Below are 254,102 nucleotides of genomic sequence, written 5' to 3'. Positions count from 1 at the left end.
AATGTCAATTAAAAACCCTGAAACTAAATGAAAATATAAAAAAACCTCTGGATGCAATAAAGGTATTCTTATAAGAGAAATTTATAGCTGTAAGTACCTATATTAAAAACTCAGAAAAGGCACAAATAAATGACTTCATAATGCAACTTAAAAATTTGGAAAAACAACTAGACAAACCCAAGTTCTGTAGATGACATGAAATTAAAAGAAATAAAATCAGAGTAGAAATTAATGAACTAGAAACAAAGAAGATAATACAAAGAATTAACAAATCTAATATCTGGTTCTTTGTGAAGACAAACAAGACCGAGAGACTCTTCCCCAACTAACGAAAAGGAAAAGAGCACCTAACTGACCAGGAACTACCACAACAGACACCAAAGAGTACTTGAAAACACTGTACTCCATTAAGTTGGAAAATCTAAAGGAAATGGACACATTTCTAGACTCAGTCAAATCAACAAAATTCAACCAAGAAGAGACCAACATGTAAAAGAGGAAATTGAAACAGTAGTATAAAGCCTAACTGAAAAAGATCCAGGCCAAGTTAGATTCATAACATAATTCTACCAGACTGCTAAAGAAGATCTACAGCTAACCCTTAAAATTATGAGGTGGGGAGAAACACTCCCAAATTCTTTCTATAAAGCAACATTACTCTAATACCCAAGCCAGGTTAAAAAAAAAAAAAGCTACAGGCCAACATACCTGATAAACATAGAATTAAAATACTCTCAAAACAAGTACAGACCTACATCAAAAGACCATCCAACATGACCAATTAGGCTTTATGAGTAGTCCACCATACACTAGTCAATAAATGTAGTAAATCACATAGATGGATATAGAGACAAAAAGACCATCATCTTAATAGATGCAGAGAAAGCTTTTGACAAAATCCAACGTAACTTCATGACAGAAGGTGTAGAGTGTAGTAATACAGGAAATATATCTCAACATAATAAAACTGTATATGTGGAACTTACAGCCAACATTATCTTAAACAAAAACTTCCGTTGAAATCAGGAGCGACACAGTGCTGCCCAGTATCCCCAACTCCTTTTCAATATTGTACTTGAAGCACTAATTGAAACAAAATCCAAGAGACTAAAGCGATACAAATGGAGGAGAGACATTCCCATTTGTAGATGATGTGATGTTATACTAAAAAGCTAAAAAACAGTCTATCAGGAAACTTCTAGAAAAAGCCAACAGTAGTAGCAAAATATCAAGAAACAGAAACTTATAAAAGTCAATAGTTTTTATATACACCAATGACAAATGCACAGGCAAAGATTATGGATGTGCTTGCATTCATAATAGTCGCTAAGAAAATAAAATAGGAATAATCCTAAAGTGGTAAAGGACCTTTACAATGAAAACTTAAACCTCTGAAGATAGAAAAGACAGTAGAACCTGGAAAGAAAGCCCATGCTCATGGATTGATAGAATTAATATTATAAAAATGACCACTATCAAAATTCATTTACGGACTCCATGCAATCCGAATCAAATTCCTCATCTCATTCTTCACTGAAATAGAAAATTCATATGGAAGCACCAGAGACCCTAAGTAACCAAAACTAACAACACTGGAGAGACTGCCGTTCCCGGCCTCATGATATTGTAGAGCCATACTAATAACACCAGTATAGGCCTTACACAAAAGCAGACTATTAGGCCAGTGGAACAAAGTAGAAGACCCAAACATGAATACAAATAGCTATAGCTAGCTACTACTTGCCAATGGTACAAAAAACCAAACCAAAACAAAACACCAAGCAGGCATTGGGGGGAAATCTAACATCTTTAACAAATGGTGCTGAGAGAGCTGGAAGTCCACATGTGGAGGAAGGAAATTGATCCATACCTGTTACTTCACACAAAACCCAACTCAATTGGCTCACTGACCTCACTGTGAAGCCTGGAGCAGTGAGAGTGTTAGAAGACGACATAGGCGGCACTCTATAGAGACAGGTGTAGGAGAAGAGTTTCTGAATAGTATTCAATTTGCCCAAAAGGCCAGCAATTTACAAATAGGGTTTCATAAAACTAAACAGCTTCTACACAGCTGAAGAAACAACCCGGTGAAGAAGAAACCTACAGAATGGGAGAGAATCTATGCCTACTACACCTGACAGATGATTAAGAAAATGAAAAGAAAAACCAAACAACCCATTCAAAAAATGAGCTTGTGATCTGAACAGTGAGTCCTCAAAAGAAGAAACAAAAATGACTACGAAATATCTCAAAAAATACTTATCATTACTATCAATTAGAAAAATGTGAATTAAAACAACTTTGAGGTTTATTTTACCCCATCAGAATGGCAACAAATGCTGGGGGGGGGGCAGGGATCTGAGAAAAAGGGAACCCTCATTCATTCTTGGTGGCACTGTAAGCTAGTCCAGCCACTCTGGAATGAGTATGGAGAACTCTCCAAAAGCTAAAATTAAATCTACTTCCTGACCCAGCTATCCCACTCCTTGGCATGTGCCGAAGGCCTTGGCATCCTGCGCCCAGACACTCGCTCAGCTGTGTTCGTTACTGCTCTACTCCCAATAGCTGGGAGATGGAAACACCCTAAATGCCCTTCAGCTGATGACTAGGTAATGCAAATGTGGCACACACGCTACCGAATACTGTACAGCTGTAAATAGAAATGAAAGGAAACCTACAGGTGCATAGGTGGTATTAGAAAAGATTACATTGAATAAGGTAACCAAGTCTGGAAAAACAAACATCACATGTTCTTACATATCTGTGCCCTCTCATTCAAATCTTCAGATGTAAGTGTATAAAGCTGGGGTAGCCACAGAAGCCAAGGAAGTAAAATGGAACCATGGTGTGTGTGTGTGGGGGGGGAATAAAGAGGAAATAATGGGAGTAAAGTAATTTAAACAGGGAAATGTAAGAAACAACTAGGTATGGTTAGTTGGGAGAGAGGTAAAATAACAGCAAGAATGCCTGAAAGAGTCCTGAGGAACCCAATTATCTATTTACCTAAGAGTGCATGTAAGTATGTATACATACATATGTTTTAAAATGACAATTTCCCACCTCGGCTGGTAATTTTCTATCTACTGATAATGAATTTGCTGAGAAATTACAGAAGTAATTCTACACACACACACACACACACACACACACACACACACACACACACACAAACCCCTCTACTTTAAGAATAAAATACTGAAAAGGTGAAAGATCTCTGAAACAAAAGATTACCAAACCCTGAAGAAAGAAGCTGAAGTAGTTAAAAGGTAGTGAATATTTTGAAAGAACCAATAGTTATATTACCAAAAGCAATCGATGGCTTCAGTGTAATCTCCCAAAGTACCAATGACATCCAAACCAGAATTAGAAAAATCACATAGAAAGAGGAAGACCTCAAGTAGCCAAATCAGCCTCAAGTCATAAGCTTAAAACTATAACAAGCATGGCTTCTCTTCGCAGTGAAGTGACGAATACATAGCCTCATCCTGCGCATCCCTCAACTACCCCCCCTAAGCTGCAGGGAACATTTGGAGGAGAGGAAGGAAAGAAGAGACAAGATAGGAGGAGGGGCGGTGAAATGTCATCTTCTGGGCTAGATACAGCCATAGTGATCCTAAGTTTAGAGCAGCTGTGTTTGCCTACCCGGGACCTGCACAAGAATGGACCTATCCAGATGCGGGCCCAGGGGTCCCGCTCAAACTATGGCACCAGCCAAGGACAATACAGGCTGTAATCTTCAAACCCCTACCCAGATCTAGCCAATGGACAGGACATTCTCCACAGTTGAGTGGAGAGTGGGATATTACTTTCTCACATACTCTGGTGCCTCACCTTTGACCATGTCCCCTGGACGGGGAGACCTGGTGGCACTCAGAGGAAGGACAACAGGTTACCAAGAAGAGACTTGATACCCTATGAGCATATACAGGGGGAGGTAATCCCCCTCAGGAACAGTCATGGGGGAGGGGAATAAGGGGAAATTGGGAGGGAGGGAAGAATGGGAGGATACAAGGGATGGGATAACCATTGAGATGTAACAAGAATAAATTAATAAAAAATTATTTTGAAAAAAGAAAAAATGTATTAAAAAAAAAGAATGGGCCTATCAACAGGTTTGGACAAAAGAGGAATTGGGGCCCTGCCCCTCATGGAAATATTTGCTACTGATAAATTCAAGGAGAGGGAGAGTCGTTGCCTTCAGTTGTGTACCCAGCTGGTGACTCCACCAGGCTCCAAAGGGTAATTCCAATCCAGTGCCACACAGATGGCTCAGCTTAAACTGAATGTGACCAAACCAAACCAAAAGCCAGGGCCTGAAAAGGTGGAAGATAGGCAAAGGTGGCACATTCACACTACAGAATACCAGGCAGGGGTGCATAGTAGGGACGGGGAAGGGGTACAGCGTAGACGTGGGAATGAGAACAGAGTGACCACAAAGCATTATATATCTGCATGAAATTGTCAAAGAACAGTCAATACAAACATCCAGATCTAGACCTATCATACCTGATTTCAAGACATACTGCAGAGCTACAGTAACCAGCACAGCGTGGTACTGACATAAAAGCAGAAACACTGGCCAAGGGACTAGAACACAAAACCAAAACCAAAACAAATCCACGCACCTACAATTTTTGACAAAGTTACCAGGAACACACACCAGGGAACAACAGCTTTGTTAATACACTCTGCTTGGGAAACTGGATATCTACAAACAGAATATTGAAACTTGATACCTTTCGCTCCGTGAGTATAAGACCAAACAGATTCAAGGTCTTTTGACAACTCTATGAGGAAGACAAGGGAGACTACATGGTAACTGATACAGGTAATGGCTTTCTGAATAGGACTCCAGACCCGGGAGCCAAAAACTAAAAACTGACAAGAGTGGTTACATCAAACTGAAAAGCTGGGCAACAAAGCAAACAACGGCTGGGGAGAGATTCACTAGCTCTTCATTCATGAGCTTAATGTCTAGAATATATAACAAACTGAAAAATACACCAAGTATGCTGATTTCAAAATGGGCTAAAATTAGACACTTCAATAAAGACATGTAAATGGTCCGTCAGTATATGAAAGAAATGCTTAGCAATTAAGGAAATGAAAATTAAAATTACAGTGAGGTCCCAGCTATACTAGCTACAATGGCTGTTACAAAAACAAACCCGAACAACAAACATGCCTGTAAGGACGCAGATGAAAAAGAATGCACACATTTAGTGAGAGTGTAAATTTATGCAGCAACTTTGGACTGTTATGTCCCTAATTATCCATGGGCACATATGCAAAGGGTACGAGATAAGCTTCCTCTATACCCAACTCTTATGGCAAGCTTCACTAGGAAGCACCTTAGGTAGCCATTAACAGAATAATAGATAACGTGTATCCATATCACGGAGTCATACTGAGCTATGAAAAATAAAGTCACTTGGAAAATAGATTAACTTAACCTTAACTCATGTTAAGGACAACAGGCAGCCCAGACAAAGATGAACAGTGCATGCTTTCTCTCATGTGTGGAAATTTAAAAACAAAGAGCTGGCCTAAAAGTAGACTAGTGAACCCTAGGGACTAGGAAGATGATCAGAGAGGGTAGGGGGCAAAGGTGTAGAAGGAGGATAGAGAAACCAACATGCAGCGTCTCAGTGTCTGTGTGTGGGGGGAATCAGTGAATCCTCTTACATACAGCTAATGTGTTAAACATGCACATATATAATATATGTGTATATATGTGGTAAAGTATAGGTTATTAACCTCATAGCATAATACAAATGCGCTGAAAAGAATGACTCAGTTTTCTGTAGGGATATAGCTCCCGAGAGACTCCCTGTGCTCCAGTAGAAGGCTCTGTACCTGCATGCACGGGTGGAGTCAGTGCATTTTCACAGAGCACATTCGCAACTGCTATTCAGTTCCAGCAGAATCCAATGTCCTCTTCTGCCCTTTGCAGGCACCAGGCACACACGTAGTACACGGACATACATGCAGGACATATGGAAAAGAACAATTAAAATATTAGGCAGAGGCAGGCAGGAGCAGGAGGGTCAGGTTTTCTGGCTGGCCTGGGACAACTGAGATAGACTAGGGAGGGAAGCAGGGGCAGATTTTATCAGGGCATATAATATGCATGTATTAAATTCTCAAATAATAAAAAAATGAAAATTAAGTAAAATATCCCAAAAAGTTGAGAAAGTAGTGCTAAGTATAAAAGTCAGGCAGGTAGGCAGGCAGAAAGGAAGGAAGGAAGGAAGGAAGGAAGGAAGGAACGCCAATCATTCATGGGCAGATAGCAAGACACAGGCAGACAACCATGCTGCAGCACTGAGAAGTGTTTGCAAGGAAACAGCAAGCAAGTAACATTCACTTGGTCTGGACTCATTACTTGCAGTTAGAAATACGTATCCATGGACTACATTTCTGTTGCTATGACAAAGTGCCATGACTATGGGCAGCTTAAGGAAGATGTCTGGGTTCCTGGCTCCACAGCAAGGAATCCGAGACAGTAGAGCCGCAGCATGGCAGCTGTCAGCAGGCCTAATGGCAGGAACAGGAAGCTGAAGGTTCATATCTTGAACTTCAAGCACAATGCAGAGAGCGCAGACTAGAAGTAGGCAAAGGCCTTTTAATTTCAAAGCCTGCTCCCAGTGAGGTACTACTCCAAGACTGTGCTACTTAAACCTCCCCACACAGTGCCACCCACTGGGCACCCAGTGTTCAAGCCTGAGACTATGAGGATATTTCATATTTCAAACCACAAATCCTACTTCCCGGCCCCAACAGACTCATAGCCAAACCATAATACAAAATGCATGTAGCTCAACTTTAGATATCCTCATAGGCTTTCAGTCTCTGTACTGTCCAACAAACAGTCCAAGGTCTCTTCTGAGCCGCAAGGCAATCGCTTAATTTTAACCCTTTATAAAAAAAAAGCGGAGCAATACACAGTGGCACAGGATATCCCTCACCATTTAAAAAGGAAGGAACGGGGGAAGGCACGGTGAGGAAGCACCGAAAGAAAGCAAGGCTAGAACCTAGTGTCCTAACAAATCCTGTAGCCCCATGTCCTTAGTTCAAGAGCTCGGACAGCCTCGCCCCTCCAGCTTCGTTGCCTGGAACACATACCTTTCTTCCGGGCTGGTTCCACTCTCAGATTGCAGCTCTCCTTGCCATACATGCCACAGCGTGGGGACTTCCAACATCTTGGGGTCTCCATCGCAACCCAGGCTTCTCTTTTCACTACTTTCACCTAATGGCCTCTCGTAGTTCCCAGCCCTCTGAGGGCCTTCATGCAGGGGCCAGCCTGGCACTGCTGCCTGGCCTCAGTGGCTCTCTTGAACCACACTGCCAAATTCCACTGCCAGCTTGATTGCACCCTCCGCCCCGTGAATCACATTAGTGGGAGGTTTTTTATTCAGTTGTTTTTTTAGGATCAGAGAATGTTTGCCCTCCTTCTGAATGAAGTCACTACAGGGTATGAAAGAAGACTTCGATAAAGCTAAGTACTGAAGGAAAAAAAAAAAACCATGAAATACTGGAAAATAAAAATTCAGTAAGTCAAATAAGAAGCTCCATGGAAACTCTCATCAACAGGATAGATTAAGAAGAGGATAGATTACATTAGAACTGGAAGGCAATGCAGAGGGATTGTAGCATTACGTGACAAGGATAGCTTGTTACGGTACAAACATTTGAGATCTGTGGGACATCATGGGAAGAACACATGAATTGCAGGATTAGAAAGAGGAGGATTTTGTGTTAAAGGCAGAGAAAACATCTACAGATGTTTAATTTTATTATTTTAATTATGTATATGCCTCTGTGTGTGTCTGTGGGCACACGCATGTGACGGCAGGTGTGCTCAGAGGCCAGGCACATGTGGTTCCCTTGGAGCTGCAGTTGGAGGTGGTTGTGAGCTACCTGAAACTGGGTGCTGAGATTCCAACTAGGGTCATCTGGAAGAGGACTTATCCACTGAGCTACCTCTCCACCCCATGAGAGAAAACTTTTTCAACAAAATAACACAAAAATTTAAGAATCCAGGACAAAAGATATCTATTAAGGTACAAAGGGACAGGCAACAAACAGGCAAGATCAGAAAATAATCAACAGTGTTATTATCCTCAAAACAAGTACAGGTAAAAGAAAAGACATTGAGAGCTGCTAGAGAGAAGAACACGGCATCGCAGTCTCTTCATCCCCACTGTCACATTTCCTTTCTGACCTGCCCCAAGCAGTGCCACTAGCTGGGGACCAAGTATTCAAATGCCTGAGACTATAGGGAAGTTTTTCATCCAAGCCACTGTGACACTTGCTGTGTGGCTTTTCCTGACAAGCAAATATCTATTTACACCAGAGAGGGCACTGATGACCCCAAGAGGAATATTTTTACCCACGTCCAGCCTAAAGAACAGAGTCAGGGTTACTCACAGCAGCATGGGTGACTCAAAGGGAGCTGTGCGTCACGCCAGCCCAGGACAGGTGGTCTTGGAAGCTGAAACGCCGGAGTTCCCTGGGCAATTTGCAGGTGGCTCAGCTGGTCACCGGTTACTGCTCATACAGCCTCGGGATTTGAAGAGGGGACTCTTGAATATTATGAATTTCAGGAGCTTCCTAAAGCTTGAAAATTTTATTTACTTCCTAAGTCTTAACCCCCTCCATGAGGGAACGCTTCAGCTCAGACATATAGTACATGGCATACCCAATGGAGGATTAATATCTAGGATATTGAAATAATTAAACTAGAAAGTGACCAACTCTACCAATAAAAGCACTAATGAACCGGAAGTTCCCCAAAGAGTACAAATAGCCAATGTTCATGTGAAAAAAAAAGTTCAGCCTCACTAGACATTAAAGAAATGATGATTTAGAATAAACTGAAACTACATCTCACCCTAGTTAAAATCACAGTAATTATGAAAACAGGAACATGGAGTGGCTTCACTCATAGCAATGGAGACAGAGGAAGTTGGATCTCTGTGAGTGCAAGGCTATCCTGGTCTCCACAATGAGATCTAGGCCAGCCAGAACTACACAGTTAAAGCTTGTATTAAACAACAACCCAAATAACAACAGATGCAGGGGAAGGTGCCATCAAAAGGGAACTCTATGCATCGCTGTGATGTAAACATGTTGGTGGGCGTGTAAACAAGGGTCACCATTATGGAAATCAGTGAGGAGTTTCTCAGAAAACTAAAACTAGGTCTACAAAATGATAGAAGTGTGTCACTCCTGGGCATCTACCCACAGGACTCTGGGTCAACACATCACAGAGATACGTGTGCATCAGTGTTTATTGCAGCCCTCGCCACTCAAATAGCTAAGCTAAGGAACCACAGATCAACATCGGGAATGAATGTAAAGAAAACATGTTTGCTCAGGGATAGTTTGTCAGCTTTGAATAAGAATGGCATTATGTGCACTGGAGAGATTGTTCAGTGTTCAAGGCTGCTTACTGTTCTTGCAGAGGACCCAGGTTTGGTTTCCAGCACCCACAAGGTCACCCACAACCTTGTTTCACAGTATCTGATACCTTCTTTTGGCTTCTGTGGGTCCCTGCACGCACATGGTGCGCATAGACTCACTCGAGCACACACACATCACACAGAAACTTAAAAAATATTTTAAAAATGAAGTTACGTCATTTTGAAGGAAATGGATGCAACTGGAGATCCTCATATTAAGTTACTTTAGCAGAAAGACAAATGCCATGTGTTCTCTGATTTGTGGTTTAAGCAGATACATAAAATCATATATATTCATATATATATATGACATCAAAAATGGAAGCAAATCTATCTAAGAGAACTAAAGGGACTAACGAGAAGGGGAGGAGGAAGAAAGGAAGAGATAGAGTATGTTTCACACAAACTTCATTTCTGATGAAAAGGCTCTTACGTAGCATATACTACGTACTATAAACAGTGAAAATTAAAAAGAAAACCTTTGAAATATTTAAATAATTCCCAAACAACTTACAAAGCCCTCTCTTTCAGGCATAAACAGCTATTTCCTCTGAAAGACATAAGATAATGCTACTTAAGTGCAAATAATACAACAAAATTGGAAATATTTTTATTTTTATAATTTTATTTTGAAATAAGCTCAAATCTAAATAAAAGTTTCAAGAATGGTACAAAGAATTGCAATCAAGTGGGAAACTGCACTTGAGCTTTAATAATTGCTTCATTTATGTCATGACGTTTATGGCAAAATGTCTCAGTCTCTGATCATGTATTGCATGCAGCTGTCATGGTTTTGGCTTCCTAGGTCTGGAATATCTGTCTTTCCTTTCCTTGTCTTTCATTGCACCAAAGAAAGTTCTTAAGGGGTGGCCATGCATAGCATGCCATCCAGTTTACATCAGTTTAACATTTCCACAGGGCAAGACCCAGATTGTGCATTTTGGCAGCAATGCTGTGTTCTTTTCAAAGGCAGTACACGGTGTTGATTTGTCCCATCACTGGTGGCAGGACTTTGGTCCGACAATAACAAATATGGTATCTGCCATGTTTGGGGTGTACATTTTAAAAACATCTGACAACTTTTGAAGGTACTTGGAGACAGTGTAATTCATCCTGTTCTGACATCCTCATCCCGTTAGTTTGAGCACTGACTGGTATTGTTGCCTAACATATTGTAGTAATGGTTATCTAGCAGAATTTTGTAAAATTCCATTTACACTTATTAGCTGGCGTTCCAATTGTAAGGAATAACTGTCTCTCCTTCATACTTAGTGATATCAGTGTGAATTCATGGGTCCCTATTGGTTAAATTATCCCCAACTTGGCCTATGGATGGCTTTTCAGGCTGTTTCTGTGTGCTTTCGTCATGTAGCCACCATTCACTGAATGCCTCATTTTCTGATACAGAGTCCATTCCAGGATTAAGCCAGCTATTCTCAGGACGCTCCAGCACGTTAGCAGGAAAGAATATTTGGAAATCAAAATCTAGCGCTAGTTATGTTGGTTGCCGTGAGTGTATCTTTCTAGTCTTTCAGTGTTCAGAATTAGGAAATATTTATGTACAACATGCACATACCTTTTCAGCACACACACGGCATATATTATATGTGTATCTATGTATATAGATATTTATATAGGTACAGTTATATATATGTACAAACATAAAGTTCATATTGTTAGCCAATTCTAACCAACATTACTGTGTTTTTCTTCCTTTCCTTTTTAAAGAAGTTTTATTACTTTAAATTGAGAAATAATTATATATCGACTAAGAACATTGGATGATAGTTTTATACATATATGCATTATGGAATGATGTGACCAGACTATTTAGCACAATCACCCGCCTCAACTATCACCTTTTTTTGTGGTGGAACATTTTAAAAAATTCTCTTCTTTACCCGTTTTGAACATAAAAATTATAACATCAATTACCTTGCTGTATGAAGAAGCACCAAACGTATAGAATGTCTAGTTTTCTCTTTTACTCTACTTTTCTGTAGTCTCTAAGTGAGAAACTTGGCTCCCATACCTTCAGTGAGTTTATTTAAATTCTCGGTTTCTTGAATATGGTCACTCCTGCTCCAAAGAAGACCTTACACGTCATGGTCTCTGACCCCCTAAGTCTCATCCGCCACCGCACCCCAGCTCTGTTCTCCTGTGGATGCTCTTCTCACCCTGCCCCAGGGAGGCTAATCTGCGTGAGGTTGCTCCCCACCACTAACCTGTTCCAGTGGTGTGGCTGCCCTGTAAATAGAGCTTGAAGAAGCGGGGAGCAGGAGAGCGAGGGAGGCAGATGCGCAGTGACAGAAGGAATGAGAGAAGAAAGAGGTAGGGATGAAGAGAAGAAAATGTTGAATGCAGGTTGTGGGCTTGAGTTGCCATAACTGAAAGATAAATTAACCTTCCTGAGAAAAATCTGAAATAGAGATTAGCATTTATATTTTAAAAGATCTATATATATATATATATTTTTTTTTTACTCAAAAGCATTTTTTTAGTCGAGCATTGGTTGTCTTTTTTTCCCCAGTTTTATACAGATCCATCTGTAGAAGAAAACTTATGGTAAAGGGGAGTTTTCCTAGGATAATTACAAGTTGGAAGAATAAGGCTGGCTGGCTAAGGCCACCTGCATACATCTAACAAAATGCCAGAGGGGGAACTAACTGCCTGGCAAAAGCAGAATGCTGATCATGGCCACTAGAGGGTAGTATAAATTCACAGCAGATTCATTTTTCCGGCTTGAGCTGTTAAAAACAAAAAATTCAAAGCCTGTGCGAGTTTCTGAGTCCTTGAGCCTCAGCAGTGTCTTTTCCACCACAGGTACAATCCAATCAGGAGCCTTGCAAGCTGTCTTTAAAATGTTCACTAAACTGTTACACATGTGCCCAGTTTGATAGAGAAATTGAACAGGTCTCTCTAATCCTTTCAATCAATAAGTTCTAACAGAAATCTGTTCATCTGGGGAACTTGGATTTTGTTTTCTGTTTTTGCTCAAATTACTATGCTTTTCCATCCCCTCCACATCTTTAAAAACACATTCGTTCATGGTAAAACCATAGTTCACAGTTTGCAAATGAGGGCTTTAGCTCTATATATTTAATCTTGGCAAAAATCAATAGTATATGACATCATGACATAAGAGAGCATCTATGTACAAACATATACAATTTTATTGATATCTCTACAGACTACAAGAATTTTAGGTATAGTCACAATTGCTGAATGCAACAGAAAAATAGTAATTTATCATTTTTTTTGAAAAGATGCAAAAATTCTGAAGATGAAAGAAAGATACATCAATGGTGTTGTCTGTCTCTTATTTCCTAGAATAAAACATCACATAATTAAGTACTAAAAATTATAGGTTATTAGAGATTTTGATCCTGTGTACAACTATCCAAAGCCACCACCTAGTTTATCTTCTGGCTTTTCAGTTGAGAAGGGTGGGCCAAGCCAGGAGGGGAGGCGCCGTGAGGGGGGAGAACTCTGAATTCTCTTCTGTGTGTGCCATTGCTTCCCACTGGCTCAACTCTTCCTGTCTATGGGGTGTAATCACTTTTCCAGGACGCTGGTCATCAGATCGTGATTTTCCATTTACGCATATACCCAGTAAGTAAGAGAGCTAATTTTAGTGGGCCTGGGGAGCTTTTGAGACAACAATCAAACAAGGAAGTGTTTTCTCCCTGTCTGCTAAAGTGAGGTCTAGTAGGACACCTTTAACAAAACAGGAGCCACGCACCATGTCTGCTCCCGAAGGAAGAAACGTGCATAATAAATTTGGGGTTGATTTAGTGGCTATTTAGCGAATTTCCATGGTCCAGATATTGATCATTAATTTTACCACTTAGCTTTATATACTGGTGTATTTATGGTGGTATTTCTGGCATCTTATGTGAAAGACAGTCAAAACTTACAACTCTAACTTAAGTAACTAAAGGCCAAGTCACATAATAATATTATAGAGTTACAAAGACCCGGGAGCTGCCTGATGAGAAATGTGGTCTTGCGTTCATTCTGTGAGAGGCACAGTACAAATGCCAGGCAAGCAAAAGTGTGTCTTTCCCATGCTGCCTTCCACACTCCCTTGGACGGAGCAAAAAGCTGGCCAAGGAAAACAAGAATCTTTTTTAGTTGGTCATAAAGCAGTGCTTAGCAATTTTGGCTGGACGTCAGACCCACTTTTAGGGCTTTCAAGAATACCGGTGTTCTGTTCCCAGTCTGAGACTTCTTGAAATCATTGGACATTTAAAAATATCAAGTGAACTGTTATGTACAGCCAAGATTGGCAATCACTCCTTCATTAAAAAAAAAAAAAAACCAACATAAGTAAAGGCATTTGCCTGTGCTTCTGGGTACAGCAAGATTTCCACTTCACTCAGGCTCTCAATCCCCCCCACACCCCCACACTTCCCCACCACACTGCACCTTCTCCCCTTTGTAGATGAGACCTTACCGATTTCTTCCATTCAAGGCTATGTGGTCTGTGGATCAGAATTCTAAACTTTAGCACATGCTTCCTGGAATCTTGCACATGAGAGACAGTCTCGGTGACAATCGTCTCGGGCACCTGACTGAGCGCACACAATACTGCCACCTGAGACAGGGCGGAGTGACAGCCGGTGCAGAGGCTGGATAGCTTGTTGTTTCTGCTGACACACAGAGAGCGAGACCTGGTCTCTCTGTCACGCTCTCCGTGACCCAGTGTGGTCAGGGAAGCGTGTTTGCACCCTCCCCCGAGGAAGCTTGTGATACAAAGGCTATCCTAATCCTAGGCCAAGGGGGAAAAGAATTAGTTTTCCTTTCCAGGCTCTCTTCATTTTATCACTCTGTCCAAAGGCCTGATAGCTAAGTATCTCACAGAACATATCTTATTTTTCAACCAATCGCGGGCTTAATCTTACTCTTTATTTTCTCAAACTGGCACAGATAATGGGCAAACAATACCTTTAAAATGGTATTGGTGGGCCATACAAAAAGGGAACTGATTTTACTAGAGACCTGGATTTTACTAGAGACCTGGATTTTACTGAGAATCAATTCCAAAAGATTTGAGAAACGTTTCTATGATGGAATTGCTAGAAGACGTCCCAGCTTTGTCACATGTACACTTGAGGCTGAAGCCACATAACGACCCTCGTGGTGACTTGAGTGCTAAGTCTGGGACTCAGAGAAATGTAGAAACGAAGTCAGAGAAGCACGTTTTCAGGGGCTTGAAATAATAAGTGAGTCCCCTCCACCCAAACCCAAGACAAATAGGTGATTTCACAGTGGATCACTGCGTACATTACCATGAGAAGCGGGGGACAGACACTTCTCTTGTTACTGATGAAGAGAATGAACGGTCCACTTCATCTGGGACGCTAAGGAGGGGCTTTCTGCTGAGGAAGGAATAGGGAGGCAATGTCACCTTGTCCCGACGGTGCTTTGCAAGCCTTGTCTTCAGATGCCACTTCGTAGGGATAATGTAATTTGGTGGTAACCGGGACTCAGGGTCATCTTCTGCAGCACTGTTAAAGTTTCTGGGGAGTGGTTTTTCTCATGGTCCAAGGCAGAAGAGAGATGAGAAAATGCAAACGATCACATGTATGAATATTACTCATTTCCCTAAGATGGCAATGATAAAATGGTGGTGGCGGCGAGTGTGTGTGTGTGTGTGTGTGTGTGTGTGTGTGTGTGTGTGTGTGTGGTTAGTGCAACAACAGAAAAGTTCAAAGAGAAAAATCACATCTATGGTTAAATTATTGTTATTGCTATCTCTTTGAATTATAAAAATAATTCTGATACAGTAAAACCTCATTAATTTGGATTCTGCTGACCATTGATTTGTGGGACGAGTTATTCTTATATTAAGAAAGGGTTCAGCTAACAATTTGGCAAGCACATCTAAGCTTTAAACATTTATAAGAACTTGTTCTTTTCTAGCATGACATAAGCACCTACCTCCAAGTGATGTCTATTTATAAACTTTCTGATGTGTTTGCTGAAGCCAGAATTTTAAGCACATCTATTGTGAAATGTGGTGTGTCCTTTTTGATATATTCACTGTGTGCTTTGAAATAGTTTACAATTGTTAGTTCACTGATTCTCCAAAATTGAACTCTATTGCATGTGAATCACACATGAAATTTGGGGCAAAACTTCTCTTGCTAAGGTAACGTGCTCTTGTTGAATGCTGTTTTCTATAAAGACAAATAGTTTATGTATTTCACAGTCTGTCTCTTTTAAATGATGTAAAATAGTAGCTCTCAACTGGAAGCAATTTGCTCATTTTTTTTTTTAAACTGTCATTACTAGCAGGTTCTTACTGGCATTTAGAGTTCAGAAGCCAAGGGCATTGTTAACATCCCATAATATGCTAGATTGAATTTTGTGCTACTGGTGCTGCTATTGAGAACCCTTGCTATAGAACAAGTGAATCTGCGTGTGTGTGCGTGTGCGCATGCATGCGGTGTTGAGGATTGAACCGATAGTCTCGAGCATGGTGGGAGAGCTCTCTACCCTGAAACAAGTTAAATACTACTGGACCTTTCAGAGATTCTCATTGAATTCAGTGCTACTTCGAGTTGAAACTCACTATTCCTAAACAAAAGAAATATTCTTTTTGCTCATTTTAAAATGTAGAAATGTTAAAGTATCCAGGAAAACAAGACATTTGGATCCTTAAAACAGATGGCATAAATTGTGTGTTGCAGTTTGGCTGCCAATCTTTTCCAGGTCCTGGCTTTTAATTTCATTACTTTAAAAAAAAAGCCTTATATCGTCTACAAACCAGGTGTCTATTGTTTGTGTTTCGTGCCAAGCTCTCCTGTACTAATGCTGTAACAGGAGGTGGGTTTACAGAGAGATGTTTTTTAAAAACCAGAATTCAGAGACTCTGATAAATGTGACCTAGTGTGTATTTTCTGGTTCTTTTAATTATCACTGCTCTCTCTTTAAAATGACAGAAAAAAAATGTAAAGGGAGCACCATCCCAAAGAAGAAATATAAAGGCAAAGAAAATGATAGTCTTGTCTATTAAGTTGGATTCAAGGAAATAGTGATGTCTGAAATGCAAATGTAAATCCAGTAAGACCTTAAAACTCAATCAGCCAATCACCTAATTTAAGATTTTAAAAACTGGAACTACATCCACTTAGGCGAGTCCTAGATTCTGACTTCCAAGCACATTCAATAGAGCGAGCGGGAGTCTTCACTCATTTTTCCTTAGTGTGCTTCTCTGCTGGCTCTGACAGCTCGTTTTACCATGCAAGAGCTGATCTTCACTCTTGGGAATTTCTAAGACAGCATTTGGTATTTACTGACACATCCCTCTTGACTTAGCTTAGTCCCTAACTAGTGACAACATTATTGATTTTGCATCATTATCTATAGATTGTGTTATCATAATGATGAATGTGGCCAAGATAGCTAAAACAGCACGATGTTTCATCAATGTCTCTATTAACAAGTGTTGAACCCCAAAGTATTTTTTTTTAATGAAAGCCCTTGTGAATCAGAAGCGTAATAACTCAGAATCTCTTTCCCAGTTCATTAGCCGAGGTTTTACTGAACCACATCGAAGAGAGTGACCAGTTGGGTCTGTGAAAATCAGGCTGCAGAAGCACCTTGGGATTGTAGACCCTTTTGGGTCTGAACAGTAATATACTGTGTAATTGGCAGATAAGGATACAAATGGTGCTTTAAAAATATATATCGCTTTGGAAACTGAAATTGGGGTATGTGAAATTCCACTCTTTGTGAAATCAGTTCTCAAAGCTAACTGCATTGTTCCTATAGTCTTGTTTCTGCAAACTTATCGCCAACTCCTCTGTAGCATGTAAACCAGGCTGAAAAAAAAATGCTTTGAGGTGATTCAACCCTGCACGGTTTATGACAAAAAATGGGAACTCATCTTGAGGGTGGCAGATATGGGAGAAGAAGTGTTGGGAATATTTCGTTATACTGGCAACACTTGATTATGAATGGGAGCTGTAAATGATGTGAAATACTATGGAGAGAGAAAAAAGTGAATCAGATTCTTGCTGTGAAAATTCAGTTATGTCTTAGCATAATAAGGAAGATTTCAGATGAGAAGGAATTCTGGGTTTGTTTTGATTTCTTTCGGTTGAGTGTGGCAAATATACTTGAAATGCACTGATATCTTCTAATGCAGATTTTTAAATTGTTGAGTGTGGCCCAATTCATAAAAGTAGTTTACCATAAATCCATTTTCTTCTGTTATAACATGCTTTTGTTTCTTTTCCTCTTAAGATGTTAATTTATCATGCAAAGATTTTTTTTTTTCATTAAGTGCATTAATGCTTTTGTTTGTACAGGAAATTTCAAATCAAAAGGACTCCCCATAGTTTCCAAACATAAATTCTTAGCAAATTACATGCCAAGATGATAACATCCATTCCACATGGGGAAAAGACAAATTCAGCCAATGTCTTGGGGTTGTAACCAGGGTTCCAGCCTCTGTGTTGTACAGCGTCTTTGCCTTTGATAAGTCTCCTTTATGGTAACCTCAGATGGACTATAATGGAACATTTTGTAGAAGAAACTGGTTTCTAGCAGTTGAATAGTGGTGCTGGGAATAAATTTGGTTTCCCTGAATAATGGTTTCTCAGAGCAGTCACTGTCTTCTTTAGAAGGTTAGAACTGGTACCATTTCTTATCCTTATATTTCAGCATCAACTGGAAAGAGAAAACCAGCAGTCAAAAGATGCTATGAAACGGTAAAGACGCTACTCAGCAAATCAGTATTGAGCTAGTCATAGTTAAATCTCAAAGTGCAGTAAAATTGTATGGCCTCTGTGTGGAGCAAAGTGCTTATGAGAAAGGCTTAAGACACAAATGCTTAAGCTGTATAGACTTAGCCGACAGGAAACGATGTTCAGTGACCGAGACAAAATGGTAGATGTGAACTGTGATGTCTACGGACCCTTCTTGAGAGACCCATTTCCTACACAGCTTTCCGCAGGTGATAGAAAATCAATGAATACTCTATGCCCAAGGTAAGAAGTCTCAGCATAATGTAGGATTATTTTATTTCCTTGAGTAGGGAGACCATAGTACTTACAAATTTCAGGATACACAGCACCACTGCTTAGGCTTTTGTCCCTCTCTCCTTCCTTCTCTCTGTCTCTCTCTCTCTCTCTCTGATTTTTTTGAGTCAGGATTTCTCTGTGTAGCCCTGGCTGTCCTGGGTCTTACTCTGTAGACCAGGCTGGCCCCAAACTCACAGTGATCCACCTGCCTCTGCCTCCCTGAGTGCTGGGATTAACAGCCTGTGCCACCACTTGTGTCTTGCTTAGGCTTCCTCATGCAGGACTTGAACGTTTCTAGTGCCGGCCGGATGAAGATGCCTGCGTTCCCTTGGGCCGCCATTTACCTCATGCGCATGTTTGGAAAAGGCTTCCGCACTGGTCATCATGCCAGCAGTCTTCTCCTCCAGCTCGCCCAGCCGCTGTCCTCTCTCGTCAAGGGCAATTCGGGCTCGGGTCAGCTCGCCCATCACCCCCCCTGCAGCACCTTTCACGCCTTCTATACTACCCGGGCCAGGGATGTGCTGTGCAAGGCTGCGGGACGCCTTTCCTGCCGAAGCCTCCCCAACTGAGGATTTAAGCCACAGAAATAGAAAACACATCAATAATTCATAGTCAAGATGACCACCAGGGCAAAATCATACTCTCGTACATTTCTAATACTTTCATGATTTTCATTCATATCTGGTCTTATCATATGTATGTGTTAAAGGTATGAGTGCTTAAGGCAAAAACCTAAGGGAAAGACTAGGAGATACGGTTACATGTGGTGTGCATATGGGGCTGAGCTTTCACATAGTTTGGCATAGTTTTTTTTTGTACATATGTATGTATGTGTTCATGTGTTTGGGTATGTGCATATGTGTGATCCTGCATGTGGAGGTCAGAGGTTAACCTCCGGTGCTCTCCACCTTCATTGTTTTCCTTAAAATTGTCAGGGAAGTGGGCTTAGTTCATATTATGGTATAATTTTGGAGGGCAGAGGACAATTTAAGGGAACTGGATTTTTTTCATCTACCATGTGCATCCCAGGCTTTGAACTCAGATTATAATGTTTGGTAGCAAGTGCCTCCCCTGACTGAGCTATCTTGCTGGGCACATCTTGTTTTTTGAGACAGGGTCTCCCACTTGGCCTGGAATTCACTAATCCAGCTAGGCCAGCTGGCAGGGAGCCCCAGTGATCTGCCTGACTCTGCTTTCCCATCATGGTGATTACAAGGCTTGAAGGGCAGAGTTGCTTACATACTGAGAGCTTTTCACAAAACAAAACAAATTATAATACACAGCTATCTTGGCAGAAATTTAGTGAACATTTCCAGGGATGTCACATTGGAAAGGAACCTAGGCTTTGAAAAATAAGAGCCTCGCCGATATCCAATTCATATACCACAAAAGCAATCTGTAATAAAGCATATAATTAACTCACTGGGTTTTAGTGTCTCATAAAGTTGTATAATTATAACTACTCTCTGATTTTAGAATATTTTAATTTTGCCAAAAGAAACTCCAAACTCATTAGCAATCACTCCCTATTATCTCATTACCCAAGCCCCAGGAAGCCACCAATTAATTTTCAGTGCCCATGAGTTTGCCTGCTCAGGACAGTATATATGAATGGAGCCATATAATGTGTGGCCCTTCTTGTCCTGCCTGCTCTGATTTAGCATGGCACATGTGAAGTTCTACATTGTTGCATTCAATACCTTGTGCCCTTTATTGGTTAAAATAACATTCAACTATAGAGTAGCACCTGTGTCTTTTTGCAGTTACAAATAAGAGAAAGGGAATTTTGGTATGCAACACGAAACAGTGATGGCACGATCTAAAAATGTTATTTGTATCTGTCCTCTGAAATGTTTTCTATTATCTCCTATTCCTTTTTGATTATTGCTCATCAGAGTCTCGCTGGTAGATTTTCAAACTAGTTATTTTTCCATGGCACTGATGTACTTGTGTTGTGAATAAAAAATCCATTTTCTAGCAGTGGTAGAAGAAAGCAGACTAAAATGTTTTTTCAGAATTTAAAAATCCATATACTATTAACTGTGCCTAAGATAGGGCTGATCTGAAACTGAGATGCTTATTAGCTTGCTCATTACTTTATATATATTTATTTATATTTATTCATATATTTATATACATTATATTTATATATTCATATTTATAAATATATATTTGTACTTGATTATTTCCTAATATACTGACTAATTTCATTCATGTTTAATAAACATAATTTTCAAAATAATATTAATTAAATAATTAAAAATAATATTAAAACTTTAAGGCATAAACAATACCACCTTGGTCTAGAATTTGAGATATAGTACATTAAACCACACATACATATACAATCAGGTCTTCTATTTTGTGATGGGTTTTTTAAAATAAGATATTTACTCACAGAGCTCTTCTCTATCAAATGTCTGTCCACTTCCACCAAATAGCCCCTTGAGAAAGCCTCTGTTTTGAGCTTCTGGTGTCTCTATGGGAGTAAACAGATCGCCTAACATGTCCTGCACCAATTAAGAAAAGAGTATTAGAGCAACTAAGATTAAATTATTAGATGAGAAGGCAACACTATGCTATGTTACAATACACCATGAAAACAGCCTTTCCATATCTTTTCTATATGAGTTTTCTATGTGGCTCACAGTTCTTCCCTTAGCTCCCCAGAGTCGTTAATAAAGGAGAAAAGGAGGAAAAAAAGTAAGGACAGAAAAATACAAAACTTTAGATAACCCAGTCATAAGCTGCATGGAACACACACTGGGAAATCACTGTCCTATGTCACTAGCATAACCCTGGGGCAAGGAGGGGCAGATTCTACAACCAACCATTCTGTTGAGAAGAGTAGAAAATTCAGCACAGTCATATCTCCAAACACCAATTCCACTAAGACAAGACCCAGAAAGCCACAGAAATCACTTGGGCACCACACAGTCACCTGACCTAAACTGAAACTCATTGGAGATGTTCAAGCTAAGACTGTGAAGCCTGGCAGAAAGGCAACACTCCCCTAAAGAGAGGAGAACAGACGGCTGTATCTTTATGTTGTAGCATGTGTGTGACCACCTCAGAACCTCTGACGCTGAAATCCACACAGGACATGTATTAGCACCCAACACATATTTCCCCATCATTCCTCTTGATTTATAAATTACAGTTTGCTATAAATTTAATAATCCTTAAATTTTGTGTACTCTACTAGTCTATAGAGATAATGATAAATAGGGGGAAACTCAAAGCATTTTCACTGAAATCAGGAAAAGAGTCTGAATTCTTTAGCCATTCTCAATATAGTTCTTGAGGTATTAGCAAGAACAAGAGACCAGGAACAAAGTGGGATAAACTAGGAAAGGAAGAAGTAAATCATTCCCATTTTCAGTATTATGGTCACATATACAGGAGACCTAAATCTAAATGATCTTCTAGAAAATTCTTAAAAATAACAAACCTTTACAGCAAAGCAGAAAGACACACAACTAATAGCTTTCCTAAATGTCAGGTAACAAAAATGTTGAGAAAACAAAGCAATTTCACAATAGGATAAAAGTACCTTGGAACAAATCTAACTAAGAATGTTAAAGACCTCAATAATGAAAAATTTAAATCCCTGAAGAGAGTGATTGAAGAAGCCGCTGGGTGACAGACTTGCCACGCCCATGGGTCAGCAGACCATTGTGAAAATCGTTATGAACAGAGTCAATGCGCTCTTTACCAACGTCACTGCAGAACAAGGGGTGAAATTGCAAAACCCACAGGAAGCACAAAACACAAAACACCCAAAGCAATTCTGAGCCAAAGAAACAATTCTGGAGGTATCACTTATCCCTGATTTTAGTTATATTACAGAGCCATAGGAAAACAGATAAAACGCCACCAGCACAAGAACAAACAGGCAGGACAACAAGACTGAACAGAGGGCCCAGAAATGATTTTTTTTTTTTTACAAAGAAGGCAAAAACATTTTAGAGACAGTCTCTTTAACAAATGGTGCTGGGAATGTTGGGTAGCCTCTTATAGAAGAATCAAGCTAGAGCCTCATCTCTCACCCTGTATAAAATCAATTGATCAAATCTTAATGTAAGACCTGAACTCTCAAACTGTTGTAAGAAAACATTTCAAATTATGGGTACAATGTAAGAACTTTCTGAAAAGCACTCAAATAATTAAGGAAGTAAAATCAAGAATTTGCAAATGAGACTTATTAAATCAGGATGTTTCACAACAAACAAGTGAGTAGGTAGACTACAGAATGGGAATTTTTTTTTTTTTTGCTAATTTACAGCAGACAAATGACTAACATGTAGACTATGGAGATAATTAAAACCCAAGCAAACCAAATACCAGAAAACCCAAAAAGTTCAGTTTTGATAAATGAGACAATGAAATAAATGCAGTAATCAAGTGACAATGAGAAATTTCCAATAAGCATATGGAAAAATATTCAACGTGTTTAGCCACTAGGAAATGCAAATTAAAATTATATCAGACCCCATGTCACCCTAGTCAGAATAGCAACCATTAGGAAAATAAATACCCAATTCTGGCAAGGATGAGCTGAAAAGGGAACTTGCACATGGCTAGTGGGATTATAAATTACTCCATCCAATATGGAAACCATCATGCTCTTGGACATATTCCAAAAATAATCACAAGAATATATGACCCAGCTGTATACCCGAGTGTATGCCCAAAGAATGTTTAGTTAACATACCACAGTGATACTGGCACATCTTTTTTTTTTAAGTTATAGAATAAGTGCCAGTGTCCATTAACAGAACAATGGATAAAGAAAATGTGGATCAACAGTTAAGAACACTGACTGCTCTTTCACAGGATCTGGGTTTCATTTCTCGCACCCAGCTGTTGATCCAGATGGTCTGATACTGTCCTTTGACCTCTGTCGGCACCAGGAAACACACACACACACACACACACACGCACACGCACACGCACACGCACACGCACACGCACACGCACACACACATGTAGACAAAAACCTATACACATAAAATAGCAAATAAACCTTAAAAAATTAAAAAAGAATGAAATTCTGTTGTTTTCAAGAAAATAGGCGCAACAGGAGATTATTATGTTAAGCAAAATAAGTCAGCTTCAGAATGGCAAATGTTACATGTTCTCCCTCATTCGTGGGTCCTAGATTTTATGTAAATCCATAAAATTGCACACATGCATACCATGTATGTAAAACATGAAAGTGAAACCTAGATTCTCTGTAGAAACAAAATAATAGGAAGGGTGAGAGACGAGAAAGAGACGTGTCTCCAGAGTGAATATGATCAAAGTACATAATATAACTGCACAAAAATGCTATTATGAAACCCATCTCTATGCATAAGAAACTTATGCCAATGGGATTAAAACAGAACTCCCTAGAATAAAATAGATACATTTCAATTCACCTAATACTATAAATGTTCACTATAATCAGGTCCTCTTACTACATCCATGTATACCTAGAACCATACTAGAAGTCAGTAGGATTACATTGACGAATACGTATTCAAAACATCTTCTAGGAAGGGCGTATTTATGGTCAGTCCCAATAACACTTTAGCTTACAGAGGTCTGTAATCTTTTTCTTTCTTAACAGTCATGTCTACTTATGTCTATAAAGGAGTTTTACCTACCTGAATGTTATCATACATTTCTTGGCTATATGTTAACCGTTGGATTTCAGTGGGAGAGACAAGGTATAATGCCTGCCCTTCATTCGTGAAACAAAATGTCCGTGCTATTCTCATGTCTGTCAGTGGCAAATAATTAACATCCAACATTGGGCGAAGACTAGGTAAGCTGAATAGAAAAAAAAATCTGTATTTCATATTTACATTGATATAATTTTTCCTTTAATAAAAAACTTTAAAGTCATTATTTTATGGTTTTTTTCTTTATAGTATGCTCAAAGATTAGGATTAAATAGACTTTTTAAAAATTAATTTATTCATATTACATCTCAGTTGTTAGCCCATCCCTTGTATCCTCCCATTCCTCTCTTCCTCCCACTTCCCCCCTACTCCCCTCCCCTATGTCTGTGTCTGAGGGGGACCTCCTCCCCCTGTATATACTCATAGGGTATCAAGTCTCTCCTTGGTGACCTATTATCCTTCCTCTGAGTGCCACCAGGTGTCTCCATCCAAGGGACATGGTCAAATATGGGGCACCAGAGTTTGTGTGAAAGTCAGATCTCCTTCTCCACTCAACAGTGGAGAATGTCCTGTCCATCGGCTAGTCTGGGTAGGGGTTCGAGGTTTACTGCCTATATTTTCCTTGGCTGTTGCCATAGTTTGTAGAGGACCCCAGGGCCCAGACCTGCCTGTAGTTTTCCAGGACCCACTGGATCCTTCTATTTCCTCATTCTCCCAGGCTTCTCACACCTAAAGTCTCAATAGGATGTCCTCCCCTTTTACCCACTTTCCTGGTAGGTACAGTTTTTCATGGGGATGTACACCTTGGACTAGTGTCTCGATATAGGTGAGTATATACCATTTAGCTCTTTTTGCTTCTGTGTGAACTCACTCATTATGACAATTTCTAGTTCAATCCATTTGTCCACAAATTTTGGAAATTCCTTGTTTTTTAATAGCTGAGTAGTATTCCATAGTGTAGATGTACCACAGTTTCTTTATCCATTCTTCTACTGAGGGGCACGTAGGTTGTTTCCATGTTCTGGCTATTATGAATAAGGCAGCTATGAACATGGTTGAGCATATGTCCCTGTTGTGTGGTAGTGCAATCTTCTGGGTATATTCCAAGGAGTGGAATAGCTGGGTCTAGACTTTTATATATACTCACATGTACACACACGAACACAAGCACAGTTCTATCTTAGCCCATATAAATGCTTAGCAAACATCCTTAAATGATTAATGTAGAGGCTTATGGTCTCTCTTTAAGCACAACTCCTTAGTCTCTGAGCTTATGCACCAACAGAGACACATGTGGGGTCAGTCCAGGGTGCCTGGGCACAGACTGCTTTGCTCCCAATTCCCCAATCCCTCTGCACAGGAATGGAATCTTCCTGTCTCATAGGGTGTCTGTATGGAACACAACAATAAATAAACAAGACCTAAGCTTAAGGGATGCATATAGAACGGACGAGCACTTACACACGTGAGAGACCACATCTGTAGCCCCTTCCTATCCTAACTCTGCAGCTAGAATTTGATAAGACAGTCCTAGGAATGTCCTTTTGGATACTGTATTTCCAGCCAACTTTACAAAGCAGCAATGAACAACAATCCCACTGGCTTTTCTCCCCGATCATTTCTTGAACATCAAAGGCAGAGAGAATTTCTATGGTTTAATCCTCAGACTCTATTCCAATTCTTTGTGCTCACTGATTTTAATTTATCGTGGAATACAAATGTAGTAGCTGGGGTTCTTGGGTCCAAAATTTTACTGTCTAACACAGTAAAATATATATAGTGAAATATATATTATCGAAGTAAGTGTTTATGGATGTTCCAGCACCATACTACTGCTTGCTGTCATCAGTTTTTCTAGATGTCATTCAAGCCCACATTTCCCCAAGAGACCAGACCTTAAATTGCTGTTTAACGTCTGCTGGATGGCTTAGGTGCGCCTCAAGTGTCAAACTTATTTTCAGTTTATTTTCAAATTCTTTATTCTTATTCTTTTCCATTTCCCCTCATTACTATAATACACATTCTCCAGATCCTGAGACATAGTGGCCTCTTTACCTTGTCTAACAAATCAGCTTTGCCCACAGCATCTCCCTCTCCTCCATGTCTGGTCTCTCCTTGCCATGTAGCTAGCTAGGTTTCATCCCAGCTCCAGAGCGCCCAACCCTGTCTCCTTGAGTGTTTCCTAGTGCACATCCCACAGAAGGCTAACATCCTACAGAAGGCTAACTCCCTGCTTTGAAATCCCATTTCTTATAAATTTCACATGAAGCTCACCACCCAGTGTCCTCAGCCATGTACGCCAACCGACCTCTCTAAGTTACTTCTTTCTATTACACACTTAATGATTCAATGCATTTAAACTTTGGAGACAAAGTTCGTCAAAAGAAAATTCAATTTACATTTCCTCTACTAGCATTTTTATTTTCTGTGTTTCTTACTTGTTTATTATCATACATTAGTAATTTTCATCTTCCTTTTGTGTCTGGTGTAATATTTTACTGTTTAGATGACTTTGGGACAAGGTGGGAATTTGACACGAATGACAGTCACTTCTATAATATATTGAAGAGATTTCATTTTCTTGTAGCATTTTCATCCAACACCTACCATAGCATTGCTGAATTCACAAGCCCATTAGGTAATATTTTTATGTTTCACAAGTTTTATATAATCTCACTAAGTAGAGTGAACTCTCTAAGCTACATCTTACTTAAATGCCTGCTGCCTATTAGTGCACTGTTGAGTGCTGACTTCACCTTTTCCTATGCCTTCAGACAAATTATTTTACTTTAATTTTTAATATGTGAAATGGAAGATGAAAATAATACTTGTCAATATCCATAAAAAGCTATGAGAATCAAGTCATGTTCTGTGTGTAAAGTTCTAATGTAGTAGTGAAATTAACAGATAATTTCATTTCTGTTTAGCTTCTGTATACAGCGCTTAATGCATTTCCAATAATTGCTTATTAAGTTAATGTATGAATGACTGGAAACAATTATTTCCTTGGATTCTTTGATATCAATAATACATGTATTATATATTAATATATGTTATGTATATGAAACAAGTAAACTAAACCAAAATCAGCCCTCTCCACACACAAACTACAAATCTCTCTTCACCTGGTTGAACTACAGAACACAGTGAAACGCCACAACGGTTACTTCTCTTCAGTCGTGCGAATATCCCTTTCACCATTATACCTCGCTAGCATTGTTGTGATTACCAGTTAGCAAGAAATATGCTTAGTACCTCATAATCATGATGTGCCCGTTCGCACAGAAGCAGGCCAGGCAGGCGCTGTTGCACAGGACCACAACATCTGCTTGCAGGAGGAACGACGTCTCTGTGATGTTGTGGACGTAGAGGCAGGTCTGGGAAGGCAGTGAGAAGACTTTGGCTTGTTTTTCTGAGCAGATAATTGTATACTGATGGTCGCCTACTTCCTGGGATGAGGAGGAGTAGTTCATGACCAATTTCCTTTTCCACGTCTTTTCATTCTCATCCGTGCTGTTTGGGTCCTTCCATACTTCATATGGAGGCTGCATTAGGCTGCCGGTTCTGTCCATGCAGGAGAATGTCAGCACAGCTCCTTTCAGTGAGAGGAACGTACCTATAAAAACAATTCACATCGCTTACCTGTGAGGCCCTTTCTAAAGCAGCTAGCTGTTTATTACTTATGCGCGGGCCATAAATGTTCTACATTTTGATAATTTACCTGCATAATTTTGTAATGTTGTAACAATATACAGAATCAGTACGTTTGTGAGTTAATCTGCTAGAATGACTTGGATTAATAACATTTTAGGTCTAAAAATAACCTAAAATAGCAGTTCATTTTACTAATGAGAAGACAGATCTAGAAGGGTGATTGCACCAGGGGCAGTCCATACAGCCTGGACTAAAGCCTCAGTCATAATATTAAGCTGGACTAGAACTCATTTTCTTATTCAAACTCTGAGATTCTTACTTTTATTTAATTCAGTATATATATTATCTTTTTGCTTAGTATGTCTTTAATTGAAATAGAATCACATCACTTTCTCCCTCTACTTCCTGCCATCAGCACCTCTAGTGGATCCCTCCCATCTTCCGCACTGCTAGTGCAGAATACATATCATACTGTGCAGTCCCAGGTGCTTGATGCTCATTTGCTAGAAAATGTCCTTTACTTTTTCTGAAATTACACCCTCAATAAATATTAGGTAATGTCAACATTCAGAATTCCTCTGTCTGCTAGTTTTTTTTACTTGGTTTTTGATCTTAGGTAGAATGTAATGAAAATTTTATGCATTTATGTTGAGTATTTTGAGACATGATTTTCTTGTGCAGCTCTGGCTATCCTAGAACTTTGTATCTCTGTAGACCAGGGTGGCCTTAAACTCAAGATCTGCCTGCTTCTCCCTGTGGGTGCTGCGATTAAAGGCGTATATCCTCCTTAAAATAACAACTAGGGATAAAGTTAGGTCTTTTGGAACTCAAAACTGTATTTTTTCTCAAAGACAATCATTTAAAGATTTTGTCTTTTAAAAACAATTACCTTCAACTCTTAGGCAAGTTTATGTATTTTTAAAAAAGATTTGTTTACTCACTTATGTATATGAGTGCTCTAGCTGCATGTACACCTGCATGTCAGAAGAGGGCATTAGATCCCAGTACAGATGGTTGTGAGCCACCATGTGGAAGCTGGGAATTGAACTCAGGACCTCTGGAAGAGCAGACAGTGAGCTTAACCCCTGAGCCATGTTTCCAGCCCAAGTTTAAGTATCTTAATTCAGAAAAAAGGGTTGCTCACCTGCATTTTTAAGAATTTAATGCCCATGGCAGATGACTACTTATATGTAGTTATATGTTACTCTGTATAATTAACATATGCTGATAACACATCAAAAGAGAAAAGTGTTCCACTTGTTTATCTATATATTGATTGGGTTGTGAACTTCGGTTATTCTTTTTAGTCTTTTATATATTTTGGTTATTAATTCCTTGTTGATTGAGCAGCTAACAAAGACTTTCTCCCATTCTTTACTCTCTCTCTCTTCTACTCTTTATTTTGCTTGGTAAAACCATTTTAATTTGATGTAATTCAATTTGTCAATTTCCCCATTATTATTGATCATTTGGGTCCTATTTGGAGAATCATTGCCTGCACCTAATCTTGAAATGTTTCCCCTATGTCTTTATAGAAGTAGTTTCAAAGTTTCGGGTTTTATTGTTGAGGTCTTTGATGCCGTGTGATCTAGTTAACATATCTGTATGATAGGTTGCCTAACCTCTGCTTCTCTGAATAATTTCCTTACGACAGAATCCTAAATTTCTGTGGACGTTTGAGGCAGGATTTAGGCAGGTTAGTTCACTGGATCAGGACTGGGAGGTCAGGGACAGCAGGCAGTTTCTAATCCAGCAATTTGGCACACTTACGTGTTACAGCTGAGGCAAAGTGGGATTCAAGAAATCAGTTCAAATCTAATTCTCTCTCTAGCTTGCTTGAAGCATGTTATTTATCCTCTCTGGATGTCATTTTATTAATTGTTAATAAGGAAATCGCAATATATCAATACACAATAGGGACAAAAAACGGCCCACTTGTTAGGTTAGCATCACCCAGGGACTTGTTAAAAGTACAAATCCTGAATAAGGGGGCCTGGGGCGAGGTCCACCGATCCATATTGTGACAACACATTCAAATGAGTCTGACACAAACACAAGTGACAACATGGAAGAGTCTCTAGGTATTTTTCACTTCTCCAATTCAATGTTTAAATATATTTCAAATTTCCATATCATTGGTAAAATTATGTTGCTAGACAAACAAGATAATCTGTGTGAAAACGTTCCTTAAAAAAGGAAAGTGGGAATTTTATTTTTAGCAGCAGTATCTTTTTCAGTTACTGATTCAAGTTCCTTACTAGTTCTGGATTTGTTCGGGTACGCTACATAATTCCAGCGTTGTATCGGTTTCCTTTTGGTTATCGGGTTTGCTGGAACACCAGGATTATACAACCATGATGAGGCACAACCTCACAACTGCTAAGATAACAGTTTTTAAAACATCAAAAGACAACGATAATGGAACGATGTGGAGAAACGAAAACACTTAGTATTTGTAGGACCACACGTGGGCATATGTCAGAACATGGTCCAAGAATAAAGTCATGTGAGGAGAATTCCGAATGCTTGGGAGAAAACTCACAAGAGAACAAGAGTCTTGTGACGTCAGTTTAATCAAGACAGGGAATTGTTCTTGGAATGTGCTTTCACGCCCCTCCAGGGCGAGTTTAGTTCAGATTATCCATCACAAAGGGCTATTGGTCTTCCTTTACATGTCCATATAGAAAACATGTCGTTGCCATATGCACCTTGCCTTTGGGATTATTATACACAGCTTGAGTTCAGGTGCCCTTGTTAGGTCTATATTGCCTGATGCTATGAATAAAGCTGGCTGCTGCATGAGACGTTAGTCCGCCTCAGTTTTAGGCTCCATTCTCCCAGGCCTCATTGCCGATTAGAGTTGTAAACAGGCATGGAGATTTTCCACAAAATTAAAAATGGAACTGACATATAATTAAGCCCTAGGGTTGTCTCCCAGGACTGTGAGAGCACACACTCTCCTGTGCAGCACTACTCCCAATAACGAAGATGTGGAAACAAACTAAGTTTCTAGTGGACAATTGGATAAAAATGTGATATATAGACGCAGTGTAGTATTTTTCAACCTTAAAAGAAGGTGGCTCTCTAATATTCAGACATGGACAAACCCTGTAGGTACTAATTTTAGTGAAATAAGCCAGTCACAAAAGGACAAACTATGGAATTTTACTAACAGGAAGCATCTAAAACAGTTGAACTCAAATGCACTAAGAACAAATGCTGGTATCCGTGAGTGGGAGAAAGGATAATAAGGAAATGTTAATAAACCAATGTAACATTTTTATTATATACGGTAAGCTCTAGAGCATGCTGTGCAATACTGTATATTTACGGTAAGCTCTAGAGCATGCTGTGCAATACTGTATATTTACGGTAAGCTCTAGAGCGTGCTGTGCAATACTGTATATTTACGGTAAGCTCTAGAGCATGCTGTGCAATACTGTATATTTACGGTAAGCTCTAGAGCATGCTGTGCAATACTGTATATTTACGGTAGGCTCTAGAGCGTGCTGTGTAATACTGTATGATAGGTAGCAATGTCAGGGATAATACCATTTGGGTTTCTGCAAGTTGGGTGGGAGCCGTTGGGTAAAGAACGATGAAGAATGAATTTGGCCAAGAGATGGGGACCAGGACAACAGTCACGGAGTCAGCCAGTGAGTGCGAAGAGGAAAAGCACAGACTCCATTCTCAGCTGGAACTTTTCCTCACCCGTTTTTTTTCCACATGGAATTCTACTTCCTTTTCTCTTTTTGCTTCTATAAAGTTGCCTTCTGGTAACTCTTTTTTCTTTCAATGGTTAATCAGAAAACAAACATGAACCCAGCACTGCAGCTTTTGCCTTTTTAATTAATGGGTTTTAAAGAGCAATATCATGTTTATAGAAAATCAAGCAGACCAGGAACAGTGCCCACACGTCTCTTCTGCCTTTTCTCCTACTATTCACATTTTGTATTAATAATCTATATTTTATCTAACTGATCAACCTGTGTTAACACATTTTGGATAGTTAATATTTTAAATTGTAGGATACCAACATGGAATATGATAGAAGACAGATTTCCTATTGGATCATATGCACTAGATAAGGGAAAACCTTGCAAACTACATGCCAAAAGTTATATATATTTTATTTTGCCATCACTTTAGTGTTTGTTTAAGAATGAAAGAAATCTCTATAATATTGAGAGTCCAGGGGACTATTTCTACTTACAAAAACGTGTCTGTTATAATGTCACGTCTGAAAACTGCCTTCCAACTATGGCTGTAGGCTTATGTGACAGGGACATTTGATTTAACCTCTGACCTTGTGAGGAATGCCTAGCACATATTACATGGCCAATGTATAAGATTATTAACCTAAAGAATAGATTTGAATTGATCCTTAACAATTCACTTGGAACTTACTGGTCTGACTCTAGCTTAAGAAACATTAAAAATACATATTTCTTTAAAGTTAGGAATGCAGTAAAATTATTTTTCGCTATGTGGTATCAGCTTAAAATAAAGTTTTTGTTCTTAGTAGCCGCAAGACAAAGGTTTCCCTGAAATTTCCACACTTGTGGAGCTGACTGGTCTGCCATCTGTTTCTATACATACAACACAAGGTAATAGAAAACCCAACTCTCTTTAACATCTAGTGCTACATGTACTGTTTAAAAATACAATCTCTTATCCTATAATGAAATTCTGTTTTAGCTTAATATACCTAAAACATTTATCATATGTAGGAAAGAGAGAGTAAAATTAATGACTAGAACTTGTTATAATATTCAAAGGAATGTCCAGTGAAATCACACTTAGCAGTTTTTCAAAAAAGGAAAAAAAAATGTAAAAAGCTGATTCAGGTAGAATAGAAGACATGCCTAAGTTGAATTCTTGAAGTTTTACCATGAAAAATGAAGGAAGATTTCAGATAGCCACCTTAGGTCAGATAGCTTCTACTTTAATTATTCTGATTTCTTCAAGAAGGATGTAAAAATACTCATAGGTTCTGGCCTGGCAGAAAACACTGGAAAAATGTTTCAATTTATTAAAAATAAATTGGACGCTTGCATTAACATTTATCTCAGCACTTTAAAGGAGATTCTTTTCATTTTCTTTTTTCTTTTTCTTTTTTCTTTTTTTATTTTTTTGAGGGAGGGTTTCAGACAGGGTTTCTCTGTGTGACCCTGGCTGTCCTGGACTTACTTTGTAGACCAGGCTGGCCTTGAACTCACAGTGATCCACCTGCTTCTGCCTCCCGAATGCTGGGATTAAAGGCATGCACCACCAAGGAGCTTATTTTCAAAGGCTGTTTTTAGACTGACCTTTCTGGTTTCCCATCGTAGAAACCCTTGTACTTTTACCCCAAGGACTAGTAGATGCCAGCATGGTAAATGTTGGAAGAGTACGTGAGTTGTGAAATTCTCAGTAGTTCATATTACATATGAGATTTGTACTCCTCACCACTGTCCCAAATCAATGCATATTATTAATACTTAATATCTAAAGTTGAATAAGCAGCAACAAGGGAACAAGGGAACTAAAAATCTCTTACCACTTGGCAACACCACCACCGGCTCTGTAAACCTTTGTTCATCCGATGATGGTAGATTTAGGGAGATGAGTAACACCATTCCCAGACTAGTTCCAACAAACAGACAAGGGGAAACGGTAGCGTCATTTTTCCGTGCAAAGGATTCCATGAAGTATAGAGCTGTGATTGCTTCTTTAGAGTCTTTGTCAATACTGGAGATGCTGGAGCTCCTGGAGCGATTATAGGAATTCTCTCGGGTCTCTATAAGCATTGAAAGAGCAAAAGTGAAGCATTAGAGAGTCTAATGAACAGGAAACATTTAATACCTGTAAACCATAATTACATGAGAAAGAAAAATGTTATTTTTGTTTATTGACATGAAGGGCGTCTTATCCAGGTTACTGGCTCATTTTGAAGGTAGGGAGGCTCAAGTCATGTACTTAGGCAGAGTTAAAAGCTAAACCTCCAGTCTCCTGAGTTTTAGCACACCAGTTTTATCTTGAACATTTCCTGAAAGATTAAATTTCTTTAATCATGAAAAAAAAACCCTTGTCTAAATAGATAAGATACAAAATCTTCCGAGATCACTTAATTGTTTTTCCTCCCTATCATTTGATTATAGAAACCATATTACTGATCTGTTGGCAAGGCTCACATTCCAACACTATCATGGTCACCAACATGAAAGGACCAACATAGACCATAAATGTTCTGTGACAAACAGATTGTATATCCTAAGCAACTAAAGCTATAAAAAAATTGAACTTTTAACTTAAGTCCAAAAATGCAAATGTCATATCTGTGAACTGTGGTCGGAGCTGTCCACCTACATTCCAAATGCAGTTCTAACTTTGCCAGGACCAAGTAAAGACTGCATCTCCCATTAACACTGGTTTTTCTGGAAGGCTTCAGTTCACTGAGACAGGAAACAACAGCAGCATGGTTCTGGGGGCGCTTGTTTTATCAACACCTGCACATGTGTACCCTCCAACAAGCATAAAGTCACCCACCTGTTAAACAATAACACAGTCACACTGTTTTTCTTTTAATTGCTCAAGAGCATAGACTCCTGTTTTTCTTTCTACTGTCTTCACTCACCTTTTCCTCTTGATAGATATGAGTGTGTCTTGATAATTTTTATAGAACCAGAAGAAATATATTTAGAAGGACCAGAATGCAATATTCCTAATTTCCCCTTTTTATCCCTTACCAAATTTATACAAAAATAGCTTATCATAAAATTTAGAGATGACCCAGAAGTTGGATTATATCCTATATAATGCATATGCTTTGCAAATTTAAAGACAGAATTGCAGTTAGGCTGTTTTCTAGCATAAACAAGAGGCAGAGCATCTACAGCTTTGCAGCACTCACTCCGACGATTACGCTCTTTCTCGATCCTACCATGTTTTTCCTATTACAACATAACCAGCTAACCTGTGTCTCCAAAAAGTCACTCATGACTTGTCACCATTTGACACCAATACCCACAAACACCTGTTAGAAAGATAATATTATTGTTTTCCATATCTACAAGACCAGATTTAGTATGGCATAATATTACATAAAACCCGCATAAAACATTCATTAAAAACATTTTTGAAGAATAATAGATTGTTGTTTGAAAAATTAAAGGACAAAATAGTGTTACTATAGCCAAATCTTTCCATAATTTCCCTGAACTCTTCTTCTAAAAAACTTTATTATCCAAAGAGTAAAAGCAAAGTTCCAAGATTTTCTTTTCTTCTCTAAAAAGTGTTTATTTTTCTCTTCTATTTGACTCCCCATCTCATTCCTATTCTATAAATAAGGAAATAATTCTTCCTTAAATCTTTTTCAAACATTGTAAACTTTATTTATTTTGCATTTATTACTTATTTATCTGTGTGGTACTGGGGACAGAGCCAGACCTCATGCAGACTGAGCAAGTGCTCAGCCATGGACGGATAGCCCCAGACCCTTTGTACTTTATGCTTCAAGACAGGGTCTTCTTAAATGGTCCAGACTAGCCTTGAGCTCCCTCTGTAACTCAGGCAGGTCTTGAAGTTGCAATCCTCCTGCCTCAGCCTCCCCAGCAGCTGGGATTACAGGCCTGTGCCACCAGGCCCAGCTATGAGTCTAAATTTTAGAATTTAATAATATGGTTTTTAAAAACTTGGTTATATTCCTTTGACAGTAGAGGAAATTAAGGCTGTAGTTACAGAGTCTCTCCTTTTGTATAGCCTACCTACAGTGGAATCATTTTATTTTTAGAGATAAGAAGAAGGTGGAGTAAGGAATAGAATTAGGAGTTATGGACACAGCTGAAAAGAATCTCAGTCTTTCAATGTCATGTAGTATTTTTTTAATCATCTTTTAAATGTAATCTCCACCTCTTTGTCTCCAAGCACCTGTTACCATGATAAACCAAATTTTAAACTGTACTCACAGAAATTGACATGTTTATCCTACCTTCAGTTGTAACTGGTAAAGAAATCTCCATGCAAGCAGCTGACTGTGCCTTTCTAAATGGTGGTCTTCCAGGACCCCAGCGATTTACTTTTGAAACGTCAGCACTGGAAAGACGTTTTCCAGAACTGCAACTCTGAGAGGTTGGACTTGTGCAGTGTCCATTTACATGGTCTGTACCAAGAGGAAGAAGGCAGAATAAATATCATAATTAAGTCTTCAGATGAGGAAATCCAAAGGCACAGGTTAGAAAATGGAGAGACAGGAATTCCTCTTCTTCCAATGCATTTGGATACGACTAATTCTTTGTTATTTTAATATTTAGTTACAGCTTCAGATTATAAAAGAAAATCAAGATGCTTATTATGTATAGGACACACTTTCATAATCTGCCTAATTAACATTTCTTGAAATGTGCTATATACCCCTACTATGTCTTTAACACGTCATTGAATGGAAATATCAAATCAGTTTTAGTATTTTACTTTTTGTTGCATTATTTGAACAGATCCAATTTATGTAAGTTTTAGAAGGACTTTCTTTACTTGTTTAAGATGTAGAGTGACAACATCACAGTGTGAGATAGTGGTGTGGAGGCCAGCTCCTTAGGTGTGATTCCAGTTCTGACGCCAGTGAGTTCTGTTTATTGAAGTCTTCAAACGTCAGTTTCTTCTGTAAATCTAGGTTATTGTTATATACTTAATGCAGCTTATGTAATTTTTTGGAGCACATGTCCTACACAGAGGGCTATAATAGTCACTGCATAAAATTTTGTTATTGTCACTTTCATTTTAGAGTATAAAATTGCTTATGTGTAAAATCATCTAATGATTGTGAACATTTGGGTATCGCTTTAAACACTTAGGGTAGGAGTAGACCTTAGTGGTAGGAAACTTATTTAGCATGGATTCCATCCATTAAAAACATATTTTCTTAATTTGCTTAAAGTTAATAAATTGTGCCTGAAATATCACTCATAGTTCTGCAGCATAAGGAATGCATAGGGACCCTTCTGCTTTGGTCATCCTTGAGGCAGAGCTACATGGAAGTGCCTGCTGGCGATGGAGAATCTGAGGCACTGACAACCCATTACAGCCTTTCTGTATTGCGCAGTTTCAAAGCCTAAAATTAGGTATTTCCTGGATTCCTTTGCAGCTCACAAGGACAGGAATTAGTTCTCACCACTTTAATGGATTAGAATTTTTCCTATTAATTTTTAAAACAAGAGTTAGAATTTATTATTATTTAAATGGTGGACAATCTACATATTATCTCATCTAATTTTCAAATAATCCTGTAAGACAATGTATTATTATCATGACATTATAAATGAAGAAAATGAAGAACAGAAAAAATGTCATTTTCTCATCAGGCAAGATTCTAAATGGATTTTCTCAATTGACATATATGTCTAAACACTAGATTACAGAGTTAGCGAAAACATTTGGGAAGGAATAGTACTTTTGAAAATATATTTAGTAGTGTTTGAGAAGTTGACCAAGTACATTGAAATTTAGTCATTTTGGGATCAAGCATCTTCATTTTTAATATAGTTTCAGAAATCCCAGCACAAAAGACAGAAGTTTTTTTTTTTATAAGAGTCAGTCATGGGAAGATGAAGTCAAGAGTTCTATTTTTTCTCCAGCATAAAAAATAAACAATTAGGGCAACAGTTGGCACCATCAACTTAGTGAGGATTGGCAAATGGCTGCTACTTTAAGAATACAATTTGTAACAACACCCCCATTCTAAACATAACAGTCAGAAAAAAACCCTGCTCTTTCCAAGGAAAGGGTATCTTGCTTAGAGCCCATGGCTTGTCCACAATATATATACATATACATATATATATATATATATGTATATGTATATGTATAAACTAAGTATATAGATACCATGATAGACATTCAAGATAGGTAAGAATTTTTTCAAGAGAAAAAATTAGTCATAGCTCAGAAAGTCAACCTGGAAACGTATGATAATAAAATGGTGCTAAATCAAAAGAAAAACAAATCTAGCTATTGGCAAAGTCACTCACTGTCATATTATTTACTAACTAGGCTAATCCATAACCAGTTTACATTTGGTTTTGCTTGGCTTCTTTCTCTCATCATGATTAGTCTAAGATTCTTTGTTGTTGAATGCTGTCAGACAGTCATTTATTTTCAGTTTTGAGGACTATTCCATTGTCTTGGTATGTCACTATTTGTTTAATTATTTATCCTTTGATGAACAGTTTGAATTTCCCAGTTATCTATTATCTTTTAAAGTGATTTTAACATTAAATTAATGTTTTGAACCTATCAGGTATTTACCGCTTTTAGTCTTCTTCATTTTCTGGTTATATTGAAATTTCTCTTGGCATTGTTTTCCCTTTTCTTTTTCTGACATCTGGATTTTAGGGTGTTGGATTCTTTCAGGAGTGTGTGTGTGTGTGTGTGTGTGTGTGTGTGTGTGTGTGTGTGTGTTGCTTTGCATGCCCAAGTGTTGGGAATTCTGCAGACATGTGCCACCATGCGTGGCTTTCGCTTTCGTATACCTAAGAAAGCATTTATTTAATCTTCATTTTTAACAATGTTTCTATTCCTTATAAAATTTTAGGACAATCATTTTCTTTTCAGCAGTTTAAGCATATTTTTCTAATGTCTTCCAGCTTTCAATTTCTGTGAAAAAAATCTGCTTTATTCCTATTTCTGCTACTTGACATTTTAAAATGTCATTTCCCACTTTTGGCTAACTAGCTGGTAAAATTTCTTAATTACAATGCGCTTCATGTAATTTTCTTTATATTTTTCATGCTTAAGACTCATCATGTTTGTTGGAACTGAAGATTTTTATTATTTATCAAATTGGAAAATGTTCAGCATTACTTGCTCAAACTTTATTTCCATGCCCCCTTCCTCTCGTTCTAGAATTCTAATGGCATACACATTAGGTGGTACAGAGCTTCATTCTAAACAGTAAAATTTTGAGTCCATTAATGTTTTTCTTATGCAGCATCAATTCTTATTAAGCCCATTCATGCATTTATCATCTCAAAGACAATATTTTTTATCTCTAAAAGTTTGATTTGGATGTTTTTCTAATTTATGTTTCTTTTTGATATCCCTCTGTAGTATATTTAAATAGCAGTTCACTAACTCCAGCCTATCTGCAATTTCTATGTCAGTTTCTACTAATTAATATTTTCTCCTCCTCATAGGTTCTAGACATTATTACATATCATTCTTTAATTTTTTTCGATATTCTTTAAGGATTTTTTTAGGACACAGTAACATTTTTAAGTGGATACTTTTACTTTTATTTTAAAATAATTATATATCTCCATTAACTTGTCTAAAATGTTGAGACCTACGCATGGGTAAGTGAAGTGAATGGCAACTGTGTTAGGGACAGCGATTATGTGAATCAGCCACTATAAAGCAGTGTGGAACTAGCTAAGAGAGAACCTCGATTAGTTGTAAATGTACACTGCAAATTCTCAGGGAAGTAGTGAAAAAAAGCAAAAATCATAGCATAATTAAACCATCAACGTAAAAGAGAATGAAAGAAAATGACTGATTCTTTTATTACCCTCGGTGCCTCCCAACTCTTAAGTCAGACAGCCTAGAGAAAGAGGCCGTCTCCTTTAGCATAGGAGACAAAAGTAAGTCACCACCCTTCCTCCAACTTCCAATACAGAGGCAAAAGCAAGTCTCCATCCCTGGAGATAAAAGCTAGAAGAGGGCTTTGTTTAGAGCCTGGTGCCATGCTTGCTGTTATTTGATTCAGTTTGTGGACCTGTAGGCAAACTAAAGCTCACCAACCCACCTTCTGGACAACCATGAACAACCAAGTGAAGCATGTTGGGACAGAGTTGGATTTTGCTCCATCATTTCCAGCCTTGGAGTAAGCCCAGGACACAGCCAACTTTTTCCTGAGGCTGAAGGCCCATGTAGAATTTAAAGACAATACAAGATTTGGGTCTGAATTATTTTTATGGCCTCTGTACTTGACATAACATTTACATGTGACACAGATTACTACTCCTAAAATTAAGTAATCAACAACACAGTTTGGCCCAAATGAAGTGAAAATTATAGATGGAACAAACATCTAAGATGACTAAAATTTACAAGATTGACTATATAATTTCCCTTGTATTCATAGTTATTTGCATTTGATGAACTGTCTTATATTTAAATGGCTAGAAATAGAGCTTTCAATGACGTTGCTATAATACTCTTTTTAGTCTTAAAATATTAATTAATTCTTAAAATCTCAGTTAATTATATCATAGAATATTTTAGATATTAATTAAATCAAGAAACATTAGTCCTTAAAGTATAAGACATCATAAATATTATTTATTAGACATTGATATCTTTTGAATAATTTGGATAATAATAATAAACCAAAATATTTCTAACTACAGTAAATGAAGTTAAAGCTTAGTTGAAAGGATAGACTTTTGTTTTATACAAATTATACTGAATAATGAAAATATGTATTTATTCATAAAGACAATGCAAAAACTCAAATCTTTCAAACATTTTGAAAGCAAACAGTCACAACAAAATTGTATGATAAATAAAAGGCATTGTGTTTTTATTTGGAACTTCATTAAAATCAAGATTAGCAGGGGTTTCCTTCTTAATGGCCCTTCACCAGCTATTCCTCTCTCCTGAAGGCTGCTCTCCCACCAGCTACTCCTCTCTCCTGAAGGCTGCTCTCCCACCAGCTACTCCTCTCTCCTGAAGCCTGCTCTCCCACCAGCTATTCCTCTGTCCTGAAGGCTGCTCTCCCACCAGCTACTCCTCTCTCCTGAAGGCTGCTCTCCCACCAGCTACTCCTCTCTCCTGAAGGCTGCTCTCCCACCAGCTACTCCTCTCTCCTGAAGGCTGCTTTCCTGCCCACTATTCAGCCTCATGTGCATCAGATCCTAGGGATGAGCTTCTTAGCTATGAGGGGCCTTGTAGTACTTTATAAATACTACGTGGCCCCACAAGCATAAAATCTGATGCTTGACCGAAAGGAGGAACTGTGGTCAATGGCTTGTGATAAGAAGCTGCATCTGGTTGAGAATGGAAATTCCTGAAAGGGGTCTGCATCTGTAGAGACCTAGACTTTCAGCACTGTGGACAGATTGGAATGCTGCAGGTCCAAAGGCTAATTTCTTCATCGTAGGCTAAGTTCTGGCCCTCCTTGGCCCCTGTCTGAACTAGCGTCTTATGACAATAGATAAAAGCCTTTTAGAACCAATTGACTTAGCAGCAATTAGCTCTACTAACCCAAAAGCTAAGAATGTCATCAGACAGCACACTGCACCTTTAGAAAAGCGTCCCTCGTCTCCATGTGCCTGCCTCTCTGCTGTACTCAACAATGTATGTACCTGCCTTGACTTTTGCCTTTCTCTGTTCTGTAAAACTATAAGATCTCCATGAAATTGCTTCCACATTTGAACATGGAATTTAGGGTAACCTAAATCTCTGTTTCCTAGGCCATAGTCACTCAAAATGGCTCCAGAATAAATTATCTTATTCCCTTAAAGAGAAAGAAAGAAACAAAGAAAACAAACAAATAGCAGCAACAAAAAGATGGGGGTAGGGAGAGGGGAAGGAAGGAAGGAAGGAGGGAAGAAATGATGGATGCATAGGTAAAGAAATGTTTCAGATGCGAGACCCACAGCCAAAAAATAGGCAGAGCTCTGGGAATTTTATGGAAGAGTTGAGGAAAAAGAGTTGGGAGAAGGATGGAGGGATCTGGAGGGGCCAAAGACACCACAAAAGACCTACAGAGTAAACTAACCTGGGTCTACAGGGATTCACAGAGAATAAACCACTAACCAAAAAGCATGCATGGCAGGACTTAGGCCTCCTACACATATGTAGCAGATGTGCAGCTTGGTCATCATGTGGGTCCCCTAAAAATTGTAGTGGGGGTGTCTATAACCCTGTTGCCTGCCTTTGAATCCCTTTGTCCTAGCTGGTCTGCCTTGTTTGGCCTTAGTGGGAGAGGATGCAGTTAGTTCTGCTGCAACTTGATGTGCCAGGATGGGTTGGTTACCCATGGGTACCCTTTTGAGGAGAAAGGGATGGTGAAGGAAGGTAAGAGGAGTGTGAGAGTGAGACTGGGAGGAGAGGAGGGAGGGAGATGTGATCACGATGTAAAGTGAATAAATAATGAAAAAATATATTAAAAAGAAAGAAATGCTTCATTCTTTAACAGGGAAACTTAACAAAGAGATGGAAACAATTACAAAAATAAATAGATATTTTAGAGCTGAATAAAACTGAGAAAAAACACAGTGTCATAGAAAGTATCAAGATCAGGGTAGATCAACTAGAAAAAAAATTAATACATTTGAAGACAGGCTATTTGAAAGTGCATAATTGGAGGAGAAGACTTATGAGACAAAATAGACAGTGCAAATAATCAGGTGGTTGGGGTTTGAGAATGAGTTGAATATGCTAAAGGGTTAGAAAGAATATATATAAAGAAAAGCAACATAGTTTAAATCTAGAGAAAGATGCAAATATCTTGTTACACGTGGTTCAAGGGTGTCTTTGAATCAACTCTAACCCAAGACATCTTATAACCAAGATCCCACAAATGAGAGAGAAAAAGAAAGCTAAGCATGGTGGCTCACACCTGTAATCTTAGCATTTAGAATGCAGAGGCAGGAGTTCATGTTTAAGTTCCATTGAGCTATATGACAAGATGCTGTCTCAACACACACCCACACCCACACCCACACACACACACACACACACACACACACACACACACACACACACACACAGAATTTCAAGACCTAATCAACACATGGTGGTGTATCAATTCACTTGACAGTGAACTTTTCAGCAGAAACAGTATAGATCAGGAAATTGTGGTGCAAGATTTTCATAATACTGAAGTAGTAAAAATAAAACAATCCTATTGACTGAAAATAGCAAAGCTATCCTTTAGCTATGAAGGAAAGATAAAGACATTTCAAGGCAAACAAAGGCTGAGAGAATGTATCTCCATTAGATCTACTCCACTAAAAATGCTTAATGGAACTCCTCAGGTTAAAAGCGATGGTAACAATAAGAATAAAACATAGGAATGAATAAACCGTGATATGAATAATTATACAGACACACTCAGAATGGCTTAGGTTATGAGTTTAGAATCTAAGTCACTCTTATCTTCAGTATGAAAACTAAAATATAAAATAAGAGTGGCTACTTTAGTATGTTAAGTGATAGACAATATAGGAAGATATAAAAATGGGTCATCAGAAATCCAAGATGAGGAAAGGAATGGAGTACAAATGTAGAGTGTACTTAATATTTGTTGCATTGTTTCGTGTGTATTTCTGTATTTATATTTCTTTTTGCTATTGCTATAGTTTCAAAATTGTTTTCTGTAACCAAAATGAAAATAAATAATAGATAAACCCAACATAAGCAAGAGGCCAAAACACCCTGCTAGAGTAGACGATTTACAACGAAGGACAACTGTTAAGAGGGAAAAGGAAATTACAACAAAACAAGAAAGTAAGTTTTGTCATGGCTGTAGTGAGACTTTACTAATCAATAATTTGAATATAAATGGATTGAATGATTAAAAATCCAGCTATTGGAAGTGTTTAGAAAGGAAGTTGGGAGGGGAAGAAGAAAGAGTTAGAAAGAGTAATGGGGGTCTCAGTATTATCAAAGTGTGTTATATGCCTGTATGACTGTTTCACAGTGGGACTTATTATTTTTTATAATTACTATGTATCGATAAAATAATAAAAATATTGACAATTAAAAATATTCAACTGTATGTTGATTATTAGGTACACATTTCACTTTCAAGGATACATATAGACTAGAGGTGAAAGAAATAAGATACTACATACAGATGAAATTCAGTAGAAACTAGCAGAAATACTTACCTCAGAAAACATAAAGTTTAAGTGAATAATTAGAGTCTGGCTATTACTAAAAGGTACATAACATCCAAAGCAACTTATTGATTTAATGTGATACCTATTGGAAAACTCCAATGACATTTCCCATACAGTTAGGAAATAAGTTCACATAGAACCACAAAATATTTCCTGGCTGTCAAGGTTGTTTTGAGATAAAAGGACAAAGAGGCAGGTGTTACACTATCTGACTTCAATACACATTACAAGTTTGTAGTGGTCTACACAGCATGGCAATGATTTAAAAACAGACTCAGACCAATGAAACACAATGGAATGCCTACAAGTAAAACTATCTACTGCCAAGTGAATTTTGACAAAAATGCTAAGAACAGACACTTGCAGAAGGGATAGTCTTTCCAGGACTCAGTGCTGAGAAAGTTGGATGGACACATGAAGCATCATGGGATTAGACTGCCATCTTCTCTTTTTGTTCTAGCTTTAGCCAGAGCTGTTTCATGTTCTTTCCACGTAACTATTGCTGCCCCTTATTTTTATTTTCCTCTATCACTCTAATACTAATTGTCACGCTGTGTTAATTTCCATTCCACTAGTGCCCTAGTAACTAGTATCTTAGAGCACACATTTCTACCCCTGTTATCTTACTTACCCAATACTAATCATGCTGAGGGTGATTGCTTTTTAATCAACTATTACTGTATTTTCATAGTGGGCCCATCTCTTAGATATGATTGCCTTAGCAGATAGCATTCCACTCTCATAGCTGTGCTGGGAGTTGAGCCTGATGGCTTAGGCCCATGGCTTAGGGTTTATACTAAGTAGCACCTCTAATCCAGTACAGAAAGCTGATACCTCAATTCTATTACAAATTAATCTCACTGGAACATTGCGAACAGTTCCACTGAAGGAATATGAGTGATTAAGAACCAATGTCCTAGCCTCAGATGTGCAAGATAAAGAATTCCAACAATGCTTATAAGTGTGTTGAAAGAAATCGAACAGGATATAAACTCCTGGACAAATTCAAAGACGACTCAAGCAAACGTGCTGAATGAAATAAGTATCTCAGGAATTTAAGTCGGAATTCAATAAAGAGGTAGAAATGCTGAAAAATAATCAAACTGAAAGACTGGAAAAGAAAAGCACGGTAAGTCAAACAACAAGCTCAGCAGAGATCCTCACCAGCAGAGTGGAAGAGAGAATAGGATAGTTTGTAAATAAGACAGGAGGATTAAAATGCTCAGACAATTACAAGTGCAAATCAATAAGAAAGTGTGGTCAGAATGTATGATAGGTAGGGTTCCTATTGCTGCAATGAAACACCATGACCAAAAAGCAAGCTGGGGAAGCGCATATTTATTGAGCTTACACTTCCATACTGTAGTCCTTCCCTGAAAGAAGCCAGGGCAGGAACCTAGAGGCAGGTACTGATGCAGAGGCCACGTAAGGGTGCTGCTTACTGGCTTGCTTCCATGGCTTTGCTCAGAAGTCTTTTGATAGAGCTCAGGACTAACAGCCTAGGAATAGAACCAGTCACCGGTGAGCTGGATCTTCCCCAACCAATCACTAATTAAGAAAATGCCTTACAATTAGATTTTATGGAGGCATTTCTCAATTGAGGGTCATTCTTTTCAGATGACTCCAGCTTATGTGTCAACTTGACATAAAACCATTCAAGACACCATGGGGCACCATTAACCAAATCTATGAAAAATAAGTCTATATTTTCATAGCTAAGATAGAAATAAGAATTTTATATTTCATGAATAGAAATATACTCAATAAAATCATGGCATAATAGTTCCCAAACCTGGGTGTGTGGGGGGGGGTTGAGGTCACTATCCTAGTATAGGAGGCATTTAGAATGAGAAACAGAAAACAATTCATATTACAGTTAAAATACCCAAATGTGTAGAACAAATAATGTATATTGAAATATTTGAGAGAGAAGCACCGAACACATAGAAAGGTAAAACTACCAAAATAAGAGCAGATTGTTTTCCGCAGAAAGTCTAATAGCCAGGAAGGTACAAGACAATGTGTGTTAAGCTTTGCAGTACAGTAACTTCCACCCATATATCTACCTCAAACAAAGGTGTCCATGACAAAGACAAGCTAAAGGCAGCCATAGCCACTAGGCAAGCAGCATGGAGACACTCCAGTGAATCCTCCACACTGAAGAGGGAAGAAACACATCTGTGAGGCCACAGGACAGAACAGCCACTCTAGAATAGTAGACAAGCAAGTGAGAAACAGGAAATGGAGACATCAAAAAGGCAAATATGAAAATATGCTGTCAAAAATCAACCAATTTTAACAGTTTTAATCTCTCTTTGAAATGACATACTGGCAGATTGAACTAAAAACAAGAGCCTCCTCTTTGATGTCTGCAAGAAACAGCTCACTACAAAGAAAATAAAGCCTTAAAGGATGGAAAAAGAATTGTCAAGCTAATGGAAACAGAAATCTAGCAAATGTAGCAGTCCCAATTTCTAACAAAATGGCTTCAAATCAACATAAATTACAATAATAAATACAGAGAGCTACTACGGATTACAGTTCTGAACATACATTCACTGAATGTTGGCACACAATTTCATAAAAGTAAGTACTACTGGGTATATAGGCACCAATTGACTTAAGTACAGTAATGTTGGATAATTGTAATACCACACTTTCACCAAATGCACAGGTTAGCCAAACCAAAGCATGTGAACAAAGAAACATAAGAGATCAATAACATTTAGCGTAAATGGACTTATCAGGCATTAGCAGAACATCCATCCACACCTTGCAGACTACGCATTCTTGTCAGCAGCCCATGGGATATTTTTTCTCAAATAGACTACATTGTAATACACAAAGCAAGTCTTAGCAAATACAGTAAAATTGAAATAATCTCTCATATACTATCTGACAAATAAACTAAAACTAGAAGTTAACAGCCAGATAAGCTATAGACCATATCTGAAGTTGAAGGGATTGAGCCACTATAAAATGATGAACAGACCATCAATGCAATCATGAGGGAAATGTGAAACTTCCTGGAATTGAATGAAAATAAAACCAGAGTATACTAAAACTTGTGGAATACAATCAACATGGTTCTAGTGTATTTTATAACTATAAATGCCCATATTAAAAAGAAAGAGCTGGGCTTGGTGGTGCACACCTTTAATTCTAGGACTCAAGAGGCAGAAGCCAGCCTGGTCTACAAAGCGAGTTCCAGAACAGCCAGGCTGTTACACAGAGAAACCCTGTCTTAAAAAAACAACAACAAAGAAAGAAATAAACACATAAATACAAACCCAAAACACCAAAAAAAAAAAAAAAAAAAAAAAAAAAAAAAGGAAAAAAATCCAGATAACTGAGTGATACCCTACAGGGCTGTAGATCATCAAAGCAGTAGATGGGAGAACTGAAGATCTGGACCAAATTTTGTGAGAGGAACTGAAAAAGCAAAAACAAAATAAAAAAATCAATGAAATAAGGAATTTGTTCTTCAAAATGATAAATAAGACTGGCAGAGGCTGAGGCTGTAGAGACGGCTCAGCAGTTAAGAGCACTGGCTGCTCTTCCAGAGGACCAAGGTTCAAGGTTCAATTTCCAGCACCCACATGGCCTTCTGTAACTCCAGTTCCAGGGGATCTGACACCAGATTCCAATGAAATGCACAGGATCATTACAGAATACTTGAAAATATTAAAATAAGCTAGATAAATTTTTATACACATATGATTAAACATAGGATGATATAAACAACCAAGCAGATCTGTAATAAGCAACATGATTTAGAGGAGATAATTTAATACTCTACTTCTCTTAAGTGTAACTATTTTTATAATAAACTGCTTACAGTAAAGCATTGGTCTAGACTAGAATAAGACAGTAAATAAAAGGGTCTTCAGAAGCCTCAGAAACCTACAGAATGTGGCATTTAAAGCTGTTTTTCTTTTTTTGATATTTATTTTATTTTTAATATACTTTTATTTTATTACACATGTGTAAAGCAAACTCCATACAGTAGGAAGAACCATGTGACAATCATAAGAATACTGAGTACTATATATGTTACATTCATAGTGACTTGGCCATCTGCATTCGTCTCCTTTGAAGTAAGTGTCTTTCCTGTCTTGTTGGGTCTAGATTTCTGAATGAGATTCAATATCTATCTTATCTCAACTCTAATAGCTTAACTTCTTTATCTTGATCTAAAATGATCTTGTCCCCTAACCAGCTAAACTTGGTTGTAGAACTATATTATCTTGTCTTCAATGCCCCTCAGAGACTTGAGAAGGAATAAAACTTAAATTCCTGAGTGAACCAGCAGTGTGGGTTAGCAGTTTCCAAAATGTACAAATTGACTTAAGACAGTTTACCTCCTGACCAGTCCCCCAATACACTGTATAACATTGGAGCCTCATCTTCAGTAAAGCTGTTTTTCTTATTCTAAAGATTCTTTGACAACAAGATAGGTTAACTTCCAGCAATATCCAGCCTACCTCAAGACGATAATATCAAAGAACCTCCTTATGGAGATGGCTTCAAATGTGCCAAAGCAGCCACTGGGAAAAATATCCTGATTTCCGCCATAGACAGAAAGAAATCTGCCTAAAAATGGGTAAGTTGGATGCAGGCAGAGTCGACAGGCAAACTCTGCCAAGACAAGTAAGCAAGTCCTCAACAGTTCTTGCCTCTCAAATATGTCTGTCGGTTATATTGGGCCAGAAGTCTGAACATGATGCTCCAATGTTATAGAAAGTTTTGGGTGACTGTTCAGGCAGTAAACTGTCTCTGTCATTTTTTCATTTTGGAAACTGTGAACCTGCACTCCTGTTTCACTCAGGTAGTTAAGGTTTATTCCTTCTCAAGTCTCTGATGGGGTTGAAGACTATATAGTTTTGTCTTACAATTAAGCTTACTTGGTTAGGGTTTAAGGTGTTTTTTTTTTTATAAAGATAGATGTTTTAAGTTAATAGAGATGAGATATGATAGATAAAGATTTCCATTCAGAATTTTAGACTCAACAAGATAGGAGAGATATTTACTTCAAGTTTGCAAAATACAAAAAGTCAAATCACTATGAATGCAACAGTTATATAATTCCTGATTGTTTCATGGTTCTTCCTGCTATATGTAGTTTATTTTATTTATCTGTAATTATATAAATATATATGTTAAAAAGAAATCTAATAATAAAAAAAGAAATTTGAAGACGATAGTTTAAAAACTCAAATAAATTAAAAATTTAAACAGATGGATGCTTTTAAAATGTAACACTTTAATCAATCACATTCAATACCTGCCTATATAAACAAGCAAACAAAGCCCCAAAGTAGAGAGATCCCACACTAATAACATAATTATACACTTGAAAGGTTTAGAAAAATAGGAAGAAACAATAACATAAAAGTGTAAATGAGAAGCAGTAATCAGTCTCAGGGCCAAAGTTAATGAAATATAAATGAGAAGTCAATGAATCAAAGAGTTGGTTCTTTGAAAAAATTTACAGTATTGACAAATGTTTAGGCAAATTAATTAAAAGAAAGGTGATTCAAATTATAAATTTAAAGATAAAAAGGGAAACAGTATAAGTACCTAGGAAATTCAGAGAATTCTAAGAAAATCTGTATTTACCAAACTGGAAGGCCTGAAGGAAATAGATGATAAAATCTACTAAAGTTAAGTCAACAGGAAGTAAATAATTTAAACAGACCTGTAACCTCGAATTGACAGAGAGAGGCAGAATTGAAAATCCTCTAACAAAACAAAAGCTCAAGAGTCAACCAGACCTTCAAAGTGTCATGGATTTTAAATTCTACCAGTTAGCATCAACGATCTTAGTCTGAAAGAAGAAGAAGAGGAAGAGGAAGAGGAAGAGGAAGAGGAAGAGGAAGAAGAAGAAGAAGAAGAAGAAGAAGAAGAAGAAGAAGAAGAAGAAGAAGAAGAAGAAGAAGAAGAAGAAGAAGAGGGAAGATTGGGAATAACAACAACCTCTTAAAGAGCTGGGGAAAAAGGTAATAGCCTTTTACACCTGAATGGCACAAAGCAACTAGTTTATCTATTTAACCACAACCTTGGTTGGATTTCACACCAAAGCTTTGCATTAGAGTAAAGGAAATTATAATGTAAGTTATTTAATGAAGTTTCAAAAAGCAAAACCAAAAGTGTCATACTAGAATAAGCAGATGTAAGTGCTGAAAGAAGGGCAAAGGTCTGTCTAAGAGCCTTTACCTCAGTGTGAGATTTAACGCATGAGCCTGTGACCGCTACAAGAAGCCAAGCACCTGGAATCAAACTATCTCTGAAACCAATCTTTCTTCCTTTGGATTTCTCATGTAATCAGCTTCTACAAGCCAAGCTGATGGATAGCTGCAATCTTACATTATGTGCTTCTCCGTGCCCTGGACCAAGAGTAATGCATATGGCTTATGATAATCATTTGCTTAAAGCAACCAAAGCTGGCTGAAGGCAGTCATATAAAATGAATATCCACCATTAGTGATGCGAGCAACATAAAGATATTGTTTGATAAACAATGATGCTTGTCCTATTGTTTATTATCTTGGTCAGTTAGTGTCTGTGACATAATCCTTTGTAAAATTCTGTTACAGGTATCTGTAAAATCTCCCTCACTCCTTCCCCATGTGGTGCTTTCTGTGTGGCCCAATAAGCAAGAGAGAAAAGCCTTCGTTAGAGATAGGCAGACAGACATAGAGACAGGCAGACACAGATACAGCAGATATACACACACAGGCACACAGAGGAGACAGAGACACAGGGACAGATCCAGACTCATAAAACAGACAAGAGGATGGAAAACACAGGGAGAGCAAAGTAGGGGATTCAAGTTTGGGCTTACTCTTGGAACCAAGGGCAAGTGTGTTCACCTCTGTCCTTAATGCGATAGCGACACATTATGGGTTAATATATTATTAATGTGTTCAGTTTGACTGCATAATGGTACTAAGCAAGAGTTTATCTCATAATTCAGACAAAGTGAAGAGGTTGGGATATTTTTATTTAATCTTTTAAATTGTTTCTATCTTGATTTTAAATAGGATCTTTAACACAGCTATACCCCGCCCCTCTCTCCACACATGCATGCATGCATGTATCTAGCCAGATTACAGTGATTCTTTTAAAAAGGCCTGTAATCCCTGGTAGATTTAAGTCTAGGTTCATAGAGCAGGAAAGTTACTACAGTGGCAGGTTCACATTCCCCACTGTTCTTTTTTTTTTTTTTCTTTGCTTGTTCTTACCTACAGCCAGGGCTTCCTAATATAGTTTAAACTGGCTTCAAACTCACTGAGCATTTGAGGATGACTTTGAAATTATGATTCTTTTGCCTCCACCACCTGAGCGTTAGGATTACAGAGCTCATCACATCCCTTGGTTTATACGGTGCTTGAGGCGGAACCAGGTCTTCACGCGTGCTTGGCAAGCACTCTGCTAACCGAGCCTCAACCCCACCCCGTCTTCCCTCCTGCCATATTTCTTACGGTACACTCGCCGCCAACATTCTAAGCTTTAACTTGGGCTTTCAGAGCTGCTGTAGTGTGTGGACTCTCAGCACCTGCCCAGATTCCCACCCACCTTTCTGGCCCCTCTATAGACCACTTCTCATCAGAAACCTAGGACCATTTTACAAACCTCATCCCAAATTGTGCTACTGGGGGAGGGAAAGGGTGACTGGGTGAAGCATTGATGAAGGAACCTCCCTAATAGCAATGCTAATGACAGGCCCGAGACTACGCAGTCAGTATTCTTCTTCCCTTCTCTTGGGAATGAACTACTGCTCATCTGTCAAGGTATCTCAAACATCGTGCTGGGGATGGATCTCAGATTACCTTAACGAAGGCTGAGCAGACCAGGGAAACATGCTCAAGTGCCAGAGAATAAAAGGCAAGTACTACTATGAGATGTATTTAGAAAGCTTGTTCATGCTTAGTGCCCGAAGTGGCGGTGAGTTTTTAGATATGCCATGTGAGAGCAAGAGGCAGTTACTCACGAGGTACAAACCGAGGTAAGTGGACGAGCAGAGTAGACTGATTTTGAGTAAAATGCAATTTATGCAATGTGACCAAGCTCATGAAGCCCTCTAAAGTTATTTTTTAATTGCTAATTAATATGGAATATACATCCACATTTATTTCATAATGTTAGCCAAAGACAGAACATGGAGTAGAATCTTCTTACTACTGGTAGACTAGCACAGAAGAGGGCTAAAGATCCCGGGCTCAAAGGCCATGTAGAGCTGTGCAAGCTGATGCCCTCACATCACATCTCGCGCCATTACACTACGCTCCTGCCCCTCTGTTTGAGTAAGTCTCTGATATGCTGCTGTAACAGCTACAGAATTACCTTCTCTTCAAGAATCAACTCTTATGAAAATATTCATCAATGGTCTGAGTCTGAAACAATGAAGCTCATGTGATATTCCCTATCTCACATACCAGATTTTAAAACACCAGAAAAGACCCGGGTTAGCAGAAATTTATATTTTAAGATGTTTCACAAACAACATTGAAATCCAAATGTTGGCAGATCACATTTTGCGAAACAATGATATAAACCCTTTGTAACAACCAGCCCCCAGGTCTTTATCCAGGTCAATTCACAATAAGCATCTGTAGCACATTTCAGTTTCCCATTAAGGAGAAGCCATGTAGTTATTAAATTAGCTTCACACATGCTAGGCATACAGACATAGATGTGACTTCTGTAGATCTTAAAATTGGTTATAATTATGTTCTTTCAAGTTGATATTTTTGGGTCTTTCCTTGATTAATTTTATTTTAAAATGTTTGGTTATCCATTTTTAAGTGAGGGCATTGTGTCTTTATTATGAGAATTTGGAAGGATATAATTTGGCTTTTTTTTTTGGTACGGCAGGCTAGTACTCTTTAAGACACCAATGTCTTTTTAAGAGTGACATCACACACTTGGTCCATAATGACTTACTCCCTATACACATCTGCCAGCTCACACTGTTCACGTTGCACATCCTCTCACAGAACAGAGTCATTGTGGCATAGCTGCTTGACTGGTTACAGGAAGTAATATAGAACACAGTGTGACAGAGAATTGGGCTGGGCCGGAAATATTGTGTCAACAAGCATTACAGTTCGATCTCTCCCTCTCTCCTTCTTTGCAGGGAGAAAATATCTCATGGCCTCATGCACGATTGGCAAGAGCCCAACCACTGTGGCCACTGAGCTGCAGCCCCAGCTCCATCTGATTTCTTATGACTCCAGCCATGTTTGGCTCTGGGCAAACTATCAGGAACTTAATGTTATTTTTAATGTCCTGCGGCATACTTTCTGAAAATAAAAGTAAATCAAAGGAAATAAAACTCATAGAGTCATACATAACAGAATTAAATGTTACTCTTTGTTAGTTATACCTCAATACAGCTGACATATGAGAAAGAAAGCACCAAGGAAAACATCCTCATAATTTGCTCTATCTTATTAAACCATAGCCATCAATTTAAGTTTCCTTTAGATTCATCTGAGATAGTTTCTCATATAGTCTGGCTGGTCTCAATGGCTGAGGACAATCTTACACTCAGGATCCGCCCCCCCCCCCAACCTGTTGCACTCCCTGCGTGCTGTGATAACAGGCATGCCCCACCACACCTAGTCTGTGTTATGTGGGGATTATGTGTTATGTGCGCTCAGGGCTTCAGGCGTGCTGTGTAAGCACTCTGTCCACTGAGCCGTGTCCCCAGCCGATTTACCTAAGTTTCTTTTAAGAAAGATTATATGAGAGAGCAAAGGGAATATAAATAATTAAAAGGACTCACTTATAGCAAAGTGCATCTACAAATTCAGGCTTAAAGGTCACACCAGCAGATTATAGGCATTTGTAAAATGATTATTATTCATGCTTCCCAAATTTAGGTTTAATTTTAATGATAAGACAAAGCAATCAACTTGAGCTTATCATAGCTTATGCCAGAATGGGATAATACACGCAGCCCTTAAAGATAAACAGTATTTTAGACATTAAAATATGGTTTTGCTTAGGTGGCTTCAGGTACCACGAATATAGCATGTCCTTTAATTGCCTTTAAATGCCCCTTTGTCAATTGTTCATTCAACTTAGTGTCAGTGACTAGTGTGGTGTGGTTCTTTAGAAAGATGTAATGACTCCAAATAAATGCCACCTATATTCTCCTTTCTCTGGCTGAATTAATAGCTTTGAAATAGGCCCAACGCAGAATCAAAGTGCTAGTGGCTACCCCGGCTGTGATGATAATGCATACCACAAAGCAATAGGCCACAAGTTTCTAATTCAAGCCTGTTGATCAGATGTTTCTTGAACAACTAGATTTGCCTTTTGATTTCTAGTGGCCAAGGTACAATGAGCACTTGCAAGCCTAGAATAGTCAGGAGGAACAAGGGCCTCCATGTTTGTAGTGGTAGTTGGCATATACTGCGGTGTGCTAACTAATGTAGCGATGGATTTTCTGCCTTCAAAGTCGTGCCCTTTACACCGAGCAGCACAACATTCCTGATCATGAAAATACTGCCTGTGTAGTCCAGACGTCTTCCAGGAAATACACAAATCTCACCCTAATTTAAAATAAAAATTGTTTTGATGAGAATGTTTCTGATGTTTTTCTGTGTACTTACATATTTATTGAGTAACTGACTGGTTTAGTATGACAATGGAATTTCCTGCTTCCTTGCTTTCCTAACCCCCAAACTGAGAGGACAAATACACTGGATATTGTATGGGCAAAGTTTAAAGAAGACATGCCGTGTGAGGTCTGAACTCTCCAGTTGTATTGCCATATCTGCCCATTTCTTAAAAGAAGAGGCTAAGATAGAGTGGGCAGGGAGTTATTATCATGAGAATTTGTGTCTTGTCAGGATCTACCTAATATTATATTATATACTATATATGTTTAGATAATATTAATTAGTGACTATTCATTTTAATTTCATATACTTCATCAAATCTTGGTTTTCAATCTAATTTTTTAAAATCTTACAATAGGAAGCAGAATGACTTGTGACCATTTATTTAATCTGGACCAAGTAATCAGATGACCTTGTGTCGTGATGATCTTGGCTCGCACTAAGGTGTTGCTCAGAAGATACCCTGCAGTGAGTTACAGAACTATGCTCCTCATCAGCCTATAGAGATGCTGTAAAAATCAAATAAGGCAATAATAACCAAAATACCTTATTAATGTTCAAGTACTACAAAATAGAGATTATATGTTTTTTTACAATCAAGTTTAGTATTTATATTAATTCTATAAACTACAAAAAGAATGTAATTTTCAAAATAGGTTTTTCTTAGAACTTTTTCTTCTTAGAACTTAGTACTTTTTCTCCTGATATTTCAAGAAAGGTGTATTTTTCAAGATTTAAAAAGTATTTTTGTTAGATGTTGTCTCTTCATAACTCAGCTACATCTTTCTCATTGCTCAGTCATGTGATTTTAACAGTAATTATTATGTAAATTTCACATTACTTTTCTCATATGATGAATGAACACTGGGTTGGGGGAGGGGATAAAATCTTAGGTTTTCCAACCATATAGAAATAATTGAAATTTTATCAATTTCCATTGAAATACTCTTGAGCTTTAGTTTTCTCACCCAAAAAAAGGGCATATAGAAACTACTGTCTGTAAAACTTTAACAATGACTTTTATCTTCCTTGCTACTGATCTTACTTGAGATCTATAATATTAGTAATTCCTTAAAGTTACAAATCTGAGCCGGGTGGTGGTGGTGCACGCCTTTAATCCCAGCACTCGGGTGGCAGAGGCAGGTAGATCATTGTGGGTTTGAGGCCAGGCTGGTTCACAAAGTGAGTCCAGGACAGCCAAGGCTAACACAGAGGAACCTTGTCTCTAAAAACAAAACAAAGCAAAACAAAACAAAAACAAACAAACCAAATCTGGAGACATCTTCTTTTCACTGAATGACTAACTCAAGAAATGTATGAAGCCTGGTTTATTTGGGTCCTAATGAGCAGTTTAGGGTGTTAAGGCTTCTGCGTACTATTATGAGGATAAAACCTACGAAGGATAATTCTTCAGGAAAACTTTCTGAAGTGACAATTCTTTGATAGAGTCGGTGTGATCATCAATGGTCGTTGCTAGTTACAGAAATTAATTCACTGGATTATAAAAGCTAATGATGAGCCTATAATAAAATCTTCCTAATTGGTAGAAATTTAAAAATCCTCTGAATTTTCCTGCTTGTCCTGCCCTACTTTTTCATGGACTTCATGAAGTTATTCAGCTGTATGTTTTTTTTTTTAAGTATCAGAATTCTATGGATCATTTCAAGATCAGGACAACAAAGTCTTCCGAGTCCCTGCTTTTATAACATGGCGCAAGTGGCTCTGGGTTGAATACGTGCTTCCAGCAACATGCCTTTCTTTGCCACATTTTGACCTGTGTTTTCAGCACAACAAATGAGAATCAAGTCTTAAACTGTGAAGCAAAATGGGACGAAATGAGTATTTGGTTTGTTCATAGAAAAGATTTTCACCTTCACCTGGCAAGTGGTGTACTTGATTCCTCTGTCTCACAGCTGCCATTTCATTCCTATAAAAGCCTGGTGCTGCCTCAGGAGTTCTGGTAGCCAGTCCTAAAGGAAGGGAATACAAGACTATTGGCATGGAATTTCTCAGCCCAAGTGAAGTAAGACTGTATCTTAAAGGCTAGTTTCCTAATTAATACACGGGAGGTCTGTGCTTGGGCTGGGCTGGGCTGTGTGTGCGCACGTATGTGGAGATTGGAGGAAGTGTCAAGTATCTTTCTAGATCACTCTACATCATCTGTGTTGAGGCAGGGCCTCTCATTTGAATCCAGAGCTTGCTGGTGTTGCCGGGGTCTTCTACCTCTGCCTCTCAAGTGCTACAACACTACCTCATACTTATGTGGGTACTGGGGAGTTGGCCTATAGTTCTCACAATTATGTGACAAGTACTTTACTCATTGAGCCATTTCCCCAGCCCTATTTTGTGTCTTTATTTAACAGATACCTATACATATATCTATATCTACCTATCTCTATATATCTATATCTATCATCTGGTATATAATGATACTATATACATTATATATATATATATATATATATATATATATATATTATCAAAAGATGGCAAAGTAAAGTTTCTCTGAAGATGCAGTGGGATATTAGGCACACATAATTTACCAGAAGGACTAATCCTAGGCCACTGAATCTAGATCAAGCCCAAGACTGAGGAAAACAGAGCTGGGTACTCTGTTTTTGACTTTTTTTTCATGACACCAATTTTATGACATTATAATAATGGCATGGTTAATAAAATAAATATCTGTCACCCTAATTTTCAACAGACTTGGTTGCTTAATCAGTTTTTTGTAGGCTGTGGAAAATAGGAATTATAAGGCTGATGGTAGTAACAGAATTAGAAAGAGTCCTGAGATCTGATGGGAACCATAGAAGACGATGCTCTCCCAGGCGAAGGGTTCGAAAAAAGGCCCATGCTCTTGGGCAGATATAACCCTGCAAGTAAAGGTTTACTGAGTTTGTAAGGTTTTGTTCCAAAAACGGGATGTTTTCTTTAGAAGATTATAGTTCTGTTGGGCGACTTGGGTAGGACTGAATATTAGCACCTACCCAACACATATTACCTGTTGAGCAAGAAAAGGGTTTCATAGCTTTATAAAGTGTTAATTTTTAACATTAATTGTATAATACTTGTTTCTGCAAATGGACTTTAGTTCCATTTGTGATGAAGTGTGTTTACTTTCTGTTCTTAATTTTTCTTCTGTGTGTAGCATAATGTCTTACTGTGGAAACTGAAGATACTGGTTGAATAGTTTAGTAAGTGAATAACAGACATGAAACATTACATTATCTCGAATACTAAGCCCATCAGATTCTAATTGCCTCGCTGGATTCTATAGCTCCCGATCTACACTCTATTGTCTTTCATTACCTCAAGGAAATGCTTCATAATCAGAACCTCCATCTATGTCATCTGTCGTTTGCTAGGGTAAGAGACTTTGAGAACATAGAAAAACTATAAACTGATAACTGTTTTCCATAAGTGCTAGTTTATCTTATTCCAATAGACTTAGGTTGATGATCATTTCCACTTAATTTTAGTGGATTGAGCAGGGGTGGGGGAGCGGAACGGAGATGAAGATTTAGGTTCTTCTAAAGATATTGAAGAAATATCTAAAAACTTTTTCATAGGGAAAAGACTATATCTGCCCTATTTAGGAAGATACATTCAACTGTCTTCATCAGCATTGAGGTGATAAATTAATTTCATCATAATACATTATTTTATATGCAAGAAGCAAAGCACACAAGTAGTCAAAACTGTGCTGCTTTGAAGAACCCTGCTTGACTGCACACAGGCCCCTTGAGGCTGGCTCAGAAAGGAAGAGCAGCGGTGTTTCCAGAGGTGCTCTAACTCTCATTAAAGAATAAACACGATCTGAGGAGGGGTAAAGGTGTTCATAATTATGAACATTTTAGTCTTGTCCCAAAGAAGTTCCTAACATCACATCTATGCAATATTATATGGAGGCCTTAGACAACATTTTTTCTTAGAAGAAATAGAAATGTCATTATACTTGGAATATAATTAAATATGTAGGCAATCCAAAAGAATTTATAAACTATTGGATTTATAAATTTAACAAGTTTGCTGGAAGCAAGTATCATTTATACATACGAATTATGTTTTTTTATATTCTATCCACAAATGAATAGAAAATTAAATAACATTTATAATAATTGAAAAATCAAATATAAAAAATAAGTCTAATAAAAGAAGAACAAGACCTCTATAGTAAAAATTATAAATTACTACTGAGACAAAGAACACACACAAACGTGTAATACAAAGGGGAAATTCAATATTTTAAACATGTAATTATACCTAATTAATTTATAGCTAGTAAAACTGTAATAGCAATGTAAATATGCTTACATGTGAATTAATAAATTATTCATAAAAGTGACAAAATTAGAATATATAAAAGAACCTTTCAAAAGGACCAAAAATTTAGAGAAACTACACTGTCTGTAATATTTATGAAGCTATATTAATTAAAACAGTATGATCTGAATAAATGGAGTCCATTCTGTTTAGAAGTTAAAGCCTACACATATACACACATGCATGCACATACACACATGAAAAACATGGTAAAGTGCACTGATTTATAGCAAAAGCTCTACTTCTGTATAGTGAAGGGAATGGCAATTTATACCTAAATCCCACTCATCAATTGGACAGTTAAACAGCTCCTTCCTCATATTGTATATAGAACATATTCCAAATGGAAGTTAAAGCGTGGAATAAAAAACAATACAGTTCTAGATGGTAGCAGTAAAATTGTTTCATGATAATAGTTTGGACAAGAATTTTCCTTAAACAAAAACATGCGAGGCATTCCAATAAAATAAAACATCATCAAGATGAATTAACATTACAACTAGCACTGAGGGGCCGGGCGTAGTGGCACACGCCTTTAATCCCAGCACTCGGGAGGCAGAGACAGGTGGATCGCTGTGAGTTTGAGGCCAGCCAGGTCTACAAAGTGAGTCCAGGACAGCCAGGGCTACACAGAGAAACCCTGTCTCAAAAAAAAAAAAAAAAAAAAAAAAAAAGAAAAGAAAGAAAATAAAGAAAGAAGAACTAGCACCGACTTTAAGAAAGTACAGGGAAAGCCACAGAGAAGGAACAAGATATATTACCATACACATGTAGCAAAAGACTTCTGTCCAGCACCACACACACACACACACACACACACACACACACACACCTATGAATAAGAAATAAAGAAAAGTTGGTGACCCAATCACAATGATGAAGAGTTAAATGTCTTATGAAAATAGGATAACTAGTAAGTACACATAGAACTCTTTTAAATCGACAGACATTAGAGATGTGCGATCCAGTTTAATTCTACAATGAGATACTATTGCATGCACTTCAAAGTGACTGTTTAATAGTAAGTGCCCAAACACGGACTATCAGGAAGTATATGGAAGAAATGGACCTCTTCAGAACTTTAGGTGGAAGTATAGTACAAGGGCTTTAGAAAACGTATTGGTGGTATATTTGCTAAGTCTGCACATTTGCACGACTGACAGTCCCCTAGTTCTGGACATATCTGCCACAGGAGTGAGTCTCAAGTGCCCAATAATATAGCAGAGTAACAAGGTGGACGTGAAACAGAATCCATTCTTCTGCTGCACTGAAGAGACAGATGTTACAGTCAAGGATAGGCATCAGCTCAGATTAGAAGGATAGAAAAAGATATTCCAAAGCCCAACTAATCAGAAGAGACAGGGAGGGACACGGCATTCTCATCAAAGGAAAAAATCTGCCAAGAGACATTGCAATTCTTAACATCTATGTACCAAACACAAGGGTACTCAAGTTCATAAAAGAAATTATTACAGCTTAAATCATGTATGGATCCTTCACACACTGAAGTGGGAGATGTCAGTACCATGCCCTTTCCAGTTAGACATGCCATCCAGACAAAAACTACAATGAGAAATAGTGGAACTAACAGATGCTATAAGCCCAACGGACCAAACAAGATCTTTACAGAACATTTCACTCAAACACAAAAGAATATACATTGTTTTCAGCACCTCACAGAACTTTCTCCAAAACTGACCACATACTTGGACACAGAGAAAGTCTCAATAGATAAAAGAAAATTGAAATAACTCCCTGCATCCTATCAGACCACGATGGGTTAAAGCTGGATAGTAAAAACAACAGAAACAACAGGAAACTTACAAACTCATGGAAACAGAACAACTCTCTACTGAGTAAGAAATAGGTCAAGACAGAAGGAAAGTAAGGATTTTCTAGGATTCAATGAAAATGAACACACAACATAACAACATAACAAAATTTATGGGACACAATGAAAGTGGTGCTAAGAGGAAAGGCACTTTATAGTACTAAGTGCCTACCCAAGAAAATTGGAAAGACCTCATGCTAACAACTTAACAGCACGCCTGAAATCTCTAGAGCAAAAAGTAGTAAGCTCACCCAAGAGGAGTAGATGGCAAGAAATATTCAAACTCAAGGCTGAAATCAATAAATTTAAAAACAAAAACAATACAAAGAACCAAAGAAGCAAAGAGTTGGTTCTTTGAGAAAATTAATCATATTGACAAACCTTATTACAAATTAACTAAAAGACAAAGAGATAGTATTCAACTAACAAAATTAGAAATAAAAAGGAGGCATAAGAACAGACACAGAGGATATCAAGAGAATCTTAAAGACATACACCAAATTGAGAAATCTAAATGAGATGTATATTTTTTGACACATACAACTTACCAAAGATAAATCAAGATCAAATAAGCCATTTGAACAGATCTATAACCCTCTAGTTAAATAGAAGCAGTCATTAAAAGTCTACCACCTCCTCCCAAATCTCAGTGCCAGATGACGTTAGTGCAGAATTCTATGAGACTTTCAAAGAGCTAATGTCAACACTCCCCAAATTATTCCACAAAAGAGAAACAGAAAGGATATTGCCCAATTTGTTTCATGAGCCCACAGTTACCCAGATACCCCAAAACATAAAGATCCAACAAAAGGAAGAGAATTACAGTTCAATTCTTTTGAACATAGATGTAAAAATTCTCAACAAAATATCTACAAAACTAATGCAGGAAACCCTGCAGTTGGCCTGGCCTAGCGGCCTTGAGAGGCTTGCATCATAGATTTGTTTTTACGTTAGAGTGCATGGCTCCTGGAGCACAATGTACCTTCCAGTTCCTGAGAGACTGATGCACTCCCTTGGGCAGTGAAGCATTCAGGCTGCTTCATGTTTCTCTCTATGTTCCCTTAGTGGTTAAGAAAGCATGGAAACTAGACAGGCCAGTTGGTCTTAGACATTAACCTTGTGTACCCTGTACAACTTGCAAATGTCATTGTATTCTGGAGACTACAACAATTTCCATCCCTGCAATTGCCGTAATATTGTGTTCCTGATAAAGGTATAAAAAGTGTGGTTGTTCTCAATAAAATTGTCACAGCCTCAGTTGTGCTGTGACCTGTTGTGCTCCTCCAACCTACCCTGATTTAATTCTTTGTGGCCATATCAGGTGACCTTTGCCTGGTAAGTAAAGACAGGCACTTGCACAGGAACACAACAACAATGACAACAACAACAGCAGCAGCAGCAGCAACAATAACAGCAGCAACATCAAAATCATGTACCGTGAACAAGTAGTCTTCATCTCAGAGATGCAGGGACGGCTTAACATATGTAAATCAACATTTTACATATAATGTAAATGTACATATGTAATATAATGCAATCCACCATATAAACAAATTAAAGAAAAAAAGCACATGATCATCTCACTAGCTGCAGAAAGGGCCTTTGATAAAATTCAATACCCCTTCATGATAAAAGTCCTAGAGAGATTAGGGATAAAAGGGGAATACCTCAACATAATAAAGGCAAGCAAACATAACACAGAAGGCCCACAGACAACATCAACTTAAATCGAGAGAAACTCAAAACAATTTCACTAAAATCAGGAACAAAACAGGGTGTCACTCTCTCCATTCTTACTCAATATAGTACTTGAAGTCTCAGCTAGAGTAATAGGACAACTGAAGCAGATCAAGGTGATACAAACTGTAAAGGAAGAAGGCAAAGTATCTTTATTTACAGATGATACAATAGTATATATAAATGACCATAAACACTCCACCTGGAACTGATAAATACTTTCAACAACGTAGCTGATACAAAATTAACTCACAAACATCAGTAGCCCTCCTCTGTACCAATGACAAATAGACTGAGAGAGAAATCAGGGAAACATCACTTTTCACAATAACCTCAAAAAATATAACAATAAGATATCTTGGGTACCTCTCACTAAGAAAGTGAAAGGCTTGTATAATAACAATTTTAAGACATTAAATGAAGAAATCAAAGAAAATAGAAAGATCTCCCATGCTCCTGGATTGGTAGGATTAATATAGTGAAAATAGATCTCCTACCAAAAGTATTCTACATATTCAACACAATTCTTCGCAGAACCTGAAATGATAATTTTAAGCTTCATAAGGAAACACGCACGCGCGCACACACACACACACACACACACACACACACACACACACACACACAGAGAGAAAACCCAGCATAGCTAAATTTAAAAATCCTGAATAATAAAAGATCTGCTGGAGTTATCACCAGCTTCAATTTCAAATTGTACTACAAGCTACATTAATAAAAACAGGATGGTATTGGGAAAAAAAAGAAAGAAAAAGAAAGAATTAAGTAAAATTGAAGATTCAGACATAAGTTAACACACCTAAAGACACCTGATTTTTGATTAAAAAGAAACCAGAAATACACACTGGAAAAAAAAGATAGAAACTTCAGCAGATGGTGCTGATCAAACTGGATGTCTGTATGTAGAAGACTACAAATAGATTCATATTTATTATCATGCATAAAATTCAACTTCAAAACCCTCAACATAAGGTCAGATACACTGAGCCTGATAGAAGAGAAAGTAAAGAATAGTCTTGAACTAATTGGCACAGGAAGAGACTTTTTGAAGAGAACACCAATAGCACTGGGTCTAAGAATAATTAATAAATGGAACTTCATGAAACTGGAAAGCATTTGTATTGCAAAGGACACCATCAATAAGATGGCCTTCTACAGAATGGGAAGAGATTTTTTTTTTACCAACTGCATATCCAAAAGAAGGCTAATATCAAACATATATAAAGAACCTTAAAAGCTTGACATCAAGAAAACAAATAACCCAACTAAAAATAGAGTACAGATGTAAACAGAGAATTCTCAAAAGAGAAAACTAAAATGGCTGAGAAACACTTTTTAAAATGTTCAACATCCTTTGCCATCGGGGAAATGCAAACCAAAACTCTGTTGAACTTTTATCATACATCAGTCAGAATGACTACGATGAATAAAACAAAGGGTAGCTCATGGTGGCAAGGATGTGGAGCAATCCGAATGAGCACGTGTCCATTTTGGTGGGAACACAAACGTGTACAGCCACTATGGAAATCAGTGTGGTAGTTCCTCAGGAAGCTGAGGACCGATCTACTCAACATTCAGCTCTACCAGCCTTGGGTATACATCCAAAGCATACTTCATCCTACAACAGAGAAAACTGCCCAACTGTGTTCATTGCTGCTCTACCCATAATAGAAAAGAAAGGAAACAGCCTAAATGTTCCTCAACAGAAGAATGGATAGAAAAAGCTCTAAAAAAATGAAATCATGAAAGTTTTCAGTAAAAGGATGGAACTAGAAAATATGTCATCTTGAGTGTGGTGAGCTATGTGTTCACTTATGTGTGGATATTAGTTGTCGAAAATAAGCTACAGTCCATAGAACCACAGAAGTTAGATGTACAGTGGGGCTGGCAGGTGCAGATAGCTGTCTTGGGAAAGACAACAGAATGGATGTACAAGGCTGGAATAGGAGTACCAAATGGGGAAGGAAAAAGGAGAATGAAGGAGGGAGAGACAGCTGAAATGAAGGGCCATTTGAGGGGTAGTATGGAAACCTAATACATTAGACGCTTCCTAAAACACATCCATATTATCAAATCACCAAATAATGGAAGCGATAGAGCCCTAACTGGCCATCTCTTCTCACCAAACAACTCTTACAGTACCAAGATTGGGTTATGTCTAATTGAATTGTTACCCAAAGGGGTCCCATGGGAACCCCAAACAATGCAGGCTGTTACTAAGACTGTTGGTTGCCTCCACACACTGACAGCAAGGCCATCTTGCTGAAGACAACACCTATACAACTCATTAAACACGGAGATCTCAAGCTGATGCCTATACAGAGCCTTCACCCCTAGTGTTTGATACCTGAAGGTACTCTGTTCTCTACCAAAGGAAAACAAACAGCAGCCCAACTACAAACCCATCAATCTACGACGGCGTCCTACCTGCAAGATGTGCTAAGTAGTGGTGGCACAAAGCTTGTGGGAGTAACCAACCATATCTGATTTGACTTAAGGCCCAATCCATGAGGTGGAACCCATACCTGACTTCACTTGGTCAGCCAAGAACCTGAGATTAGATAGCTCAGGAACCTAGAGGAAAGCCAAACACTACCGTCCTAAAAAAAAAAAAAAGCGATAAAATAAATCCTGATGACACTGTTACACTCATCCATCAGTGACTTGCTCGGCCATCACCAGAGACGCGTCTTCCTACAGCTGATGGGAACAAATATACAGCCAGACATGATGCAAAGAGTGAGAGACCTTGGGACACTCAGACCTAAATGTGTTGTCTCTATCAGATCCTTTCTTCAGGGCTCAGAGAACCCTTGGAAGAGGAGGCAGAACAAATGTAAGAGCCTAGGGGATGGAGGACACCAAGAAAACAAGGCCTTCTGAGCATAACAGGACCGAGGCACAACAGAGCCCAAGGCAGGATGCACAAGGCCTGCATGGGTTGGCACCACACGGGGTCCCAGTGCTTCTGGACACAAACCCAGAAGCTATCTCCTATTGATAACCACTTACACATGAAAATTTAATTTTCTCCTAGGGAGTTTCACTTGGAAAACAGAGTACTCTTAAGGGTAGGCCACATGGTCAGCAGAAGATGGTCAACAGAAAATGAACTCAACAGCGTCTTTGGAGGTTCCTTGTCTCACAACTGTCAGGGATATTTCCTTTTCCTTTTTGTTTTTTAAAACAACTATAACTTTTAATTTAATTTTTTCTTACTTAACATGTCTTTTATGTATATAGTATGGCTTCTAGTTTTGTGGTTTTATGAGATTCCTGAGTGTGTACAAATGGGTCTCTACATCTATTATCTATTTCTTGTATCTTTTTGAGCTCCCTTTCTTCTGTTTTTATCTTTTGTCCTAATTATTTATTTGTGTTTCATATATTATATTATATTATATTATATTATATTGAATTATATTATATTCCCACAGAATCCTGTTTGTTTTCTAACAAGAGACAGAAACAGGGTAGACCCAGATGTGAAGTGAGGTGGGGAGAAACTTGGAAAGTAGAGAAAGGGGAATCCATAATTAGGTTATGGTGTGTGAAAAAAATCTATTTTCAATAAAAATTAAAAAAGAATTGACATATTCCACAAAATAATTTTAATAAAATTTCTGTTTATATAGTCTATTATATAGTTCAAAAGGAAATTTAGCACTGAATAATTATAGGAAAATGTAAAAAACAATGAACATAAAAGAACTAAATATATACCATAAAAAGTTAAAAAAGGAAAAATAAATTAAAATGAAAACAGTATTGATAAAGATACATGAGATATTAAGAGTTAAAAATAAGTAAGAATAAAACATTGTTTAAGGCCAAGTAAAATATTTCCATAATGGAGATAAATTTCTTTAAAGAGAAAGCATAATTGTGCAAAATAAAGACAATATGGAGCAAGAAAAACATGGAGTTTTAATAGAGAAATGTTAGTTAAGATTTAAAGAATAAGTAATTTCAAAAGTTACTTAAACCCTTGTGCAAAATGAAAAAAGGAAGGGCAGGGGAGATGGTTGTTAGTGAAGTGTCTATTGCACACACGCAAGCACCCGAGCTGGATCCCAGAGCACATATAAGAAGCTGGATATTGTGGCAGCTCCTGATAATTCCACTGCTGGGGAGCAGAGACGAGAGTGGGAGACTGCCTCACAGATCAGTGGGCAGCTCCTGAGGAAAGGCAGCTGAGGGTGACCTCTGCCCTCAGTATGCAGGCACACAAACATACATATGCATCCACAAAAATATGGGGACAGAGAGAGAGAGAGGGGGGGGGCATAAAATATTGATGTCTTTTATATAAAAATGCCCAAGAGAAGAGATACAACAAACAAGATTAAAAGGTAAATAGAGAAATGACTTGTACTTCATGTCATAAAGTTAATATTAATACATGACAAAGTGCTTGACTATGGACGTATTACTGCACAAATAGTGTACAGAAAAATTAGTCTTTAAATATATGAAAAAGATGTTGAACATAACTTATAGCACATAAAATACAAATTGTAACACTGACATATCTCTTTAATCTATTAATGGTCACAAATTAAAAAATAACAAATTATTTGAGTGCTCCTTAGGATTTATAGATAGGAACTTGGGAATGCTTTTAAAAGCTGAACAGGCACATAATCTTATACCCCAAGTTTTAATTTCATAAACGTATCTCACAGGTACATTTACACAAGTGTAAGATGAATCATGTGCATAGGTTTCCCTCTGCATCCATCTGTAGTAGCAGAAGATTGGTACCAAGCTCAGTGTACTTTAGATAAACTATGATATAGGTATCCAGTTAAATTTTATACAACAATAAAAATAAGAAATGCAACACAATTATTGTGAAGTTGGAATACAAACTATACTATAAGTTGATGCAAGCATGATTATAGTAAACTACACAACACGAGGCTGGACTAAGTGTCTTTTTTTTTGTTTATCTTCAAACACTAATTTTCTGGAAAAATAAATAAAATTCTTAACAATAACATTTAGTTTTCCCACAAGGATGGACACAATGCGTAAGAACAGAATGGAAGGCAGAGTTCTATGTTTATTACTCAAGTAAGGAAGACAATGTAAGGTTAGGTTGGTACAGCAATCCGATACAGGATACTGAATTATATGAAATATTGATAACTACAAGAAAATATGACCAAAGTACTATTTTACAGAAGTTGCTTCTGCAACATGGCATGAAGAATGAACTGCAAGGGGAGTTTAAGAGGGAAGGGCATTTGCTGGAACATCTTTGTGTTACCCTAGGTATGAGGCAATGATTTTCTAAATCATGATGGTGCCAATGCGCATGTAAAAAGAACAGTCCATGAGGCATCTTAAAGTAAAGTCAACATGGGGCTGCAGACAGAGCTCAGAGCACGGCGCTTGCAGAGAAACCAGGTGTGGCTCCCAGTATACACAACCACTTGTTTATATTTTCATTTCCAGAGCTGATGCCTTTGGCTGGCCTCTGCAAGCTCCTGCACATATGGGGTACACATATATCCTTTTAGGCTCACACAAATACAAACAAAATTATCTTGGGAAAAAAAAGCAATAAGTTAAGAATTGAAAGATCTTACTAAAAGAAAATTTCACACAGGACGCAATAGGGTCTACATAGGCTAGACTCTTGATGAGCAAGGAAAAAGAATTTAGAGTAAATTGAAGAAATGCTGCAGTTCTAAAATAATTTCTAAAACACAGATGCATACTTTAAAAGCATCATTAAAATTTAACAATACCACGTAAATTTTCAATAAAAATAATACAAATAAAAAGTAATATGTTTTGCTATTCTGAGGAAAAAGTTTTTGTGTTTTACATTGTTGGCATGCAAATCCAGGGCCTTGTATATGCGAGGCAAACCGTCTACCACTTAGCTACACCTCAATCACTTCTTGTGAAATTTGATAGGAATGTATCTATCCACTATCAAAGATACATATAATAAGTACGCGCTAAAATTTATACATTGTTATAAACTCATAGAAAACTTAGAATAATTAGATACTTTAAAAATAATTTTCCAACATTGAGACATATAATCTGATCATTTTAAAAAAAATAGGCAACTGTTCCGAATGCAACTCTGCCAAGATATTAATTTATTTCTATACCTTAAAGACTTATCTCTAGGAATCTCTTTCTTTGTATTTTTAAAGTACATTTAGGAGGCTCACACTTTATCTTGAAGATGTTTTATTTCATACCATATTAGATTTCATTTTAATTTGTCAATAACTAAACATCAATAAATAGTGGCCCAGGTACAAAGCATATATTTTTTTGCACTTCAAGTTTATATTCCTCACAAATTGAGCTATACCAATAGATGACCAATTTTGTATCTATTATCCATTTTTATTTGACACTTTTTAGCTACTTTTCTATATCTGAAAAATGATCTTTAAGATATATTTAAAGCCAAGTATGGTGACACACGCCTATAATCCCGGCCATCACGGAGGCAGAAGCAGGTGGATCTCTGTGAGTTCGAGGCCACTCTGGTTTACAAAGCGAGTCCAGGACAGCCAGGGCTAGAGACACAGAGAAACCTTGTCTTGAAAAAAAAAAGTTTTTTTTTTTTTATTTGAACCAAGAATATTTTAAAAGACATTCATTTGTATTTATTTTAGAAACAAAGCTACTCATTAAATTTCAGAAACTGAATTAAGTACTAGTTTTAAATGAATTGTGAAAGTAAATAAATAGCTTACTTCAGTAAATTACGACAAGTTTGAAAAAATACCACTATGTTTACCTGAAGTGGGAGACTTGCAGCGCTCAAGTTCCAGGGGAACTGGACTATCATTCAGTTCAGTTAAGCCTGAAAATATAACAAGGTGGGGAGGGGCAGGGAGAGAGGGGGAGGGAGGAGAAAAGAGAGAAGAGAGATAAGTTTTGCTGACGCTTCATAGGTAATTCTTATTTTGTAATTGCTTCAAGCTTTTAATAAAGGACCAAGAAACCATACTTTAGTAAGTGGCCAAAGCCCTTATAGCAAATGTACCAAGAATAATAGGAAACAGAAAGTGCTTTAAAAAGACATTAATACACTCTTCTACTCCAGGAGCTTATTGATTTAAGAAGATCTTTTAAGAGACACTACAGGTTTAAATTTTTTATAATTGCTTTTAGTATTTTTATATATGAGTGACTCTTTCAATGGCCCCAGGTTACAGCAAACACTGTATCAAGCTCTTGTTTCTAGTATGTCTTACTTTCCATTTTATCACTTCCTGGACAAATACAAGGATAAAGCACGACAGAATAATACACATTTTGTGGATCTCACAATCTGCAACTCTGCATTCCTGTAACATTCATAAATACCCTTTGTCATAGTTTCCTATATTCTTGACGGATATAGCCTCAAGCACCTTTTCATTTGTTCACAACTATTGTTTCTACTCATCTCTATCTCCGTACCCAGAAATATTTGTGAGTCATTGTGAATGATGAAAATTGTTTTTGTTCCTATCACCTTTTTCTTTATGCTGTTTATCTACCACATGCCAGACACGTGACTGTGGTTTGCATGTAAAATGTTCCTCATAGGCTCGCATGTTTGAATTTTAGTCCCAACTGGAGGCACTGTTGGGGAAGGATACAAAACCTGTAGGGGGTGGAGCCTCGCTACAGGAAGTGTGCCACTGGGGGAGGGCTTTGCGATTCCATAGCCTGTCCTCTGTCTTGCTTTCTCGCTTCTCTCACTCTACAGAGCCTCAAGCTTCTGGTACCTTGCCCTGACATGATGGGGCGCAGCCCTTCTACAGCAATGCGCCTCCTCCTACTCTCAAGTTGCTTTTGTCAAGGTATCATAGCAACCGAACAGAAATTAGTACCAACAGGCGGAGCCAATTGCTATGGGAAACCTGGTCTTGGGCCATTTAGGCCTTTGTTTTGTGGGAGGAATGGGGCCGTTTTTTGGAACTTTGGAGCTGGAAAAGGAGCTGAATGCCACAAGTAGAGTCTGAAGGGCTGTCCTAGTAGATGCTTGGAAGATAGGAGTGTTCAGAGAAACACAAACAACGGAGGCCCAGCTCATGAGACACAAGACTCCATCAAGAAATGGGGGCATAGGGCCATAGGGCCATTTATGTGATTTTTTTATGTCGGAGAACATGGGTACATTCTGCCTATGTCTGGGAGGCTGCATTAAAAAGTAGTAGACTCTTTTTTTGGTAGAGAAAAATTTAAGACACTATAACAATCAGTTTGCGTAACTTGTTATTGATTACACTTTCACATCTCTACAATGAGAAGGAGTGACAAATGGAGCAGAAAGACAAAAAACCTGCAGTGAGGAGACGGAGTTAAAGATTATAGCTAAGGAACGTGCTGGAGGCACAAGGCTGTGACTGTTAAAGAGAACAGTGCCATTAAAGAAAAGCCAGCTGCTCTGTCCTGGAACAACACGAAAGGTATTCATCCACTAAAGCCTCCTGGAAGGCAATACCCAGAGGTTTGTTGTTTTATTTTTTCCAGCGTTGGCATATGGAAGCTACTGCACTGTGTTCCAAGGGGGTCCTACTCTACTGCAGCTGGAGTTAGAACTTGGCACTGCTATCCACGTGGTGCTGGTTCCGACATCGTGAAAGACGTGAGACTGAAGAAATCATGGATTCATCTTCCCATGGTTTCTGTCAGGCAGTGTGTAGTAGGGATGGAATACCTACAGGAAGGCCTTTGGGGGCCACTGTATGAAGCTGTGAAGATGACGCCTTAAGTTGTGATGGAGACATAAAGATGTTGGCTGTGCCAGAGCCGAGGGACACCTGTTGAGGAGGGTTGCATACAAGCAATGCTGAACTCCATGGAGAGAGATGTCTACTGTAGGAAGCACACACGGAGGGGTGGAGCCTCTTAAGCCCTCTGAAACTGAAGCTCTACACACCGGGCGTGGCGTGGCAGGACTTTGGGTTTTACTTGTTGGGTTTCGGTCTTACTTTGGTCCCTTCTGTCCTCCCTATGCTCTCATTCCTCCACTTTGGAGTGAGGATGCATACTCTGTGCCACTGTTGTATTGGAAGGATGAGTGTGTGTGTGTGTGTGTGTGTGTGTGTGTGTGTGTGTGTGTGTCTCAAAAGAGACTTTGAACCTTTAGACACTGGAACGACTGTTAAAGACTACGGGGGGGGGGGTGGATTTCAAGTTGTGCTAAATGCATCTGCATCATGGGGTGGCCATGAGCATATGGGGGCCAGGGACAGAATTTTAAGGTTGAAATTTATGTCCCTGGAGAAGAGACTTGAGTTTTTATAGCACAGCAGCAGAAAAGAAACTAATATAGGGACAGAAAAATCAATCCTCATAAAACTTGCAAGCTGAACATATAATGTCATACTATGAAAATACGGCTTAATCCCTGTGTTTATAGATGAGATACTGTAAGTTCAAAGAGCTGAGTGCACCCTGTTTTTGAATAGATAAGATCACAGGAGTAAATCAACTATAGAGCTTAAATAGAAACCGATCTATAATTACAGTCATTTATAACTTACAGAGTATGTTCTGAGAAACATATCACCAGATGATCCTGTTATTGTACCCACACACACACACATCACATGTACTTACACAAACCTGGGTGGGACAGCCTTTAAACTATCCAGGCTATATGGGCTCTTTCTCCTTGTCTGAACACTTTTACAATATGATAATATACAATTGACACTGTAACACAATAAGGGTAAACACTCAAACAGGAAGTTTTCTGCTTCATCTTATTTTCTTTTTTTTTTCTTTCTTTCTTTCTTTTTTTTTTTTTTTTGAGACAGGGTTTCTCTGTGTAGCTTTGACTATCCTGAACTCACTTTGTAGACCAGGCTGGCCTTGAACTCACAGCGATCTACCTGCCTCTGCCTCCAGTTTTGTGCATAAGCTTCAAGGCATGTTGTCTGGTCTATTTCAGATTTCATTACAAAAATTCAAGACTTTTTTGTAACTTAATACGACTATTCAACCTTCTAATTTCTATTTTCAGTCATTGTATTGTTAAAATATTTACTGATATGTTACTACTAATATGAAAGTAAACATTAATTAACTTAAATAATCTTAAGCACATTTTTTTGCCCCAGAGATAAACAGTGAATACAGGGAAGTTTATAACTAAATAAGCAAGGAGCATTAATTTACAGAAACACTATGGCATTATCTTAGATAGTTCTTGAATTTTTATTCACTTAAGCAGGCTTTGTTGTATGACATCCAATTATAAATAAGAAGTTATAAAAAACCAAAAGGCTATTTGAAGTAGAAATATCAAGAAGAGTAATTTGGAACAACAGATAAATATCAGACAGAAAAAAAAAGATTTAAAATGATTAATGACTAATGTGTGTATCTGGAAAAACTTCTGCAGATTTTATAAAGACTTGGAAAACTGGGCTGGAGAGATAGCTGAGTAGTTAAGAGCATTGGCTGCTCTTCCAGAGGTCCTGAGTTCAATTCCCAGAAACCACATGGTGGCTCACAACCATCTATAATGTGATATGATGCTTTCTTCTGGCCTGCAGGTGTATATGCAGATAAAGCACTCAAAATAAATAAATAAATCTTTTTAAAAAAAAGACTTGGAAAACTTTGGCTGACTGAATAATCAAAATTATGAATGCCTAATGACCAGATATTTTTTTCTTTACAAGTACATTTTGTACCTAATAAACTTCTAGGTAATTTATGTAAGTTACTTCTTTTATATCTAACAATACCATGAGAGAAATTATATTGTTACTCTTATTATACTGATAAAAAGGGGGCAGTGGCTATTACATAAAGTTCCCAGGCTATATAGCTATTAGGAGACAAGAGAAATAAGTAATTACAATATAATTAATAGGCAACAAGTATGAAGCATATGTTAGATCATTTCCTTAAAAATTAAAATAAAAAACTGAAAGTGAAAAAAAAAACTTAGCTTCAAAGCTGGAAGACAGATTATTCTGCAAAGTGCTGGTCTCATAAACATGAGGGCCCTAGTGTGATCTGCAGAACCAATGGAGAAAATCTAAGTGTGATGGCACATAATTGTAGTCCCCCCGCCGGAGGCCCTGGCTGCCTCAAAAGACAAGGTGGACCACCCTAGAGAATGGCCCTTGAGCTTAACCACTGGCTTCCTCAAGTATGCACAGGCAAAGGATGCATTCGTGTGCACCCATGAGTGTGCACCTGCACATCCATGGGTGTGCATAAGCAGCAGCACACTCGTAGAACTAAGCTTCACTCACCTATTTCTGTACCGCTTACTGAGTCTGTTGTTCGTCTGGCTCCTTCACCTACCTCCTTGAACTATTTTCTTTTTTTTTCCAGTAGAACTATTTTCATGTGTAAAGTTACAGTGTATCCCAAACTCATATTGAAGATCTTAGTTATTATTACTTAATGCAAGTACTAAAAACAAAAATTATTTTGAAATACACATTTTTTTTTTCCTGACTATGAGACTATAGTGTTTTGCTCCCTTGGAAAAACAAGAAACAAACCAAGGAGATATAGTTATATCATAGGTTCGATTTACTTTCATTCTTTTATGATTATTTTGATATAACAGTAAGTTTCATATTCATATTTTATATTGATTTTATATTTGTTTCATTTCAGTGACATTTGAGAAGTCATTACAATGCTGTCACATAGTCTTTATGTGGCACCTAAATGTCAATCCTGTCATATGTGCTGACTGATTTCCCATCTCCTCACCTTAAGAATTTCGTTCCTGGCCTGAGAGATGGCTCAGAGGTTAAGAGCGCTGTCTGCTCTTCCAGAGGTCCTGAGTTCAATTCCCAGCAACCACATGGTGGCTCACAACCATCTATAATGAGATCTGGTGCCCTCTTCTGGCCTGCAGGTGTATATGCAAGCAGAGCACTGTATACACAATGAATAAACAAATCTTTTTTAAAAATTGTTTCTTTTTATTCTCTTTCTCCCTTATTACAAATCTCTTTCTAAATAGATTATTTCCTATTTACATAACTTTATGACCCGGTATTTTATTTAAAACATGAATGAAGAATTCCTTTTAATAGCTTATCTAACCCAGTGCTGACCCATTTATTTAACCCTTTAAAGCCAAATGCTTTGAGAGCAGTGTGCTTTAGGCCTGGTTCTTTAGTTCCTCGTCTGCTTAGCTGAAGGAGCTATTTGCTTTCTACCTGGGCCTCCCTTCCTTTTGCTATAGTCTAGAAACTCTCAGTACGTGGAAGGCTTTTTTGGGTTCACATGTTCTATTGCCATCTGTCTGAGATAACTTTTAAACATCGCTTTAAGATGTCCTATAGTTTAATAAGAAAACATTGTTTCCTTGTTTTGTCATTTTAAAAAATTGGCTTTGATTATTTCTGGCAGGAAATCCAACCCAGTGCTCGGACTCTGGCTTGTTTGGGACCGGGAACCGCGAGCTCTGACTGCTTCCTCGTTATCTCGCGATGCTCCGCTTATCTCTTCTCTCGTGAACAGGCTTTTCTCGGATCATCTTCTCTCCCACAGCATTGTTCTTTTCCATTGTAAGATTCAATCTATGCATTTAAATACCTGTATATTGTTAATAGTAACTGCAAGTAAAAGGCCAGGGTTATTTCTTTGCCCATGGTATACCCAATGCCCAAGAAAGTCGTTCAACACAGTAGCTGTTAAAAATAGCCAAAGCATTATGAATGTAACATTAATATAATTCCTGATTGTTTTGTGGTTCTTATTATTATATATACTTTATTTTATATATGTGTAATAATATAAATGTATATTAGAATTGTTTTTAAAAACTAAAAATTGAACAAGTGGATATTTTTCTTTATCACAATTTATGCTGTTATTTTCCTTTTGTCTGAGATATTCTTTCTTTTCTTCTGTTTTCCTTTCATTTCCTTTTATTCTGGACTTTATTTTTAGATATTTTTGCCCTCCCTTGCTGGTTGTCTTACACTTTCCCTCTCAATTAGCCTCTTATCTCATTTTCTTACTTGTCTTTTGATGACATCCTTCCATTCCTTAAGCTGAAAATCTCAGTGAACATTGGAAAATCTGGATCTTCAAGGGTCCCTGTTGTACAATTACATGTTGATGCACAAGCAAATGTTTCCAACTATACTTTACTTTAAATGTATCTTCAAACTTCCTTTGACTTACATGGCTGACAGGCTTTTAACTTTTTATTTATTTACTATGTGTACAGTACTCCTACTACATGTACGCCTGCCCACCAGAAGGGGGCACCAGATCTCACTATAGATGCTTGTGAGCCGCCGTACAGTCCCTGGGAATTGAACTCAGGACCTCTGGAAGAACAGCCAGTGCTCTTAACCTCTGAGCCATCTCTCCAGCCCCTACAGTTGGTTTTTAACTGGCAATATTTCTGGCATACTCATAAACAGAACACTAGGCACTGACACAGCAGGTGGAGTTTTAACCCACATTGGCTTCCATACAATGATCATGATCCTGACAGTTACTTAACCATCTGCTGTTTGGTTACATCACACATTAATAATAAAATATCTAACAGTTATTGAATTTCTGTTTCAAATATCAACTCAGAAGAGTTTTCAACTCTTTAGGGGAGGTAGATATAATGATTTTTGTGCTATTTTACATATGAGAAGAAATCTCGATTATTTACCTATCTTCGTTAAGATTACAGTAACAAGTTAGTAAGTTGAAAAAGCAGAACTTGATCTAAATTTGAACATATGTCTACTGGTCTTTCCAATGCATTTCACTGATTCCACAAACAATAATTTATTAAATATAGGGATTTTCATTCAGTTATAGAATTTTATTATTTTATTTTACAAGAGATTTGGAGGCATAAATTTAAAGGCTTATTAAAGACAGTTTCTTGGATCCTAAACAAATGACAAGCTAATCATAAAAATAGACCAAGAAATTAGTTATTTCATCAAAATTAAGAATACAAGATTCAAATATGAATGCGGCATTATTTCAAGAGCAAAATTGATGTGACAGAATAAAAATAGAAGCTTTTTTTTTAAATATAAGAGACATTTATGGAGTACTTTACCTAGTTTTTCACTTCAAAGATGTGAAAAACAAATTCAATTTATTTCAGTTTTGAATATGTAATTTTATTGATAATGGGCAATATGGGGGAAAGAGAGCAGCTTTTGATTACAGAATGATGAATTAGGCTCCCTATGTGATCAATACTTTCAGAGGCGCATAGAGGCGTGGGATAACACAGTGGGAAGCACATGAGTCTCACTGCCACGTAGATGTGAGATTGTCTGAGTTTCCCTTAGGATTGTAAGAAACAAATTTCATCTCTTTCAATGTCAATTTTCTCACCCACAGAAGAATAAATTAACTACTCCACATTTCCTTCTAATAATAAGCAAATTTACTAGTACAATCAGACTGGGATGATCACTCCATGGAAACGGGCACTCTCGTCCCAGAGAGAGACAGCTCAGACATCCATTTCTAAAGTTTAGGAAGTACTTCATATAAAAGTTGTATTATCTCTACTATAGTAATATAAGACTATAAAAATACAATCAGATTATATTAGCTAAACCTTCAGCCCAAAGTTTTATAAAATTCAAAAAATATATTGTATCATATGAATTTAATATATTTTAAAATATATTATTTAAAGATAATATCACTAAAGAATCAACTCCTTCATAACCCACAATTTTGGTTATCAAGAGAAGACTTTAAGACATCAATTTTGAATTTCAGGGCTACACCAGCCACTGCAGAGACCACTGGTAGAAACACAGAATTCCTACTTAAGTCCCATGCTATAAGAATCCAATTTTACTTCTATTTTGTTTATGTAGGCCCCCAGGTTAGGAAAAAAATGTAATAATTGTTGTAAAATTCTAGTCAATCCAGTACTGACAAGTGTTGGTTCTCTTGTTTGTCCCATATGAGTTGTTCCTACTGTTTGTGGTGGTACCACATTGGGCTGCCACGCCCAGTCTCACTCCGGCATCATTTATTTGCTCAGTCAGCACTTGTGCTGGATGTAGAGGAGATAAAGAATGTCATTTTTTCACATTACATTTCTTGCCACGTAGGCGACAATATAAAATGCGCAGCCGTATAAATGAACTGAACTCACACAGATGTATTTGTGTAGCCCTGTATGCCATAAGCACTTAATTAAAGGAATCAGTGCAAGAGGGCGTAGATAGTAGTTCAAAGTGTTTAATTATAGAAAACTAACCCCGAGCAGGGCATTTAAAGGGAGGAGGCACGAGGTGATCACAAGCACAGGGACATATGGTTGGGATAAGCATATTTTTACAGAAAAGTAGCATGAACTTATGTAGCAGGTGACTCTGAATGAAATCCTTAAAAGTAAGACATTATTAATATCATGGAGCAACTTTCCAAGACTTTCTCTATGGTTGGGATTGTGGAACTCTGACAAGCTCAGAGCTAGCACTTGTTCTGCACACCTTGCTTATCATAAGAGCATCACACATTGATTATAGAAAATATCAGGAAGTAAAACAATGAGGAACTGGTACAACATGAGTGTCACCTTCTAGAATATTCTGGTAGGTTGTTATGGTATTCAGATGCACTGGAAACTCTGGCAAGGAAGTTGCAAACACTTTATGTGGCTGTACAGGACGGGTGTATAAAAATGGTATAGAGTAGGGATCAGTAAAGCTTAAAATATATACACAGAGAGACAGCTTTGGGGGCCGTATGGTTTTTGGTAATCAACCCTGCCACTGAAATGTGAAATCGGCCACTGAAAACATATGCACAAAAGAGCATAGCCATGTTCCAGTAAAACTTCATGATGGAAATTGAATTTCACAGAATTTCAAAATGTCGAGAAATGCCTTATGAGTAGCAGAAGCAAAGACAGATGTCACAGTTGATGCAGGTCACCTGAGTTGGGCCAGTGGGCAGTATCCCCAAAGCGGTGACTTGTGGAACAGAAAGGTAGAGAGCATAAGCAAAAACAAGTCACACTGGGTACTCCAGAACAATTGTAAGGGCTTCCCAGGAGCCAGCTTCCTGCCAGGAGCATTAAACTTGTAAAGGTTTATGGTTTATAATGGGGTATGACTCAGTTAGTAAGAGGATGTCTGAGGAAGTACAGGTGACAAGAATATCATCCCCCCCCCGTGGGTATTTTTATATAACTATAGTGCCACATTATATATTTTGGCAAGCAACCTGATTTTCACAAAGCATATAAGCATAATATAAATATTATTTCATGTCTATAACTATTTTCACTATTTACCCATAATTCCCTTAGTTTTGTTATATCTCTAGTGACACACCAACACACTTTCTGCACCAATGCTTGAATTACTTCTTTTACCCATCTTCACATCTTCATTTGCTACCATAGAAAAAGTAAATTTTTTTTTCACCTTTTCGTTAAGACTTTCCTTTCTCTATGTCTCAGAGTTCCGTAACTAAGATCACCATTGAAATGTGCTTTGAGGTATCCCGTTTTAATAAAAGGCATCACAAGTTAGGAATACTTAGTTATCTCCAGGAACTATAAAAGAATATTGTTACAGTAGTTAGAATAAGGTAGCAAAATGTTCAATGGCACAACATGGACAAAATAAGAAAGTATTGAATTCTTACTGACACAGTGTGTCAGGTTCAATATTTCTAAGGACACCACAGCTCTTCCTTCTTAAAGAGGAAACATAGTGACCACTGGAGCAATAGGACATGGTTTGAAATGAAGAATGAAACGTGGGTTGAGGGACTGGGTATATGACAACAATGATTTAGAATAGTTAAATCAAAATTATGAAAATTTAAAAACGAAATACTGAAAACATCAGAATGCATTTGCATTTCCATAACAAAATAAAAAATTACATGCATGTGGAATGTGTTTTATGAAAAACACATTACTAAGCACTCATGAATGGATTTAACTTAAGAATTATGACTTTAAAAAAAGCTATTCGCCTAACCTTTATAGAACTTACTCTGATAGGAAGTACGGATCCGTTTCGTTAAATCAGGATAAAAGTTAGACAGCCCACGCATGCAAAAGTTGTCTTTGGAACATGCCAGAGCAGCAGCAGCAGCAGCAGGCAGAGGAAAGAGAGAAAATAGTCTAAAGTGAAAGGAAGTGATATCATACCAGAATCTAGAACAGCCAAGGTGAAGAAATTGTAGCAAGATTAGGTAATCAAATTAGAGAGGAGATATCTTAAAAATAAATCAATTAGAAAAGTGATAGATGAGTGATGAGAATGTTGTAGCCATTTTATTTGGTCAAATTATCTTATAAAATTGATGGCATTTTTTTTCCATACATATTTCTGCCACTGGGGAATTACTTGGTGTGTAATACTACATAAAAATTACTTTATTAACATTAACATTATTATATTTAATCTCTGAGCAATTAAAAAGACAGCTTGGATACTTTTGTTTTTAATTTATTTTATAGTATAAAGTATATACTGAGTGAGTCCCTTATAGAATAAAAGTGACTGAGTTTACAACTTCATCAGTTTTTCCCTATAGCAAAATTCTAATCTGCAACCACTATTGTGGAAACCTAATAATGAGTTTGCATTACAGAAGTTCTCCTAGTCAAAATATTCACTCTTCTGCCCCTGAGTGGATATCAGACATAACTGAGATGCCGGAGGAGTCCACAGCGTTTCTGACCCATCGGTACTCTCAGCCTGTAGCAGCACCTCACCACCCGCCTCTGACATCTTCCCAACCTTAGACATTCTGCACTTTCAAATTCAATCACCTCTTTCCCAAACATGAAGGAATTGTTCTTGCTCTGATTTCCTTTCAGAAGCTAGTAGCTGACAGATGCAGAGCCCACAGAGCTAATATTCCCAGGATACCAAGGCAGTACCGAAAGCTGAAATCCCCAACAAAAACCAGGCAAATTCCGAAGGACAAATGCCATGCCTCTGCAAAGGCTCTAAGTGAGCAAGCAGTAAAGTTTACGAGAGAAGAGTTAAGAAAGGAGAATGTCAATTTAATACCAGTTGTCCAAAAGAGGAAATTCATTTAATGTTAAAATGGACCTATCTGCTATCTGGAAAATAACAACTATCATATACTATAAAGTAATGTTTTTATGACTATCTTTAGTAAAGAGCTCAATAGTTAACTATTTGTAAAAAAAGAAAAAAGAAAAAAAAAAGGAAATATAAAATCCTTATCTAAATGCATAACTCTATAGGAGCAAACTTTTAAGCCAATTTTAACCAACTAGTGCATTCCAGGAGAAAATAAAAATATAAAATATATGGGTGTTAAGCCCACCTTTTTGAATATATACTGAAATTTCATTAAGATTTTAGATAATTTAGACTGTCAAAGTTTGGCACCACATCCTAATTGAACCTTAAATTTCTTTTCTCTTGCAGTTAAATTATTTTGCTTGTCCTGCAAAGAAAAGTACCATGTTTCATAGTACTTAAATGTCAGAGAATGGTATTTATATATTTATAAACATAAGTCAGTTTAGTCATCATCAGTAAAGAAAAGATGATGGCTACAATATAGTTATTAAAAACTGAGAAGTGACTAATGACCTTACACTGTATTTCAAAGGGGCTAACCATATTAGAGGGAAGTTAATCTGTTTAGTCCAAAATTTTTTAAACATCTTTCCATAGGTTCTTATTTTCTGTTTTACTTTTGTTTTGTTGTTGTCATTGTTGTTTTGTTTTTGTTTGTTTGTTTTTTAGGAATCAAACCTAAGAAATTTGAGATGCTTTCTAACTTCAACAGCAAATTAAACTTTAAACCATTCATATTTATTCAAATATATTTTTGCTTTTTCTTCTAAATTCATTTATTTATACGTTGAGTCAGTATTCCCATGCATTGGAATGGCATCACACAAGAGAGACAAACTGGAAGAAAACAAGTGAAAAATCAAGTTCAGGACCCATCTAGTTTGTTTCCTACCTGCAATGAACTGCTTATTTTTCCGAGGAGATCGGGGCTGTCGCTGATACAGGTCACTTGATCTATAGAGGTCAATGGTCCCCATACTTAAAAGTACTGTCTTCTGTATGAAATCCACCACAACCAACCCAGTGCAATTTCCAAAAGCAACTCTGAGAAGAGAAGAATGTATCATAAGCATGATTATCTTCATCTTTAAATTAAACATAGGATTACTGGAAAGTAATCTGGGGACATCAGACAGTGATTAGTATTTTAAAGTCAAGAAACAAGGCCACACTGTACAGAGGATAGATAAGTCGAGTTGAATATAATTATGATTGATTGCTGGAAAAAATAGAGATGACCTGCAATCATGCTTCATTACACATTTATCTTACAGTGTCACAGAAGCAGCATATAAATCCTTTGTCTTATGCAAAGGGGGCATAGGTCAAGATATGGGCACACTAAGTAGACACAGATGCTTAGGTAAACAATCAGTTAGTTGTCTTTTGCAGATATGATTGTGATTGTTTTGTTTCAAATTAATCATCTTCTTTTCTTTTTAACCTTTTGTTCTATCCTTCTTTCCTCTGCCCTCCCCCCCCCTTTTTAAAAGAAAAACAAAACAAAACAAAACAGGAATTGCTAAGTAGTCCAGTCCTCCTCCTTGAACTACAATCTTCCTACTTTGTCTCTCAGGAGACAAGGCGTGCACCACCACGCTTGGCATATATCTATGGTTAGACACTATAGTAAATATAAAGAAATACAGCTTAATTTATGAGAAATCATTCACTTCATGTTTGTTTCTTACATTCTCCTATGCATTAAAAGACAAATATTTTTGACTATTTTTATTAATTGATGAATTAAAGCAGCTTTCCCAGGCAGCCGTTTTGGTCACCTGAACCGTTAACTATGTATTAACTCCCATATCTGCCTATTTACAACCTGCTGTCTACCTCAACATTTATGTTCTGTCATTTTTTGCTTCCTCAACTGGATGTGTGACTATGGTTTCTATATTATTTAGAAGCTGCATATTATTTTATTACTTAGGTTGAATCTTGTTTATAAACTATATGTGTAGTTTCCATCTGACTCTTTCCCTTCTGCTACGCTGTTATTCCCACAAATATAAGAATAAAATAAGAGAGAACAAAACTTATCTACTCAAAATGCTTTCCCAGTTCAAACGAAGTTCTATATATTCCAGTGAGACAGATCTTGAAATCCAGAAGAAGTACTGATATAAAACTCAGAATAGGTTGTGTAACTTTAAGAAAAATTAATAAATTTTGTTCAAGAGCTTTTCATAAGAATCAGATCAGAAAATTGTTCTTAAGGTGCTCTGAAGTTTCCCACAAAAAAAAGAATAACTAATTTTCATATGAGCAAATGTAATAGTATATGTATTAAAATCTTTAGGCTTTATGATATTGAAATACAGCTAATTATTTCTATTATAAGCAATAATAAAGTTTTCATTACAATGCTCAGAAGAAAAGCAGGCAACTATAGAATGTATAACAATGATAAATAATGATCTTTATGTTAGATTTAGGAGATGAGGAGATTCTAAGTTATACTGTCATACCGGGGAAATCAGGAAGTGGTTGTTAAAAAGAGTCTGTGAAGAAAACTGGACTTCACCTACCTTCAGCAACCAGAGAACTGGATTAATTATATTAAGCAACAGTTTGTACACATTAGGCAGCAGGAAGAGGTGAGAAGAATGACAACCCAATAAATGCTCTAGCTTAGCAAACATTTCCTGAGGCAAAAAACCAGACCGAACAAACAAAAAACTCAGTAAGATCAGTGATCTCACTGAATTTAAGAGACAAATATCAGGAAGCGAGGCCACAAAAAACAGCAAGAGCATCAGATGGAATATTAGAGGGAACTGCACATGGAAACTCTATCAGGGATTTGAAGGCCATCCCTACAAGGACGGGCTATACAGTATGTATATATTTATACATACATTATATATTCACACATACATATATACGAGAAAGGAATCTAAGTAGAATCACCAAATAATAGAAAAACAACAGAGACAATGCCCCAAATTGATATCCTACATCACCAGGGGAAGCCTCTGGTTCCAGGAATGTGCTACATCTTTTGAGTGGGTGGCCAAGGGCCTCATGGAACCCCAAACACCACAGGAGCCCGTAACCCACACTTCATGGCTGCTGGTCCCTCTCCACAACCTGATGGTACGACCCTACTGATGAGGGTAACACTTACTTGTCTCATCAAACACAGAGAAGACAAGTTAGAACTTGCACTCCTACTGACCACTATTCATTGTTCTAGAAGGTTCTCTGCAAACTACCGGAGGAGAAAAGTAACCATCAATCCAATGACAAACCCTGTGACCTAAATCAGTGACCAGCCTGCAAGATACACTGGTGGAAAAGTGGCACAAATGTTATGAAGGTAAACATCCACTTTATAATGCAGATATTGCAGATATTGGAAAACTTGGCAGCCAAAGATTCCTGAAGTCTTCACTAAGGTAGACTTTGTCAGTCAGAGGTACATGGAAACTGTCACTGCAACATTCCTGGATAGGAGATTCTGTACCTTACCTACTCAGTGCCTTTGGGACCACCCACAGGTAAAATTTTCCTTCACTGTATCTACTTTAAAAAGGGTGGATGGGGCCTGGAGAGATGGCTCAGTGGTTAAGAGTGCGACCTGCTCTTCCACAGGTCCTGAGTTCAATTCCCAGCAACGATGTGGTGGCTCACAACCATGTATAGTGTGATCTGATGCCCTCTTCTGCAGATAAATCACTCATATGCAATAAATAAATCTTTAAAAAAAAAAGGGGTGGATGAAGAAACTTGCTTTCTAAATTGAGACACCAGTGCAAGGATATTAAACATGAAAAAGTAAGAAGTTGACACAATAATAAGTAAACAAATTATTTCAAAGAATAAAGTTACCTGAGAAATTTTGGAGAAAGTTACCTCCAAAATTATATTTTTATTATTAATTTTTGTATGGATAGTTGGGCAAGTGATCGGTTGCATGTGTTTGTGTTTGTGTTTGTGTGTGTGTATGAGTGTGTGGAGGGTATTTGTATGCATATGCATGTAGTGGCTAAATGTCAAACTTAATTATCAGTCCTTAGACACCATCACAATTTTTTGAGACAAAGTCTCTCGCTGAATACGGAGCACATGGATTCAGCAAGAATTGCCAGCCAGCGAGTCCCAGGGTTTCTCCTGCCCCCACCTCCCCAGGCACGAGCCATTGTACTCAGCTGGTATGTGGGTACTAGGGAAAGAACTCAGGCCCTTGTGTGCATATGGTACGCACTTTGTCAACTGAGCCATCTCCCCACTTCCCCAAACAATAATTTTACAGAAACTTATGAAAGCACAAGACCTAGTTAGTTCAACAGATGCAACGAGGAAAAAACAATGTCATTAAAACTTCTAGAGCTGAAAAGTATAATGAATAAAAAGACAAATGTTAGAGTTTCAGTAGCAGATGTGATTAAGTAGGACACAACTGTGAGCTTGAGGATGGGTATTTTTATCTTTGTATATATGTGTATGTGCTTTTGTGTGTTCATGTGTGTAGGTAAGGTATTTGTGTGTGTGCAAGCATACATCTCACTAGGGCTTAAGGCTCCCTTATTCAACAAGGCTGGCCAGCCAACAACTCCAGTGATCTGTTTGTCTCTGCTTCTCCAGAGCTGGGATTACAAACACACTTAGTTGTGCCTAGCTTTGTACATGGGTGCTTGGAGTCCAAACTCAGGTTGCCATGCAAACTCAGGTTGCCAGGCAACCTCAGTGACACATTAAATACTTCACCAAATGAGCCATCTCTCCAGTAAAAGTTGTGGGAAAGAGAAATAAGAATGACAATGAAAAATTTAAAAACCTATAAGATTTATAAAAAACATCAAAGTTAAGCAATGGTTATATTATGTGAGTTTCAGAAACAGAAAGGCAGAGGTCGACCACTTTAAGGAGTAATGCTTGAAACCCTGTCTTGTTTTGGGAGGGACAGGAACACCCAGATTCATGAAACTCAGAGTTCCGAAGAGATTTAATCCAAAGGTGACTTTTCTGAGGCAATTCTAATTTAAATGCCGAAAGTCAAATGGAGAAAGATAGTTTTGAAAGCAGGAGAAGTTAATTGTCATGTACAAGGGATCACATACTTTATTATAAGCAGGTATGTCATCAGGAAGTATGCAAGAGGCAGAGAGTAAGATATTTTATTCAAGTGCTAAGTAAAAAAAAGAATAAACCAAAACAACAAGACCTCGCCAGACCCAAATATCATGTCTCTTTAAGTTCTCTAGAATGAATAAAGCTATTCCAGACAAGAATGAATCTGTGGAGGACGTGGCAGGTAAAAGTGTAGAGCTTTGTAGAACTTGTTATCATGATAGAGCAGAACATAATTCCAGGATCTTTCAAGTAAGTCTCAGCAGAATCAGAAAACAAAAACATATATGTATACTAAAGATAAAAAGAATCAAAGAATTGCCACTATAGGAAACCATCACAGCAGAAGAGGAAAAAGGAATCTAGAAAACAATGAAGAGGACTGCATTGGTACATCCTCTTCTATCAACAATTATTTCTGCTGTAAATGGCTGAAATTCTCCAATCGAAAGAGAGTGGCTGAATGAGTTAGGAAATTACTAAGACTGGACTCTACATGCTGCCTACAAAAGACTCGTTTTTCATTCTAAAACCATCAATAGGTTAAAAGTCATGAACTGGACCACAATTCCATGAAAATGTAATTAAAAGGGAACAAGGGTAGCTTCCATAAAACTTAAGTTCCAAAAGACCAAGGTAGAGCTATGTGATCTGGTGGCTACGCATCCGCATTTGCCTGTGAAGTAAACACAACGAGCATCTTGGAAGATGTGCAGAGCTGTGCTCACTGCATCACTGTTCACGACAGTCAAGAATGAAAACACCCTGAGTGTCTATTGACAGACAGACACATAGAGGGAACATGGTACTTTCATTACCAACGGGATTTTATTTAGCTGCCAAAAGAAGAAAATCTCACAATAAATTTTCTACTTAAAAGTTTGTATGGAACCATTAAAGTCTTGAATTAGTCAAACTATGCTTGTTAAAGAAGAAAAAAGCTACAGCCATCACAAGACCTGGTATCAATGCACATTGCAGATTTATAGTTATTTAAATACACTACAGTACTGTGATAAAATAGATGCACAAAGCCATGAAACAGAATTGAGAGTACAGGGATGAGTGCACAGACATGTAGTCTGGCACAGGAACTAAGGATAAGAGATGGGGAAAGGACAGGTGTTCCTACTCAAAAGAAGGAATTGAGACCTTATCTTATGCCATTTACAAGACTTAATTTGAAATGAGTAAGAGACTTGAATGTAAGCCCTGGAACCAGAAAGTGCCTACTTGATCACAGGGGAAAATCTCCTTCACACTGTTCTTTGCAATGACTTTTTTCGATATGACACTAAAAACACAGACAAAGTACCAATAAATGGCAGCCATCAAACTCTGAAGCTTTTGCACAGCAAAAGACATCAGCAACACAAATAAAACGGCAACCCACAGAAATAGGGTAATGTTTGGAAACTATGTATCTAATGAAGTAATGTTTAAAATAATTAGATAAGCCACTCATACAAATCCACAGTGAAAATACTGCTTATGAGCGGAAATAACTTGGCAAATAACTAGAATAGTTTTTTCCCCAAGGAGGAAGTAACACTGTAAATTAGTTAAATAGAAATTTCTCAAAATCATTATAAAAGGAAGTACAGATTAAGACCACAGTGAGACACCATCTCACACCTGACAGGACTGCTGTTACCAGGAAAAGAGATATGTCAGTAAGAATAGGAGCCCTTTATATTTCTGGAAGAAATGTAATCCCATGCAGTTGCTATGTAAAATGATATAGGGGCTCTTCAAAGAAAGCTAAAAATAGAACTATTACATGATCCAGTAATCTCATTTTTTCAGTCTGTGTCTAAAGTGAATAAAACCAGGAGCGTGAAAAGCCATCTGCAGTCCTGTAGCCATTGCCTTAAGTGTCTGCCAATAGATGTATGTATGAAGAAACTATGTATACATATCACAGAATACTAATTTGCTTCAAAAGGAAGGAAATCCTGAGATTTATAATAGCATAGATGAACCTGGAAGATACTATGCTATGTGAAATAAATAAGACTTAGAAAGACTAACACTGTATAATATCACTTAACATTTGTAACCTAAAGCTAGGAGACATGTTTTCTTCGAGGCTGCTGAATACAACATAGCCAAAACACTATGAATGTAACATTTATATAAATTCTGATTGTCTTGTGGTTCTTCTTTCTGTATCTACTTTATTATATATATGCATAATAATATAAATGTATATGTAAAAAAGAGAAAAATAATAAAATGTCTTTTTAAAAGTACATAAAAGATTATAATGGTGCTTGCCATGGATGCAGGGGCATGGAAAAGGAAGAGATGCACACTTAACCCACATTTAGCTCCATGGTACACATAAAGCATCAGTCAGTTACCTTCATAACGGTGTGGTTGCCTAAGAGTGGCTATCTACTATAGCCCAACACTTGGAGAAGTACTACTTGTTGTTAGTTTAGGAAAAGATCAAAACTCAGTATTTAAAATTTTTTTTGCGTAGATAGCATTTTCACACCATCATAAATTTGAGAAATCAGAAGCCTAATTATTGCAAGTCAAGTCTCTGTCTCTGTCTGTGTCTCTGTTTCTGTCTTTGTCTCTCTCTTTCTCTCTCTCTCTCTGTGGTGTGTGTGTGTGTGTGTGTGTGTGTGTGTGTGTGTATTGCAACTTAATATTATATATTATGTTGTACACTTAAAACTGACATTTTATTTACCAATATATCTCAAAGACAAAAACTCCACAAACTTTTACTTTCTATAATACAAATAAATTAACTCAAAATGACTTGTAGGAGAAAAATCTTAGTAATCTTGAGTGATGCAAAACTATGTCAATAGATGGTGAGGCCAGGAGTGCTGGGGGCACCGCTTGACAAAGCTCCAGTGCCTGGGCATCCTGGGTTGACCCTTCATGGCCCTCGGTGGGTATTTCTTACTGTTAAAGGCCCTCTTTCCAAATGCTAGGATCGGAAACAAAAGCTGGTGATAATAAGAAATAATAAAACCAATGGGAGTTCCCTGGGAAAAACGGTTAGGCAGAAATTTTAAGTTTTTCATAGAACCTATTTAGATTTACTTTTAGATTATTAACAAATGATATTAGTTATAGAAGATTTGAGAAAAATGGTTAAAAAAGAAAGACTTAGGGAAATTTTAGAAGCTGATAAACTGTAATTAAATCCTTAGGCTTTCATGTTCAGCTTCAGAAATAAAAATCTAGCATGCACAGGAATAGATTTTGATCAGGCTGTTGTTGACAAGACTTTGGTACCTTCCTGAAGGCAAAGTAAATGGCTTTAGGAACCTGCTGCTCTCCTGTCCTTTACAGGATGGCAATAAAGATGGAAATCATATTGAAACCAGGGCTCATGACAGAGACACAGAGGAAACCAGTGAACTGCCTGCTTTCCTCAACAGACTTGTCAGACCAGGACTTTCCTGGTATTGTAGGAAAACAAAGAATAGGCCACCTTTGCTTAAGCAAGGGGATGCACGGTATTTTAAAAATCAAAGAAAAAGGAAGGGTGGTCTTATGTCAAATATAAAAGAAAAATTGAGGAAGAAAAGGAAGAATCAAACAGGGGTCAGAGTGATTGGACTCTGTAGAAATATAAGTGTGACGTAGCAGGTAGTAGGAAATAACTTCTGATTCTATTAACTCTGCGCCAAACTGAAACAGGGTCAAACTCAAATAGAGCCATCCTGGCTAGCATTTCTGCAGCCACAAGGCTTTGCGACAGTAATCTTAAGGAAGAAAACTGAGTTTTTAAAAAAAAATCCTGATTTTATTTTATCATGTTAATTTTTAGTTCTTATTAAATTTGTTGTTTGCTCACTTTCTTTCTCTTGTTCCTACAAACTTAAAGTTTCTGGGGAAATGAATTTGTGTAAAAATAAAGCTTGCAAGAGACACAGGCTGTCAGAGCAGGTTAAGCTGTCCCTAGCTGTGCTTCCTCTCCGTCCCTCTCCCACGAAACGAAACTGAATGGTGTCGGCCATCTGATTCTTCCCGGGTTGCTCTTGTGTCCACCGTCTCCAAGCCCTTCCCTCATCCTGAGGCAGGACCCCAGCAAATAGGACAAAAAATTATATAAAGTATAAAATAAAAATTTAATAACCTGCATGCCATAAAATTAAACCCAATTTTAAATTCTGGCAAAGACCTCAACAGAATTATCAAGTGGGAAACCTCTAATGACCACTTATCCATTTAAAGGGAAAATAGAGTGGACATCAGGGGTTGGGGATGGATTGGGGAGGGGAGCAGGATGGATGGAGTGGGGGGGTGGGGAGCAGAGCGAGAGAGTAAAGGGAGAGAAGACTGGAATCGGGGGGGGGGTGGCATCTCTGGGATGAGATAGAAACCTAGAATAATGAAGGCTCCCAGGAATCTGTGAGGATGACCTTGGCTGGGACTCCTAACAATGGGAAATCTGGAGCCGAAATGGCCATCTCCTGTGGCCAGAAAAGTCTTCCAATGGAGGGAGTTGGGCACACCAACCCAGCCATAAAACCTTACACCCACAATTTCTCCTGCCAACAAGATATGCAGGGATAAAGCTGGAACAGAGATAGAAGAAATAGCCAATCACTGACTGGCCCAGCTTGAGACCCATGCCATAAAAGAGAGCCCACTCTTGACACTAGTAATGAAATTCTGCTATGCTTCCAGAAAGGCCTCTGGCATGTCCGACACCTGGGAGGCTTCCACCCAGCAAGTGATGGAAACAGATGCGGAAACCCACAGCCGAACACTGGGCTGAACTGGGGGAATGCTATAGAAGAGAGGGCAAAGGATTGAAGGAGCGAGAGATGTCAAGGACACCACAAGAAAACTTACAGAATCAACTAAGATGGCCCATAGGGGCCCACAGAGACTGAACCACCAAATAGAGAGCATACATGGGACAGACGCAGGCCCTCAGCACACATGTAACAGTTGTGCCGCTTGGCCTACACGTGGGACTCCTAACAGCAGGCGCTGGAGCTGTATCTGCTCTGTAGCCCGCCTTTGGATCTCTCTCCCTTTGGTAGGCTGTCTTGCCACAGTGGGAGAGGATGCTCCTGGTCCTAGTGCACCTTGATGTGCCAGGGCTGCTTGATATCCATGGAAGGCTTTCCTTTTTCTGAGGAGAGGGGGAGGATGGGAAGATGGCAGGGGAGGAGTGGGACTGGGAGGAGCAAAGGGAGGGAAGGCTGTGATTGGGAAAGTAAGTTAATTAATTAAAAAAACCAACAAAAGATGTCAATAGGACAAAAGAGATACATAAATTATAAAATAAAAATTAACAATCTGTATATCATAAAATTAAACAATATTGCTCTGCCCAAAATAATTTTAATAAAGTAAAAACGAGAATCACACACTGGGAAATATTTTCAAAATATTATAAATAATATTAATATAGATACAGAATACTCAAGAATCAGTACTTTTTGATGAAATGTTAAGACATTTTTACCTCTGAGTTTAAAAAAAGCAAAAGACAAATATCTTTGTTGGGGCTGCTGCAATAAAATATCTTAGGCTGGGTAATCTATATACAACCAGAAGTTTATTACTGAGTTCTGGAAGCTGCAGACTCCAAGGTCAAGCAGATTCAGTGTCTGACAAGGGCTTACTGTTTCAGAAACAGCATCCAACTGCGTTCTCACATAGAAGGTACAGCCAACAAGCTTTCTCTCCTCATAAGAAACCAGATCTCATTTGTGAGATGCAAGTCCAAGACCTAAAGATCCCACATCTCAATGCCATCACCTTCGGGTTTTATTTTAAACATACTTTATAATATATATTATATTTGTTAAGTGTCATGTGCTGTTTAAGCTTACTAGAGAGCTGGATCTGAGGGGGAAAGGGATGATCTGCTCCCTCCTTTCAAGCCTAAGCATGTTTTTCTTAAAATGTCTTCAAGGCCCCTTGGCTAGAGAAAGCCTGGCCTTGTGGCATGGGGAAAAAACCAGCAGAGGGTATTGAAAACATTGTGTCTTTGGAAACAGCTATAGAGAAAAATCATTTTCAATAGAGCCTTCTGTTAATTATCACGTACCACATAAATGTCTTCAGTGGGAGTGAGAAGCCAGAAGCCCATTCAGAAAGAGAGAGTGCAATACAGAACTCCAGCTGACTGCTTTGATTTCCTCCCCCCCGCCCCCGCCCCCAAGATGCCTTGACCTTGGACTCTGCAGCCTCCAGAACCGAGTGATAAACTTCTGGTTGTATATAGATTACCCAGTCTAAGATATTTTATTACAGCAGCCCCAACAAAGATATTTGTCTTTCGCTTTATTAAACTCAGAGGTAAGATGTCTAACATTTCATCAAAAAGTGTAGTGCTTGTTGCAATGTATAAGAATAAGAAAATTGCCTTAATATTTTAATTCACAGTGCTTTTAAACTCCCCAGAGGGTATTGAACTTTCATCATATGCCTGTGCATATGTGTTTTATTGAGACTATTTTGAGAATTGTGTACAAGTCTTCCCCTCATACTCTCTGCTCCGAATCTTCTGCGATTACCATGAGTACCACTATTCCAAATGGTGATGTCATCATTTCCCACAGAGTCTCCTCCGTGCCTCCAGGATGTGCATGCGTGCAGGTCTCTCTGCTGGGGCATGGGCAGCTTCTCTATGCTTTCTGGTTTTGCATCCCTGATATAATCACATGCTTTTTCTACTTTATACTGTTAGTTTGATCAACTGTCTTGATTCATTTAAAATGGCAAAACAATCTGCATTTCTGATATAACTGAACTTTGGTGATGAATAATTTTTATCATTTTCTTGATAGATTTCTTTAAGTTATTCTTTAAGTAATAACTTTTTGAAGTCCTTAAATTTATGTTCCTCATAAAATGAGAAAAGTATGGCTTCATCTTTCATAAATCTCAGCAAGATTCTATATAATTATTATATTACTTATTTCTTTAATACTTGTTGGGTTTTATGTTGATGATGATTTGAAGTGGGGACTTTTCTCTCTTTTTTCCTTTTCTATTCTTTTCCTTCCTCTCTTTTTTTTTAACAACCAAAGCTCTGGAAGGCAACCACTTAAGCTGTCATTCTCCTTACTATATGCTCTTTAGTGAGTTCTTCACAAGGGAAATGTTTTCTGTAATGATCTGTTCTAGTTCTCCTCAGTTCCTGGATTAGGCAGGACATCTCCACTGTCTCTAAATTCTCACAGTCCTCTCTGGTCCTTGAAGGCCAATCTTTAGAAAAGGGTATCTTGACACTGCTTGTACTGACCCATTTCCAAGGTAACTATCTAAGCTATAAAAATGAGACATGATTTTTATCATATCAATTAGCGGGGACTTTGGCTTACAGTGTACAAGTACATTACAACTGAGACCAGTGATCCCTGAGCAGGATAAAAGTGTCAGTTAGCATCAGGAATCAAACATTTGCTCTGCTTGCAGGTGTAACTGAAACCAAACTTCACAGGTAGATCTCCTATCACATTAGACAAAGACAAAGTGAACTCTACATGACAGGTCAAAAGAAAGCACCCAAAGTCAAACATAAGAGGAAAAGGGCCAGAAAATCCAAATCAATCCAAAAGGAGCAATCTAAAATCAGGACATGGCCACTACTTTGACATCAAAGAAAAGAAAACAAATAAAATAATCACAGCAGCATAAGCTTGATAATTATATTATGGCCAATCTAATAAAAATGGAGCTAGGGGTTTATTCCAATTTTAAGACAATATTTTAAAAAGAAACACTTACAAGCTGTTTAAATTAGGTACTACAAACCAGAAATTAAGTTTAATCACTTACATTCCATATGCTGAACTTATAGCAAGGCTGGTAATCTGCTGCGGAGGCTCACCATCTACCCATACCAGCTGAATAACAAGATCTGCCTGATAGCCCGGCGGCATTCGCACTGGCCGGGTTTTAACACTAGGAGAAAGAGGAGACATAATTATATTCCATACCACATTACCACGCTTATATATCTGGAGAATTTACATAGAATCATGCTTCTAACATGTTTAGCAAGTATGTGGCTGGACAATGCTTTGTCGCTCTCTGAGATGTGCCAAGTGACATATACTTGCTTAGTAACTTTTCAACACATTCCACAATTTTAACTGATCAAATGTTTTCTTTTTTTGTATTTGAGGACAGTACTTTTAATTATTTTCCTTATATAATACTTTCAACATGAATATCATTATAAAGCATAACAATAAAAATAATTACTGCTATAGTTGTATTTGGCAACCTGCCACAAACCTACACATAGCTGAAGAAAGGGGACTCTCAGTGGAGTCAGCTCCTTAGTTGAGGAGTTCCCCTGTCAGGTTGGCCCATAGGCACATCTGTGGGGGTCTTTCTTAGTTGATAAGTGACATAGAAAGGCCTCGTCCACTGCGGGCAGTGCCATCCCTGGGAAGGGGGCGGGGCTGGAGCGTTACAAGAAAGGTAGTAAGGGCAGCCAGTAAGCATAATTCCTCTATGGGCTCGGCTCCAGTTCCTGCCTTGAGTTCTCGCCTTGACTTCCCTCAGTGACGAGCTATAACTTATAAACCAACCAGACCCGCCTTCTCAAAATTTACTTTTGAAACAGAAATTCAACTGGGACTATGAGCAATAAATTCCCACCCAACAAGAAGTTCACCATATCGAGTAACAGTTCTCTTATTTTCCTCTAAACCTTCTGTTCTGGAAACCCTCCTCTACTCCTAGCTCCACAGGAAGACTTTTGTAGTCTTCCTGTTATCTCTATCAGTTGCTCATCAAATGCTATCAATATTACTTTGAAAAATACATCCAGAGCCTAAGTCCTTTTTAGTTCTTTGCTGTTATAATCTTAGAACTGCCAAATAAAAACATATGCTGTCCACTTAAATTTAAATTTCAAATAAGTAATAAACAGCTTTTGAAGTTGAACGCAGATCCATTGCAATACTAGTAATATAATGATGTTATACAATAGCCATCATTTATTTTCAACCATGAGTTTTATTTGAAACAATAAATAAGTTAGCCCTTTGTTTAATCTCAATTAATTTAGTTCAGTCACCTCGTAACTGGTCTCTAGCTTTCCTGTTCTTCCCTCCATCCTCAAGCCCACGTTCAACTCACTTACTAAATTGACCTATTGAAAATTTAAACCTGATCATGTCACTTTCTTTTCTCTCTCTTTTTAAGTTATAATTTATTCACATTACATCCAGATTGTAATCCCCTCACTTTTATCTTCCGGTTCCTGCCCTCCCCCACCCCATCCGCTCTATTCCCCTCCCCTAGACCTCTGACAGGTGGGGTCCTCCTCCCCCACAGCCTCTGAGGTCTCATCTGGACAGTCTGCATCCCCCTCCTTTGTGTTCCCACAGGGCCTCTCCACCAAGGGGGACTGATCAAATCCCTTGGCACCAGAGATCTTGTCAGAGGCAGTCCCCCCCCCCCCCCGCTCCACCCCCTGCCGTTCCCATGTGGAGAATGAGCTGTCCATAGGCTACTACACCCAGTAGGGCATCCAGGTCCTCTGTTTGCACTGTCCTTGGCTGCTGTATCAGTGTGTGTAGGCCCCCCGGGTCCAGATCTGTCAGCCTTGACAGTCTCTTTGTAGACGACCTCCTCCCTATCCTTCCGTCTGCCTTCTCTCCCATACAACTCGCAGTTCTCCCCACAGAGGCCAATGACTCCCGACTCCCCCACTTGAAATAAATGGTAAAACTCTTATAATGCCCTCTTATTGGCCTCTGTTATCTGTGTGACCTCGCCTCTTACCATCAGGGCTCTTCTCTGGGCTGCACTGGCCTAACTATTTTCCCAAGCATGCCAAACACTTCAAGGCCTTGGCTCTAAGCTGTTCTTTCTGCCTAGAACATCTTTCCACCACATATTCTTTGTTTAACTCTATTCATTCTTTCAAGATTTTCTTTAAATTCCGTTTTCTTGATGAGGCCTATGATAAATATTTATTAAATACACAAAAAGATATAAATGAAAAACAAGTACTTGTACCAAAATGCAGATTTGGTAAGAATTTCAATACTGCTAAAATCAAACAGGTAGGTAGTTGAAATGCTTTTTTTACCAGCTAATGTACATAGAAATGCCCAACTTCAGCAAAACAAAGTGACAAATGCCAGCATAAGCCATAGTGAAGCATCGATTATAAGCAACCGAAGAACCATCCATAACATAATCTAGCTAATGGAATAATATTTAGATTTGTGTGTGTGTGTGTGTGTGTGTGTGTGTGTGTGTGTGTGTGTGTGTGTTTGTGTGTTTCATCTCTGGGCTTTAACTACATAATATAGGACTATGTGGAATTTTCTTTTGATTTTTAAATAATCCTTGAGATTACTTCAGTCTTTGTCAAGTCAACTTTATTACACTTCAATAATTGCTAATGCTAACTTCATCTCCACAACCAGACCTTTAGTTAACTGGCTTTTCTCTACCATTATTGTGTTTAATGCTTCTAATTCATGAATATCTAGGTAAGTGGAGGAGTTGTACTCCAGTGATAGGTTTTCCTGGCTCCCCCCCCCCCAAATAGGCCTATAGTACTGCTTAAGCATTCTGTTATTTTATTGGTTTTCATTTTCTTTGAACTCAATTAAATGAAGTGAAATGGTGTGTAGAAAATTGAAAATATAAATGGGCTGTCAAGGTAGCTCGGGGGGTAAAGGTGCTTGCCATAAAGCCTGAAGGCAGGAGATTCATCCCCAGGCTACTCAAGGTGGAAGGAGACAGCAGTGTCCTCTGAAGTTCCCATGCGCGGCATGGTGTGTGTGTGTACATTACACAAATAAACAAGTGTAAATATATACGTATTTATTTATAAACTTGTAAGAGCTTTTCACTAGCTAAAAATTTAATGACTTTTTTGTTTGTAGATTTTTTCTCCAATTAATTCATGTTTATGCTTCCATTTTGAAAATCTTTAAAAAAATTAGAGAAGTTATGCCTTACTGCTGATTATAGTTTTTGTTGTTGAAATCTTATCTTAGTTTTTCATACATATTTTCATAATAAATGATAAAGTAAGCTATCTAGAATTCTTTAAGTAATAGATACATATTTTGTCACATGGGTCTTAGAACCCTTGCTTAGGCTGAATTCTCCAGGCAGCTAACACTAGAGACATTTATTTGACAACATAAAAGTAATAATTTATAAATCCTATAGTGAAAAACATAAAAGGAAGATGAATTTTACTATGAACTTTACAAACTAATGCTTATTATGTTGCTAAACTTGACTTAGAGATATTGAGTAAAATGTTTAATAACAATTAGTAATTTAAAAAATAGTCAGGGTTTTGCCTTGTGAAACTTCCCATTCTATCAGTGCCATGTTTTCTTTAGAATCCTTCTGATAAAAAGATAAATAAATAGGCAAATGAAGTATGAAAGTCCTGTGTCATTATTCAAAGAAAAACGGTGCTCTCATACGTCATCTAACAAGAGAGGACAAAGCCCTTACCTGTCCCAGTGTGTAAGAATCATATAGTTAACAGATGAACCTGCTTTGGCACTTAGTAGGCGCTCTCACCTGAGGCAGGGGATGCTGTCCTTTGTCACGCCTTCACTAGACACAGTATTAGTGCTTCCGGAAAGACTCCTTGAAGAAGGAAGTTGGGAGGACAGATCTGGAAATGGAGGACTCGTTTCTGGCTCTGGGGTAATAATGTCTTCAACATCACACTGAAGTCGTACTTCTAGTGACTTAAAAAAAAGTCACTTTAATTTAGTCTAAGTTATAATACTATCAGTAAACACATGAATATATTGGAGGTTTTTAGAACTTACTCTATTTTTAGATCAGCAAATGCGATAGCGTATACTCAATTTGAGTATTGAATTAAGTAGTTAATTATACAGCCTATTCAACAGTAATCACCAAAACAGCCCCAAAATATAAGTTTTTATTCCTCAGAACTATAAAAGACACCTATTAATGAAAATATCTTTTTTTGTTTCTTGTGTTTTGGTTTTTTTGAGACAGGGTTTTTCAGTGTAGCTCTGGCTACTCTCGAACTAGCTCTGTGGACCAGGCCGGCCTTGAACTCACAGAGATACGTCTGCCTTTGCCTCTTGAGTGCTGGGATGAAAAGTGTGCATCACCACCATGCAGCGTTTAGTTTCACATTGTATGTCTGAGGCAGAAATTCTTATACAATGAACATTCCTGTGCCTTTTCAAACTTGTTTTGTCAACCTGACAAAAACTACGTCATTTTTGAAAGAGAAATCCTCAAATGAGAAAATGTGCCCCCAAACAGATGAGCACATTGATAAACCCATGGGGCATTTTATTAGTGATTGATGTCTGGACCCCCAGACCCCTATGAGTGGTGCCACCTCTGGGCAGGTGACCTTGAGTTGTATGAGAAAGCAGGATGAGTAAGCTTTGGGAGTAAGCCAGTAGGTAGTCTGAATCAGTCTGTATCATGCCTATATCAATTCGGGCCTCCAAGTCCACACTCTGCTTGAGGTTAAAAACAAAAAAAAGGGGACCAGGCATGGTGGCACACGCCTTTAATACCAGCACTTGGGAGGCAGAGGCAGGTGGATCGCTGTGAGCTCCAGGCCAGCCTGGTCTACAAAGTGAGTCCAGGACAGCCAGGGCTACACAGAGAAACCCTGTCTCAAAAATCAAAACCAAACCAAACCAACCCCCCCCCCCACACAAGGCCCATATGAAAGAATTTTTATATTCTGGCAAATAGGGTAAAGTATATAGGATAGAATGGGGAAATTATAGGTATATTAAGTTAGATGCTGTCAATACCACAACAATATCGTTGTTTCATACAATCAGAAATTTGTGTAACAAATTTTAAAAGTATAATTTTGGTAAGGTGATGCTATAATTACTTTCACCATATAAAATGTTGCTACATTAAAAAACTATTAAGAGTAACTTTTAAAAAATATATTTTATTAATTTATTCATATTACATCTAAATTGTTTATTAACAGTAACTTTATTATAGTTAAGAAATAATCATTTATGACGAGAAAACAAAGCAGTTAAATTTTTTTAAAAGGCAGAGCCTACACTAATTTGACATTGATACAGAAAGTAAAACTTGGGGGCTAGAGAGATGGTTCAGTGGTTAAGAGCACTCACTGCTCTTCCAAAGGTCCTGAGTTCAATTCCCAGCAACCACATAGCAGTTCTCAACTTCCTGATGCCCTCTTCTCATGTACAGATGTAAATGCAGACAAAATACCCATATATATTACATAAATAAATAAATCTTTAAAAAAGAAAACACTACACTATCTAATTAAATGCATAAATAAAAAACATGTTAAGGCATATACTATACAATACCTATTTTTTATTTGAATAATTTATTCAGATTACATCTCAATCGTTATCCCCTCACTTGTTTCTTCCCGTTCCTCCCTCCCTCCCTCCTTCACCCTATTCCCCTCCCCTAGGCCTGTCACAGAAGGGGACTTCCTCCCCCACCATATATATAATCACAGCCTGTCTGTTCTCATCCTGGTAGCCTGCTTCCCCTTTCTCTGGCTGCCACCAGGCCTCCCCACCAAAGGGAAGTGGTCAAATATGGGGCGCCAGAGTTCATGTCAGAGTCAGTCCCTGCTCTCCACACAACTGTGCAGAATATGCTGTCCATTGGCTAGATCTGAATAAGGGGTCTATGTTTACTGCATGCATACAATACCTATTTTTAAAAGTGTTATATACAATAATAAAAAGTTTTTCTCTTTATAAGTAAAAATAATGCTGGTATTATATTGACAATATTTAGGAGGAATTGACTCCATTTTTTAGGTAGATGCAAAATTGAAGAGACACAAAGATATATAACAACAGACGACAACATGATATTCAATTTCTAGTGATATTAATGTAAAATAACAAACTCATTTTGTCATTGAAGCTTTGTTAGAGAACTTGGAAACAAACTACTTTTTAACATATTAAGTGTACTGGCTTAACTGTGGGTCAACTTGACACAAGCTAGAGTCATCACAGAGGAAGGAGCCTCAGTTAAAAAAATGTCTCCATGAGATCCAGCTGTAAGGCATTTTCTCAATTAGTGTTCAGTGGTGGAGGGCACAGCCCATTGTGGGTGGTGCTACCCCTGGGATAGTGGTCCTGGGTTCTGTAAGGAAGCAGACTGAGAAAGCCAGGGAAAGCAAGCCAGTAAGCAGCACCCCTCCACAGCCTCTGCATCAGCTCCTGCCTCCAGGTTCCAGCCCTGTTTGAGTTCCTGTCCTGCCTTCCTCCATTGATGAACTAGGATCTGGAAGTGTAAGCTGAATAAGCCCTTTCCTCCCCAACTTGCCTTTTGGTCATGGTGTTTCATCGCAGCAATAAAACTCTGACTAAAACATTAAGTAGCAATTATTAAAAGTACTATGGATTATATTAAATATGGATTATATACTGTACTCTTGATGGCTTAAAAAACCATAACAAGTGGTAGTTCAAATACATAAATTTTTCTTTTAGTAGCTATAAATAGGAAAGTTAAATTTAAAGTAACTTACCACTATTTCTGTTGTAATTTCATGTCGGCTGAATTTATAAATTATGACATACGCAGAGACTCCTGATACACAAAATATTCTGCTCTCTGGACACCAGTAAATCATCTGAACAGCAAATGGGTCTTCCTCTACGATTTCACATGTTTGTTTGCCATCTCCCGCCTTCTGCTTTTCGAATACTTTTGAAGTTTTTAGCTTGTACAACATCTGCAGTGTCACTACAAAATAATAAAATAATGTAGTCATTTCCTAATTTTGATTTGAATTCTTAAGACACCGTTAAAGTTTTTTCAATATATTTGTTGAACTACAGAATTAAACCCAAGAAGAGCAAGTTGTGTTTCCACAGTGAACCTCAGTGCCATGCCCTCATGGCAGCAGTATCTGAGAAACTATATGCAGAAAGAGAAAGAGTGTTTGTGAGAATTGGAACTAAGAAAGTTTACAATGGGAAAAAGAGCATAAGTCTCTCCCAGGTGAGATGCTGGCATGCCTTTTTACCATATGCCCTTTAATTGCATAATAAAAGGGTAGTACAGTACTCCAGATGCTTTGCTTTGTTAGACAGAAATTCTTTAGGAAAGATTTCAGCTGTGTGTTTCTAGTTTAAAAAAGGGCCAGGTATAAGCTTATAAAACTCTACATTTATGAATGGTATTCATTATTTATTTTGAGGAAGTCATTTCCACTTCAGAAAATAATAAAAACACACGTTCCCATGCAAAACAAAAGACTTTTGTTATAATAATGGTCTTCAAGAGGGTTTCAAAAGCCAGCAGTTTCTGCAGAAAGGGCACAGCTTGAATTTAATGAAAAGCAGCAGTCGGCCCAATTCAAGATAATCCTACAAAGTAATTGGCCTGAATGGACACACACCTCCCCAAGAACTGGGTCTCTCTGTGTAGCTCTGGCTGTCCTGGAACTCTCTTTGTAGACCAGGCTGGCCTTGAACTCACAGAGATTGGTCTGCCTCAGCCGCCTGAGTGCTAGGATTAAAGGTGTGCACCACTGCCTTCTGGCTTTGGCCCAAACTTTGAAAAATTGTTAATTCAAGGTCAGCCTGGTCTACAGAATGAGTTCCAGGTCAGCTACACACAGGACCACACACAGAAACCTTGTCTCAAAAAACAAAAACAAAACCAAAAACAAAAACAAAAAACCCTAAAAAAAAAGTCAATGACATGAAATACTCAGGCCCGCTCTAGACTTTAAAATCTCAAAAGATTACTAAATGAAAAAATAATCTTTTTGTTATTGATGTAAAGGATATCACTGAGCTAGCTGCAAACGTTGAAGTTGACTTGTAGGTTAGATAGTATCTTTGTGTCATATTAATTGTTTTTCTTGTGTTTCTTATTTTCAAGATTATTGCCTCATGGTTATACATTCTCAGAAACTTCAAAGTCATTGCTAACTTATTCTTCTCTTCCTATTCTTGACTAAGTTTTAACTACCTAACGAAATTCGTATTTGTTGTTAATCCATTAACACATCCTTTCTGTCTGGGCTGCTGGTGAAGAAATGAAATCCTAAAATGTGATTGGCAGGAGGGTCTTAGGATAGAGGCCAGCATAGGCTGCCTAAAAATATCCCGTGTGAGCGATAAACAAGAACATAAACACATAAATAATCTTTCTTGAAACTTACTGGTCCAAATGAATATTGGTTTCTGATTAAAATAGAATTTGATTACACTACATTTAGAAACTTCACAGTTTGACATGTATCTACTCATGCACATTTCGTTCTCTTTTCTTAAGATGTTTTGTGAATGACATATATGGGCAAAATGAAGACTTAGGTAAGATTACAGGCCCTTGCACATTGACCACATACGTTACTCTTTCCCCTCACATGTTATTCTTTAAACTATCCAATCGTTGGGCTGGAGAGATGGCTCAGAGGTTAAGAGCACTGACTGCTCCTCCAGAGGTCCTGAGTTCAATTCCCAGCAACCACATGGTGGCTCACAACCATCTATAATGAGATCTGGTGCCTTCTTCTAGAGTGCAGGCACATATGCGGGCAGAATACTGTATAAATAATAAATAAATAAGTCTTTAAAAATTATCCAATTGTTAAAAAATTAAAATAAAATTTTACTGTTATCAAATAATTACTTCTGATTGTCATGGACTATTATAGAGTGAGACAGGAAAGCTGAGACTGGAGGAATAGAGCACTTGTCACACACCACGCAGGTAGGTCACAGAGGGAATTCCCCAAGTGGTTGATGTAATAAACCTGGGTTCTTTTCCCGATGCAACATGATTTTTACCATAGCATTGCTGAGGGGGTAGCAATAGTCCTGTTTATTTAATATTATTGAATACAAATAGAGTAGAATACTTTAAGCTGATCTAAAATACAGAAAATGAATTTTTAACCAAGAATTATTATATAATTATGCTAAAATATTTCTGAAATGATAATCATTGACATTAAAATGTGGTAGACATCCATGGATACATTTTAACAAAATATTTTCTGTTGAATGGGAGTAAATGTAAACTTACTTGCTGAAGCATCCCAAAATTTTATTGATCCATCGGCATGCCTAGATAAAAATAAACTAGCATTATTTAAATTATACCAAATAATAGTCACTCCAAATATATAAGAAGCTCAGTTACTGTTGTTAGTGTCTTCATTAAAAATCATTGTAATGAATATTTATTTATGACAAACCACTTCTAAGCTCAAAACAGTGATTTTTTTTTATAAAAAGGACACATACAACTCTAAAGATGAAAAAAGAAAAACCCTTTATACTTAATTTCTGTAAGATTATACATGTTATAGAAAACAGTAAAATGGCTTATGAAAATAAACAATATTTTTAAAAAAATTATTAACATCCAATGAAAAAAATAACAAATATTTATCAAAATATAAAATCAAACATCTAAACTGATCTAAAACTGTCATGATTTATTAATAATTTGTACCAACTCTGTTAAAATTAATGTCCAAAACAAAAAAGCTACAGTACTTCCTAATACACTTAGGGAAGTCACCATCACCTGATGCCAACCCAGAAACAATACTGGAGGAAGAAAAAATTCAACAATGTCCCATTAATAGTAGAGAAAATTTGTGTAAGTAAAAACCAAGCAAGATACAGAAATAGAAATTACTCATAATCATGAAAAATTTGTTAGAAATAAATGCAAAGCCAAGTACACATTTTAATAAAAAATAGCTGGCAAATTCTAATTATCCAGATTGAAAACTTACATAAGAAAATCCATTTGGTTATGCCAAATGATGCAGAAAGGCAGTAGACAAAAAACTGTCATCTATTCATGAAGAAACATGGTTGATGAAGAAGAGAATTCCTTTAAATTTGATAAAGGACAGCCAAGAATCATCTATAAACATTCCCTAACATATATGATCATAAAAAAACAAATGGTTTTCTCCTTAGATCAGGAACAAAAAAAATTTGATTTTCACCATTTTATTCAGTGTTATGGTGGAGGTATTAAATATTGCATTAAGGTTAGGGAAATATTACAAACTGACAAGCTGAGAATTGGTTTTATATTAGAGCTTATTATTGATATACACCAAAATCTCAATGACTCAATAAAAGTGATTCTTAAATAAAGGCCAGCCTACAAAAATCAATACTCTTTTTTTGTAACATTAAAAAAATACCTTTGGGAAATTAAAGTATAAATTACCATTTACAATAGTAAGAAAGTGCAAAATACTTGGAAATAAGTCATTATAATTTATGTTAGAGTCATGTGCTGAAAAATATAAAATGCTGATCAGAGAAAAAAAGTATTATAATAGGCCAGCTCTAACATGTTCCCAATGCTCATAATACTTAGAGTGGTTCTCACAAATAGCATATAAATTGAACGTAATTCTTGGTCGAAGTTTTCAAAAAAATTTGTAAAAATAAACTGATTGTAAATTTATATGTAAAGGAACTACAACAGTCAAAATAATTTTGAAAAACAAAAGGTTATCATATTCAAACTACTTATAGTATAAAATTTCACTCTAATCATATAGTGAATCAAGCCAGGTGTGGTGGCGCACGCCTTTAATTCCAGCACTCGGGAGGCAGAGGCAGGGGCAATCTCTGTGAGTTCAAAGTCAGCCTGTTCTACAGAATGAGTCCAGGACATCCAGGCCTATCACACAGAGAAACCCTGTCTCAAAAAACAAACAAACAAACAAAAAGACATATGAAACTATTTTTATATTAGAACATGTGTGTGTGTGTGTGTGTGTGTGTGTATGTGTGAGAGACAGACTGTATTGGACTAGATGTTGATCCACATTTGTGTGTTTAACAGTTTTTAATGGTGGGTAGTCATACATAAAATCATTTACTTCAACATATTTATTGAAATATAATTTCACAGTCATTAGTTTACTATTTTTAGTTAACATATGATATTCACGCCGACACTATAATCCAGTTTTAGAGCCCTTCCAAAGATGTATAAACCTCTCCCTCCCTTCCTGATGGTGTGAATAGGGCAGCTATGAACATAACTGAGTATCTGTGGGGTAGGATGTTGCATCCTTTGGGCAGATGCCAGGAGTGGTATAGCTGAGTCATATAGTAGATTTATTTTTAGTTTTGGAGGATTCTCCATACTTATTTCCAGACTATACAAAGTTGCATTTCTACCAACAGTGAATAATTGTTCCTCTTTCTCCACCACCTCACCAGCTGCTGTGAGACGTTTTGTTATTCTGAACCATCCTGACTAGAGTGAGGTGAAATCTCATTTTTGTTTTGTTTTGTTTTGTTTTGTTTGTTTGCGTTTTCCTAATTGCTAAGGAGGATGAATTTTTTTCAGGTATTTCTTAGCCATTTGTTTTACTCAATTAGGAACTCTCTGTTTACCTCCTAACGACATAACTGTTCTTCAGCTGCCCCTCCCCTTTGTTCCCATGCCTGGAGATGTGGGCATGAAATGAAATGACTATGAGACTGGGCCAGGACTCAGCAGAAAATAAAGTACTGTGTAGACCAGGGCAGCCTGGGAACAGAAAGGGTGACGTAACAGGAAGGAGGTTGGGACAGAGTAGAAGTGCGAGATGGCCAAGCAGAAATTTGGGCAGGAAAGTGAGGGCAGAGGTTCGGCAGGCAGGTAAATGGAGTCCAACGACCTTCAAACTGAACTGATGTCCATAGATTTGGGCTGGGCCTTGTGGGAGGTCAGATCAGACAGCGTCTTCAGTCTTGTCTTCAGCTCCAGGGGGAACCATTTAGAGCACCTCTTACACACAGGCTACATAAAGAACTCTACGAGTTTGATCCATCACCCTCGGTCACGTGACTGCAGTTGGCGCAGACATCCATCCGCAAAGCTCTGATTACAGTCCATCTCACAGTCCGCCTCAGGCCATTCTTCTCGTAGTGCTGCAGCTACAGGAATGTCCTCTCACGCTTGGTACAAAGTGCTCCACACGCCGCTGCTTTCCCAGTGTGTCTACTACACAGCCCTCAGTGGGCCCATGGCAGGCCCCGTAGAAGGGGACACCCATCTTGCCATGGCACAGCAGGCCGTGGAACTCATCCCACAGCTCTTAGACTCAAAGGTCAACTCCTTCCCACAGCGGGAGTTAAGTGAAGTGGTCTGGTTAGGAGGCGCCATCATACGAGGGGCTGCGCATCAACGGCCAGGAGACAACTGGCGGATGAGCTGTGGCAAGGCCGGTCGTTCCTACCTACATTCTCCCCAAATCCCAGGTCAGCCAGCTCCACAAAACAGATCACAAAGGAAACAGCCTGGATGCCAGGTCACCACCGTCACTCACCGCAGAACCCAGCATGGAACAAACAGCATTTGGAAGTCATGTTCACAGTACTTCTGGCCCTCAGCCAGAGACACTGCCCACAGCACAAAGCAATGCTCGTGGTAAAGTGCCCATTGCTGTTGACGAGCTCAGTAGGGCAAACTGCAGTGCGGGCACGTAGCATTGGCCAAACACGCAAACAAACCTACTGCTTCCTATTTTTGTGCCTGTGTACCTAAGCCTAGTGGACAACTGTGTGGTTTGAATAGGCATGCACCCCCACCCATAGACTCATGTGTTTGAATGCTTGGCCCCTAGGGAGTGGCACTCTTAGGAGGTGTGGCCTTATTGAAGCAGATGTGGCCTTGTTTAAGGAAGTGTGTCACTGTGGAGGCAGGTTTTGAAGTCAGCTATGCTCAAGCTATGCCCAGTGTGGTACACAGCCTCTTCCTGCTGCCTAGGAAACAAGATGTAGTGCTTTCAGCTCCTTCTCCTCTCCAGTGCCATGTCTGCCTGGATGGTGCCATGTTTCCCGCCATGATGAGGATGGGCTAAACCTCTGCACTGTAAGGCAGCCCTAGTTAAGTGCTTTCCGTTATAAGAGATGCTTTGGTCATGGTGTCTCTACAGCAGTGAAACCCTAACTAAGACAGGGTCCTGGCTGTCCTCAGGGCTTTCTGCTGCACAACCTGTCACTCAGCATATTAGCTTAGTTTTATATATGGGATAGCTTTTCTCTCTTGTGTCTTTCAACCTTTTACTTGCTGTTTATTCTTGCAAAGTTTGACCAAGATTTATATCTATATGTGGATTTCTTGGGGTTCATTCCAACTTCTAGACTCTGTAGGTGCGTGGGTTTTTGTTTTGTTTTGTTCTGTTTTTTATTTGTTTCTTGAGAACTGCAGTAAGTCTTTAGCATCCTTTCTGTAACTGCTTTTCCAGCACTGTCCATGTGCTATTCTCCTGCCTTCCATGACTGTGACTGACGAAGGGGTAGGCATTACTGGCTCTTCATTTGTGCTGGGCAGGGCTGGGAATCCTGGCCCCATGCAGTTTCTACTGACATCTCCAGATGTATATATATATATATTATTCTTAATGTTAGAACATGAAGAAGATTGGTCTCCAAGGTACTGACATTTCTGATGCTATGAGTTTTGAAGAAAATTTTAGCCATTTGATGAATGTTTTGTCACAAAGATAAAATATTCAACTTAAACATTTGAGAAAGGAAAGGTTATTTTGTTCACAGGTCCATGGTCAATCATGGCAGAGAGGGTGTGGCAGAACAGGTCACATCATGGCAGCAGAAGCATGTGACAAATTATTTACTCAAGGAGATTGGAAAGGAAGCAAAGTAAAAAGGAGGAAGCACACAAGGCATGCATTCAGTGGCCTATTTCCTAACCCTTCAAGGCATGCATGCAGGGGCCTCTTTCCTAATCCTTCAAGGCATGCAGGCAGTGGCCTCCTCCCTCCAGCTGGCTTGCACCTCCTGCAGTGTCTCTTTTCTCCCATGATAGCTCTACTAGGTAGACATCAAGATGGCACTATGTGAGCCATGGAGGATGTCTTACACTCAACCACAGCAATGCGGAAATAAAGCGTGATTCCTGAAATTTGTAAGAATCATGATGTTTTGTTAAGGACTTTCCTGAAGTTAATATTCTACTACTTCCAATAAAGTATTTCCTGTGAACCTCTCCCATCATTTTATTATGACTTTTATAATTTTCTTATGACTCATTTGGTAATATAACCTAAATATAATTCTGCAGTTATAATTCTACTCCCAGCAATTTGATTGCATTTTTCATCAAAGCCAAGAACTATGATTTAAAGCTATTTCTTAGATTCTTATTTTGTCAAAAAAAAAAAAAAAGATTTATCTGCCTAGGGCACAATTACATGAATGTGTCAAGACTTAACAAATATTTTATTGTTGTTAAATTTATAACTTATAATTTTTAATAATATATAATTCATAAAACATCTTACTTACCCAGTAATAATAATTTCTGGATAAGTTTGTGCTCCGAGATTCCAAGCTCCTCCACTGACTGGCCATTCCTAAATAAATTATTGAGGAGAATATGTAGGTTTTATTTTTCATATTACATGGCTTAGAATTTTATAATTAAATGTTACAAAATGATAAAAGAAGATTGAATATCAACTCATTACAAAACAGCCATAAATGAAGTGCATAGTTATCATCAATTCTTTTGTTAAGCAAAAAGATCTGTAAACGCAGAATAACAATTCCTTTAAAAATAGATTTTAGCCAATAGTACCATTTATATGACCCAATAAGTGAAGTATTTTTAACTGGTTATATACATTGTTGAACATATGCCATGCAGTGTGTATTTCCAGCAAGCTTTGTGGTGCCATTTAGCCTAGAAAAGCATGGAACTAGTGCTTCTTGGAACTGTACATTTCAGTTATGCTGGACCAGGACCAGAAACCATATTAGATAGTTTGTGATACTTATAAATACTTGAATCTTAAACATTAAGGAAAAAAATCTCATATTAGCAAAATGTTTTAATATTTTTTCTTTCTTCTTTGATTGTTTTGTTTTGAGACAGAGTTTCTCTGTGTAACCCTGGCTATCCTGAAACTAGCTCTGTAGACCAGGCTGGCCTCAAGTTCACAGAGATCTTGATGCCTCTGCCTCTCAAGACCTGGGATTAAAGGCATGCACCACTGCCACCTGGCTTAATTTTGTCTTTATTTTCTTAATTTTGTTTTTGCTTTCCAAGACAGGGCTTTTCTGTGTAACAGCCTTGGCTGTCCTGGACTCACTTTGTAGACAGGCAGGCCTTGAACGCCTCCTGAGTGCTGGGATTAAAGACATGTACCACTATGCCCAGCTTAATTTTGTCTTTCTCATGATAAATTATGAAGGATTCTTGAATTTTAAAAAACCTGATCCATGTGAAGTAATTAAAAAGGGTACTTATTATGACTTTGATAGTTTATATATGTAATACAAAAATAAGCATGATTGATAAATAGATTTGAGTATGTAATTACAGACTTAGTATATGGGAAATTTATCATCTTCTAGGCTAAGAACTATGCCACAGTCAGGAAGCTGAACTTCACTAGTTACATCTTTGACAATGTCATCTTGCAAATTCCAAAGTTTCATTGAAATTGCCTTGTGTGGAAAGTCAGAATATAGAGTGACAAGAAAAAGCATGACTGTACATACAAATACAGGAAGAATTTACCTTATTACTGTATCCTTGTTTTTTATGCTTGACTCCTATAGAATAGAGTACTAGAATCAAATCTGGAGGGCAATCGGCAAAATATGCTGTGCATGTAACTGGTGACTCATGAATGTCCATTGGATATGGGTTTTCAAAGATTGGAAAACTAATAGATAAAGATAATATATTAGAGTTATTTTTCAAAGATAAAAACATGAAATAATTTTCATAAAATGTTTATAAATACCATAAGCTTCGCTCTTTTCAGTACCATAAAAAGAATCATTTTACTTGAATACTTTAAATATATAATTACTTATAAAATGAGATGTTAATAATAACAGAGATTAATTTTCTCTCCAGACTTCCAACATCCTACATGACACACTTTGTTAATATGAATATAATAATTGAATTAAACAAAGATATTATGAAATAAGTATGTCTTAAAATTTATATCAACTAGGTTATATTTAAAGGTATAATATACCTTTAAATGTTACTATCTAACATTTTACTATGATACCTTTATACTAGTTAAAGATATATTATACCTTTAATTGTAAAATATTTGTATTATTTGTATTATTTGTATTAATAGTAAAGATTTGTATTGATATTATAGTATTATACAGTTACATAGTAAGATACATAGTTTAAAAAATATATTTGTGGTAAAAGCTAAAAGATATGAATGAGTTCTGGAAATTGAACTTGTTCAGACCTGTGGCAGGTGCCCTTATCCACTAAGTCATGTTGCTAGCCTCAAGAGTTGTCTTTTGCCAATCAGAAGGGATGCAAAGAGCATGGTATTTCAGATTAGGACAATAGCATATGCAAAATCAGATAGGGAGGAAGATGTCATATTTAATTAACGACAAGTGGGGTAAACAGTAAATCAGAAATTATTGATTTCAAAGTTCAAATTGTTAATTGTATCATATCTTCTCCTTTTTACTGAAAATAAATTTTCTTAGTCAGGTGTTGTGGTGCACACCTATAATCCCAACACCCTGGGAGGCAGAAGCAGGAAAACCTTTGTCAGTTTGAGGTCAGCCTGGTCTACAAAGTGAGTGCAGAACAGCCAAGGCTACACAGATAAACCCTGTCTCAAAAAGCCAAGAGAGAGAGAGAGAAGAGAGAGAGAGAGAGAGAGAGAGAGAGAGAGAGAGAGAGAGAGAGAGAATATGAAAGGAAAAGAAACATTTTTTCATATCATGGTTAAGATGAATAGTTAGGGGGAAATAAGAATGAATCCCATTGCAGACCAGACCCACAGTTAAATTTGGTAGCAGCTGTAAGGAGCAATGACGAGCTGCTAAACAGTAAACAACACCCCGTGAAGGCATCTGAGCAGCACTGCTTTAGCCTATAGGCAAAGAGTAAGTGCAATGCATGGGAGAAAAACATAGTTTAAACCTTTTAATGTAGGCATTTGATTTTCCTTCTGAACCCATGGCCTTCCACATGTTAAGCACGTGCTCCACTATTAAACCTCATCCCTACCACAAGTACATCTGTGTACAAGTGAGAAATGAAAAGGAAAGTGGGAACATGGAATGGGAGGATCAAGTGGGGAGGGAGAGGAGAAAGGGGGTGTAGGGGAAAGTAATGGGAGAGACAGAAAAAACTAAGGAGCATGTGAGGGGTTTAATGAAACCTAACGTCATAGAAACTTCATATATATATGTGAATATATGAAGGTCATCTAAATGAAAACACCAGATAGTGGGGGACACACTCCCAGCTGGCCATCTTTTGTCTCCAAATGTAGCTCCCAGTCTGGCATTGGGTTATATCTAATTGAAGAGTAGGCCAGAGGGTCCCCAGGGGGATCCCCAAATGACCCAGGCTGTTGCCAAGACTATAGGTTGCTCTCCACAAACTGACAGTAAGACCCCATTGCTGAACACAACACCTACACAACTAATTGAACGTAGAGGTGTTGAGCAGGTGCCTACATAGAGCCCTCGTCCATACATTTCAGAGCCTTTGGCACAGGACAATACACTGCAGGCTACCAAAAGAGACACATAAACACCAAGCCAGCCACAGATCCTTTACCCACAATGGTGCTCTACCTGCAAGATATGCTAGGGCCATGGTGGCCCAAAGCTTGTCGGAGTAACCAAGCAATAACTGATTTGATTTAAGGTCCATTCCATGAGATGAGCCCATACCTGGCACTGCTTAGGTGTCCAAAAATCTGAGTCTAAATAACCCAAGGACCTAAAGTAAAAACCAAATAATGGTTTAAAAACAGTGATAAAATGACTCCTAATGATATTCTGCTATATTCACAGATTGTTCATCCATCATCAGAGAAGCTCCCCCCTGCAGCAGATGGGAAAAAAAATACAAAGATCTACAGCCAGACATTATGCAGAGAAAGAGAGACCCTGAAACACTCAGCCCTAAATGGGATTTCTCCATCAATTCCCCCCCCCCGCCCCTCAGAGTCCAGGTAACCCCACAAAAGAGGTGGCAGAAAGAGTGTAAGGGCCCGAGGAAATAGAAGATACCACAGAAGTCACAAGGCCCTCTAAATGAACATGACCAAAGCTCATATGATCTCACAGAGACTGAAGCAGGGTTGGGGCCTTCACAGGTCTGTACCAGGTCCTCTGGGTATATAGAATGGCTTCCACTTTAGTGTTTTTTTTTTTTTATGGAATTCTGAGCATGAGAACAAGTGTCTTTCCGATCCTTATGCCTTCTCATATCTTTTCTTTCTGCTGGTTTGTCTTGTCCATCTTCAATGTGATAGCTTTTTATCTTATTATATTTTATTTTGTTATAGTTTAAAAAGTGAATGAATGAATGAATCAATGAATGAATGAAATGCTAGGCACTAGTGTAAAGATTACCATTTGGACTGGCATTTATACTTGCTGTGAAAGGGAGAGATTAGTTTTCTCCAATGGAGTTACACTGGGTGTATCAACCACTCCAGGGAAGGCTTCATCATCAGGAGTAGCTGAATGACATATAATGGACTCCACTGTGTGTATGTGTGTGTGTGTGTGTGTGTGTGTGTGTGTGTGTGTGTGTGTGTGTGTGTTGGGTTTTTTATCCTGTTTTCTTGGTTTGGGGGGGTGTTGTATTTTTTTGCTTCTTTTTTGAAAAAGAATGTAAAGTTGGATGAGTACGGAAGGGGAAAGGATCTGGTAGGACTTGGCGGAGGGGAAGAATATGCTATTTAAAGTTAAAAATTATCTTAAACATTAAAAATGCTATAACTCCCTTTCAAAAAAAAAAAAAGGAAACTCCAAGAGCTAAGAGAGAAAAACTGTTCACCATAGTGATTGCCTGAGTAAAGAAATAAAAGTAAATAGTTAAAGAGTATATAAAAGAGTGAAGACCAAGGATGATGGGGGAGGCGGAAGAGAGAAGATTATAAAGTTATGATTTGTTTAACATTCAATGGGGTTGAGAGGTAAGTATTTGAAAGAAATAGATATACTCAGTTTTGATATTTAAATTATCTAATATTTGACAACAGTGGAAATTTACATAAGTTTTAATCATGTTGTCAAAGTAAACAAAAGGTTTTTTTTTCCAAAATGTTTACTCACATACTTAACGTAAAATAATAAAAACCATAAGAGCATGGCTGGGCAAGTAACTCAGTGGGTAAGAAGAGTTTTCTATGAAAGCAGGAAGACCTTAATTAAAATCCCCAGCTCCCATGGATCATGCTTATGAACCCAGCAACTGGGAGGAAGGGATAGGTGAGTCTCGGAACCTTGCTGGCAACCCAGCCTCGCAGAAGCAGCAAGCTTCCAGTCCAGTGAAGAGTCTCAGCTAACGGTGATAAGCAGAAGAGTGACAGAATAGGACATCCAAGGACCTCTTCTCCTCTGTTCTCTATATACATGTACATGGATGTATGCATGTGTACACTCACACGCATGCACCCCCATAGAACATACACACATAAGAATAAATATATAAAATAGGAATTTGTGTTACACATATTTCACTAAAAAAAATTTGGTATGTATATAAACTAAAGAAATTAATTTATTCGGTGATCATTAGAGGTCATTAGACAGATAAGTTATATGGGCTATGTTAGTTGAACACTAATGGCAAAAAATTATATATTAATAAAATATATTGTAATTTCTTAGAGAAAGAATAAGTCAGGGGACAATGGTGGAATAGAAGCTATCTCTTCATGGCTGAGAGTCAGGATTAATAAAAGAATAGACCGGGGCTGGGGAGACAGCTCAGTAGTTAAGAGCACCTGCTGTTCTTCCAGCTCCCATTCCAGGCAGCTTCCTAAAGCATGTGCCCCTGTACCCCCATGCACACACACACACACACACACACACACACACACACACACACACACCTACACATAACTGAAAATAAAAATACATCTTAAAAATAAAATAATAGATTTTATTCCTAGGAGACAAAGAACAAACAGAAAAATATCAGAAACACACAGACAGCTGGAATGTGAGGAAAATATTGATACAGAGAAAAACCATAAAGCTGAGGTGAAATCTATAAAACCTGTGCAGCAGATAAAGGTGGACATTAGCTATACTTGCTGCCGGTTGGGGCCAAGATGAATAGTAGCCATCAAGGAGGTCCTGCCCCCTCCTGAGGACAGGTCCTGTAGGAATACCAACTAGAGAAAGAATGAGAAGGCTAAAGAGAGATGACCAGGGAATGGGCTAAGGTGGACAGACAGGTGGCCAATTCAGGCCATGGAGACTGCAACAGAAGTGCAATACAGGGGCTGAATATAAAATGCCCCACGAGTTCTCCAGAGTAACCACTCTAAAGGAATGATGGAAGATACCACAGCCATTACAGCCTTAGGTGAGCAACAACATAGAAACATGAGACAGATACTGAACACGGCACACACTCTCAGGCAAGGACTGTGGTGCATTAGTAAATCCCAAGAGAGATCTGGGTGGGAAGAGAAGAGTACAGTTAAATGCAAGTGGGTCCATGCTGTCCACAGCCCTCAGAGCCTGACGCACCACACACTCCATGCAGAAAGTATGATCATTACCATGCCAAACATAACCTTCAGGGGATGAGTATAGAGCCTCAGCCTGTAAGACTCCCAGAGAAGGCAGGGTGACACATGAGGGAGCGCACACCAGCCCAACATTTGAATTACTAGGACCAGAAACACTCCCTTCACCCAGTGCCAAGTACAGAAGACACCAAAGGAACGGGGGGGAACCACACTCATGAAGATTAGAAGAGACACTGATTTTTATAATATTTTCTATTTAGTTTTAATACCTATTTCAGTTGATTTTAAATTACACTTTCACTTCAGTTGTTGAGTGGTGTGGTTTTAATATGTTTCTTTCATGAATAGGTTTCTATTACTGTCCATTCCTTTTATGAACTCATTCTACAACATTTTCTTTATTATTTATTATGATTCTAGTCCTTATACTTTCTATTTATAATTTATCCCCCTCAGTCCCCATTACTCAATTTCTTTCTCCTTGTACTTCATAACTTTTAATACTCTTAGCTCTACAAAACTACAAATTGCTACACGTCCTCCCCCCCCCAAATGGTATCCTTGTGCCTGTTTCCAATGCTTACTGGGGACAAAAGTCAAGTAATAAAGTGTCTGATACTACATGTTAGCATTTGGGTTGTAGTTAGATATCATTTTTCTGTGGTCAAAAATTCAATTTTCCTCTAAATAGCCCTGGAAAACATAAATTAATAAAAATAAAGCAAACAAACTACTGAAAGGAGCAGAACAAACACTGCACTTAGATGAGATGTCTCTCTTCAGTGAATAATGGTGAACGCAGAGATTCATGGTGCCTATAACAAGAGATTGATAAGTATTGGGTCATTTTAGGGAAAATAGTCATAATATATACAAATGAGAGACATTTATTCTATTCCCTCCAAAGCTCAGGGAACATCATGGAAGAGGGGCCAGAAGATAAAGAAGAAGGGCTAGGAAATGCTGTCATCTGGGTATGACACTGCCTTTGCAATCACTAACACACGGCAGATTGCTTGCCTGAACTAAGCCTGCAGCGTTCAGTAGCTTGAGCCTGGCAACACTCAGTCATAGTTTGATCAGAGGCTCATGGGACCCTGCCTTTTCCAAGGGAACTATTGGCTAATAATGGATTCTAGGGGAAGGAGGGTCACTGTGCTCAGTGATGTAGCCACTGTCAAGTCAATCTTTCAGTGGAAAGCTTAATTTCCATGCTCATGCATATGACCCTGCCTAAAGTTATTGGGCATGCTAGGACACATGCACCATGAAAACAAAAGGAATTCTTTGGACGGCAAAGTTTAAACAAGGACGGCAGTGAATAACAGAGGCCAAAATGGGGTGCAGGAAAAAAGTTAATCAAAGCCAAGGAAGTATGAAAAAACACACGGAAACTGCTACTTTATAAACTAGTTTAAAATATAATTTTAAAAGACTTTAAATGGAGGTACTAACATCAATGGGTAAATGATGCTGATCCCAGAAGGTATAGGTTATAAAATGAAAGTCCCCAGGTGGGAGCTCCCTCCCTTAGAGTTATTGGTCAGGAGGTCTCAAGAGGTCCCTCAAACTATACAGGTGATGGGTATTTCCATTGGCTATGCACTGGAATTGGATAGTAAGACCCTATTGCTGAAGATATCACATACTTTGGTTGCGCAATATAGAGGAACTGTGTTGTAACTATGCTGGAAGCTTCCACCTTGCTAGCTAGCCTTTATAGTTCTGGAAATTGCCATGCCAGCAGGTGGGGAAACAAAGTTAGCAATCATCTAAAGTCAGATTTAGACTTGAAATCAATATATGCTACAATATCAACCCAGCAGGTTTACTTGTAAAATAGTGGCTCTACTGCTATGGGAGTGTAAGTAAATGATATCCAATCAGATCTGAAACCCACACAGCAGGAGGGAGTTACTGATTAATCCAAGAGTCCATAGCTGGGAAATCATGGACTTTGTGGGCAAACTTATTTCTGTTGTTTTAGTAAAGGGCATACTTTAAATATTTGTTCATTCCAATAGACTCTGGTTGCCCTCAGCCTCGGTTATAGACACTTCTCTCTGCACTGAATGATGATTAACTCAGACACCCACGGCTGGGCAGGGGGCTAACAATAAGTTGGTAATAATAATAAGTTGAGTGTTCAGCATTAAATCCCCCCTCCAAGGCTCAAAGAACACGGCAGAAAAGTGAGTGGAAATGAAGAACAGATGAAGAATGAGGGCTGTGAAACATTGCATTATGAGCATAACATGGTTGTGGCACTCAGAAACTCACAACATCTGGGGGTTGCCTGCATAGAGCTTGTAGAAGACTAAGCCAGTAGCCATTCAGCCATAAAAATGAAGGTGCTCATGGGCCCCATCCAACCCTGGGAAGCTAATGACAGGGACTGATGAAGATGATGGAGTATCTGGCTTCACTGATGTAGCCACGGTTGAGTTAGTTACTCAAGGTCCTCTAGATAGATTAACAACCTGGGGCATGTGAGTGGCCCTGGTTAAACTCAGTGGATCACGAAGCAAAACAAAAAGACATGAAAGTCGGGTCTAGACCTGGTGGAAGGAAGAGAAGACCTGGTGGTAGTAAGAGCATGATACAATAAGTCAGGGTGAAGAAAACTTGTTCCTCGTGAAGGAGAACCATCTCATGACAACACATTTACTTTTCTGATAAAATTAAAGTATAATTACATAACTTCTCCATTCTCTTCCCTTGCTTTAATGCCTCCCACATCCCTCTTCTTTGCTTCCTTTCAGATTCTTGGCCTTTTTTCTTTAATTATTATTGTTACATATATGCACAAATATATAAAAACACCCTGGTGAGTTCATCTGCTGTTACTTTCATATGTATATGACTTCAGAATTGACCACTTGGTATTGGGCTCATCCCTGGGGATGTCTAATTCCCCCCTCTCTTAGAAGTCCTTAGTTGCCTATAGTTCTTAGATTAAGCTATTTATATATGTCCATTTAAACACATAGAGAAAATGAGCATGCCTATATTTCTAAGACCTTTGAGATACATTCAAGAGACCAAAACTAAGAATTCACTGGGAAGAAAGAGATGAGATAAAATCTAAAGGCATAAATAACCAAATTCAATAAAATGACAGCAGAAAATTCCCTAAATGTAGAGAAAGAAATTATATTCAAACACAAGGGGAGTTTAGAACTTAAAAAACAGACATGACCAGTGAATAGCATCTCCAAGACATTGTAGTTAAGAAGTCAATATTGCATAGCATAGAAACAGTGTAAAAGGCATAAAGGAAAAACTACCAACTCACCCACAAAGGCAAACACATCAGAATACCATCAGATATCACATCAGCAAGCCTAAAATTCAGGAAAGCATAGAATGATATATTTCAAGCCCTGAAAGTAAATAGCTAAAAAGTAGGATGGCTATATATAGCAAAACCACCTTTTAAAAATGCAAAAGCAAAATGGGGGCATTTAAAGATAAGCACAAACCATGAAAGTTTATTTCCCTAAATAAAACCTGAAATATAAATGGCTTCAAATCATCATAACAATAATAAAGAGAGCAGCGGACAGGATTAAAAAACCAAGATTTCTTCAATTATCTATTGTCTCCAAGAAACACATCTCATTGGCAAAGACAATCACAGATCTACAGTTAAATGATGGAGCTCAGTCTACCAAGTAACAAGCTTTAAACCACGGGGTAACTATTCTATTAGCTGATAAAGGAGCTCCCTTGCCAACATCCATCAAAGAGATTTAAAAAAAAGTTACTACACATTAACAAAATGAATGGTTCACTAAGGCAAAATAAAAAATATAAAAGTGTATGTACAAGATGTTGAGGTTCACATTTCATAAACCCTAAAGGAAATGAAAGGTCAGGTCCTAATAGAAGAGAGTGGGTGACTTCAACACCCTCCTTTCATCTTTACATAGGTTATTCTAACTAAAAATCAACCAAGAAACATCAAACTATGCCTTAAGTCAAAATATATCATGTTAATAGGCCACAACAACAAGGTTTCAAAATACAAGTTAACTGATACACATAATCAATTCCATGTATCTTCTCAGAGCATAGTGGAATAAAACTGTAAACCAAAGACATCTACACAAATATTAAAAAAAAGAAGAAGAAGAAGAATAGACTCTTCAAAAACTAGGAAGTCATTGAAGAAGTTAGCAAGGAAATTACTAAATTCCTACAATCAAAGGAAAATGATAGCACCACACATCTGAATCTCTGGTCCAAAGCAAAACAGTTTTAAGAGAAAAGCATGTAGTTTTAAGTGCTTATATTTAAAAATTAGAGTGATGTCAAATAAATAATCTAATAATATACTTCAAGGACTTAGAATCATAAGAACAACCCAAACTTAAGCATAGACAGTACCAAGAAAAGACACTAGTAAAAAATTAATGAAATTGAGGCTAAAATAAGAATACATAGAGTCAATCAAATAAAATGTTGGGTTTTTGAAAGATAAAAAAAGATTGACAAAATGTTAACCAAACCAACCAAAAAATTAAAGAAAGAAGAGAAGAGAAGGGAAGAGGAGAGGAGAGGAGAGAAGAGAGAAGACGTAAATTAACAGATGAAAAAGGTTTGGTTACAATAGACCTCAATACAGAGATTATTAGGTTAATATTTTAAAAACATTTAAAAAGGAAAAATCTAGAATAAATGTATAAATTACCAGATATACATATGATCTACCAAATAAATCAATAAGATGTAAATAAGTTAGTAAGACCCACAATGAGGTTAAAGCAGTAATACTCTTCCCATGAAGACACATAGGAACAGATGCATTTACTTCCAAGTTATTCCAAACCCTTCAGGAAGTGCCACCAGCAATATTTCTCCAACTGTCCCATGAAATCAAAAGGAAAGGAGCATTGCCAAGCTCACTGCTCAAAAGCAGTATTACCTGGATACCAGAACTAGATAAAGGCACAACAAAAGAAAATACCCTTCTTTGAGATGATAGGATTCTATACACAAGACACTCTAAAGCCTTCAAAAAATAAAAACTCTTTATATGAAGCCATTGATATAAAAACCAGCTAAAGACACAAATATATAACAAATTCCCTAATAAACATAGCTACATTTTTCTTTTTTTTAAGGTAATTTATTCAGATTACATCTCAATCGTTATGCCCTCACTCGTATCTTCCCATTCTCCCCTTCCCTCCCTCTTTCATCCTATTCCTCTCCCCTAGACCTCTGACATAAGGAGACCTCCCCCACCATATGATCACAGCCTATCAGGTCTCATCCTGGTAGCCTGCTTACCCTTCCTCTGAGTGCCACCAGGCCTCCCCACTAGGGGGAAGTGGTCAAATACGGGGCATCAGAGTTCATGTCAGAGGCACTCACGCTCTCCACACATCTGTGGAGAATGTCTTGTCCATTGGCTAGATCTGAATAGAGGTTCCAGGTTTACTGCATGCATTGCCCTTGGTTGGCCCAGTAGTTTGAGCAGACCCCCCTGGGTCCATATCCACCAGCCTTGATGATCTTCTTGTAGATTTCTAGGGCCCTCTGGATCCTTCTATGTCACCATTCTCCCATACCTCTCTCTCCTGGAGTCCCAATAGCAAGTCCCAACATCTATCCCAATCTCCTGCTGAGTGAAGACTTTCAGGGGACATCTCTGTTGGGCTAGTGTCCACTTATAAGTGAGTATAGACCATGTGAGTCTTTCTGGGTCTGGGTTAACTCACTCAGAATGATCATTTCTAGTTCCATCCATTTGTCTGCAAATTTCAAGATTTCCTTGTTTTTAAGAGCTGGGTATTATTTCATGGTGTAAATGTACCACAGTTTCTTTATCCGTTCTTCCACTGAGGGACATCTAGGATGTTTCCAGATTCTGGCTATTATGAATAAGGCTGCTATGAACATGGTTCCATGCACAAAACTCAAGTCCAAGTGGATTAAAGACCTCAACATAAAACCAGAGACACTAGATCTGTAATAAGAAAAAGTGGGGAAGAGCCTGGAACTCACTGGCACAAGAGACAGCTTCCTGAACAGAACACCAACAGCTCAGGGATCTAAGGTCCACAATTAATGAATGGGACCTTATGAGGCTGAGAAGCTTCCGTAAGGCAAATGACACTGTCAACAGAACAACCAACCAACCTCTACCGTTCAGAGAACTGTAGCCTAGTGTGCTAAGAGGTAGGCCCTCGGCTTCCTTGTCCCTAAGTTACCCAGTTCTGCTTGCTTTTCCTGGACATGCCTTGACTAGCCTCCAGGCTGGCCCCTCTCCCTTTCCTCTGTAGACAACCAGCTCACCTCCCAGATTGCCTGATCTCACAGCTGTGTAGGGCCCTCCCTCCTCCCCCAGGCAGCCCACCTACCAGCCCACCTTTCTGCAAGACTCCACAGCCACTCTTGCCTCTGGGTAAACTCCTCACTCTCTATACCCTTAAGCCACGCAAGTCCCCATGGTCCTTTCCGAGGACCTCCTGCCACTAGGTAGGTCCTTCTCAATCCTCCCTTGTCCACCGAACTCATTTCATGTCTTATCTGGGACCTTGAGCAGACCTAGCCTCTAGGTAGGGCCACTTGTCTTCCTGCTCCCTAAGCTTCCCAACACCTCACTGCCTTCTCTGAGACTTCACACCGACCATGACTTCTTTCTTTTCTCTTCTCTAGGCCACTGGCCCTCCTACCCAAGCTTTCTTTGGACTTCACCCTGACGCTGCCACAGGCTAGTTCCCCTCTCCTCCCTCCCAGCTAGATCCCCTAAAATGCTGCTTTTCTTTTCCTGGACTCTGCATAGACCACACCATCAGATAGGCTCTTTACTTTCTCTTCCCCAGGCCTGCCCCAAATTCCAAACTTTTCACCAGGACCTCACGCCAATCTCACTGTGGTTCTCCAGGCAATAGCAGTTCCTCAATCGCAATCCCCATTAAGAGACAGATCCCAGCTCCATGCAGTTCCATATCCTACCTGGGACTCTCTCCAGGTCCTTGGCCCATAAAGCTAGGCCCAGCAAGAAAATTAGTCTCCTATGCCTCACCCCTCTGGAATCCTCTTGTGATGCTCAGCCTATCACTACACATTGCACTGCCCCCCTATGCTGCTGTGCTGCCCAATATGAGTCATGTCCCCTTAGCTCTCTGCCTCTTCAGAATTACCGTATTTTCTCTGCCTATCACCACAACTGTGGATTCTTACCTAGTGGCCTTAAACCTCATATCAAAAGGCATAAAAAATAATCTAATTTGAGATGTCTAGGTTCCACTGCAAAGTCACAAGCAATATGAAAACTAAGACTGTATGTCTTTGCCAAAGATCATCAGTCTTGTAGTAATCATTTGCAGTAAGAATCAAGGACAATTTTAAATGTGTTTTTGAAAAATTAAGATGACATTGATAAACATAGGAATAAATTTAAAGAGGGCAGGAATAAGCTTCGTATTGAAGGTCGTGAAAACACAAACAAATGAGAAAATAAATAATGATGACTCAGGATATTAACTTTGAACTCAATGAAGAGATAGAAATACTGAGGAAAACCAAAAACTGAAATTAATCTGGAAGTAAAGGTCTCAGAAAAATCTAATAAAACTCACTGAAAAGCTTCACCAGCATAATGGATCACATAGAAGATATTCTTATCAAAGCTTGAATATAATGTAGAAGAACTGGATCATTCAGTCATGCAAAATGATAAGTCTTTAAAAACTCATGAACAGAATATGAAGAAACTCAGACTATGAGAGTTATACAAAGACAAGATCAGTAACTTAAACACACTTCCAACAAGAAAGGAGATTGAAGCAGTAATGAAAAATATCTCTTGACTGTAAAGGTCCCAGGTCCAGACAGAGTCACATCAGCTCTTTAAAGCAGAACTAAAACAGCCAATGTGTCTCACATTATCCCGTGTGACAGAAACAAAAGGAAGACTTCCAGCATTACTCGAATACCAAAACTCAGACAAAGACACAATAAAGAATGTAGACGCAAAAATTCTCAACAAAATGCTGGCAAACTGAATACAATCAAATTGGCTTTATCCCAGAGATAAGAGGATGACTGAACATGTGATGTCAGTAAATATATTATTATAGACACTAACTTAAAAACCCAAACTCACATAGTCCTCAGCAGATTCAAAAAAGGCCATTGGGTACATTCAAATGCCCTTCACAAGAGAAGTTCCAGAGAGAATGAGGTTGGCTACGTGTGACAAATCCATACCTAACATCACTCTACATGAAAAAAAGGTGATATTAAAACCAGGAAAAAGACTTGGTTGTCCACAGTCTCCACTGCTGTTCAATAAAGTTCTCAAAGACCTGGCCAGGCCATTATGACAAGAGAAGAGACACAAACAGGAAGAGAACTCAAATTATTCTTGTTTCTAGATAATATGATGCTACACATAAGAGACCTTAAAGAGCCCACCATAAAACTCCTAAAACTAATTTTTATTTTCCATACAGTATCAGGACACAAAATAAACAAACATCAATAGTTTTTTTCCTATATACCAATGAGGAAGAAATAGCAGAAATAATTCAATTTTCAATAGCCTTAAAAACTCTCAGAATAAACCTATCAAGGTGAAGATGTTTACAGTGGAAACTTTAGAACTTTAGAACATAGAAAGACATCAGAAAATAAAAAGCTTTCCCATGCTCATTGGTTGTTACAATAACATGAAAATAATACTCTTAAGAATAGTAATCTATAGATTCATTCAATCCCAATCAAAACCCCCAAGTCATTAGTCATAGAAATAGAAAAAAATTAAAATTCATATGGAACCATAAAAGACCATGGATGGCCAAGGCAATCTTAGCAAAAAAAAATAAAGACATTGTCATAGCTGATGTCAAGTTATACAGCAAAACTATAGTACTAAGAAGTGCTGCAGTGGCACATGCGCACACACACACAAACCCAGATATAATTGTTTTTAATTAATTAATATTGACTAATAATATTTATTATCTGGCCTATGATTGTTATTACTTCAGTATAACCCACTAGCAATCAATTAAGACACTGACACCCGTTATATTTTAAAATAGCCTTAGTTAACCTGAGGCAGGGCAGATATCAATCCTGTAAACTACTTTCCATAGTGGGGCAGGTTTGGGATACCTGCCCCAATCCCATGCCATCTGCCTCTAATAATTTCTATCAAGATACCTCCCATCCATAATCTTAAATACTTGCTAATGTTTTTCATCTAGGCCAAATCTCCATCCATGCTGGCCACATACTTCTCTTCCATCTAAACCATGGTGGCCTTCCTCTCCTCTCTCTCAGGACCTTGTCCTTTTGTCTCCCTTCTTTCTTCCTCTTCCCAGGATTCCTCTCTGTCTCTCTAAGCCAGGGAACCTTAGCCACATTTATGTCCATTGCCCTGGCCAGGTGCGATTGCTTTTTATTAATTAGCATCAAAATACATCAGACCAACCTCCAACATATAATGATCAATGAAGCAGCATAAAAATCTGAAATAGAAGTTCATACAACTACAGACATATAATTTCTGATAAAAATGCTTACTGGAGGAAAGACAACATTGTCAGCAAAACAGTGTTAGGAAAATGAGATGTCTGCATGTAGAAGAATGAAACTAAACCCTCACCTCTCACCCTGCTTTAAAAACCAGCTCCAAATGGATCAAGGACCCCAATGTAATATACGAAATCCTGTAACTGCCACAGGATGTCCACCACTAATGCCTGGATAATGAGAATGTGGTTCACTAGGATTTTACTCAACTGGTAACAAAAATGGGATTAGAAAATTTACAGGTAAATGGGTGGCTGTAGAAAACGTTATCCTGACTAAGGTTAGCCAGGAACAAAAAGACTAACACCACCCTCTTCATCATATGTACCCCACTCCTTTTCTATGTTTAGATCATAGCTTCAAATCTCTAATTTTTATGATTGATTTAGAGTTCTAGTAGAAGCCAGGAACCTAAAAAGGGGCCAAATAAGACTGAGAAATGGTCACAAAGTTTGAAATAATCAACTGGAAGTGAAGTGAGCCAAAGCATCCTCCTGACAGATAGCTTTGTAGTCCTAGAAGTCCTGGAGTCGTAGAAGCTTCTACGTGGGCTACTTGGGTAAAAATGGTATTTATGGTCTTACCCAGCTGTGAATTTTACAACCTCAAAGACCAACCTGGAAGGCAAGAGGATGCCATTTGTGCAGTAGTGGCACTACCATTACGGGGGTAAACAACTTCTGGTTGGATTTGAGACCCACTCCATAGGAAAGAATCCATGTCTATTTCTGTAAGGCTGATCGCACATCCATTGCTATGGAGATCATAGTCTCCAGTAAGGAACAGAATACGGATGTCTAGCATCCCACATATATCAAGCTACCTTTAACAATATTTCTTCATACCCATAGAGGTTCACTACTCTCAGCCTTAGTCTTGTTCCAGGCTCCTGGAAAGACACTGCTATTACAATCACAAACCCAAAGCAACCAAGGGCAACTTCACTAGGTCTGCACAAGAATGGAACTGTGAACGGTCTAGTATGGCGACAGGTGGGTCTCAGGAGGCCCTGCTCTTCACTGCTGGGCTATTTGCTACGGATAGATTTAGGGAAAAGGGAACCATTGTCTTTATGTGTCCATTGGTGACTCTACCAGGTTCCAATGGATAGTTCTAATTCAATGGTCACACAGATGAATTAAATAAAACATAGTACCTATACAAATTAGATTTTTGTTACACAGAAATGAAATCATGATATTTGCAAGAAAACGAAAAGATCTGGAAATCATTATATTAAGCAAAGTAAGGCAAACTTAGAAAGACAAATAGTGCACATTTTCTCTTATATACAGAGTCTAGAGTTAATAAATTATGTGTATGTGATGAAACTAGAAAGGGATCATGGGAGGGGAGGGAGGTGTCATATGGAGAGAGAGAGAGAGAGAGAGAGAGAGAGAGAGAGAGAGAGAGAGAGAGAGAGAGAGAGAGAGAGAGAAGCTAGGAACAGAGAAAGAGAATACACGCAACGTGAAAATTTAAAAGGTGGTGCTGTTCCAGTGCTAGAGTCTACTCCTTTATATTTACTGTACAGTTAGACTTGAAATTGATGGACACTGTCTTCCTGGTATGTCTCAGAGATGGAACAGGTTTCCTTCACTTTTTAATTACATATTTACTTCATTTTAAAAAGAGGACTAAAAGCTAGTCTCCATTCTCAGTCACTAAAAATCCCAGGCATCAGAACTGTCTGCTGTGGGTAGTCTCAAAATAGGTTCAGCATGTGTACTATTCTTCTCTCAGTTTTCCTTCAGTCAACACACTAACAGGTGGCTAGCTGCTACACTCTACATATTTTTCTAACGGTTGCTTTTAAGGCCAAGGGGGAAAATGTGACTCTTTGTGCTCTGGGTGTCTAAACATCCACGCTGCTTTGAAGGTGACTGGCAATTTTACCCAAAATCTCGTGGCTGGCTTTTCATCTTTTAACTGAATTGCATTTCTGTAAATTTAGCAGGGAATTTTCTGTAACTTACTAGCTAGAGAATTCCAGTACCAATGATCTAAAATGAGCTGCTGCGTTTTTATTGTGCTGAGTGGAATTTGAAAGTAATAAAAGCCATTATGAATGACTTACTTGGTTTGTGTCAGATCAACTACGATGAGATCTTTCTCTAGAAGTACAGCAACAGCATAGGGTTCTTGAAATTCTACAACAAAAAGGAAGAAATTGAAAAGATTCCATAATGCGTCTTTTATTTAAACCACCACTTTCTTCATCTCATACAGAGATGTTATTTAAATGACAAGAAAACCAAAGTATGAGCCAAAATATACTTTAATAAAATATATGTTGTATTTGATAAATATACTGTTAATATCTCTAACAGAACAAGGAAAAGTGACCAAACATAACAATACATAGTCAAATATATTTCAAAAGTCATGGGGTGATAGTAATCCTTGGCTACTAGTAGAGAGTGAAGGTGTCACCTCAGCCTTGTGATCAGCATTGTGCTCATGACCTTAGAATTTTAGATCTCACTCGTGCGAGGAGATGCTCTGAGGCTGCACTAATGGTGCTTCTCTGGAATGTGATACACTGTCACCTCGCTATGATAGTAAACCACCTATAACTGGATGTGATCTTCAAGTCAATATGGTGTAGCATATTCTTATAGGTTACTTCCTGTGTGCAGGAGTACAAATCTACAAAAAGCAAACAATTGTGAGATCATCTAAGATTTTCAAGTTTCTAAAATCCAACCTGCTTTCTATTCTTCCTTTCTTCCTATTCTTCCCCCATTATAATCTCAGAAACTGCCTCAAAACCCGAAGGCTAGAAGAGGAGTAAGACCCACAATACACCTTCCTCGTGGAGTTTCAGCTCTAGGGATATTTACTAGCTGTGAGCAAGTGAAGAAATAAGAACTCAGGACCCACTGAGAGTTATGAGGAAAATAAGGGTAATAGTGTAAAATGAAACTTGTGCTTAGACTGGGAGCAGTGCTTTAGTTAGGAGTAAAACAAAAAAAAGCGTTGTTTTCCATTTACAATAAAGGACTAGTGGGAAAAGCCACAGTGAAGGAGGTGTTCTCATTTTAAGGAAACTGTGTGAGAAAACATTTTATATACATGATCTGTGATTCTCAGTAGCTTCAGTGTTATTTTTTTCCATAATGTTAAGAAAGCATGTTCAAAGAGGCATAGGATTAGCAACCAGCGGTTCAATGGAAATTTCAAGCTAGGACATTAAACTCTAACTTCCCACTTTCATTATACCAGCAGTTCCCACTGGCTAGTTCGAAAAGTATTTATCCTAAACTCAATAATTGCCCAGCAGGTCTTTTGTACAGAGGGTTCAAGTCTTGGGCGGGAAATTTAAAGCCCGGGGCAGTCAGCCTTCTGAGTAACTTCCCGACCTGCGAAGCTACAGCGCCTGCTCAAGTTTATGTTTACAACGCACACTCACATGAGAGAAAACCACAGAGGTAAACTCAATTAAATGAGAACAAGGGCTAGAAATCACTGCTGTTCAGGTGGTTATCCATCTGGTGTATATGTAGCTTGCTACAATTCCATGCCCAAACTGGTTTCATACTGAGACTTTCCCACTCTTTATCTCTACAGTTGTTTGAAGTTTCTCAGCATTGCTTTAATACAGTTTGGGTTTTAGTTTGAAGAACCGTAAAATTTTCTCTCTGTCAGCTCTCCTCAGGAAAGTGAGTGGCCAGGTAGGTTTATATCACATGTTAGAAGATAAAATAGCAGAGACTACCATGTGGGAACTAAAGTCATAGATAAGTTAAATTTTTAGATGGTTACGTCATTCAAAAGTTAATGTTCCTGCACAAATAAAAGTCTGGCAGTGCAAGTTTCACCTTTGTAGATGTCCTTTGTATACGGTGACAGCTACTAACAAGTTGTTTAGGAATTTATATTGGGGTCAATTTTTTGTCTGTTATTTACTAAAAGTTTTGTCGGACGTGTTAGTTACATTCATGGACTTGAAGTCTCTTTTCTACTGAAATGGCATAATTGTAACTACCTTAAACTTTTATAAAAGTTATAGGAAAAAATATATGATGATATTTATAGCTAATAGATAGTAACTATGTTACCTTTTTAGGGCTGGTGCGCCTCATCTTTTAACACTTGCTCCTACCACTAAAGGATGTAAAGTTTTATCATAACTATTATTCTGAAAAGAAACGCATCATTTGAGAGGCTTAGAGATGACTGGCAAACTAAATATAGGCATGAACTGGCCAGCCCCGATTATAGTTATTACTCTAGGCGATGATCCAATTAACACTTTTAAAGCATTTGAGGTTTTGGAGGAAGAGTTAACTCATCAGAGGTCATAAAAGTATCAGCAGCATTAAAGTTATGAGTCACTACGTTGAGCCTGGGGATGACATTTGTCATTATGTAGCTGTAGAGAAGACTGCAATCCCCTATTACTAACTAATATGGAATAATTAAAACATATTAGCAAGATGTTCTGGGACAGTGAATAGAGTGTCCGGTCATTTGTAGAAGAAATGAGATAATGTATACTTAAGTATATGTACAAGTGAAAAGAATAATAGGGTAAGTAGCACGGGCGACTCTGGAAAGGCCATGGGGAACTTCATATGTAATGCTGCAGACTTTCTTTTCTGGTGTTTTGATATATTTGGTGTTTGAATAGTTTAAAAAACATTTGAGTAGTTAATTTATTCATATTCTCATGAGTATAGTTAAAACCAATTCTCCTCAAATCTGACAAATGAAAAGTTCAATTCTCCTTATCAGTTTTCTGAAAAAAGAAAAAAAAAGCAACAGACTTATTTAACCTTTTGTGGAGAATGTGCATGGTTTAGCAGATTTATACTTTATTAAAATCATTATAAATAATCCTTGAATTGCTACAGATGTTCAGAGGACTACGTGCACAAGACATATAATGTCTGGTCGCTGTAACAATAGGCTCTCAACTTCTATTTCAGATATACCTCAACACTCCTGATAGGAAGAGTTTTCCTAACTTTAGTTTTTAGTTCTGTATTTTTTCTTTTTTCTCTGTTTCCCCCACATCCCCTTCCTAGGTGGCCCTAATCTTTGCTTCTTTGTCATCATATTCATATCTCTAAAGGGAATCTAAACTGTGATAAATCATGAATAAATATTTTTAAATGTTTTCCCTCTCTTTTGGTCTCTAATAACACTGTTCAATCTTATTATTCTTTCTTAAAAAAAAAAAAAAACCACCACAACAACAGAAAAACAAAGCGCCTCAGTCTAGGCACCTTTCCTACTGCAACCTGATAGGTTCTGTTTGGCTGAAATCCTTGGGCGGGGGGGCTGCCATTTTCTGAAGGAAAATAGATGGGGGCTTAGGAGGAGGTGGAGAGGATTGGAGGGCAGGAGAGGAGGGAAACTGGTAGGAATGTAATACGTGATAGAAGAGTAAGAATTTTTTTAAAAAGCAAAAGCAAAAATAATAACCTGTGGCTGTGTATGGAAACATGCAGTAGCTTGGGTTTGTTGTTTTATTTTTGTTTATTTTGAAACAAGGCCTCAAACACACTATAGCACAAGCTGTACTAAAGCTTATTATGTAGCTTAGGCTGGCCTTGAACTCATGGCAGTCCTCTTGCTTCAGTCTCCCCAGTCCTGAGATTACATGAGTAGAACAGCACACCAAGTTACACTAAATATATATAATTTACAAATGGTTTTGCTGCAGTTTGGATTTTGAGTCTCCCTTGAAACCCAGGTATTCCTTAGACAAGCCCTGCTGAAACTAATGCTTTCTCCCATCCTAGTGTTTCCTCAAAGATCTTCTGTATCTCCCCAAACGCCTCCACAAAGCTTAGACGTTTTCTTCTAAATTGATCTTACCAAACTCTACAATTTATAAACACTTTAACTCAATATTCTCAATAAGGTCTGCTTCAAAAAGCCTATTTCTCAATGAGGCTTTACATGACTCTTGCAGGCATTTAACCAGCTATAAAATAGTGGATTATGTATACCATGAACCATGTAACTCAGCATTATAAACATGCATTGCTTCAACAACTAATAGTTATTTCATTGATCCAATCATACCTGTGCAATTTATATAAAGATTATGCTCATATTTCTATAAGTTTAACAAGTTACTTCTAGTATGAGAAGGCCACAGCAACATTAATGAATACATGCTGATTAATTTAAAATGCAGGTAATTTGTTTCTAGTAACAGTGAAAATCAAGTGCTACATTGATTGTTATTTACTACATATATTAAATATGAAGCTAAATGAGTTAAAGAAAATCAATATATTTAGCAATGAAACACAACATACATATTTTTATAGTTAACAAGATATGTTCATTTGCCTTTACATTAATCATGTTGGGGTAAAATTATTTCCTTTACATACATGATAAACATGTAAGTATCTTACTTAGTAGCTAATAAATGGCAGAACAAATCATAAATCCAAATATTCTGTTCCAAGTCCCAGTAGTCTTTGCTCTACATCTACAAGCCCCCTCTTGAAAATGTAGTGTGTTTTGATATTGTTTTGATCATAAAATCATATTTCTGGTTTCTATTTTAACCACTTTAACTTTTTAGAGTTATTTAAAAACATTTTACCACCATTAGGTTTTATTTTTGTATGACTTTAGACTAGTTTTTATGTTCACAAAAGGTTTCATATCCTTATTCAAGATGATAAACATATACATGCATGGCTCCTCTGGATGGTCTTACGACTATCCTCCAAATTAAAATAAATCACTAACCACACATCAGCAATCCTAGAGTAATCAGATGTGCTGCAGCTGCATCTGAAGCAAAGCCAGATGTGAAAGAGATGCAGCACCACCAGAGTTACAGATCACTGATATCAGGTAAGTGCTTTAACTTTGATTGGCATTGGGATGGGATGGGTGGAGCTGGTCTAGGAGAGACTATTAGGAGACCTCAGTTTCCCCAAGTGATTTCACCCCGGACCCCTATCGGACCCTCCCAGCTCAGCTTCCACCATCCTTATCAAAGTTTAAAGCACTTACCTGATATTAGAACCTGAAACGCCAGCACTGCTGCACTACATCTGTCCAGTTTGCCAAGTAGGTACAATTGCAGAACCTGCGCCAGCAACTGTAGCTCACAGTGTTGTACCGCAGGGGATGTCTGCTGCCAAAACTGAAAATATTTAACCTTAATTTCATTAGGAACTTGTCATTTCAAAATCGATTTTTTTTTCTAAAATTGAATGTTTCATTTGATCCACTTACCATTCGGATAGGGTGTTTCACATAAGGTTAGAAATTCAACAATAGGATGATCCATTTCAAGGACTGTGATTGCTTTTCCATGCATGATGGTTAAACTTGGTCTTCTGCAAGCTTTGTCATATGACAGCCCACCAGAGAATATTATAAATGGTTCACTACACAGGGAAAAAGGGGGTAATGAGACTACATTCTTTAAGACAACACAGAGTCAGAACGTAAGTATTTAAATGATAGGTTCTGGGGAGATTATCTATAATGCAAATGGCCTTTCCAACTCGAGTTTCTCAGCTAACAATTGACTATTTAATCATCTTCTCTTTCCTGGACCCACATTCTAGCTATTAGAGTAACTCATGGTTAAGTGTAACAATATTTAGCGGCATTGGGGGAAGACAAGATGGAGGGGAGTGGACGTACTCACTCACTGTCAAAGGGACATGTATGCACAAATTATTTGGCTACCACTATATCACTATCATTATAACATTAGTTTATGTTATAATAGTCAATTGGCAAATAGATATTTGGGACTCAAATACCTAAGTTAAAAAAGAGAGGCAAATTTTAATACAGGATGAAAGATGACAGTGGAGAGTTCAGAATGGTAGACAAGAACATGAAAATTCTATTAATGAAGTTCTGTAGTTAAGAGGTTTATGAGAAGAAAGAAAAATAGGTGAACAATAATTTATCATAGAAATAGCTCCTACTTAGTTTTATACATACCCAGCAAGCTATACCCAGCTCAAGTAATTTCACATAAAATCTTAAGTCTATTACTTTAATACCGTTTTATTTTTAAATTAAAATATAATTCCCTTCCCTTCCCTCCTTCAAACTCTTCTAAGTACTCTCCTTTGCTTTCTCTCTCAAATTATGGCCTATTTTTCTTTAGTTGTTCACTCACACGCGCTCAAGTACACACACACACACACATACACACACACACACAGAGTGGGGGAGAGAGAGAGAGAGAGAGAGAGAGAGAGAGAGAGAGAGAGAGAGAGAGAGAGCGCATATCTTACTTTTCAAGATATGAATAGAAAGTAAAATGAGTCGCTTATTTCGATTTGGTTGGCTTGAGCCCTGTGCTGACTATCAACAGTGCTGTCCAACAACCTGGGGTCCAGGAAGGAATAAAAGAATGGGAAAGGATACCAGCATAGGCTTCTCTTCTCTCACTCCGCTCCTTGGCTGACATAACATAAGCTATTTTACTATGTGTGCCTATCTGCTGTGATGATTTTAATTTGCCTTGACACAAGACTTAAAAAAAAAATGGAGTCAGCTAATGACAGACAGAACCTTCAGCAACCTAAAGGCAAGTAAGTCTCTCTACTTTAAGAGAGATCATATATTACTTCTCAAAATATGAAACTTATTCCAGTGCTGTATTACAATGACACAAAGTGACTAACTCAGTGGGGTTTCCTTCAATGATTTTAAATATTACAGCTGTCTATAAATAGTTTCTTAACTTTTCATTGTTCTTCTCCAAACTCAATGCACAGTTTACGTTAATAAAGAAGTATTTTCAGCAAGTAAATACCCAGTTGAAAGTATCCCTTTATTTGGATAAATTTCCCCAATCCAAATACATTTTAAAAAGAACTAGAGACTCTTTTCATCAGAGGCCTCTGAAAGTCTCCGCTAAGTAACCCACTTCCAGTGTGTCTGCTAAATTAAGAAGTGGCCCGTCTCGGCAAGTCACCACAGTGCCTCCTCCTTTACATTTCTTATTGTACAATCATTTGTTAATTTTATGCTGTGTAAAGAACAACAAAAACAACACAAGTTTTAATATTTCTATCACATGTACATATAAAATACCTATTCTGATTTTTCTTTAAAAGCATGTCTTGGTATTTTTACACAATTACTTGAATTAGAAACAACTCAGGCAAAGAGCTCTTCTGCTTTCTGAATCTTGCACTGAGGACATTTTGAGTGATCTGATAAAGTAATTGAAGGACCCATGCATCTGGTATTAGAAAGCACATCTCCTGCTGTTTGAAGTATATGCTTCCATCTACCTGATAACACAATATTGTAAACCTTAAGTACATACAATAAAATTTACTTTTAAGTAGTGAATGTAGGTAACTATAGGTTAAGGGTTTTGTTTATTTTTATTTTAAAAAATTATGTGTGTGATAATATAAATGTATATGTTAAAAAAGAAAAAATATGTGTGTGTGTTTGCATGAGTTTGTGTGTATCGTGTAAATGCAGGAGCACACAGGGACTAGAAGAATGAATTACTGTCCATGAAACTGGATAAACAGACAGCTAACATGTGGCTAACATGTGGCTAGCATGTGGCGGCTGCTGGGAACCAAATCTAGGTCCTCTGTGAGAGCATAAGTTCTCTTAATTGCTGAGCCTGCTCTCCCAGCTCCCACATTGGGCTGTTCTACTTAGTTTAATAACTATTTTCTACTTGTCAAAAACCTGTATCGTTTTTATTCGAAGGTTCTGTGGTGGTTTGAATGAGGACGCCCCCTATAGGCTCACATATTTCGATGTTCCTCAAATTAGTCACTAGGAGGTGAATTAGGAGGTGTGGCCTTGTTGAAGTAGGTGTGGCCTTGTTGGAGGAAGTGTGTCCCTGGGAGTAAGCACTGAGGTTTCAGAAGCCCACACCAGGCCCAGTGTCTCTCTCTTGCCTGCTGCCTTTGTAGCAGGATGTACTCTTAGCTCCTTCTCCAGCACCTGCCTGCCCGCTGCCGTGCTTCCTGTCATGAGAATCGTTGACACTAACCCTCTAAAATCACAAACTCCCACTTCCTTGCTCTTTATAAGAGGTCCCTCGGTCTTGGTGGCTCGTCACAGCAAAAGAGCAATGACTAAGAAATGTTCGGAGTGATTCCTTTTAGGATGTAGGTATTTGTGTCATCATTGCCTCCTTTGCTTTTGCTGGCCACTTTTCATTTCTTACCACTTTATCTTCCCCAGTGTATCAAATTTTCAAAGTGTGGTCTGGCATCGGCACCAACCGGAATTTGTTACATATAGAAACACCCAGGCCCTCCACCGGACCTCCTGATTTGAAGTGTTCAGCAGGGAGGACAGCAATGTGTTTGCACCAACTGTCTACTTTAGAAAGAAAACCACGTTTTGCTATAAAAGAAAAAAACTAACACTATCCGGTAACAAGGACAGATGGGTCCATGTATATGCATGAGACAACCAATGGAAAGGAACGGTGTCTCTCCATTAAGGCCGAGCTTCCCTTTGGTATAACCCCCAGTGACAGAGAGATCTCTGTCACTTCCGTGGTCTTTCATCCTTCTTAAGATCAGTGCACCTCTAGCTTTCACCCTCTGTTTAAACTTTCAGAGGTGACTTTCATAAAATAACAATACAAAAAAAAAAAACACATGCAATGTGTGCATGTGGAAGGATAGTTAATGTGATCGGTAAAATGCTTATTTCACATTATAAAGAGGAGTATTGCAGTGAGAATACTGATTGTTAAAACAATCGACTGCCAAGCTCTAAGGATAATAACAGCAGTAATTTGATTTATTAGGAGACTAAGTGTGTGCCCTCTTAGTCATGATGATCTATGCTTTGTGCATCATTTCATCTAGTCTTTGTGAGCATCATAGTAGGCTGGGTGTTGCTGGTGATGGAAGCAGAGATTATGATATAACTGAAGTCAGTGACACTAGTTGACTGTGCGCTGCTTTATTTAAGTCCTGCTTCCTAAAGTATCTTCTTTACTCTCAGCCTTCGAGTCTTTTCTCAGAAATTCTTTTCCCCAAAGAATGTTCCAAATCTCTCTCTTGATGGCTTTCCTCTCTATTGCCTTCAAGGCTGCGTTAGATGTTCCTTTTCTTTCATTAAAAAAAAAAATAACTGCCCAAAATATTATAGATAGAAATTTGGTAATATTTACAACCCAATTATACCCTTTCCCTGTTTCTGTGCCCCTAAAGCAGACTACTATAAAACTACTTCCCATGCTATTTAAAAAGCAGGGGACTCCATCTTGGTGCTCACTACTTGAGCCTAACACATTCAAACACTGGCTGTATTTCTTTTTTATCACGTACTTCAAATCACACGGTGTGACATATAGTTAAAACCAACTGAAGCAAGCTGAATATTGTGGGGCATTTCACAGGAGTACATTCTCAAAAACGACGTGGTTGTAACAAAAATAGAACCCATAAAGTTCAGAGTTCATAAAATTTACCGTGGGAAAAGTCTCTCAGGCTTCCCACGAAACTGCTCTCACTTTGCTGTTTTGTTTTCAACATTTGTAGTCTACAGGAAAGGCTGAACACTAGTTGATAATTCAATGGATATTGTTAAAAGTCCTTAAGAGAGCCCAATATGGAAGCGGAGTAAAATTCCTTTGAAAAAATTACACATGTGAATAAGAAAACCAAAATAAAAGTATAATCTCTTGAAAGCAGTGATCCTCAGAGCTTGCACTCTATGACAGATGATGTAAATACTGCTGATCCCAAAGGCGGAATAAAAGTTTTAGTTTTAGATAGTATTTTAAGAAGAGAAGACTTATGTAAGATTTTGTTTCCATCCACAATGTTTAAATTTGAAATATATTATTACTTTAGTTATGCTAAATTAAACTGGCCTGCTAAAGAGATAGTGATAATTTGCCATGATTTTTTTACTATTAAAACTTTAGAAGGGAGAGTTTTAACAAACATAATTGTACCTATAAATGGCAAGAACACATTCCAGTGAGAGCAGGTAGCCAACATAAAGTAAGATGTTCACTTTACAGTTATAATGCTCAGGGTCTGAGAAGACGGCTCAGCAGGTCAAAGCACTTACTGCCTGGCCTGGCACCTGAATTAGATCTCTGGGAGCCAAATAAAGGTGGAAGGAAAGAACTGATTCCATAAAGTTGTCCTCTGACCTCTACATGAGCTCTGTAGCATGTACTCCCAAATACACACAAGTCTCTCTCTCTTGCTCTCTCTCTCACACACACACAACACACACACACACACTGGTGTGTGTATACATGCTTGATGATGATGATGATGATGTTCAGGCAAGGTTTACTATGTTCATTTTGTTTGGAAATTTTTCCATTAATTATTAATGTAAATTAAAGAAGCTATGCACAAGTACTGGATATGGTATAACTATAATACAACTTTATTAAATGTTATTTCCTTAAACATTGTAAAATTTGTTTTTTTCTATTATGACAATATATATATAACTTTATAACACCAACTAAAGGTTATCTTTCCAATTTCAGAATGTAAGATCCTAAGTTCAGAGAGATTTGGTTATATATTTAAATCTCATAAGGAATATCAAGAAATGCATAGATTTAGCTTAATAAATATGCTACCAGTGTTGTATATGGCTCAAAAGTCCTCAATTATTAGAATTAATATATATCATGCTAATATAATTAAAGTTAGTTCTTATTTTCAATAGTCATATAATCACAAATTAAGCTATTGATTTAGAGAACTAATAATGTATACTTGTATGACAATATAACATGGTTAAAAGTTGCCTGCTCTCCTTCCCCTATCCCTTAGACCTATGACAACATACAACACACAAGCACGTACCTGTTCCTGCAGGTTTTGTACTCTACTTTAAGAATTGGTTTACAAGACTCAGACTTTCTTCCTTCTCTTTGACTTTTTCCTAATGAGAGAGAAAAACATTAAATCTAATTTAAATTATATTGATCCATGAGGATTTTTTAAAAATTCAATTAAGAAATATAAACATATAATAATATAGTTAAACAAAAGAAATCTACAAGCCTCTAGGGATGATTCATATAGCCGCCTACACTGCAATAACAATTCTTAAATAGTTTACACTGTAGCAGATGATATAAATACAACTGAACCCAAAGGCTCAAGCACAGTTTAACCGTAGATTTCAGGAGAGTAGCACAAGTAACCTTTTATATTTCCATCAATTATAATTAAATTTGGAATAAGTTTATTACTTTAGATACACTATCTCATTAAACTGGTCACTTTTATGAACTAATGCATAGCAACATCAGCTAAAGCTAAAGCTGTTGGTTTATTCTCAAAGTGCCTGTATTTGACATGTCTATGCATTCTAATATTTTATTAAACTTATAAGCTATAAAATTATAACAATTGACTGCTATATGAGTTACTTATAAACATATTCAGCCTTTGCTGTTTTGTATTCTCTAAATATGAATGTAGTTTCTTGCAAAGTTATTTCAGCTACATATGCTAATAAAATAAAACTTAGGATTGACGACTCATACATGCGTAATGAAATATATTATTATGAAAATTGATTATTCATGACTGTTATTCCGACACTCAGGAAGTTGAGGCAGGAGACTTGAGAGTTTAAATCCAGTGTAGGTTACATAAGACCCTGTTTCCCTTCCCTCCTCAAGAAAAAAAGAAAAAAGAAAAATCATTATCATGATCAGTATTTTATCTGTAGTAGAAATAAACTTTCATATTGCAGAAAGTCTTGGGATGTAAAACATATGATGGACTTACAAAATCACTTCATTTTAAAATGCCATTACATTGATTGTTGGTTCATGATTGATTTATTGTGTGTAGAGGAGGCACATGTGTGCTAATACACATACAGAGGTCAGAGAATTATCAGCTCTCTCTTTTCACCATATGGGTCACAGGCACTGAACTCAGGTTGTTACAATTAATATTCAATCTCTGTCTCTAACAGTTTATTTTGGGGAAAGAGGGGTTTTTTTTGCTGTTTTTTTTGGTGGGGGCTGCCTTGATTATCAAAGCAAAAATGACCTGTTTAAATGTCATGTTGTATAAAACAACAGTATCACCAATTTGAATTATTCTTATTCTTTATATTCCAAGTACTATATGTTAAGTGTCAGGGCACATAGAAGTAATTAAATTCTAATATGTTTAGAAATCACTAGATTGAACAATAAAAACATAAAACTTACATTATGCTGTACCATAAGCAAATAAGTGACAGACAAAACATGAAATTAAAACAGGTTTATAGATAGACCAGTTTGACTCTTATCAAAGGATAAGTGAAGCCAGGCAGTGGTGCTGTGTGCCTTTAATCCAAGCATGCAGGAGGCAGAGGCAGAGGCAGAGGCAGAGGCAGGTTGGTCTTTGAGTTCGAGGCCAGCCTGGTCTAAGAGAAAGTTTTAGTATCATAAAGACTACACAGAGAAACTCTGACACTGATTTTCAATATAAACATGGACAGCTTTTGAATTGGAAAGTAATACTAATAAGGCAATATTTCAGAACAAGAGTATGGGTGAAATTAACAAAAACTATTTTGAAAATGTAAGAGATCAATGCTCCAAGAAAGGACAGTATGGCACTAAAAGGTAATTCAAATAGGAGGACAGAAAGCGAACAATCTCAAAAAGTGTGGAATACATTAGTCACACCACCATGTGCATAAGTATAACACTGAAAGGTAAGGAAAGAAATGATAAAGTGATAAAAAAAAAAACCAAACCCAGACAATCCAAGGAAAAATGCTGAAAGACAGAAAAAAATCTTAAAGGCAGAAAGAAAAAAACAAAGGGAAAAAAATGACTGTATAAGTACAGTATAAGCTACAAGTAAGAGAAAATGTCAACTTCAAAAATGATAAAGGCCAAAGAGTAGAAAACAATATATTCAGGGTATTAGAAGGAAAAAATAATGCCAACTAAGAATTTTACGTTGGAAAAAAATCATCTTTCAACAATGAATTCACTTCCCCAAAATGAAACTGAACTTGCACCACCAGCACTATCTTGCCAAAAATATAATAATAAGAGGTGTTTACCATGCTAAAAGAAAGGGACCACAGATAATATTTAAACTTAGAAAAATTTCATTATTTTGTATTTCCCTTGGAAGTTATCTATTTCACCCACGTTATTAATCCAATATGTAGAAGTTTGTCACAGATATGAGGAGAAGTCATAGAAGGTTTGCTTGAGAAGGTTCTAAAGACCTCCGGCTGCTCAGCATGATCTCTAGACATCAAGAACAGCTACGGAGGCTTTGCTTGACAAAGTTCCGACTGCCCTTAAATATTATGTATGGTCCAGGTGTAATTTTGCCTAAAAACGTATGGTCCAGGTGTAATTTTGCCTAAAAACTACCTTGAAATCTGCCTTTTCTCCTAAAACAGTCTTTCTGTCTATTTTTTTACTTTGACTATGAGCCCTAATAAAATTTACACTGGAAAACTTTTTCCCACAGAGAACGTTAAAAGACTTGAGACGATGAGAGAGTTTTCATTCTGACTATTGTGATTAGCCAGGCAGAAACTGCTTGAAAAGAAAATTAGGACTTTGACATAACAGTACCTAGTTAGAGATTGTTAGCTGGAGAAAAGTTAAACTTGTTTCTTTAGAATCTGCTTTGAAAGTAATCAAAGGTGGGCTTGGAAAGTCATGCTTTGCAGATGTTTTACAATAGAGGACCCCTTGGCAGTTAGCCTAGGTTTGGACAGCACACCTGTTGGTTTGGGCCTGGAAGTAAGTCAAGTGTTTTCTGTGTTAAGGGCATTTAGATTCAAGCTATGTTGCTATGACAATCATGTAAACACAATGGCTTTAGCCTGGGGAAATTTATGATTAACCTTTCCTGAGTGTTGTTTAAGAAATAATAATCAGGCCATGCTGACCACTGTTTGGAAATTGATTGATTTTTGCTATATGCCGTATTATAGGTTATACAGAACTGTTTGTATTTCTTTGTTAGATTGTTTTCTTGCTCTGTTGATTTTTAAATGCTCTATTGATTTAAAAGATGAGAAAGTCATGATGTCACCTGTAATGAAAAAACTGAACTTCACTTTATTTTTCATGTGTTTACATTCTAAATTTTCTTTAAATGATGAATTACAATGAATATATGTAAGGAAAGCATGTTCCCCAATACCCTTACATGATCAAGTATTTTAAATATTAGTGAGAAACAAACATAAAAAACATTTTTTTCTAGGAACCTAAATGTTTGCAACTAAGCAATATTTTATATATTAACAGAGTACAAGTGGTACAAGTTTGCACTCCCACCAGCAATGGAGGAGTGTTCCCCTTTCCATGTAAATTTAATTCATGTTTTTGTTCTATGTATCTCAGCTAAAGATAATGTCTGTTTTCTTTCATTATTTCATTATAACAATGTGTGTTTTATTTCTTTGTTGTATGGTTCTGCTTTTACTAGCATTAACATCTATGATATGTGTGGTTTGATCCTTCCTTGTTATTTTATTCTGTTGTTAACTTTTTTGTTTTGTTGGTTTTTTATTTTTAGATTTTGAGTGAATAGTTATCTTTATGTTTTTCTTCTTATATACATAAAATATTAAAAGTTGCAAGTTTTCTTTTAATAATTATCTTTAATAAATTTCCTTGAGTATGTAGTATTTTTCAATGCTATTTTATACATTGTTCAGTTTTGTTCCAATTTCTTCTTTAAATGTTTTTAAAAGTTTATCTATAAAGTTTATATATAGTTCATCATAACATTTACTTCTTAAGTTAACTATATTTTATGTCACTGTCAACAAGAAATGCTTTGCTGTCCCATTTTACAGAATTTACAATTTTCCTGGTAATTTAACAAATGACAATTTTTAAAAATTTTTCTGTATGTGTTTAAAAATATAGCATAATCTTCTATTTTGACTGAAACTGATCATCTGATCACATTTACATACAAGACAGTCTGAAAATAGTTAAAATAATGAATTGTATAATATAAATTTTTACTACAATTTAAAATTTTTTTCAAAAGGCTAGGCATGGAGGCTCAAGTCTGTAATCACAGCATCTGAGAGACAGAGGAAGAAGACTCCAAGTACTAGGTTAGTCTGTCTCAGAAAACAAAACTAACCAAACAAACCAACAACTTCTCCCACAAGAGTGGATTTCCTTTTAAAGTACAATTGTCTGATTATTGAAGCTTTATAGTGACCTCTTTATGGTAGAAAAATTTAACTCCTAAAAAACAATGAAATACCGCCACATAGATGTAGAAGACAGATGGTTAAAACGGAGGTGGGTAAGGGAATATAAAATATATTCTAGAGTATAAATGACATTATATCACACTTACACTATGTGGCTTCATATACATGAAGTTTTACACTGCTATTTTTAACAGACTTTGACACTATAAATCCCAAGTAACTGATAAAGATGAAGGTAAAATGCCTGTAATCTACATTGTATAAGGTAGAACCAAAACTCTTAGGAAAAGGAAGTGTGAGCATTGTTGTCAATAGAGGTCAAGGTGAAACAGATGATGTCACCATAAAGGGAAAAAAAAAAAGATTTTAAGAGGTAACTGTACCTAAGCTCAATGATTAAAGGAAGGCAATGCTTGAATAAATGATAAAAGGAAATCTTGGAAGAGTTCTAAAAAGCAAAAGATATCAAGTAGAAAAAAAATCTTAGACGTTTAATAGAATGAAAATGCAGGAGAAAAAGCAGTTAAGTAGACGATGAATCAGTTGGAACTAATTAACTTGAAGTTTGTAACAAAAAATTGACAAAAACAGATACAAAAATAAAGACTCAGAGATGTGTGCCACAACATCAAAACTTCTGACAGAGGTGAATCATATACTAGAAACACAAACAAAAACATATTAAATATAAATGGCATAAAAATTTCCCAATTTTTGTGGCCCTTATGAATTTAAGAAGTTTGTTAGAATTCTTAACAGTATAAATTTAAAAACAAAATCAAAACAAGTTGAGGCATAATGTTTTTTTAAGTTGCTGCAAATAAAAGACATAGAAATTGCTTTAAAACAACCAGAAGGAACAAACACATTGTATAGTGTAGATGCAAAGTTCAAAACACTTAGAATTTCTCATTTAGAAAACATTGAAAGTAGAAGATGATGTAATATCATTAAAGCAGTTGTTGCATTACATAAATTCCCACATGGCAAACTCTCAGCCCATGGCCTGACATTGTCAATAAATACAAATCTAGAAAAATAGTTTTCAAGAGTGAAGGGAGATAAAAGGTAATTTCATATAAAAGAAGCTCCATGAAATCTTTTCACCAGGCCCACATGAAACGCAAATAATGTTTGCAAATAAATAAAATTATAGAGCACTTTGTCTCTTAACTACAATACTTGTGACCATTTAAATTTTATAATATATTATACTATACATGACAATGAAGGCATATTAATAGACCTATATGATTACAATATGCCTATATATTTTATGAAATGTTATGCATTAGTGTTAAAATACACGGAGTAGTTAAGATATATTGTGATAGTGATAACTAATGGTAAAAATGAAGATAAAATGACTATGAATAAACACTATGTGCTCCTAAAAATAATGTTTCAATAACTTTAAAGTGAAAAGCCAAAGATAATCAACAAAATATAGCATAAACAACAGAAAAATAGGAATAGACCTAAATCTAGTCTTATCGGTAATTATATTTAATGTTAATAGACTAATCAACTATTCCTAAGACAGCAAAAAGAAGAGACCTAAAATATGCTCTCTACAGGAGAGCTAATAGGTAGATGTTCATGAACTCCTGCAACATGAATGAAGCTCAAATTGGAAGAATTAGCATTGTGAGCTGGCAATTCTGTAGTCTGCGTAGTTTCCATGAAAGAGTGTATCTTACCGTGTGGCACTGTGGTTTGGAAAGGGCGGTTTGGGCTTTTCAGGTTCCATAAAGTCAAGCTCCCATCTGAATGGCTGCACATGAACTGCTTGCCCTCATGGTGCCAATCAATTGAGTGAATAGCCTAATAAAATAACAACAAAAAAGTACGGAGGAAAGTAGATAGATTATATCATCACACATCCCAAAATATTTTGACATAAAATTAATACACTGATAACATGTTAAAATATTTTTTCTGTCCCAGACTAGGCTGTCCTTGGGTTCAACCTGTTACAGACCTTCACAAGGCTTCCAAAACAGATTTCCTTAAGTAAAGAACAGTTATGAAAAAAGTTTTAATACTTTTACATCCCGGAACATTTTGTTGTAAATCCTATGCCCTTCCTACATTCTACCATCCTGTTTGAAAAAAATTATTTACATAGAAGTAAAAGTATAGTTATCAGAAGATAATTTCTTGTAAGATTAGGCCTAATATCACTTAAAGTGGATAGCTTAAAAAAATAATTTGAGGTAGCACCTGAAGGTATTGTATAGCCCAGGTCCCATGATGTACATTTTGCATAAAACTTAGCATTTAGTAAATAAAGGTAGTATTTTATCTTATTATTATTTCTCAATTTTCATATGGTGAAACTGGCCTAGATACAGATATTCATTTGCTTTTTAAAGTTACACAAGTCAAAAGCGAACTCCTTGTAAAACCCATATTCTCAACCGCTGCACCGTGCTGCCTCAGGCATACCCTATACTAACGGATTCAAAGCAAGTAAGATTTAATTTTTAAAATTTCCAGAACCATTCTGTAGTTTTGAGTTTGATAAGATTTACAGCAATTATTTTTTTTAGTTGTATTAAACCCCATGGTTGTGTAGTATCTTCCACAAAGTAGATTTTTTAAAATTTCTACTGAATTAGTAAGTAATTAAGATCACATTACTAAACCTTTTATATTCTCTGTCAATAAATTATTCACCATAATTTATCCATTGTGTTAAAAACAATGAGACAAGTGCCAGTTGTCGGAAAGAAAATTAGAAAGATATATAAAAACACCTTTCCCCGCAAAGAACCTAGAGTGAAGGTCAATATAGGTGAATATCCATCATAGTTATTGATCAGAACTTTCATTACATGTGTGCTTATACAAATACATAACTGAATTCTTCTTGTAGCCAAGTGTGAAACCTCCAGCTAATACGCACAGTATTAGAATCACAGCTAGATGGTATTTTGACTAATCATTAAACTTGAAGGACATAAGATCTGATGTGGACCTCAAAACATCGGAGTACACTGAGCATAAAAGGCAACATGAATTCCTGAACTTGTGGCGATCTTTGTTTTTTGTTTATGTTATTTATATATTTATATACCTCACATTTTAATTTAAACAAGGGGTTATTAGAAACCAAATATCAACCAGTTGATAAAAAAAAATAGAGAGTGAAGAAGAATTTGAAGGAAAATACTAGTCATATTTTGTCAACTGTGACTTTTTCTTGAAAAACAAAAATTTAAAAACTATATAGCAATCTGACAAAAGGAAGTATGCAGTTCCCATGGATTCAAAACATTTCTCTCATGCCAAACTGAAATATTTCTCTGAGATTATTAAGAGAATCGCAATATAAACAAACAAACAAACAAAAAAGCCCATTGCTATTATAGAAGAAATCCTTTATTTATTTATTTATTTATTTATTTATTTATTGAGAAAATTTCCACTCTCTAGTCTAGAGTGGCCTAAAACTTACTATGTAGCCTAAGCTGGCCTTGAACTTGTGGCAAACCTTCTGCCTCACCTTCCCCAGAGCTGGAAGTAATTTTTTCACAGCTAATTATTCCTCAGCATAATATTGGATTTCTAAGCAAAAATTCAGTTCATCTATTACTATTCATCAAGGGCCAGTTAGATTGTTCAAATAGCTTTTCGGTGCCTAAGGAAATAGTAGGATTTTGGTACACAGAAGAGACAAGGAAAGAATTTGTAATAGGAAAATGAATTACAATAGCAAAACCTGGAATGCAGGTGGTAAATGATACCATTAGTAGATAGTGAATATCATGCCCCAAATGTGTTAACTGTTTAGCAAGATACAGTAAATTATACTAAAACAAAAACGAAAAACAAAACAAAACAAAACCCAGCACCATAGCTTTAGTTCTCACATGCAGACCCCGTTAACAAACAGGGAGCCATCTGAATGTTCTGATGTGGAGAATCGCGTGGTCCGGTTGTACATTTTGAAAGGAAATCTTTGTTAGTAAAGAATATGTGGAAAGGTTATGTTAAGAGGCCCCTAGAGCCAGTCAAGAAAATTTAGCCTAGGGTATTGGGTGTAGAAATGAGCACGAAGAGTAAGTAAGACAATGGTAGTGATATAATAAAGACAAGGTCAAAAGGTCTATGAAAACTGATCGCATATGCACAAGGAGAGGAGTTAATAGGGAGCACTGCGGCGGGCAGTCTGACCCGATCCTAAAAAAAAAAAAAAAAAAAAAAGAAGAAGAACATAGAAAGCAGTATGAGTGGCCAAATATAAATTAAGTTCTGATGATATTTATTTTAATCTCACCTATTAATTTGCTAGGTGTTTAATATAAGGCTTAAGAGAGGGTTAAGGCCAGGAATTTTTTTAGTTGTATTGAGTTTGTAGTTTGTACAGGTAGTATCAAAAAAATGAGAGCTGTTGCAAGTAGAAATAAACTAAAGAATGTTATGATTCAGATGTATTGGAAATGGATGAGAGGAACATAATTGTGTGACGTTACTTGCATGGTTGTTTTTCACCAATCAAGACCAAATTGCCCAGATACTATGCAATTAACTTCTGAACTTTTTGTCAATGTAACTAGCCCATATATACCATAAATCTTAATTTGAAAGAATCATTAAGAAATTAACTGTGGATTTTATGAAATACAATTTTTGTGAGCTAGTAGATATGAGTGTTGGAACAAAATTCAAGTCCCATGTAAGAGCAGTGCACACTCTTAACCACTAAGAAATTACTCTAGCCCATAAAATACATCTGTAAGCACTAAACTTTAAATTTTTAATTGTTATGATGCAATACAAAAACTGTCAAGCATTCTAAGGCACTTAGAAGTTCATTGGGTGATATTACTTTATTCCTCTAATCTAAAATGAAGTGCTGGAAAAGAAATCCATGGGGAAGACTTTTTCTGTTTATATCTACGTTCCCCTAAATTATGCAACAATATACCCATATAAGAGTGATGTTAACTAGGCAGAGAGTTTTGGTCAGTGTATTTTTTCCTGTCCTGTCCCACTCCTATCTTACTTCTGATTTATGATCATCTTTGTTTCCATAGCTAGAAGAAATGATTTTCCTTTTCATCTTCTATCCCGCCTGTACGGCCTCTATCTTAGCTTCGTTTAAAATGGGGAGTCATAATTAATGGCCTAGGTCAAAAGCCCATCAAAACCGTCAATCTGGGAGAAACAAGCAAGTCTCTACTATACATAATAAATTTACCTCAAGATACTTATTGTCACTTATTTGGTCTTATTTACTAAATATTTCATTATTCTAAGAAGGTAAGTAATAGAAGAAAACAGCTTTTCAAACTGTATCAAACTTTTAGCCACAGGAAATAAATTTTCTAAGGAAGGTTTGAATATTGCCTGTGAGTATGGAGCCTAGATGAAATAAAGGAAAATGCGACAAGGCAAGAAAACATCAGAAGTAAGAGAATATATACAAAGTCAACAATAGGTTATCATCTCCCATACTGGCAGGCAAGGCAGAATTCCCATTCAAAAATAACTAACAATTAAAACATACAAATAACAAAATAATATTAAACATTGAATAAGGACAAGCAGAGGCCTAGGGATTAAAAGTATTAATAAAACACAAGCTGTCAGAGTTAAAAAGTGACATGGTCCCCCAAATCTCCAAAAGTGTCAGCAGAAATTACTTACCTCATCATAATAAACTCTCAGCTCTGCTCGTTTAGATTTCAAGTCCCAGAATACTACAGTACCATTTTCATAACCTATTAACAGCTGGAAAACAGTAAAAACAACCATTTTCTTAATTCTGACATTGATTTTAACTGCTTTCAAATAAAAGAACTGAAAATACTATAAAGAAAAAAAAAACCCATTCTACGCAATACAGCCTGGCTGACTTATACTGCCTTTTTCAGTGCTTGAATATGTTTCCCACTTTTAAAAAATGTAAAAACCAAAGATGTTGATGTAGCAATTTAAAAAATTAAAGGGCTAGTAACATTTCTGCAATTAAATATGACCTGAGAACTCTGCTGGGCTCTAAATAATCGAAGAAACATGTACATAAACATAATACAATATATATTTTTAAAGGTGAAAGTAGGTAGAAAATTAAGACAAAACAAAGGATGAATTGTTATGTTTAATTAACTTCTAATATACCATTCAGTGTTATATAGCTGAAAATGTAGACAAAAAATGTTTTACATGTCTTTATTTCAAATCTATTTACTTTGTGCAAATGTTTCTATGATACTCTGGTGATGCTTACACAGTCCTTCATGCTGGGGGTCAAATGTGCGACCTTGTTCATATTAGGCAGAGTCACTAACTGAGCTACATCCAAAGCCTGGAGCAAATATTTTTAAATGATGGTTTATTATACAACCTCAGAAGTTAAATCTTTTTTTAACACAATATTTTTATTGATTATCTGGGAATTTCATATCATTCACCTGGATCACACTCGTTTCCCAGTCTTTCCATGCTCATCCACCCACCCTTGTGACCCCCCCCCAAAAAAAAGAACACTAAATAAAAATAAAATTCAATTTATGCTGTCTGTATACCCATTAGAGTATAGTCAAACTCTCAGTGGCCCACCCCTTAAATAGAACTGAGCCCTTCCCCTCCCTCACGTCCACCAGAAACCATCAGTTGTGGACAGCTATACCTCAGCCTCCTCATCACACTTCTTACGAGTTCTCTTCAATGGCTTCCTGTGTAGGCTGCTACTTTGTGTGGTGGGAGTAAGGGGTGGTCAGAGAAGCCTTCCATGTCCCTTTTTCTCAACTATGCATCTGCAAACATCGGCATCACTGCAAAAGCAACTCGCTTGCTCTTTACAGTCAGCGGGAGCATGGGTCATGGGTTTCCACATGATTTCTCGGGAGAGCACAGGCCATGAACACAGGCCCCCCAGCTGCCGGAAGTTAAAGATTTTTCCAAGTTCTCTCTCACATTCATGTTAGCTGGTTGTAGTCCATGGTCTAAACCTGACAGGTTCTAAAAGCACCCTGCAGGCAAATGTCTAGGGGGTACTTTCTAGATTAGATTAGTTGCAGTGAGTAGACCTGTCCTAAATGTTGGTGGCAGCATCCTGCGGGCCAGGGTCTTGGACCACTGAATAGGAGAGAGTTTGCTGAGCATAAGCTTTCATCACTCTTTACTTCCTGACTGTAGGTGTAACATCATCTGCGTCACCACGCTTCCATCTATATGCCTTCCTCACTGTGACAGATTTTCTTAAACTACGTATCAAAATAACCTCTTAATTCCATGAATTACTTCAGTCAGATGTCTTGTTGCAGCACATAAGAAAAGTGACTGCCAATACACGTGTGTTTATATTCCAATTAATAGAAAGTATCAAAAAATAATAGTCTTCCTTTAAAAAAAAACCGAAGCAGGTAAATTTTAAATATTTTCAAAAATATGATTTTTAATTATTCTATTTACATTTTCATTTATTTTATATGTTTGATTGCTGCTAGCACTGTATATGTGCCACACGCATGGCCGGTGCCTGCTGGGGCCAGAAGAGAGAGTCAGAGTCCCTGGAACTGGGGTTGCGGTCAGCTGTGAGCTGAGTCCCTGGAACTGGGGTTGTGGTCAGCTGTGAGCTGCCAGGTGGGTGCTGGGATATGGGCTGAGATCATATCAGAGAGAAACAAGCACTCTCAACCTCTGACCTATTGCTCCAGCCCCTGCAGTTATTTTTTAAGATATACTTCATACCTAGTGCTTAGTTATAAAGCTATAGATGATGATGTTTAAGATTATTAGACAAAAGGATTACACTTTCTAATGTGTTAAATTAAGGAAATTATTTTTAAAATGTTAAGATACCAAATGTATACATAATTCAATAATATCATCTAAAGTCAAATTCATGTAAAACTTCACATGCTATAGCAAACTATATTTGAAACAAATCAACATTGTACATGTGAAGGAAAATGGTGAACACTAAGACAAATTTTTTCTAGTGTGTAATATCATTATGTTTTCTATTCTAAAAAGTTTTAAAAAATAATTTAAGCAAAAAGTCAATAACATGCTCATTACAAGTTTCAACCACAAATATATCTTTAAAATTTTAAAAGCATTTTTAAATCCTTTCAGATTTCTATAATTATCAAAAGAAAAAATCTCTTGTCTAGAAAACAGTAAGCATTCGGATATGAAGTACTGAATATCAAATATCTTAAGAAAGTAAGACATTGGAATCACTTAAAGAATTAAAGAAGGGAAAAGCAGACATTAACTCTGTAATGCTGAACCTGGCAAAAAAAAAAAAAAAACAAAACAAAACAAAACCCAAGGCAACCCTGTAACCATATACAGCTGAGTCAGAATAGATTTTTCTATTTGAAAAGTCGATATTAAGTTCCAAAGAATCAACATTTTAGGCACCACAGTGAAGTAAAAAAAAAAATTGGTGACAAAAATACTTCAGGGGCTGGAGATATGGCTCAGAGTTAAGAACATTGACTGTTCTTCCAGAGGTCCTGAGTTCAATTCCCAGAAACCACATGGTGGCTCACAACCATCTATAATGAGATCTGATGCCTTCTTCTTGCCTACAGGTGTACATGCAGGCGGAGCACTGTATACATAACAATAAATAATTAAATCTTTAAAAAATACTTTAGAAACCATATTATCTAACTAAGTAAAAAACACACAAAAAAAGCACTTACTAAAGTTTGAAAGCCAGGCATGATATCATACACATGTAATCTCAGCACTTGGGAGACAGAGGCAAGAAGATCTCTGTGAGTTCAAGACCAGCCTGGCCTACAAAGTGAGTCCAGGACAGCCAACGCTATAAAGAGAAAAGTCTCGGGGGGAAAAAAAGTTTGAAAGAAACGAACAAAATATCACATATTTATTGATTGATTACCTAACCTACCATGTTGTTCTGGGGTTCAGTGAGGTCCCTAGATAGAACTTAGGTTAGAGCTCCTAGAACCAGTCAGCCAGCCTACCTACCTGCCTGCCATCAGCCACACTGTCCACTACGTAACTCAGGGACTATATGGAGGCTGACCTGGAACTCCATGTTGAAACGTTAGGGTCAGCCCTGCTGCCTGCTACCCTATTCACATTCTGTACCACACCCTAGCCAAACTGAGGCTTCTTACACCCTACTTTCACATGAGCCAAAAATGATCCCAAAACTGTAAGGCAAGCACAATTTAGCTGTTCTACAGCCTGACGAGTTGGGTCACCACAAAACGAAGAAGACAAAGAAGACGACAAAGGAGGAGGAGGGGGGAGGAAGAAGGAAGAGGAGGGGGGAGGAAGAGGTACAGAGGAGGAGGAGGAAGAAGAGGAGGAGAAGGAGGAGGAGAAGGAGGAGTAGGAGGAGGAGGAGGAGGAGGAGGAGGAAGAAGAAGAAGAAGAAGAAGAAGAAGAAGAAGAAGAAGAAGAAGAAGAAGAAGAAGAAGAAGAAGAAGAAAGAATTGACTTAACTCAAGATGCCTAGGTCCTATTGCAAATACACAAGCAACATAATAATTAAGACAATGTGACTCTTCCAGAAGTTGGCATTCCCCATTGTAATGTTTCCTAAGAAAAGCAACTTAGCTGATTCACAAGGCAATGATTTCAAAACAGCAATTATAAATATTTTCAAGAAACTCAAAGTGGAGTTCAGGATAAATGCCTGAATGAAAACCAAAAACAACATAAACAATTGACTAATAAAAACCTTTTTTTTTTTTTAAGACAAGGTTTCTCTGTGTAGCCATGGCTGTCCCAGACTTGCTTTTTAAACCAGGCTGGCCTCCACCTCACAGAGATTCACCTGCCTCTGCCTCTCAAGTGCTGGAATTAAAGGCATGCACCACCACTGCCCAGCTATTTTAAAATAGGAAAAAAAAAATATATATATATATATATATTCTCTGAGGGGGAAAAGCCAAATTGAAGTAAAATTCAAAATAAAAATTTCAGGAAGTTGAACAAAAAGCTAAAAGGAAAGCTTCACTAATAGGTTGGATCTGAAATGAACAAGAAAATATCAGGTCTTGAAGAAAGGCTAGAAGTAGTAAGTCACTCAGTCAACAAAAATATTAAATATAAAGAACTCAGGAAAGGAACATGGCAGAACTCAGAGGCCATGTGGAAATATTACAGCCAACACCAAGGAGATTCAGAGAATCATAAGAATATTCTTTTTTAATCTATATTCCAATAAACCAAAAAAATCTAAAAATAATGGATGAATTTTAAAGCTAAGGCAAATAATTTAAATAGGCTCATAATAAGCAGTGAGATAAAAGTAGCAATTAAAAATTTCCCAACCAATAAAATTTCAGAACAAGATGGATAATGTATAGAATTCTATTAGACCTTCAAAGAACTGACACCAATACTCATCAACATATTCCATAAAATAGAAATAAAAGAAACACTTCCAAATTCTTTTTCTGAAGCTAGTATTACTCTGATACTATTAATAGAAAAAATATCCATCCAAAGAAGAAAATTATAGGCCAATTTCTTGAATGAACATGGATGCAAAAACACTCTAATACTTGAAAACCAAATACATCAGAAAAGCCTATTCACATGGTCAAGTCAGTTTCATCCAAGAGATTCAGGGATATTCAATATATACAAATCAGTAAGTGTAATACACCACAAAAATAGACTCAAGTATATGAACTACATGATCACACCATTAGATCCAGAAAATGCTTATTACAAAATCCAACATTCTTTGCTGTAGGTGGTTTTATCCTCCCGCTCTACCTCCCAGAATAATGACTCATGAGACTTACAATATTTTTTATAACATGTAGGCCATATATCTAGGTTCTTCTCTGACTAGCCCATAACTTAATAACCTATTTATAGTAATCTATATTCTGCCATGTGGCTGGTTACCAGTGCTCAGGTACCATGGGGTCTGTCCTCCTCACAGCTTGCCAGCGGAATCTCCCTTGTGTGGCTCTATCCCAGAATCCTTTCTGCCTGGCAGACAACCCACCTCCTATTCTCTGCTTCAGCTATAAGGGATCAGATTTATTACTGTGTCTGTACAGACACAAGATAGTTGCTCAACAATTCCTCCACGATAAAAGTACTAGAGAATCTAGGATCTAGGAACATAGAGAAGATATCTCAACTTGATAAAGACAATACATGACACACCTACAGCCAACATCATGCTAAACAGGAGAAAGCACAAAAAGCACTTCCATTAAAATCAGTAGCAAGACAAAGATGTCTAATTTCTCCACTCATGTTCAGCATAGCACTTGAAGACTTACCTAGAGCAATAGAGACAAGAGAAGGAGAAAAAAGGAAATAAAAATAGGAAAGGAAGAAGGCATAGTATTTTTATCTGCAGAGAATATGACTCTATATATGACACTGAGGACTCTGTCGTAAACCTCCTACCACTGATGAACACATTCAGGATTCAAAACTAACACGTAAAAATTAATAGCCTACTTGTATACAAATGACAAACAGACTGAGATGAATCAGAGACACTGCCATTCATAGTATTCTCAAAAAAAAATGCTTGGAATAACTCTAAATAAAGGAATGAAAAAACTTGCACAGTAAAAACTGTCTTTAAAATACTGAAGGAAGAAATTGAAGAAGATGTTAGAAGATGAAAAAACCTCTCTTGATTGTGGACTGGAGGATTAATATTGTGAAAATGACCGCTCTTCAAAAAACAATGTACAGATTTCATGCATCCCTCATCAAAATTCCAATGTAATTGCTTACAGAAATTGGAAAAATCACTTGAAATTTCATGTGGAATTACAACACCCCCAAACAAATTAAAACAAACAAACAAACAAAAAAACCAAGATAGGCTGTTGTGAAAGTTTGGGTTTACATGTAATCATGTTTTTGTGTCCACAGCTGATAACTGCCTCCTGAGAGGGCACGTGATCTTTGTCGGCTGAGAACTGTCTCATGCAGAGGCATGGTCTTTGCCAGAGGGATAAATGCCAGATCCAGAGAGAGAGACTGGGAGAGAGGAAGGCTGCTCGCGCTCCTTCCTGCTGTCGATGCAGTTTAAGAAGAAGTTGGAGATATGCTGAAAGGAGGATTGGACTTGCCCCAAGACACCCGATGACCCTGAACAGCAGGAAGTAGCTAATAAAAACTATGCCCCTTCTCCTCACTAACCTTCCTTCTCCCCTACCTGGGGTTGGGGTATTGGGGTGGAGAAGGGAGAAATAGACTTAAAGAACCCAAGATAAAAATAGTTTTTAAAAATACGCCAACAATAGGCCAAACAACCCTTAATAATAAAAAAAGGTCAAGAGGTATCAGAAAGCCTGATTAAAATAGTATTACAGAGACATAGTAACAAAATTAGTTTCATAGTGGCAAAAACAAACACATTGATCAATGGAAATAATAAAACACTTAGATTTAATTCCACAGATTTAGCAATATTTGGTTTTTATTTTAAAAACAACAACAACAACAAATACACATTGAAGAAAACACAGCGTCTAGATAGCCTCATGCGGAAGAATGAAACAAGATCCTTATCTCTTGCCTTGCACAAACCTCAACTCCAAATGGACCAAGTATCTCAACATAAGGTCTGTTACCCTGAAGACAGAGGAGTAGATAGCAAATGCACACAGGAAAGGACTCTCTGAGCACATATCCCAGTGGTGCTAGCATAACAGTTGGTAAATAGGACCTCATCAAACTAAAAAGCTCCTGTACTACAAAGGACACCATCACTAGGGTGAAGCCTAGCAATTGGGGAAAAATCTCTTCCAGCTATACATATGAAGATTTGTATCTGGAATATATAAAAATGAAAGAAAAACCCTAAACATCAAGACAACACCACACAATTTTATTATATAGGTCTGGGAAGTAAATAGAATTCTCAAAAGATGCAATACAAATGGCCGAGAAACATTTTTCATATACAATATTTTCTTTTGAAAGATCTGTTCAGAGCTCAGGCCTGAATGGGTTATTTTATTATTCCTATTATTTTATTACTATTCATTCTTTTTATTATTTATTCATTTGTTATTAATTTATTGTTATTTTATTATTATTTGTTACCATTTTATTATTCTATTAATCCCTGGTTAGACATATAGCTTACAAAGATTCCCATCCATTCTGTGGGGCTTTTTCTTCCAAGAAAATTGTTCCAGGTGATTGTTTCCTTAGCCATGCAAAAGCTTTTTAGTTTTATGGTGTCAATTTTGTCAATTGTTGATCTAAATTCTTGGGCACACAGTGTCTAGTATGAACGCTCTTTACTGCACCTATATCATGAAGGCACTATCTGTGGTTTTTCTTCCAGCAGTTTCAGCTTTCACATCTAGATCTGACCCATTTGGAGTTTGTCTTTGTGCAAGGTGACAGGCACAGGTCGAATTTCATTCTTCTGAGTGTGGACATCCAGTTTTTCTAGCACCATTTGTTGAAGTTTTTGTTTTCCATTTCTCCAGCCTATGTTTTGGCATCTTTGTCACCTATCAGATGGATGAAGCTACGTGTACCTATTTGGGGTCTTCAGTTTTGGTTGATATATCTGGTTTTGTGCCAGTACCATATTGCTTTTATTGCTATGGCTCTGTAATTGATCTTAAGATCTGCAATGGTAATCCCTCCAGCTTTCTTCTTTTTTCAGGATTGTTTTGGCTGTCTAAGTTTTGTGGCTCCTTATGATTTTAGGATCTCTCTTTCTATTTCTGTGAAAGCTGAAAATAAATCTACCATATGACTCAGCTATAACACTCCTTAGCATGTGCTAAAAAAAAAAAAAAAAAGGACTCAACATCTTATTTTATTTTACTTTTTTTTTTTTAGGACTCAACATCTTATTCCATAGATACTTGATAAGCCATGTTTACTGCTGCTCTATTCCCAATAGTTATAGAAACAGCCTAAATGTTCTTCAACTGATGAATAGATCTAGACAATGGAATACTATTCTGCTTTAAAGAAAAATGAAATCATGAATTTCCCAGGAAAATGAAAGAAATTAGAAAAGATCATATTGGGGGAGGTATTCCCACACCCAGGAAGACAGACATTGCAGGTTCTTTCTTATTGGAGGTTCCAATCTTCAAATCTTCAGATGTGGATAGATTTACTGGAGTAACTAGAGGAACAAGTGAAGTACAAAGGAAACACTGCCAGGACATGGGGGTTGGAGAGAGTAAGGGAACAGCATGGACAGGTGATCTGACAAGGAGAGTGGATAAAAAGGGGGTCTCTAGGGAGGAGGAAAAAGATAAATATAGAAGAATGATAAAATAAAAGTAAGTATGTCTGATGAATTCATAAGGAACCATAGTACTAACTACTTAATAAAACTATAAAAAACATACTTCTATGTATAAATATACATCTATGGTTTATATGTTCCTTCCAAGAGCCAAAGACCACCTAACAAAACCCCTAACACACATACAAGCAACATTGTGCAGATAACCATGTTACATTTAGATTCCTAAATACAAAGTGCATATACATACATGTATGTATGTAACAACAATTAATGAAAAAGGACATGAATTAGAAAGAAAGTCAGGAGGAAAAATAGATGGTTTAGAGGGAGGAAAAAGAAGAGGAAATGATGTAATTATATTGTAATCTCAAAAATTAACAAGAAAACATCATGGGCATTAAGAACAATTAACTCATGCAACCTCATGAATCTGAAAAGCTTCTGTAAGGCAAAGAACACCATCACTCAGACAAAGCAGCAGGCTACAGAATGGGAAAAGATTATTATTATTTTTTTTACCAACTACATATCTGATAAAGGGCTGATATATAAAATGTATATTTTAATGTATGAAATGTAAAGAACTTTTAGATCTGGATAAAGAAAACAAATAACCCAATTAAAAACGGAGTTCAGGTCTAAACAGAGAATTCTCTGAAGAGCAAATGCAAATGGCTGTAAAGAACTTAAAGAAATGCTAAGCATCCTTAGTCATCAGAGAGATGTGAGTCAAACATCAAAAGCACTTGGAGATTTCATCTTACACCAGTCAGTCAGAATGGCCAAGATCAATACAACAAATGACAGACATATGGAGTAAAGTGAGCACTTGCTTAATGTCAGTGAGAGTGCGAACTTGTGCAGCCACTGTGGAAGACAGTGTGACAGTTCCTCGGGAAGCTGGAAATAGACCTACCTCAACCTACCATTTGGGTGCATACACACAGAGAGCTGTTCATTCTACTGCAGAGACACTTTGTACAACCATGTTCGCTGACACCCTATTCATAATAGACAGAAATTGGAAACAGCCTGGATGCCCATCTGTGAATCAATGACTAAAGAAAACGTGGTACAGTCGCACAACAGAATATTACTTAGCCATTAAAAATTAAATTCATAAGTAAATGGATGGAGCTAGAAAAAATATTGTGAGTGAGGAAACCCAGACCCAAAAGGACAGATATGGTACAGTAGTCACATATCGTTTATATGTGACTGTTAGCTGTCAAGCCTTCGTTACACGGTCTTTAATCCATATGGCCACAAAGGTTAGTTAGAGAGTAAGGGACTAGTGGGGAAGGGAAGGATCACTCTAGGAAGTGGAAATAAGATAGTTAAGGAATTATTCGATGTCCTCTGAGAGTCTCCACTCAGCTGGGCATCAGGACAGATGCTGGGACTTGCTGCTGACCTCCAGGTGAGAGTGGTATGGCAGAATGGGGGGATAGGACCCGGAGGGTTCAGGAGCCCAAGAAGAACATCAAAGCTGGAGGATCTGGACCTGGGGGGGGGGGCCTGTACAAACTGCTGTACCAACTAAGGACAATGCATCCAGTAAACCTAGACCTCCTATTCAGATCTAGCCAATGGACAGCACATTCTCCACAGCTGTGGGAAGAATGGGGACTGCCTCTCACATAAACTCTGGGTCCCCCAATCTGATCACTTCTCCTTGGTGGGGGGGCCCAGTGGCACACGGAGGAAGGGGAAACAGACTATCCAGATGAGACCTGATAGGCTGTGGTCATATGGTGGGGGAGGAGCTCCCCTTCTGTCAGAGGTCTGGGAGAGGAGAATAGGGTGAAAGAGCGAGGGAGGGGGGGAAACGGGAAGATACAAGTGAACAGATGTAATCTGAATAAATTATAAAAACAAAAGAAAAAAGAGAGGTAGTTATGGATGAATAGGGCTGGTGGAGGTGGGGACTGGAATACGAAGGTGGAGATAAAAGGGAAGTGAAGAAGGAAATATGGGGAGGGGCAACTATAGACGTTTGAGAGATCATATGGAAACCTAACACAGTAGAAACTTTAAAAAATATAAACATATATAAAAGAGACCTAAATTGAAATAATCAAATGATAATAGGGACAAAGGCCCAATTAAATATTTTGCTACCAAATGAAACATCCAGTGCTAGGAAAAGGGTCACATCGAATCGAGTTCTTGGCCAAAGGGGCCGTACAGAAACCCCCAAACAACCCTACAGAAACCCCCAAACAACCCAGGGTATTTCTAAGATTATTGGTTGCTCTCCACAAACTCTCACTGACTATGGAGATGGAGACGTCTAGTTGGTGCCTACTCAGAGCCTCTGCTCCTACAGACTCGGGTTCAGGGTACTGAAAAGTACTCTGCGTGCTGCCAGGGGAGAAAGTTAAATACTAGCCCAGCTATAAGCCCTGTGCTCCACGATGGTGACCTTAATCCAAGATATGCTAGCGCATGGGTAGCAGAAAAGTTATGTGAGTAACCAAAACCACTCCGTGAGATGGCACTCGTGCCCAACACTGCACAGGTGGCCAGTTACTTGACACTAGATAGGCATAGGCCATGGGCCTAAAGGGAAACCAAATACTACTGTTCTGCTAATGGAACACAGCAGTAAAATGACTCTTAATGGCATCTTGCTGTACTCGTGGGTCAGCAGCTTTGCCAGCCCTCATCAGAGACACTTCCTCCTGCAGTAGATGGGACCCTACACAGAGAACCACAACTTGACAAAGTACAAACAGTAAGAGACCGTGCAACACTCAGTCCTAAATAGGATGTCTCCATCAAATCCTCCCCCTCAGCACTCAGGGAACTCTGCAGAAGAGGAAGCACAAAATGGAACAAAAACAAGTCCTTCTAGACACCACTGGACTGGTGTACATGTGAACTCAACGAAACCATGGTAGCATGCACAGGATGGGGTCTCAATGCTGAGAAGGGAATTGGACACATGCCCCCATCTCTAACCCAGAAGCTATCTCCAACTGATAACTACTCGCAAAGAAAATATTAGTTTCTCCAACAAAATCTCACTGAGTATACGAACCAAGACCCAGCCCCATGGCAGCAACAGACAACCAACACATAATGGACTCAACGGTGTTTAGTCTCATGGTGCTTTGTTTCGACCTTTAGTTTTGTTTTTAACCTTTTATGTTTTTTGCTTATGTATTATGGCTTCTGGGGTTTTGTTGTTGTTGTTGTTGTTGTTTGTTTGTTTTGTTTTTTGAGACAGGGTTTCTCTTGTAGTCCTGGCTGTCCTAGACTCCCTTTGTAGACCAGGCTGGCCTCGAACTCACAGCGATCCGCCTGCCTCTGCCTCCTGAATGCTGGGATTAAAGGCGTGTGCCACCATTGCCCAGCTGGTTTTGTTTTTATGAGATTTCTGTGTATTTCTTGTCTTTATTTTTTTTTTTTTTGCCTCTTTTTGTTTGTTTCCTACTATTCTGGTTTGTTGGTTTTTTTATCCTATTGTTTGTACGTATGTATGTATGTATGTATGTATTATTATTATTATTATTATTATTATTATTATTAGATGCCTGTTTGCATTATAATGACAGAAAGGGGAAAAAAGGTATGGATTTGAGTTGGGGAGAGGGGAGGAGGATCAGAGAGGAGCTGGTGGAGGGAAAACCATAACCAGAAAGTATTATATGAAAAGATCTATTTTAATTTTTTTAATCCTGAGAAATATATTATTATATAAAACAGAAAAAAAAACACCCTGAGGAAGTCCAGCTGCTCATGTCTGTCCATTCTTCTGGTCTCCTCTGCTGATGGATAGTGAGGTTATTTCACTAAAGCTGCACAGGTTGCTCTCTAACCAAAGCCACCAATAGCAACACAGCCTGACTGAGGCTATTGCTGCTTACTTTTTTCAATGATTTTCTATTATCTTGACCCAAAATGATTTTTTTAAGAATTAAAAAAGTACATATCTTTGTCTACTACCACTGAACCATTGTTTCATTCAAATCTAATTATACCAATTTCTGCAACAACTTCAGAGATACAGGATTTTTGTCTCTGATAACAATCTTAGCAGGTGGAGATAGTTTCAAGGACTTAGCACCCTCTCTTCCTACTATACCTCTAATTACAATGTCAGAAAAACCCAAGAGAGCATTCACCCAAATCAGATTGGATTAATGAGCATATCTGTCCAAAGTGCAAGAAAAAAAAACGATATATTCAATGCAGCTTATATGCAGTATACTTTGAGCTTAGTCTTGTGCTAATAGTTCATTTATTATCTGGTTACTCAGTTCATACCACTTACCACTTATGGGAGAACCACAATATTGTTTTGGGATTTGCCAATATTAGCGACTGCTCTGACCTTTTACATAGTTGCCCTGATTTTTTTTCTTCTAAAATGATCAGCAATGCTCCTCCATGTATGTGTATTCCACAGGTATTCACAGAGCATTTCAGAATCTTTCTTCAAGGGCAACAGGATCCCCCTTTCAATCACTGTATTCAGGGTCTGAGAATTGACTCACATTTGGAAGGTTAATGAGACGTGATTGTTTTTCCACGTGAGTGAAAACTGCTATTAAGAGAAAACTACTCTTTACCTTTTTCTTTCTGATTATGTAACTCAAACAACACCTCAATCCTGCCCACCTAATGTTGTTCCTAGAAACATCATGCAATATTAGTTAATGCTGTGGATTCCCGCATTGCCACTCTAGCCTAGCTGCTTGTTAAAGTAATTTATGCCCATGTTGCCAGATGTTTAAATATTGCCACCTGGCCTCTACCAATCTAGATATTTAATCCCCATAGATATTATGGGGACTGGCTCCTTGCTATCATTTCCTGCTGCCAACAAAGGCCTAACAAGATATCCACTGTCTAGGTTTATAAATACGTTACGTGCTTTTTCAGAGTATGCCTTCCTTAGTAGAAACAGTATTCTTAGAAGCCTCCTGGGGAGCAATAAGGAGGGGACTTAGCTGAACAAATAACATATTCATTTTAATACTCTCAACTCCTGTTTCTTCTGATCCCTTCCTTAATACTATACGAGACTGTATAGTTGGTGTCTCTAGTTACCATGTGTCTCTGTTGAGTTAAGGCTTCAAAGTACTACCCCTGCAAACTACTAGGGCATGTGTCCTCACCAAATTATAGCCCAAGGCACACCCTATGTAAATGAACTGACTATTATATAGCCTCCAAGTTCAAACCCTTAAAAATCATTTTTAAATATGTTTTTTTGGGTGACTGCCAACATTAAAGTCCTTGGTTTCTTTTGTAAGTATTTGACTTGTTTTATGTATATTGTTATAGAGAAAGACTTGGGTATTGATGTTATTCTGGTTTTAGACCCAAGTTAATGATTCCAGGTACCCTTGTGAATACAAATATCAGTCTCTAAAAATTGTTTTCTCTAACTGTGAAAGTGATGTTCTGCTGGTCAGATGGGTTCAGGGAAATGGAGGCTGGTTCACAGAATTACAGTTTTCCCTATTCTAGCTGTGATAGTTGAAAAGCATGACTTTAAAAAAAAAGTCACATATTGATCCAAAATTTCAATATATGCCTTATTTTCAAAATAAGATCTATAAACTGTATAATTAGTTCAGAGCATTGAGATGAGATCACCTGGACTTAGAGTGGACCCAAGAGAAGACAGAGAGGCAAGAAAATTAGTCATAAGATGGTAGATGCAGAAGTTGGAGTTCTATTTCCTCAAGTCAAAGAATATCTAAGCTATAAGACACAAGGTAAGTGTCCTCTGGGGCTTTAAGAGGGAACCTGGCCCAGCCAATACATTGACCTCAGACTTGTGGCTTTCAGAACTATTAAAAACTAAATATTTGTTGTTTTAACTCATTCAGTCTCTGGTCATTTGTTATGGTAGCTCTAAGACACTAATTTATAAGACCTGAGGTAATGTTCTATTATTATTATTATTATTATTATTATTATTATTATTATTATTACTTATCAGAATAATAACCATTTGTTTCCTTATAAACAGTTCTTGAGGCCTTTTCGGCCCATGGAAAGACTATCTTATGCCTCACTCCAGCTCCTGCAACACCAGGGTTTGTGGGATACAATTGTGCAGTCATCTCGACTACAACAACTACAGGCTGGGAGGGAACCCGGGCACCAACAGCCAGGTCACGGCATCCTCCGGCATTATGACTCCAAAGCCTCCAAAGCCACCAGATAAGTCGCTGATGCCCTATATGAGGTACAACAGAAAGGTTTGGGACCAAGTAAAGGCTTCCAACCCTGAGCTAACGTTGTGAGAGATCGGCAAGATTATTGGTGGCGTGTGGCAAGATCTCACTGACGAAGAGGAACAAGAATATGTAAACGAATACAAAGCAAAAAATATAGAGTACAACGAGTCTATGAAGGCCTATCACAATTTCCCAGCACGCCTTGCGTATATTAATGTAAAAAGTCACGCAGAAGCTACATTAGAGGAAGAAGGTCGTCAGGGACAATCTTGCAGGGAGGAAGGAGAACCTTATATGAGCATTCAGCCTGCTGAGGATCCCAATGGTCACGATGATGGCTTTTCAATGAAGCATACAGCCACTGCCTGTTTCCAAAGCACCGCCTCATCAGTGAGGTCCTCAGTGAGAGTGTGGTACCTGATGTGCGGTCGCTTGTCACAACAGCTAGAATGCAGGTCCTCAAGCGACAGCTCCAGTCCTTAACAGCTCATCAGTGGAAACTAGAAGCTGAGCTTCTTCAGATAGGGGAAAAGAAGAGGAAATTTCTGGAAAGCACAGACTCCTTTAAGAACGAACTTAAAAGGTTGTGCGGTCTGGAGGTAGAGGAAGACATGGAGAAAACGCAGCTGAAATTGCACAGGTAGAAAGAAGAACAGGCCCGAAAATGGCAGGAGGAGAGGGAGAAGGAGGCTGCAGCGGGCAAGCTGAGCGCAGTCAGGGCTGCATCGCCCCTGAAGAAGAGCAAGTGGCGAACCAGGGTGAGGAGAAGAAAGATGAAAACCTCCCAATGGAGGCAGAGGAGACACACCTTGAAGAAACATCGGAGAGCCAGCAGACCGGTGAAGACTGCACAGGAGAGGGGCAGGAGGGGCTGACAGCATGGCCGTGGAGGGGCCCAGCGATGGGAATACTGGCTCAGAGCCAACAGAGCCAACAGACCCCACGCCAGAAGACGAGAAGAAAGAGCAAATATTGCCATGTTTTATGTGTCCTAAAACTTTTTTAAACGAAAAAAAAAAGTTTTTTCATTAAAAAACAAAACAAAACAAACAAAAAACAGTTCTTGAGCCCAATTTTAGCATCGCTTTTTCTAAAAATGAAAGCAGTAAGATTTCTTAAAGTGCCCCATGGTATGAGCTAAATCAGCCATTCACATCTGGGATGATGTAGCCAGAAGAAAGAACAACCCCACATGTCAAATACTACAGTGGTTAGTAATGACACAGCAAGGGCTTAGTTCACAAAGAACTGAGGCTGGGCCTCAGCGCCATAAAAAGCCCTCCGCATGACAAAAGACCACCTTTATTATATAATTAGGTTTAGGCGTGGATATAGAAGAGCTGCATTATGCTTTCCAGGTGGCCCCCGAACTAATAAAACAAGGCCTTAGGAGAGGAGAAGTTTTTCCAGGTGTGATGAGAAAGAGCTTACTGTCATGGGCAAAGCAAGGGATCACTGTTAGTTCTAAAGAAACAGACCAAGGGACGTACCAGACAAAGGATGTGTGATGCCAGTGAAAAGGCAAGAAATGACTTCTTTTCTCGAGTCACCTAAAGGAGTTCAGCTGGGTTGGCTTTCTGGCACATGAAACTGTAACAAAATAGGTTTGTTGCTGTTTTAAGCTACAGTAAGCATGATAGCGTCTATCAGTATGAGGAAATACAAACGCCATCCAAGGAAACTGGTTTCTCCTCCATCATCATAGCCGGCACATTAACCCATATTGTAAGTGTTTGGTATCCCACGTTGCAGCCTTTACGGGAGTCCCCACGCCAGTTAATCACACGAAAATGTCCAAATAGTTACAATCTTATTGTATGCCAGGGCTTACTACCACTCCATTGGATATTTTCAACGCATCCTTTGGTTTTATATAGAAGTCAATCTAACTGTACAAAATCCCACCCAAGTGGCGAGGACTCAGCAAGCTGTTGTACAAAGGAGCAGAGAGCGAATGTGTTAGGAACGGAAGGCTGTTTCATCAACTCACCAACGCTTAGCTTCGTCTTTAAAGTAAGGAAGAGGCTCCAGGTGTCATGATTTATCGTTATCTGAACAAGAGTTCTGTAGAAATAAGCCTAAGGCAAGGTTCTTCTTCTGCTAATGTTTCATGAAAAATAGACTCTTAGGTTGCAGTGCTAAAGGGAAAGTGAAGGGAGGTAGAAGCAGATTGACTCAAAAGTATGCTAACCATTTTGTCACAGGAAGAGTCAGAAGGGACGCATCAATAATAATTTGGCAAGCGTTTTATCTGTATGGACGTGTGGCCTTGTCTCTAAATCATGACTCAGAAAAACCCAGCTAAAGGGAGGAAATTAATTCGTTTTCTGTCTCTTTTCTGACGTTGGTTAAAGTTGTTCCATCGGAAGTTAGCTCATCGCCACTGGAGAGCCATGTCATTTGGCCCCTGCAGAATTGTGAATTGTGAGTCCAGAATTGGTGGGAAGGGCCAGGGGCACTGGGTACAGCAGGTGGGCTTCAGGAAGTGGCAGTGTAAGACATTTACTAGCCCTGCCAAACCTGAAGTGAAGCAAGCGCGGAAGTGTTTGGGAGACAACACCAACAGAATGCAGAAAGATGCACACGTTACGATTTCCCACATAGAAGTTTCTAAGAACAGCACCCCTTTCTGTTTGACAGACTGATGTTCAGATTCCTTAGGAATAGTGTCTTGGGGGGAAAGATGCTCTGTTGTTGGCAGTACAGTTCTATCTTGCTTCCATAGCAACCCTAGCATCATTGCGTTGGTACTCGTCTTCCACCGCCAGCAAGCCTCCAAGGAGTCTCCCTTTCCACAATGGATTTAGCTCAGAAAAATGAAAACGAAATACCTAAATAAGAAAACCTATCAACACATCTCAACCAATTAAAAAATGTTTTAAATGCTTACCCTGATACATGTAGAAACCCATTCAAACTTCAACACCATTTATAATACAGAAATACATGGAATATGTTTGCTCTTATTGGTAGGGGGTGAGGGTGAGGGTGGGCACAGAATCTAGGGCCTCAGCATACTACCTAACTTTCCAAACCCAGAAATAAGTAATCTTTACTCAGTAATGTGCTAGGTTCTGGCCAACAAAACATAAGATATATCTAAGTATGTTAGAAAAGGGAGAAAACAAAATCAGTCTACATTTGTTACACTTTCATAAGTAACTTATACCAGAGAAATCTAAGGACTTACACTAAACACAAAACATTGAATGATGCTGCTATTTAAAAAATATTTTTATATACCTACAATAATTAGCTATTATCAAACCGACTTAACAAAAATTAAGTGGGGCCGCTATATAGGCTTAGCAGGAAAAGGCATCTGCTGCCAAGCTTGATAACCTGAGTTTGAGCTCCAGAAATTACATGAGAGAAGACCAGTTCCACAAGCTATCCTCTGGATGGACACACACACACACACACACACACACACACACACACACACACACACACACGAAATATAGAAAATTATCAGAACAGCAGTAAATCTAAAATATTATATAGAATTAGCCTAGCAAAAAGGATTACATTTTTTATTTAAAAATTATAAAGTTATCTAAAAACATGAAAGAAAAGCAAACAAATCATGTTCATAGATGGAGCTTGCAAATCAGTGAGAAACTTAACTCAATAGTGGATTACTTAAATATACAAAACAAAAGCACATGCCTATGTCCAAACAACATAAAATAATTTATGTAGAACTTAAATTTAAATTATGAAATGTATATACACAAAATTTATAGGAAAAAGTTGGATTATGGTTTTTTAATTAAAAAAAAAAGAAAGACTTATTAAACCAAAAGCAAGATCAAAAGATTAGCAAAATTGAATACCGTGAAAGCAGAACCCTGGTCTACAAGAAGGCAGGATTGACCCTGGGTAACAGACTACCATGCTGCAGAGTGACATGCTGGCCTTGGTGTTCTCTTACCAATGTTCATTTATTTTATAATCCTTTTTAATTGTCAATACACAGCTATTACACACTGTACCCTTTCATAAAATCTTGGATACCACGCACAAAAAAGAATATATTTTTCCCATTTTCCCCAGTACCATGTCTAGTGCCCTCCCCAGATTTGTACATATCTACTGAGGGCTTTGTTCTTGGGCATGTAGTACACACACGAACACAGATGCATCATCCACATAGTTTTATACTCACTGCTCTGGAATTTTCTTTTTAAAATGTGTCTTAGCAAATGTTCCATTATGCGCATATCACCATTCATTTAGTTAACTTTTGATTATTATACATATCATTTCTTATTTACATAAATAGTATGGACATTTGAAAGGATTATCTAGGTCAAATTGTTTAAAACATGTCTCCTAAATTATTATAATACTATTTTCTGTGCCTATATATACATATGCAGAGATATAAAGCAGCATTTCTAAATCCAAATTGTGAAATATTCAGGATTGTTTTATAATCTGATAATGTGGTAGCGACACCTGCACAGCTGCATAGCCTTTCCCACTGTCTAGTATTATTATTATTTTTTTACTTTATTAATTTATTCTTGTTACATCTCAATGGTTATCCCATCCCTTGTATCCTCCCATTCTTCCCTCCCTCCCATTTTCCCCTTATTCCCATCCCCTATGACTGTTCCTGAAGGGGATTACCTCCCCCTGTATATGTTCATAGGGTGTCAAGTCTCTTCTTGGTAACCTGCTGTCCTTCCTCTGAGTGCCACCAGGTCTCCCTCTCCAGGGAACCTGGTCAAAGTTGAGGCACCAGAGTATGTGAGAAAGTAATATCCCACTCTCTACTCTACTGTGGAGAGTGTTCTGTCCATTGTCTAGATCTGGGTAGGGGCTTAAGGTTTACCGCCTGTATTGTCCTTGGCTGGTGCCTTAGTTTGAGAGGGACCCCTGGGCCCAAATCTGCCTTCCAGTATGATGGTAAAAAGGTACAACTGAACTTGCCTGACTGCTAGTGAGCGTGTTTCCTCCACACCCCAGTAGAAACTGTATCTGCACATGAAATGCAACTTTACTTCTTTCAGAAAAAGGCCTTTGCCCTATTTGCTTTTTAAGTATTTAGGACAATTTCGTTTTTTAAATATCTTTTAAATTTGAGATTATAATATACTTACGTCATTTCCCGCATCCCTCTTCTCCTCTAAGCCCTCCCACATACCGCCTTTGATTTATTTTGACTTAGTGGCCTCATTTTCCATTCATTACTGTTACATGCATATATTTAATTGTATGTATGTATATGTCCCTTCATACTTATGTCCACTATGGACAACCTGTTCTCGTGTGTGGTGTTCAGGGCTGACTACTAGATATTGACGAGCCACTGCCTGGGGAAGACGATTTCTCCCATTCTTCTCATTCCTTAGTTTCCTGTAGTTCTTTGTGTCGTGTTAGGGCCTCAGAAGCTTTTTATCAGCAACAACAACCACCTCTGACAGCAATTGGTTGGCCTTTTGTTCTACTTATGGATGTTGCTTCATCAGTTGAACTTGCCTTCCACGTTGGACTTTTGTTACACTACACCAGTTGCTATCTTTTAAAAGTAAAAATTTGCCTTAAAAGGTCCCCCTCAGTCACAGTCACAGGGAAGGGGAATGGGGTGAAAGCGGGAGGGAGGGAGGAATGGGAAGGATGCATGGGATGGGATAGCAATTGAAATGTAATATGAATGATTTTGTTTTTCAAATTATAGTAAATAATTTACTAATTTTTTTGTATAGTGCCTAGTAAGAATTATGTACTTGACAAGACATCCATAAAGACAATGTTTTCTATCTCAAGCTATAAACCGTGTCATTATCAAAGGCAAATTATAAAATACTAAGGGTTGTTTTTAATACTCTGATAATGTGTTAACCACATCTGCATAGCTGTGACCAAAATTTCTAGGAGATCAAAGGAAGAAACAATTTATCATGGTTTCCAGTTTCAAACCATCTAGTCCTTATCAGTCTTGAGAACGAGGCAGAACTGAGCTTTTCATGTCACGGAAAAGCCGCATAACAAAGAAGCAGCATACAGGAGAAGGCCAGAGGAGCAGTAGAGGCCTCATCACGTGCCTCTTGACCTCCTGCACCTAGACTCCATCCCCTACCTTTTCGCAAGCCCCAGTAATGTGATCGTATTGTAAAGCTGTCAGGGACAGAGCATCATTTTCCAACTACCCCTAGAACCTCTAGCAGACACAGGCGGAGGTGTGTGTTCACTAATCCCTCCGGTGTTTTTACCGTTAGGACATCGACAAATACCCTCTATTTTTTAGTGTGGATTTACAACAAAATAAACAATATTTGGTTTTTATCACTGGACATTGATCCTGACTTTGTTAATACCAAAACCAAATTAACAGATACACGACTGATGACGTAGTTAGTCATTCTATTGCATCATGTGATATTTAGAGCTGAAAGCTGCTCTGCTACCTTCTCCACAATGAAGATTGGAACAATCAAATTGACCTCTGGGTAAACTAAAAACTTATAGCATTAGTGGCAAAGTTGTTCACTTGCTCATTCATACTTTCAAAAAGTCCTATTTCTAGATGCCACTGGATGCTACATACCAACTGAGATGTTCAATCTGAAGAAATGGTTTAAAATACCCTTTTCTAACCCTATGGACAGCAAACACGAGAATGAGGTAGCATACTTACTTTTCCTTCATCTCTTGGGCTATCACTTAAATGGACAACTGGGCCAGGATGAGTCTTGGTGGATCTGTTAAATTAATTCAGAACAACAATATGAAATGAGACAGTAGAGAACAGCAATGAAATCAAGATCAAGCTGGAATGCACGGCCAGGATAGGTAGCAGGGCTAAGCCTCCGATGCACTTGAGTTTTCGCTTCCCTTGGGAACTACTTGTCATCTTCCTACTAAATCTATTAGAGTAGAGTTGTTTTTGTTTTTGTTTTTTAAAAATCAGATATGAAAATAAAGTTCTATCTTTGAAAATGGAACTTTTAATTACACTTTTGTAAAATTTGAGTCCTGGGTATTTTTAATAGCTTTTATTAATATGGAGAAATGCTACAGCCACAGGCTTGTGTAGTAAAACTATTTCAACCAAATTTTTAAAGTGCTTACCTAATATAAGATCTCCTTTGACAAGAAATTTCCTATGAAATTTTCCCTAAAGCAAAGCACAGTCGCACTCTGGATTTAAAGAGAACTTTTTTAGTGATGAACTGGTAATAGCTATCCTACAGAAAACTGGCAACCTGGGAGAAATCTAACTCATTGATTATGTCTATTTCATCTGATTTTCTAGTGTAACTAATAATAAATAATTATGTGTACAACAGCACAATTAAAAGTTAAAGAGATCACGTCAATCTGACCGTAAATGTATTGTACTTTGATTATCTGGCATAGTTTTTTCACAAATCTAATTTTACATGATTATTGAATATAATTATGTCATAGTTAAACATGAAATAGCCTGGCATGACTGAAGAATTGTTTCTCAATTGTCTACAGCCTTTCCCATGATCCAGTTGATGCAGAGGGCAAGAAAGCAAATAAGCTGTATACAGGAAGGGTAATCTAGCTGTGACTGAATTGGCACAGTTCCACTTTATTTCTTTTGTTTTTAATATTTATTTATTATGCATACAGTATTCTGCCTGCATGTGTGCCTACATGCCAGAAAAGGGCATCAGATCTCATTATAGATGGTTGTGAGCCACCAGGTGGTTGCTGGGAACTGAACTCAGGACCTTTGGAAGAGCCATCTCTCCAACCATCTACTTTATTTCTTAAGGTCAATTTTGTACTATATTCATTGTTTATGAATGGGAGTTAGTATAAGAAAATCCTAGATTTACTTATTGCTTTTAAAATAGTTTCTAAGATTTGAATAGTCTTTACTGTTCTATGACAAATCTAACTTCTCAAATTGACTCAAAGAAATATATAAATTAGATATTGGTAAATTTTGAGAGTGGATTAATTTATCCCATTCATAAAAATGGATATAGTACAACTGACCTTACTGAATACATCTATATTAATTTTTAAAAATATTTTATTTTTACATATACATTTATATTATTACACATACATATTAAACTACCTATAACAAGAAAACCATGATACAATCTAGTGACAAAAAAAATAGATCATATTCAACAGTATGTACTGCAATTGTTGTTCTATTTGAAAATCAGAATTACTATTTGTTTTCTAGAGAATATTTTAAAGAAAAAAAGTACACAGGGTTACAAAGGAAAGTTCATAGAGCTGTTTTTCATTCTATTCGTATATAATATACACTTAGATATTACTATGGTATTCTAGGAAGTAAATGCTTCTGACACAGAGCTATGTCATTAATTGTTCTTTAGTAAATAATAACAGTCGACAAACCAAAACTGCTATCTCTCTTTTGGGCTTGGTCAGACCAACAATTATTAAAGAGTATTGCATGAAAAACTAGTGAAAACAATTAAGATGTTTCATAAAAAGAATAATCTAAATCTGGGCGTGGTGGCGCACGCCTTTAATCCCAGCACTCGGGAGGCAGAGGCAGGCGGATCGCTGTGAATTCGAGGCCAGCCTGGTCTACAAAGTGAGTCCAGGATGGCCAAGGCTACACAGAGAAACCCTGTCTCAAAAAACCAAAATAATAATAATAATAATAATAATAATAATAATAATAATAATAATAATCTATACTTAAGCATTTAGAAACTCTGAGTTAAGCAATGTCAAGTATTATACCTTTACAAATTTGCATTGTAAGTCTACTTGCAAATGCAACCAAATATTCATTTGTTTCCAAAATTATTGATCTATTCCATATAGAATCATATTAAAAATATACTTTGTAAATACAGGTTACACCACATGTTATATTCTTCCACTCTAAGCCTTACAATGTACAAAAATGTATAAAACACACATGTATAAAAATGTTCCAGAAAATTACTCAACATTCAATAATTATTTGTAATGAAATTTTGGAGTATAAAAGAGAACTTATTTGTTTTTATATATTAAAAGTTAAGGGGGAAATGTTTATGCTGTTTTGTTACTTAAAGATAATGACTATCTACATGCTGGTGTATTTTCTGTCTGTTTTTCTAACATAACTTCCAAAACTCCAGAAAGTATCACTAGCAAAGCATCACTGTCAGAAAAGTGACAGAATTCTGAAATAGTATATTTCCAACGTATCTTAAAAAGTAGAGAGTGGCCAAAAGACAATTTGGGAGACTGGGAGTTAATATTTAAATTTTTATTTATTACAGTGGAATTAATTCTATGGGACACACTTTAGAAAAATCTAGTATAATTAAAATCATTGAGATTAGAGCAATCAGAACAGATTTAAAATTCATTAAAAACAGCGTTTTCATTAGAACTTCAGAGACTAACAGAATACACAGGAAAATGAGTCAGCATCAAGTCAAAAATACTTTGTAATGAGTTAATATGTATGAAACTGACAACAAATAAAACTTTTCTTATTAAAATCATGTTCAAAATATGCTTATATGTGTACTACACAAAGAGATGATACTTGAAGTCCAAACAAATTGAAATATTTCCCTCTTTACATGTGCAGAAACTTAAATACCAATTATTCCGGAGCTAAAGCGGTAGTGCTGGAGAGATGGCTCAGAAGAGCCCTAACTGTCCTTCCAGGGGATGCAGGTTTGGTACCCAGCCCTGATGAGGAGGCAGCTCACAGCCACCTGCAACTCCAGTTCCAGGGCATCTGACCGCCTCTTCCAGCCTCCGCATGCATAATGGTGCACAGGCACACATGCCGGCAAAAGACCCACACATAAAATAATGAAATGAAATAAAAATCTTCAAGCTGTATTATCAAAACATGAAGTAGACTGCTTTTCTTTGAACTCAGAACAATATTCCAGCAAGGTAAGAGATAAACCATTATCATTAATAAGCATTTCTACTGATTGTGATTATTTTCATATAAAACAATCCATTCTCACCATGGCTATGCTAATGGCAATTATAATATCATGAGACAATTTACATGAATAAACTGTGGTGTTATCCTATTTTATCATCGTGGTTGATATGTGTAAGCATTTATCATTCACAGTATTTACAATGTATAAAAATAACACACATTAATACAACTATATCTATTTTAAGGTAATCTATGGTTTTATTTTAGTTCAGTTTCATTTAATTATGCATTAACAATAGATTTATCACCTAACTATAATCTCACAGGTTACATAATATACATGTGATATTTTAGTCAAAGTGACAGCCAAGTGCAAACTTACAGTTCAATTGCTTTGTTCCACATGATGACATATCCAGAAAGAATGAAAGATTCAATATTTACAATATGTGTATTTCCTCTTTCTGTTCCAACATAGAGCCATTTACTCTGGAAAGGTAGATGACAGTAAGTAATTCTGAAAGAAAGAAAATTACAATGAAAATATCTGAATTTTACATTTGATCAGTACATTTTCCTTACACACATCACACTAACATATAGTTATATTTATATAAGTGGCAGGAAAACCTATGTACTGAGGTAGCACTTCCTTACAAATAAGAGAACATAGGACAAAAGTAATAATATATCATTAAAATTAATAATTCTAATCATTATTAAATAAGTACCTAGTATGGACATGAATTTATGGTTTGCATTTTTTGGCCAATACACAAAAATATAAAAGTTGTTGCTAATGATGGGAGCAACGTGTTTGATACATATGAACCCTGAAAATATTTAAATCAGATTTACCACCTCTAAATTATGAAGACTTATGAAATCTTTTCCTCCAACATTAGTAAATGGTGGTGCTTTATTGTCATTTACAGTCATACTGTGTGACAGTATTTCAGAGCTTCCTTTTCATTTTGGACACTATAGTACCAGTTGATGAGCCTTCCCGGGTCTTCCCCAGCCTCCCCCAGCCTTCCCCAGCCTCCCCCAACCTTCCCCAGCCTCCCCCAGCCTCCCCCAGCCTTCCCCAGCCTCCCCCAGCCTCCCCCAGCCTCCCCCAGCCTCCCTCAACCTTCCCCAGCCTCCCCCCAGCCTTCCTTCCCCAGCCTTCCTTCCCCAGCCTTCCCGCACAGTTTCCTTCTTCCCTGGCAATGCTTCTGGTCACCACTATTTCTAAGAGGTCAACTGCACTATCTGTCATCCTGAATTTAGTGAAAAACAAATATGCATTTCTGTCTTACATAGAAAAAACTGAAAATATTTTTTTCAGGACCAGAAAGTTGAACTTCGTTTTTAGATATTTTTATTAAACCACAATAGGCACATATATTCAAATTGACAAAGAATGTTCTGATAATTAATACTTCTAAAACTGTAACTAGGTATCTACTTTGAAAATGGAACCACTCTACAAGGTCATTTAAACTACCTAATATAATAGAGATAATTCTAAGTGCTTTTCATATTATATACAAAATACAATATAAATTATAAAACTCTGTTCTATAAACATTTAACTTTGTCTCTATAGATGCATACATGGGACTGAAACTCTTTGCTTTATAATTGCCAAAGTCCAACAGCTAATAAGTGTACCTGGAAAAACTGTGATGCAAACCATTCCTGTTCAGCTAGAAGATCAGTGCCTTCCCCCTGACCTCCACTGTTTGTTTATTTAAATAAAAGTCACTTCAAAGATAAGTTAGGTACATAATGAAGATAAATTTCAGAGTTCGTAGAGAAGTAGTAGTTATCTCTGTGTGAGAGCATAAATCATTTACTTTGTTCAGATGCTTGGCATTTAAGTATCAGGAGGAAAATGGTTACAGTCAGAGAATCACTGTATTCTCTTCTTAGTGGTGTGTGTGTGTGTACAACGTGAGAGTGCATGCTTGCGTGTGAGGGCTCACATATACCACGGTGTGAACGTGGACGTCAGAGGGCAATCTCCGGTCTTAAACAAAGTGGAAAGTCTACTCTTTCCACCTCATTTAAGGTAGAGTTTCCTCTTCCTCAACATGGTGTTGCATACATCAGGCTAGTTTTTCCCTGTGGGGGCCTTCACTTTCCTCTACCTCCCATCTGAATGTACGAGTACTGGAATCACAGACATGTGCCACTGTACAAGATTTCTTTTAGTTGTATTGTTCTAGACTCTTATTCATAATGGGCTTTCTGGCTAGCTCTGAGACCCATCGGGATTACTACACATGAAATATGAATTTTAATGACTCTCTATCAACATTGTAATTAGTCTCTCTAATTTGAATTCATTGTGCTATTCTAGACAACTTTTTTAATGTATGAGTGCTCGGTCTATATGTACACCTGCACGCCAGAAAAGGGCATCAGATCCCTTTATAGGTGGTCATGAGCCACCATGTGGTTGCTGGGAATTGAACTCAGGACCTCTGAAAGAGTAGCCAGTGCTCTCAACTGCTGAGCCATCTCATCAAACCCTTCTAGACAATTTTTTTAGATTCACTTATTTATTATTTATACAGTATCCTGCCTGCATGCCAGAAGAAGGTACCAGATCTCAATATAGATGGTTGTGAGCCACCATGTGGTTGCTGGGAAATGAGCTCAGGACCGTTGGAAGAACAGACAGTGCTCTTAACCTCTGAGCCATCTCTCCAGCCCTCTAGACATTCTTAAAAAGCAGATACCCACAGCCAAACATTAGACAAAGCTTTGGAAGTCCTACAGAAGAGTTGGGGATCAATTTAGGGAGCCAGAGGGGTCAAAGACTTCACTAGAAGACCTACAGAGTCAATCAACCTGGACCCAAAGGGGCTCACGGAGACTGACCCGCCAACCAAAAGGCATGCACGGACTTGTCCTAGGCCCCCTACACATATATATCAGTTGCACAGCTTGGTCTTCACGTGGGTCCCCCAGCAACTGGGTCAGGGGCCCTCTCTGACTCTGATGCCTGCCTCTGGGATTTTGTTCTCCTAACTGCGCTGCCATGTCTGGCCTCAGTGGGAAAGCATGTGCCTAGTCCTGTAGTGTTTTAATGTGCCAGGATGAGTTGGTACCCATGTGGGACCTCCCTCTTCTCTGAGAAGAAGGAGAAGGCAGAATAGGGGACAGGGGTATGGTGGGGGGAGGCTCTAGGAGGAGGGTGCTGTGATCAGAATGTAAAGTAAATAAATAGGTTAATGGAGAAAAATAATACTTTAAAAAAAAAAGATAATTAAGGGGCACAATGCAATAAATTCACAGTTAATCTCTTGCCAGAACATGCTACCACATCAAATGTTTCCTAGAGTTCCCTTGAAAGAGTATCTGGTGAGCTATCAGAAGAATTGAACAAAATTTTGATATTAAGCAGGCAGATAAACTTTTTTTTTAATGTGAATGGCAAATTCACTTGGTTTCATCTTATAATACACGTAAGTGTGAGACTTATGAGTGCAATGGTCCAACAAGAGTAAACAGTGAACATCCAGTGTGTCCCATGCATGTCCTCAGCCTGCCACACCGAATGTTTCAATATCCTGACTCTCTGAACCCGATGCTATCTATCCTGTGGAAAGCACCAGGCATATGGCACTAAAAACACCAGATAGCTGACATGACATAAACAACTGCAAAGTTCATTGATTTTTCTAATTAATGAGTAACCTATATGATACTGGAAATCGTTGATTAACACATGAAGTCTAGAAAAGCTGTCTCCAAGGGATATTTACTAATAGTACACAGGAAATAACTTGATGGTCATGTTTCTAGGCAATGGATGATCAGTTTTCTCTTTAAGCTTCAGTTGAAATAGGAACTCATTTTGAAGAAGATACAAAACCACCCTTTCTGAATCACAGAGAGATGGAGAAAACAATCTAAGAGTTTCAAACAGGACATGAGGAGACCTCAAAATGACACGGTGATCTCAGCAGGTAAAATCTGAGAACTGCTAGGTTCAGTGATGGAGCCTGAGGCAGGAGGTGGAACTCTAATGTAAACAGACATTATAGAACAGAAAGAAGGCACGCCAGGAGAAAATCCTGACAGAAACAGAAGCACGGTCCCATCTGCTACCATCATTCACCTGTTGTACAGGATTAGAATAGCCATTTAGGATTTCCAAACTTTATCTGAATAAAACAGTTGTGACTTCAGACGAATGACATGGGCAAAGGGTATGATTGTGCTTGTTCTGTGTACTCGGTAATCTAAATAATTGATAGCCTTACATTCATTATATTCATTAAGTCTTCATTTATAATTCATTTTCACTACCACCATCTAATACATAGGTAATTTTAATCTGTTATAGGTACGCCTTAGAAAAATAATCTTACTTCTCTATTTATATTGAATATCACAAAGCATTTAAAATATTTTTAATCTTCCCATCCATTCATCTATTCAACCTTACTGAATGAGACTTTATAGAAACTTGTATTATAACACACACACACACACACACACACACACACACACACTCCATCCTCATCACCTGATACATATGTGGTGAGAGATAAAAGTGAGTACACAAGAAAAGTAAAATCAAAGTGTGCTAATATCTATAAAACCCTCAGAAGAAGAGCCTTATTGGAGAGTAAGGAAAATTAAAGAAATGAACATTCCATTTGAATCATTACATTAAAAGTCAATATACAAAATAAGAATTTTTCAAACTAAAAAAAGGTACATACTTTAATTCTTCCTGATCCTCACTTAGGAGTCCATCTATAAATTCTGCAATATGTGATATTTTAATTTTTTATAACATGACAATATATGTGTTTGGTTTTTTGTTTTTTTTTAGGTTTTTAAACCAGCCTTTATTAGCTATTTGTAATACAAATATTCCAAAAATATAAACAGACTCTTAACAGCATCCTACAGCTCAAGTTTCTGAATACAACAAATGTGTCAAATTCTTAAGCAAGGTGGCCAAGGCCCCAGCAGCCCCGTCTCAGTGGGAGGCAGACCGTCTCCCCCCCACCCCCACCATGGCATCTCAATTGGGAAATGGGAAAATCTGGGTAATTACAAGCAAAGAGCTTCACCTGCCTAAGGTGCAGTTGTCCCGGGAGCTGACCCTGCACTAAGGGAGAGGGACCTCTTCTCCCCTACATGTGCATTTACTATGATGTTTTCTAGGAAGAGGGGACTAGGATGTAGCCCAGCTGGTATGCTTGCCTATCATGCAAGACGCCCCGCACCTCATAAACCAGCATGGTGGCCACACCTGTAATCCCAGCACTCAAGAGGTGGAGGAAGAAGATCAGAAGTTCAAGATCATCCCTGGCTACACAGTGAGTTCAAGCCCCTGCCTGGGATTCATAAAACCCTCCCCGCCCCCCCCCAAAAAAAAGAAAGAAAGAAGAAAGAAAGAAAGGAAGGAAGGAAGGAAGGAAGAAAGAAAGAAAGAAAGAAAGAAAGAAAGAAAGAAAGAAAAGGGAAGTGAGGAGTAGCCATGGCTAAGTGGCCCACAGGGGAACCGGGCTCACCGTTGTCATGCAATTAGCCAGGCTGATAAACTGGATGCAGACAGCATGACGGGGCTGCACTGCCAAGAGGCCTCTGGAACAGGGCAGGGCAGGGCTGCCTGGAAGCTCCCATGCTTTCGGTACAAATAGCTATGTGTTTGATGTCTAACTTCTTTTTTTAAGTTTGGTGTGATTATTCTTTGTGTTTCTTCACCACTTTATACACCAGAACTGCTTTAAACTCTTTGTTTCGCAGCACATGGTATCTTATTTAAAACGATTTGACATGAATGGAATTTTTATGATTTTTGTGATTGTTAGATTAAAAAAAAAATAGTTCTGAGTAATAAACACATTTTAGCTAAGTGCTCTACTACTGGGCTTTATCTCTGGCCCTGGTGTTGTGTATCTGTGCATATATTTAAAGAAATTATTAACTACAGGGGAAGTGCCTGCCCTGGATGGGAATGACATTATGCTATAGCTGGGGATCTGGATAAAAAGCGGGGAGGAGACAAAGCCTTGTATCTCAGGCACGCTCTCTCTCTGCTTCTTTGTTTCCATGAGCTGGATAGTTTCATCCTTCTACATTGCTATGCATGATGCTCTGCCTCATGATGGTCATGTGACTGCAGGCTGACACATCTGAAACCATGAGCCCAAATCAATCTTTACTCTCATGTTCCCTGAGATAATGGTGTGTTACAAAACACCTAACACACAGACAGCACACTTCTGATATGTTATTAATCCATAACAAAATTAAACTATTTAGCATTAACATAATCATAAATACAAAGCCAACATTGTAAACTGAGCCTGTATAGCTGAATTTCTGGATAAAACAATCTGTTCAAATCATTTAGAATGTTAGAATTAATTTAATATAAAAATAAAAGCATTTTAAGTAAAAAATTACCATGGAACATTCACAACCCCAGACAATGCCCATAGATCTCAGTTTAAGAAAACATTGTCATAACTCATAAGGCAAAAAAAAATCTTTAAAACAAAATAGAATTTAATCAGGTTTTTATGCACCATTCATACCTAATGAATCGCAATTTCTGTGGATAGAATCTTAGAACACACATTAAAATTAGGTGTTTATTTGCCTAAAGATTTTTTCAATTTTATTTTTAAATATATTTTATTAATTTATTCATATTATATCTCAATTGTTGTCCCATCCCTTGTATCCTCCCATTCCTCCCTCCCTCCCATTTTCCCCTTACTCCTCTCCCCTATGACTGTGACTGAGGGGGACCTCCTCCCCCTGTATATGCTCATAGGGTATCAAGTCTCTTCTTGGTAACTTGCTATCCTTCCTCTGAGTGCCACCAGGTCTCCCCCTCCAGGGGACACGGAACAACATCTTCAGTTGTTGCTATCAAAGTAAGGGTCCACTGACCAGCTGCATAAAGACTAGCTAAACATTTATCACAAAACCAAACACTGAGGCCTCACTTCAGACTTTCAAAATCATAAACTGCATCTTAGGAAAGAGGCACCAGGTAAATCTTAATCACGTTCAGACTTCATAAGGCAAATTCTATGAGACTATCTACAGAACAGATTAGAAGTATTTTTGTATGGATGAATGATGACTCTTCAAGTTCCAGGATAGGAGCCTGAATTACTGTTATGACAGCAGGGACGTGGTGATGTGGTCCCTGGTTAAATATAAAAAGTTATGAAGGGAAGGAGAGGAGGAGGAAGAGGGTAATGACAACAGTCTGCAAAGAAGCAGACAGCATCCCCTGAGTCAAAAATACTGACAGGCAGGAATTTTAACACGTTAAAAAAAAAAAGAAAGAAAGAAAGAAAAGAAAAATTTCCTGAAGTAAAACAAGCTCATGATTTTAAATAAACTATGTTTGCTAGAACTATTATATAAAAGACCAAATTAAGAAGAATGACTATTCGGCTAAATTTCAGTCATAGTCTTAGTGGGCTATCAACCAACTAATCTTTCAACAAAAACCTCACACAATCACTTGTCATCACTCAAGGAGCTGTCTAACATAACACAAACCAAGTCAAACTTCTGCAACCAATAAAGTAACTCAGCAATAACCTAAATTAGAGGCAGTAAATTTATTCTGTAATGTACTAAAACACAGTAAATGTTTTGAACTTTAAATATCACCCAGTTTGCCTTACAACTTCTCAACTTTTACACAGCAGTACAAAAACAAACACAGATAACATATACATTAAAAAGCAGAATTATGTTTTAACAGCCTAGACTTGTTCCTAAAGGAAGCATGGACCACATTAGCTATGCAGGCCACAATTTGGTACTAATCATTAATTTATCTATTTTTACTTCTCTAAGTGGTTTCATATAAATTTGCTGAAATTGTCATGAAAAGTAGTTTAATGGGCAAATTTTTCATGGAAATTATAGCATATTAATCCTATTTTTTCAACATATTGTTTCTTGGAACAATCAAAAAATATATAGATCAAAATATTTCATATGGTGTTATACATTCTCAATTTACATTGCCAAAAATATACTAGAAATAATGATTAGCACATATAAGATTAATAAACATAAATACTTTATAGTTAATATGTACCTGTATTTGATGTTGGAGACATAAAACGTATACAACACATCCATACCCTTTTGGAAATTTAAATTTTAAGAAAACTGGAGAAACCAGTAGTTTATTATTTTAATTCATATATAGAATTAAACTAAAATGAGACATACATTCTGTCCTAAATTCCTAAACTTATTTCCTCATTGCATTTTATTTTTTATTTTTATTTTATTTATTTATATTTTGTTTTTGTTTTTTTGAGACAGGGTTTCTCTGTGCAGCCTTGGCTGTCCTAGGCTCACTTTGTAGACCAGGCTGGCCTCGAACTCACATCGACCCACCTGCCTCTGCCTCTGCCTCTGCCTCTTCCTCCTGAGTGCTGGGATTAAAGGTGTGTACCACCACGCCCGGCTCTCATTGCATTTTAAATTACAATGTTTTATAGACTGTTACTTTATTTTACCTTCTTCTTTAGGTCTCTTGAGACGAGAATTCATAACATATCCAAGGTTGGCCTCAAACTCACCGCAGTCCTGCTGTCTAGTGTGTTGAAGTTTGGGGTACCGAGTGAATCTCCAGGACAAGTTCTATTAGCTAATTTTTATCTTTCCTTAAAATGATTAATTACCTAATGGCCTATAGCCTTTCACTTAACTGACAGAAGTCAGTTGTATGGCAAGCATTTTATATCACACTAAAAATTACATTCTCTATGCTTTCTTACTCAAATGTAAAAGTTGTGAACTCATCACATTGTGTTAAGTAGAAGCAGTTACCAGAAGGGGAAAGTTTCCATTAGTCATTTCCTTGTCCACTGTGAGAAGGTTATCAAGGTGCTTAATCACACAGGGGACATAGTTACACACATTAGGACCATGGCATGAAAATTTATATAATAGATATTATATTAATTAAGGACATAAAAAAATCTGAATTTTGGCTCTAAAAAGCATCAACTAGCATGAATACAGTCATGGAAAGTTAGGTTAACAATGGCTCAAACCAAAAGAAAAAGAATGAGAGTTTTGCTTGCCCTTGAGTTAAAAAAAGCAATAATTCCACCCTATAATCAATGACTACAAAATTGCACAAGTTAATTTTCATATGCTCACTTAGGCCATCCATGTATTATATGGCATTTCCACTTATTCATAAATTTATATGCTATAAGTTTATTGATCAACCAGAGTTTCCATCTAGGAAATGGTGCCTGAGTTAGTAAAATATTTGAAAATCATAGCATGCAAGTGTGTTAGGGTTAGCAGTGCTATCAAAGCAAGGAACATTTTTATTAACTGGCAGTTTGAGCAATCTTATTTTTCAATAGAGACTGGATAGCCTTCATAGCTACATAAACTACAAGTGGGAATGGTATATAAGGAAGTTGCAAAACAAACTCAAATTTTGGGCTAGCATTAACAAACTTTCAAATGACTAGTTCTTCTAAACTGGGTTAAATGTACGAGCTGTCTGTCATCTTCACCCTTAGCTTAGCTGGACTTAGAATCGCCTAGGAGACGTGCCTCTGGACCTGTCTGTGGTGGCATTTCCAGAGTGGTTTCACTAAGGAAGGAAGACCTACCCTGAGGGTGGGTGGCAATCCGCCCATGGGCTGGGGGCCCAGACTGAATAAAAAGAAAAGTGAAGAAAGCAAGCTAAGCACCAGCGGCTATCTCTGTTTCCTGACTGCAGACCCAAATGACCGGCTCCCCTGTGTCCTGCCGCATGCTTCTCCACTCTGAGCCAAAAGAAGCCCTTCTTTCCGTGAGCTGCTTTATGTCAGATGTTTTCTCACAGCTATGAGAAAAGTAACTGATGAAAATATGTTTACATGCAATCTGTTATTTTAAAAGAGGTGTTAGTGGATGGCTTTAAGATTCTTCCCCGTTTTCAGATACAGAAATTTTATAGTTTTCAAGAAGAGAAAGAGATGGAGAGGAGAGAGGGGGGTAGAAGAAAAGGTGAGGTGGAGAGAGAAATGAAGTCTCTTAGCATCTTTGAAACTAATCCTATTCCAGTGGAAGAAAACTAAAATGTTTACATCAAGTCTATTAGTACAAACAAACAACAAGGGAACAGCATTTCTACTTGTACAATTCTTCAGACAATATGCAAACCTCCCTTTTAAAGACGTTAAACCTTTTACAAATGAACAAATTGGCTTCCTTCAGCTCTACCAGGGAAAGCTTGGAGACTTTTTTTCCCCCTAGAGGTAGTACCCCAGACTTATGTTAGTATTTCTGCTATAAAAACAGAAACAATGATTTGTAACTTCACTTAAATTTCTTGACTATCTCTTGATTTGTGGGTGAGAGGAGCAGGTCAGTGAGGCTATGTGAAGGGCAGGAGTGAAGTATTCCTGTGTGGGAGCGGTAAAGTGGAAGCACAGTGCACAGCTACAAACTCCACCCCACAATAGAATACAAAGTACTTCTAGCAACACAAAGCACCTCTCCTTAACTCAGACATCCTCCAGAGAAGGGGAAAAACCCATCCAATGTAAGGTTACTTAAGAATTAAGAATTTTATAACACATTCCAGAAAGTGTCTAAGTTTACATTAAAAAAAAAAAAACATTCATCAAAGGCCTTTTAGCATCTAATGAGATGTTCATGGTTTTTTTCTTTCAGTTTTTTTTTTTAATGGTGGATTACTTTGACAGATCTTTGTATGTTGAGCCATGCCTGCAGCTCTGGGATGAAGCCTACGTGATCACAGTGGATTATCTTTCTGATGTGTCCTTAGATTTGGTTTGTAAGTATTTTATTGACTATTTCTGCATCTATGTAAAGGACAACACAAGGAAATCCATAGAATCAACTAACCTGGGACCACAGGGCATCACAGGGAATGAACCAACAACCAGGGAGCCTGCACAGGTCTGGCCTAGGTCCTCTGTGTATGTTTACAGTTCTGGAACTCCTAACAGTGGGGGCGGGAGCTGGCTCTGACTCTTTTGACTGCTTTGGGAACCCTTTTCCTCCTACTGGGTTGCCTTGTCCAGCCTTAATATGAGGGAAGTGCCTAGTTTTACTGCAGTTTGATACACCGTATTTGGTGATGCCTGTGAGGAGAGGCCTGCCCTTTTCTGAAGAGAAACAGAATCTGAGTGGACGGGGGAAGAGAGGGTAGATGGGGAGGAGGGATTGGGAAAGGAGGGGGGAGAGAAGGGGAGAGAAACTGTGGTCAGGATGTAATATATGAGAAAAGAATACATAAAAAAATTCTTTAAATCATCCATTATACTAAGAACTAGGAAAACCTTACTTAGAGTACAAATGGACAAGACTGAAATAATGAATCTAAAATGAACAGTCAAAGAAATAATATACAAGAACTCACCTAATTTGGAAAAGGATGTAAACCGAAGCATGCAAAGGAACTGTACTACAAAAAACAGAATAAACTCAGCAAAATAAGACTAAAGGAAGATCAAACATCTGAACACCTGAGAGAGTGAGTATTGACAGTTTTAAAAAATGAAGTAGTTTGTCTCTTGACTTTTCATTCTCATTTCTCTAAAGAAAGAAAAGTTTTCAATTTACGTTTCAAAATGATTTAACACTCATTTTTATTTTGTGTACCAGCAGTTTCAAATTCGAACAAAATGATACACATAACTCATATGCTGTTATTAAAATGATTGTTTTACAGTTTATATATTTACATATGTATGTGTGTGCACGCGCGCATGTGAGAGAGCGACAGGGAGATTTTTATCAAAGAACTTCACAACTAGAACTTACTTTTCTCTCACTTGCTAATGCGTGCATGCCACCATTATGGTCAATATTTGGTTTCCTAATGTGCAGGGAAGGACTTGGGAGACAAACTGTGGTTCTCTATAACTTTTCTTCATCATTATCATAAGCTAAGTGACCATAATTATCATCAGCAGACAAAGGAAAATAACATGAAAAAAGCAGTAAGATGGAGTAATTCTTAGAATGTCACTGCCATCTCTTCCTAGTTGAGGCAAATTGCAGTCTGTATGAAAATTATGGCCCTATTTTAGTTAGGATTTCTATTGCTGTGATGTAACACCATGCGCAAATCAGCTTGGGTAGAAGAGAGTTTATTTTAACTTAGAGCTTTAAACTCATCATCCAGGAAAGTCAGGGCAAGAAACCAAGGGAGGAACCTGGAGGCAGGGGCTGATGCAGAGGCCGTGGTGGGGTGCTGCTTGCTCAGCCTGCTTCCTTAGAGAATCCAGGACCAGCAGCCCAAAGATGGCCCCACCCACAATGGGCTGGGCCCGCCCACATCAACCACTAATTAAGAAAACAGATTGTGTGCCTGCCTACCTCTTGATCTTATGGAGGCATTTTCTCAGTTACTTCCCAAGTAATTCTAGCCTGTGTCAAATTGACACAAAAGTAGCCAATACAGGTTCTCCTCGGCTGTCTGGCTCCTCTATGGCAGCGCCGATACATCTCCTGGTGCTTATTTAGAAATAAACACTGTGATTACCTTATAATCACAGATACTACAACACTATATATGCGGAAAAACAGCAAAACACAAGAGTTACATATTATCACATTCCTCTATTTATAAACATGTCCTACTGTTATACTAGACTTACAAAAGTGAAAAGCAAAGATTAAAAAAAAATCAAGACAGTGATAGCAGAACATTTAACAAATCATAGGTATTTATTTTTATTTTATTAGTTACTTTACATCCTGGTCATAGCCCCCTCCCTCCTCTCCTCCTGGACTCACTTTCCCTCCCTGTTTTCCCTGTCCTCCCTACTTCTCAGAGAAAGGGAGGCCCTCTCCACACCCAGCACATCAAATTGCATCAAGACTGAGGGTATCCTCTTCCCCTGTGGCCTGACAAGGTAGCCAGGCCAGGGCAAAGTGATCAAAAAGCAGGCAACAGAGTGCATGTCATAGTCAGCCTCTGTTCCCCTTCCTAGGGGACCCTTATGAGGACCGAGCTGCCCATCAGCTACATCTGTGTTGGGGCCTAGGTCCAATCTCTGCATGGCCCTTGGTTGGAGCTTCAGTCTCCCTCTGAGCCCTGTTCGGTGTCTCTGTTGGTCTTTTTGTGAAGCTCCTGTCCCCTCTGGGTCTTTCTATCCTGCTGCCCCCTACTCTTCTGCAAGACTCTCTGTGTTCCACGCAATGTTTGGCTGTGAGTCTCTGCATCTGTTTCCATCAGCTGCTGGGTGGGGCCTGTCACCCAGGACAGCTATGCCAGGCTCCCATCTGCAAGCATAGCAGAGTGATGTCAATAGTGTCAGGGGTTGGCTGTCTCCCATGGGGGGGGGGGGTGTCTCAATCATAGGTATTTCTAAGCACAGCTCCCCAAACTCAAGGCTCAGTTTTGGGAAGATATACAATGAACACTGAAAATACAACAGTAAAAACAGTATGGAAAGAAATAGCATAAGACATATGGTGCCTTGGTTCATAGCATGCTACTAAGTTCCATTAGGACCATGTATAGAACCCAAGTTCAAAGATAAGATGATAAAGAGCCAGATGGTGAGAACGGAACATTTAGCCAAACATAGACCCTCAGACGCAGTCCTTGTCTGTTTTCTCACAAAGGACTTAAGGCCAGAAAATAGAGAGATACAAAGATGATCAATACTTTCTATCCATTCGGCAAACACAAGTTAAAACTCCAAAGCTAGTCACTACTTAGAAAATAAAAAGCAATGATAAGACCAAATCCTACTTAGAATTTGGAGAAATGATCTCTGCTTATATATCTTCTAGGAATGTAATTTAATAGCCATTTGGTAAAATAACTTTAAATCTTCTTATAAAATTAAACCATCATCATAAGACTAGCAATTGCATTCTTAGGCAATAATTTTAGCAGAGAAATGAAAAATTAGGATCATAAGGATTTTGTATAATTAAAACTTAAAAGCAACCCAGATACTCTGAACAAACCATCAATACTGTGAGATAATACTTAAAAATAAAAGGAAATAAAGTACTGATATTTGAATGACCTTCCAAGAAATATCCTCGGTGAAAATCCAGGCTTCAAACATTTACTACATAATTTCATTCACATGGAAAATGAGTGACAAATTAGAGAGTTAAGCTGTGCATGAGTGGATTTTCTGGGGTTAAGAACAGGAGGCCCAGGTGAGTGTGGTTATATGGGGTTAGCAGAAGCTATATAGGTCTTTGTGATAGTGACCAGTTTGTTTCTCGAGTGTAGTGGTAGTCACATGAGTATATGCATCATAAAGTCACATATGACCATGTAGATTCAGTTACATACGCCTGCACATTTATGAGAATACAGGTAAAAGCACTGGCTTTCGGAGAAACTAGGTGAATGAACTATGGAGCTTCTGTCCAGTACTTTTTGAAGGTTCCTAGAAATCTATAATTATCTCAAAGTAAAAAGCTTCTTTAATGTTGTTCTGAAATAGCAAAAAAAAAAAAAAATGAAGAGAATTTACTCTAACAAAATCACTGTGAAGAATAAAAAATATTCAGGAAGAAGAAAGTCATTTCAAACACAGATGGGTTCTAGCCTTTGAATATTTAACCTTTTTGTCCCTAAATTTTATTTATAAATTAATAAATAATAAACAGACCAATGTGTCTTAATCCTCATCCTCCTCTTCTTCATCTTGGTTAATCTGGAAGTAATGCCACTGATAACTCTCTTAGCTGTTGGCAACAACACGCAACCAGTCCTGAGGATTGTTCTTCAAATCTTTTTTTGGTGAGATATTCCAAATGCCTTTTAGAGAAAGGCACCTCAGAAGTGACAGTGATCTTGCTCTTGCTCCATTTGATGGTCACCACCTCTCCACCAAGATTCCCACCTTCCCCATTCACCTTGATTCTCTTCTGGGGGAACTGCTCAAAATTGGCAGCATGCATGATTCTGTGTTCTACAGGATGGGCGCAGTCAAGAGTGACCTTCAAAGCCTACTTCTTTTTTTTCCCCTGCTCCCCTACAAACTTTTTCAGGGGCTCCATGGTGACAGAGAAGGCAGAAAGGGTCTTATTTTTTATATTACTATATTATGAAAGTGGCAGGCATTAAGTGCAAAATATACTTCTGGTTTTATTTTGATCGTTTGCTGGACTACCAATACCCAGTGTGATACTCTCATGTACGTATGACTCTGTGAAACTGCTACCCAGCAGTATGTTTGTGATGGCAAATAACTGATACTCTCAAGTCTGCTGACTTACTAAGCCATGGTGCTTAATAGGTTAAGCATATTTAATATTCTCTAAACCTCTATAATTTAACATTTGGTGAGTATGAGTCAAGAACCATCTATAAAATTATAAGAAATAAAGATCAGCCGGGCGTGGTGGCACACGCCTTTAATCCCAGCACTCGGGAGGCAGAGGCAGGCAGATCGCTGTGAGTTCGAGGCCAGCCTGGTCTACAAAGTGAGTCCAGGACAGCCAAGGCTACACAGAGAGACTCTGTCTCGAAAAACCAAAAAAAAAAAAAAGAAATAAAGATCAAAATATTAGATAATCTAGCATGCACTGATACATATTACAATGCCATTATATCACAATATTATATAGAAGATTCATGGACGTGGGATGGCAGGATGGCTCAGTGTGTAAAAGGTGATCGTCACCACCAGAGTTCTATCTCCAGAACCCACATGGTGGAAAGAAAACTGACTCTTGCAAATTGTCCCCACTTATGCACTATGCGTGTGCGCGCGCACACACACACACACACACACACACACACACACACACACACACACCAGATCTATGGAGGCTATATCCCATGATCTTCCTAGTATTCTTGCCCTTGAGTGTACATAACACCTGCCACTTGTTTTTACCCAACAAAACGCAGCAACGATCGTGGTTTGTCATTTCTATGGTGCTTACACACGACTATGGCCTATGTCTCTGGAAGAACTCTTGCCATCTTACTGGTTTTGAGAAGAAGGTTGCCCTGCAGGAGCTGACCTGTCGTTGTTATGTATCGATTTCCTCTGGATTAAAACACTTCCTCCAGGAGGGAGGAAGCGGCTCACTAGACTCAGGATAAAAACAAACTTCACACTTCTGGGAAAGCAGAAACTTACAAGCTTCAGGAGAGCCCCACTTTAGAGTTATAGGAGCAGAAAACAAAAACAAAACTTGATGGAGGAAGGGACTAACTGCTGGGAGAGGAGACACAATCAGTCCAGCGACAACAGAGAGCAGTTTCCTGGACCCACTGAACTGCTTCTAAGTTGTACAGAGAGCTCCAGGAACGCAGCTTTCATCCAATCGCCACCATCTATGCTGTCCTGTGATGGGCTTTTACAGGAGGCAGCTGCTTTTGACCCTTCCCCCATACTCCTGTTAGTAACCCCAGTGACTACTGATTGGTTCACCAAGTTGGATTTTGGTGCAATTGTTATTTGGTCTGTCATGGGTTTTCTATCTAAGTTGATGTATGTGTTCTGTCTCCCCATACAGCAAACAGAACATAGACTTAACCAACATCCAGTAAGAAGCCAATGCCCTACACCAATTTGCAACTCACTAAATGTTGCCAACAATAAAGACAGACTGAAAGTGGATACTTCGTTGTGAGTTCTCCTATGAGATTCTCTGAGAGATGTGTGTATTAAATAGGGTTCTCCAAGGGAACAGGACCTATAGAACACACACACACACACACACACACACACACACACACACACACACACACACACGAGTCTATTACATTGGTTTATACACTAGAAGCTGGGTAATCCAGCAACAGCCTTCCACATCTCTGAATGAGAGAGAACCTCACAAAGCATCAGTCCAAGAAGTTCAGCACCTCAGTGGGCCCGGTCTGGTGCTGAGAGCCTAGCGATTGTCAGGATAGCTGCTGGTGATGAAGGGGGATGCTGGATATTGATTACAGAGAGGATGGGAACACTGGGAGTGGACTCAGAGAGAAACAAAGCCTCCTCCATATGTCTTCCCTTATGTGAAAATCCTAACCTGGAACTGCTGAGTGAACATGTGCATCTAGGTGGACATAAATATAGGCAAAGGCCAGGAAACTAGAAAGGGGACCATGTGATTTGGGGGGGGGGGGAATTTAAAAGACGATGGTGGGAAAGACAAAAAAACAAAGGAGAAGAGGAGGATATTAGAGACAAAAAGATGCTGTGGGGAAAGGAAGGTTTGGGAGACAACATGGGACAAACAAAAATATAGTATATATGACTTAGAAACTTAAATATTCCTTAGTACATAAAATCTTGTATATTTTGAATATTGAACCAAGCAAATATATTATTCATATTTTTTCCTCGTAAAGCAATCAGATTTTCTAGATAGCTTTTTAAATTATAGAGTTGTTAGCAAAATATACCTTCCCTTTGTTTAGTTAATAGTCCTTAGACATATTTTGGCTAAATGAGCAGGAAGAGTACCACAGTCAAAAAATGTGAACTGACATAATAGGTTCTAATAATTTAAGGCTCTATAAATCAGTTTACATATCGAATTTCATCTACAAACATGTAAAACACTCTGTGCTTTCTCTAACATTATGAAAATTCACGATCAGTGAATCAGTGACAGCAAAGATTGTTTTATAAAAAATGAGAATGTTTTATTCATTTCTCAGGTCACATTACCAAAGTCAAGAGTACCTGTTTCACGTGTCAGTCTAAAATGTATTTGAAAGGAATGCAAGGATCAGGAGATAGAAGCATACTTCAAGTATTATGACGACATATGTAATAATAATAATAATATAGTGATATTATTATTATATACTATTATATTATTAAAATTAAAACAAAACAGTCTGAGGCTGGAGAGGTGGTTCAATGGTTAACAGGACTGAGGTTTGAGTCCCAGCACCCATATGGTGTCCCGCAACTGTCTTACTCCAATCCAAGGGCATCTGACACCCTTAAGCCTCCACGGGCATGAGGCGTGCACATAGTGTACAGTCACGCAAACAAAGCACCCATACACATAAAACATAAACATTTAAGTCCTCTTAAACAAAACAATGTTTTTAGAGTTCTTAGGATGTAAACTTGTACTAAACCTGTCAGCTTGCCTCTTCAATTGCTACCAATTAACTCACTTCAACTGAGATAATAAAATTAAAGCTGAAATAGTGATCATCAATATTTCTTCCTCCTAAGAGAGTCATAAATGGGACCATAACATCCCTTTAATGTCTGACCGGTGAGGAAGCAAACCAAAACAAACAAAAAAAACTTCAATGCACTTTGTCAACTGGTACAAAAGCGAACAATCAGATTAACGCGAAGCACTGAAAAAGAAAAAGGAAAAGGTGTGTGGGAGTGTGAGCGCGTGTGTGTTTGTGTGCATGGATGTGTGTGTTTTGATGTTAGACGTTATCAGCAAGTTTCCTCCTTGATGACAGTAGCTTTGCTGTTGTTGTTGTTTTCTTGAGACACACTCATCTCACTGAACCTAGAACTCATGATTTGGCTAGGCTGGCTCTCCAGTGAGCTCCAGGGATGTACCTACTTGTCTCCACCCCCACCAGGGATGCTAAGGATGCACACTCAGGACCTCACGCTTGCACAGCAAGCACTTACCAGCTGCATCATCTCCCACCGCCCCTCCTCAAGGAAGTCGTGTGAGCAGCACAACAATCTGACTAGGCCATATTTTTAGTAGTACAGCACTATAGTGCCTATGACTAGCTTAGTAAATTATTAAGTGCTAATTTGCCTCATGGTAAAGAATACTAGCTATAAAGATGGCAATTCATAGAGCAGTGGCATACAATAGTCATGACTTTTATTCAGAATACTTAATAATTTAACTCTCACATATTATGCACATGAGGTGAAAAATACTAAAAGTATAATAATTTCTACATGGCTACCATTCCATTTTCTCATATTTATAATATCATTAAGATCTGCCAAAAGGGGCTGGAGAGATGGCTCAGCAGTTAAGAGCACTGGTTGTACTTCCAGAGGTCCTGAGTAACCACATGGTGGCTCGCAGCCATCCATACCCTCCAGCGCCCTCTCCTGGCATGCAGGTGTACATGAAGACAGAGCATTCATATCCATAAAATACATAAAATCTTTTTTAAAAACTAATAATTTAAAAAATATCTGCTAAAAGAACACTGATTCATATGAACTATTGCCATGCAACAAAACAAGCGCCAAGTTAGACTCTCCGTCAAGGCTGCTTTCCTCCAGTGTTTTTGTTGCCTTGACTGGTGTTCGTAAATCTGTGTAAATTTAATTCTCAAAGGTTTCTCTTCTCATCAATAACAAATTTTCCTATGTTGCGCTTTCCCGTTCACTATAAAAAGTCTGGTTGGGACTGTAAAAAATAGTCCCAAGCCATAGACTATTCTACATAGTTACGGTGCTCTTCCGTGTTTACTTGATCACTCACGGGTGATCATTAGTTAAGTGGTGTGCATATGTCTAGGTCCAACTGACTCAAACACTGGAAAGAGTAAAATGTGATATAATTTATTACTAATGAAATAACATCTCCTATTTGCATTCAAATAATCCCCTGGATGTGATCATTCTAAAAAGAATGGAATCAATCAAAGTTTGATCAAAATACCATCTTTGGCAACACTAAAATTCAGTGTTTAATTAGAACTGACACATTTTGGACTCTAAAACTTTCATTCAGTATTCTACCATTAAGAAGTATTTAGATAATCAGATCAGGGTTGGTATATAGGAGATGTCTTACATTATCAAAATATGTAAAAAAAATTGTTTTTAATCTAACTTTTTAACCTTAGGTCTGAGTTTCATCGCCATAGCCCAGGGTAAAGAAAATATGATTGCTGAAGTGATGTTCATAGCTTAGAGAACAAAAGGTTTAGGTATTTCACAGTTTCGTAAGTGGCTGACCATATCTTAATTATGTGTTTTCTATGAAGAAAACCTTTCTGACAATAGCACAGATTTATAAGAGAAAACATCTGTTGAGCTAGCATGAAACCTGCACCAAAAACAGTTCTGTCGTACATAACAGTTAGGCAGCACAGGTGATCTTACCGTTCTCTGTTAAACTTGAGAGAGTGAAGAATGGCTGGCCTTTTCTGTCTCAGATTCCACAAATGAAGTGTATCGTCTGAACTCGCACTAACCAAAGCGCCCTGTGACAAAAGATGACAAAGTATGCAGCTTATCTATTAGGATACTAGAATCAATACCTTTTGGATTTGACATTGCTTGAATAGCTATGTGTTTATATAACCTAGAAAAAAAGAAGGGAAATTACAGTAGGAAAGTTTGAGGATGCTGAGTTGAAGAGGCAGGTGACTTACTATATATGGATGGCCACGATGACTTGTTCAGAAATCCCTATTTACTGCTAGAGAGAAGTAACTGTTATGCCATTTATAATGGTTAGATTTTATTATCAACTTGATGCAAACTAGAGTTACGTGTGAGGAAGGGCCCTCAACTGAGGAACTGCCTCCCTCCATCAGACCCACCTGGGGCAAGTCTGTGGCGTGTTTCTTGACTGCTAATCAGTGGAAGGGGATGCAGAAACCCATATGCCACGCCCAGCCTGGTCGCAGGTTGTCTAAGAAGCTGGCTGAGCATGAGTCGGAGCGGCCAACCCAGCCACAGCATTCCTCCATTGTTTCTGCTTCAAGTTACTGCTGCACTTCTCGTGCTCAATTCCCTCAGTGATGGACTCTAACCTGGTAGATGAAATAGACCAATTCCTCCCCATGCTGCTTTTGGTCATGGTATTTATCACAGCTGCTAAAAGCAAATCAGGGCAGCATCATTGTGACTAGTAAAGGGTTTTTTTAAAATTTCCCTCAGGAAAATAGTTTAAAATTTTGTTTCTACTATTCACATGAATATCATATAACTTCACAGAGAAACTAATACCCAACTCAGTTTTATCAATCAGATACAGGTCATGTAAGATTAGCCTTCAATTTTCTTTGTATCTAAAAATTATGTGTGCCTCCTTAAAATTATGTATTTTATAATTTGACCAGCTGCTTACAGTCTAAAAAGATTTACCTGTGATATTAAAAAACCCCACTATATAATATTTCTCCACCTTGAGTTAAGTATAACTCTAAAAATAATACTAAAATTATTTTTTATCTTATCCCACCAATTACAAATTAATCCTAGCTCAAATACAATACCATGTATTCTACCATTGAACGTAGCAGAAAGTGTATGCACAGATAACTAAGTTTACACACACACACACACACACAATTTCACTGATGTCTAAAGGTCAGCTTAAATGGCTCAGAACTTTTACTACAGTGGTATCTTCCTGACTGACATGTCACCTAAGCTACCCTAGGGCACCACGTGTTCTCTAATACTTATCTGGAAGAAGCATGGGAGTCTTGAAATATCTAAAATTTCTTACACATTTTCCAAAGGTTTTTGTTACAGGTAATCTTTCATAGTTTGCAACATTGGTCACATACATTCTCATTTGTATTCTACATTTTAAAAAAACTTTAAAAATTTTCCCAACTTTATCTCTTGTCTAGAAATTAGGATAAAGAAGACTTTAAATGTCTTTCTGAAATTGTTCCTAAACCAAAATGACTCTGTATCTGTCTTAGTTAGGGTTGCTATCACTGTGATGAAACACCATGACTAAAGACATTGGGGGAGGGGGCCTAATTTGGCTTACACTTCCTCATCACTGTTCATCACTGAAGGAAGTCAGGACAGGAGCTCAAACAGGGCAGGATCCCGGAGGCAGGAGCTGACGCAGAGGCCATGGAGGGGTGCTGCTTACAGGCTTGCTTCCCATGGCTTGCTCAACCTGCTTTCTTATAGGACCCGGGACCACCAGCCCAGGGATAACACCACCCACAATGGGCTAAGCCCACCTCCAACAATCACTAAGAAAATGCCTTCCAGTTGGTCCATGTGGAGGCATTTTCTCAATTGGGGTTCTCTCCATTCAGATAACTCTAGCCTGTGTCAAGGTGACATAAGACTGACTAGTCAACACACTGATTCCTTGTCAACTTGACACACAAGCACATCCTTATTAAGCCACAACCCTTCCTTTCTTATTTGTCCCCAAGATATCACATTAAAAACATAAATAACGTTAAAAGTTTCAAAATCTTTAAAAATTCGAGCTCATTAAAATTTCCGTCCCTTTAAAATAGCCAATCTCTTTTAAAACCCCAAAGTGTCTTGAAATTGAAGGTCTGTCACCTGTGGGCTCCAGTAAAATAGCAAATGAATTAAATACTTTCTTACTTCAAGAGGGACGAACCAGGGCACAGTCACAATCAAGTCAAAGTAAAACCAAACTCCAACTGTCCACTGTCTGGGATCCACTCATGATCTTCTAGAATCCTCCAAAGGGCTTGGGTTACTTAGCCAGCTCTGCCTCCTGCAGCACATAGCTTGTCTTATAGGCTCTGGCTGGCCCTCTTCCACTCCTGCTGCTGGACTTGGCAGTCATCCCATGGGACTGGCACCTCCAAAATGCTGGGGTCTTCTGCTGCCACTGGGCTGCACTGTTACCAGTAGTCTCTCACAGACTCCTCTCGTGAAGCTAAGCCTCAACTTCCCTGTTTGACCCCTTCAGTCCTGAACCTTCAGCTGCCACCGAGGCTGCACCTTCACCCATGGCCTCTCCTGCCCTCTCACAGTGCCAAACCTCAGCTGCTCTCCATGACCCCTTCATGACTTCAAAACCAGCACCACCTGGGTGACTCTTACACTACCCAGTTATGCTGCCAGCATGAGGTACAACCTTGGCTGCCTCTGGAACATAGCTTCTCTTTGCTCTCAGGAAACACTTCCCAGATTCACCTCAGTGATTCTGGTCTCTTCTTCCTCACCATTTAATCACTCAGTTCTAGCTAGCACGTCTTGACTGTCTCAGGAAAGCAAAGGCTTCACTTCAGTGGTGCTGCTCTTGTTAATAATGACTGACTCTTTAGCCCCAGCTGACCAGAAGAACAGAATCTTAGTTCAAAATAGCAAGCAGCCTGAAAGAGTCTTTAAACCTCCCTTGAACACCACACAAGTCAGGCCTCCGTCTTCTGTGCTGCTGTCAGCATTCTTAGCTTCCAAGCTCCCACAGAACATCCCACTGAGCTCTCAATACTTAATGGCTTTTCAAGTCCAAAGTTCCCAAGTCCTTCCACAATCCTCCAAAAACATGGTCAGGTCTGACAGATCCCACTATCCTGGCAGCAACTGGGCTTAGTTAGGATTACTATTGCTGTGATGAACACCATGGCCAAAGAAACTTGGGGAGGAAAGGATTTGGTTGTCTTACACTTCTAATAGCACTGTTCGTCATTGAAGGCAGTCAGGACAGGAACTTAAACAGAGCAGGAGCCTGGAGGCAGGAGCTGATGCAGAGCCCATGGAGGGGTGCTGCTTACTGGCCTGCTCAGCCTGTTTCTTATAGAACCCAGACCACCAGCCCAGGGATGGCACCACCCACAATTGGCTGAGCCCACCCCCATCAATCACTAATTAAGAAAATGCCTTAAAGCTGGGTCTTATGGGGGCATTTTCTCAATTGCTTTTCTCTCCTTTCATCTACCTCTCCTCGTGTCAAGTTCACAAAAAACTAGCTAGCACAGGGCACCATGATATTTCCTTTTATATCATATATCTGGGGTTTGGGTCTCACAGAGTAATTTCTTTATAACAAGTTATAATCAGAATATTTTAATTTAAATTTATATAATTTTCATATATATGTGAACATACATGTTCAAAGGGTATATATTAATATTTTAACATGAACCCATAAAATATTTCACACCATGCAATAAGATTTGCTTTGCATATGCTTTGAGGGTTTTCATATCTGTTTGGATGAGTTGCTTATGAATGTATATTTGCTTTCTACATATGAACTAGAACCATTAATATTTCTTAAAAGCATTTAATGAACTACACCTTTTATATTTTTTTATTAATTTATTCATATTACATCTAAATTGTTATGCCATCCCTTGTATCCTCCCATTCCTCCCTCCCTCCCATTTTCCCCTTATTCCCCTCCCCTATGACTGTTCCTGAGGGGGATTTCCTCCCCCTGTGTATGCTCATAGGGTATCAAGTCTCTTCTTGGTAACCTGCTATCCTTCCTCTGAGTGCCACCAGGCCTCCCCATGCAGGGGACGTGGTCAAATATGGGGCATCAGAATTAACTATACCTTTTTAGTTCAGTATAGAACAATGATCTCATTTTCGAGAGAAGTAGACATTGACTACTATTAAGTCTGTGATAAGAATAGGATGTAACAACATCAGTGAGCCCCCAAATGGATAAGTAAAGTAGGGTCACAAGCAGAGTGCCTATGGTTCCTTTACAGAAGCAAAATGAACCGTCCATCAACACTACTTCTGAAGATTTGCAAAAAGATCTAAACCTGTAAATAAGGGATATTTAGATTTCTGATCATGTGGAAAGGTCCAGAATTATTGTAGGGTGCATCGAGGAGGGTAGTTAATGATAAATAAAGCAAAGAGATTGAAGATTGCTTTTATTTACTTAGTTACATAACCTCATATAGCACAAGAGCAAAAAAGTATAACAGAGTCACAATAAAAGGATCCTCTGCTTCTGATAGATAAAGCATTTTCTCTTATTAGATTTAAGTTTTAAATTTGATATTTTCTATATTAAATTTAATATTTTTATATTAAATTTACAAATTTAATATAGTAATATGAAAACTGTGGATGTCGGTAACAATGTATAAGTAAATATTTTAAACATGTAAAGTCATAATATAAAAAAAATTATACCAACTACAGGCTGAACATCCATAATCTAAATATACAAAATCCCACATGCTCCAAAAGTTAAACTTATTCACAAAGGGAAAAGTTCAATACCTGATCTATTGTGGTTAAATTCAAAATGTAAGAGCACTGAAAAGGTTATACAAAATTACCTTCAGACTATGTGTATAAGGTGTACACACAATATAAATGAACCTGTTGCTTAGACTTGGGTCTCTTCTCCAAGGTATCTCAATATATATACCCAAGTACCCCAAAAATTTAAAAAAGCTTAATAAACTTTCTAGACCCAACCATTTTGGATAAGGAATACTCAAACCTATAATACTCTGTGAGTGTGAGTGTTGCATTTTGTGTTTTAAATAATGAAAACAGTCGTGTGTGTGTGTATGTGTGTGTGTGTGTTTGAAACAGAAAAAGGGAAAAAAGAAAGAAAAGAAAATTCTTACCTCATTGATCAGGAATTGGAGCTGCAAGACAGCTGCACCACTTTCATGTTGGCAGTGACAGTCAACACCAGGCCTCCCAAGTCTACCACAAGAGTCAAGGAATCTGACATTTGAATTACACAAATATTAAACAGTGAAAGAGATGCTGACTTATTTAGAAAATGGTTTTGACTCTTCATTGTCCTTATTTTATAAACAGAGTTAAAAGAGTTTTACTTTCCACAAAGTTACTTTCCACAAATACAGTACAAACGAGTAATATTCTAACAATTAGAAGAATTATATTAAAATATTGGAAGGAAGGCATCTCCTTTCCATTAAAGCAAAACAAGAACTGAGAATCCAGACACATCTCATTTTTAAAAACATTTATCTAATTAAACATTTCTTTCCCCAGAGTAGATTCAAACTATTTTAATGCAATAAATGAAATCGTAAAAAGTTTAGTATGTTGGCCAGGCATGGTGTCACACACCTTTAGCTCCAGCACTTGGGAAGCAGAGGTAGGAGGATTTCTGTGAGTGAGTGGGCAGCCTGGTCTATATAGCAAGTTCTAGAACAGCTAGAGAGGCCCTGTCTCAAACAAAACAATTTAATATATTTAATTATGTTAACAATATTAGTAATACAAAAAGCCCTCTAACAATATTTTAAAACCAATAGGTTATAAAGAAATAGATTAATGCATGATATATATATATAATAGTTTCTGAACAGAAAAAGAAGATTTAAAAAGGCAGATACTAAGAAATAACAGTAATATATTTTTCAGTTTACATAAAGAGCATTAATCTGTAATTGAGAAAGAAAACAAAAGAGAAAAGGAAAAAAAAAAAACCAGAATGGTAGATTGTAGAAAGGGAAGCAAATTAAACATCATAAAACAAGCCTTACTAAAGTATTTCTTACCAAACGACATATTTCTATATATGGTTATTATTTGCTTTTCATAAATACAAAAACAATGCGTGAGAACCATTTCCAGGTATGGTGAAGAAACGGGGCAGCTTTACCCTCCTACCCCAGCAATTGAAAAGCATAAACAACGTTGATATAACTGGATCCCTGAATACTACAGTTTCAGATATTGGGCATCAAGTGTGGGAGGAATGGTGGTAGCTCCTGACGATGGAGAAGATTCATAAAAAGAAAGTTAACTTATAATTCAGAACAAAAGAGAAAAGAAGGATGGAAAATGGTAGGAAAGACCAGGAGCTTGTAGCTGTTCCAGAGTACTATAGAGGAAACATCCCAGCCACAGTCTAGGATAGGAAAGGTAGCAGGTGCCATGGTTGAAATAAAGTCAGGGAGGCCAGGGACAGTAGAATTGTAAAAGGTAAAAGTAAAAGGACGCGTGATGAGGAATTCCAGAGATCCGCAGGAAGGCCCACTGAGCGGAGCAAGATGTGAAACAGGCGATAGATTTAGGGAAGCTATTTGAAACTGGGAAAGGAAAAAAGAAACCAAAAAGGAAATAACATACTTCTCTTAAAGAGCAAAACCGAACCAACAACATCACCAACAAAGATAATTCCTTCTTGAAGAATAAAGCAAGAAGGAACAAAACCAAAGTAAAGTTTAAATGAGACCAGACATTTTTTGTGTTCCCACCTTCCAAGGCGGAAAGCCTAAAATTCACAGAACAGTTATGCAAAACACTAAGAAAAACATTGGCTCAGTAGTGAGGAAAATTTATCTCCTAGATAAAGCCACCTTAAAAGAAGGGCTAAAAAAAAAGAGGGGGGCTAAATAAGTTAATTAGTAATATGTCTACCAGTGAGATCAAATGAAATCAGCTTTGGTCAAAGACGGAGGGAGGGGGGAACAGGAAGAACAGAAAGATACAAGTGAGGAGATAACAATAGGGATGTAATCTGAATAAATTATTTAAATAAATTTTTTAAATAAAAAAAGTATTTCTTTTACTTTTTGACCATTCTTGGCTGAGGATGTGGCTGTCTTTTGCCCTAGTCTGGCTATCTGCCTGAGGAAATCTCAAAACATGTGGTTGTTAGTGGCCACTCTTATACAGATCTATAATGAAAAAGAGCAAGCTGAGCAAGGAAAATACAAAGTGCACAGTTAGAGGAGAATGGAGCTAAGTCCTCTGTTCAAGGTGATAAACGGATTAAAGGGAAGCCTCAAACCAAAGATACAAGGAAGAGGTTATGGAGTCTCCCTCATTGACTAAGGAAAGCCACCGAAGCCAGGCATACGTCAGGGGTGTCCCTGCACAGAGCCCAGAGAGGCCAGTGTGTGCAGGTGTGAAGGTGACGCCTGGATGCTGGAGATGCCAGAGTCTTAAAGTACCTACCAAGGAGCCAGGTGTGGTGGCGCACGCCTGTAATCCCAGCACTTGGGAAGCAGAGGCAAGCAGATCGCTGTGAGTTCGAGGCCAGCCTGGTCTACAAAGCAAATCCAGGACAGTCAAGGCTACACAGAGAAACTCTGTCTCAAAAAACAAACAAACAAACAACAACAACAACAACAACAACAACAACAACAACAAAAAGATACCTACCAAGGAGAGCTGCTAACAGCGGGTGGAACCAGGCCAAGGGAGAGAAGTGTGCTGCGGTCAACAGATCTGGCAGGAGACGGAGATCTGACAAGTGCTTTGACATCAGACATGGAGATTAGAGTTTGGAGTCTGCGCAGTTGGTTTCCGTCTTGCTTTGGTCCAGTATTTCCTCACTAAGCTCCCTCTCCTGCCTTTTGGAATGGTAATGTATATTCCATGCTACTGTATGTTGGAAGTATGTGGTCTGCCTTCTTATTTTAATTTTACAGGGGTTACAGATAAAAGACTTGCCACGAGTCTCCAAAGAGACTTCGGACTTTTACCCCGGGTTGAGACTGTTACAGACTATGGGGACTTTTGAAGTTGGAGTAAATGCGTTTTTGCGTTATGATATGGCCTCAAGCCTATGGGGGCCAGGGAGTGGAATCTGGTGGTTTAGATGCAAATTGGTCCAGGGGAGGGGGGCGGCTTTGAGGTTTCAGGCCCAGTGTCACTCTTTCTTCCAGCTGCCTGCCCATCCAGGTGTAGAACTCTAAGCTCCTTCTCCAGCACCATGTCTTCCTGCATGACGCCATGCTTCCTGCCACGATGATAACAGACTAACCTTCTGACCTGGCAAACAAGCCTTTATTAAATGTTTATCTTCATAAGAGCTGTTGTGGTCACAGCATCTACGAATAGGTCTACGAATCTATTCACAACAATAAGACCCTAAGACACTTCACAAAACTATATCAAAATTAAAAATGACTCTGTTATATGCTTTTAAAAACGAAATGACTTTGGGAGCCCGAGAGATGGTAATGCAAGTATGAAGACTGGCGGCCCCTCCAGAGTGCCGGAATACAATTCCTAGCACCAACACAGAGGCTCCAAATCCGAGAATCCAGCATCATCTTCAGGCCTCCCAGGGCACCAGGTGAGTACATGGTGCACAGACATACATACAGGCAAAACATCCACACACATAAAATAAAAAATGGACAAGTGAATAAATCTGAAGTAAAAAAAATAACTAAATATGTTATATAGCAGAAGTGATCATTCTTAAAAGAATAATCATTAAGCAGTAAGTCTTTTTTTACATTATAAAATCTGTTTTTATTTTTCAAAGGCAGAGATTGTCAAACTGACCAACAAAACAAGAAACATAAATTTTATGGTACCTACAATAAATACAAATTAAAATATAGTAAGTTAAAAACAGACTATATGGTGTCTAGAGAGATGGCTCAGTGGTTAAGAGCACCATCCAATCTTCCAGAGGTCCTAAGTTCAATTCCCAGCAACCATATAGTAGCTCACAACCATCTAGACTGGGATCTGATGCCTGCTTCTGATGTGCAGATAGAGCACTCCTATACATAAAATAAATAAAATCCTTTTTTAAAACCACACTAAATGTTTTCAAAGATAAACTATACTAAGATTAACCAAAAGAGAGTTTGAATGTCTGTGTTCATCGGGTAAATTAGATTTCAGATCACAGACTACTACTGGGGACATAAAATCATTTACTAATATTTAAAAAATATAAATTTGTTAAGAAGAGTTACTTCTAAATGTTTACATATCTAATGACAGAGCTGTGAAATGCATAAAACAAAAACTGGTAGAACTATAAATATAAATAGATCAATCTACACTTGCAATGGGAGATTTTAATGCCACTATTTTAGTAATGAGGAAGTAGACAGAAGGTCAGTACAAACACAGAAGACTTGAACAAAACCATAAATCAGTTTGACCTAACTGACATCCACAGACAAATCTCCACAACAACTGCAAACACATTTAACCTTTATCAATATGACAATATACAGGGGTGTAAAAAAAAAACTTCAATTAATTTAAAAGGATCCAGGAGAATCATTCTGGATACAAAATGTATTCTCTTACCCTAACAGAATTAAATTAAGACTCAATTATATGAAGGTTAATAGGAAAATACGTGCTACCTGAAGGCTAAATAATATAAATAACCAAGCAGAATTTTAAAGACATTTTCAATGGGATGCAAATGAAAATGCAATTAATACAAATAATAAATGCAAAACATTGGGACATAATCTTTTATTTCCACCAAAATATAGTTGTTCCATTCCTCTTAACGTCTCCATCCACAAAATGAAACTTTTCTAAAGGCAGCACTATAAACAAGCTTAGAAAAACTCCAGAATGTAGAAACAATGGTGACCTTGGGAAAGATACAGCCGGGAGTTCCTATGCTCCCTGCTGCCTCTCAAATCATTGAGGGTACCCCAAAGGCCTCAAGAATGAAAAAGTTGTAGAGCCTAGTCTTAATGAATATATATAAAAGTATTCCCAAATCTACAGCTCAGGGAGTATTGCAGAAGAGGTAGTAGAAAGATTCTAAGAGCCAGAATATCCAGGAGATTGCTGTGAGATGGTGTCTCCCAGTAATTTCAGAAGCACTATCTATAAAGTCTCCCCAATATGGCTGCCCAAATGTGACTGAGTAAGGATGGCACCAATGAACATGATGAACTAATCAGAGATAAGTCCATGAGGGCCACACAGAGAGCTACAGACAACTGAGTAAAGCTGAGAATGGGAAAGGCGGTCCTCTCCAGGGAAGAGCACAGCAATTGGTTATCTAGAGCCAAACAGTCAGCCCTGATGCTACACATATGGAGAGCATTACATGGCCTGCACAGGCTACATTTAGGAATATATATATATATACATCTATGCATGTAATAACAATTAGGAGAGAGGGGGCATAAATTTGAAAAAAGAGTGGGAAGAGGTATATGGGAGAGTTTGGAGGGAGGAAAGGAAATGAAGAAATGTAATTAAATTATAATCTCAAAAAATTTTAAATGAAGAATTAAAAAGTCCATCTTTAAAAAAAATTTAAAAACAAACAAAAAGGCCATCTTATAAAAATAGTAAAACTAGCTGATCCATCTAATACATAAATCTTAATGTAGAGTTACAAAAACAAACAAAGTTAACATGACACCTTCAAAGAAACACAACTGATACTCTAGACTTCAAAGTAAAGGATAAGAGTGCAATATCCAAGGAAGAAGATAAAAGAATGTCTGTAAAGAAAATCAGTTAAATTGAAGAAAACAAAGACAGATGATACAACAAACCAGGTAAGCAATTCATGTCATGAGTGAGAAATGCAACAAAGATATACATATTTTGAAAATAAAAATCAGACAGACATTTCAAAAATGAACTCAATAATTCAAATTTAAAGATACAGGTAAAAGTCTCAATCAACAAACTAGGTCAAGCATAACAAAGACTATCCCAACCTGAAAACAAGGAAAGGAAAATAATCGTTAAAAGAATGAAGATGGCCTTTGAAATTTTTGAGACATCAAATAAACATACTTCTGAAACTGAGGAGTGCCTGAGGGGAAGGGCATAGAAAACATATTTTGATAGTGAGTTCATTATCAACTTTGCTGGATTAGAACCAGCCTGGAAACATACCTCCAGGGGATGCAAAGAAGATATTTCCAGAAAGGTTTTAACTTGGGAAGGAAAAGCCATCCTGAATGTGCCGCATGCACTGGGGTCTTGGAGTGAATAAAAAGTAGAAAGCAAATGGAATGCTGGGACCATCGCTCTGGCTCCTGATAGTGGATGCAATGTGACCAGCTGGCTTACATGTCTGAGGCAGTGATGTCTGCTCATTATAATGAACTATACATTCAAATCTGAACCAAATCTTTCCTTAAGTCGCCTTTCTCAGATATTGTATCACATCAACATGATAAGTGACTAACTCACCTATTTATCAAAATAGGTGGAATTTCTCTAATCATGAGAAAGATGACTATCAAGGTCAAGGATACTTACTGTAAATACAACCAGAAAAGATCATTCTCATCAGAGCATATTCTGTTAAACATATATGTTTGGACAGGGGAGATAACCTAGTGGAAATCACTTTTGGCACAAGCGCCTAGCTCCCCCAACCCTATAGAGAAACCAGGCAAGCCATAGTGGCTACCTGTAATCCCAGCACTCAGGAGGCACAAACAAAGGGTGCTCTGGTCCAGCTAGCTAGCTAGACTAGTTGGAAATGGTGAGTTCCAGGTGCAGCAAGAGACTGTGACTCAATAGACAGGGTACAGATCAATGCAGAAAGACAGCTGACATCAATCGGCTTCCACAGAGGCCCTGCTGGACTCACAGCAAAAGTCTACTAGCCTTTCAAAGAATATGTACAGCCAATCCAGCTTAAATTATTTTTAAAAAGAAAAAAAAAGAGACAGAAAGGGCACTTTCAAACTCCAGTATCACCCTAATACCAAAGTTGGGCAGAAATAAACAAAAAGGGAAATTTACAGGCCAAAATCCATGAAAAAAAAAACAGTGCTGGAATGATTATAATCCCAAATCTCAAGACATAGTTCAGAGCCATTGTGATTAAAGAAAAACAAAAACAAACAAACAAACAACAGTGATATAGGACTGGCACAAAAACTGACATGTAGACCAATGGAACAAAATCAAAGACCCAAATATGTGCAATGTAACTTCAGCCACTTAATATTTACCATAGATGCCAAGAGCACCCACTGGAGAAAGGAAGGCACCTTCAGCAAATGCACCTGCATGTCCACTGCAGAACAATGAATTAGACTCATATCCATCACCTTGCAAAAAAACTAACCCCAAATGGGTCAAAGACCTAAATGTGAAGCCCAAAACTTCTAGAAGAAAACATGGGTGGTGCCCTACATGATGTAGGTGTAGGAAGTTACTTTCTCAATAGAACTCCACTTGCCCAAGAATTAAGGCCAACATTGACAGCCAGGACTTCATAAAAACAAAAAGCTTTGGGGCCTGAAGAGATGACTCAGAGGTTGGGAGCACTGACTGCTCTTCCAGTGGACCCAGGCTTGAGCCCCAGCACCCACATGGCAGCTCATAACTGTCTGTAACTCCAAGATGTGACACCATCACACAGTCATGTGTGCAGACAAAACACTTTAAATTAAAAATAGAATAAAAAGCTTCATACAGCTAAAGAAACAGCATCCCAGTAAGGAGGAAGCCCACAGAATGGAATAGAATCATTGCTAGCTGTACATCTGAAAGAAAATGAATATCCAGAATATATAAAAAACTAAAAAAAAAACAAACAAAAAACCCTACATGACTCATTAAAAAAAAAACTGAGAAGAAAAAATGTCTAAGAAATAATGTGCATAATTTCTAGAAATGAGAGATTCTGAGAAAGAAAAAATACAGTATCTCATTAAAGGATGGATTATCCCACCAATCTCTTTAGTATGACCTACGTTAAACCCACTTTCCCAGGGTGGTACATTAGCCAAAGCGACTAAACAAGCTGAATTGGAACTTTAGGTCCCCTCCCAGGCCAGCGACATGTTTCCATTCTAACAAAAGCTTTTCCTTTAAAGTCAGAAACAAGGAGGAAAAAAACTGCCAACTTTCACTCGATCTGTTCCACAAGACGTTCCAGCCAGAACTATCATGTAAGAAAATAAAATAGACTTCTGGGTATGATGGTTGGTCTGAAGCTTCATGAAAGAAACTTTGTGAAGTTGAAGAAGACAGTGAATATAACAGAAAATAATATTGTTTCCTTCCAAAGAAAGGCTGACAAATGAACTTACAAGGTCAAATAAGACCTGCACAGGGACCCGGCGAGAGAAGCTCCTATCAGTGGGCACAGTGGAAATCTGCAGGAAGGGCGTCCTCTCGCACGTAGAGGCCCTGCCAGCAAGCACAATGGAAGTGCTTTTCCTCAAATACACTGACTTACAGAAACAAGAAGCAGAAGCAGAGTACAGAATGGCTGAGGTGAGGGAGAGGGAACCACCAAGCAACACCTTACAACCTTTTCTCTCTCACACTCTGCTACCAGGAATAAAGAAATGGTGGTTGAATTCGAGGGTTCACCCTGGCCTCTCCTCCACAGAGCACCTGGCTAAAGCCTGGCTAAGTAAGAGAACACCAAGGAATGACCCACCTGCTCACCTGAAAGGAAATCAAGGCTGTGAGTGCCATGTATAAGTTTAGACAACATGGCAATGATCTAGATACCCAGCATGACTTAGTTAGGATGACTGCAATGGGATATACTCAAAAAAAAAAAAGTGAGAAAGGAATAAATGTGATTCTTATGTAACTTGTTATGCAACAAATTCTGGCAAGAGCCACTTTTGTGTGATTCTGTATCCTTGGAACCAGGGGCACACTCTTATCTAGAGTAAATAAAGTAAGTCAAATCCACCTGTGGCTCTGAGCATCTTCCTTAACTTTCCTGCCCCTCACAGCCATCTGTCCCTAGCTCTTGTCACCACTCAGTGAAGATGTGCTAAAGCTCAGTCCAAATAGGAAGGAGCCAACTGCAGAGCTGCTTCCAAGCCAAGTGCGAGCACGAAGAGAGCAAGAACAAGTGGCAGGGGCAGGGGTAGGGGCAGGGGCAGAGGCAGAGGCAGAGGCAGGGGCAGGGGCAGGGGCAGAGGCAGAGGCAGGGGCAGGGGCAGGGGCAGGGGCAGGGACAGAGGCAGGGGCAGGGGCAGAGGCAGAAGCAGAGGCAGGGGCAGGGGCAGATGCAGAGGCAGGGGCAGGGGCAGGGGCAGGGGCAGAGGCAGAGGCAGGGGCAGAGGCAGGGGCAGGGGCAGAGGCAGGGGCAGGGGCAGAGGTAGAGGCAGAGGCAGGGGCAGAGGCAGGGGCAGGGGCAGGGGCAGAGGCAGGGGCAGGGGCAGAGGCAGGGGCAGGGGCAGAGGTAGAGGCAGAGGCAGGGGCAGGGGCAGGGGCAGGGGCAGGGGCAGAGTCGCAAGCATAGCGGAATCCACGCAGGAGTCAGAGTCAGAGACAGAACAGGTTCAGAGCTAGAGCTCTGAGTCCTCGGAAATATGGAATATAGGAATGGGACCGCCCATTACAGAGTGAATTCCTAGTAGCACGACAGGTTTATAGGAGCTAGAGAAAGGACACGAGAGGTGTCAGATGGAACCCAGCAATCAGTTTGCATATCCTGTATCTGCACCCAGCTCTCCCCATATTCCCTTAATACAAAATGTCAATTTACCAGGCCTGCTCAATACTGCTCCCATGGCCCTCTCTTGCCCCGTGTCCCCATCTCTCTTTTAAAAGATATTCTCTCCTTTTTTTCCCTTCTCATTTCTCCTTACTGTTTGCTTTTTCTTTTATCTCTAGCAAAGACCACCGACTGGCCCAGGTTGTAAGTCCCTGTGCCTGGGGCTGCTGAGCTGCTGAGAGATGGTTCTAAGTTACCTGACAGCATATCTTTGCCTCTCTCTCCTCAGTCTCTCTTTAGTCAAACCCCATCACTCCCCAACACACTTATACTCTTCAGAGCCTCAAATGCTTCCCTTTCTAATTATATCCCCCACCTTGTCCTGACTAGTTTTGTGTCAAGTTGATACAACCTAACGTCATCAAAAGGAGGGAACCTTATTTGAGAAAATGCCCTTGTAAGACGCAGCTGTAAGGACTTTTCTTAATTAGTGATTGATAAGGGAGGGTTCAGCCATTGGTGAGTGGTGTTATCCCTGAGTGGATGGTCCTGGGTTCTATAAGAAAGCAGGCTGAGCAAGCCTTGGTGAGTAAGCCAGTAAGCAGCACCCCTCCATGGCCTCTGCATCGGTTCCTGCCTCCAGGTTCCTGCCCTGTTTGAGTATCCTCACCTTTGATAATGAACAGTGATATGCAAGTGTAAGCCAAATAAGCCCTTTCCTCCCCAACTTTCTTTTGGTCATGGTGTTGCATTAAAGCAATAGTAACCCTCACTAAGACATCCCCTCTACTTTCTGTCATCCAAGTGCTAACCACTGTGTCTTACTCTGCTACCCCCACTTCATATCCACAATAATTAATATACAAGAACATGTGTGCAGTCCCTTTACTCCCTAAAATTAGGGTTGGTGTTTATGGGTGAATGTTTTGTACTTGGCTCTATTTTCATAATGAACCTATCCCTGGACAGAGACTGTTATTGCAAATAGTATTATTCTCTTAGGAGAAAACTGGGAGTGGAGCCTGGTATCCTGAACACCAGTCTAATGGGAGAAAATTGATTCTTCAGTCCTGCTACAATATAGTACTTCTGAAACACTTCAAACCGTTCCACTGAAAGGAAGAGAGGTGACTTAAATTAAAATAAATAAATCCAAGCAACAATCTAACTTTACATGTGCAAGTCTAAATGTAAAAAAAAAAAAAAAAATGACATGAAAAAACTAAGGCAACATGTATCCCATGTATCCTCCAAAAATTTAACCCCAGAGTAATGGGTCCTCCTGAGAGTTACTTAGACAAAATTCCAGACAATTAACTCAAAATGATTATAAGTGAAGAGGAAACAAATACAATCCTGAATGAATTGCCAGTGCATACAGCTAAATAGGATTTTTAAAAGGTCAGCGCAAGATATGAAAATGGAATCCAATAGAGAAATAATGGAGAAATAATTGGTCAAAGTACTAAAAATAAATGACTGTTCAATGATCAGTACCGAATAGGCCATCTGCTTCACCCCTTCTGCAGGCCTAGGAAACACTGTAAAGGAAGAGACAGAAAGAATGGAGGAGAAGGAGGATGGGAAGGCTGGGGATTGTAGTTTCTTCTCTGCACCTTGGTAAGTTGTAGGTCTCTGCATTCGTTGCCATCTACTGTAAAAGAAGATGTTCTGGTGAGGGTTAAGAGATACACTGACCTAAGCACATAATGATAATCCATTGGAGTTTATTTACTATTATGTCCATTTAGCAGAGTAACAGTAGGAGGTTCTTCCCTCGGGCCTATGCCTTATCTAGCCACAGGTTCTTGGGTCCAAGATTGGTACCAGATATGGGTTTCAATTTGTAAAGTGGGCCTCAAACCCAAGCACTGAGTGGTTGGTTACTCCAGTAATATTTGTGCCACTGTTGACTACACAGACATGCCACTACTGCACAAGTGGGCTCGTCCTTCCAGGCTAATAATTACTGTAGCTGGATACTATAAGTGATTGCTTTTCTCCTCTGATAGCATGCATAGAATCTTCCAGCATGACGAAAACTAGCCAAGAGGCATGAAACTGCCAGGTAAGTGCCAGCTTGGTTTCTCTGTATTGTGACTCAACTGTGTGGTGTCTTCAGCAATAAAGCTTTATTGTCAGATTATGGAGGGTAAACACTTTGATAGTAGTCTGTAAGGTTTAGGGAGACCTATGGGACCTCACAGGCCAACAACTTCAAGAGAAGTAACCTATGATGGCACTGTACTTTCATTTGCTAGCCAGTGGTATCTAATGGTGGCATTGTCATTTCATTATAGGGTGACTCCATTTAAGCACAAACACATATGTGCATGTATCTATTTTAGGATGTTTCTATAGTAGTATATTTCCATATGACTTTTTCAAAGTGTTTATTCATCCCGTCCCTATATTCTCTTCTCTATTCTGTCCACCCCATTAAACCTTTCCTGTGAGATTACTCTCCTTTTTCCCTTTATATCACCATGTTTTAATCTCTCCTTTAAATTCCTCCCTTCCACCTAGCGCTTTACTAATTTCCTAATCTCTATCAGCATTGCAAATGATACACACATATATAAAGATGTAAAGTTAACATTTACAAATGAGAAAACAGGACATTTGTCTTTCTGGGCCCAGGTTGCCTCATTCAAATGACTCTTTCCAGCTTCATCCACCTCTAAAAAATTACAATTTCACCTTTCTTTCTTTCTTCCTTTTCCTTTGGTTTCTCAAGACAGGGTGTCTTTGTGTAGTCCTGGCTGTCCTAGAACTCACTTTATAAACCAGGCTGGCCTTGAACTCAGATATGCACCTGTCTCTGCCTCTCAAGTGCTAGGATTAAAGGTGTGCACCACAACACATGGTGCAATATCATTTTTCTTAGCAGCTGAATAGTATCCCATTTTTAAAACATACCATATACTCATTATCTATTCATGGACATCTAGGTTGTTTCCATTTTCTGGCTATTGTGATTAGAGAAACAATGAACAATCTCTCTATGGTAGGACACAGAGTTAGTCTCATAGAATATAGTGAGTAACTCTGGGAGGCAGAGGCAGGCGATCTCTGTGAGTTCCAGGTCTACAAAATGAGTCCAGGACAGCCAAGACTGCACAGAGAAAAGCTGTCTCAAAAGAAACAAAACAAAAACAAAAACAAAACAAACAAATAAACAAAAAGAATACAGGGAGCATATTCCCCAGATACGAGTGCAAAAGTTCAATCTTTGCTTATAATTGCTAAGCTTCTAACTAGACTGATCAAGGGAAAGAATGACACAAGCAAGCAATAACAGAAGGCATTTACCTGGGTGCTTGCTTACAGGTCAGAGGGCGAAATTACAACATCCATCCTGGGGAGCATGGTGGCAGGCAGGCAGGCAGGCAGGCATGGCGCTGGAAGAGCGGCTGAGAGAGCACTTCTTACCCATAGGTTTGAAGCCTCACATGACACACCTCCTCCGACAAGGCCACACCCCCTGATCCTTCCCAAAACAGTCCCACCAACTAGGGACCACACTTTCAAATATATGAGCCTGCGGAGGCCGTTCTCATTTGAGCCACTGTCACAGAGCTCTTTGGGCAGTTATCCAAGGGAGTGGTACGGATGATCACGTAGTAGATCTAGCTCTAGCTTTCTAAAGACTCTCCACACCGAGTTCTATAGTGGCTGCACCTGATTTCACTCCCACCAGAAGTGAGCATGTGTTCATTTCCTGTGCCAATAAGTTCAAGTATATTCTGTACTTCCTCTTCCATCAGAGCCAGGCTATCAGATCTTACACTGCAATTTTTGATACACTGAATTTTATGCAGAGCGAGGGAAAAAGATCTAGTTTCATTATCCTTACATATATAGTTTTCCAGTTTTACCAGCACCATTTGTTATCGATATCACCTGTTCTTCCATGAGTATCACTGGCCTCTTTGTCAAAATAAGGTGACTGCAGGAGTGTAGAATATTATTTTAAGACTCTTTTTATTTATGTGTCTATATGAGTATGTATGAGCACTACGTGTATGCCTGATGCCCTCAGAAGACAGCAGGGGGCACTAAGTCCTCTGGAATGCAGTTGCAGACAGTTAGGAGCCGCCATACTGGTGCTAGGAACCAAATTCAGGTTTGAGTGTTCTTGATGCTGACCCTCTCTACAGCTCCTTAGTTGTGGCACCACACTACAGTTTTATAAAGTGTTAGAGGTAAAAGAATCTGAACCAAAGAGTACATGAGATTTCTCAGAAACATATTTTACACCTAAATGTAAATCTCAAAATAAAACTTTTGATTTGAAAAAAGTGGAGAAGTCACTAAAATGCATTTGGGAATAAATCTTATACACCATATGCACATATTAGAAGTTATCAAGTTAATGGCTGCTTCTACCTTAAGAAACTAAAAGGCAACAAACTAAATCCAATGTAAATTTTTAAAAGATCAATGTAGAAACTAATGTGGTATAAAAGAGGAAAACAATAAAGAAATATTGTTTATAATTGATAAGCTTCTAACTAGACTGATCAGAAAAAAAAATGACACAAACAAACAATGAAAGAAGTTAAAGAAATGGCATCAACAGTCATCTCTTAGGTAAAAAAAAAAATACTAAGAAATTTGACAGTAGTAATTTTCACAGTAGTTACTAATTTTAATAGTTACTAAATTTTAAGGAGGCAATATACTTTATTTGGTTATAAATGCTTTACTTATTTGAATGTTCAAGCAAATATAATTGTCATGTTTGTAAAGAATAATTAACAAAAATTAAGGATACATTCGTATAGCACCTGTTCTTGTTCCAATAGCCAGGATTTTCTGGACTGGATCAAAGGCCAATGCTGTGGGCTGATAAGGAAAACCATGCCGAACTGTCTGAAAGAGAATAAATAGTAGAAATAGTCATCAGGAAAGTAAAAGTAAGAATAATGACAAGAAACTATTACATAGCCACCAGAATAGCTATAATTAGCTTTTAAATGGAAAGTAAAAGACATGGAATAACATAACTCTCATACATTGCTGTTGAGGGTACAAAGTATATTATTTTATAACCACTTTAGAAAACTATCTTACAATTTGTAGACAAACTAAATACATACCTAAAATTAGGCCCTAGCAATTCCACTCCATAGGCACCAAAGAGAATTAAAAGTGTATATTCACAAAATATCTTCTTAATTATGACACTGCTGATTTTAATTATAGTAGTGGAAAATCAGAAATAGCCCAGGCACCTACCATTAAAAGAATTGTGGTACGCTCATGAAATGAAATATCATGTAACCATTAAAGGGTATTACTAGTAGACATAGAAACATGAATGGTTATCAAAAGTATTGTGACTAATGCATTGCAGTTCTATGTCCTACTTGTTTCTCTCCCGCTTAGTTTTATTTTCTATCACTGTCATGCATATAGTTGGACAAGTCAGATAATTCCATAAAAAACAATGTGATGATTAGAGTTCACCTATCCTGTCTCTCTTTACTGCCTTTCTTTCCAGATTCCATTATTTTCATCTCTTCTCATATTTGTTTTGGTATTTTTACCTGATGAATCTTAACTTTTTTTGTACTGCTACTTTTAGAAAAATCAATTTCTTTTCTTTTTCCAGCTCCATCACACATGTGTACATACACATGTACTATATGCCTGTCTCCCAATAGAGCATAGCTATTTGCATTGTACTATTGTCACTCTCTTTTTCTGTCATACAAATTGTTTACTCCCTGAAATTAAAATCATTTCCTTAACTTGCTTAGTTTTCATGTGCGTTGTTATTAATTCAGCCCCGAATTCTTCCCCCAAGTGCCAAAATTTCATTTTAATGATAAATATAAGGTACATATTTTTAATGATGTAGAGTCATACAATCAAATGGCATGAAAACAACCTATAGTGTCAAAAAACACACAAACTAGCTGTCCTGGGTTCATTAGCAGAAGAAGAATGAGCTGCAAACACAAGGCCATGAGAAACAAAATCCTACTTTTAATATGGTAATAATATCAGAGAAAACTGATCACATTGTATAGATTATATAATTTCATGTTATTTTAAGCACTGTAAAGGAAAATATTTATGAACATAAGCACAAAATGCTAAATAAGATATTAGTAATATAAACAGTTAATGAAGCCAATAGTGAAATCTGACTACTTCAAATAGTTTATTCCAAAAACAGAAGTATGTTGTCAAATATATTTACATCATCTTTAAGTATAAATGAAGAGGTATATGGACTAGATGCATATTCTTCAAATCTTTATACATACCTAAAATCAATATTAATGCATTTCACCCTTTTTCTTTTTTAAACTTTGATCTCTGCAGGCCCCAGCTTCAAACAGTAAGAACGTCTGTCCACTCACAAGATAATTATGGGTATTTTAAAGAGAAATGAACATGATTTTTATCCTATAGGTCTCTTTACAAATGTCATTTCTAAAAGGGAATCATGTGAGTATGCTGTACTTTATGTCACTATGACCTCTGTGAATTTATCATTATTAGAGTTTGTGATGCTGACTGGTTCTTTTGATTAATAGTGTGATCTCCTGATAATATTTAAATTGATTCAGTAGTGTCAGAAAAAAGTAAAAATACAAATGAATTTTATCTATAAAGCCAAAAGATCACTGGGACTATTTCTCTTGTGTGGAAAAGAAAAGGAAATTTTAAAGTGTGTTTCTGTTGGGTTTTTTAAAAAAAAAATTTTCAGATCAGAAGATAGTGATCACCCAGACATAGTCGGCTACAATTTGTGGAGGACAAACTGGGAATTGTTGGGGAACAGCTATTAGAAGAGGCTGGGAATGGTAGAAAATCTCTGGTTTCAGAAACAAAGTGAAATTGGAAACTTGCAGAGCAATAGAGGAGGAAGAAGTCCAGAGCCCGTCCGCAAGCGCAGCTGAAGTTGGCAGCAAAAGACGGGGCCTCAGAATAGCTGCAGTGTGCTGTGAGCACAGACGTTTGTTTTAAAGAGAGAGGAGACAAGCGCCGACTATGGCAGCTGCACTAGCAGAAAGAGGAGATGCCAGGAAAACCCGTTTCTCTTTATACTGAATAGGGGCAGTATCAAAACCCACTTTCTAAAGACTCCCGCTTAGTGAGTAGCTTGACTCCCCTCCCTGAACCCCACTCTGAGAATACAGAACAAGTGTCATGAGATGAGAATCCAAAACCTGGACTGCAGAACAGCTCCTCACAGCAGAGGGAAAAAAGCTCTGGATGAGGTCTGTACCACACTCAGAGAAGCAGAAATCTGATTCAATGTCATCTTTCTTGTTTCTGTGTTTTGAAGAGACGGTCTCACTACACAGCTTGTTAGGCAAGTCAAAGCTGGTCTTGAACTCAGAGATGTATCTGCCTCTGCCCGATTAAAGTCACGTCCCACCATATCCAGCTACTAATTTACATACTCCAGTTTCGAAGATACGCGTGGTCTTGAGGAGGACCGTGCAAAGGCATGTCCAGCATTCTCAACCAGACTGTAAAAAGAAACCCTGAGGTATGAACAGCACTCACAACCCAACTAGCAAAAGACCACTCAGGGGCGTGGCCAATATCTACATCAAACTAAGACTACCCAGGAGTGCGCCAAATCCTCAAAGAAATGTCTAGAGACAAGGCTAGAACCGCGGCCAGGTGTTAAATTACAGTCGGACTCTACACGCCAACCTGGCTCCGCGCTTCTCTTCTCTTCTCTTATTTAATGGCCATCAGTCCTTTCCTATTTTGCCTTTGATAAACTTTCCCCCAAACAACACAGGGCGGTGGGGGTGGGGGTGGGGGTGGGAGGCGTCTCTTCATCAGCCTTCCCAACCCTGTGATTGTCTTAGACGTCTAGTTGTATTCGTTTACCTTTCTCTTTCCACCTTTAGTCCTCCCTTTGTCCTACCGTCCCCACTTCTACTTGCTTTTTTCTCCTCTAATTTTCCCTTTCTTACACTATTACTAATTGCTAGTCTTACACTGTTTCCTTCGACACACATTCTAACTAACTAGTATTTCATGCACAGAGTACTGTGTTCCTTGCCTTGCTAAAATTACTGAAACTTTGCTACTGGTCAGACAGTTAAGTTTTAACTCTTGCTGCATTATTATAATGGGCCTACCCTTTGATTGTGTTACTTATTCAGATAGAATTTTACTCTTGGAGTAGTACTGAGTTTAGAGTGTGGGCTGAGGAGCTAACTACTAGGACACTAGTAGTCCAGTGCGGGCAAATGACAACTCAGCCCCATTATGACCTATTGCTATTAAAACAGTACAAACAGTGCCACTGAAAGGATGTGAGCAATAAAAATAAACTAATCTAACTGACCATCTAATCACAAACAGGCAAGTCCTAATACAAAAACATGAAACATCAAAGCAACATGATGCCTCTAAAAAAAAAGTTATTAATTCCATAATGATATCCTCCAATGAAAGTGGAGATGAAGACTCAAAAACCAAGGCTAGAGAGATGGATCAGTGCTGAAAAGCACTGATTGCTCTCCCAGAGGACCTAGGTTCAATTCCCAGCAACTACAGGTAACTTATAACTCCAGTCCTAGGGGATGATGCCATGTCCTCGTCTGGTTTTCATGAGCACCAGGAATATACATGGGCAAAACACTGATACACATAAAATACTCAATACAGATAAAATAATCAAAATTCAAAAGACAAGGACTTCAAAAGAATAATGACAACTCTAAAAAAAACCAGAGAGAACATAAATAGGCTAGTCGAGGTGGTACATGCCTTTAATTTCAGCATGTAGAAGGCAGAGGCAGGCAGATATTTGTGAGTTCAAGGCCAGTCTGGTCTATATAGTCAGTTCCAGGTCATCCAGAGCTACATAGTAAGACTCTGTCTATGAAACAAAAGAGAACAAAATCGGGAGATGGGGAAATAGGGTATACTAATTCACAAAATCCTGAATGGGTTAAAAGAGAACTCAAGCCAACAACATAATAGAAAAAAAGGAAGTCAATGTAGAATATGAAAGTAGAATCCAAAAGAGAGAGAGACATATTTTTAAAAATCAAACTGAAAATGGAAAGTTCAATTAAGTCAAATAATAATCTCAGTGGAAAACCTCACTAATAGAATAAATCAAGTGGAAAAAAGAATATTATAACCAAGTAGATTAATTAAGACATTCTGATTTTTTTAATACCATGAGAACACTTGAGATTTATGGGACATCATTTTAAAAACTATACCTATGAGTTATGAACATAGAAGAAGAACAAATGTTATGCTGAAGGAATATATTCAATGACATAATAGCAGAAAAGTTGCCCAACATAGGGAAAGAGGTGGCCACCAAGTTACCAAAAGCATTTAGATTTTCAGATGAGACCAGAAATAAACCTCCTATGCCATATGTACACAACAAATAAAGTATATTAAAGCTGCAAAAGGGAAACACCAAGTTACATATCAGCAAACCTGTCAGGATAAAAACAGGTTTCTCAACAGAAACTCTAAAATCTAAGAGGGCGTGGAATGAAAAATTACAATACCTCCCAACCCAGATTACACCACATAGCAAAGCTGTCCTTCATAACGGAAGGAGAAAGAAAATGTTTCACTATAAACACAAACTAAAGGAATTTATGACCATTACACCAGAACTACCGAAAATCCTCAGATGAATCCTACATGTGGTAGGGGAAAAAGATAAACACATCATGAAGCCTCCGGACAGAATGCACTGCATAGAGCAGTAAGTGGAACATGAAAGCACCAAACGTTGCAAACAAAAGAATGGAAAGACTAAATGATCACTGCAAATGTTAGCACTTTTAATTTCTTAATCAAAAGACATATACCAGGAGATTGGATTTTAAAACAGACACATATATTTATTGCCTGTATAAAAGCTCACCTCACAGTCCAATACAAACCATCTTAGAGTAAAGGGTACAAGAAGGATACTTCAAGGGGAGGGGAGGACACTCCAAGAATGGACACAGAAAGCACAGGTGTAGCAATGTTAATATCTGACAAAATAGACTTTAAGTGAAAACTATTTAGGAGACATAAAAAAAAACCTCACTAAACAGTGATGAAGAAAACAATCCATCAGATGATATCTCAACTGTATACATATGTGCGCTGATGTTCATAAGACAAATATTAATGGATACAGTGTCACAAATTTGCCTCAACACTGTAACAGCGTATTACTTCAAAACCCCACTCTCATCAACAGACAGGGCAGCTAGACCAAAAAAGTCAACAAGAAAGATCAGAGTTAAAGGGCAATCTAGCTGGTGGTTTGGGACAACAGACCTCAGACCACCTTCACCTGAAACCTCACTGAGGAGAAGGCCTTGGCGCTGGTGGATGCTGCTAAGAGTGGCCACATTTTGGCACTATGCCAAGCTTGAGTTGCTTCTCCAAACTAGTGCTGTGCTCTCTACAGCTATTCAAAGCATATATATATATATATATAAAGACTAGTAACTTCAAAGAGTTCACAGTTAAGGAAGCTATGCCTAATGGTTTGGTGGCTACTGATATGGTTTTATATTGGAGATATCACAGGCAAAAGTGGCTTCTTTGCCTACAATGTTTAAAGGCCAGTCTTTAAAGTCTGGTTTTTGTTGTCATAAAGTTATTGTGTAATTCAAATATTGATTTCTATATCCCCCATATTAGTTGCGAGCTTTGTTTTGAGAATCTCCTATCACAATATTGTATAAACTGTTCCCCAATTGTCCCCTTGTATGCCAATAAAGCAGCGTACAGCCAATCGCTGATCAGGGGAGAGAATAGGGCTGGACTTCCGGCCAGGTAGGGGAGGAGGAGCTCGAAAAGGAAGTAGGGGATTCAGCCAGGGGAAGAGGTGCAGGAGAGATGAGGAGGATTCAGCTGGACAAAGGAGAACCAAAAAGCAAGTAACGCGGATTTTGGCAAAGACGGAGTCAGACTAACATAGAGGGTTAAGAACAGACTTAAACTGCTCAAGATTGTGTTGTAAAGCCTTGAAAACAAATATAAAGGAGTCTCAATTGGTTGTGTGATAGCTGGGTCAAGAGGATAAACTAAGAGAAACAAACATTAAAAAAAAACATTAACAGGTTTTATTTGAGTTCTTATTTTGATGTTACTGAACCTTGTGTGATGAGACTATCTGACTAAAGTAAGAGCTATCAAAAACGGCATTATAGATCAAATTTAACAGACATCTGGAGAATAACATTGTAGAATATCAATCTGTACAACTTTCAGATGGCATTACCTTGCATACAAGACACCCTAAAGCTAGCATCAGGAAACTCTTAAAATCTTTACCAAACAATAATACATAAAATAAACAAAAATCAATAGTCCTTCTATACACCAATAACAAACATGCCTAAAAAGAAATAAGAAAAATTAGTCCCATCCACAATAACTTAAAAACCATGTGCGGCGGCAAGGTTGCTCAGCGGGTAAGGATGTCTGCTGTTAAGTCTGAGAACCTGAGTAATCATAATAATAAAAGCTGTGTGGCACTGGCACAAACACAGACGTGTGGCTCAGTGGAATATAATGTGAAGCTACATGGCTACAGCCACCTGGTTTTTGACACAGATGCCAAATAAATGACAGCCTTTTTAATAAATGGCAAAAATAAATAAAATAGGAAAACTGGATAGCCACATGCAAAAGAATAAAACTAGATCTGTTTTAAGAAAAAAATCAATTTAAAGTGAATCACAGATAATCATGAATTAGGAGAAATGAAATAATACTGGTCTTAAAAAAAAAAGAGAAAAGGAAAAACAGTGGTAACACTGATGACCCCTAATGATAATCTGATATACGCATAATCTATATATTACTTAGCCACCATCACGAGAAGCCTCCTCTGCAGAAGAGGGCAACAAATATAGAGACCCATAGCCAGACATTACACAGGGATTGAGAGACCTTGGAACCCTCGGCCCTAAATGGGATGTCTCCGTCAAATCTCTCCCCTTGGAGTCTGAGGCAGAGTGAGTGTAAGAGACGGGATGGAATACACCAGGAGAATAAGGCCTTCTAAATCAACACGAGCGACGCTCATATGAACTCACAGAGAGATGGAAGCAGCAAGCACAGGGCCTGCACAGGTCTGCACCAAGCCTTCTGCATATATATTATGGCTTCCAGTTAAGTGCTTTTATTGGATTCCTGAGTATGTGAACAAGTCCGTCTCTGATTCTTGATCCTTCTCTTGGGCTCTTTTCCTTCTATTGGTTTGTCTTTTCCAACTTTAATGTGATAGTTGTTTTATCCTATTATATTTCAATTTGTTATAATTTTTTTAAATTGAATGAATGAATGAAAGAAAACATAGCCACCAGGGAAAAGGTGAACAATTAAACAGCTATGCAGATGTTATAGCTGTTGTAAGAGGGAAAATTCATTTTCTTCCATGGAGTGACACTGTGTACATCAGCCACTCTAGGACGGGTCTCATGGCCAGGAATAATAGAACAGCAGGTAGTAGACATCATAGTTATGTGTGTGTGTGTGTGTGTGCGTGCGTGCGTGCGTGCGTGCGTGTGTGTGTGTGTGTGTGTGTGTGTGTGTGTGTGATTTTATTTGGTTACAGTTTGGTGTTTTTTGTCTTTCCTGTTTGGCTCAAAATAAATAACAAAAGCTATAATCATTTCCATTAAAATCAGGAAAAAGACCTATCTTCATTATTTAACTTCGTTTTATAGTTTCAAACTATTTCAGCAGCACAAGAAATTGAAAAAAGATATATGAGAAAGTAAGAAATAAAGCAGACTTCCAACACTCTTCAGGGGACTGGGGAGATGGCGCAGTGGGTAAGAACACTTGCTGCACTAGCGTGGTGACACGAGTCGTAATTTCTAGCACCCATACTTAAAGTCTCGTGTGATCAGTCACACAGGCACTTGTTAACTCAGTGCTGTGGGAGAGAGGTGGAGGCAGGAGGATTTGGTTAGGGCATGCTGGCTGCAGATCTAGAGTCAGTGAAAGACTAGAGTGATCCTCCTGAAACAGGAACACCTCCATACCACGCAAACATACACCACACCCACACCCATGACCTACATAAACAAACAAGTGAATTTTAAATAAAGAAATAATTTTGTAATGGTTTGGTAAGATTAACATTGTGAAAATGGCCATCCTACCAAAAGCAGTCTACAGATATGCCACAATCTCCATCAAACGTCTAATGCAATTCTTCACAGAAATTGTAAAAAAAAAAAAAAAATCTTAAAGTTCACATGGGATACAAAAGACCCAGAATATTTTTATTTAATCCTGAATTATAGAAACACTGCTGGAGGAATGACCATGCCTGTTAGACTGCAGAGTCCCAGTAGTAAAAATAGCATCTTAATGGCTCAAAAACAGACACATTGATCAACAACACCCAAGTGAAGATCCAGATACAAGTCTATGCACCTAAAGGCACCTGATTTTGACAAGGATATGAAAGGCATACATTGGAGGGAAGAAAGCATCTCTAACAAATGCTTAAAAAAACTGGATGTCTACATGATCCTTAACTTTTGCAATGCATAAAAATAAGTTCCAAATAGATTGAGGACATTCACGCCAGATCTCAGACTCTGAAACTTGCAGGGAGGAAAGAGCAAGGAGTATAAAGATGTAGGCTCAGATAATCATGTTCTGAGTAGGACCTAAGCCACACAGGAAATATGATCAACAATCAATAAGTGGAGCCTTGTGAAATATACAAGCTGCAAAGGAAATTTTATCAAGTGAAGAGGCAGTCTATAGGGTGGGGAGCTATGTATCAGACAAAAGGTTAATGTCTAGAATTCAAAACCAAAACACCAGGAGCAGCTACTTTAAAAATGAGCTAGGGAACCAAACAGGAAGCTCTCAAATGAGGAAATACTTTTTAGAGTATTTGCCATCCTCAGCTATCAAGGAAATAGAACATAAACCTACTTTGAGATTTCATCTTAGCCCAGTAAGAATGTCTGAAATCAAAAGGGAAAACTGACAACATAGGCTGGTGAGAATGTTGGGGAAAGGGACCCTATTCACTGTTGAGGGGAGTATAAACTAATGTAGCCAACTATAGAAATTAGTGTGAAGGTTCCTCCAAAAGCTACAAATAGAACCACCATATGACTCAGGTACGCTGCTCCTAAATATAGACTCAGAAGACTCTCTGTCCTACTACAGGCATCCTTGGTCATCTACGGTCATCGCTGCTTTATTTATATTAGCTAGGAATTGGAATCTGCCCGGATGTCATCATCTGGGGCATGGATCGTGTGGAAATGTGGTGTATATACACAACTGAACTTTACTCAGCTGCAAACAAAAAAAATTATAAAACTTGCAGGATTCATTTGGAAAAAAACATTATACTGAATGGGACGACACGGCCTAGGAAAAGCACATTCCATGTCTTCTTGCCTATATGTGGCAGCCTTTAGTCTTCTATGTTTAACTTGGAGTTATCTGTATAAGCCAGGAAATTAGAAAATGGCTACCGGGTAAGGAGAAAGGCCTAAGGGGGATAGTGGAGGAGAGATGGTGTGGAGGAGGAGAGGGAAAGAGTGGAAAGAGAGGTGTGAGTAGAGAGAGGGATGGAGGGTAGCACAGAAGAGGGATTTGGGGTAAACAGAGAATGAAGATTATGAAAAAGCCATATAGAAACCTACTATTTTATAAGCGTATTAAAAAATTTTTTTTAAAGTTTAAAATGCTGAAATGGAGGTGCCCTGAATGTGGGAAAATGTTCCTGTCAGAAGCCATAGTTTATTAACGTATAGTAGTGTATAATAATGTACAGTAGGTGTAATAGTGGTATTAACGGATAATACCACTCTATGAGTTGTTGGTCAAGGAGGTCTTATTAAAGCCCCAAGAAACAATATGAACCATCTCTATTACTCTTGGCTGCCATCCAGAAACTGATAGTAAGACCCCAGTGCTGAAAACATCACACACTTCGGTCACAGGACATGGAGAAACCAAGCTAGGACTAACCGGGAGCCTCCTCCCTGGTGGCTAGCTTTCGTAGTGCAGAGGGAGTGCTGCTAAAATGTCTTCCTTGGGAGAGGTCTAAGTACCATCCAACCTGCTCCTAAGGTCCCAACAAACCGAGGTACAATTCCAGCTTAGTTTACTCCGGAGAACCATTGAGTTTATTTACAAGGCTTACTAACAGAGCGCAGTGGGGGAGGGGTCCCGGGCAGGAGCAGAGGACTTAACCGTAGCCACACTGGAAGGTATGCACCCAGGACTGATGACAGTTCCCCACTGGCTGCAGAGAGAGAACTCCTTCGCTTCATAGTTCCCTAAAACCAAGTGCAGTTAAGGCTGAGTGGTACAAAACTAGTTGGAAGGAATGGCCAGATACTAAGGTAATGGTCCCGTGGTCCTCCTACCCTTTCCTTTCTGTGAGGGAAAGGAAATAGTCAATAGGTCCAACTGTGATGATCTTTTGTAAGCAAGCCCAGCAGAACTCCTGAAGATGGTGGCAGCCTGGTTCAGAGGATAATACTTTACGAGGGGTTATGGAGGATGTGGGTGAGGGGAGGGAGGGAGACGGGGTAACAGGTGAAAAGAGATAAAATTCATCATGCACATATAAGAAGTTGTCAAGGAGTACAATTTTAAAGTTTAGTTGAGGATTGCCTGTGTGAGGATAAGGTGGGAAGGATCCTAGAGGAGTCGTGGGAGAGAAAAGTAATCCGAACATATTGTATGAAAAATAACCTATTTTCGGAAAAAGAAAAATAGAAAACAATGATGCATTCGCTGATTGTATGGCTGGAATCAGTCATCAGCAAACATTTGCAGAATGAATAACTTTTAAATAAGCAAGTCTCCAAACATGCAGGAAAAGAAAAGTTTAGATACAAAGTATATAAATAAGAATCAGTAAACTGTCTATAATAGGAAAATGACTAATAAAATTAGGATGAAATCACCAAGTTGTAATTTTGAAATACATTGTTTTTTCTTTCTTTCTTTCTTTCTTTCTTTCTTTCTTTCTTTTTTACATTGTTTTTTTTTAAGGCCTAAAAACAAAGGTTGTATTCATTGTCATTGAGCAACATATTTTCCAGTATGTAAAATACTCAGTAAGAGATAATTGTATTAATACCTTGGAATTTAATTGGTTTATATAATCCTCACTAATAGCAGGATAATATGAATAAATTTTAATGTCTATGTAAAAACCACAGGAGTTACAACTGCTAGAATTCTATTAGGAGACTAGAGCTGATGTCATTAGTTTCTGTTGTAGCTCTGACAACAAAATCCCATCAGAATTTAGTATTCAAGAACAAATTTGTTTACATGCCTAAGAACTTTTTATGTTTCTTCTGTGACGCTGCAAAAGTATCTCTTTTCAAAGTATCTTTTAAAATATTTCTGTGGGAAAACTGTTTCTACATACCAAGAAATGAGGTCCAAATTGTTAGTATTGTTTTGCAAATAACTTATTTGCCTACCCCACCCCCACTCAAATCCCAGGTTACAGCTCCACAGCTATAAGAAATATGTGCCAAGATTCTAAACCAATAGCACACTTTGGCTTTTATCCAATGTGTCTGAAGAATGACTACAGTACTTTTGGGGTCTCCCCAAATAAATTCCAAGTTCCTTTAGGAACAGGGATTCTGCCTTTAATTTTCTATCTTTTACTTAGCTTAAGGCTATGATTAATTAAATACCTAGGATTTTTAAGTTCTATATTATCTGCATACAAGCAGTTGTTTTCTTTAAAAATTATTTTAAGAAAAATGAATAGTTATAACTGGTTTTTTTTTTTTTTGGCTGTGAAAGAAAATTCTTGGAATTATTTTTAAATTGATACATAATTATATCTGTATTTGGAGGTAATGTTTCAATTTTTCATATTGATGAAGGAACATAAAAATTCTCATTAACTACCATCATCACTCTTTCTCACTGAGGACCTTTGGAATTAACACTGTGTGTATATGCTAAAGTGATATAAAATAAAGACCACTCATACTTTTGACACAAAATTGAAGATGAGTCACACATGCCAACATTTTATTAAACCTACTATGAAAGTAGAGTAATTTCTAAACTACTCAGGCCAGAGATTTTGTTTTATGAAGCATAAAATACCCACAGATATTCAAAAAAAGCTACTGAATTTTTTCATAACAGTTCAACACACATAGTAACTTTAAAAGTTTACAACTGTTAGTTTTCTAAAACATTTAGTATTCATAAGTGAAGTGTGCTTGTAAACATGCCTTAGATATTAAACATATTGTTTAAGTATGAATTTGCACTACTTAAACTTAACAGGAAAGTACTTTTTCAAAATATGAAGGAATTAATTCAAATTAAACTCATTCAGGCCAATCAGATGGCTCAGCAGGTAAATATGCTGGCTGCCAAGCTTGGCAACCTAAGTCCCATGACCAGCACATGAATGGTGGAACAAAATAGCCAGCTCCCGTTGCATGACGCCCTCCACATGCACAAATGAATGTGATCATTCTGCAATGAAAAAAACTAAGGACTTTCCTTAAAATGTTTCTATATCTCATAATTTCTGTCATATCACATCACTTTATATTAGAGAAATAACAAAAACACAGTCCCATTTATAACAAGCAAGTCACAGATAAACCCCTAAAGGACACTCAATTCTGTTTTTATTACTCAATAAAAAGGGCACAGAACTGAAAGATTATAAAATCCCTATTACAACCAGCCAGTTCTGTACAAAATGTCTCTACTATTATTAGTTGTTTCTTCTTTTCCAGTTTTAGATGGTTTTAGCATCTGTCTTATATATTTAATCGAAATCTATTAGCATCTTGAGCGCCTTCAACATTCTTGTTTCAATATATAACACACCTTGAATGCATTATTCTTCCTTCACCTTTACCTTGACAAATCATCCCCAATTAATATCAACATCTTATACAACCAAGTGGTCATATGTTTCTAGATTCCTTCATGAACTCTTTGTCCTATTCACCCAGAGTATCTTCTCTTGTTATCAAACCCATTCTGTCTCTCTTCCTACTATGCCACTTCCACTTTCCTGAAACTCTTCTTTCTAGCTACACTCATTTCTCCCTCCTTAGGCCATTTCACATCTCAGCGTTCTACAACTTAATATTCTACAATTTAATCCTGCATCATGCTCAGAAGGAATACACATATTGGATCTATTTTTTACATCTAAGTATCTGTCAATCAAATACCTCCAAGTCTAAAGATCTTTCTCATTGTTACACAATAAAAATGGAAGTCGTCATAGAATGTGTTCTAGCCCTTTAATAAAACAGAAAAATGCTTTCAAATGAAAACTTTGTGAAGCAACATCACAGAGGCCGAATAACATGAAACAAAACTATGCCAGAAGTGAGGAAAGCAAGTTCAGGATCCCCGAGATCTACCACTGACTAAGTAACTTTGACATATTTCTTAGCACCTCTGTTTCTTTACCTATCAACAAGAGAAACCAGAAACAGGGATACATGCCTATAGTCCCAGCATTCATGCCGTTGTGGCAAAAGGATTGTGCACTCATGGCCAACCTGAGATACATAGTAAAATTCTATCTCAAAGAAGCAAAGTAGAATTTTTTTAAAATGTTAGAAACAAAGTACAAATGAAAAGAGTTAAAATATACTAAAACTATATTCCTTCTGTATGTCTACTTGAATACACAAGTAGAACCACAGTAGAGTTTAAAATACAAAATAAAGCAGTATTTCAATTTTTCTTCCACATAAGTGTATTTCTCAAAAAAGAATATTTTGTTGAAACAGACTAATTATGTGCCTATTAATGATACTAGACTACTAAATATGATTTGTTGCTGATTTCCCCATGAACATACTTGCATTTCAACTAGCCTGCGGAAATATCTGATATTATTGTTAGTATAAACGTAAATCATTTTCAAGCATTCTGAGTATTGTTTCTCTTTCATTTACTTACTTACTTACTTTATTTTTTTCTGAAGTAAGGTCTCTCTGTGTAGCACTGGTTGTTCTGGAACTCACTAGATAGGCCAGTTCTGACCTCAAACTCACAAATATTCACTTCCTGCTTCACCTCCCAAGTGCTGGGATTAAAGGTATCAGCCACTACACCTGACTCCCTTATTTTCTTTAAATGGCGCCTCCTTAAATCTCCAGTAATAGGAGAAAGAGGGCATTTTGAACCTCTGCTGCAAATGGGTTATAAGTGTGCAATGTACTCACAATAACATAATTTTTATATTCTATCACAGAAGAAATGCACATCCTATGTCCTCATCCTATTTGTTGCCAGTCACAAAGAACTATTACATTAAGAAAAACCAATAGCTTTCTTCATAATCATTACCCCCAAGACTGATGTTACCACATTTTTACTATGTACCAGGTATAATGAAAAACACTTCCCATGGACTATCTCTTTTCATTTTCATTGATGTTATTGCCTGATGTCAAAGATAGTGTTAATATAAATGAAGAAATGGAGACTTAGAAAAGTTGATTAGTTGTCCAAGGTCAGTAAACAACAAAAATACAATACAGTTTGACTGATTAACTTCAAGGCTATGTAGTTTTCAGTTCTCTAATTTTATCTTAAGATGAAAGAGTGTCCTGATTTGCCCCATATGAATTTAAGATTGGGGCAGAAAGGGCTTTGAAAAGCATTATATCAGCAAAGCGTCAACTTGAGGTGGAGTCAAGATCGCCCTCTAAATTGAAGATATGACAAGATAAAAGATCAAAACGCTTCACTATTAAGTGTAAATGAGATCAAGCGACCCCTGTACCCCATCCTTCAACTTTAAATAAACAGCAAGTCTTTATCTCAGAAGCCTATATTAGTATCTAATCTTTGATAGAGGACTTACAACAAAAAGGTCATTCCAGACAAACCAAACACCTTTAAAGCCTCTTTCTTCTCAGGGTCATTCTGGGATCAGTTCAATCAGATTTGATTAGGGAGAAAATCTGATCCACATGACCACAACAGTTCTTGTAGCATTGATGCTAAAAAGCTTAGAGGATTAAAAACCACTGACTCCCCATCTCCAGCAGCTTCAAGTTGCCAGTTTCCCCTCAGTGAGGGGGTGATTCTTTATGTCTTCCTCCCCATCTCCACACATGAAGAGAGAGAGAGAGAGAGAGAGAGAGAGAGAGAGAGAGAGAGAGAGAAGACACAAAGTTGGGTTATGTTTTATGTCCTATTGTTTTGAAGAGACACCATGGTCAAGGCGTCTCTTACAGAAGAAAGCATTTAATTGGGGCCTTCCATGTGGAAAACAAGCAGGAATGGCACTGGAGCAGTGGCTGATAGCTTTACATCCTGATCCACAGGCAGCAGGCAGAACAAGAGACTAGGCCAGGTGTGGGCTTTTGAAACCTCAAAGCCCATCCGCCCCCACCTCTACCCCCACCCCCACCCCAGTGGTGACACTTATCCTCCACCAAGGCCACGCCCCTTATCTTTCCCAAATGGTTTCCCTGACTGGGAATCAAGCATTCAAATATATGAACACATGTGAACCATTCTCATCCAAACATCCACAGATGGGTGACTGAGTTGGAGATGAATTTGACAGGAGGACTAAATATAGTCAAAACTCATTGAACAAAGTTTTCAAGAAATAAACAATTTTAAAAACCTGAAGCATTAGTTTATTAGTTTCCATGGAAGGTATAAACACAAATCATTTTTCAAATATGGAGTGGGAAAAAGCATGAACATTTGGCTATGGTAAAAGTACAACTCACTAGTCCAGGACACAGTAAAAATGGACATTCGATCTCTGAAACTTATGATTAAGATCGGAAGAACAAGGAAAAGGAGAATGTTAGCAGAGATTACTAAAAGGTTGTGTGTGTATGTGTGTGTTGATCCTACCAAGCTCTGTTAAGATTACTTCACTTTAAGGTGCTCCTGGAAATATGCTACTATCAACAGTAGACAGCACAGACGGTGGGATAAGAAATAAGAAGCCGATGAGTGCTTTGAGAGGACACTGTGAGCTCTGCCTTCTGACTGGAGTATTCCAGTCACTAATATGACAGGACAGGAAAAGGAACAATTTCAGGAGAAAAACAAAAGCCTTCTGGCATTGCATACTGTCAAAGTTTCCCTTATTTTAGTATGTTGCCCAAATTCAGTTGTTCAAATGACAATAGATTTTTATTTTTATTTTATTTTTATTTTGTAAAAACAAAAATTCATAGCAAATAACTAGAAAGGAAAATATCCTGGAAAGACACTGACAAATTTTTTATATTTCTAAAACAAAACAAAACAAAACAAATAACAAGGTGGGGAGATCAATATAGAAGTAAATAGAAAGCTAGACACTAAAACTTATTCTCATCTACTGAACCAGAAGCTGAGAGCACTAATCCCAACAGTGGGATTTCAAGATCCCACGGGTAGTAAAAGTGGAAAGCCATAGAAAACAGAAGCCTCAAGAAAAGAGTGGAGGTGACAGCAACAGGATTTTTATGCATGGATCTTCTTGCGGGAGGGAGGGAGAAATGGAAGGATACAAGGGATGGATTAACAATTGAGATGTAATATGAATAAATTAATAAAATATTTAAAAATAAATAAAAATAAAAAAGAAGATGTGCCTGAAGAGGCTATACCATAAGAACTTTAGTTATATATGTAATTGACAATTTTCAGATAAATGAGCAGAAACTGATCCAAAACTACAAGTCATAATTGACTTAGTGCTGAAACAAGACACATCACTGACAAATTTGACCTGATGGAGATCTTAAATTCTCAAGTTACATGAAACTTTATCCTTACTGTTACATGGCTTAAGGCAGGTTTCTCTAAGCTTCTGTTTCCTTATCTGACTCACAGAAATAAAAACAGTTGTTAGCTTATAGGCTTGTGATTGACAATCAAAAGAGACAATTCTTCTAAAATACTTAGCACAGTCCACGACTAGAAGTATCCAATAAATGCTATTAACACTGCCTCACTTTACTGTTTAAGTGTACTGCGCTAAGAGGCTGGAGAGATGCTCAACAGTTAAGCTTTGACTGCTCTTCCAGAAGATCCAGGTTCAATTGCGAGAATCCAAAATGTGGCTCACAACTGTCTATAAGTGTAGTTTCAAGGAACCCAAAGCCCTTTTCTGACCTCTTTAGATACTGCATGCACATGGTGTACAGACATGCATGCCGTCATCCTTGCACATAAAATAAATCTAAAACAATTGTGCTGAGTGTCCTCCTCATTGGCCTTGGCTTCACCTGGTCCATGAAACATTTCTTCCCAGTTTAGCATTTCTTAACTTGCCTTCATCATCTTCCAACAGGCTAATGATCTAGTCTACTGAGCAAAGTGTATGTATACATTTATGTTTGTGTGCCTATTTGCACATTCATACACATTCCAAGAGTGACTTTTTATGAAATGACATACTTTTGCATTAAAACAGGTTTCATAAGAAATAAAGTACAGTTTGTTGTAGTCTTGTCATGAGAGATGGAAGAACAGATATGTATTGTCAAGCTGATTTAGTTCTACGTAAATGGCAGAAAGGCATCAGTTAGATGCTCAGTGCCAACAAAAACAGATTATTTTCTATATTAATTGTCTCTCCAAAGACCAGATAAGGCACACGAGCCTATAGTTCTTAGAGCTCTGCTGGAAATAAATTCTTAAAAATTGAAAAGTTAGTGGAAAATAAACCTTCATTTTGTTGTAACAGTTTAGGACCAGGAACAGAACAGATCGCATTTACTGCTCTAGAACAGAACTGTAATCAAAACACTAAAGTCATGCAGGGTTTTTCCTATTTTTCCCCTACCATCCTAAAACTCCAAAACTGTTCCAAAATGTAATTTAACTAAATATGTCCCCATTATAAAAAGTTAAATGTCTGAAAAAAAAAAAGGAGATAGCAATAGATGACATAAAAGTAGCAAGCTATAAGAACTAATGAAATTGATGATAAATAGATAGATAGATAGATAGATAGATAGATAGATAGATATGGTTTATTTAAAGTCTATTCCCTCCACTTTTATGTATATTAAAATGCTCCATATTATTCTCTTCATGTGTATGTGGTATGTACATGTGTATGTGTACGTCTGTGTGAACACATACATACATGCATCTGTGCATGTAGAGACCCGAGTGAGTGGCATCTCATACACTTCTGCAGCTCGCTCTCTGAGACTGGACCTAGAACTTGCTGACTAAGCAGCCTGCCTGGCCAATAGGCTCCAGGGATCCTCCTGTCCCCACGCTCCCCAGCGCTGGGGTTACAGATAGCAGACAACACGTCGACTTTTTATTTGGATGCCAGGGATGGGTGCCAAGTGAAGAGCTCAGATTTGCAAAACAAGCATTTTACTGACTGAGACATCACCACAGCCCTCTCTCTATAAAAAAAAAAAAAAAATTAAAGAACCTTGAATTGTCTAACTAGGTATATAGGTTGGGGTTTTTTTTTCTCTTTTCTTTTCAACTTCTTTGTCTATCTCACCAGTCCTCTGGAATAGGAAATACCTTACCAATACTATTAGCACTGGCTTTTAGAGGAATCCAAAATAAAATTGGAGTGAAGGGAGAAGCCAGAGTGACAAAAGGGCTTGTGTGCAAGCGTAAGGACATGAATTCAGATCTCAGCACACATGCCAACTGGACATGGTAACATCTATCTGCAGAGCTAGTGCTGCGAGGCAGTGACTCAAGGATCCCAAGGGGTCTCTGACCACCCCAGTCAGGGAGTGAAGTCCAAGCACACAGAACCTACCTCAACAAATACATATTCGCTCTGTTGGTTCTGTTCCTGTAGAGAACCCTGACAAATACATCAATGTAAGTTTCTAATCTATTGTAAAGGTTAAGGCAGAAAGCAGAAAAGGCAAAACTATGCTAGTGTAACTCTTCCCACAGTGAAGAGGAGTGATGTGACTTTAAGCTCAGAGTCGCTTTTCTCGTTTCTCTTTCAATACCTCAAAAGACTTTTCAAATGCCATTTTCCTGAACTACTCATCAAAAAAATCAAACGGCATCCTTGATAATAATTAAACATTAAATTTCTACTTAACTTTTTCCAATCAAAAAATTCCTCCTGTAAAATTGAATCAACTCTACTGTGGACAGGAGCACATCATATCTATGAAGCAGGAATTTACCAAGGTATTTTAAATTAAAAAATACAATAGTAGCATTCATTGCTGATAAGTGCATCTATCCCATTAAAAATTTTAAAGATAATAATTCTTAAATTATTTTTTACTATTTTTTTAATCTCAAAAGAATTTTGAAAAACATGTCACAGCTTTTCAAAGACTATAAAACCATACATATATAATATAAATATTGCTGATATAAATATGGCATTAAAACTATGGATTTGTTAAACAGCTTATTAAGTGTAAAGAGCTATGAAAAAGCATTTGTTGGATACAAATTAGCATTCAAGGGCTAAAGATGTAGGTGAGCGGTAGAGAACTTGCCTAGCATGTATGAGAGCTTGAGTTTAAGCTCCAGCACTGGAAAAGAAAAGGAAAAAGTACAAGACTGACATTCACAAATGGATCATGATAAGGTTTGGGGAAAGACTTGTTATATTGGATTAAACATCATGAGTTATTTATTAAAATGGAGGTATAGCTACATCTTTAATTCATTGTAACAGTCACTCTTCTCGTCGAGGTGATAAAATATCTCACAGGGAGCAGAGGGAAATGAAAACCGGTACTCCACTCTCTTTTTCGTTTTCCTCTTTTCATTTAGTCTAGGATGCCAGCTCATGGACAGGCCCTGAGTTGTGTCTCCTAGGTGATCCTAAATTCAGTCAAGTTGACAATAAAAATTAGTGATCACTCTCAAGACCATAAAATGGCAAAATAATTTATACATAACCTTAGGTATGCATAAGGTTATGTAAGACATAATTTTCAAGTCTTCTAGCTTGATTTCTATAGTTCTAAAAGGCAAAAGGTGTACAAAACTGCATTAGTAGATTAAGTTTCAATATAAATATATGCTGTATATATATGTAAACCTGACTACCTATATCTATTTCCCGATTTATACTTTGTGGTAAAGATGAAAAACCTTATATTCCAATTTTTTAAAAATGTACAGGGTGTTATCAGTTCTTGTATAGCAACTTCCTTCAAACTGAAACATTCTCTCCTTGAGGGAGAGGGAAGGTCATAGAACTTTGGAAGAAAAAAAGGCAAAATCTAGGAAAACAGAAACTTGCAAGATTCTTCAAGCCCCTTCCTTAACTTTGTAGACGGAATAAACAACTGATGGGAATGGAGGCTCCAAGGAGTTTACGCACAGAGAGGAGATTGGAGCTATAAAGCTGCCTGCAAGTTGTGCAGCGCTCCATGGATACAGCTTTCTCCAGTCATTACTCTTGGGTAGGCTCTTGGGTAGGCTCTTGGGTAGGCTCTTGGGTAGGCTCTTGGGTAGGCTCTTGGATAGGCTCTTGGGTAGGCTCTTGAGTAGGCTCTTGGGTAGGCTCTTGGGTAGGCTCTTGGGTAGGCTCTTGGGTAGGTTCTTGGGTAGGCTCTTGGGTAGGCTCTTGGGTAGGCTCTTGGGTAGGCTCTTGGGTAGGCTCTTGGGTAGGCTCTTGGATAGGCTTTGGTACAGTTGTTACTTTGGTCTGCTGCGAGCTTTTCTCCTCAGGTGAGCAGATATGGGTGCACTTTGTCTCTCCAGAAGAGTCTATCTCGCAGCGTATGCTCACACCACACTGGACAGCAGCCCACTGAAACACCTTCTTCCTGTATAAGACAGGTCCATGGATCACCCTTTCCCTGTCCTCTCCTTTCTACCCTCGTCCACCTCTGGTGATCATCAGTCTACTCTCAAATTCTATGAGATCTACTGGTTTTTTGTTCTTTGTATAACTGAGAGCACACAGTACTTTTCTTTCTGTGCTTGACCTGTCAGTGTGATGGTTTCCAGTTATATCCATAATGCTGGAAATTACAAAGCTTCATCCTTTTGTGGCTTACTAGTATTAAACTGGGTGTATATACCACATTTTCTTTACTTATTGTTTTATAGATATTTTGGTTGTTTCCCTCTCTTGGCTGTTGTGAATAATTCCACAGTGAACACTAGAGTGTGAGAGTCTCTTCGGTATATTTGTCACATACAAAAATATAGTTGAACAACTGATCGTGCAGTACACAATGGCTGAACAAATATAATAGACTCAGACTCAAAACTTCTATAGCAATCACCTTAGGAAACCAAAGGACAATCCCTGTAGCGCCTGTTACAGGAACTTAAGCCACAGCTTCCTCTACAATGAGCCAAAGTGATAAAATATTAGTCTGTGACTACCAGATTCCCTAACCTTGGCAGCTTCCTCGCCCAGAGTGCTTTGAGTTCAATACTTATGAAAGTCAGATGTTTCCCAAACAAACCACAGAAGATGTCTCACTTTTACTTAGCTTGCAAATAACTTCCCAAGCCGGTGCGTCTGAAATCTGCCTTTTCCCCTCTTTTTTCACTACAGAGCCCTTCCACTAGCATATCTGCTTTTCATCCTCTGCTGTGTGCAACTGATGTTTGTTGAGTCCCTCGCTATAGCATTCTCTAAATATAGCAATCTCTTATTTTTTCTAATATGAATGGTGTTCTTTCCAAACTAAAATATTTATTTTTAAAAAGTACTAAAAAATATAGCTAAAACTCAATAAATGTTGCTTATATTTAAGTGTTTGAAATATGGATAATTTGTGTTTTTCTCTCTATCTTGCTATATATTTATATTGAGCATGTCTATATAACAAATATAATTTTCAAAAACAATTGGTGAACTACTAACTCAGCAATAAAAATAAACAAAGTACTGGTACATTTAACAGCACACATAAAAATTTAAAAGCATGTTGTTTTAAGCTATGGTGAAAAGTCAATCCAGTTGCTTGTAGAACATGGTAGATGTGGAAAGCCGATTATAAAAAGGTGGGAAATGTAAAGGCTACTTAAGAAATCCTATCTTATGTTGCCTGATGACTACAGAGATATAAAGAATTGTCAAATTCATTGAATAGAGCATTAAAATCTGTGAAGTATGCTCTATCTGAATTATACCATAAATACTTCCTTCTCCCTGCTCCTTGTTACCTGTAACTGACAACCCTTAGACATCTAGTTCTTAGCACCCACTCTCCTGATGTTTACATTTGGCTCCAAGCTTCTTAAATCTATAGCTTTCTTCAGAATAGAGTAACCAGTGTGAAAAAATATTAAAGCAAAATAAAATTATAGCAAATGCACAACCCTGCTTTTTATGGTGACAGAGATTATTGCATTAGTTATCAGAGATCAAAAACATTAAAGATAATGCCTTGGTGATTCACTGAGCAGATGAGGTTTGTACTTGAAACAGAAACTGTGACTCAAAGAATTGCTTTGTGTGTTAATGATCTCAATAAAAAATGTTAGACTCACTTACGGGAGTGAAATGATGGCAGAAGAAAAGATTTGGACACTTTCAGGTTCTCTAATTTGAGAATAAAAGAACTTTTAGGCAAGAGAATATAACTGAAAATCAAGGTGACCAGCGAACGAAGAGAAAAGGTACAAATACGTTATAAGATGCTTCAAAAAGAACAGACACACAAGAAGGAGAAAGAGGCAGCAGAAAATAACTCCATCCATTTTAAAAGCAAGAGGAAATTCCATTAAAATTATAAAAATAAATATATAAATGCTTTACATGGGGGTGCTTGTCTCTCGTTTATTCTCAAAAAAAAAAAAGGAGGGCCCAATTAAAATGATTAAAATGCCCAGTAAAAGATCCTTATCTCTTCTCTTACATAAAAACCAACTCAAAATGGAGGGGGAAAAACTTTCCTATAAAGTCTGAAACCTTGAAATCCTAGAAGGAACCATGAAGGAGACAGTTTAAGGTATAGCAAAGGCAGGCAACTTACTGAGACTCCATTAGCTCAGGAAATAATAGCCTGAGCCAACAAATAGGATTGTATCAATTTTGAAAGGTCTCCCACAGCAAAGGAAACAAAGACAGCCTCTAAAACTGAGAGAAAAATCCTTGCCAGCTATTCTTTTGACAAAAGATTAATAGCCAGAATACATAAAGAACTGAAAAATGCCGAAGGAACAAGTACAGCTGGGGATGTTGGTGCATAGCAGAGCGCTTACCTAGCATGATGAGGCTGTGACTTTAACACAAGTAACACACACACTCACACACACACACACACACACACACACACACACACACACACACACACTCCAACCAACAGCTGAACTGAACAGACTCTTGTCAACTTGGCAAAAAGTAAAAATGGCTATTAGGAAAATGCAAAACTACACTGAGCTTTCAGCTCACCCCAGTCAGAATTGCTATTATTAAGGAGACAAGAAATATAGACATGGGCTGGAGAGATGGCTCAGTGGTTAAGAACACTGCCTGCTCTTCCAAAGGACCTGGGTTCAATTCCCAGCACCCACATGGCAGGTCATAACTGTCTGTAACTCCAAGATCTGACACTTTCACACAAAAAATGCACATAGATTAAAACTAAATAAAATATTTTTTAAAAAAGAAATATAGACACACACACATATTTAAGGTTAATGTACAAAGTAATGGGCTTCATCATATATGTGTATGTATGTATATATGCATATATGTATATCATAATACATGTGTGTATATATAGGTACACAATGAAGACCATTACTTTGTGCATTAGCCTCAAAAAATCAACTAAAATGAAAAATAAACAAATGTTGGCAAGATATAGGGAGAAAAGAACTCTTATACACTGTAGGGTTGTAAATTAGTTTAGTTTCTATGGAAATCAACATGGAGGTTCTTCAGAAAACTAAAAATGGAACTACACCAAACAATATAGCTATATCACTCGCTCATATATACTCAAAGGAATAAAAAAGGTATTCACTGTATATATCTGCTTATTTATGTTTATGGGGCCTTATACACAACAGTCAAATCATGGGATGAGCTTGATGTCTGTTGATAAGTTAAATAAGAATTAAAGAAAATGTGATATAGACACACAGTGAAATATTATAAATCAATAAAGAAGGATGAAGTCACGTAGGGTATAGAAAGATGAAGGTAACTAGAGATCACATTAAACAAAATAAGATATTGCCACGTTTTCTCTCATGTAGAGTAAAAAGAGAGAACGTTAAAATAGAAGAGGACTATTTAAAAAGGTGAAGTGTACTGAGGAAGGGAAAGGCTCATAAAGTGGTAAAACTCAACTTGTAGGTCACGACCCCCTTGACAAACCTCTAACTTTAAAACTAATTATATCACAATTCATAACAGTGGTAAAATGAAAACAATTTTATGGCCCAGGGGTCACCACAACATGAGGAACTATATTAAAAGGTCATAACATTAGGAAGGCTGAGAACCACTGTTATATGAAAATATGAAATAGTCACAGTTAGACTGTATAATCAATATGCACTAATAATAGAAAAAGAGATTGTTAGGCAATACCTCAGTTAAAAGGCACACACACACACACACACACACACACACACACACACTGAGAAAACTGGGAAAAACTAAGTTTAAGAGCAGGAAGTGGATTAAAAGGAACAGCCAAAATATCTGGAGAAAATACATTGTCATATGAAAATTTATTTTTAAAGTATTTGGTATGGAGTGATATATAAGCCTATGATGCTTACATAATAAATGACGTCACCCTCCCACTGACTCACAGAATCACTCTCTACCAGGGATCCCACAGCCACCACAACGGCTAGGACCCAGAGTGGGCAATGTCAACCAAAGAATGGCACACCCACCCGACACAGATGCACCCGGATATCTACACAAAGAAACTCTTCAAATGCGATCATTCCAGATGCCTAGGTCTCAGGGCAAAAACACAAACACCAGCGACCGAGACAACACGCCTCCTACGGAAGCCAGCAACTCCTTTGCAATAGGCCTCGACACAGGCCCAAGACAACGACTTCAAAAAGCAATTTTGAATATGTTCCAGGACCTTAAAGAGGATTTAAATAAGTGCCTAAATGAGGACTGTGAAAATACAACCAGTTAGGAGGGGGCGGGAAACCACCTCAAAACATAAAAGTAGAATTTAGAAAAGAAAAAAAAAAAGAATCACTAAAGAAAACCTAAATTGAAAATGAAAAACTCAAAATGTCCAACAAAAACCTCAGAGATCTGCACATGTTCAGCCTTCAACAGAGAAACTTCTTTCCATACCTGGGAATTCATAGAGACCCCACAGTCAGACAGCATGTAAAGAGGAACTCAGCCTTAAATGGATGTCTATTTAGCCCCTCCCCTCAAGGCTCAGGGATTTGTGCAGAAAGGTGGAAAAAAAGCTGTAAGGGCCAGAAGTTGGAGTGACTCTAAGGAAACAGACAGAGCAAGATGGATACACGCACGCATTCAGAGACTGCGGCAGCATTGCACAAGGCCTTCACCGATTCAAACCAGACAAAACCCTAGCCCTGAGAAGACGAGGCAGACACAAAGTTGCATTCCTAGCCAAGAAGCTATCTGCAATCACTACCTCCTGGGAAAGGAAAATCAGTTATCTCCAAAGGAGTGCCACTGGGCACGCCAATCACAGTCCAGGGCAGGCCTATTCCCAGGAGTAGCTGCCCAACACAAAATGGATGTCATGTTTATTTGTTCATTTGCTGGCTTGGTGGGGGAGGATTCATTTGTTTGGGCTTTTTTTTTTTTTTTTTTTTTTTTTTTTTTTTTTTTTTTTGTCTGACTGGGAGGATTTGGGAAGGGAACATGATCAAAATATATCGTATGCCAAAATTTTTAATTAAAACATTTTTCCTTCCATTAATTAATTTACTTACTAACTTTACGTCTTAATCACAACCTCCTTCTCGTCCCAGTTTCCCCTCGCACACTGCTCCCCTCTCTTCTCCTCAGAGAAGGGGGAGGTCTCCCATAGGTGTCAACCTGCCCTGGCACATGAAGTCACTACAGGAGTAGGTCACCCAGAATGCACCCAAACTCATTTAATTAAAACAAATTTAAGCTGATAAATAAATAAACGATGTCACCAAATTCAGCTGAATAGCTACTGCAAAGCACCAAGGCGTTGACTATTGCCCTAAATGTTGGGGGAGTTTTAGATAAGATAGAAAAAAAAAATGCCACAGGATAACAGAAAAGCAGAATAAGGAAGCTTTTGAGTAATGTATTTGATAGACATAGTGAGCATATTATATGTTAAACAGAGCTCAGTAACTTCAAGCATTTCCCTCCTCGGTGTTCTGGTCATTCTCTCAGCACCGCCCAGTCCAGTTCAAGTGTACCGACCTTGAGTTGTGGGTAGGCTACAACTCAGAAGTAATCTGTTAGACTTAAAGCTGACATGAACAAATCTGTTATCCTATGGATCTGTAACTTTAAGTGTCAATAGTTCCAGGTGTCCTTCTCAACCTTTCTATTGTTTCACTTAAAAGGCTTGGAACCGGATCTAATCCTGCCCCCTTCTAGTGACAGATTTCATATGTAAATGCTATTGAATATACCCTAAAGATTCTATCCTACTTTAATTTTCTTTGGCATGAAATTAACAGCTTGTTAGAAGCTAACATACATCTTCATTGCAAATAAAACTAACATTTTATAATGATAGTTCTGGAAGCATATCTGATACCTTAGAAGGTGTTTGTTAAGGATTGTTAAAGAAAATCATCATTTACCATGTGTTTTCGCTATGTCAGTGACATTAGAAATCTGACACTTTCCTCAAATAAAGGCAATGAAATTAGTTGGCTGTCAAGAAAATTGATTGGGTTGCTTAGTGCTCAATCTAATTTGTTTGTTGTGGATTGACTAAAAACCCAACCATTAATCTTAGAGCCAAGAAAACATTTGAGAATTTTGAGTAGTGCTGTCATTTGAGAAGTCATATTGAGTCTGGGGGAGAAATATTCACACTGGGTAAAGATTTGAGTGGGTGGAAAATGTAAAATCAGTGTAGGAGTCACAGGAGAACTGATGTTAACAAATGATCTGAGACGTTCTTTGAAAAAACATTACATTTCCCTGTTTTCCAGCACGCTCAGCAAAAGCTGTCCCAGAGTTGCATCACAGGACATTAGAACTGCTCTAAGTGACTTAAAAATGCTTCCTGGCCCCTTCAAGTTTATCACTGTGTTTAGAAGGCAGTTTCAAAAATCAGCTCCTTTTCATCTTGTAGTTCAATGAATTATAGTATCAACTGACAATCTAGTACCTTCAGGAGAAATGAAGTCCTAGTCCCCCTTCTTGTGCAGAGCCCAGGAAAGTAGTGATGTTTGCTGGTAAATCAACTCCCTAAGAACCATCCCCCCATTTAGTTGACTAGCTGAGAGTAATGCGTATCCTAATCATTTTTAAAGCTGTATTTAGAAATAAAGCCTCCTTTCGAATGGTGAAATCTCAAAATATCTTCTTGCTACATTCTTTCAGTGGTCATTTATCTTCTATTTAACCAGTTCTCTCCCCAGTGATCACAGTGAGCCTACAGTAAACTTTTTAAAGTGTTGTATCTTATTGTTTACAACCACGTTCTATAAATCCTTTAAATGTAATTTCTATCTTTAGTTTTCTAAAAGTTAACCACTCAGCATTACCTAGACACTTAGGAAGGATTCCTCAATATACTTAGTAATAGTTTTTAAATATTAGTATTTTATACATTTTGAAAGATTGGCCCTTTAGGTATTAAAAATAAATTATGAAATGTTATCCCTTTTCAAAATTTAAAAAAGTATCACTAAAAATAAGAACATTTGTAAAAATCATTTTGATATTAAAAATAAAAATTTCAATTTTCTCTTATTGGGAAAAAAACCCTAAATTTAAAGACTAAGTTAAAAGTATGAAATTATTTCATACCTTTATTGGAAAGAGTCAATTCAATATTATTTATAGATATTAAGCATCTTTTAATTGGTTTGATTATTTTTTAATGATTTATTTTTATTTTATGTGCATTGGTGTTTTGCCTGTATGCATGTCTGTATAAGAGCATCAGATCCCTTGGAACTGAGGTTACAGACAGTTATGAGCTACCATGTGGGAGCTGTGACTTGAGCCTGGGTCCTCTGGGAGAGCAACCAGTGCTATCTTAACCACTAAGCCATCTACCCAGCCCCATTTGTTTGTTTATTTAATTGTTGGGAGCTTCATGGTTTCACCATAAAGCTCAGGCTGGTCTTGAACTTGTGATCCTCCTAAAACAACCTCAGAAGTGCTGTGATTATAACAAGAATATGCTTCCACACCTGAGTGCATCTATTAAATGATTATGTAAATGTTTTTTACATAATTATAACTTAGTAAATCAATGCAGTCACTATAGCATTAAAAGTAAACTGTACCTATGGAGTAAATGTGGGCCCATGGGGACTCATAGAGACTGAACCACCAACCAAAGAGCATGCATAGGTTGGACCTAGGCCCCAAACACGTACAATACATAGCAGATGTGCAGCTTGGTCATCATGTGGGTCCTCTATCAATTGGAGTAGAGGCTGTCTCTGACTCTGTTGCTTGCCCTTGGATCCCTTTTCCCTAACTGTGCTGCTTTGCCTGACCTCAGTTGGGAGAGGATGTGCTTAGTCCTGCTGTGATGTGCCAGGGTGGTGGTACCCATGAGGAGCCTCCCCTTCTCAGAGACGTGGAAGGGGAGTGGGGGGGCGGCTGGGGATGTGTGAGGGTGGGACTGGGAGGAGAGGAGGGAGGGGGCTGGGATCAGGCTACAAATTAATTAAATAGATTAGTGATAAAAGAAAGCAAACTGATATTTAACCCTATGATTTTTTTTTTCACAAGCACATCTTCAAGTGGAGCCAGAAGAATGTCTAGGAAAATATGCAAAATTACACTTAATTACTAGTAAATAATCCTATAGGCAAGTATGCTTGGAGGTTACGTAATGTTTTAAATGAAGTATTTTTAAGATATACACAAAACACTGTTGACAGCACTGTTTGCTTTTAGGAACATCAGAAATCCTGTACTAAATTAGTTCATTAATTTTATTTGTTGATACACACGCATCAACGGGCCTCTTGTGAAAGCTGCTACTGTTCTCTACGGTAACATTTTCAATGCATACACAAACTCCTTCTGTGTCTATAATCCGCGCCTCAAGCATGTCCCTACACTCTCATGCGCTCAAAGTAAGCAAAAGAGAGAGGCTAGGACACAGAACCATCTGGCTTTGGTTAGGTCTTAAAAATCTGATTTATTTTTGTTTTTTAAGACTCTTAACATCTCAGTTCTGATTATAGCTTGATTCTTCCTGATTTTTCCCATCACCATTTTGTTTTTCTGTTTCTTCTATTTTGAAGATTATAGTGTAATTGGACCATTCTCCCTTTCCCTTTTCCACCTCCAAACTGTCCCATATACCCCGCTCCTTGCTCTTTTCCCAAATTTAAACCATCAATTTTCATTCATTTTGTATATATACATGTCTGTATATATACATACATATATATATATGTATGTATGTATGTATGCCTATTCCTAAGTATTAAGTACAACCTTCTCCGTCCATCTAGCGTTACTTGTATGTATGTTTTCAGGGCTGTCCCTCCTATGCTGCCATTTTTAGTGACAGAAACATGCAGCCACTGTCAGATGCTATAGCCATAGTAGGTGGTCCTATCTTGTATTCCACCAGCTTATAACTATAGAAACAAAAAGCATCAGTACTTTCCTAGGGATCTCTTATTGTTATTTTCATACATAAAGATTACAGAGATGTGGAACTATGTTTATGTCCTTGTGTCAGTCTCAGTCACATAACTACACACATGAAAACACTTGAAATCAGGAGATGAGGAGACACTGGAAATCGTGAGGAAGTGATAGTATGAAGACATGTATCTAGGGACGAATATTCCACCTCTTCAGGCCTCTGAAATCCTAACTCGCTGCAGTCCATGTTTGCATCTCTGGCTTTATGTCTATTTTTGTTTTTTTGCTTGGAAAAATCTTTCTTATCTAGTATGAGGACCATGATATAGATCAGAAATTACACTAGTTGACTATATGTTGTCTCTAATATCATGATCATTTATTTTAAACACTTATAAATGTTTATAAACAGTGAATAAACTAATTTAATTTGAGCTTATTCAAAACTTTAGCAATTGTGGCATCTGTTAGTGGCCATATCTTTATTTTTGTCATTGTCTTATTTAGATCTGGAACATCTCATGTATTTGTGACTATTGGTCTAATATTTTGAGCCATTTTCTGATCTTTTTAGAATAAAAATGTTCTTAATATCCTCTACAATAAAACCTGAGATAAATTTAATCTATAATCTCCCACTGCTTTTTAAAATTATATACCACATTCATAATGTAGGACCCCTCTTTCAGTGATTCTCTTTTATTTCTGTAATAAAATGTATTTCATAAAAATCTCCTTCCAAGAAACTAAAATAAAAATATCTACTTTGTTCTGAATATGCTAATATTTTCCTTGCTCCTATTCATTCATTCACTTATTCAGTAAATATTTGACTACATTTTATATAGAAAGTGCTGTTCTACACATCACTGATATGTATGTGTGTGTATGTGTGCGTGTGTGTGTGTGTGTGTGTGTGTGTGTGTGTGTTAGTGTGAAATAAGGCCTGCCTGTATGGAATTTATATTGTAAAGGGAGAGGCAAATAACACACACACATGTACACACACACACATACATACATACACAACTTACTAATGAGGAATTTGAATAATTACCAAGATAAAATTATCCTGACACAAGCAGAGAGTAAAGGAGTTGAGCCCTGGCCCTCTGATACGGGGCATAGAACGGTGTGAAGGAGGCAGATAAGGCAAAGGGAGCCAGTGTTTAGGAATCTAGGAGGAGGAAGGAAGGAGAGTGTTCTAAGCAAGGAATGAACAGAAAGCCCTTGTGGCAGAAATTACGTTTGAGAACAGCAAGAAGGACCATGTGGTTGACCGAGTGTAAAAGATCCAACAGTCTGGATGTTTTATCAAGAGGCGATGATTTGAAGCTTTAGACGCCATCATAGAACTTTAAGTTTGCTTTTCTTGCCTGCTGAGACAGGCTCTCCTGTATACCTGACTGGTCTGGAAACTGCTATGTCACTGGTGCTATTCTGGATCTCACAGAGATCCGCCTGCCTCTGCCCACCAAGTGCTGGATTAGAGGTGTCACCCCCATGGCTGGCCTTATCATAATATTTTTTAAGTGAAATGGAAAGCCGTTGGAGAATTTGAGAGAATGGTATATGATTTAAGTTATATATAAAAGCTTCTTCTACAAGTTAAGAGATAAGATTATAGTGAGGCCTGAGTGAAATCGGGAAGAACACAGAACTCTATGTGATAGCAGCCCACACAGGAAATATTGACAGAACACTATATAGTAGCAGCCTGCGCAGGAAATATTGGGGCCTCTGATCAAGGTAGCGGAGCAGGGAGTGAAGAGGTGTGATCGTATTTAGCGTATACTTTGAATGAAGAGTTAAGGAAATAGTCTACCTTCTCAAAGTCTCCAGATTCCTTGAGAATTTATCATATTGGCTTTTCATAAGATAAAAAAGCAAAAAGAAGATTCCATCTTACACCCATCAGAATGGCTAAGATCAAAAATTCAAGCGACACCACATGCTGGCGAGGATGTGGGGAGAGAGGAACACTCCTTCATTGCTGGTGGGAATGCAAACTAGTACAACCACTTTGGAAATCTATCTGGTGTTATCTCAGAAAAATGGGAATAGGGCTTCCTCAAGACCCAGCTATTCCACTCCTTGGAATATATCCAGAAGATGCTCCAGCACACAACAAGAAAATTTGCTCAACCATGTTCATAGCAGCCTTATTCATAATAGCCAGAACATGGAAACAGCCTAAGTGTCCCTCAATAGAAGAATGGATAAAGAAACTGTGGTACATATACACTATGGAATACTATTCAGCTATTAAAAACAAGGACTTCCCGAAATTTGTGGATAAATGGATTGAGCTAGAAATGATCATAATGAGTGAGTTAACCCAGAAGCAGAAAGACTCAAATGGTATATACTCACTTATATCTGCATATTAGCCCAAGGGGCATGTCCCACGAAAGCCTTCACTTACCAGGAAACTGAGACAGAGGAGAGGACATTCTAGTGGGATTCTAGATGAGAGAATCATGGGAGAAAGGCAAAGTAGAAGGACCCAGAGGGTCCTAGAAGCCTACAAGTAGAACATGATGATAGGCAGATTTGGGCATAGGGGTCCCGCTCAAACTAAGGCACCAGCCAAGGACAATACAGGCGGTAAACCTTAAACCCCTACCCAGATCTAGCCAATGGACGGAACACTCTCCACAGTAGAGTGGAGAGTGGGATATTACTTTCTCACATACTCTGGTGCCTCACCTTTGACCATGTCCCCTGGAGGGGGAGACCTGATGGCACTCAGAGGAAGGACAGCAGGTTACCAAGAGGAGACTTGATACCCTATGAACATATAGAGGGGGAGGTAATCCCCCTCAGGAACAGTCATAGGGGAGGGGAGTAAGGGGAAAATGGGAGGGAGGGAAGAACGGGAGGATACAAGGGAGGGGATAACCATTGAGATGTAACAAGAATAAAATAAAATAAAATAAAAATAAATAAATTTTAAAAAAAGCAAAAAGAATCACGTTTAAGAACTAAAAATGGTGTTAAAATTATTAGTGATGTTGGGAAACCTCGGGATTTAAATTCTCTGACTTTGTATGTTTTATCAATAGAATTTCAATGGCACTTCCTGTGCCTTCCTTACACGACTATTATGGAAGCCAAATAAGATACTTTATAACTGAAGTTCCCAAACTAATTTTAACTCAATCAACCTGCTAGATTAACAAAAACTCCATTTCACCATAACCTACACACATGGAAACTAATGGCTCATTAAATGCTAAAATCTAGTAAACTGCTCTCCAATAAAAATATCAAATTGGAATGTGGATCCATTAACCACAAGAATAACACACACACACACACACACACACACACACACACACACACACACGCACACACACCACACAAACTACATGGAGATAAACACAATTTCACATAAATCTTTGGGCTGGAGAGATGAAGAGCAGTTAAGAGCACTGACTGCTCTTCTAGGGGATCCAGTTGGATTCCCAGCACCGACATGGTGACTCACAACCATCTGTAACCCCAGTTCCTGGGAATCCACTGCCTTCTCTTGGCCTCCATGGACACAAGGCTCACAAGTAAATCACAGACATACATGCAGGTAAAACACGCACACACATAAAATATAAAATAAAATAAAAATTGGTTTAATACATAATTATCAATAGTTTTTTTTACCTTAAGCTATTTTCAGTTAAGCAATTGATGTATGTATGATGTTTCATTCTGTAAAAAAAAAAAGCATATCTATGCCTACCTTTCAATATTAACTGTACCTAAGAATCTCCTAGGGGCCTTTTATTTTATTTTTTTAGTGCCAATCCCTGCCCTTGTCCCTGAATATTTTGATTCTCTGACTCAGGAAGGAGGCTAGAACTCATTGAGAACCACTACTCTGTCGACAGTGGACGCTAGCTGAGATTTAAAAGCAAAACAACATACCTGTTTGTAAAGAGCTTACAGTGTAAAGGCAGTAGCATTAAAAATAAAAATAAAGCAAACAGAAGCAGTGGTAATAACTGGCCTCGCAGAGGTGGTCATTAAAACATGCAAAGACTAACTGAAAGTTTTCCAATTATACATGTTAAAGATGGCGAAATACCATTCTAAATCAAGTCACGGAAGAGAAGCATTAGCATATGACAATATGACACCTTGTGAACAACAAAACAAAACAAAAAACAAAAACAAAAACAAAGACATGGTTAGGAGGGTAGACAGGACACCTTCCAAACGGAACTATATGGAAAGACTCAAGATTGAGAGATAAAATGTATTGTGTAAAGCAGAGTTCTCAAGCTGAGTTTCACAGAATCCATATTTAGGAAAAGTAGTTCGTGTGTGCTGCAAGTACCTAAGGAAGACGGCGCTCATGGACACATCCTGAACCTAACACAGGATGGGTTACACTGATGCATTAGCCGGTTTCTCTATTCTTGAGCATTTCTGTTTATTATGAAGAGTTTAGCTTTACATTTTTAAGAGTCACAAATGACCTGTACCTGCCTATGAATGATATCATACAAAAACACAAAATACAAAAAAGTATTGATTGTCTGTATAAATGGTTATAATTCATTAAATAAACTTATGCCAATAAAACATGGCATTTATTTGTTTTAATCGATTTTACTGGAGTGTAACAAAATACTTTTGTTTCTAGAGAACTACTGATCTATGGAAACTAACATAGAATTTGTCCCGGGCAAATCATATTGTATTTGGGTAAATACATTATTACAATAAAATGAAGTATAATAAGTTAAAATAAGAAGTGAAGAAAACCAAATGTATTTTCAAGATACAAATCAAGAAAATAAGATGAAATGAACATGTACTCGGGATGGGAAATGGCATAAAATTCAAAAATACTCACACACACACACACACACACACACACACACACACAAACAGATTTGATTATTCAGTTATTAGTGGGGGACCTTAGTTGAGAAGAACAAAATCTAGATTTACACTTTAATTTTAGCCATGATGAAAAGGTTAAAGTCCCCCAGCAGGTGCTGACATCTCACTATTCCAAATAGAATGGTCTGTGCACATTTAATCAGTAAGTCTAGATGAAGTTCTCATTTCAATAACAGCTCTAATTTTGGAATTTCTTTAATCCATTTTATACATCCTTTACAGACTATGTTACCTATAGCATAGTTACATAATCACTTTTCAAAAACTAACTGTAGGTTTGTTCACAGATACTGTTGTGTTTTCCCTACTTGGTGTGACTGCATAGCTAACACAGCTGTCTCGCCTCTTAATTTATTTGAAATTTATTTACCCTAAATATAATGTATATTATAATGGCTAAAAATAAGGTGATTTATAAATATTTTATTACTCGTCTCTACTTGTGTACTGTCTTCACAGTATTGTCTTCTCAAATTCTAATAAGCTTTCTTTCAGGTTAAATAAAACAGAAATATTTATTCTCACACTACAGATGCAGAACTCAAGGATCTAGGAAGAAAAAAAATATCTTGCCCATGATAGTATGGCTTAAATGTTTTTTTCTTTTAACCTGATTCATAGGCCAGTGTTCTTCCTGCCGTTCCATGTGGATCCGAAATGGCGCACACTTAGCTCCTGCCCCTTGTCACGACCATCCACTTCTTCATAAATTTGCAGGTGGCCATGTGCTGCACTTTACTTCCTGTGTTTACACATACCTCTGAATTTTTCTTTTATTTAAAAATTTCTCTGCTACCTTTACAGCCCAACATTCATCTGCTTCAGAAGTCTACGTGCTCAAGATGAATTTTATCTCAAGTCAAATTCTTCTATTATCTATCTCTGTTACATTCATTAATTGAGGGTATTAGGACTTTTTTTTAAGAACGTGGGAAAGGAAATAGGAAAGTAGAGAATCAAGAGATAATCCGGAACAGCAGTTCAAATTTGGCTTTGAGGACTCTTTCACGCCCTTGTTTCATGACCACTATTAAGCTCTTCTTTAAACTGATACAATATCTATTACTTCATATTGAGGGGGGAATCATTATTGTATTCAAATTTCACACAATGATTAAATCTGTTGGGCTATAAATAAACTTGGGCCTTAAGTAAACTAGTAATTATAGATTCAACATTTTTATAATAACCTTTCTAGGAAGAGCTGAGGCAACGACTGAAACTTAACCTTAATACCATCTGTTTACTACAAAATTAAGAATTTGCAATTTTTTTCTTTTGAAATAAAAAAATTTGGTACTTAATTCCTGTAATTTCTAAAGTTTACTATTTTTCTTAATATGTATTCAAACACATTTATAAAACTACACTATTTTGTATCATACAAATGACAAAGCTTTTTCCTTGTATAAATCATACCACAATGACACAGAAAGGTAACCCCCAAGAAGAGCAATAAAGCAACTATGCCAAATCATAACATGATACTATAATATCTTTATATAGTAATGTTATATCTGTTTTATTAATTCTCATTTTCTTCCCCTGTCCAAAATTCTGCTTCTTTATTAGAGGCTCAAAATTAAAATATAACTGCCTAAAATGTTTTCTCACTAAACCAGAACAGTTACTTGAGAGGCTTTTTTTTTGAGTACTGTAAATTTGCATAAGCATTAATCCCATAGGATTTGTACTTTTATCAAGGGTCTAAGACCCTTTTTTAGTATCTAGAATTTTAAGACAGTGTCCTTAGAGGCATTAATCTATTACCTACTTAATTCTAGCAACATGTGAAAAAGCCTCATTCATTTTTCACGGAACAGAGAAAAAGAATAACATTTTCTCTGGATGGAAAACACAGGAAACCAAATGACTTATCATTTCTCCTTCAGTTTCTTACTTAAACACAAATATATTTTGTCCACTTATTAGGCAAATACTACTTTTTGTGTGCCTCTTCCTTCTCTTTAAACTACCATTGTTGTTTATAAATTGATGCCAAAGTTGATGTCTGCAACGTTCTTATTAATTCAAGTTGACCTAGTAGTACCAGGCTCTTTAATGCTGGCGTCTCGACAATTTCCAGCCCTGCCTACGTGTGCACATGAGTGTGTATGTGTGTGCACGTGTGTTTCCTTGTTTCTTCACAGCAGTAAAGTAAAAACACAACAGGCCCTAAAGCCCATTCAAAACTTACCTTGCAAATCTGGAAATAGTCTGAAGTCAAGCTTTCCTGAATTTCCTCTCTCAGAGCCCCAGCAGTCCCTCCTGGATGTACCGAGCCACTTCCAGCCCCACCACTGTTACTGCCTCCGCTGCTACCACTGCCAGGGGACGAGGCAGTTAAGCCATCCAAAACTTTTCGGAAATTAAACTTCTTCATTTTAAACACTGTAGAAAAATTAAAAGGAAAAGAGAAGGGGTGACAAACATGGAATTACACAGGGCAAAAGCCTTCTTATCTTTTCACTAGCCAAGACAGGAGTAGCTAGTCCCCATTTTATGAGCATTGGATGTAATCGAGTGGAGAGAGGGGCCCAAGCTTCATTTCCTCAAATTTTAACTTTAAAGGGGGTATCTTCATAAAATAAAGAGAACACGGCTCCAAGAGCAACAGTATTCTTTCCTCACACATCAGAATTTCAAGGGCTTTATCCCCAGCTGTAGCTATGCTTTATCAGCACTGGGGTAAAAATAAAAGGCAGTGTCATCATCGTCATTAGCATTATATCATCATTATTATACAATCAAACCAGAGCCCAACGGACCAAGACCCTCTGGACCGCTCGGAGGGGAAGGGGGCTTTCCTTCTTAAGGGTCAGCTCAGAAAATTTTATTATCAGAAAAAGCGCTGTTGTGGGGGAACCAGTATTTACTCTGCCACCATGTTTGGGGCTCCCCCCCCGCATCATCTTCAACGCTCCCTTTTTTCTCAACAGGAATTGGGGGATAGGGCAAAAATGGCTCTTTCCATCCCATATTCCCAAAAAACCCGGACCCCAAAACATCTGTGGGTGACTCACAGCCAGAGCAGACGGGAGGGGCGAGGGGGACCGCCTGCCTCCACCTGTCCCCAGCTCCTCTCTTCTGCCCCTCTCCCGCCCCTGGTCTCCGGTGTCCCCTCCCCGCCCCGCTTCCTCCCCCCTCCTTTCCCCCCCAACTCCCCCCCCCCCCTGCACAGCAGCGGCTCCCTGGGGATGTGAGGCGGCGGTGACGCCTGCGGCCGAGTCCCGCCTCAGCCTGCGGGGCGCGCAGAGCTGCCTCCCTCGCTCCCTCCCAGCCAAGCAGGGCGCTGGGGCTACCGCGGGCTGCGATCCCTGGAGCCGTCACAGACAGCCGCGCACCACTCGCACCTCGCAGACAGCAGCGGCGCGGGCTCTCTCTCTCCCTGTTTCACAGGCGCATGCACACACACACACAGACACACATACAGACACACACACACAAACGCACACAGCCGCGCGCACAGGTGTGAGGGCAAGCCACGATGGGACGGCATGGGTGTCCCTGGGGATCCCAGACTTAGCACCTTCCTCAGACGCCGCTAGCCGCCGGCCAGCCGGTGAGGCGGAGGGCGCGGAGGCTGCGGACTCGCTGGCGGGCGGCGGTCCAGCCCAGCTCCCGGCCGCTTCTCCGGTCCCTCTGGTCCTGGAGCCTGGCGCTCTCCGAGGTCCTAACCGAGCGGGCGGGTCTGCCGCAGGCTCCGCCCCCGCCGTGGGAGGTAGGCCCCGCCCCAGCCGGCCCCCGCCCTCCTCCCTCCCTCCCCAGACTCTCACGACGGGGGCGGGGGCGCTCTGGGGTGTCGGGGGGGGCGGGACATCCTCTCGCCAATCACAAGCTCCGCTGACCCTAGTCCAGGGGCTCCAGGCAGGAAAGAAGTTTAGGGATAGGTCGGAGGAAGAGCCAGTGACAGGAGGCGGGGATAATTTAAGAAAGTAGGTGAGGTATTTGATTGACAGCCATAGTAGCCAGTATGCCCTGGCGCCGTGCTTTCGGGGCTGTAATTGGCGCTACCTGTTGAAGGACGCTAGTGTGAATCAATAGAATGCTTGCAAGCTTGAGAACTTGCGCTCCCGCAGTCCGAGGCTGCCGAAAGGGGTTACCTTGGGTCTTGCTCTGAACCATACTGTGGACCCTGCTCCCCTCCCCACCCCACCCCATCCCCAGTCTTTCCTTTTCCTGTGTCTTTTTCTGCTCTCAAGGCGCATCTTTTTGGGCTCCCCCCTCTGCAGTCTCGCTTCCCTGCTATCTGCGTTTAACGTGGATTTGTAAATAATCCCTACAAACTGTTATTCTACTAATGGCTTAACTGGTCATCTGTACCAAAATGAACCGGTTTTCGATGGACTCTTAAGGACTGGATTTGTCCACTTTGCACAGCCTACGTAATAAACCAACGTTCCCCTTCTTCATACAGACAAATTTTAAAAATTGAGAAAACATTTCTCCCAAACCATGTCAGGATGCATGTTTAAGCCTGTTCTCATTTGGACCATTTAGGGAAATACTCTTTTCCATACTCCATCGTGGGAAGGCGTAGTTCTGAGCCCTGACTGGCTGTTGTTGAAAGGCTCGGGATCCATAACCGTATACTTCAATCTGAGCAGCAGGGATCATTAGTATGCATCCCAAATACTTACTGTCTTACACCTTAGGTGTGGAGCAACATGCCCAGGCCCACCCCTTTCTCTCTCAGAGGAAAGGGGAGGTGTGGATGCTGTGTGGATTACTCAGGTGAGTAGCAAAGGGATCCTGGCGGTCGAATAGCGCTCAGATTTTCAGACCCTCGCTGGATATTCGCATTCTCGTTTTAAATGTTTCACTCCTTGACGTCTGCGTTGTCCCTTTTTGTAATCCCCCTTATACATTCATTATCACAATGGGATAGTAACTTTCTTAATGGTTTTGTACTGCTAGTTCATTTGATATCCGGCACAATATGTCACTTGTAAAAGGCATTTAAAGGGTTCTGGACAATGGATTAGTTAATGACTATGAGTTAAAGACTTATGAGACAATGTCTAACTTATCGTGCATGAGAGAGGTGGAAAATAAGTACAGAAACAAAGTCCATATCTGCTATAAGCTAGATCTTGATAAGCTTCTAAGGCTATTCTAGGTTCTAAATTTGATGTGTCCTTTTGTCTTTAATTGTCTTCTCTCACCCTTTTTTCTTCTTCCTGTCTCGTTGTTTATTTCCAAATATGGGTGTCGATGCAAGCTAAAGCATTTTCTTCTTATTTTTGTGCCTAGTTTTTCTTTTAAAGAAAGGGAGTTGGTGAATTAGACAGTGTTGAATAGAGTGATGGATTTAGAATGCTTTCTTCACTTCAGCAAAAACTGACCCACCTACTTAAGTGTCAAATAAATGAAAACAAGTCAATGGCATACGGAGGTTTAGTCTTTTGGTGAAACCAAAGAAAGGAGATATTCCAGTTCAGCAAAGAGACATACAATGTTTACAAACAAGACTTAAATCACGCATCACAAGCATCATACTATCATAAGCTGTGTGGTGGCCTACACTCTATGAAATAAAACAGCTGAAAAAGGAAAAGCACATGACACAGATTGTCTGAAGATTTCTCTGAAGATTGTGAAGGGAAATTCAACAACTTGCTGATTTAAAAAAGAAACTATAAAGCACACAGCAGTCCAGATGGGTCAACAAATAGGTATGAAAATTAGAAAAGAAAAAGTTGTGCCAAAATATATACATGTTTTCAAATAAATATTAGAAACTTAAAACAGCTGGTAATGTGACTCGGTGGCAAAATATTTGTCCAACATGTGCAAGGCTCTGCTTTTATTATCATATATACACACACAAATAAAATTTAAAAATAAAATGAAGTACTATAGTTAGGACTGGAATTATTTTATTTTATTTAGGTGGGGTTTTTGTTTGTTTGTTTTTTGAGAGAAGATTTCTCTGTGTAGCCTTGGCTGTCCTGGACTCACTTTGTAAAGCAGGCTGGCCTAGAACTCACAGAGATTTGCTTTCTCTGCCTCACAAAATGCTAAGATTACAGACATGTACCACTGTGCCCGGCCTCTGGCATTATTGTATACATTATCAATATTCTACTGTAGCACAATAACTTATAAATGGTGAGTATCCAGCATATATTAACTTGAATGCAAGAATGAATGTAAAACTTTTAGCATGAGAGAGAGAGAGAGAGAGAGAGAGAGAGAGAGAGAGAGAGAATCTCCTGTGGACAGAAACTGTGGTGATGACAAACTACACCACAGACAAAGATAGATACTGGCAAAATGCAGAAGGCACCTCACATGTTGGGAAACAGTAAAAAGGAATCTTAGAACATGAATCACAGGGAAATATTTGTGTATTCCTCACATTCCATTCTGAGTTAAAAAAGCACCAGGGTGCTATTCTATAAACCAATTGGTAACAGGAGTGAGATCAGAGCATACACTGTATCGTATAGACAATGTGGAAAATGCTAAGGCTGGATCAAGTAATGATCATTCCACTGTAATAAAGGAACACCCTCCCAGGGAGGAACTGCCTGAGTGGAGTTTCTGAACGGGCCCTGGCTTCTTTCTACCTATATGAAGAGTATAAAGAGCTACAAGAAAGAAAAAATGGTCTGAGCTTGATACTTGCAACAAAGTCATAAAATCATTCAACAAAACTCGTAAACTGAAAGGAGTTTTAGAATATGTGTCAAAAAGAAGGTATGACTCACTTTGAGAAGTTATAATATTGGACTCAAAGCAACAGTGAGTCTGATCAAAGCCACTTTTTCACACTGAAGAGGCAATCAAAAAAAATTGCACAAAAAAAGGTACCCATGTGACATTTCTAATAGAAGGGAGAATTTGCTGAATTGGCTGAGCTTTGATAAAAGCAAGCGGGGATGACAAAGCAAACTAAATGATACATTGCATATATAAAGTCCTCCAGGTACGTGTCACCTATATTCCAAACACTGGAAGCTATGGGCTCCACAAACATCTCATCAATTTACTCCACTATAACTCTGTGACACAGGTAGTTATTTTCCCCACATTGTACATAAGAAAACTTAAGGCTCAGGAAAAAAAATTGCCCACAGTATCTTAAGATAATCTAGCCCTCAATTTTTCTTGAAGGGAACGGGAGACCGAGACAGCAACACCTTCCAGCGTTTTGTCTCTTTGCAACACCCAAGACCAGCATACCGATGCTCTCTGTTCCATTAACTACAATCCTAGCGCCAACATGTACGTCACTGGCTGCAAGGACGGTTGCTAAGGGATCAAGCTAAGGGATGGTGTCTCCAATCGCTGCACCGCAGCCTTTTGAGAAAGCTCAGATTCCAAGTATACCCTCTATACTGGAAAAGACTCTATAGCTAAACTGTAGGAGATATCCACAGAGTGGACACTGGTGAGGTACACAGGCGCAGGTCTAAGTTGTCAGCAGGTGCACCGGACACAGGCTGTATCCAATCACAGAGGACTGCGAGACAGAAGGACCATTATCCTCTGAGGCTGCGACTGTAGGACAGCTGAGCGCAGGAGCCTGCTGTCCCTGGGCCACAACAACATGTGGCACTGCACTGTGCTCTCATCGCCAACCCTTGGCTCCATGATGTGCAGTGATGACTTGGTTCTGGTACCAGCGATCCATCACTGACTAAATTGACCCTAGGGTTCTTGCTTAGGACTCTGCCCTCCTCCCTATGTCCTACCACCAGCTGTGGTAGCGAGCAGTCTGTCCCATCTGTGGTGGGTGCATGGCCGCCCAGGTGCGTGGCCTTGGATTTGTGTGTGGAAGCTGGACATAGAATCATGCCGAGAAAACTTGGAAGCAGACCTGTGCCATCAGTCCTTCTATTGCAGTGTTTTCATGGTGGTTCCCGCCAGCAGCACAGTAAGTGCAGAGCTTGGCAGGGCTTTCGTCTCATTGGAGAAGGACAGAATATTGAAGTACTTCCTGGGCCTCGGGAGGGATGCTTCCGGTTCTTTTGTCACCTCCTGCATCTGTCCTGCCCCTCTGTGTTTTCTTTCCAGGTGTATAAGGAGTCTGCCGCTCTGAGGTCCTAGGGTTTTGTGCCTTGCAAATAACCCTAACCCATCCTGAGGTGATGTCGTCCTGGTAATAAAGTTCAGATCTAATAATAATAATAATAATAATAATAATAATAATAATAATAATAATAATCTAATCCTCAAATGTAGGACTAGCCTCTAAGATCATGCTCTTATGTACTTAATAATCAAGGGACTAAACAAGCTAGAACAGGAAAGTAGTCAGTCAGTTCTTCTGGAAAATGTGAATATATGCCCATTAGTTTGCCAGAACTATTATAACAAAACTGCACACAAGTTGGGTTTCTTAGACAAGAAAGTATATTTTCTCATCATTTTGGAATTTAGAATTCTAATGCCAATGTGTTGAGTTTAGTGTCCTCTAAAGCATCTGATCAGCTTTCACATAGTGACCTTCTCTCTGCAGTCTGTGGGCCAGAACCCTAGTGTCTCTGTGGGTCCAGATTCCCTCATTCTATGATCCCCACCAGACTATAGTGGGACCCATTTTAATGGCCTTGCTTGAATTTAATCTTTAAAGGCCCCCAACTCCAAAAGAAATTGGAAATCTGAGGTGAGGCTGAAGCTTCAAAGTAGGAATTTGGGCGGAGGCATACCGTTCAGCCCATAACAGTGTAGCCATCAAACTTGACATTTGTAGGAAAGGATGTACTGTGAACTAGATCTGAGTCTATTTTTTTTTTTAGCATTTGGTTTCTCATTTAATACTCACAGAGGTGATGTGGGAAGAAGAAGAAGAAGAAGAAAAAGAAGAAGAAGAAGAAGAAGAAGAAGAAGAAGAAGAAGAAGAAGAAGAAGAAGAAGAAGCAGCAGCGAAGCCACAAGCCCCAGATCAAGCACAGGCTTGGAGACAGAGATTTAGACCCGCCAG

The 254,102-nt window shown here is 38.1% G+C and overlaps 1 protein-coding gene and 2 pseudogenes across 10 annotated transcripts; 1 reads left to right on the top strand and 2 right to left on the bottom strand.

Moving 5' to 3' along the window:
• Positions 1-12,615: 12,615 nt before the first annotated feature.
• On the bottom strand, positions 12,616-248,835 carry STXBP5L (syntaxin binding protein 5L). Of its 8 annotated transcripts, none has more exons than XM_084802614.1 (29): positions 248,700-248,835; positions 247,368-247,561; positions 210,356-210,453; positions 196,055-196,136; positions 190,872-190,972; positions 171,212-171,346; positions 167,599-167,662; positions 146,190-146,273; positions 142,235-142,358; positions 136,172-136,250; positions 130,602-130,756; positions 125,464-125,536; positions 108,848-108,995; positions 107,611-107,678; positions 102,356-102,396; positions 99,840-100,057; positions 96,863-97,035; positions 93,125-93,250; positions 81,165-81,316; positions 79,202-79,273; positions 69,016-69,081; positions 56,209-56,301; positions 35,789-35,959; positions 33,359-33,598; positions 27,421-27,781; positions 24,148-24,313; positions 20,895-21,006; positions 18,841-19,061; positions 12,616-18,143 (listed from the first exon to the last, which is right to left on the bottom strand). In XM_084802614.1, the coding sequence occupies exons 2-29, from the start codon at positions 247,551-247,553 to the stop codon at positions 18,102-18,104; spliced, it is 3,651 nt and encodes a 1,216-aa protein (XP_084658740.1). In that variant the 5' UTR covers positions 247,554-247,561; positions 248,700-248,835; the 3' UTR covers positions 12,616-18,101. The 8 variants fall into 8 exon arrangements, with proteins under 8 accessions (XP_084658740.1, XP_084658733.1, XP_084658737.1 ...); XM_084802607.1 differs by lacking the exon at positions 248,700-248,835 and adding an exon at positions 248,194-248,228; XM_084802611.1 differs by lacking the exon at positions 35,789-35,959 and having other exon boundaries at positions 248,700-248,832.
• Positions 160,418-161,867, top strand: LOC311608817 (SWI/SNF-related matrix-associated actin-dependent regulator of chromatin subfamily E member 1-like; annotated as a pseudogene). The gene is made up of 2 exons: positions 160,418-160,484; positions 160,742-161,867. The product of its transcript is annotated as an SWI/SNF-related matrix-associated actin-dependent regulator of chromatin subfamily E member 1-like (transcript).
• LOC311608022 (large ribosomal subunit protein eL22-like) lies at positions 185,466-185,847 on the bottom strand (annotated as a pseudogene). The gene has a single exon. The product of its transcript is annotated as a large ribosomal subunit protein eL22-like (transcript).
• Positions 248,836-254,102: the final 5,267 nt, after the last annotated feature.

Source organism: Acomys minous (genome assembly GCF_964271855.1).
Source record: "Acomys minous genome assembly, chromosome: 11".
Classification (NCBI taxonomy): domain Eukaryota; kingdom Metazoa; phylum Chordata; class Mammalia; order Rodentia; family Muridae; genus Acomys; species Acomys minous.
The sequence above is the reverse complement of the archived record's forward strand: the minus strand, read 5'-3'. Positions and strand labels throughout refer to the sequence as shown.

Coding starts and splice junctions, on each gene's coding strand:
- STXBP5L (XM_084802614.1), bottom strand. CDS start 247,553: ATGAAGAAGTTTAATTTCCGAAAAGTTTTGGATGGCTTAACTGCCTCG. Junction 136,251..142,234: donor CCAAACCACAGTGCCACACG/GTAAGATACACT, acceptor CTCTCTCATTAG/GAAAAAGTCAAAGAGAAGGA. Junction 93,251..96,862: donor GACAGCATCCCCTGCCTCAG/GTGAGAGCGCCT, acceptor TCTTTCTCCTAG/TGTTAAAACCCGGCCAGTGC.